Below are 288,358 nucleotides of genomic sequence, written 5' to 3' on the forward strand. Positions count from 1 at the left end.
CAGAGAAAGCCCTAAGGTCACAGATTCGTTTTGTGTGGAATTTCAGTTACATGAGTTTGGAGTAGTTTGGCCTCACTGGTCTATTTCTGTCCACAAAGACCAGAGAGATTTATAGTATAGTGATGGACAGAACATTCCTCGTCCAAGAGCTTGGGAGAGACTGTGATGGTTTACCTTAGAGATCATCTGGTGTTGTTCATGATTCTTATGTGCATTCTAAACTGAACTTCATGTTCAGGGAAACTCCGTTACCTTGTTTCATAGGGAATCTTCTGATGGAGCTGGCTCCAAGGCTTCCCTTTTCTCCCATAATTATTTTCAACTCTTGAGGGAGTATCAGACCTGTCTTCATACAAATGAAGATTTCAAGGTCATGCTGAAGCTGTGAAGACCAGCCGAGAACTTCATTTCATAGCTGTTTGTAAGGTTTCTTCACACTGGGTAGAGGTGAGGGTGAGGTTCGCTTAAGATCACTGTGCTCTTCCAGTGGAGGCCCAGATAAACAATAATGGTAAACCTAGGAATACAACTTGGTCTCTTGTCTCCAGGCCAGTCAGTCTGTAGTCTTTCATCCTGTCCTTTAAAAAATGTTTTTGAAAATTTTATTGTGGTAAACATGAGACCTACTGTATTAGTCCATTTTCACACTGCTGATAAAGACATGCCTGAGACAGGGAAGAAAAAGAGGTTTAATGGGACTTATAGTTCCACATGGCTGGGGAGGCCTCAGAATCATGGCGGGAGGTGAAAGGTACTCGTTACATGGTGACAGCAAGAGAAAATGAGGAAGAAGCAAAAGCAGAAACCCCTGATAAACCCATCAGATCTCATGAGACTTATTCACCATGATGAGAATAGCAGGGGAAAGACTCGCCCCCATGATTCAATTATCTCTCCCTGGGTCCCTCCCAGAACACATGGGAATTCTGGAAGATAAAATTCAAGTTGAGATTTGGGTGGGGACACAGCCAAACCATATCATCTACCCTCTTAACACACACACACACACACACATAATTTTTTTGAGACAGGGTCTCACTCTGTCACCCAGGCTGGAGTGCAATGGCACAATCTCAGCTCACTATGACATCTACCTCCCAGGTTCAACCCATTCTCTCACCTCAGCCTCCCAAGTAGCTTGGACCAGAGTTGCACGTCACCATAGCCGGCTAATTTTTGTATTGTTTGTAGAGACCAAGTTTCACCATGTTGCCCGGGCTGGTCTCAAACTCCTGAGCTCAAGCAATCCACCCACCTCAGCCTCTCAAAGTGCTGGGATTACAGGCATGAGCCACCACATTCAGCCAATATATTTTTAAGTGTACAATACATTACTGTTGACCATAGGTACTACCCTTTCCTTTTTGAAGCTAAAATATTACTGCTATCCACCTAGTAGTAATAGAATAGGGGAATGAAGGGGTTATTATAAAAATTGTAGTTTAAACTTTTATAGGAAGTATAAATTTCCTCTAATGTATGGGTTGTTTCATTTCTGAGTCCAATTTCAGAATGTAAACAAGAATTGCAATTACAATTCTAAAGTACAGATGGTCCCCAACTTACGATTTTTTGACTACAATGATGCAAAAGAGATACACATTTAGCCAAAACGGTACTTAAGGGTATCCATACAACCATTCTTTCACTTTCAGTACAGTAGTCAATAAATTACATAAGATATTCAACAACTTGTTATAAAATAGGCTTTACATTAGATGATTTTGCCCAAATGTAGGCTAATGTACTTGTTGTGAGGATGTTTAAGGAAACTAGACTAAGCTGTAATGTTTGGTAGGTTAAATATTTCACAATATTTTCAACTTATAATGGGTTTATCAGATGTAACCCCATCATAAGTTGAGGAGCATCTGTATTAATCATATAGTGCATACTGCGCTTAAATATTTTCCCCTGCCTTTTTAACAAAACAATTTGAACTGATAGTAAGGTTATTTATCTTTTCAAATAAAGTTAATGAGAGATCAGGCAGAAATTCTTTACCAAAACATAAACACACACACACACACATACACACACAGACACACACACACACACACAAATGTATTTTAGGGAAAACTGGACTTGACTATTTTTATCTTTGATTATCCCTACTAAAGATATCCTTCTAGGGAAAACACAGACTTTATTTTTTTTTTTTTTCATTTCATGGGCTTCAGGAAGAGAAGCTTAGTAAACACACATTCTCTCCTTCTTCGTTCCCAGACGCTGCAATAGTTTATTTTAAAGCTAATTCTAGGGTAAGTCCTTTTGATCTCACTGCTATCACTTAGAGAATTATAATGTGGTTTTGCAATTCTAGCTAGAATGGGGGACCTTTAAAAAAGGTCTTCGATTTATGTTAAATGATTTTAGTTCAATGACAGGAAACCCCTCTACTTGTTAAAAAAAAAAAAAAAAAAAAAAAAAGAAACCTCAAAAAACAAAACAAAACAAAACAAAAAAACCCTGAAGACCTTTATAGTAGGAAGAAAGCAACCAACTGCTTTTCAAATTACGGGGTTGGTCCCATGTTTTGAAAGTTACCATCTCAGTTGATCTCTTAATGAGATGTCTGTGTACATGAGACGAAGGTCGATAAGAACTCAAGGGCTTCTCATCTATCCCTTCTCAGTTAACAATCCAGTAGCTTCAGAAGACAAATTTATGACCCTTGCCTTCGTCCACTGTAGGATTCATCATCCTAAAGCTGCACTGGAAACTTCCTGGAGGTTTGTCTTCTTTTTGGAGGAGTGTTCTCATATGGGATTCACTTTGTCTTTCTCCTTTTGCTTTCTGGTGCATACATGTTTTCCCTCTTATGTTCATTTCTTAATCATTATCTATAACATTTTGGCTTCTTTGTTCTCTGGCTTTGATATCCAAATATAAAATTGAACCTTCTTGTCTGAATATCATTATGTAAGTACTGACAACATCACATCTTCTTATTACTGACACTGAAGATGTATTTTTTGTGGGTACAAATGGGGTAGAGATGGGATAAATATAATTATTACTAAATATATTTTCAATCTACCTTCTAGGAGTCTTTCTTTGTGTTAACTAAGCTGTCATATAAGCATGAGAAATACACACAAAATCCATATGTTGGTTATTTCTGAACTTATAAGGGCAGGCACCTTTTTGAATCATAACCAATCACAGTACAAAATTCAGTTCTTTTATTAGAAGAATTCTCACTGTATCTGTTTCCTCTTTCAATTATTTCCAGCCAACAGGACTTCTTCTCTTATAATCTTTGCCCAGGCACCATTCAGCCCCATCCCTTCTTCCTTTACAACACAGAGTAGCCTTTTCTGCCCAATTCATCCTAACTCCCCTCCCCCACTACCCCACCGCTTGCTGCAAGAAACTTGGGCCTAAGGCTCACTTTTATTGTAGAAAAGCATTTCCTGACAAAGCCAGTTTCTCTGTGTAGAATAGTTGTCCTCAACAGGGGGCTGATTTGCCCCCAGGGGACATTGGGCAGTGTCTGGAAACATTTTTGGTTATCACTTGTACAGGGATACTGCGGGTGTCTAGCGGGTAGGGGCCAGGGATCCTGCTAAACCTCCAAGATGCACAGGGCAATCCCCATAGCAAAGAATTATCCGACCCAGATTGTCAATTGTCTTTCTGTTGAGAGGCCCTGCTGTAAGGAAATTCTTGTATCAGTGGCACTAAGCAATGATACTTTCTATTCTGCTGTTATCAATGCATTATTCTGTACATTAAGTTATAGGTTTTACATATACACATTCCAGATAATAAACAGTTGTTGAATACTAGATATGTGTCAGGCACCAAGCCAGGTACTCTTAAATTGCTTATGGTTCAATGAGGAAAAGAGGCAATATAATACCTTGTGAAAGGGGCTATGATTGCATAATGAAGATATGTCTCACCTCGCTCAGGAGGATCTGCTAAGCTTTTTGAATTCTGAGAAGGAAGAGGCCTGAATTGAGCCTGGAAGAATAGGTAAGAGAAAGCAAGGCAAAGGGAGGGAGAGAAACACATTTCTGGAAAAGGGAGAAGCTCAGGTTAAGACATGGTTAGAGAAGTGGGCAGGAGCAGATCCCGAAGGACACCACTTAATGGGCTGGCAACCATCAGATGGTTTTTAAAGGCCACTGGGAGTCCTTTAAAGAGAGGTTAATTGGGGCAGGAGTGGGGAGTGTGTTGGTGGTTTAAGAGTTAGATTTCATTGTGGTTTTGATTTGCATTTCTCTGATGGCTAGTGGTGATGAGCATTTTTTTCATGTGTCTGTTGGCTGCATAAATGTCTTCTTTTGAGAAGTGTCTGTTCATATCCGTTGCCAGTTAGACTGGTGATCATTAAAAAGTCAGGAGACAACAGGTGCTGGAGAGGATGTGGAGAAATAGGAACACTTTTACACTGTTGGTGGGATTGTAAACTAGTTCAACCATTGTGGAAAACAGTATGGCGATTCCTCAAGGATCTAGAACTAGAAACACCATTTGACCCAGCCATCCCATTACTGGTGATATACCCATAGGATTATAAATCATGCTGCTATAAAGACACATGCACACATATTTTTATTGCGGCACTATTCACAATAGCAAAGACTTGGAACCAACCCAAATGTCCATCAATGACAGACTGGATTAAGAAAATGTGGCACATATACACCATGGAATACTATACAGCCGTAAAAAAGGATGAGTTCATGTCCTTTGTAGGGACATGGATGCAGCTGGAAACCATCATTCTCAGCAAACTATCGCAAGAACAGAAAACCAAACACTGCATGTTCTCACTCATAGGTGGGAATTGAACAGTGAGAACACTTGGACACAGGAAGGGGAACATCATACACCAGGGCCTGTTGTGGGGTGAGGGGAGGGGGGAGGGACAGCATTAGGAGATATACCTAATGTAAATGACGAGTTAATGGGTGCGGCACACCAACATGGCACATGTATACACATGTGACAAACCTGAACGTTGTGCACATGTACCCTAGAACCTAAAGTATAATAAAAAAAATTAAAAAGAGTTAGATTTCAAGAAGGTCATTACTGTTTCTGAAATCTAACTGAGAGCTAATGAGAGACTGAACTAAGGTAGTATTAATAGAATTGACAAGACTGGGAATGGGGTTGGCATTGGGATGAAACACGAAAAAGTCGTGCATGACCCTCAAATTTTAGGCCTGGTGCCATTTATCAAGTCAGGAAAGGCAGGAGGGGATTGAAGGTTGTGGGATGAGGTAGAAGGCAAATTTGGACATACTGTCATCCCTCAGAATTTGGGGGAATTTGTTCTAGGACCCCCTGTTCATACCACAACCCACAGATTCTGAAGTCCCTCATATAAAATGATGTAGTATTTGCATAAAACCTGCACAGTCCTCCCATATACTTTAAATCATCTTTAGATTACTTAATACAATACCTAATACAGTGTAAATACTATGTAAACAGTTATACTGTATTTTTTAACATTTGTGTTCTTTTTAATTGTCGTATTGTTATTTTTCATTGTTTTCCCCACTCCATACCCCCTAGATCCACAGTTGGTTGAATCTGCAGATGTAGAACCTGCAGATATGGAAAGCCAATTTTGTTTTTGTGTCATACAGATTTTCTTATTTATAAAAGTAATATACATGTCTTTTGTAAAAACACTTGGAAAAGAGAGAGAGGTACAAAATCTCCACTCGGAAATAGCCACTGTTGGTGGCTGGGCACAGTGGCTCACGCCTGTAATCCCAGCACTTTTTTAGGCTGAGGCGGATGGATTGCTTGAGTTCAGGAATTTGCAATCAGTCTGGGTAACATGATGAAACACCGTCTCTACAAAAAATACAAAAATTACCCAGGCGTGGTGGCATGTACCTGTAGTCCCAGGTACTCGGGAGGCTGAGGTGGGAGGATCACTTGAGCTCGGGAAGCTGAGGTTGCAATGAGTGCCACTGCATTCCAGCCTGGGTGACAGAGTGAGACCCTGTCTTAAGAAACAAAACAAAACAAAACAAACAGAAAAGAAATAGCTACTGTCAAAAGTTCAGTGATGTTTTTCCCGAATTGTTATATGTGGCCAAAATTAAACATTTAAAAAATACAAACCCAAACTAACCCAAACTAAGGTGCTTTATACACTTCTCTCCTTTCTTTCCTCTCCTTTCCTTCCTTTCCTTTCCTTTCATTCTTTCTTTCTCTTTCTTCTTCTTCTTCTTCTTTTTTTTTTTTTTTTGTATTTTTTGTAGAGACGGGGTTTCGCCATGTTGGCCCGGCTGGTTTCAAACTCCTAACCTCAGGTGATCCACCTGCCTCAGCCTTCCAAAGTGTTGGGATTACAGGCATGAGCCACCATGCCCAGCCTGCCTTTTTTCACTTTGCAATATATTTTAACTCTTTCCTGTGCCACTGAATGTCCTTTTACATTTTTTTTTCTTTTTTTGAGACAGAATCTCTCTGGTGCCCAGGCTGGAGTGCAGTGGTGCAATCTCAGCTCACTGCAACCTCTGCTTTTCGGGTTCAAGCAATTCTTGTGCCTCAGCCTGCCAAGTGGCTGGGATTACAGGCGTGCGCCAGTATGCCCAGCTAATTTGTGTATTTTTAGTAGAGATGGGGTTTTACCATGTTGCCCAGGCTGGTCTTGAACTGCCGAGCTTGAGCAATCCACCCGCCTTGGCCTCCCAAAGTGCTGGGATTATAGGTGTGAGCCACCGCACTTGGCCTCTTTTTACATTCTTAATGACTGCACAATATCTCACTCTATGGAGGAACCATAATTTACTCCACCATCTCTATTGTTAGGGGTTTTGGTAGCTTTGGGAGTCTCATTCTTAACAAGTCATGCTTGATGCCATCACAGGCTGAGTCCTCAGAAGCTGACAGAAATGGCATTGGAGGTGTAAGATATTAACTAGGGCTAGATCCCTGTGAACAGAAGAGGGAAGGAGCAGGTGTGGGCGAGGGAGAAGGTGAACTGTGGTGCAGTCCTGCAGCCTCAGCAGACCCCAGGGTCTACTGTAAAGGCCTATGAGTGTTGTCCCATTGGGTGGAAATGGCTAGGCTTTTATAATCTTGTCATTCACTGACCAGATGAGGGCTGTCCCGGGAGGGGAAGGACCTCAGGTGAGGCTGCACTCTGCAGCTGAGGTCAACTCTGAAGGGGCTGATAGCTAGGGGTATCTGTTGACCACATTCTCCAAGGCTGAGCAGCAAGTCCTCCTGTGAAGCAAGTCCTCCTATGACACTCCTATGGGGCATCTCTGTGTCTAATACCATTACTTCATTCTGTGCATCTATGTTTGCTCAGGTCCTTGGTATATATTCCAAGAAGTGGAATTGCTGGGACAGAGTGTGGGCATTTGAAAAACTTTTTATATTTATTGCTAAGTGACCTTCCAGAAAGATTGTACCCCTTTCTCCCATCAAGAGTTAATCACTAATGCATCAATATATGACAATTGTACTTTCTTACATTTTTAAATATTGAAAGGTATCTCAAAATCCTTTGGAAAATAAATACAAATTTTGATGTTTTGGTGTTGTGAATTTCATTTCAAACTCCTAAGGCAGGTGCTGTACTTTTCTCTGTAGAGCTGTATAAATCTTTCCAGAAGGGTAAAACATTCTAATGACTGATATTAGGAGTCATAGAATTATATTTAGGTATTCTGAGTTGCAAACTTTCAACATTAAAGAGGCCAAGCAGTGACTGGTGCCTGAGCCGACTTGAAACAGGATTTGCAAAATCCTCCAGCCTTTCCATATAACTATTTGAACAAATACATGAAATTCCCATTTTGTAGGAAAAATGTGACACACTGTTAGAAAGAGAGACCAAAGGGAAATAACCTTCAACCTTCATTTATTGAGCGTCTATTCTAAGCAATGCCTTGGGCTTTTATATCCACCATCATATTTAATTCTCACAACAATCCTTTGAAGTATTATCACATTATTCAGATGAAGAAATGGAAACTTAGTGATTCTGGTAGCTTGCTAATATTGTAAGGCATTCAGATCCCCAAGGCTGTGCACTTCTTAACATTCTGGGCTGCCGCCCCCAAAGCTAGTTACACAGCAGGGGCTTTAAATAGTGTAATGTATGTATATATTAACTCTAAGAATAATAATCCTTGTGAAGCTTGCGGAATGTCCTACTGGACTGAATAGTGCATAGGATTCAGCATCTAGAATTTTAAAATTTTGTATCACTTATAACATCTAGCACATATGAGGTATTCACTAATTACTTAAAAGGTTTTTTTTGTTTGTTTTGTTTTTGTTTTGTTTTGTTTTGTTTTTTTTGAGATGGAGTCTTACTCTGTTGCCCAGGCTGGATGGAGTACAGTGCCACGGTCTCGGCTCACTGCAACCTCCGCCCTCCCAGGTTCAAGCGATTCTCCTGCCTCAGCCTCCCAAGTAGCTGGGATTACAGGTGGCTGCCACCATGCCCGGCTAATTTTTTTGTATTTTTAGTAGAGACGGGGTTTTACCATGTTGGCCAGGCTGGTCGTGAACTCCTGACTTGGTGATCTGCCCGCCTCGGCCTCCCAAAGTCCTGGGATTACAGGCGTGAGCCACTGTGCCTCGCCGCACTTAAAAGTTTTTGAATAGCCAACAAGAGAGAAATATCTTCCCAGTTTCTTTCATCTTTCCCTTTTCTTTTGGGGTTCGGCCTGATCAGAGCGTAGCCAAGAGGCGAAGAGATGGTTCAGTCAGTGGCCTCCCTTTCAGCAAGAACAGTTGTATTCCTGAAGCTTGCTTGTCAGCTTTTTAAAACAGACCCACAGACTAGAGATAGTGCCAGTAAAAAGTGGCTGAACAAAAATGAACCTAACAAAAACCATCACCCCAATCCGGAAGAATGTGGGTGGTGAACTGTTTACTCAGAAGAGAGAGGTTCCAATCTAGCTATTAGAGCTAACTTCCAGAGCACAGGAAGTACAGAGAGAAGAGAAATATGTTGAAGACACCACAAAGAAGTCTAAGATAAATCCAGAAGACAGTCTGGTTTTTTCAACAAGGCACTGTCATTCCAAAAAAAGGGGGAGTGTGGAGGAGGAGGAGTCTCTTCTGGGTTAAAAAAGATGCACTCAAATGCAATGGGTGGTCATGGATTGGATCCTGGTCTGAGTAAGTCAGCTGTAAAAGACATTTCTGGGTCAGTTGGAAGAATTTGATATGAGTTGATAATTATTGTTAGTTTTAGTTAGGTGTGAAAATAGCATTATGTTTATGTAGGAAAGTGTCTTTTTTTCTTTTTTTTTTCTTTTTTGAGATGGAGTTGCGCTCTGTCACCAGGCTGGAGTGCAGTGGTGTGATCTTGGCTTACTACAACCTCTGACTCCCTGGTTCAAGCGATTCTCCTGCCTCAGCCTCCTGAGTACCACCACCACGTCCAGTTAACTTTTTTTTTTTTTTTGTATTTTTAGTAGAGATAGGTTTCACCATGTTGGCCAGGATGGTCTCGAACTCCTGACCTCGTGATCCGCCCACCTCGGCCTCCCAAAGTGGGAAAGTGTCCTTTTAAAAATGATATGTATATGGTACCATATAGGGGTGAAATTTCCTATCTTTACTTTAAAACTCTCCACCAGGTGTGATGGCTTAGCACTTTGGGAGGCCAAGGTGGGAGGACTGCTTGAGGTCAGAGTTTGAGACCATCCTGGACAACATAGTGACACCCTTCTCTCTACAAAAAACACAGAAATTAGCTGGGTGTGGTGACACTTGCCTGTAGTCGCAGTTACTTGGGAGGCTGAGGCAGGAGGATCGCTTGAGTCCATGAGTTCAAGGTCACGGCGAGCTATGATGGTGCCACTGCACTCCAACCTAGGCAACAGAGCTGTCGCTTAAAAAACTTAAAGAGCAAACAAGAACAGGGGGGTGCGGGGGCTCACGCCTGTAATCCCAGCACTTTGGGACGCCGAGGTGGGTGCATGAGGTCAGGAGATCGAGGGTATCCTGGCTAACACGGTGAAACCCCGTCTCTACTAAAAAAGTACGGTGGCGGGCGCCTGCAGCCCCAGCTACTCGGGAGGCTGAGGCATGAGAATGGCGTCAACCCGGGAGGCAGAGCTTGCAGTGAGCCGATATAGCGCCACTGTACTCTAGCCTGGGCGACAGAGCGAGACTCCTTCCCCAAACAAACAAACAAACAAACACACACACACTTTAGGAGGCCGAGGTGGGTGGATCACCTGAGGTCAGGAGTTCGAGACCAGTCTGGCCAACATAGTGAAACGCCATCTCTACTAAAAATAAAAAAACTAGCCGGGCATGGTGGTGGGCACCTGTAATCCCAGATACTCGGGAGGCTAAGGCAGGAGAATTGCTTGAACCCAGGAGACAGAGGTTGCAGTGGGCCGACAGGGTGCCACTGCACTCCAGCCTGAGAGACAGAGTGAGACTCCGTCTCAAAAAACAAAAACAAGTAAATACAATTTTAAAAATTAAAAAATAAAACCCTCCAGCAGAAAAGGTGATAAATAAGGCAAAAGGCAAATAGTTGTTAAATACAGACGCTAGGTTTTAGGTAGTATTCTACTAGTCTCTGCTCTATATCTAATGTTTTTCTTCATAAAAAGTAAACAACCAGAAAAATAAGAACAAGGGTTTGCTTTCGTTTCAGCAGAGTACAAACTGGTCTTTATCTTCCTCCAAAGATGAAGCCATCAACCTGTGGCCTGGATAGTGCCTCAGGAGCGCGGAGTGAGGGCCCAGGTTGCTCAGACAGATGAGTAGACTCCTTTGTGGAGACCTGATTTGAGCACTGGTGTGAAAAGGACCCACGCAAACCGACCAGTGCGCCTCCTGCCCCGCGGCCCTGCACACCCACCCAGGGCCGCTACGGATACCGCATAACCTGCCACTTCGCTGTCCCCTGAGTGTCCTTAAACCACGAATGGTGGGAGTTTTGACGCTCAGCGCGAGGGCGATCATCAAACAGCCTAAACTGGGCTGAGCGGGTGGGAAGTGGGGAATGCAAGGAACTCTCCCGCTCGCTCGAACCCTCAGCGGCGAGCCGTGGTGGAGGGGCAGGGACCCTCCTTCCACCGCACCCACCTGGAAGTCGGGCGGAGCGGGGGCAGGACTCCGCGGTGGGGAAGCGGCCGCACGTGCCAAGGCCACGACCCTGCTCTGCAGCCTGGAGGGCCGGGCCGCCGCTGGGGGCGGGAGCGTGGGAGGGGAGGGTGCGCACCTGGCGGCGGGGCCGGATCGCTGCGGGAGAGCGGGTAGCGGGCTCTGCTGGCCCGGGCTCAGGTGAGGGAGGCGGGCCGCGCTCCCCAGCGGGGGAAGTTTCTTGGCCGGGAAAGGTACAATTGTGTGCAGCTATTCTTGGTATGTCAAGCGGGCCGGGCGGCCGCGAGCAGGGAGGGCGCCGCTCTCAGTGGCCCGGGAGAGGGCAGCGGCCAGGCGGGAGGGTGCGGGAAGGATGCGTGCACGGCGGCGCGTCCCTTCGGGGCGCGGGCCGCGGCCCCTGGCGGACGGTGGCATCTCCCGGACCAGACAGTCTGACCGCAGAGGCGGCAGCGGCCGGGAGCCCCGGGGAGCCACGGGAGGGGCGGACGGAAGCGGCGACTCGGCCGGCCCCGGGCTGGCGGTGGGGTGGGCCGGGGCGGGGCCACCGCGGGGAGGACGGCGGCGGCGCTGCGACTTTTGAAGTCCAAACTGTCGTCGGGGCTGGTGCCGCGCGCTGCCTCCGGGCGCCCGCTTCGCCTCCCGCGTCCTGCCTGGCTGCCCGGGTGCCCGCGGACCTTGGGTCGCTTTCGGGAGTTTAGAGAAAGCCAAGTCTTCACGTTCTTGTAGGTTGGAGACCTTAACGAATTGCACAGCGCAACAAAGGGAACGAGAACCTGGGCGCCTTCGCAACCGGAGCGGAAGCCGGAGTTGGCTGCGGCCCGCGTGCCCTCCCTGTCCGTGGGACCCAGACGCGTGGGGACACCCCCGCCCCTCCACGCATCCACGGAGTCTCTCCCTCTCTTGTCCTAGCCATGGAAGGGCTGGAGGAGGCAGAGGCCAACTGCTCCGTCGCGTTCGCCGAGGCTCAGAGATGGGTGGAGGTGAGTGCCTTTCACTGCTCTCCCTTCCGCAGGTTGTTGACTCCCTCGGGGCGGTCGTCGCGAGGTGACTGCAGCCCCGGTCACTCTGCACTTTAGCTTCCTCGGCGATCCAGCCGGCGCGAAGAAGCTGGTTTGCTTGTCCACTTTTGGGGACTTTGCGGGTTCTGCCGCTCCTGCATCTTCATGTCCAGCTTAAATTAGCGCTGCCCTAACCCCTGGCCCCCGACGGTGTCACTGGCTTCCTAGGGCAGAGGTGGGCGCTCGCCCGCCGGGTGTCTGCACCAAGCGTCCGGGAGGAGCAGCGCGGTCGGCCCTGGCTCGCCTGGGGCGTCTCTGCTGGGCACAGCCCAGAGCGCGCGGTGCAGAGCTGGGCCAGGGCTCTCGGGTGCATTCCCTCGGGGTGCCTAGAAGTGGGGATGCTCACCTTATACCTGAGAAGCCAGTGTATTCAGTGTGGAGGGGGGAGTGGAAAGGAAGGGTGGGTGGGAGGGCAGGTGTAGGAGGTAACACAGGAAGGCCCACCTGGAAGGGTGATTTCTCTGGGGCCCGCATCCAAGCCCAGGGGGTAGGGGCGGGACATGTGCTTTTTCATTTTCAGCTTTGATGAGACTGAGATTCTACGGTCACTCACTGAAGAGTTGTTACCCTCCCAGCTGTGTCTCACAGACAAGATCTTCCATTCCCTTCTTTCCCCCTGAAAAAGAGCGGGTCTCTTCATTAACGCCTTGGGGCTACATTTATCTGTAGAAGGTTAACATCAGGACTTCTAGCTGTTATTCTACCGGACGCTTTTAAAACGAGGCAAAAGTCTTCTAAGCAGATGTGAATCAGGAACCACTGCTGAAAATTGGGGCGTGCACCAGCCCTGCAGTCATTTAGGAGTTATTGATGCCACGTGCTGGTTTAGTTAACCTATTTAAAACTTTGAATTAGGCTTAAAGATTATTCCACGGAAAAAAGAACATGTTTAAGAATTCTAAAGCGAACAGTAATTGAAAATAATTTATGTTTCCTTAAAGAAATACACGTATGTGTGTGGAAAGAAAGAATAAACTTTAAACGTTACATTTCTTACGCTAAATAAAGGAATGTGAAATGTGAGTAGCATTACCCATGGGACAGTAGGGAGGTCTAAGGAATGAGCTTTTAGTGTCTTTTTAGATTGAAACTTTGGTCTGAAGGTGACTTAGAAAGATGTGAAGGGAGGAGCATGGGAAGTTGAGAGAAGAATAAACACTGTATTTTGAATTGAAATGAGAGTGGAAAAATTCCAGCAATATAGTTAAGAGAAATAACTTCCCTCATTCATAAACTTTGAAAAGCCAAGACTTCCAACTGTAATTTTCCATTAGCAGTGTGTGTTCTGCGTAATTTTGGAAAACAAACTTGCCATTTTGTGTTTGAGTGTTGGGGATTGAGGGAGGGAGAAGGGGAGACATGGGGACATGTTTTGGCCATACACGGCTTCTGTGTGGAGTTTGCATCTGCGTGCTTTGTATTTGCTTCAGGAAACGTGAATACGAATGATTTCACACGCTTCCCTTTTTTTAGTATGCACATTTTGGAAAACGATGAATTCCTTTTTTGTCCCTGCTTGCTCGTAATTATGTAGGTTTTCTCCAAGAAATTTGTATATAGTGAACAGGGGAAAAGTGTATTGTGATAAAAGATATCATTGCGCATAGTACATGTGGTCTGTATTCACTCTCATCGCAGTCTATGTAAAGGTGTTTATCAGCAATGATTTGGCACCTTTATAATGTATTTTGTTCATCGTTAGAGCTGGATCTTCCTAAAGGTACTGTCATATCCTTGTAATATAGTAATGAAATTAAAATTATTGTTTTTTTTCATCCCACTTGGAGCAAGGCAGTATGTTTGTCTTCATTGTGTGTATATGAGTAATTTACATGTTCAGATACTTTTAGTATACCCTGGGCATTTGACATGACCACAGTGTGCTCACTGTTAGGGCTATTTTGTTTCTCCAGTGTCCACGTTTCTCTCTCTTGTCAGCTTTGCCTTTGCCACCAAAGCACATATTTTAAAATACTGTTCTTGCCAAAAGAAGCAGGATGAATGACTCTGTCATTGCCGCAACCTCTTTAAGAACCCCTAATTTGAAGATAAAATGTTGATTCAAATGTGTATTTGTAAAGTATTATTTCTCTGGCTTGCTGATATTCGTGCTACATTTTGCCCTATTCCTTTACACATTACTGAAATGTAGGAGGGTTTTAAAATGTATATATTGTATATGTATGTACATATATACATATGTATTATATATTCTATATGTATTACATATAATCTGCTACTTTTATTCACAACTGCAGCTTTGAATACCCCAAAGTCAACTCCAATAACCTTGTAAAGTTTTGAATGGTGACTGGACTCCATATCAGCATTCCCTTGCCATTTCCATTTTCTATCTGTGATTTTTAGTAGCTAATGTCTTATTCTCATAACCAAAGTTTATTTTTTAGAGTGGAGGAGAAAGAGTGAGGTAAGAGCTGGTGGTTATTCTGCTAATTATTATCATTTTATGAATCTTGTTTTTATTTATTTCAAATTGTACTTATAATACTTGAGTATACATAAAAACTGGTTTGTCTACTCATGCCAATTTTGCAATTCAAAACAAATGTAGGAAAGCTACCCTTTAAGATAGCGCAACATAATGATATTGGATTATTACGTGGTTGGAAAGGCTGTTTGAAACATTAATAATGTAGCAGGGCTGGTTTATGATTAAACACTAGTTTAAAACCAAGTAATGGTTTGAAGGCAAAGGCAGAGGGGAAGCTTGATTCTAACAAGGCTACGCAGTGGCTGATGAAGTGGTAGAAAATACAGCCTGGACTCTAATTTTAGGCCTCTTCTGCAGTACCTTTTAATTTTCTATGCCTGATAGTTGCCATTGTCTCTCTGTTTTGGGTCGTCTGAAAGCCATGTGGTAAACAGACAAAATACTAATGAGATTGAAACTGGGGTATGTAGCACTTTGCATTGGCTGGTCACGGTTTTCTAGTCTGTAAGTTAATGTTGCTATCTAGGTTGAGGTTCAAATACAATAGTAATTTTTATGGCTGGAGCAGAACAGGCTAACTTAATTCACCACCTTTCTGCTCACCTGCCCTTCCTGTTATCTCTGGATTGGATTTTTTCGGTATTGTTGTCACCCTGTAAAGGATGTCAACCTGAGCTCATTGCCAAGTCTGGCACTAGAATATGAGTCCTTCCTCATTTCTAATTGGTCTGTTTCTCCACCTGCCCCAAGTTTTATCCTTCGGGAATGTGCTGTTCACCACCTTTTAACTTTTTTTGACTTTGGTGCTAATGGAAGTATTTTTAGTAATTATATATAATTTCAATCAACAGATATTAAGACACTATGGTAAATACTTGTTAAAAATTGTAGTGTTACAAAGCAATTCTTATGCTAGCTGCTGCAGCTAAAATCATTTTAAAGGGTTGCATGTGAAGGACTTGTACTCTGAGTCTTCCAGTGATTTTAGCTACAGCAGCTAGCGTAAGAATTGCTTTGTAACACTACAATTTTTAACAAGTATTTACCGTAGTGATTACAAGCGTGAGCCACTGCGCCTGGTCTGGGCTCTGATATTTAAATCCTGTAGGTCTCAGGTTTTTCCTCTTAATCTCCCCTGGTGGTTGTGCCAGTTAAATGGATGCTGGTGGTAGAGCAACAAATGCTCCCTAATCCGTTGCGTGTGTTTCTCCTTGCACAGAATGCAGTTTTGTCACCTCCGCGTTTTTGTATGGATGGAATACTTGTTATTCCTTGTAACCTAGTGAACACCTCTTCATTCTTCCATACTTGGGCTAAAATCAACCTTTATGTGAAGCCTTCCTGAAATCGCCAAACCTCCAGCCTCATGCATTCCTTTCTCTCCTGTCTTACATAAATCTCTCTTTTTGCATGTTGTGGTTCTATTCGTTTTTCTACATTAGTCTATGAGCTAACTGAGGGCAGGAATCGTATCTTATTTGTTGCTTGAGTGTTTGGCACGGTGCCTGCTAAATGCTTGTTGAATAAAAGTACGAATAAAGTTATAACCTTAACAACATTACAAAATAGGATTTTAAGGACCAGAACTCATTTCTTCTTCCAGTGGAAACTTGCCTCAGTGTCTTAAGCTTTATTGGTTGTAGTTGTTTGGTTGGGACGTGCTACAGGATGTGTCTTCATCTGCATGCCAGTGTGTACTTGTCTATTTACTCAGCATTTCCTCTTCTACCTCAACCCTCTTCCTGAGTCACCTTACTCTACTGTCCTCCACTTGATGATTTCCCTCACAGGGACTTACATTTATCATCTCAAAAATACCTACTATGTGCCTACTGTGTGCCAGGCACTTGCCGGGATTATAGATTCAGTCACCAAATTCTTGGCCCTTACCTGGACCTTCAAAGAGAGGCAGCCCCCTGAGCAGATGCACAGACAAACCCAGCAGTGCCGTCAGATAATAAAGTTCATCCAGTGCATTGTGATGGCATTGGCAGCCCGAGTCCACCTGGTGAGTCAGGGCAGGCGCACAGAGAAGGCAGCATTTGAGCCGAGGTTCTGTGCACCAGGCTGGAGCATTTTGGCCTTTTTTAACTTGTCGTGTGTGAAATCTTAAAGTTGCATACAGCATAGCTTCCAGACATTGCTCAGAGTAATTTATTCTTACTGAAGTACCTTACTGAGGTAACATTTTACTTACAGTGAAATGCACTGATTTTAAGTATACCATTGTAGGAGTTTTGTCAGACCTATGTGCCCAAGTCACCAGAACCCAGTCAAGATACAGAATGCTTTTTATCACACAAGAGAGTTTCTTCCAGAGAGCATATGAATCTCCATTCCTTTGGTAAGCATCCACTCTTTGATTTCTAGCACTATGGATTTCTCAAGGTAGGTTTGAATGGCCAAGAAATGTCTTAATACCTATTTGTTTCTTTTTTCCTCTCACTTTTTTCTTTTACTTTTGTTTTCTGAGACAGGAGCTCACTCTGTTGCCCAGTCTGGAGTAGAGTGGTGTGATCTTGGCTCACTGCAACCTTCGCCTCCTGGGTTCAAGTGATTCTCCTGCCTCAGCCTCCTGAGTAGCTGGGACTACAGGTGTGCATCACCATGCCTGCCTAATTTTGTATTTTTTTTTTTTTTTTTTGGTAGAGACAGGGTTTCACTGTATTGCCCAGGCTGGTCTCAAACTCCTGGTCTCAAGTGATCTGCCAGCCTTGGTCTCCCAAAGTGCTGGGATTACAGGGCATGAGCCACCACACCCGGCCCCATTTTTTTCTTTATGCAGTGTTTTATAATTTCTTGAACACAGTATCTTTACATGGGAAATAAGAAAGGATCCTAGAAAAGAGAGGGGTGGCAAGAGATGAGGGAGCTCATGAAATCCTCTTGGGAAGGAACTGATTTACACAAATAGGAACCAGGGCAGGAATGCCGTTAGAATAGCCTGACTCCAGGAAGTGTAAACAGATATGTCAAAGTATTTCCTGACGAACTGGGAGGGTTCCAGTGCAGTGTCAGTCATTCTGGATTCTTGCAATGTACTGATGCACTGAAAGCTAGAAATGGACTTATTTCATAAAGTGAGGAAAAATGCAAAGAACTTGTACCTTTAATAAAACAGGGTGTCAGCCAGACATGGTGGCTCATGCCTGTAATCCCAGCACTTTGGGAGGCTGAGGAGGGAGGATGGCTTGAGGCCAGGAGTTTAAGACCAGCCTGGTCAACATAGCAAGACCCCATTTCTAAAAAAAAAAAACAAAACAAAACAACAAAAAAAAAAACACGGTGGCACACACCTGCAGTCTTGGCTACTTGGGAGGCTGAGGTGGAAGGATAGCCTGAGTCTGGGCAGTCGAGGTTGTGGTGAGCCATGAATGTGCCACTGCACTCCAGCCTGGGTGACAGAGTAAGACCCTGTCTCAAATAAATAAATAAATAAATAAATAAATTTTCTTGAACCAGTTAGAGAAGTGGACCCACTGGGTGAAAAAGAGCGAATGATTGATTTATGGTTCTTGATACACATGATCAAGATACTCTCTGCAACCTTTGTGGCAGTTTGCAGAATGAGCAGGGGTTGAGGGCACCATTTTCTCCATATTCTGGCCCAAATTAGAAATTTCTATTTGTATTTTCCCTCTAAATGAACAGATGAAAGACACATTGTCCTATCTTTTTTATCAGATTATTAGTGATATTAAACATTTATGTAACAAATGACCCATTGGATTTCCTCCAATGAGGAAAGATGAAGCCGAGAAAAGGAGGGTTCTGTTTCCTCTTAAGCCACAAAAGGCTCAACAAAGTCACAGTTGGCCCTTGTGAAGAAGCCTTGATACCTTGGTGTTTCTTAAGCCATTTGTAAAGCACAAATCCTTAAAGCTTCTCCTAGGCTTAGAGAAAAGAGGAATGGTGTCCTGGATTGGACCACAGGGAGTATGCCGATTTATTCAATCTGCGTTGGTTCTTGTCTTTTGGTGCATTGCTCTAACTCTCTTTCTCTTTGGATGCCAAGAGTGCTTTGGGTAGTGAGGGACTGCTGTTGATACTAAACACCCCATTCACCTTCCCTCTTCCTGTTAAGATTGCTTCTCAACATACCAGCATTTGAGTTATAGAAACATACTAGCTTTGTGAATGCTAGTTAAGAAAAGCAAAGCAACATCAACATATTTGCCCAATTCTTTTAGTGTGGAAGAAATACACCTTGCAAGTGAACTCGTTCTTCTAGTTAGCATCTGCAGATTGAGTTGTTTATGTTGTTCCTGTTCCCCAGATTTCCTGACAGAATGTTTCCAAGTACTTGTTGAATGAATGAACGTTTTATATCCAATCAAAAGGTTGGCCTATTTAATTGATGTTTCCAGATCTCCTTAAGCCTGTTAACTATCAAAAATGTATTAGAGCTGGAGGAAATGAGAAATTATGCATGCCTGTACTTTTTAGTTTCAGAAGGTATTAAATAATGATTGGTTGTATTTCTTTGAAAACATGTTTGATGTAGTCAAAGCTCTTAATAAGGCTAATAGCTGTCATATATGCACAACTTTGAAACAGAGGTTTAACACATTCAACGTGTGGCTTTGCTTAAAGAGATGGACAATAGCAAGTTCTACTCTGATGAATTACAGCACAGTCCCATGAACGGCCTTTCCAAAGATTTTGAAATACTCCAGTAGTATGCTCAAAGATTGGTTCTCATTCCTGGGTACAGAATGCTCAGTTTGGTGCTTGAGTGCATTTTTATGTTGGTATACAGCACTAGACCTTCTGTCTGTCTTCAAGCATAATGGGGGTTGTCATGTAGGAGAGATTAGGAAATTTTTGTATGGACTCAGAGGGCAGAACTGGTAATAACTGGTCACAGTGAGACTTTTGACTCAGTGTTTTGAGGATCTTTCTATGAATGTAGCAGTGCCCTACACTAGACGAGCTGACTTGAATAGCGAGTTACCTACTAGTGAAGTGTGTGTGTGTGTATGTGTGTGTGTGTTTTACAAGAGAAGCTGAATAAATGACAATTAAAGCAGCTAGTATTCTTGAGTTTCTACCACATGCATGACATGTGGCAAGTGCATTATACCTACATACCTTGTGATGAAGGACTATTCTTACCTGAGGATGTTCTTTTCCACTGAGGGAAAAGAGAGGTGAGAGGTAAAATAATTTAGTCAAGGAAACACTAGAGGTAGTAAATGCTGACTGAGGATTCGAATGCCCGCAGCCTGCCCTCTTAGTCATTATATACTTTGCTGCCTGGGAGGGGCGCTGGCCAGGTAGTTCATCATTGTTCAGGAATTTAGAATCAGAAAAGAATGGGGTCTCTTCCTTGTTCCACCCAAAGCTGTAAGATTAGCTATTTTTTTATACATGACAAATCCTATACAACTTCCGCTCACCAGCACAAGTTCTTTCTTGTGATGTTGGTGCCATATTAGTACATGATCATCAAATATACGCAAGTTACAGAATTGCCAATAGATATTTTTTTCTATTTTAGAGATAGGGTCTTGCTCTGTTGCCCAGGCTGGAGTGCAGTGGTATGATCATAGCTCACTGCAGCCTTGAACTCCTATACTCAAGTGATCATCCCACCTCAGCCTCTGGAACAGCTGGGATTATAGACACACACCACCACACCCAGATAATTTAAAAATTCTGTCGTAGGGACAAGGTCTCGCTTTGTTTCCTAAGCTGGCCTTGAACTCCTGGCTTCAAGCGATCCTCCCACCTTGGCCTCCCAACCTCTTGGGATTACAGGTGTGAGCCACCATGCCCAGCCAGATGGACCCTGTTGAGCAATTGCCGACTTTAGGTTTATATGTTTGAATGTATTTTAGTGATTGTTAATGTTCAATAAACCATTTAAAGTACTAAAAAAGGGAAACATTTTAATATAACATTGAGTTATACTTTGAGCTAGAATAGGAAATAGATATCTAAGTAGTTTCTTCTATAATTTATAAAAGTATCACCTTCTCTCATGTGACCTACATTTCTGTAGTTCATGCATACCAAAAATTGTACAGATAGTTATTGTATAGTGCTTCAAAATACATGTCATGTTTTTGATTAGGATACTTTTTAGTTAGTGTTTTAGACTTGTTATTACCAAAGCTGGGACCCTGATGAAATTTTTTTGCCTTCTTGACTAGATTGAAATTTGATCTAGATGTGTGAACAGGGAAAGAAATACCTGAGTTATTTTGTTATACCACCATTTCATAACATTCAAAGGAAGGGAGGTCATTGCCAGCCTCATTATAAACTTTCATTCTGAGTTGGCCCGGGAGTTTGAGGCTGCAGTGAGCTATGATTGCGCCACTGCACTCTAGCCTGTATGACGGAGTGAGACCCTATCTCAAAAATAAATAAATAAATAAATAAATAAATAAATAAATACAGGAAGGAAGGAAATTCATTATGGAATTAGTTTTTCTCATTAGAGTTTAATGTTTTTCATTCTACATGAGGAAGGGGACAATAAGCAAACATATTGCCTCTGCACCAGTATCAAACGCATTTGGAATTACCCTGTGTTACGAAGAAAACATTGTCAGTCTATCAAAAGCATCAGATAGAGTTGGTGATAACTTCCTTCTCAAACCCTTCATTGCCCTCTAGGTTTTTCTTCTATTTCACTTGGTGTTTCTAATTTTTTTGTGCTCAGTCCTCCTAATTATTGTCGTCAGTGAATGTGAGAACATCCAAGGGTTCATCTTCCATGTCTTCTTTTCTTTGTCTACAATATCTTCCTAACAGGTGTTATCAAGTTCATATGTCTTCTCCACGCTGATTGCTTCCATAGTTACATTCCTGACCCTGACCTTGTCCCTAAATTTTAGTAACTACTCAAGATTTCCCACTGTAGGTCTGATAAGCATGTCACGCTCACTGGGTTCTAAGCAAAACTCTTAGTACTACTCCTTCCAGACGCCTTTCTAGTCTTCTCGTCATCTCCCCAATGTTTCTGTCTTAGCAAATGGCCTCATTGTTCAGCCAGTTGCTCAGGCTCCCAAATTGGAAGTCATTCTTGACTCTTGTTCTTTTTTAACATCACACCACACATCTAATCTGTGAAGAAATCCAACTGGCTGTCTCTTCATATATATCCAGAATCTGACCACTTCTTGCCACATCTACCATCACCTTTCACCTATGCTGTTGCAGTAGCCTGGACTCCTTGCTCCCAAAATAGCAGCCAGATTCCTCTTTAAAAATGTAAGTCAAAGGCCGGGCGCGGCGGCTCACGCCTGTAATCCCAGCACTTTGGGCGGCCGAGGCGGGCGGATCACGAGGTCAGGAGATCAAGACCATCCTGGCTAATGTGGTGAAACCCCGTCTCTACTAAAAATACAAAAAATTAGACAGGCGTGGTGGTGGGCACCTGTGATCCCAGCTACTCAGGAGGCTAAGGCAGGAGAATGGCGTGAATCCGGGAGGCGGAGCTTGCAGTGAGCCCATATTGCGCCACCGCACTCCAGCCTGGGCGACAGAGCAAGACTCTGTCTCAAAAAAAAAAAAAAAAAAAAAAGTTAGAGATTATACATCCAACTCTGCGCCCTCCTCCCCTGACAATGGCTTTCCATTACATTCAGAATAAAGTCTGAATTTTTAAGGCAGTCTCTAGGGCCCCGCATGATCTGTTCCCTGCTTGCCTAACTCATCTCCACCCCTACTCTTCCACCACTTGCTTACTGTGCTCATACTGGCTTCCAGCTGTTACTCAGAAGGGTTTTACTTTTTTTTTTTGAGACAGAGTCTCGCTCTGTCGCCCAGGCTGGAGTGCAGTGGCCGGATCTCAGCTCACTGCAAGCTCCGCCTCCTGGGTTCAAGCGATTCTCCTGCCTCAGCCTCCCGACTAGCTGGGATTACAGGCATGTGCTACCACACCTGGCTAACTTTTTGTATTTTTAGTAGAGACAGGGTTTTTTCATGTTGGTCAGGGTGGTCTCTAACTCTCGACCTCAGGTGATAATGCGTGCTTCAGCCTCCCAAAGTACTGGGATTACAGGCGTGAGCCACTGCGCCTAGCGTGGGTTTTATCTTAACGTCTTTGTCTTGCTGTTCCTTCTGCATGAATACATTTTCTTCATTTATTCGGGTCTTAGCTTAAATGATACTTCCTCTTCCTTCCCACTGCCATTATCCTCCCTTGTCACTCCATACTCAGATTTCATTGCACTTATTATCACCTGCCTCTGCATTATATATATGTGTGTGTGTGTGTTTTTGTTTGTTCTGCAATTTCCACTAGAATATAAGTGCCTTATGTTCTATGAGGACTTATTTTGTTTTCAAGTCATGAATAGTGCCAAGTATTTACTAGGCACTCAATAAATATTCCTGAGAAAAGTAAGTGGATGAATGAACAAATACCTTTTTAATTCTTTATAGTTGAAATCTTTTTAGCCCTGTGACATGATTGACCTCTTGGTTATGCTTCATTCAACAAGAGAAGTCGGTTTTGTTGTATTAGTTGGGTTTTCCCCTGCTTTTTCAAGTTCTATTTTAGATTGAGCAAGTTTTGAACATGTTTTTTTGAAAAAAAGCAAGTTTAAACCATGCCAAATTTACTTTATTTAACCAATTCTAAAGATGCCTGAAAGTAAGCAAGTATCATAAAAAAAAAGTCCAAGCGAATTTGAAGATGAGCCTTTTTAGCTGAATACCCTGTGCCGGGGAATAATACATCATCATGACACTTTGGGGTATTATTCATGGAAAAGATTTCACAACTCGCTGATTGAGTTGTGTCCTGCAGTTTGAGCATGGTCTGTAGTCATAATTGGAGACAGAGAAGCAGAAAATAGCTTTACCCTGTTTAAAAATAAAAAAATAGAAACTTTATTGAGAACAGGAAAGTTTCTATCATCTGCTCCAACTTAAACATCAGAGGCCTATCTCATGCTTTGAAAGGGTTGTACTTTATACCAGGTTTTTAAGGGAATTATTCTGAAATGGCACACAAAACTGAGGCTGGAGGCTTTCAAAAGGGTTTTGTTCAGAAGTGAAGGGAAAAGGGAAGTTCCTGATCTGATTTTGTACAAACTGATTTTCTCCTTTCTTTTCTTTTTTTTTTTTTTTTTTTTTTTTTTTTTGAGACGGAGTCTCACGCTGTTGCCCAGGCTGGAGTGCAGTGGCGCGATCTTGGCTCACTGCAAGCTCCGCCTCCTGGGTTCACGCCATTCTCCTGCCTCAGCCTCCGGAGTAGCTAGGACTACAGGCGCCCGCCACCGCGCCCGGCTAATTTTTTGTATTTTTAGTAGATACGGGGTTTCACTGTGGTCTCGATCTCCTGACCTTGTGATCCGCCCGCCTCGGCCTCCCAAAGTGCTGGGATTACAGGCTTGAGCCACCGCGCCCGGCTCCTTTCTTTTCTTTCTTTTTTTTTTTTTTTTTTTTTTTGAGACAGGGTCTCGCTCTGTCACCTGGTCTGGAGTATAGTGGTGCAATCATAGCTGACTGCAGCCTTGAATTCCTGGGCTCAACTGATCCTCCTGTCTCAGCCTCCTGACTAGCTGGGGCTATAGGTGTACCGCCACACTTTGCTAGTTTTTAAATTTGTTTTGTAGAGACAGGGCCTTGCTATGTTGCCTAGGTTGCTCTTGAACTCCTGGCCTTAAGCGATCCTCCCACCTTGGCCTCCGAAGGTGTTGGGATTGCAGGCGTGGGCCACTGCTCCCAGGCTAACTTGTTTTTTATGATTGTTTCTAGCTGTTACTTGAATTAAAAGATATTATTGTTTTAAAAAATCATTTAATATAATATATATATTTTTTACAGATGAGAAAAAAGAGGTTCAGAGAAGCTAAGTTTCTTCCCCAACACCATGCAGCTGATGCTGGCAGGCCCAGTATTAGATCTGTCTAATAGAAAAATCAAGCTCTCAGCACCTTCATTCATCTTTCTCTGTTTCTCACCCTCCCTTACATAGCCCTGCCTGTTGTCTGGCATGTACACATCCTGTTGTGCTATTGGCTATTCCATATATCTGCCTCTGTCTTACTCATTTCCTTATTTCCCAATGTTAAAAAGCATAGAAAAGTGATTGGACTTAATATGGCATGTAGTGTAAATTCACACTGAAGTGTAAGTAGATACTATTAAATAACTTTCTTCTGTTGGGATGGGACAGGGCCTTAGAGACAGTGTGTGTGGTGAGGAAGGGACCAATAGAGCACTTGTCGGTCTATCAAAAGCATCAGAAAGAGATGGTGATAACTTCCCTCTCAAAACATTTCCTTCTTTGCCCTCTGGGTTTTTCTCCTGTTTCACTTGGTGTGAAGTACCTTCTGTGTACTTGTCCTGTTAAGGAGGAAACAGCTATGGGCAGCATAGGAATAAGTGCAGACATGTTGGACGGCAAGACTACAGGAAGCTAGAGAATGGGAAAAGCATTTGGAAACTATTAGAGAAGGTCCTTCTTGACCTGAATCAGAAAGTTGATGCATGGGATGTAACGTGGAAGGCATTGGAGTTGGGTAGGGGTGGTGTGGACATGAGCAAGGATTCACTGAATTGTCCTATGGGCAGGACAGTGAAGCTAGAAGTCTGCTTAGTGTGGAAGGTACTGATTTGAAGGTAGTAAGAATGACAAGACCTAAGACCAAATACTGGATATCGATTTTGATTTTTTTTCAATGTCCCATCAGATGATGTTAGAATCTGTTTTACAGAATGGGTCAGTGGAGGGGAAAGACCATATTTCGTATTAGAGGATTAATAACTGAACTTTGGAAAATATCTTCTGTTAGGAGGACAGGAAGAGAAAAGGACGGTGATGGTCAAAAAGCTAGTAGAAAACTAGGAATGTGTTAGAGATCTTAAGGGAAGCACTGGTTTTATGAAAGATAAGTAGAGAGTAGGATTATGAATAGTGTTCCAGACTGGAAGTGATCAAGGGAAAAGAAAATGGGAGTAAGACCATTGAACTTGGCAAGACAGTAATCTATCACTTGTTGATAGTATAGATTTGGAGTGTTGGTGTGGGAGTCAAATCAAGCTTGGTAAAGTTTTAGTGTAGAGGGGCGGGCACTCCAAGAAGAAAGAGGTCAGAAGAGCTATCCAAGAAATCAACATTCTCTCAAAGATGCTATTTATTTGTATTCACAAAATCATTCCCTACTGTCAGCTTACCTACCTTCTTGGATACATATTAGAGGTAGAAACCCTTAATATCTAAGGAAATTATATTCTGAGACAACCCAATCAGAAAGAATCATTATGGTTTGCTATATAAAATACTAAAGTTGATGCACACTGCTCTGTTTTAGAAACACTTCATCCACTGAAGACTGTTTGGGGAGGTCACTTTAATCTTCTTCTGAGATTATTTCTCCTTTCAAAATAGGGGAACATATCTCTCATGTCCCCAGGGTTTTAGTTCACAATAGTTTAGTGAAGATACTTCGTTTTTAAAATTTTATGTTTTTTGTAGAGATGGGGTTTCACCATGTTGCCCAGGATGGTCTCAAGTAGTCTTCCCACTTTGGCCTCCCAAAGTGCTGGGGTTACAGGCACGAACCACTGTGCCTGGCCACAATTTTTTCTTTTCTTTTCTTTTCTTTTTTTTTTTGAGATGGAGTCTCGCTCTGTTGCCAGGTTGGAGTGCAATGGCACCATCCAGGCTCACTGCAACCTCCACCTCCCGGGTTCAAGCAATTCTCCTGCCTCAGCCTCCCGAGTAGCTGGGACTACAGGTGTGTACTACCATGCCCAGCTAATTTTTGTATTTTTAGTAGAGACAGGGTTTCACCATGTTGGCCAGATGGTCTTGATCTCTTGACCTTGAGATCCGCCCGCCTCAGCCTCCCAAAGTGCTGGGATTACAGGCGTGAGTCACCGCGCCCGGCCCATTTTTTTTTCCTTAATGATACTTCATCCTCCTCTCCCCAGAGATCCTTGTGCTCATGTTTGCACTTCTTCATTATTCTTTCTTGTCAGTGGATTTCTAATAAAACCTAAGGCTAGTTGACTTGCCTGGAATGTTTTATATTGAAGGAAAAAAAATTTCTTGTTTATTGCACTGTTAAAAACATAGTAATATGTTCTTGGACTCTATTCCCTTCCTTTTAGCTTCTATCTATGTGAATTTTCAGATTAGAATTGGGTTTATAGATTGCATGTGTTAAGTTTCTTCTTTTCAAATAAATTGACTTTTTGTCACTATAGAGTAATGTTTATGGCTTTGTCTCAGCTATTCATTGTTCTTTATGTACTCTTCTTTCTTTAAATTACTTTTTGTATTTTTCCTGTATGTCTTTGGGTCATCTTACTAATTTAGCTCTTCTGCTGTATTTAGTTTGGAGGATTCAACTTTAAGATCTTCCAAGAAGAGCATTTTCTGATGTGTTACTAAAAATGAGCCTAATGAGCTATTTTAGAAAAGAAAAACTTTTATAGTTTCCATGAAGAAAATTAAATACATTTTTAGGTGTTTTATTCGAAGGATAAAGTTTATAAAACTGCCTGTTTTTAAGCCAATTTGCAAACATTTTTAGACTTGGAAAATGCTTGTAAGTCTTGAAAGGTATAACTTGCCAAATAGCTGATACTTTTGAAGTATGGCCTTAGTTCTGGTAAAATAATGTGGTTGATGGCTACACTGTAATTTACAGTAACACTTTTTATGTAAGGAAATTAATGTACTTGGCTTTATAAATTCCAGATGAGTTTCTAGCTCCCTATTACCAAGTTATTTAAAATTCATGTTTTGTTTTTCAGTTTAGTGGTTTTTTTTTTTTATTTTTATTTTTTGAGACAGTCTTACTCTGTCACCCAGGCTGGAGTGCAGTGGCGTAACCTCAGCTCACTGCAACCTCCACCTCCAGAGTTCAAGTGATTCTCCTGCCTCAGCCTCCCAAGTGGCTGGGACTACAGGCATGTGCCACCCATGCCCAGCTAATTTTTGTATTTTTAGTAGAGACAGGGTTTCACTTTGTTGACCAGGGTGGTCTCGAACTCCTGACCTCAGGTGATCTGCCCACCTCAGCCTCCCAAAGTGTTAGGATTACAGGCATGAGCCACCATGCCCGGCCTCATTATTCAATTTAGTTACAGCAACCATATCTGTACTTGTACTTTGTAAAACTGAAACACTTTTGGGGAAAATTGCTTTTTTGGTGGGTCATTTTGTGGTACAAGCTTATGATGTGGCCAGTGCCTCCACATTTGGCCTTGTCTGGGACTAAAAGATGTCAGGCATCCTCTGCTTGTGACTAGTCCGGGTCTTAAAGGAGATCAAGTTCAAGACCCTTCTGGTAGTGCCATAAAGGAGAACTTTCTTGAAAGCTCACCTAAATAGTTCTACTTACTTCTCATTGGTTACCCTATCTGTAAGGGAGTCTAAAAGAAGTTTTTAGCAGAGCATGTCACTGCCTTCAATGATGTGGGTCATCTATTACTAAGGAAGAAGAGATTGGCAATGTTCAGTTGTATCTCTGCCACATTTACTTTCTGATTGTTCATTTTTTATAGCATTTTGCTTTTTTATGGTTGCAATATATTGTTTTAGCTCCATGAGGAGATTGTAATATTATAGTTTTTGTTTTTCTTCCTGAATTGTCTCTGTTTCTTCTAAGTTCCTTAAATTTTCTCTTTTGGCTTTGGTCTCTTTTAAATTGGAGGATTCTTTTAAACTTTTGGTAGATCCTTGTCCAACTGCTTTCTGGATTCTCAACCAATCTCTATATCTAGTCATGTTCCTTACTACCCTTCCCTACCTGAAGGACCTGTTGCATCTAGATTCTGAGAATTTTCCAAGAAAACTTGCATGCTTTGCTACTGTAGTGTCCCTTTGCAGGTCTTGAAGTTTAAACTTCCTTCATTCTCTGCAGTCAGGTACCACTTCTCTGTCTACTTTCCATCTTCCAAAAGTTTGTACAATGTTTTCTTCTACTGCTTTCTCTTTTCTGAGTCTCTTTGCTCTTGTGGGTTGTTGACTTAAATTCATGCTGCCACTTTGGGAGGCAGTAAAGACAGAAATGCATAGCCAGTTCATTGTGTTTAACCACAAGTTCAGTGTGTGTGTGTGTGTGTGTGTGTGTGTGTGTGTGTATTTATTTTTAGATGTACATCAGAGAAGAGTAGAAAACCATGGATTGAATGAAGGTTACAATTATTGCCAATGCAGAATTTCACACAAGTAAAATACATGCTGCTGTATTAAACTTAAACCCTCACTTTATTATAAAATTGAATTGAGAGGCCTTATATAAATCATAAACTCACAGAGTGTAATGAGTCAAAACTGAAATCATGAATTGAGGGGTAGTGAATGTAGGACAAGCAGAACATGGACATAAAGATAAACTAAACCACAGATGGATTCAAATTCCTGCCATATGTTCTGGTATCTGTGCAAGTAGTCATAAACTTAGTCTTTCTAGAAGTCAACTCGGGGACAGAATCATGGCCTCATCCATGCCCTTTACAGCCCAGCTTTTCCCTACACTCTTTCATTCACCTCAGGACAGAGTATAGAAGGAAATGATCAATGTCCAGCATATAATAGATATTCGGTAAATTTTTTTTTCTTGAACTTCTGAAGAAAACTTGCCCCTTCAAGGAAAAAAAAGAAAGTTAACATACTTGCATATATTGAATATCTAAGTTCCAGTCACTTCAAGCAACTGTGTCCTATAAATAAGAAAACTGAAGATGAAATGGCTGAGGTAACTTGCCCAAGGAAGAGGAAGCCTTAAACCCAAACCCTGGATTCAGTCCTGGTGTGCTTTCTGTGACAGCATAATTGCTTCCAATGACGTCCATTCTGTGAGTGTTTTACTAAAGGAGAATGACACTTTTGTGCCACTTTACTTGTAATTAGTTGTCTGTCTTTGCTACAAGCTTTTGAAGGGAGGTGCCAAACCATATAGCACCAAGACAGTGCCTGGAGCCTTAATGATAGCCCAATAGAAATTTCTAAAAGGAAAAAATGTTGAATTAATTCAGTGCTTTGTGCATAATACTGGTATTATAAATTATTATTTATTGAGATCTGAGACAGTGACTTGGACCTGTAGCTTCTGGAGGGAAGAAATGCTGAGTAAGAGAAGGAAAGCCATCAGTACAACTGGTAGCAGTCTGTAGTGGCTCAGGTATTTTGCAGTTAAAAGGAATACATTACAGGTCTATAATGACAGAGTCCAGTAAATAGTTTTCCGTTATCCTAGTGAATTTACACTTGTAATTCTGGTGCCATAAGTCAACAGATAATTCACAGCTTGCCATCATGAATATTAGAGATGTTTTTATATTTCTCAAATATAAACTTAGGTAAGTTTGTACCTAAAAGTTAGCAAACAAATAAGTTAGCAAACATATAATTCCTTTGTCTTTGCAACCAGAGGATCTCTTGATAAAAAATGTAATTAAATCACAAGGTAACACTAAATCTAGGTTTTAATTCATATAGAAAAGTACCTTTCTCACTCTCGTCCTCACTACACTATGCTGTACCTTTTCCCCAAATTTGGAACGTATATTAAAATTTCTAGCGGGAAACAGCTCACAGCTGACTTGAAGAGACTTTAAAGGGGAGAGCTTACACATCTGTAGGAGACCCTACAAAGAATTCAAGGCACAGAAGTAGCAACAGTAGGAAGACATCTTCCTGAATGGCCCAAAAGGTTTGAGAAAGAAATACTGTTGCCGAAGCCAGAAAAACAAATCTGGGGCCAAGGAGGAGGACAATCAGGTTGAGTTTTAGTTTATGGGATTTCTTGAGAGAAAGTGAGAGAGAAAGGGGAAGAATTAGCCTGATGTCTCCGTTCTTTTTTCTCGTTTTCAGCTGGCACATCCCACTGGTCAAATCCAATTGGAAGCCACTGGCCAAATAGCCAAGACGACACAGTCTCTAGGATGCATGCTCCTGTGGCACAGGAAGGGAATGTAATTGGATCTGGTAGAAGCCAGATAATAGATGGGGCTGGGGTATGTGGGGGGTGCGAGGGAGGTTAGGGATGGGGCAAACAAAATAACCAGGATAGAATACATTTTCCTTTGCATATCTCTTTCTCTGTGGCCTATCATTAGGTCTGGACTGAGAATTTTCCTAGCAGGATTTTCTTTGTGATTTTCCCTACTTAACATTATATATTCAAGTCTCATTACCCAGGATCTTGGTCTATCGTTGTATTTTGTCCTCTTCATCTTCTATCTCAAAATCTCTAATACATGCTTAGTTATACTTATTTTTCAAATATTTTCTTTCCATCCCTTTTTAGATAATACAGCTTCTTTTTCTTTTTCTTTCTTTCTTTCTTTCTTTTTTTTTTTTTTATGACAAAGTCTTCGCTCTTGTCGCCCAGGCTGGAGTGCAGTGGCGCGATCTTGGCTCACTGCAACCTCCACTTCCTGGGTTCCTGCCTCAGCCTCCTGAGTATCTGGGATTACAGGTGCCTGTCACCGCACCCAGCTAATTTTTGTATTTTTAGTAGAGATGAGGTTTCACCATGTTGGCTAGGCTGGTCTCGAACTCCTGACCTCAGGCAATCTGCCCGCCTCGGCCTCCCAAAGTACTGGGATTGCAGGCGTGAGCCACTGCGCCCAGCCGATAATACAACTTCTGAATCCTTGCAGATCTGCAAGTTTCTATCACCTGAGAGGTGAGTGGTTTCTTATCTAGCTGTAGAAGTTTCAGATTGTGGAACCTCTCCCTCCAAAATGTGTAGAGTTGTTCCACAGTCTTCTCATTTCCAGCGTTGTAGATGAAAAGCCTGTTGGAAACTGTTACAAGCTTATCTGGAAGCTTGTTATATATTTTAAAAATATTTTTCTTCACCACAAAATGTCAGGTTTTATCTGACTCAGTGACATTTATTCTATTTGATTGTCATCTCACATATTTTTGCAACTTCTTTTGTTTGCATTTAGATTTTCTACAGATCTTTGCAGAGTCTTGCCATAATTTCTATCTCTTTGTAAAAGTGTTGCTCTGTAGTTGGTATTTCTTTGAGGTCTCTAATGTTGGTAGTGCTGATGCTTCCATTTATCTGCTGAATATTTCTGTTCATGGATTTTATATATGCATATATTTGTTTTAAAAAGATTTAAAAAAAAATACTTGAATTTCCTGAAGGGCTTGTTGTTTCTTCAAGTTGTCACGTGTGTCTTCCAGGAGCTCGAATTCGTTAGCAGTTGGGAAGGTTTTTCTTGTTTGTTTTTTCTTTGGCTGCTGGACCCCCTGAGGCGTGTGGTTCATCTGTTCTCGTGTTGTCATTGCAGCTCAGGTCCCATTTCTGGGCTGCTTTATGTAACGGTAGCGCAGTGGTTTCTTTTTTTTTTTTTTTTGAGACGGAGTCTCGCGCTGTTGCCCAGGCTGGAGTGCAGTGGCGCGATCTCGGCTCACTGCAAGCTCCGCCTCCCGGGTTCCCGCCATTCTCCTGCCTCAGCCTCCTGAGTAGCTGGGACTACAAGGCGCCCGCCACGGCGCCCGGCTAATTTTTTGTATTTTTAGGAGAGACGGGGTTTCACTGTGGTCTCGATCTCCTGACCTTGTGATCCGCCCGCCTCGGCCTCCCAAAGTGCTGGGATTACAGGCTTGAGCCACCGCGCCCGGCATAGCGCAGTGGTTTCTATCCACGTGGCAGGCAGTGAATCTGCAGCAAGTCCTTGCCCCATCTTGAGACACCAGCAGGAGATGTCTCTGCTCCTTGGTTCCTTCGTTTTTCTGCCTTCAGGAAAACATCTCAACCTCCTGTCATCCTGGAAGCCATGGCAACTGTGGTGGTTATTCCCTTCGGGATCCAGGTCTATCTGTGGATCACTTTGTCCTATAAACTGTGGGCAAAGCCTTACCATGGGGCTCTTCCACTCTTGGTCTTCCAGTTCTCTCCTGCTGAAGCTAAGATAGTTCTGCAGCAGTTCTCTTGTCCACTCTCTGGGGGCCAAATACTTTGCCTGGAGCTGTGGGTCCAGGGGAGGTATTTGGTTTGGATTTGAAGTTGGGAGAGGAAAGAAGATTGCGTTTAATATGCTACCACTTATTATTATGCTTAAAAATGCTTTAGGCTTTCTGTAGATGCACTATTAATATTACATTTTTGCCCATCTACCCAGCAATTCAGATTGGTAATTCACTTTTAAAATACATTTTTAAAAAAATTTTAATTCAAAAATTTCCATCATTTAAAATTGTTTCTACATTTCAAAACCTTGACTGTAACATTTTCTCTTAAGTTATGACTTGGGAATAAATGTGTGCCTATTTAGTATGCTGAAGGGTTGTCATAGTTATGGTTTCTGGGGTGCCATGTTTAGCTTGTGGTTAGTAGACTATAGAAGGTTTATAGTTAGTGCCAGTGGAGAGAGATTCTAGCCAACAAGTTTCATTTGGATGTAGAGTGTGTGGCTCTTGGAAAGGTTACATCAATTCTGTTGGCTATGTAAAAGCTCAGCTTAGGACTGGCACACACGCATTCTCCCTGAGGACCCCACCCTGTGGAGAGGATTAGACTTCTGGAGCCTCCTTTTCCCTCCACTTGTTGAGTCATCAGGCCTAGGATGAGCCAGGCTTACTCTTTAATATTACATTGCTCTGTGTCCCCACAAAAAGATATGTTGAAACCCTAACCCCTAGTACCACAGAATGTTTCTTATTTGGAAATAGAGTCCTTACAGTGGTAATCAACAAGGTCGTTTGGGTGGGCCAAATCCAGTGTGACTGGTATCTTTAGAAAAAGGGTAGATTGGGATACAGAGGCAGGCATGCACAGAGGGATGAAGGCCGTGGGAAGATGGAGAATTGGAGTGATGCTTCTACAAGCCAAGGATGCCAAAGACTGCCAGCAAACCACCAGCCTGTGGGAACAGAGAGGCAAGGATCTGTTCCCTGTGGGTTTCAGAGATAGCATGGCCATGCTGACACTTTGATTTCAGACTTCTAGACTTCAGAACTGTGAAATAATAAATTTCTGTTGTTTGAAGTCACTCAGTTGTGGTACTTTATTACAGCAGCCCTAGGAAATAACCAGCAAACGCGCATCATCACTGATACCCTTTTTGGGAATTTTTGCCAATTCCATGGGTGCAAAGTATCTCATGTATATGTGTGTGTGTATTTTTGGTGACACCAGCAGTCAGTTTAATGAGCCAGCAAAGGAACACCTGAAGCATAGTTATGAAACTCCTGAACTACTTTGAACAAAATGAGAACTTTCAGATAATACGATCCAGATCCCTGCCAGGTAGAAGAGAGAATGAATATGAACCCACCCAGTGAATCAGATTCTCTTTGAGTGACACAGTATTCCTCAAGGACCAACTTACTGTTTTTAAATTGGCATTTAATACTCCTGGGTTTCCCTTTCCATGAATGTCCTTCTCATATCCTTTTGCCATTGGTTACTGGATTTCTTATTAACATACAGAATTTTTTTGGTGTATATTTTAGATATAATTCTTTGTTATATCTAGATGTTCCAAATATCTTCTCTAAGGCCCTCACCTATTTGTTACTTTTGTTCTATAGGATTCTTTCTTGAACAGATGATTTCCTTTGATGTCACAGTCATTTGTTCTTGTTTTATGGTTAAGAATTTTGTGGATCCTTAAAACAAAGATATTCTCCTTCTGATGCCTTTATAATTTTATATTCACATTTGGGTAGCCAATTAATTTGCATTTTATGTTTGTGTGACGTATGAGATAGTGGCCAACCTTTCCCAGCACTGTTTTAGCTTTTTTTTTTTCCCCTTTCTGTTTTCCTAGCACCATGTACTGAATAATCTATTCCTTCCCTCCTTGCTGCTTCCTTAAAAATACATCAAGGTCCTTATACGCATTCATCTCTTTTTGAGTTCTCCCTAATTTGTTTTTCTCCTGCTGTACCAGTATCACTATTTTTTACTGACTTTGAGGTATGTCAAATAGGTAGTGTATCTTCAATTTTTCAAAATTTGTTTAGCTATTTATAAATTCATATTTTTCTATACCAGCTTTAGAAATAGTTTGATTTTTTTTCGAATAATCCAGCTAGTATTTGATTAAAATTTATGGAAATTTTAGATCAGTTTGGGGAGAATCAACATCTTTACAATGTGTTAGCCCATCTGTGAACAGGCTATATTTCTTTATTTTCCAATTCTTCTTTAATATTCCTTTAATATATTTTTAAAAATTATGACTAACTTCTTATTTATCAGATTAAATTTAGGAACTTCATAGTTTTTGCTACAGTTCTGAATGGTATCTTATTCAACTATATCTTCTTTTTTTGTTTGTTTGTTTGAGATGAAGTGTTGCTCTGTCGCCCAGGCTGGAGTGCAGTGGCACGATCTCGGCTAACTGCAAGCTCTGCCTCCCGGGTTCACACCATTCTTCTGCCTCAGCCTCCCGAGTAGCTGGGACTACATGGTGGCGCCTGCCACCATGCCCGGCTAATTTTTTTTTTGTATTTTTAGTAGAGATGGGGACTCACCGTGTGCCAGGATGGTCTTGATCTCCTGACCTCGTGATCCTCCCGCCTCGGCCTCCCAAAGTGCTGGGATTACAGGTGTGAGCCACTGTACCTGGCCTTCAACTATATCTTCTAATTGGTTGGTGTAGATAAATGCTATTGAAAAGTTTTTCTATTCAGGAACTCAACTCTTATTAATTCTTAAGAGTTGATTTTTCTTCTCTCTGGATGATCAAATCATCTCTAAATAATCAGAGTTTTATCTCTTTCCTTCCACTCTCTCATTATTTTTCTCTTATTACCTTGGTCAGCATCTTCAGCCTTATGTGATACCTTTGACTTGTTTCAATGTTAATTGGAGTGGGTCAAAAGTTTCTCTGTTCTGCTTTTCTACTTTTCTACTCTATGCTGTAACTTTGATATATGTCTTTAACAAATCAATTTATAGGCACTTTCTTTTATTCCATGTTTTGAGAATATTCATCACAATTGGATATTGAACTATATCACATGAATTTTTGGCATTTACTAAAATTATGTGAGTTTTCACCCCAATCCATTAATGTGGTGAAATGCAGTGGCAGATATTATAATATTAAGCTACCCTTGCGTATTGGTCTGTTTTCCTGCTGCTGATAAAAACATACCTGAGACTGGGAAGAAAAAGAGGTTTAATTGTACTTACAGTTCCACATGGCTGGGGAGGCCTCAGAATCATGGCGGGAGGTGAAAGGCACTTCTTACATGGATGGCAGTGGCAAGAGAAAATGAGGAAGAAGCAAAAGTGGAAACCACTGATAAACCCATCAGATCTCGTGAGTCTTACTCACTATGACGAGAATAGCCCGGGAAAGACCGGGCCGCATGATTCAATTACCTCCCCCTGGGTCCCTCCCACAACACATGGGAATTCTGGGAGATAGCAATTCAAGTTGAGATTTGGTGGGGACACAGTCAAACCATATCACCTTGCTTTCTTGGAATAAAAAAAAGCAATTTTTTGTGATTATGAATTTTAAAAATATTTTATTAGCTTCTGTTATTTGGTATTTTTTTCTAAGACTTTTTCTCTTTTATATTCTTAAGTGAATTGTCCCTGCATTTTGTCTTTGGGCCTTGGTTAGATCTGGAATCAAGATTGTATTAGCCTCATTAAATGAACTGTGTTGCCTTCTCGCTTACTCTGTCATGTGTAAAAATATTTTAGTCTGAGACATATTTCAGGGGAGTACAGATTAAAACTCCATTTCTTTCTGCATTTATGTTGGCATTTCATATGATTCTAAAAGTCCATTCTAGTTAGATTCTCAAATGTTAGTTAATAGTTCATAATGTTCTTGTAAAACAACTCGGAGTATTCATTTAGAAGATGCTTATTGAACACTTCCTGTGCTCTAGACAATGTAGGGGCCAGGGAAGTAGCAGCACTCAAATAGAGAAAAGTCTGTGGCCTTGTGAGACTTACTTGCATTTTAGCAAGAGAGATTAAAAAAGTACACCTTTGCTGACATTGTATTAGGTCTTTGTTTATTGCCCCATTTTACTTTTTATTTTTCTTATTGTAGTTTATCCTTTAAAAATTTTTTTAAATTTCACAAAATTCCTATCTAGAGTTATGTTTAAGTGATCATTTCAAAGAACCAATTTTGTTTAATTTGCCTTTTTAAAAAAATATGTTTGCAGGGAATGGCATCCCATTGCATCATTTCTGCCCTTCTCTTTAAATCCTCCTTCTTGTTTCTCGGTTTCCACACTTGCATTTTCCAACTTCTTAATTGGCTAGCTGATGGGGCGCACTGCTTCTTCAGTGTACAGTGTTACTGTACCAGGAGAGCTCACTGCATCTTGCTTTTCTCTCTTCACAGCGTCTTTGTTATTTCTGCTTTCTTTCAGATTCTTCTACTTACCCGAGGCTGGGGGCTTCCTGGTCTCAGGAGGTTGTAGAGTAGGCCATCTACTGTGCTGTCTATGAGTAGGAGGACCTTGGTTCCTAAATATTACCCCATGAGTTTGTCATATTTTCCGTTTTTAGAAACCCGGTCCCTTGAGTCTTTGAGGTTTTGTTTCTGAGCCCCTTCCTGAGTAGCAGGAGAAGAGGTGCCTCATTCCTTGTCATGAGTTTCAGGTAGGGGCTAGGGTTGACTGATAACAGATACTTTGGTAACAGAATTTAGAATGTAGGTAAGAGAGTATGGACTTGGTTAAGTGATGGAAGGCCACAGACATTTTGGCAAATGTGTATTTTCACATTTAATCTTCTCACTGGTCATTTTAGATTACTTTTGCTAAGAAGTTTTAATAATTCTCTTCAGCAGTAATTCTTCCTTCTACATATCATCTTACTACTTTCTTTGGACCTCTGTTGTATATATTTATCTCCTTTAAAACAGTGATGTTTGCACAGCTTTGTCTCCCATCCTAATGAGAACACTGAAAGGGCTGAGACTGGGTTTTCATCTTTGTATTTTCCATTGTACTGTGTATATACAGTAGGTGCCAAAGGAAAGTTGAGATGTATTAAATGAAATATTGTCAAGCCCTACTTTTAGACAGACAAAGTAGCTTCTTGCTATTGGAAAGCTAAGAATAAAATTCTCGTCTATGAAAATGTTTTGTCGACTGCTTTATGTGACCATGAGCAAGTTACAGAACTTCTCTGTGCTTTAGTGTTCTTTTTGCAAAGTGGCAGTAAAACCTGCTTCATGGGGTTCAGAGGATGAGAGGAGGCAAGTAAGAAGCTGTTTCAATTGGAGCAATGAGGGAATATGGTCAAATATGGACACCAGAAATAAGGAAAAGGGCCAGATTCCAAAAAAAGTAGATAAGTCACCAGGCATGAGTTCCAGCCACTGCCACCTGTTTCTAGTTCCCGTTCCTCATCTCTCAGGCTGAGCACACAGGAGGCATGGAAAATGTCCCCTGCACCAGTACTGTGACGTTTGGAGTGCATCTGCCCTGGAAGTAGGTGTTCTTGTCCCCTCCTGTGCTTTATTTTTATGTTATTTGTATTTTGACAACTTTTTTGAGCTAGTTTGCATGCTATAAAATCTTTCCTTCTTTATTAAAGATTCTTAAGCATTCTCCCACATTATCATGATAATTTAGTGTTACTCTTTTACAGTGGACTGATATTTTCTTAAATGGTGTGCTCTTCTGTTGCTAGCAGTGATACATTGTAAGTGTTTTGTATGTGGAACTTATAACTTCAGATTCTGATTTATTTGCCATTTTAAATTTTGTTTATAAAATTCTTTTGTACTGTTAGGTAAAAAGGCGACAGTTTACCTGAGAGGCTACTCACCCTTAACTCATGACTCGCCTTTAGTCTAGGTTAAATTTTATAGATCAAAACTTTTATTTTCTGACAGTAGAGCTTCTAATTTTGTTCATTATGTGATACTCAAAATTCTTATGAAAGCTATGGATTCTTTTATTAAAAAATGAATATAAGCACACATTTTGCACATAATTTAAGTAGTTTCATGAATCCCATGAGTCTTGTTCAATGGAGTAAACAACTCTGGCTAGGGCAGATGTCATGTCTTTTACACCTTGAAACAAAGTTTGTTTTTGTTTCTGAGACAGAATCTCACTCTGTCACCCAGGCTGGAGTGCAGTGGCATGATCTTGGCCGACTGCAGTTGTGACCTCCCAGAGTCAAGAGATCCTCCCACCTCAGCCTCCAGAGTAGCTGCAGCCAGAGGCGTGTGCCCCCACACCTGGCTAATTTTTGTATTTTTTGCAGAGATGGGGGTCTCACTCTGTTTCCTAGGCTGGTCTTGAGCTCAGGCAATCTGCCTGCTTAGGCCTCCCAAAGTGTTGGGATTACAGGCGTGAGCCACTGCACCTGGCGAAACTAAGTTTTTTCATGTGCCAAAAGTTTTTCTGTGTGGTCCAACTCATGGAATTTTTAGAAGCCAATTATTTGACCAGGGTTATAATTTTCAGCTAGTTTTTTGCATCCTCATTTACCTTTACATTCTTGAAGTGTTAGATTGTTTTTACAATTGCCATGTGAAGGTCAGTGAGATAATGATTAACTGTGAATGAGGACTGTGTGAGCAAAAATGTTAATTTAACTGGCCTGGAGTTACATAACTCATGTTGGTGGTTTAGGTTTTATAAGGTACTTTCCTGTGTGTTTTCATCTGATTCTTGCAGAACCCCTCTCTGTTAGGAATGGCAGATGATATTGTCATTTTTTGTATGAGGAAATGAAAACCCACTTAAGGGACTTATATACAGCTTTCAAATGGTGGGGTTGAGGTGAGGGCCTTTAATTTTTAATCCCAGTATTACTTATGGATTGAGTATATTTTCCCATGGGTCATTGTAGTTGCTAATTAAATGTATAAGTGTTTTTTGTGTGTGTGTGTGTGTGTGTGTGTGTTTTTTTTTTTTTTTTACTATAAATCTCTCTCTGTCTCTCTCTCTCTCTATATATATATATATAACTCTATATAAAACATATATATATTCTTTTGGGTTGACTGTTTTTTAGACTTATTTTTATCTAGTCTTTTCTTCTGTAAATTAACTCCATTCTCTTCCCTGTGTCAGGATTTGTTTCTAATGCTCCTATGATGTTTTTTTCTGCTCTCTAGAGGTGCCTCAGATTTTTAAAAAATTTTTTATATTCTGTAAATAGGATTTTGGAATAGAGAAAGGTAAATGTAAAGTATGTCAGTGAATTCTTTTTTCTTTCTTCTTCTTCTTATTTTTTTTTATTTTTATTTTTTTGAGACGGAGTCTCGCTCTGTCGCCCAGGCTGGAATTCAGTGGTGCGATCTCAGCTCACTGCAAACTCCGCCTCCCGGGTTCAGGCTGTTCTCCTGCCTCAGCCTCCTGAGTAGATGGGACTACAGGTGCCCACCACCACACCTAGCTAGTTTTCTTTTATTTTTAGTAGAGACAGGGTTTCACTGTGTTAGCCAGGATGGTCTTGATCTCCTGACCTCATGGTCGGCCCACCTCGGCCTCCCAAAGTGCTGGGATTACAGGCATGAGTCACTGCACCTGGCTGTCAGTGAATTCTTAAGTATTGTTTTTAAATCTAAAATGCTTCCTTTTAATCAAGTTCATTAAAAGAATATAGGAATATGGCCACTTCTAAAGTTGGGCTTTTAAAAAATTTTTAATATTTTGGGTACATAATAGGTATATATATTTATGGGTAACAAAAGATTTTTATACAGGCATGTAATGTGTAATAATCACATCAGGGTAAATGAGGTATCCCTCACTTCAAGCATTTATGCTTTGTGTTACAAACAATCCAATTGTACTCTTTCAGTTATTTAAAAATATACAGCTAAATTTTTTTTTTTAATGATCCCATAAAAGTTTATTTACAAAAACACAGGTAGAGCTCTGGATTTGACCCATGCATTAGAGTTTGCTAATCTCTGCTCTGTGCTATATGTAGATAATATATGTATACAGATTCTGTACCATAAGTATAGATTATATGCCATATGTGTGTGTATATATATATTTTAAGTTCTAGGGTACATGTGCACAACGTGCAGGTTTGTTACATATGTATACTTGTGCCATGTTGGTGTGCTGCACCCATCAACTCGTCATTTACATCAGGTATAACTCCCAATGCCATCCTTCCCCTCTCCCCCCTCCCCATGATAGGCCCCGGTGTGTGATGTTCCCCTTCCAGAGTCCAAGTGGTCTCATTGTTCAGTTCCCACGTATGAGTGAGAACATGCGGTGTTTGGTTTTCTGTTCTTGCGATAGTTTGCTGAGAATGATGGTTTCCAGCTACATCCATGTCCCTACAAAGGACACGAACTCATCCTTTTTTATGGCTGCATAGTATTCCATGGTGTATATGTGCCACATTTTCTTAATCCAGTCTGCCACTGATGGACATTTGGGTTGATTCCAAGTCTTTGCTATTGTGAATAGTGCCGCAATGAACATACGTGTGCATGTGTCTTTATAGCAGCATGGTTTATAATCCTTTGGGTATATACCCAGTAATGGGATGGCTGAGTCATATGGTATTTCTAGTTCTAGATGCTTGAGGAATCGCCATACTGTTTTCCACAATGGTTGAACCAGTTTACAATCCCACCAATAGTGTAAAGGTGTTCCTATTTCTCCACATCCTCTCCAGCACCTGTTGTTTCCTGACTTTTTAATGATTGCCATTCTAACTGGTGTGAGATGGTATCTCATTGTGGTTTTGATTTGCATTTCTCTGATGGCCAGTGATGATGAGCATTTTTTCATGTGTCTGTTGGCTGTATGCATGTCTTCTTTTGAGAAATGTCTGTTCATATCCTTTGCCCACTTTTTGATGGGGTTTGTTTTTTTCTTGTAAATTTGTTTGAGTTCTTTGTAGGTTCTGGATATTAGCCCTTTGTCAGATGAGTAGATTGCAAAAATTTTCTCCCATTCTGTAGGTTGCCTATTCACTCTGATGGTAGTTTCTTTTGCTGTGCAGAAGCTCTTTAGTTTAATTAGATCCCATTTGTCAATTCTGACTTTTGTTGCCTTTGCTTTTGGTGTTTTAGACATGAAGTCCTTGCCCATGCCTATGTCCTGAATGGTATTACCTAGGTTTTCTTCTAGGGTTTTTATGGTTTTAGGTCTAACATTTAAGTCTCTAATCCATCTTGAATTAATTTTTGTATAAGGAGTAAGGAAAGGATCCAATTTCAGCTTTCTACTTATGGCTAGCCAATTTTCCCAGCACCATTTCTTAAATAGGGAATCCTTTCCCCATTTCTTGTGTTTCTCAGGTTTGTCAAAGATCAGATGGCTGTAGATGGGTGGTATTATTTCTGAGGGCTCTGATCTGTTCCATTGGTCTATATCTCTGTTTTGGTACCAGTACCATGCTGTTTTGGTTACTGTAGCCTTGTAGTATAGTTTGAAGTCAGGCAGCGTGATGCCTTCAGCTTTGTTCCTTTGGCTTAGGATTGTCTTGGCAATGCAGGATCTTTTTTGGTTCCATATGAACTTTGAAGCCGTTTTTTCCAATTCTGTGAAGAAAGTCATTGGTAGCTTGATGGGAATGGCATTGAATCTATAAATTACCTTGGGCAGTATGGCCATTTTCACGATATTGATTCTTCCTATCCATGAGCATGGTATGTTCTTCCATTTGTTTGTGTCCTCTTTCACTGAGCAGTGGTTTGTAGTTCTCCTTGAAGAGGTCCTTTACATCCCTTGTAAGTTGGATTCCTAGGTATTTTATTCTCTTTGAAGCAATTGTGAATGGAAGTTCATTCCTGATTTGGCTCTCTGTTACTGGTGTATAAGAATGCTTGTGATTTTTGCACATTAATTTTGTATCCTGAGACTTTGCTGAATTTGCTTATCAGCTTAAGGAGATTTTGGGCTGAGATGATGGGGTTTTCTAAATATACAATCATGTCATCTGCAAACAGGGACAATTTGACTTCTTCTTTTCCTAACTGAATACCCTTTATTTCTTTCTCTTGCCTGATTGCCCTAGCCAGAACTTCCAACACTGTGTTGAATAGGAGTGGTGCGAGAGGGCATCCCTGTCTTGTGCCAATTTTCAAAGGGAATGCTTCCAGTTTTTGCCCATTCAGTATGATATTGGCTGTGGGTTTGTCATAAATAGCTCTTATTATTTTGAGATATGTTCCATCAATACCGAATTTATTGAGAGTTTTTAGGCTAAATTATTTTTGACCACATTCACCCTGTTGTCCTAGCAAATATGATGACGTATTCCTTCTTTTGACTTTTTTGTAACCATTAACCCTCCCCACCTCCCTGTCACCTCCCCACTACTCTTCCCAGCCTCTGGTAACCATCCTTCTAATCTCTATCTCAATGAGTTCAATTGTTTTAATTTTTAGCTCCCACAAACATTTATAAAAAATATTTATAAAAATAAATTTTTAGCTCCATGAAAACACGCAATGTTTGTCTTTCTGTGCCTGGCTTATTTCATTTAACATAATGATCTCCAGTTCCATTGATGTTGTTGTAAATGACAGTGTCTTGTTCTTTTTTATGGCTGAATAGTACTCCATTGTGTGTAAGTATCAATTTTTTTTTATCCGTTCATCTGCTGATGGACACTTAGGTTTCTTCCAAATCTTGGCTATTGTGAATAGTGCTGCAATAAACATGAGAGTGCAGGTATCTCTTCGATATTCTGATTTCTTTTCTTTTGTGTGTATACTTGTGAGTGGGATTGCTGGATCTTAAGGTAGCTCTGTTTTTAGTTTTTTGAGGAACCGCCAAACTGTTCTCCATATTGGTTGTACTGATTTACATTTCCGCCAACAGTGTATGAGGGTTACCTTTTCTTCACATCCTGGCCAGCATTTGTTATTGCCTCTCTTTTGAATAAAAGCCATTTTAAGTGGTATGAGATGATCTCTCCTTGTAGTTTTGTCTTGCGAGTTTGGCTTCTTACTTACTAGAACTACAAAGAAAAGTTTTCTAGTTCTTCAGTTGCACCTTAATATACTTGAACTTCTAGAGATATTATGTAGATTTTGTATTTATTGATTTCATAATCCCCATCCTTTATACATTCTGCATAGTATGAAATTAGTCTGACATAATGTTTCTGTAGCGAACTTGGTATACCTCATTTATGTAATTATTCCTAAGGGGCCTTAAGGGTGGTAAAATTGTGCTTTCTATTACCTCGTTAAAATTAGAATAACAATATTGAGGGTCAGGTGTGTGTATATGTATATAGAATAAAATGTTTTTAGTACTGTTTATTTTTGAGAAAATTATACTGTTTTATAGTTAGTTTCAAATTTGTTCTCTTGATGTTACCCTTGGGTGGAATATCCTATTAGATTTTGTTAGTAATTTTCTTAAATATTAAATCTTTCAGAAAAATTTTGAAGTTTTTGGTATAAATTTAGGACCAATTAAAGTTCAGAAACAAATCTGCTCTGATAGTTCATTCTTTCCTCTTTTTTAAAAAAGGCTGTTATTTTCTTTCTATGGTATACTTATTTTTTAAATATATTATTGATGTATTGAAGTACGGTAGTAATTTAGATATTTTTAAAACATTTTATATGGGAAAAGAGTAGATTTACTTTTGTATTCTTGCAAATTATTGAAGTTTTAATCTGAATGGATTAATTGACTTGATTATATTCTAATTCAGAGGAAATTTGTATCTCCCTGGTCTACTTTTTTTTTTTTTTTTTTTTCCGAGACGAAGTCTCGCTCTTGTACCCCAGGCTGGAGTGCAATGGTGTGATCTCGGCTCACTGCAACCTCCGCCTCCCGGGTTCAAGCGACTCTCCTGCCTCAACCTCCTGAGTAGCTGGGATTACAGGCATCTGCCACCATGCCTGGCTAATTTTTATATTTTCAGTACAGACGGGGTTTCACCATGTTGGCCAGGCCAGTCTCGAACTCCTGACCTCAGGATCTGCCTGCCTCAGCCTCCCAAAGTGCTGGGACTATAGGCCTGAACCACCACGCCCAGCCTCCCTGGTCTACACTTTATATGTTCTATGGATGTTCAATGTTGGAGGCCAGAAACCAGAAGTGAATAAATATTACAAGTGTTGCTAGTTACTCAACTAAGTGTATTTTCTATTTTAGATCCTATTTTCTAGGTTATAAGACGAAATGTTAGAAGATATTCAGAAGAAAAATGATAAACGTAAAGTATTAGGATATTCCCCCAAGTAACATTTGTCATAGAATATTCTAATGTTTTTCTGACTTCAGTTGGAGTCAGAGGAAGCTTTTAAACTTTTTTTAACCTTATGTTTTTGGTTTTGTTATTTGTATTGATATAGACCATGCATGTAACACCAAAATATGTTTTAAAAGTTAGCAATAAATTTGTTTAACCCATTTATGCCTAGTGTTCCATTACTGGAATGTAAAACTTGTGGGAGTTATTTACAGTCTACTGTGCAACTCATCGCCAAGGTGTGATTTTTCACAAAAGTATTTTGCAACCTCTGGCATAAATGGATTAATTTGGAAGTTGTATATTACTTTGACTATTCTGTAACTAGTCTTTTCTTGAAAGTGAAGTTCCCCAATGTCCTAATTCTTTGTATCAGGATCTAGAAATAGTAGAAATCTTCCTAAAGTATTCTCATTTCTGCTCTGTTCTAGAGTGAGATATTTAGTATCCTTGGTGACCTGTGGAGGCGTAGTGAGGGTTGTCGGTGCTGTGCCGGGAACTTCCTGTGTTCCTAAGGCCATTCCAGTCTTCCCCTGAAATGATTCTTCCCTTGTCATATTTGTTCACTGTCCTAGACTATATTATCAGCAAATACCTATAGGTAATTCCACATAAACAAAAGCTCTTGGGGGCCTTCAACAATTTTTAAAAATATAAAAAGACCCTGAGATTCAAAAGTTGGAGAATTCTCTTATAAAGCGTTTGGATTTTACCTTGAATGCAGTAGGAAGTCATCGAGTGACTTTGCAAAAGCATGAGCTAATCAGTATTCTTAGAGAGCCCAGGTCATCCTCTGAAATGTGAGTTGCCCAGAGGCCAGCCAAACAGCTATTGCTGGAATTCAGGAGAGAAATGAGGGCTCAAGTTGCTACTTGTTGGGAGAGATGTGGTAGCTCAAATAGATCTAAAGGAGGTAGAATCAGTAGTTCTGGGAGGGTTTGAGTGTGAGAAAAAAGGTCTAGTTTACTCTTAGGTGTTTGATGTCTGAGGCCAGTAGCCGGTGGTATTATAAATGGAGTGGACTTTTTTTTTTCTTTGAGTGGTGGTTGTGTGCCACTCTTTTCCAGTTCCATTGTCCCTGATGAGAAGTAACTTGTAATTCAAATCAAGGTACTCTGGTATGTAATGTGTCATTTTTCTCTCATTGCTTTTCAAGATTTCCTGGTTATACTTGGTTTTCAGTGGTTTGACTGATTTGCTACATACCATTTTCTTTGCATTTATTCTGCTTGGTATTTGCTGATCTTCTTGAATCTCTGAATGTGTTTTCCTCAGTTATGGAGAAAATTTTGGCTATTATTTTATCAAATATCATTTTCTGTCCTACTCTTTTCTTTTTCTGGGGCACCAATTGTTATCCAGTAATGTTAGCTCTTTTAATGTTTTCCCACAGGTCCCTAAGGTTTACTTTCGTCAATCTCTTATCTTTCTGTTCATTAGATTGAATGATTTCTATTGATCTGTCTTCAGGTTCACTGACTTTTGATTCTGGTCGTCTCTTCAGCTGTTACTCTTATCTGGTGAAACTTTTCATTTTAGCCACTTTATTTTTCAGTTCTTGGGCTTGGTTCTTATTTTTTGTTCATTTTTTATGGTCTGCATTTCTCTGCTGAGATTTTCTTTCATTATTATCATGAGCATATTTTCCTTTCTGTACCTGGGTATTGGAATGATAGCTGCTTTGAAATGCTTGCTTGCTAATTAGGATAGCTGGAACATCTTGGAGTCTCTCTTGATTGTTTTTTCTCCTGGAAAGTGGCCACTTTCTCCTGGTTCCTTTATGTCAAGCAACTTGGATTATATCCTGGACATTATAAATGATAAGTTGTGGAAACTCACAGTTCTGTGATGTTTTGCCAAAGAGTGTGTTTTGTTTGTTTTGTTAAAACAGGCATTTAGGCTCGGCGCAGTGGCTCATGCCTGTAATCCCATCATGTTGGGAGGCAAGGTGGGCAGATTACTTGAGGCCAGGAGTTCGAGACCAGCCTAGTCAACAAGGTGAAACCCTGTCCCTACTAAAAATACAAAAATGAGCTGGGCATGGTGGTGCACGCCTATAATCCTAGCTACTTGGGAGGCTGAGGCACAAGAATTGCTTGAACACTGGAGGTGGAGGCTGTAGTGAGCCAAGATTGTGCCACTACACCCCAGCCTGGGTGATAGAGCGAGACTCTGCCTTGAAAAAGAACCAAAAGAGCAACAAAACCAGGCACTTAATTTACATGGACTCAAACTGCAAATTCTGTTTTCCCTGTAGTGGTGGCAGTTTAAATCTCAGGTCAGGTCTTTTTGCCTTCACTACGCCACTTGGAGTAAGCCTGCACCTGTGGTTCAGGGGCTGTCTAGAGATTTGGGAGTTTTTATATTTTCTCTCTCTAGTTCTGTCTTGCCTGAAATTTCAGCCTTACTTTCCGGTAACTGTGGTTGTCCTGAACTCTGTCCTCTATTTCTGAAGGCGGATGAGACCGTGAGTTTTCCATGAGAATTTTAGCCTCTTAACATGGACAGACCAGGGCCTGTCTTCAGGCAGTACAAACTAGATGCTCATTTAGTGCAGTTCCTTCTTCCACATGTCAGCTCACCTCCAGTAAATGACTGCTTTCAGCTGCTCTCCAGTACCGTCAGAATTTTTAAAAAAATACATTAGTCCTAAGTTTGTAGTTTTTATCTGTGGAAGGGTTGGTCTAAGGGGAGCTACTTGACCATCCCGGAAGTAGAATTGTGATATTGACTTGACATTATGAACTGAGAAAGAGAGAGAATAGAAAAACAATCTGGCTATGTCGGGGACAGGGAGCTAAGGGGGGTGAATTTGATTTTGGTCACGTTGAGTATCTTGTTAGCTAAGGTGGGGATTCCACCAACTGGTAGGTTTTGAAGTAAGAATTGTAGAGGTGAGGTTTGTGCTGGCCTTAGAGGTTTCAGACTGCTAAGTGTGCAGATGATGCCTGAGATCATGAGAGTAAATGAGCAAGGAGGAATATTTTGAGAGGATTTGCCTGAATTTATAACCCTGAGGAACAGTCATGTCTAAGAGGTCAGCACAGCAAGGGGAACCCAGGAAAAAGATTCCAAAGTAAGTGCAGTAACCAGTAAGAAAAAATTGTTACCAAAACCAAAAGAAGCGGTCAGCAGTTCTTAAGCTGGTATTTATTGACCTGACTTTTCCAGGGTTATGTTTCAGAGTGCTTCTGAACCTTCTGCATTGTGAGTGTGTGTGTAAGAGAGATTTCTGGGGAGAAGTCTCACAGCATTCATCATGTTTCCAGAAAGCATTGTGACCTAGAAATAGTTAAATATTGAAATAGATAGCATCAAATTAAGAGTTCAGAAAAGTGACCCCTCCCACCACCAAATCTCTATGTTATCTGCAAATTAGGATTCCCTAGTGGCCTAGAGCAATTTCAGAGTGAAGGTGGAAGACAAGTAGGAGTTCACTGAGAAGTAAATCGGAGATGCGAAGGTGGGAGAGTATAGAATTCTCTTTCAGGAAGTCTGGGTGATAAGGCGAGGACAGATTGCATGATAGAGGGGAATAAGATGAGATGAATAGCATAGTAATGCCTGCCTGGCTTCATCTGTTGCAGGCCACTTGCTGTACTATCCCCTTTGTGCTTATGTACTGAGTTGTTTTAGTTGGTGAAAGCTGCTCTGTTGTAAATTCGAGGCTCTGTGGGCTGGCATGCATGCATTCATAGCTTTTGATTGCAAGAGGTCATGAGCTCCGTGAGAATAGGGACTTATTTTTCCCTTTATTTTTGGTGTTATTTCCTATAGCAGCTTTTATTGTTACTCTGCACATTGTAAAGACTTACTGTGGCTCACTGGCAGAGGTTTCAGGATATGGGATAGGGACATGATCTGGTGGAAACAGTGGTCCCAGTGCCAAGGGTGTAGAGAACATCTCTGGTCCAAGGTTTCCCTTACAGTTATGCATGCTTATTCTGAGGTCCCTGGAGGGTTTGCAAGTTTCTATAACCTTCCTAATGCTTGCCTTTTATAGGCCCTTATAACAGAGAAAGGCTCTAAACTTTGCACAGGAGTAGTAGGGAACTATGAAATACACACACGTCTCTCCTCCTCCCTGCCTTGTGGCCTCTTTTCTTACTAGGAGAGAAATTCGATTGTTGGGAAGATGCTAGGGTGAATTAGTATGGGAATCGGAAAAGTATGCCGAAGTAGGGGAAGTTCAGATTGTATAGTTTCTGAATACATCGTCATATCTTTAAAGTTGCAGAATATCTGTTGTGGCTCATTTCTATTGCTGCTTTTATTTTCTGCCACTGAGAAGTAGAGTACAGGCATGTGTCGCTAAATGATGGGGATACCCTTCTGAGAAATGTGTCATATAGGCTATTTTGTCATTGTGTGAACATCATAGAGTGGACTCACACAAACCTAGATGGTGTAGCCTACCAAACACATAGGCTTATATAATGTAGCTTATTGCTTCCAGGCTACAAACCTGTGCTGCTTGTTATTGTGTTGAATACTGTAGATAATTGTAACACAGTGGTTGTGTATTTAAACATATCTAAACATAGAAAAGGTACAGTAGAAATACGGTATAAAAGATAAGAAATGCTCCATTCGTATAGGGCACTCACCATGAATGGAGCTTGCAGGACTGTAAGCTGCTCTGGGTGAATCAGTGAGTCACTGGTGACTAAACGTAAAGGCCTGGGACGTTACTGACACTGCTGCAGAGTTTATAAACACTGTATACTTACACTGTACTGAATTTATAAAGAGTGATTTTTCTTTCTTCAAGAATAAACTTAGCTCACTGTAACTTTAATAAAATATTCATTTTTTTACACTTTTTGACTCTTGTAATGACACTTAACACATTGTGCAGCTGTACAAAACTATTTTCTTTCTCTGTATTCTTATTCTATAACCTTTTTTCAAGGTTTACAACTTTTTTTTTTTTTTTTAACTTTTTAAACTTTTTTGTTAAACACCAAGACACAAACACCAGGATTATCTAGGTCTACACAGGGTCAGGATCGTCAATATCACTGTCCTCTACCTCCACATCTTGTCCCACTGGAAGGCCTTCAGGGGCAATAGCACACATGGAGCTGTCGTCTCCTATGACACCAATGCCTTCTTCTGGAATACCTCTGGAGGGACTGGCCTGACGCTGTTTGACAGTTAACCTTTTTTTTTTTTTTTTTTAAATAAGTGGGTTACACTCTAAAAACTATGATAAACAGTATAGTAACATAATTATTATTATCAAATATTATATTCTGTACATAATGTTCATGGTATACATTTATAATACTGGCAGCATAGTAGGTTCAATTACACCAGAATCACCACAAACACATAATGCATTGCACTACGATACTGTGATTGCTGTGATATCACTAGATAGAAAATGGGAAATTTTCAGGTCCCTTGTAGTCTTAAAGTGAGACCACCATTATATTTGCAGTCAGTCGTTTTGACCAAAACATCTCTATCTGGCACGTGACTACTTTTCTGTCTCCCAGTGTCCCCTTCTCTCCCAAGCCAGTTAACACACCTTCCTGTTCCTTCTAGCCCTCATGAAGCTGCCATCTGTCACTGTGCTACTCATATCAGGTAATGGTAAAAATCCTTGATTAAAGATTAAGTGAGAGCAAATTCTCCACCGATAGTCACATCTTACAATAGAAATTTGTTTAAAAAATGAATCCATAGTTGTTTGAATATATAGTAGACGTTTTGGATCCTGCCCTTTTCAGGCGCTTTGCCAAGGAGTAAAATATTTCAAGTCACCTCTGAAGCTCAAGTTCCACAGCCAGCTTGTTGCCCGTTGCCCCTTCTATAAAGGCTCTACATCATCCCGAGTTGTCACTGCTTGGTGAGAAAGTACAAATCAACTGTGCATAGTACATAAAAAAAATCTTCAGAGGGCTTCTTTTAATGTTTTGGATATTCTTCATGTTTCATACATGGCTTAATTTTTAAAAATACAAATGGAAACACAATACAGTCGACCCTCAGCATGCCTGGAGGATTGGCGTCAGGACTCCCTGCAGATACCAACATCCGTGGATGTTCAGGTTCCTTATATAAGATTGTTAAACCCAAAAGATACAGAGAGCTGGCTATATGCATACTCTTGTGTCCCTTGGTTTCGTTACTTAACAGTATTGCTTGACAGCCCTTATATATTGGCACATAAAGTGCTTTGTTTTAAAAAAAAATACATGTGTATATATGCATACATATGTATGTATTAGGTATATATATATTTTTTGAGACAGAGTTTCGCTCTTGTTGCCCAGGCTGGAGTGCAATGGCACGATCTCCTCTCACCACAACCTCCACCTCCCAGGTTCAAGCAATTCTCCTGCCTTAGCCTGCCGAGTAGCTGGGATTACAGGCATGTGCTACCACACCAGGCTAATTTTGTATTTTTAGTAGAGACGGGATTTCTCCATATTGGTCAGGCTGGTCTCGAACTCCCGACTTCAGGTGATACAATTGTGTTGTGTTACATTGTATGGATAAATTAGAATTCATTTAACTTGTCCTCTTTTGCTATTTGCCTTTTCCCCTCATATTTGTAATTATAAGCAGTGCTTTGGTTTATAACAATGGGCACGGGTCGTTTTGCATGTGTGCAGTTCCAGCAGTGGGGTAACTCCCAACTGCTCAGTTGTTGCTTTTCCACTCTAGATGCTTGGCCAGTTTCTACTTCCATCAGCCTCACGTGAAAGGTTCTGTTACCCCATTCTTGTTCTGTCCACCAAAGATGAAAATGATACCTCGTACTTTTGATTTTATATTTATCTCATAAGTGAGATTAGTATGTCTAAATATAATTTGTGTCTTTTTCTGTTAACTCTTTATATTCTCTTCCCCTCTTTTGTAGGAGCACTTTCCTTATTATAGAAATTGGCTCTTTGCCTAATAGGTGACTTGATGTGTGTGTGTGTCAGTTTGTGTTTTGTCTTCCATGAAAAACTTAAAAACTTTTTATCTAGTTGAGTTTATTTTTTCTTTTATGATTTCTGGGTTTTGTATTACAAAGATTTTTCTCATTCCTAGAGTACAAAAATTATCCTAGTTTCTTTAGGTTATTTTGTGGATTCACCTTTCATGCTTTAAAATCATCCATCTACTTGGAATAACTTGAGTGTAAGGCATGAGCAATGGATCTATTTTAACTGTTTAGAAGTCTTAGGATTTGTCTTGATAGACAACTACCCAGGTGAATTCACCTTTTTTTTTTCTTCTAATTTTCATGATCTACTGGGCAAATACTACAAATCATCTACTTGATACTTTCATCACTTCCCATCTGAACCCTGACATTTATGAGAATGTTAGTAAATCCAGATGAAAATATGTGTCTTCCCAGACACCCTTGCTGCTTGGGTTGGCTGTGTGTCCCAGAGGACTACTGAGTGCAGCTCAGGAGAGCTATTGCCTTGCTGGTCAAGTGGTACAGGATCCTGGGATAACCCTGTAATCTTACCCTTTCTCTCTTTTTCTGTTTGGATGAGGGTGTGCGGTGCAGATGTCCGGCAGCCACCTTGTGACCCTGAGGCAACAAAGCATGCAGATAGATGGACCTGGGACCCCAAGGACATTTTGGGACTGGTTTATAACTGTGGATTTCTTGCTACTTAGAACAAAATCATTGTCTTCAAGCCACTTTTAACTAAGTTTTCAATTATTTTCTCACCTCATGTGTCCATAAATGATGTACCATCTGTATTATATACTATTTATACTGTAATTTGAAAAGTAATTTTTTCTGATTATTAAGGAAATAATGCCTATTGAAAAAAACCCAGAATTGGCTGAAAAACATATAGAAAAATAATAGCCACTCATAATCTTGTAATGTTATAACCAGTTTTGTATGTATGTTTTAAAGCTTTGACATCTTTTTCTGTGATCTCAGTTTATTTGCTATTTCTTAAATATACTGAAGGACTCACTGGTAAATCAAACTAACCAAGGAATTTAAATCATACTCCTAGTTTCTTCTTTGGCTTTTAGTCATTTTAAACTTTCAACTGATTTTTTTCAGAAATATAAACTTCCCCTCAAAGTGGTGTATTCATTATCAAATCACAATTTCATAAATTTGAATACATGACTTAATGTCCATTTATTCCTTGAAATATTTGTTTGCAAATCTAAATAGAGAACAATAGAAGTCAGTGACTTTAACAAAACTTACATTTGTACTCTTAAAGAAAACAATGCTTAAACACATCTGAAATGAACAGTATTGTGGATCAGTGTCTGTGGCTTCCAAAAGTGTGTTGTTAACTGACTCCAATTTAAGAAACATTTATTCATCCTTAAAAATATCTTCCAATTTGAATTAACATTGCAAAAGAATTGCTTTTGGCTTGATAACTTATAAAACGTTTAGTAGGATTATCATCAAATGAAAATACCACATTAAAAAAAATTCCTAGCATTTGTGAGCTGTCAAGAAAATTGTTGTGGATTGTGCTTTCAGAAACATTTCTATGGATGTTGTGAATTTTATAGAAAAATATAACTGAAGTAAAAACACTTGTGAAAAAAGTTCCAGCTTCTGGCAGTAGAGGTCAGAATGCTTCCGTGTGTTGGGAAACTCAAAGCAGAAGGGGACATAAAATGGAAGAATGCAACTAAATGGAAGGACTGAATTTGTAGTTTTTATTCTTAATATTTTGACCTTTTCCAAATAGGACTTGAGAGTTTGGGAATACACAAAATTACAGTGGAATACAATGGTGTCTCAAACCGTTTATGTTCTCACTTGGGTATTAGCCTAGTTTTTGAAACAGAAAACCTGCTCAAAGGAAATGAAAACATATTATTTGAACAATATTCTGATTATAGTAATGGAATAGTAGTATTCAATCTTTAAAAAATAGGGACTTAATTATAAAGAAAATACAAGTGATATCTTACTGAAATTACTGGATTAAATCTGCCAGCAAATAGCTTGTAGTGAGCATATTGTTTCAGAGTCAATTTCAATTTCCTAGTCCTGTTATTTATAATTTTGGCTTCAGGTTAAATTATAACAGAAGACTGTCACAACATATTTCTTTTTTTTTTTTTTTTTTGAGACGGAGTTTTGCTGTGTCCCCCAGGCTGGAGTGCAGTGGCATGATCTTCACTCCCTGCAAGCTCTGCTTCCTGGGTTCAAGCAATTCTTCTAACTCAGTCTCCCAAGTAGGGATTACAGGTGCCCACCACCGTGCCCATCTAATTTTTGTATTTTTAGTAGCGATGGAGTTTCACCATGTTGGCCAGGCTGGTCTCGAACTCCTGACCTCAAATGATCCACCCGCCTCGGCCTCCCATAGTTTTGGGATTACAGGCGGGAGCCACCTGTGCCCGGCCTGTTACAACATATTTCTACCCCGTATTTCCTTTCAGTTATAAAATCTTTTGTAAACAAAGTTTAAGCTAGGTCTCATGATTATGAAATGTTTTTATGAAATAATATTTAAATTTGTAGAAAATCGGGCTTCATTTTTTGATGCACATTTTTTTCTCCTCCCCTTAGCATTTTGTTGTTGTTGTTGTTGTTCCAAGAAGAAACTAAGCACTCTTTAGGAAGCTGCTCTCTCTCCTGTGGTATTGGTGGAATTCTGAACCATCAAGGCAAATCCTAAGACTTCTTTATTGCAGGCACGTGGGTGAACTTTCTGAGACAGAGCTCTGTATCTGAATGTTACCCAGTCACTCATTGCTGAAATGCTTTTCTTGAACAAAGAAGGAGAGTTACTTATTTAGTTGAAGGAGTTGGCCAGTGAGACATGCTTGTAAAACATACAATTGAAGAACATTTTATAAATTATCCCCCCCGGATGGAAAATGTCTCCTCATTGTAAAGTATGTGTGTGTGCGTGCACACACACACACACACACACACACACACACACACGTCATATACACGGTGCATCTTAGATGAAGCAAAGTCATAATTAAAATATGTGGGGAAATTTTGTAATTGTTCCCTAAAACTGCACATGTTTGTAAAAGACTCTATATGTTACTAATGAATATATATATGTGTATTTAGGATGTTAGATGTAGTGACATTTCTGTTGAAAGTATCCTTAGCATCCTGCCTGGAGCCTAGTAGATGTTCACTAAATGTTGGTTGAGTAGATGAATAAAATTATGCTGTTCTTACTCCACAGAAGAGTTATTGCTGTCTTTCCACTTGTCAGTGGAAAAAGAATTTATGCTGTCAAGTAGAACATATTATTTAGGTATATGCCTCTCTCCAGACTCAGTATTTGTCTGACCCAATCAATTAACAGTAACTATTCTACTCATTAATCTCTATGATTGTTAATGTAATTATAAATAACATTAAAAGATTTTTGAAAGCTCGCCCTTCTGTGTCTAAGTTATATACAGGCACTCCAAGCCGGCTCCTTTACATTAATCTGAATGAATACCTTCTAAGTGTCTTTGCAGGGAGGAACGAACCTTTTAAGCAATGTAATAGGTAATGTAACACCGGGGTGGAGAGTAAGAATTTGTTAGGTGTTGATTCTGTTTTGAATTCTGTGAATGTCTCTCTCTTTGTATCAATCCACACCTGAAGATTAGTTTGTTCTGCTCTGAATAAGACGTTCATTATTTAATGCATTCCATAGCCGCTACCAATTGAATGTGAAATTCAAACCTCGTTTCACTAGCTAACAAAGATGAGAAGGCACTGCATTATTAACAAAGCTTTTAGCCACTAAGAGGAGTGCTACGTAAATAAGTTGAGGACAACCCCCTCCCAACTGTTTTTTAAACAAAAACAGTGATTCAGGGGTAGTATACGGTGGCACTTCTTTGATGATTGCACATAAGGCATTCTTAATGGGCTTTTTACCTATCAAATGTTCTAAATCGTAACTTGGAATTACAGCTTTAAGTCTTTAATTGAAAGCTTTTAATATGAAAGCTATGAAGTTTTACTTTTGGATCAAATCCTAGTAGTACAAATTTATTTTTGTACCTGAGATAAGAACAACTTACTTTTGTTTTTTTAAAAAAAGGTTTTTAAGACCTTATTTATGATATGGAATGAATCCAGGTATTTTTCCCCTAGGATTTATTCTTCACAATTTTGTTTAATTCAGAGAGAGCTGGCTGTATATACATTAGCATTAGTAATGACTAGCGTATTTGGGGTGATGGCCTGGATGCTGGACAGAGGAAAGGACTATGGACCATCCTCTACAAAAATCTACTCTAATATTTTTGACCAATTGGAGTTTTATTTACTTAATGGTTTCTAAAATTGCAATTATTCTCTGTAAGAGCTAACCTTTGACATTTAATTCTTACCAATATCTGTAAGGAGAATTTGAATAAACTGAAGATCTGTCATATATTGCTGTTTATAAGCTATATCATATTTAGAAATTAATTTATTCAACAGATATTTGAGTACTCACTGGCTAAAAAAGCCAGTGACTTTTCTACGTGTTTGGGATATTTTAGTGAAAATATCAGACAAATATATGGAATGACTAATACATGTGAAGTTACATAATCCGGCCAAATACATAATCCAGCCAAATTTCCTAAATTGGAAATAAGCAAAATTTAGGAAATAAGCTAGGTTTCTTGTGCGTCCCAATAGAAGGCTTTGGATTTGTCCTGTAGCTTTATTTTGGGGGAAAGTTTCCAAATGGGGCTCTGTGAGCAGAGCTCTCAGACGGTGATGGTGGCTCTTGGGAGATGGGGGTGGGATGTACAGAGCAGGTGCCTTCTCAGGGATGTTCAGAATTTCTGCCTGCTCCGCCCTCACACCTCTTCGGTGGGACCAGCTCTCCTCCTCTTAGTTTACACACAGGAATTCAGCACAGTGGTTCTTTGAAAATAACGTTCTAGTCTAGCTTCCAAATGGAATGATGAATGTCAGAAAATGATGAATTATTTTTTTTCAGTTTGAAATTTGCTATAAATACAAGTGCTTTAGATGTTCCATGATTAACGTGTGTTTTAAGAGTGATCTGTGTTCCTCTGTGAATTTAATTTCTTTCTTTCCAGCTTGTTAAAACTGTTCATTACAGGAAGCAGATGATTATCTGAAATCCATCGCTCTCTTAGAATTGGACGTGTGGAAAAGACCTTAGTATCTGGTGATTTGATCATGTTTGTTGTGCTTAGCGCCTCCAGTGATAAAGCCTTCTTTTCCTTTGTTCACAGCTACTTCTGTCTTTATCACGTACTAGGTTCAGTCTTCTGAGTCCAAAATTCATTGTTTTTTCCCCTTTTCGTGACAGACGCAGAATATTTCATTCAGAACACATGTATAGAGCACCTTGTATATAAGAGACATTGTACTAGAGTGATGGATTAAAATAGACTAGCTGCATGTGTTGCTTAGTTTTACAGATGCTTCCATGTTACAAATACTTACTGTCTTCTATATCACAGGCACTTTGCAAGGTTGCATCTATGGTGATGAGCCCCAAACTGCCGTGTTTCATGTGTCTCACTCATCCAGAGGCAATAGGTTGAGAGTGGCAGTTCCAGAAGATGCCCATCCTTCTGTCTTTAGAGCCAGAGTTGCTGAAACTTGGAAACGAGTAAGACTCAGATGAAAAAATGGCAGAAGGGTGTTTTAGCTTTTGCCATGATAATGCTGCATAACAACTCCGAAGTATAGTTTTTGGACCACCTGCATCAGAAGCATCTGAAATGCTTATTAAACTGCAGATTCCTGGCTCCTACCCGGGACACACTGGCCCAAGAATGGTGGCAGAGGTGGGAATCTAAAGTATTAACAAATAGTCCTGATGACCTGTCACCCAGACTGGGGTACAGTGGTGTGATCACGGCTCACTGCAGCCTCGACTTCCTGGGCTTACTCGATCCTCCTGCCTCAACCCCACCAGTTGCTGGGACTGTAGGCATGTGCCACCACGTCTAGTTAATTTTTGTATTTTTTTGTAGAGATGCAGTTTGCCATGTTTCCCAAGCTGGCCTTGAACTCCTGGACCCAAGTGATCCACCTGTCTTGGCCTCTCAAAGTGCTGGGATTACAGGTGTGAGCTACCGCACCCAGCAGTCCTGGTGATTCTTTTTAAAAAATATTTTAAGTTCTGGGATACATGTGTGGGATGTGCAGGTTTGTTACATAAGTAAACATGTGCCATGGTGGTTTGCTGCACCTATCAACTTATCACCTAGGTATTAAGCCCAGCATGCATTAGCTATTTTTCCTGATGATCTCCCTTCCACAGGCCCCAGTATGTGTTTTTCCCCTCCCTGTGTCCGTGTGTTCTTATTGTTCAGCTCCCACTTGTGAGAACATGTGGTGTTCGATTTTCTATTCCTGTGTTAGTTTGCTGAGGATAATGACTTCCAGCTCCATCCATGTCCCTGCAAACAGCATGATCTCATTTCTTTTTATGTTTGCACAGTATTCCATGGTGTATATGGACCACATTTTCTTTATCCAGTCTATCATTGATGGGCATTTGGGTTGATTCCATGGCTTTGCTATTGTAAACAGTGCTGCAGTGAACATATGCGTGCATGTATCCTTATAATAGAATGATTTATCCTCCTTAGGGTGTATACCCAGTAATGAGATTGCTGGTCAAATCATATTTCTGGTTCTAAGTCTTTGAGGAATTGCCACACTGTCTTCCACAATGGTTAAACTAATTTACATTCCCTCCAACCGTAAAAGCATTCCTATTTCTTCACAGCCTTGACAGCATCTCTAGTTTCTTGACTTTTTTTTTTTTTTTTTTAAATTTTACTTTAAGTTCTGGGGTATGTGTGCAGAACGTGCAGTTTTGTTACATAGGATACACATGCCATGGTGGTGTGCTGCACCCATCAACCCATCACCTGCATTAGGTATTTCTTCTAATGTTATCCCTCCCCTAGCCCCCCACCCCCTGACAGGCCCCGGTGTGTGATGTTCCCCTCCTGGTGTCCATGTGTTCTCATTGTTCAACTCCCACTTATGCGTGAGAACATGCGATGTTAGGTTTTCTGTTCTTGTGATAGTCTTGACTTTTTAATAATCGCCATTTTGACTGTGATTATTAAATGAGACTGTATCTCATTGTGGTTTTGATGTGCATTTCGCTAATGATCAGTGAGTTGAGCTTTTTTTCACATGTTCATTGACTGCATAAATGTCTTCTTTCGAGAAGTGTCTGTTCGTGTCCTTTGCCAGCTTTTTAATGCGGTTTTTTTTTTGTAAATTTGTTTAAATTCCTTGTAAATTCTGAATATTAGACCTTTGTCAGATGGATAGATTGCAGAACTTTTGTCCCATTCTGTAGGTTGTCTGTTTACTCTGATGATAGTTTCTTTTTTTGTGCAGAAGCACTTTAGTTTAATTAGATCCCATTTGTCAATTTTTATTTTTGTTGTAATTGCATTTGATGCTTTCGTCATGAAATCTTTGCCCATACCTATGTCCTGAGTGGTATTGCCTAGATTTTCTTCTAGGGTTTTTATAGTTTTGGGTTTTACATCTAAGTCTTTAATCCTTCTTCAGTTATTAATGCTCAGTAAAGTTTATAAGCTACTATCCTAAACTTCTATTAATATCAGTTCAGATAATAGCAACATTTCTGATAGCTCTTTCATACTATCGACTTATCCTTTTAAATTGAAATATGATTTACAGTAAAGTTTATCCTTTTTAGTATACTGAGTTCTGACAAATGCATACAAGTATGTAACTGTCAGCCCACCAGAATACAGCACTGTCCCATTACCTTCCCCCTCCAAGTTTCTTTGTGCACCCTTTTGTAGTCAACTCTTCCCACTCTACCCTCTGCCCTGGCAACCCCTGATCTGCTTTTAGTCCTTATAGGTACCTGTAGTTTAGTCTTTTGGGGAATGTCATATATGTATATATAAGTGGCATCTTATTATTTGTAGCCTTTTGAGTCTGGCTTCTTTCATTTAGCATAATGTATTTGAGACTTACCCATACTGTTGTTTCTATCATCAGTACCTCATATCTTTTTATAGCTGAGTAGTATTCCTTGCATGGATGTACCACGGTTTGATAATCCATTAGAAGGAGATTTGGGTTGTTTCCAGCTTTTTGGGAATTTTGAAGCTGTTATGAGCATTCATACTAGGCTTTTTATTTACCTGAGTAAATACTGAGGAGTGGGATTGATGAGGCATATGGAAAGTATATGCTAAAATTTACAAGAAATAGATGAACTGCTTTCTACATTGGCCACACTGTTCTGCATTCTTACCAACAATGTATGAGAGTTCTATTCTTCTACCCCCTTGTCAGTACTTGCTATTGTGAGGTCTTAAAATTTTAGCCATTCTTAAAGGTAGTACTAATATGTTTGTAGGTATGCAGTAGTGGTTTTAATCTGCATTTTCCTAATGACTTAATTGTTTAGTTTGAGCACCTAGCGTCCTCTGTTAGACATTAGGCCTTAGCTCCTTCTTCATGAATTTCTGGATGTCAGGACAAATGGCACACAAAGTAAATAGCCAAAGATTCACAGGAGAAGGACTCAGATTTTGTCTGAAGTGAGGAGATGGGGAGAGGGTTGGTGGTTTGAGATTTTTATTGTGGTTAAGGGGTGGAACCTGGATGGGGTGCCTCTTTTTTGCCACTCAGGATGGGTAGTTTGAAATTTCCATGAGTGCCAAGGGACAGATGGTATATATGGGCTTTCTTTTCAGGTTGCCCAGACGTGGGGTGAAGAGGAAAGGGGAGGGTGGGGGCCTTGAAAGCTGTCAGAGGTCAACATCAAAAACAGTATTTATTTATTTATTTATTTATTTTTACAAAATTGCCTGAGGATACACTTCTCAGAAATATCCAGTCATTATGGGATGGATTACTGTACTTCTAGTCTATTTCATTGTTCATTTACCTTTGTTCCTCACACATCTTGACTCCTTAAAAGCAACGCATGTCATATGATTTTGCAAATCCAATGTTTACTACAATAAGAGCCTAATAAATGTCCATTGAATTAATAAATCCACAAAGCTTATACTAAAACGTGAGTCTTTTTATTATGCTATTGATATTGAGCACATTCTCATGTGCTTATTTGCCATCTATATATCTTCGATGAAGTGTCTAGATTGTTTACCCATCTTTTAAATTGGATTGCTTGAGAGTTCTATTTTCTAGATACAAGTCCTTTATCAGATATGTTTTACAAACATTTCTTCCAGTGGTTTGACTTTTTTTTTTTCATTCTCTCTCTCTCTCTCTCTTTTTTTTTTTTTTTTTTGAGATGGAGTCCTCCTTTGTTGCCCAGGCTGGAATGCAGTGGTGATTTCAGCTCATTGCAACCTCCACCTCCCAGGTTTAAGTGATTCTCCTGCCTCAGCCTCTTAACAGTGCCTTTCAAAGAGGAAAAGTTTTAATTTGGATGAAATCCAACTTATCTTTTTTCACTTATATTGATTGTGCTTGTGGTTCATATCTGAGACATTTTTGCCTAGCCAAATATCACAAATTTATTTCAAATGTTATAAAACTTCTAAAAGTTCTAAGATTTTTTTTGATTTATATTTGCATATGATGGACAGTTTGAATTGAGGTTTATGTTTGTTTGCATACAGATGTCCAGTTGTGTTCCAGCACCAATGATTGTCATTCTTATTTAATACAGTCTCATCCTTATATTTTCCTTAGCAGATTTCTAGTCAGCTATGCCATTGTTCTCTAGGACTTTTAAACCCAAGGGCAATATCTTAAGTATATACGTTGGCAATATGAAGTGTGAACCCAACAGTATCTGAGACAGGTCTCAATCAATTTAGGAAGTGTATTTTGCCGAGGTTAAGGACACAGCCTTAGGAGGTCCTGACATGTGCCCAAGGTGGTCAGGGTACAGCTTGCTTGTATATGTTTTAGGGAGATACAATACGTCAATACACGTAAGATTTACATTGATTCCATCTGGAAGTGTGACAACTCAATGCAGGGGCCTCCCAGCGCATAGGTTGATTAAAAAATTTTCTGATTGGCAATTTGTTGATAGGATTATTATCAATAAAAATGAATGCCTGAATGATGATAAGGGGTTGTGGAGACCAAGGTTTTATCGTGCAGATGAAGCCTGCAGGTAGCCGACTTCAGAGAGAATACATTGTGAATATGTCTTATCAGACTTAAGGTCTGTGTTGATGTTAATGCTGGTCAGCTTTTCCTGAATTCCAAAAGGGAGGCGGGCAGAGTGAGGCATCTGACGCCCTGCCCCAACTTCCCACTCCTGAACTCATTTTTCAGGTTAACTTTGCAATGCCCTTGACTGAGAGGAGGGGTCCATTCAGATGGTTGGGGACGGCCTTAGAATTTCATTTTTGGTGTACAGAAGTACTGGAAAAGTACTGTGTATCCCAACTTTGTCACTTTGAAAATTTTTTTTTTTTCCCCTTGAGATGCAGTTTTGCTCTTGTCGCCCAGGTGCAACGGTGCAATCTCGGCTCACTGCAACCTCCTCTCCCAAGTTGAAGCGATTCCCTGCCTCAGCCTCCTGAGTAGCTGGGATTACAGGCATGTGCCACCATGCCTGGCTAATTTTATGTTTTTTTTTCAGTAGAGACGGGGTTTCTCCATGTTGGTTAGGCTTGTCTCAAACTCCCAACCTCAGGTGATCCGCCCTTCTCGGCCTCCCAAAGAGCTGGGATTACAGGCATGAGCCCCTGCGCCCAGCCGGCTTTTTTTTTTTTTTTTAAATAAGTTTCACCATGGAAGGCAGAAAGCCTTTGGGAAGGACATAGGAGTTGGCCAGCCTTCTTAGGTAAATTGGGTTAAATAGAAGGAAAAATAGAGGGAGGCTTAGAAATCCTGTAACATAGCTAGAGAGTGGCAGGGCTGGAATTGAAACAGTTGTGTCTAACCCAAACCTTGTGCTTGTTGCTATGTACATATATATGTGTGTATATATATGTGTGTATATGTGTATGTGCGTGTGTGTGTATACACACACGCACATACACACACACACACAGTTTGCTTAGCCCTACCAATTTTACTTTGTCTCTTTAAGGCAAGAGCCCTAATTTTCTCACTTATATATAGTGATTTACACTTATGCCAGCTGTTAGATAATTGTAGAGGCCCCTTTAAGGTTTGATCTTCTATGGCATTGCGATTTGCTGGGTTAGCTCTGGTGAATTCCACTATCTTCAGCTATTCAGTAAATTATTGTGTGAAAGTAGCAATACTGGAAACCGGAAATTATGTTTTCCCTAACTTTCCAGTTGTTTGTCATCCGGGTGATTTTCCCAGAATTTGTTAGGTAACATGAAAAGATTTCACCTGAGTATCTTTTGGTTAGATTTTCTACGGAATTTGCTTTGATTTCATTTTGCATAGCAGATACTCAGTAAACATCCTGTAAGACACAGACATGGACTTGGAGTAAGCTGGGTTTGCAGTTTCTGTGAACCGTGCTGGCCTCTGGGAATGAGGCTGCTATGCCACATATTTGAGTGTTCTTTACCCCTTCTGGCTAGAGTTGACTCATGTTTGTGTGAAGTGGAAGGAAACTAAAGCCTCATCCCACACTTTTGTCTTCCAAAAGAATGCCAAAGAGAGAGACCAATTAAAAGATGAAAGCCTGGCCGTGAATTTTAATCTTCTCATCTGCCCATCCTAAGCAGCCTCCAGGCCTTGTCAACAGGGGGAAGCACTTGAGCCTGTGGAATATTTGCTTGGATTTGTCCTGTGGAACTAACTAGGTACTCAGCTGCTCATTGTTTATACCAAAATGGCTGCTGAGGAACATGTTGAAATGAAACCAGACTTTCAGGCTTACCCTTGAATGCATAGCTCTCTGAGGCCTGGAATGGTGGCTGATAGATAAAAAATTTGATGAGTAAGAGAAGGTGGGAAAAGCCTGGACATATGAGATATGTCCACGGGCCATAATTATGTACATGAAATGAGGGATGATAGAGAGAAAACGGCTACTCTTTAAATCAATTCACTGGGAAATGAAGACCAATCAAACCAAGGGTTTCTCATCCTACGTTTTCTTTTTTTTTTTTTCTTTTTTTTTTGAGACAGGGTCTCACTCTGTCACCCAGGTAGTGACCCAATCAAATCATAGCCTACTGCAGCCTTGATCTCCTGGACTCAAGTGATCCTACTGCGTAGCTGGGAATACAGGTGTGTGTGACCACTCCTGGCTAATTTTTTGAAAAATTTTCAGTACAGATGTGGTCTCACCATGTTGTCCAGGGTGGTTTTGAACTCCTGGGCTCAAGGAACTCCCACCTCAGCCTCCTAAAGTGCTGGGATTACAGGGGTGTATTAGTCCATTTTCACACTATTGATAAAGACATACCCAAGACTGGGCAATTTCCAAAAGAAAGAAGATTATTGGACTCACAGTTCCATGTGGGTCACAATCACGGTGGAAGGTGAAAGGCACATTCACATGGCAGCAGACAAGAGAAGAGAGAGAACTCATGCGGTGACCTCCTCTTTGTAAAACGATCAGATCTTGTGAGACTTAATCATCACGAGAACAGCATGGGAAAGACTTCCCCCCATGATTCAGTTATCTCCCACCTGGTCCCTCCCACAACACAGAAGGTTTCAAGATGATATTTGGGTGGGGTTACAGCCACACCATGTCAAGGGGTAAGCCAGCATGCCTGGCCCTATCTTACTCTTTTTTTTTTTTTTTTTAAACTCTCTGTAAGGGATAAAATATATTGGAGTTGGCTTTATGGGAGAGGATTTTAGATTTGACAGATAAGTGGAATGTGTACAGAAGGGTCTAGGCAAAGTTTGTGGCAACAATATGCAAAAGTGAATCCTTGCAGTGAGAAAGCTAGAGAAACATTGAGGAGAAGATGTACAAATGTGTGGTTAGTCATTGTCAGGGCTGCTATAACAGAGTACGTAGGCTGCATGGCTTCAGCAACAGACACTTATTTCTCATAGTTCTGGAAGCTGGGAAGCCCAAGATTAAGGCACCAGAAGATCTGGAAGTGAGGGACCACTTCCTGGTTCATAGCTGGCACTCTCCATGCATCCTCACATAGCAGAAAAGGGCTAGAGAGCTGTCTAGGGTCTCTTCTAAGGGCACAAATTTCATTGATGAGGTCTCCATTCTCATGACCTAAATTACCTCCAAAGGCCCTACCTCCTCATACTATCACATTGAGGGTTAGGATTTTGGCATATGAATGTGGGGAGATACATTCAGTGCATTGCATTCATCCTGTCGGGAAGTGAGGGGATACACTATGGATTCTGCCTGCATGAAGGGTATTATCCCTGTCCTGGATTTATTTTTAGTGACTCTTTCTAGGATTTGTTTCTATAAAGTGACCACTGATTGTATGGGAAGTCTAAAACTTGACTGTATTAATGTCAGTTTTGTCAGAAATATTGGGCTGTCATGTCAGATCACAGTCTTGGGTGACTGATGGGTAAGTTTTGAAGGAAAAAAATGGGACAGTTCTGGAGCACCAAGTACAATGTGGCCACCAGAGGGTAGTATTCATTCAACAAGGATTTCTTGAACTTCATACTTTTTCACTGAGATTCTTGGGAATAAAGGACAGACTGAAGAGAGCTTTGTACTGACTTTATACTTGTCTTCCTCTCCATTTTACTCTACTTGGTTAACTCCAATAAAATATTTTTTTTTCACTCACACTTTTTTTCCCAAGCAGAGTTACTCTATAGCATTGAATGCATACCTCTATGTAGCACTTGTTATACATTTTATTTGCCTTTTGATTGAAATATTTTATTCAAAGGAACAGAAAATTAATGACTTTTATAATATGACTGAAATATTAATTCTACTGTCTCCCACTAAAGATTTAAGACTTACTTTTATAACAAAGTAATTAAAGTTGTTTGTAAAGACACCATCAGCTGAGACAGACTCTTGGTACTTATGATTAATCCATTATGAACAGAAATATTAAAAATGAAATGCAAGAATAAGTACATGATATGGTTTGGCTGTGTCCCTACCCAAATCTCATCTTGAATTGTAGTTCCCATAATCCCCTTGTGTTGTAGGAGGGACCTGGTGGGAGGTAATTGAATCATGGGGGTGGGTCTTTCCCATGCTATTCTTGTGATAGTGAATAAGTTTCACGAGATCTGATGGTTTTATAAAGGGGAGTTCCCCTGCACATGCTTTCTTGCCTGCTGCCATATAAGATGTGCCCTTCTCCTCCTTTGCCTTCCACCATGATTGTGAGGACCCCGCAGCCGTGTGGAACTGTGAGTCCATTTAATCTGTTTTTCTTTATAAATTACCCAGTCTTGGGTACATCTTTATTAGCAGCATGAGGACAAACTAATACAGTACCTTTAAACCAAGTCAAGGTGTAAGAAGCTCAATGGCTATGCTGAACCACGTGATAAAAATGAAAATGGATTTCATACTGTAGGTCTATGTAAGTGTTAAAAATCCTGCCATTTCCCCCATATGTATGCTTAGAATTCCTGTACAAATAACAGAAAGCTCCATTTCATTCACTTCACTGGGATAAGCTCCTTAGAAAAAGTTTGAAAAGATTCAATAATTAGCTCCCAAATCTATGCTTATTCTTTCAACTTCTGTCGGTTTTCTGACACATTTAACACAAGCAGGAACATCTTTTCCTAAGCCTTGGAGCCTATCAATGTATTGAAGAAAGCTGGCCAAGATACATATATCCTATGTTGTTTTTGGTTTCCCATATATTCTTTGCATTAACCCCCCATGTAAGTTTCTTCTTTTTCTGAGTAACTCATGAATTTGCAGCCCTCTTTTTGACTTTCACAGAGTTGTAGCAGGCAGCAGCTTTGACATTTTTGACACCAAGCTACTTGCTAAAGTCTTCAATATTCTCCATATTCCACTTCTCAACACCCTGGTCTGTGCTCTTCTCTCAAAGACCTGACTTACTCATTTTTTTTCTTTTTTCTGTTTCTTCAAACCCATCACTGACTCCAAAATTAAATAAGCTCCTTCCATTGGGCTTTATTTAATGATCATTCCCTATGAGCTGCCTCTTTATTCTTTAATTTATCTTTTTAAATATTTTCCTCTCCCCCCTCTCCTCCCTCCTCTGTCCTCCCCACTTGAGGTTGCAGTTTTATGTTTGGAATGTTTTAATGCAATTCTTGAAATTTATTCTACATATTTAAGGAAATTTCAGAAGTGTACTCTGTATATGCATTGACATTTGCTTCTCTTTCAGTTTCTGGCCCATTTGGAAAGAAACCTGAGGTTTGTTTTTCTAATTATCTGATCTTTATCTTCCTCTAAGTTAAGAGTTCATCTTCAGAATTCATTACATCACTTCATTTAGGTCAGGAAGAAACAGCCCACTCCACATCATTTCTTAAAGTTCAAGTCTCTAAAAGGATGGCTTTAGAAAAGTGCTTTTCTGCCTGGCCACACAATCAGAAGTCAGTAGGCTCTGGGATAGAGTTTTAACTCCACTCCCATTGTGGGTTGAATTCCTCACTGGACATAAGATTAAGTGCTCATGTCCTGGGTAGGATTTCTAGCCTTTTGACATTTCCATGAACTACAGCTATTTTCCAAGATACGGCAATTTCATGAACATATTCAATTTTTCCATCATAGAGCATACTTACTGTGATGGTTAATATCAAGTGTCAACTTGATTGGATTGAGGGATGCAAAGTATTGTTCTTGGGCATGTCTATGAGGGTGTTGCCAAAGGAGATTAACATTTGAGTCAGTGGACTGGGAGAGGTAGACCCACCCTCCATCTGGGTGGGCACCATCTAATCAGCTGCCAGTGTGGCTAGAATGAAGCAGGCAAAAGAAGGTGGAAAGAGCAGACTTGCTGAGCCTTCTGGCCTTCATCTTTCTCCTGTGCTGGATGCTTCCTGCCCTCAAACATCAGACTCTGGGTTCTTTAGGTTTTGGACTCTTGGACCTATACCAGTGGTTTGCCATGGCTCTTGGGCCTTCAGACCAAAGATTGCTCTGTCAGCTTCTCTAACTTTTGAGGTTTTGGGACTCAGACTGACTTCTTTGCTCCTCAGCTTTTAGAGGGCTTATTGTGGGACTTGACCTTGTGATCCTGTGAGTCAATACTCCTTAATAAACCATATATACATGTCTCCTATGAGTTCTGTTCCTCTAGAGCACCCTGACTACTACACTTATTCCTTTTACTTTGGCTGTGGAAAGAGAACCAAAGAGAACCCTTTCCCACTAAAGAGCCAGGAAGGTGCTGAGCCCTCTTTTTTTTTCTTCCTTCTTAAACAATTCTATTTATTTTTATTTTAGTTTTAGAGATGGGGGTCTTGCTGTGTTGTCCAGGCTGGTCTCCATCTCCTGGCCTCAAGCAGTCTTTTCATCTTAGCTTCCTTAGTAGCTGGGATTACAGGCTGTAGCCCCCACACAGCCTGAGCCACCTTTTCCTCAGAAAAGATCAAACCAGAGTGATCTTTGGATGATTGCAGTGATCTTTTTCATCAAAAGTGGTCCAGGCTAGGGAGGTCTTCTCTGCTTTGATCTGCCTACACTAGGCTTTCTGGGAGGCCTGCCCAAAATGTCACCAAGACCCCACGCTCTTATTTGGTGTTTTTTCCTGTATTTGAAAGCTCCTCCAGGGCATTCTGTGATAAATATATGTATTTGTATCTGTCCAAGTAACAGATGTATTTGGCACCAATGTATTTGAATAAATAAAGTACTTGATTGACAAATGTTAATTACAGCATTTGGCAAATTTTTCCTGTAAGGGACAAGATAGTATATCTGTTAGGCATTATGGCTAATTGGTCTCTGGTAAGACTACTCAACTCTCTCTTTCCACTGTAGTCAGAACTCCCCTTGTAAGTGATTGAAAGCTTATATTCCAGTAAAACTTTATTTATAAAAACAAATGATAGGCCAAGTTTGGCCCACAGGCCCTAGTTTGCTCACCCTTAGTTTAAGGTGTGGTTTTCAATAAAACTGGAAATTGGGTTTGTCAGTTCTTTTGTCTTCCAAGTTACTTTTAGCATAGTACTGAGGAAATGTGCACAGCTATTTGATGAATGGATGAACAATAGTTTCCACTGGCTGAATAATAATTGCCTCTACTTTTTCTGATAATGTTGCAAGGAAGTTTTCAGAGATTATGTAAGGGATTACCTATAAATTGTCTTTACACATAAATAATATTTTATACATATTTATAATATGTATGTAGATATGTATAAATATTCATATATATATTATACATATTTTACATGCATTTAAAACTGGAGATTTAATTTTAGTAAATGAGAAGTTTTGTTAAGTCCATTTGGAGTGTCCTCTTTAAACAAAACTGGAAGATTTCTGTAAGCCAAACTGTGACTGAGAAAAGTGTTTTTCACAAAGCTTGAAAAAAAATTAGTTTTGCTTCAGGTAATGTGAATATAACCAAACTGTCTCACTGTTTATAGACCAATGACCTAATGTTTGCAGTATTATTTATGCCATCAGTCTTTTGGGTGTGTTGAGTAAAGGACGTTTGTTCAGTTTAGTTGCAAAGTGCAGACTGCTTTATCATAAGAAAAGATGCAGGATTTGTATGGTCTTGGCCTGACTTAACAGTAAACAACTTGGTGTCACAGTAAACAACTTGGCCAACTCATGTCAGCCTTGGTCACTGTCTGGGATGGGGGAGTTTTCATCATACTGCTCAACACTGAGGTTCCCCGTCCAGTTCCCATGCTTCCTCCTGGACCTTTTCACTCTGGCCTCTGGAGCAATTGTTCGATGATGAACATTCCCACATTGATGTCTTTCTTCGGGCTTTGAAACCCAGTCTTCTCTTTCTCCTGTAGCCTTCCCCAGTGGAGTTTGCTGCTTCCTCTGTACCCTACATACTCCAGGGCTGAGAAGAGGGGCTACTTCCAGACAATTACCCTGAAGTGTTCACATAGAAATAGCTATGCTTAATCTCCTTTGGTTAAACTATCCAACATCCCTCCTTCTCATTAGGATACCGACCCCCCATTTACCCCTCTTTACTCAGTGAAGACTGTTCCCAACTGCCCCCTCCCGACCCTAACCCTGCCATCGTGCTAGGCGAATACAGTGCAGACCTGGAGGGCCTGGTAGAGAAGGAGGGCCTTCTCTAACTTCCCAATTCCTTGACCTCCATTTCTACTCCAGCCACTTTCTTTGATGTCTTAGTACTGGATTTAGCATTTTCCGGGGAGGCTTCACTTTTGCATTATGAAATCCCAATATCTTACCTTGCAGCTTCAACTATACCTGTTTTATCAAAAACTCTTGACTTTCTTCCTCCCCCTGCATTATGTAGTCTGCACAAGCTGATACTAAGCCGCTTTTGTGACAGTATTTTCAAACTTGCTGTATTGTCCTCTTATTACATCTACCCAGGAAAACCTAACTATTGCCATTTTGCTCAAGTATTCTTGGTCTGTACTAACTCCAGACTGCCCAGGCCCTAGTTCTGCGGAGTGGGTCACAAGCCAACAGACACCAGCTAGTTTCAGGGTCGTTAGTTCATTCAGTGTCTATTATTTAAGAGATTTTTGCACATTGCCCATAGGAGTGCTAAATTCCTTAAATATGTTTCTTTTCCTTTTTTTTTTTTTTTCTTTCCAGAGACAGAATCTTGCTCTGTTGCCGAGGCTGGCGTACAGTGGCATGATCATAACTTACTGCAGCCTTGAACTTCTGGGCTCAAGGGATCCTCCCATCTCAGCCTCCCAAGTATCTGGCACCACAGGTGCACACCACCATGCCTGACTAATCCTTTTAATTTTTTGTATACATAGGGTCTTTCTGTGTTGTCCAGCCTGGACTTACTGGTGCTGGGCTTACAGGTATGAGCCACTGCACTCAGCCAATTTTTTCCTAATTACTTTAGGATCCTGCATGCATGCTTGCTACTACTCATGTTCCTTTGGGATTGTCAAGTTTTAGCTCTTTTGATTTGGAGCTTCACCTCATACCAGTCATCAAATGGCTGTGCCTTCTCAGTCAGTGTCTTCCTGAAGTGTAACCTCTCTCTAGGAGATTTAACTTATTTCCTCAAGGTTTTTTTTAGAAGGAGATAATACTGGTGCCCTTCAGTCTTCTTTTTCTGACTTTGGAGGGTAAAAGAAGGCTTTTAGGCAAATGTGAAGCAATGCAGAAGCATCCTGTTTGGCTTAGACAAGCTACAGTTTACAGGGCACTCTGCGTACTCTTGTGAAAAGGAGTCTGCTATTTTGAGATTAAGACTATATTACAGAAGCTGGAACTTTGCTGAGTTATTCAATGTCAGGAAGTGGCATGTACGGATCTCACTTAATCACTGAAGCTATAATTTTGGGTCAAGTGTATGGGTAGCTGTATTATCTGGCCTTTTTTGGGTAATACAGTTAATACAATGGCCTGGAATATCAGCTTAGAGTTCAAAGAAGCAACACTAGTATGCATGATATAATCCATCTTCCTTCTTATCCGTGAAAGTGCTTATTAAACAACCACATTTTGATAAATGTATACATACAGATGAGTAAATAACAAAGGCAAGTGTAAGTCTTTTTGTGTAGCACTGACATTTGTTCTATTATTAGCCTGTTTCTGGAATATGGGCTTCATTGTGCAGCCATTAAGGAATTCATCAAAATTTTATATGGGTCTCCCCTGACTGTGGCTGCCATCTGGCTCTGCTTCAGGCTGGGGTGATAATTATTTCATGTGGCACTTGGAGCCCTCCTCCCTACTGTCGCTGAATCTGTTCTCCTTTTCCTCCAGCTTCTCCATCTTCTGACTCCATGCTCTGTTCCAGGACGTAGGATAATCATTATTCTCTGTTGTGGAGGAAAATATTAGTTAATGCTGGGTTTCGGACTTCCCCTCTCCTGTCAAGGCACTTGTTAGGTCTTTCATTTCCTGCCAAAGGCTCAGAGTGTTTCTCCCTAGCGTACGTGCCATCTGTCTGCTCAGGGACTCTTGTTTCTGCATGTGGCCGAGGAGCATGGGTGGCCTGGCCGAGAGGCAGTGAGGCTGGTTTGCTTTCTCACCCTCTCCTCCTCCTCATGACTGCCTTCTGTGGGTGCTGGGCAGCTCCCCCGTCTTGCTGTCTCTCATTGTACCTGAAGTCAATATCTTTTTCCTGATTTGTGCTCTTTAGTCTTTGAACCTGAGTTGAAACTTCTCTGTACGCCTTGAGCAGTGGTCTCTCTTTTAATCATTTTGCTTTTAGGAGACCTTAAAAAAAAAAAAAACTAATTACAAATACTGTCATACATTTTATACAGTGGGAGAATGCAGAAAAAGATGTGTAAAACCTTTATGGAGTTTCCTGATCTCAATAAAGTTTCAATCTGGGACAGAAGAGAAGATGAGCAGATGATGATGACATGAGGCAGAATGGTGTAACTACTGACTTGGACTTAGAAAATCAGTGTCATAGAAGTTATGGAGGAGAAAGATTCCCTTTGGGACAGTCATGTTTGGGGCTGACAGGGAGAGACGTCATTGGAGTTGTTAAGATGGAGAAATGAAGGCTCTGGGTTCTTTTGTCTAGGTGAAACCCAAGGATTCAGATGTGAGAATGAAGGGGCGAACGGCCTCGAAGGTAGGTAGGAAGGCCTTCCTCTGCAGGCAGAATGGATCTCCGGAAGGTTTTGAGCAGTGTTTGTTTTTGTGAGGAAGACTGTTTTGATTTTTAAGAAATAGTACAGGCAGGCATTGAAGTGTTAGGGTAGTAGAGGAGATTAAGGCGGAACAATCCATAGGAGAATGTTGAGTGTCACATCTGACAGAGAAGCCTAGAACCAGAGTGGAGAGAATTACATGGATTTGGAAGGACAGAGAAGGTTCATTCTGATGTTGAGTCTGGGAAGTTGGGAGAATGTTGGTATCATGGTTTCAGCAGAGAAGTGAGATGTGGTAGTTGAGTCTTCGGTGAGAAGGGAGGTCTGTTTACATGCTGGATATGACTTAAGATAAGGGCACTCCAGGGGAAGTGCTCACCTGGGAGCAGGAAATGTGAAGGGGGGAGAACCAGAGGACTAAGCTGAGGACTAAGGCTTGGAGTTTGTCCTTGAATGAACAAAGTTGATAACGTTAGAGGAAGAGTACCTAGCAGTTAAGCTCAGGGAGAATCGAAGGAGGGAGTGGCTGACAAGTCAACCTTCACAGTTTCGAGGGTGAAGTAATCATCCTTGAGGAGCCTCCGGATTAACCCGTGCCCTGTTGCCTCCCACGCACTCCAACACACCCCATGGCTCCTGTGTGAATCTTTCTCAGTTTCGCCTCAACATTCAGGCAAGGATCTTCAATTTGTTATGTTCAGTTGTCTACCCATATTTACTCCCTTCTGAGCTGTATTTCTAGGCTAGAAGGCAGAGTCCACGTATAACCTATACTCATAAACCTCAGAGAACCCAGCTGCATGAGCTTCTTGGTTGTACCCTCTTGGAGAAGAGAAAGCCTCAAGGGTGTCGAGAGGAATCTTTGACCAAATCAAGGTAATTTATATATGTTTGGCTTCTGAACATTTTCTTTTTTTTTTTTTTTTTTTTGAGATGGAGTCTTGCTCTGTTGCCCCGGCTGGAGTGCAGTGGCCGAATCTCAGCTCACTGCAAGCTCCGCCTCCCGGGTTTACGCCATTCTCCTGCCTCAGCCTCCCGAGTAGCTGGGACTACAGGCGCCCACCACCTCGCCCGGCTAGCTTTTTGTATTTTTTAGTAGAGACGGGGTTTCACCGTGTTAGCCCGGATGGTCTCGATCTCCTGACCTCGTGATCCGCCCGTCTCGGCCTCCCAAAGTGCTGGGATTACAGTCTGAACATTTTCTATGTCAGGATTTTTTTTCTCCCAAAATGCACATCATTCCATTTTGGAATTTGTTTTTATTTTTTATTTTGAGATAGAGTCTTGCTCTGTTGCCCAGGCTGGAGTGCAATAGTGTGATCTCAGCTCACTACAACCTCCGCCTCCCGGGTTCAAGCGATTCTCCTGCCTCAGCCTCCCGAGTAGCTGGGACTACTGGCACATGCTACCACACCCAGCTAATTTTTGTATTTTTTGTACAGATGGGGTTTCACCATGTTGGCTAGGGTGGTCTCCATTTCTTGACCTTGTGATCTGCCTGCCTTGGCCTCCCAAAGTGTTGGGATTACAGGTGTAAGTCACCGCTCCCGGCCTGGAATGTTTTTAATCCTAGAAAGTTATTTCATGTTGTGGACCCCAAAGCTACAACTAAACAGATTGTATACTTTAATGTGCAAATTTTGCCATTGAAAAGTCTCAATCTATTTTAATGCTTCAAAACCAGTTTTGTAGAAACACATCATAAGCTCTTGTGTATTTAATAACGCTGACAGACTAGGGGTGTTATATAAAAATCTTCTTCATTTTCACCAACTATTACTTGATGATGTGTTTTAAACTTTGAAATGAGCTATTTTTGTTGTACGTTTTATGTACCTAGATCTATCCATTAAAAATAGGGGAAAACTGGTCCGAAGGCTGTTTAGACTGCTGCAGTATTCAGAATGTGCCAGCAGGTGGTAGCAGAGAACAGAAACTGATTTCATGCCTGGTTTCCTTACATTTCCAGTGAAGAACGGAAGCTAGCCGGGCGCTGTGGCTCATGCCTGTAATCCCAGCACTTTGGGAGGTCAAGGCGGGTGGATCACTAGGTCAGGAGGTTGAGACCAGCCTGGCCAATATGGTGAAACCCTGTCTCTACTAAAAATACAAAAATTAGCCGGGCATGGTGATACGCGCCTGTAGTCCCAGCTACTTGAGAGGCTAAGGCAGGAAAATTGCTTGAACCCCGGAGGCGGAGGTTGCAGTGAGCCGAGATTGCGCCATTGCACTCTAGCCTGGGCGACAGAGTGAGACTCCATCTCAAAAACAACAACAAAAACAAAACAAAAAAACACAAAGAACTGAAGCATTTAAAGCTGTGAGATGAGATGATGATTTAGTACAAATTCTTTCATGTAAGGAAATCAAGTCTCATAAGAACCTTAGATACCCATTCAAAAATCAAACCCCTGTTTATAGAGTTAGGACTTACTAGTAGGTCTCTCAAGTTCTTTCCACTCAAACTTGTTTAGAGACCATTCTTAGTAAAACCCAGTAAGGGCCTCCTGGGAGAGGCAGACTTGCAGGTGTCAATCCAGGCCATTCGAATCAGGATTCCTTAGAGGAAAGTCTGGGACCATTATTTGCTTATTGTTTTTACAAGCTTCCCAAGTGGTTCTTCTACACACTGAACCCTGAGTTAACAGGTGAGTCCTGTCCACAGGGCAGGCATTATGCTGGGTCTTGAGGATACAAAAATAAAGGCCCATATATTCCCAAGCTGCCGTGCCTGCAGGGGCCAGACAGGTGGACTCGGGGTGGACTGAGCCGAGGGGACGTGTGGGGACTGCCACACTCTTGAGAGTGGATTTTCTCCAGAGCAGCCAGTTGTGGCTATGAGGTAATGCACATCCAACTTTGCCAGACTTTCTTTTTTAAAGGAAGCTGGTGATCCATGTTTTTGATCTTTCCCAACTTCAACATACCTTATGGGCCAAACAAAACATGTCTATGGGTTGGAACTAGCCTGTGGGCTGTGATATCTTTTTAGGAGCTTAGATCAGTAAGGGAGCCATGAGTGCAAATACACATTTGGATTGGCATGATGAGAAGGTGGAAACAGAGGGAGCTAGCTACACTCTGGAAGGAGGTCAGGTGACTTCCTGAAGGCACGTTCTCAAGGCCAAGAAATTTTTTTTTTGAAAAACAAACTCATGTATTTGTATGGGCAGTGTATTAGTCCATTCTCATGCTGCTTATAAACACACACCTGAGACTGGGTAATTTATAAAGGAAAGAGGTTTAATGAACTCAGTTCCACATGGCTGGAGAGGCCTCACAATCATGGCGGAAGATGAAGGAAGAGCTGAGGGACATCTTATATGGCGGCAGGCAAGAGAGAATGAGAGCCAAACAAAAGAGGAAACCGCTTATAAAACCATCAGATCTCATGAGACTTATTCACTATCACAAGAACAGTATGGGGGAAACCGCCCCCATGATCCAGTTATATCCCACTGAGTCCCTCCCACAACAAATGGGAATTATGGGAGCTACAATTCACAATGAGATTTGGGCGGGGATACAGCCAAACCATATCAGGCAGTGTCTTCCTTTTTTTTGTTATCTTGAAAGGGAACATGTATATTGATCTTTTATATTTCTCAATATACCGGAAAGTGTTTTAAAATATTCATGTTTCAACTTTTATAAGCTTTAATCAAATGATTCCAATAAGTGGAAATAAAATTACTACTTGATCAATGGGAAACTAATAACTAGATGCATTGTAGAGCTGTCAGTGTATCTACTATTGAGATAAATAAGGGGGAAACTGTTGAGATCTCTTAAGGCCCTAGAAATAATCTAGGAAAAACTGTTTCTGCAAGTTGTTTGAGGAAAGCTGATTTCTCCACAATTCTGTCATTGGGACTGTAATTAACTCTCAATAGAGAGTTGAGGAATTCTGCAAACCCATTTATTGTGGCCCTCTTTGTTATACCTCATGTGTGTTTTCAGCTTTGAGACCATACAATTAAAGTGAATTATGGAAAAAGATAATAAATATACCTGAGAAAACCTTGTCCTGTGGAATTATTTAGATATAATGCAAAGATGACATACTTAAAAACAAGATAGATGCAAATATATGAAAGGAGGAAATATCAGAATTTCATATTAAAGTATTTCTGGGTATAAGATAGCGGGGGTAGAAAATTCCACGTTGCAAATTAAGACCTATTCCTGAAGAAAAAAATAAATAAATACATATGTACATAATATAATATATGTTTTTAAGAGATAGGGTCTAGGTGTGTTGCTCAGGCTAGAGTGCAGTGGCTGCATCATAGCACACTGCAGCCTTGAACCTCCTGGGTTCAAGGAATCCTCCTGAATAGTTGGGACTACAGACATGTGCCCCCTCACCTGGTTAATTTTTTTATTTTTTGTAGAGATGGCCTCTCACTATGTTGCTCAGGCTGGTCTGGAATTCCTGGCTTCAAGTGATCCTTCTAGTTGGCTTCCCAAAGTGCTGGAATTACAGGCGTGAACCATTTCATCTGGCCAAAATATATTTAAGTGTTTTTTTTTTTTTTTTTTTTTGCAGGGAGGGATAGGCATTTAGAGCACAGGAATCATTTAAATAGCTTAACTTCTGTTGAACTTTTGTGTATGGGGCATGAGATGGTGCAAAAGGCCTTTGTGACTATCTTTTAAAAAGTTATCTTTATTGAGTTTAAACAAAATGCACAACTGTCTAAGTGTACAGTTCAATGAATTTTTAAAAAAATTTATTGAGATATAATTCACATATACAATTATGAAAAGTGAATTATACAATTCACTCTTTTAAAATATATAATTCAGTGGCTTTTAATATATCCACAGAATTGCCAAGCCATCACCACATCTAATTTCAAAACATTTTCACCACCCTAAAAGAAAACATGTATCCATTAGCAGTCACTCTCCATTCTCTCTTTCCCCTAGCCCCTACAATTGTTAATCTGCTTTTTGTTTCTAGGATTACCTTATTCTGGACATTTCACATAAATAGAATAATACCATATTTGGTCTTTTTTTTTTTTTTTTACCTTAATTAAGCCTAATGTTTTCAAGGTTAATTTATGTGATAGCATGTATTAGTACAGTAGTGTTCCCTTATCAGGAAGTATGTTTCCTGATACAAGGAATGTGTTCTAAGACCCCCACCAGTAGGTGCCTGAAACTGAGGAAAGTACCAAAATTGACTGCTGTCAATTAGAACACATTTCTGTTCCTGTCTTCCACCCACAAATATAATGTCTTTTCCATCTTAGCACCTGTGGCCATAAGTTTTGCAGTTTGAAGTCTGACAACCAAAACTAGCATGAATTTCTTTCTCTTTCTTTACAATTTGCAAGATAGAATTTTTTATTTATTTTTTTTATTTTTATTTTTTTTTTTATTTTTATTTTTTTTTTACTGTACTATCAGGGGAACCAGCCCCCAGTATTTCAACGTAGGTTCTTTTCTATTTTCCCTAAGTGTCTGCCGGTCTGAGAAATAAAGAGAAAGAGTACAAAAGAAAGAAATTTTACAGCTGGGTGTCCGGGGGTGACAGCATGTCAGCAGGTTCCATGATGCCCCCGAGTCACAAAACCAGCAAGCTTTTATTAGGGGTTTCAAAAGGGAAGGGGTGTACAAATAGGGTGTGGGTCACAGAGATCACATGCTTCAAAAGGCAATGAAATATCACAAGGCAAATGGGGGCAGAGCAAGATCACAAGACCAGGGTGAAATTAGAATTGCTGATGAGGTTTCATGTCCCACTGTGCACGCATTACTATTGATAAACATCTTATACTGGTCTGACTAGAATTTGCCAGGCTGGAATTTCCTAATCCTAGTAAGCCTGGGGGCGCTGCAGGAGACCAGGGCATATTTTATCCCTTATCTTCAACTGCATAAGACAGACACTCCCAGAGCGGCCATTTTAGAGGCCTCCCCCTGGGAGTGCATTCTTTTCCCAGGGCTGTTCCTTGCTTAGAAAAAGAATTCAGTGATATTTCTCCTATTTGATTTTGCAAGAAGAGAAATATGACTCTGTTCTGCTGGGCCCCGCAGGCAGTCAGGCCTTATGGTTATCTCCCTTGTTCCCTGAAAATCACTGTTATCCTGTTTTTTTAGGATGCCCAGATTTCATATTGTTCAAACACACATGTTTTACAAACAATTTGTGCAGATAATGCAATCATCATGGGGTCCTGAGGTGACATACATCCTCAGCTTACGAAGATGACAGGATTAAGAGATTAAAGTGAAGACAGGCATAGGAAATTATAAGAGTATTGATTGGGGAAGTGATAAATGTCCACCAAATCTTCACAATTTATGTTCAAAGATTGCAGTAAAGACAGGCATAAGAAATTATAAAAGTATTAATTTGGGGAACTAATAAATGTCCATGAAATCTTCATAATTTATGTTTTTCTGCCATGGCTTCAGCCTGTCCCTCCTTTCAGGTTCCCTGACTTCCCGCAACACTGTAGATCTTGGCAACCTCAGCATATGATTATTTTCCTTATTAAGTCAAGAACTTTCACCTTTTCACTTAAAGGGAGTACTTGATAGCTTCTGTTGGGCATTTTGGAATTGCCAGCATCACTACTCTTTGTGCTTTGGCACCATTATTAGGTCAACCATGGGTGACTTGAACACAAACACTGTGGTCAACAGCCAATCTGCAAACCAAGAAGGCTGCTAAGTGAGTCATGGGTGGGGAGGACATACAGTGTGAATATGGTGGACAAAGGGACTGTTCACAGCGGGGGACACAGCAAAGTGGCTTGAGATTTCATCACGCTATGCAAAACAATGCACAATTTAAAACTTAAGAATTGTTTATTTCTGAAATCTTCCATTTAATATTTCTGGACTGTGGTTGTCTGTGGGTAACTGAAACTACAGAAAGTGGAACCATGGAGGCGGACCACTGTACTTCATTCCGGTGATTGCTGAATCATATTCCGTTGTATAGTTTCACATGTTCTATTTATTCATTCATCAGCTCATGGACATTTGGGTAGTTTCCACTTTTTGGTTGTTATGAGCATTCATATACAAGTTTTTGTGTGGAGGGATGCTTTCATCTCACTTGGGTGTGCACTAGGAATAGATTGTAGTGACCTTTTTGCTTCTGGAAGGTTGACAGACGGGTGCCAGAAGGACTACATTGTTGCTGGCTTGCAGTGGGAATACATCAAGAATTATTGCAGGAATTCCTGTGTAACCGGGCATCTCAACTCCATTACTTAATACCAGACTTAAACTGGATAGTAAAGTATATCATAGGTAGCAGGGGCGTAACTGTCAGTTTGAAGTTTTTATATGAAATAAGTAGTGACTCTTACCTGTGATAGAGATATACCATTTCCCAAAATGAATGTGTTCCCACAGCGATGCCTCTCCTAGTAATTCACAGGGAGGTAAGTAGGTAATTGTTGAGACTTGCTAATGTGTGTGTGAAACATTTCTGCAAAAAATGATGCCATCTTTTTGCTCTTGAGAACCCATTATTAAGCATTTGAACTGTACTTAAAATATCCTGATAATGATTATTCACTTCTACTTGTGCCTTGTGTGGTAGTTATTTTAAAAGTCCTTAATCTAGAAAAAAAAATTTAAGGCTAGACTTTTTTCCCTCAGGATATTTTCCTTATTGTCTGCAACAACATAAATTGGAGTATAGACCTGTATTTATAGACAAAATGCAATGTCCTTGTTAGAAGTGATTTTTGTGATTGTTAACATAATGAAGCATAGGCTGTAAAACTAGCACATTTTTTGTATGTGATGTTTTCAGTGAACTTACCTGGCCCCTAATAGGACTCAGGTTGTCTTGGATTTTGATGGATTGATGAAACCTTGCACATAAATTGTCAATCCTGGAACCAATCTTCCTTCCTTTCTTCCCTGTTTTATTTAGTTTTTCTTCCAGTTGTATTTCATTTTTGGCTTGTTAATAATTGTGGTTTAGTAAAAATAACTTGAGACTGTAAGCTAAAAGTTGGCTATGGTCTAGGGAAGTGGGCTTCTTCTCCTAGACTAGAAATGTTTAAACTTATTCTTTTTTTTCCCTCAAAATATTAGTGTAGCTGACATCTGGTTTAATGATGATTGAGTGAGAATTTTGAGTGTTTATGAAGACAGTTGGCTTTCAATTATCTGGGCACACAACCCAGAGCTTTGCATTTTGCTGGCTCCTTCTTTCTGGCTCTGTGAAGACTTGTTGGCCTTCCCCAAGAGAAGGTGAAGTGGGAGGTGTAACTGAGCCCAGCCACTCTGAGATGAAAGTTGGGGTAGAGGGCAGAGGGGCAGGAGAATTGTTTAGACTTTTGACCACTATGAGACTTTTGGGTTCCATCTAGAATTCAGTGATCTGTGCAGTTCTGATTACCACTGTCCTGGAAGACTGTGAGTTGGCTTTGGTTTTGCTATCAAATGATATTAGTATTGGCAAAAATGGTCCTAGTATACTCCAGAATATTATGTAGTACAATGCCAAATCTTAATAGAGATGAGTGACTTGAGAATTATGTCCCTTAAAGGAATGTTATTTGCTGAATATACAATTTAAGTTTACCAAGAACATGCTGTAATTCAGTGGGTTAACCACATATGCCATTTTGACTACAATTTCAAAATGGGGTTAGAATTTTAAAGAAGAATTTCCAAGAATTGCTTCATTTTACTTTTTATATTCCTAGTGCTATGCACCATATCAGGTATGTGTATAGAAGGTTGTCATTAAATGATTTTTGAATGAATAAATGAATGCTTTCTTTGTATCTTAGTTAAAATTAAGACAGATTATTTAAATGGAAAGTTAAACTCTAACATACTCTTTAGCCTGGAAAAATTGTCATGTAGCAAATTAATACTGGTGACAAGCTTTCAACTTTGAAGCTTTCATTCAACCATATACCCTTTCAAAAAGTATCACTAGAGGAATTCCATATCACTTATGGAATTTACTGTAAAAATTTGATGTGTTTTGTGGAGTCATGGGGGTCATATAATAGTTCTTTCAAAAATGAAGTTTAATGAATGGAGTAAAGAGGGGTGTTTTTAATTGATCGACAGCTTTAGAGAAGGCATCCAGCTCCTCCATGTATACCAACCTGGGGCTTCTTCCTGCAGAAACAATGCCCTGTGCTATCTTATTATAAGGTCATGATATGTGAACACTTAGTTATCTCCTTGAATGAGAAATTATGGCAAACACGGCTCTTGGGAATTGTTTTATGATGTGGTTTGTCTGTACCACAGTGGTTTCTAATGTCAATGTTTGTTGGGATTTTTTGGTTTCTCATTACTAATGTTGAAATGATTGGTGTAATGATGGTTTGTATCTTAAGTATCATGACCTAGTAGCTGATCTGTCCATTAGTAAGTAACTTAATTTGAAATCAACTGTGAGCCCAGTTGAAGCTCAGAGCCTAATTTTTGTCAGCAAACACCGCTCTCCAGCTTTGAAAACAAGCTCAAACAATGTTTTTCTTTTTGCACAGTGGTTTGCACACAAATGTGGTGGAGAGTGCTTTTGGGATTCTAGGCGCCTTTTAAACGGCTGCTTAACAGAAATGGAAAAAGTTAAAGGAGAGAAGTGCCTGCTGGCTCACAGTACTGGGCATTTTGCTGATAAGCAGTCTGGTATGAAGTGGTCTTCAAGAAGCTCCCAGAATGTTTGGGATTTAAGTCATGTGGATTATGCAATCAGAACTGGAACTGAGCGATAGAGCTTTGGGGAAACTTGTTGCTTACATTGGCGAGAAATCTTATCAAGCAAGAGGATTAAAATAAAACCGTAAACAAAACTGTTAGGGGTGTGAAGATAATTCCCATTTGTTTAGGAAATGAATATACCTCATAGCAAAAGAAATGGTGTTTCTTGAAATTTATTATTTCGAGAATAATAATTGGCAATTATTGCCTTAATATTTATCTGATAGATATTTTCTTCCACAGAACCTGCCTTTTAATAACTTCCTACCAAGGGCTTCTTCGGAGGCCACAGGTGGTAAGACAGGTTTGGCAGAGGTGTTTGTGCGGAATATGCCCTCGGGAGGCTGCTCCGCCCTTCATATGCTCGGGTAGGCTAATTACAGCCTCAGAGGAAGCCCCAACAGCCTCACACTTGGCCCAGTCACTTCCTAGCTTCTTTGCCACAGTGTGGCTGGAAGCATGAGCCTACGCTGGGATATGTAGCCTTTTTTCCCAGAGGAGTTGAAATGTCTTCACAAGTCACTTGTGTACTGTGAAGTAGATAGGGCAAACATTAATTTCCCTTTTAAAATTAAGGGACTGAGTGGTGATTTAGAAGTGTGTCGTGTGAGATAGGTCCAGGATTAAACCTCAGTCGTTCTCTCCTAATGTGTATCTCCTCAGATTATTTTAGGTGGGGATGATTTTATTTAACTGCCTTAGGAAAATATGGAAAGGGGCAAACAAGAAAGAGAAGAAAAAATTGTATAGAAGGCAGGGTGTGGCTGTTTGACGACATAGTCATCACTCCTGTTTGTGTTGACTTTTGATAAGTGGGAAACACGTGGTCTCTATTTATGTGGTTTCTATGAATCACAGCAGCATTACGTGAAATGTGTCACACCTTAAATAACTTGCTAATGAGTAAGGTTCAAAATTATAGAAAAACTGAATGAGTAATTGTTAGATTAGAACTACTAGATAAACAGTTCTTTTAAAATACTGTAATTTCTTTCAGAATACGGAATTCTCAACATAAGAATGAATTCACATTTAAAGTGTGATTTATTCTTATTTTTAAATGACCTACTTTCACTGCGTTTTGAGATGGTTTGTAGATTTATGACTTTTGCAATGTTGTCAGAACACAGAAAATAATTTGATAACTCAATTTCTTCCTTTAAATAAAGGATATTGCATCTGGCAAAACAGACATTTGTCTGCTAAGATGCAGCTTCTTACTTTCAGTCTACAGATGGATAGTAACAGGTGATAATAACAGCTAGCATTTGTGAGTGCTTCTCTTGAGTCAGGCAAGTGCTAAGTGTTTCATGCGTATTATCTCATTTAATCCTCACCATAACCCTGTGAGATAGGTACATCTCCATTTCACACATGGGATAACTAAGATGTTACATAGCTTGTTCAGAATTGCAGGTAGAAAGTGGCAGAGCAGGGCTTTAAACTCAGGCATCCTAGTTCCAGAGCCCCTACTTGGCCTCAACAGGCCACCATTGACATCATGTTGTGACTTAAGGTAAGTAGCTGAGGCAGCCTCTGTAAACCTAATAGTCCTGCTATAAAATTGTGCTTTCTTCTTTTGGTTTTAAACTCATAAAAATTTTGTTTTGTTTTAGAGGGAGTCTTAGGTGAGTTTACAATTGTATGGTATAAGAGTTGCTAATTAAAAACTTAATTAGATTTTTCGAGTTATTGAGGTTGGAGTAGCTAGTATGTGCAGTACGAATGTTTTATAATGTTCATGAAAATGCCCACAAAACTGGTAAAACATTTAAAGAGAATTTATTTTATACTGAAGTTTAGAGTATTATATTTTTATTCTCTTTCTCTCTCACACCTACACCCATACACACACGCAGTCATTATGTGTTCACACATCTTTTTATCCAGGAAAATTGGATAAAAAGATTAACTGAACATTTTTATTTACTGATCTACCTTCTATACCCTTAACAGAGGAGGATTATTTTTGAAGGTGTATTATATGGTAAAATACCCTAATTTAAAAATTTCTAAATAGATTGAAGATAATTTATTTTTCTTAGCCTATAAATACTTTAGAGTCTAATGTAGTTGAGTTACTCTTTTACTGAGTACTTATAAAATGCTATTGGTTTTTGGTGTCTGTTTCATGTGGGTGGTTCTGTAACTTTCTAGAAAGTTAAATGTTCTGAGCCTCAAATTTCATACTGGTGAAATGGACATAATAGGATTATTAAATTTAAGGATTGTGTGGATTGCATAGATAATGAGAAAAATTACCTAGGACAAAAACTGGTGTCAGCTCCTTCTATTCTTTGTTTCTTTAGGTACAGGAGATTTAGTAAATTGACGTAAATCTGATTGGTTTTGACTTCTTTTGAATGTTGTTCTTTTATATTAATAAATTTATATGTACATTTATTTTTTATAAATGTATTTTATAAACTTATATATAAACACCTGTAGTCTTTAAAGAATATAAACAAAAGATAATATTAAAAATAAGTGTAATTCTATAACTTAGAAATAATTACTGTTAGTATATTTATTCCATGTTTACTTATGATACATTCTTAGAGAGTTACAGAAATGGGGATTATACTCCACGTATTTTTCGTAAATTGCTTTTTAAATAATAAGTATTCTTTACAAGTAATCCACTTTTATGACATGAATTTCAATTTCGTGTCGTTTTCTGTTTTATGGCTATATCGTAATGTAATCAATTTCTTATTGCTGGGCATTCAGGGTCTTTGTAATTGTTGCTATTTATTCTACAGAACGCTGTGAAACAGTTCTGTTCTGTGCGCTTGTCCTGTTGTCCTAGTATAAATTGCTAGATCCTGCACCCAGGAGAATATGCATATTTAAGACTTCTGATACATATCACAAATTACCTTCTAGAATTGTGGTATCGTTTTATATTACCTTCAGTGGTGTACAGGGCATGCCAGATTGCCACGTCCTCAAAATATAAGCTATTATTTAAAACCTTCATTTAGTTTTTATATTGTCTTTTAAAAAAATATAAATACTGTGCAAATGGAATCTGGTCTTTTATCATCATTATTTAGATTTTGGAAAGTACATAAGTACAAGAGTACATCAATATTTGGATATATGAGGGGATCTGAAGTCTACTACACATGATCCGGCCTTTCTGTTGTCTTTTTGGGGGAGATGAACCATTATGGATAGTTGGGTTTTCTGAATAGCTTTGAATATTCCATTTTTCCCACTTTATTAAAGGATATTCTAAATATAACTAACTCAGCCATGTCTATATGATGCGGAGGTGTGTTTCTGAGGATTAATTACTGGAGTATTGTCAGAGTTGTAACTTCAGGGTCAATGCACGTAAGGAGGTTTGGCATGTGCTGTTTAACCACCCTCAAGAACTTGATTGCACATTTCAGCCACTACAAACTAATAAGCAGGTGATATTTTCCCTGCTTCAGATGAGCAGATTGGGGTACAGAGAGGTTATGTAACTTGCTTAAGATCGCACAGTTATTAGGTAGTGAATGTGGAATTTGAACTTACTTTGTTTTGGTCAGACTTCAGTTCTTTTTCTTTCCATTTTGCCACTTGCTACACGCTGCCCTCTTATTGGCCCTTTCATTGCTGTTGACTGTCATTCTTCACTGCTATCCGATGTCTGCAGGACACAGCCTTTCTTTCTTCTAAATCACTGCTTTGAATCTATATTGATTTGGGAATTTAATTGCCAGATTGTAGTAAGTGTCAGTGGCTCTGAGGGGCTTTGCTATGACTAGAGAAAATGGGCTTTAACATCTGTGTGGGATGTTTCTGGGCCTATTTCATGCTTTTTGGCTTTGCATAGGAGTTTCCAGATGAATGACATGTTACAATGTTTTCTGTAGCTGAGATCTGCACTCCCCTTGAGTTTGTTTTGGAACAATTTGGGGAAAATTCAAAATAATTTGTGTTGCACAGGTTGCTGGGATAATCCAGGGTCCTCTCAGAGTTATTTTCAGAAGAATGTGTCATTCTCTTTGTTTAACTGTGCTTTAAACATTATGTTTTTCTTGTTTTTTAAAATTTATTTATTTTTATTTGAGATGGAGTCTCGCTCTGTCACCCAGGCTGGAGTGCAGTGGCCCCATCTTGGCTCACTGCAAGCTCTGCCTCCTGGGTTCATGCCGTTCTCCTGCCTCAGCCTCCAGGGTAGCTGGGACTACAGGCACCTGCCACCACGCCCGCCTAATTTTTTGTATTTTTAGCAGAGATTGGGTTTCACCGTGTTAGCCAGGATGGTCCTGATCTTGTGATCCGCCCGCCTCAGCCTCCCAAAGTGCTGGGATTACAGGCGTGAGCCACCGTGCCCAGCCTAAACATTATGTTTTTCTTATGAGGCTATGGACTCCTTGAGGGAAGAGCTGCCTGCCTTTAAAACATTTTTTTTTTCCAGTAAATTCCTACCCAGCATTCAGGTAGTGCCTGTAACAGACACTCAGCCTTTGTTTAAGTAAAGCAGCAGTGCAGCCCTTCTGTAGATTGATGCCAAGTACAGGAAGGATCTACCTCTTCCTGTTGCCTCCTGGCCCAGGCTCCTGTCCAAATGTATAGACCAACTTCTGAGAAACACAACCATTATTTTGTCAGTTAACAGGTACCATGTCTAGCTGCAGCAATGTTGGATACTGTGGAGAGATGCAGAATGAAGACACACAGGGATTATAGGGGGACTGTGAAGCTGGCAGCAGTGAGGACAGCTAGCGGATGATGGTAAAGGTCCCTTCATTGAGCCCTGGGGCCAACCTGGCTCCAGGTTGAATATCAGAAATGTATTTCTTTCTGAAGCGGCAGGTGGAGCAAGGACTACTCCTGCTTTTAGGTGGTGGCTGCATCTCCAGGACAGCTGATGTCACTGCCGTTGGTCCCTGCCCTCCGCTCGAGCTGGGACTCAGTCCCAAGGGTTGTTCTTAGAGCAGCTTTTCCCCACCGTGACCTTCATTTTCTCTGCTACTATTTCCCTTGTGGAATCCCCTTTTCTATCCCAACCACCTCCCACTTTAGAGAGAGAATCTAGATATTTTTCTAGAGGTTTCACCAACATTATTGGTGGTGGTAACTGCAGGTGCCTGTTCCTCTGTAATTCCTTAAGTTGGGAATTGTCTGTTTAAAATATTCACCATCTTACCTTTCTTTCTATTTGTTCTCTGCGCCCAGGATTTAATAGTCTTCTCCCTAGGATGTTTCAATAAATGGTTCTTTACATCAATTAGGACAATTTCATAAATAAGTTTAAGAAGTGCCATGCCCTCTGCTGTTTTGCTTTGTAATGAAATTTAAGGAATATAAAGATGGAATTGACATGAATGATTTGTGTATTCAGTGTAGTTGGTATTTTGAGTTTCTGTCTTAAACTGTTTTTATCCACTCTTATTAGAATAGACCACCCATAGGTTTTTAAAAAAATATATAAAATATGTTGAAAATTTAGTTTAGCTCTTAACTTTCATGTATCATCCAATAAAATGATTATATTACCAAAAACACTCATTGTGATTTGTTCCTGCATATATTTGTCATACTAAAATGGTTAAACTATCTCTTTGTAACATAAAACAAACAGTACATATTACTATAAGGAACAGATTATAGGATATAACAGTCTATATATGCAAATCCTTCAAGTATAACATTAAATGCATATTAATTAATCTAATACTGAATTTGACTTGTGTGTTATCCCTGCTTAAGAGAAAATTAACACACAAACCTGTCTTTCAGGCAGTGACAGAGAAGAATTTTGAAACAAAAGATTTTCGAGCCTCTCTAGAAAATGGTGTTCTGCTGTGTGAGTAAGTATTTAAAGTATTTAAAAAATAATTCAAAAGCAAAGATGTGTGTGTGTGTGTGTGTGTGTGTGTGTGAGAGTGATGAGGTGTTTGGCTTCTCCCATGGCCACCGTAGTTACAGATGTGTGTTCTTGGTCACCGGTGAGATTTGATCCCCGCAAATTGATACCTCACAGTACGAGACAGTAGGAAGAAGGGGTTATCAGTCTCTGTATCTAAAGACAGCACTGGTAAAATATATATTATTTTTAATTAGTAAACAAGAAAGATTCTATTGCATGGTGGACCAGTAGGGGGTGGGTGATTGAGAAGGAAGCCTTATGACATTTTACCATCGATCTCCTAGTCTGAATATTCTAATGGGTAGAATTGCCTGATTTAGAAGTTAATACACAAAATCTTTGCTTCATCAATAAATCATGATGATTGGAGTGGTAGATTTTTCTTTTCAGCTTTAAGTGGAGTCATTACATTACCAAAATCAGTTTGAGTTATGGACTATTCATTCAATGAAGATACCATTGAGAACAACACCCCAGACTTCGCTTACAAAGAAGTAAAATAGGCTAGTACCATGATTGATGGTATAAGGCCTACATTGTATGTGTAGTGTAATATCTTGCTCCCCAATGGATGCATAGTACAGTTAGCCAAGTATGTGACCTTTGGGAATAAGGGAGAGGCAGGCCTGTGAGGCATAAGGATGAAATCCTGGGTGAAGGTACAGGTTGCAGAAGCGAGCAAATAAATTCTTAGAATGTACTTGATACTCACCCACATTTTTGAAAGCACTTAACTATTTCAATCTAGACACTTATCGCCCAAGTGTTTGTGCTATCTGTCCACATGCAGGCAGTGAGAGTGTATGCACTAGTACTTAGAGATTTTGATTATCCTTTTGAAGGAGTTGTTTGCAACAAAAGGTCTGGAGTCAAAGGGCCTAGGTTAGATTTCTCACTCCATTACTTTTGGACCTTTGAATAAGTGACTTCACATCTTTGAACATTTGACCAAGTGACTTAACATTTGAGCTTTATTTTCTCATCTGTAAAGTGGAGATCAAGGTACCTGATGTGCCTAATTCACAGAGTTGCTGAGTTCAACAATATATATTTTAAGGTTTTTATAAACTATCAAACTTTGTATATGTACAAGTTGTTGCTAGACGATGGGCATGTAAATAACAGTCTCTATCTTGTCAGCCCTGTTGGCAGGCGTTCAAACTTCTTTGTGTTAGGGTGATATTATTAATTTGTTCCATATGAAGTTGCTGATATTTAACCATTTGTGACCTACAGTAGTGTCAATTTCATGTGGTTTCACCTAATGTATAGGTGACATGTATAGGACAGACATGTGAATAAGGGCCAGGAATAAAGTTTAAAGTGTGTTTCTTGTGATCTTCCAATGTTACATTCATTGGAACGTGAATAATGTTTCAGTTAGTTTGACAATGAGTCAAATAGTGTTTAAACTAATTTAAACCATGTAGCCCAACTGGTCACTAAAGGGAAGTTATTTTATATTAATCTGAAAACTGTATGATTTAAATGTATTCTAGTAATGTTTAGAAGATGGAGGGTAAACAATACCTGTTAAAAAGAGCTGTGTGACCTGCAAACTACTTTAGTTGTTATTTAAATGTTTGCAATTAAAAAAAAAAGCCATCAACCGTACACCCCACAAGTCTGAATAGGAACTGGGTGGGTTTGTGCCTATAAGGAAGTGTGTCTATGAAGCACGGAATCTTTCTAGATTTATAAAAGCATATATCTCAAATATATGATCTTTTCAAAGAAGTAACTTTGTAGGTTATATATTTCCAGTAATGAACTATTGCCCATAATATTTTAGGGGTCCCACTTTTGGGGCATTGACCCCACAAATAGGTCATTAAACATGTTTGATAGTGACACCCAGGTTTTCACTTAAAATGCACCTTATGCACCAGCCTGGGCTCCGAATGATTAGAAGTGATTTCCAAAAGCTATACCAAGCCTGAAAAGATCAGCGTAGTGTGACTAGGGAGGATATTCAGAGTTGATGAAAAACTATTGTGAGCATAGGCAGTACACGTTAGAAGAAATATGTAATTTCTACCTTAATGGCAATAGCAAACATTTGGATGAATGTTTAGAGATATATTCGTTTTTTAAAAAGTCATTTTAATTCTCAGACCTCCAAAGCTCATTCTAATACTGTTTTCTAATTGGAATAACACCAGTTTGGAGTTTTGTGCATTGCCACATAAGTCTCATCAATCTCTTAGTACCCAGTATTCTTTAAATTAACGTTTCCCAAAAGTAGCTTAAGTAAATCTGAAGCCATGGTAATCAGCAATTGTAATTTACTGTGGGACACCAAAGTACTGCGTAATATTTTTATTAAAAAATGTTTCTGTAAATTGTGAATCACATTGTTGATAGCCACTGGTTAATGACGACACATTCATCTAAAAGCTGTGGTGTTAACGAATAAAAAGTCCAGATAACTATATTTAGTATGAAACCTGTAACTGAGGAAAGCCTGGCTGGTTGCACTCTGAAATGATTAAGCAGGCACTGCTGTTTGTGGCTACATCTACCTGCGTTATATATAATGCCTGAGAGGAAAACAAAGTCAGCTGTTCAGAGGTCTGGTATTACAAGCCCTGACTTTTTAATTAATGGTAAATATAGTAAGCTATCTGTCTTTGAGGATATTTTACCCACTAGAGATCCCAAGTTTTAGCTGAAATATGATTAGGATATTTTTAAAACCTGAATTCATTTTCGTACAGGAAAAGGCTGACTTCTGTCTGGCTCACTGCCAGAATCATATTTCTTGTGACATACAAGTTCTGCTTGTTGCCTGTTAGAAACCTCTAGGCATTCTCCTTCATTACCACCATTAAATAGTTTTCTTAATATTTAATCCAGTAATCTCAGCAGTTTTAAAAAAATCCATTAGTAGTACTCTTTTCTTTTGAACTGGTGTTCTGAAATATCAAAGTCAAAAGTTCGAATAGCTTATTATAGCTTTCACCCAATTGGAAGTGTACTGACATTTCAGATAGTCTAAAGTGGGGATAAACCATGCACTGTGGTTTCAGACAGGATATACATTTGAGTAATGAGGATAGTTATGTGTGTTCACTGCCTTTTAATCTGATAGACTATTGAAGTTAGTATCTTCATATTAGTCATTTTGGTGTCGTTTAGTTTGACTGTGGCATCTAGTGAGTTGGGGGATAAAGAATACTCCCTTGATGAAAGTCTATGACTGTAGTCTCTCTTGGTTTTACTAAACAGTAAGATGGGAACACTGTCTGATATTTTTGCTTTTCTAATTAATAAAAGGGTTGCAAGTGTTTATAAGGTAATTTTAGCTCCTTGTTATAATGTGCTATGAATTTTATTAGTAGTGTTCATTAATCTGTCTTTCTTCAGTATTTCTTAGTGCTCGTGTAGACTGCCTTATTATGTATATTTTAAAAATATAAAAGATGTATCACTTGATCAATGTCCATGATCTCGTTTTGCTCTGGGTTCTAGCAGAATTATTCCTCTTTTCTAAACATATTCGGTTGAGACATAAACAGGTAATGATATCAGTAATTTCCCAGTTACTCATCTTATGATGACAATCTTGGAAATATTCAAATAAAAACACTCTTTTTTTTTTTTTTTTCTCTCTGATGAAGAAGATTTACTTGACGATAGTCTCATTGGGTGTGTCACTGGTTAGTCAGTCTGTACCTCCCATCCCTGGAATGATCCCAAGTCTCTGCCACAGTCAGCCATGCATCAGAAGTTTATGCCTTTTTGAACACATGACTCACAGTAAGAACACTCTTCCTGGCCAAGCGCCACGGCTCACTCCTGTAATCCCTGAACTTTGGGAGGCCAAGGCGGGCGGATCACGAGGTCAGGAGATTGAGACCATCCTGGCTAACACGGTGAAACCCCGTCTCTACTAAACATACAAAAAATTAGCCGGGCGTGGTGGCAGGCGCCTGTAGTCCCAGCTACTCAGGAGGCTGAGGCTGGAGAATGGCGTGAACCTGGGAGGTGGAGCTTGCAGTGAGCCAAAATTGTACCACTGCACTCCAGCCTGGATGACAGCAAGACTCTGTCTCTAACAAACAAACAAACAAAACAAAACTCTAACTGTCACCAAGTCTTCTTTTCCCTTTCTTATAGCTTGGAAAGACAGGAGCAAGATATTCACTCCTATCGGTGTTTCTATTTGTATCAGCCATGTGACCACAACACTATCTGCCAAAAAATACTGTAATAGTTTATTAAAGATATATAGATATACATATTCAATAGAAAAATATATTTTTTTTATCTTTACAAATACTACTGTTTGCTGTGGGACACTCAGATGATCATTTTAAATCATTGGGTAAGATAGAGAACTTTGTCACTTTGTCATTCCAGCCAAGAGAGCTCTATCTTTTTTGTTGGAGTTGGAGATCTCCACCCATACGTGGAGTGCCAGTGACATGGGTAGGCCCCCTGGGGCTTCCATGCAGTGCTCCATGGGAAGCCCAGAGGCTTTCATGTAGTGGGAAAGGCTTTTATTCTTAGAGGTGTTTCTGGTTTTGAATTTCCTGAGGAGGACAGTTGCTTACATACAGCGTTCCAGCATGCCAACACTATTTATTGACCCTGATCTGTTTTTAAAGCTTTTGAAATTTAGTGAAAACTGTTTTTCTTCATTTTCAAGTAATATAAGCTTTGAAGTTTCCATGTTACATGATAGCCCAGCAATAGGCAAACAATGGTGCAAGGGTTCAAGTTCATAAAAATGAATGTAAAAATTTTAATCTGTTTTCACTTAATGGCAGTATTTTATGGTTGGCATTTACATGCCTTCTTTTTAAGCATCATGGTTCATTTCACCTGTGATGTAATATCTATATCTAGCAAAAACATGATTTTTTGTTTCAAAGAAAGAGTATATCAAGATGAAAGTCAGCTTGGCAAACATCAACTTAAAAATTCACTTCAGTTATGGGAGACACACTCTAAGGACTCATTTGAAGTTTTGCAGAAGTTTTTTAATATTTGGCCTCAAAGTTGAGGGTTGAAATCCCAGAGGGAGACTGATAATATCACTCTCATTTACCTGAGGGATTGAGAGGAATTTAGTAACGTTACTTCATAGTTAAATAGTACAGGAAGCCAGATCCCCCCGTTAGATTCCTTTTGCTTTCTGTTGTTTTTGTTTTGAAGACTTTTTAAACGAACAGTTTTGAGTTCACAGAAAAACTGAGTGAAAGGTACAGAAAGATCCCATATTCTCCATGACCCCACTCATGCACAGCCTCCCCCATTATCAACATCCCCCATCAGAGGGGTACATTGGTTACAAATGATGGACCTGCATTGACACATCATCATCACCCAGAGTCTATCGTTTACCTTACAGTTCATTCTAGGTGTTGTACGTTCTGTGGTTTTGGACAAATGTAGAATGACATGTACCCATCATTGTAGTATCATCCAGAATTGTTTCACTGCTGTTGAAATCCTCGGTGCTCCTCCTGTTCTTCCCTCCCTTACCTGTAACCCCTGGCAACCACTGATCTTTACTGTCTTTATGGTTTTGCCTTTTCCAGAATGTCACATAGTTGGAATCATACAGTGCGTAGCCTTTTCAGATTGGCTTCTTTAACTGAGTAATATGCTCTTTCTTCCATATCTTTTTATGGTTTGATAGCTCATGTCTCTCTCTCTCTCTTTTTTTTTTTTTTTTTTTTGAGATGAAGTCTCGCTCTTGTCCCCCAGGCTGGAGTGCAATGGTGCGATCTCCGCTGTCCACAACCTCCGCCTCCCGGGTTCAAGTGATTCTCCTGCCTCAGCCTCTCGAGTAGCTGGGACTACAGGCAGGCACCACCACCCCCAGCTAATTTTTGTATTTTTAGTAGAGACGGGGTTTCACCATGTTGGCCAGGCTGGTCTCAAAATCCTGACCTCAAGTGATCTGCCCGCCTCAGCCTCCCAAAGTGCTGGGATTACAGGCGTGAACCACGGCACCCGGCCACCTTATGTCTTTTCTGTGCTGAATAGCATTCTGCTGTCTGGCGGTTCCACGGTTTGTTTATTCATTCATCAAATGAAGGCCATCTTGGTTGCTTCCCAGTTTTGACAATTATGAATAAAACTGCTATAAACATCCATGATGTTTGGCCCTGTGTCCCATCCAAATCTCATGTCAAATTGTAATTCCCACTGTTGGGGGAGGGACCTGGTGGGAGGTGATTAGATCATGGGGGCGGGTTTCCCCCATGCTGTTCTTGTGATAGTGAGTGAGTTCTCTCCAGACCTGATGTTTTAAAAGTAGGTGGCACTTCCCCCTTCACTTGTTGTCTCTCTTTCTCTGCCACAGTAAGACCCGCTTGCTTCCCCTTTGCCTTTGCCATGACTGTAAATTTCCTGAGGCCTCCCAGTCATGCCTCCTGTTAAGCCTGTGGAATTGTGAGTTAATTAAGCCTATTTTCTTCATAAATTATCTAGTCTCAAGTAGTTCTTAATAGCAGTGTGAGAATGGACTAATACAATCCGTGTGCAATTTTTTGTGTAAATGTAAATTTTTTAGCTCCTTTTGGTAAATACCAAGGAACATGATTGCAGCATCATATGGTAAGAGTATATTTAGTTTTGTAAGAAACTGCCAGAGTCTTTCAAAATCTCTGTACCATTTTGCATTTCTACCAGCAGAGAATGAGAGTTTTTGTTGTTCCACGTCCTTGTCAGCATTTGGTGTTGTCCGTGTTCTGAATTTTGACCATTCTAATAAATGTGTAGTGGTATCTCGTTGTTTTAATTTGCTGTTAACATATGATGTGGAGCATCTTTTCATGTGCTTGTCATCTGCGTGTCTTCATTAGTGAGGTGTCTGTTAAGGTCTTTGGCCCATTTTTTAATCAGATTTTCTTATTGTTGACTTTTTAAGAGTTCCTTGTATATTTTAGATAAGAGTCCCTTTTCAGATATGTCTCTTACAAATATTTTCTCTCAGTCTGTGGCTTGTCTTTTTATTCCCTTGACAGTGTCTTTCACAAAGCAGATATTTTTAATTTTAATGAAGTCCAGTGTGTCAATTCTTTCTTTTATGAATTGTGCTTTTTGTGTCATATCTAAAAAGTCACTGTCAAACCTAAAGTCTCTAGACTTCCCCCTGTCTTTTCTTCTAGGAGTTTTAATAGCTTTTGGTTCTATATTTATGTCTGTGATCCACTTTGAGTTCATTGTTGTGAAGGGTGTAAGGTCTGTGTCTAGACGCCATTTGCCTTTGATGTGACATTGGGAAATTTTCTACTACTCAGTGAAATCCATTAGTGCTGTAATTATTGAGGGTCTCAGAATAAGAGGTATCTGCCCTGAGACTACTCAAGCTTTGCTAGACTTACTTCAGGATGCTTCAAGCAGAATGGTGAGGCTATATGATAAAGTTCCATCATAAGAAAGTGATGACATAAATATTGGTACTGACATTGCGGTTCCACACACTTTCCCATCTTAGCATTTACTGTTAACTTTTATTGTGTATTGTAGGTAATTCAGCAGTATTCAAAATTACTACCATAGAAATTCTAGGAATTAAACATATCAATTTTACTAGTAATCTTTGAAAAGATTAGAGTGATCATAAATATTTATATTGAATGCTTTTAGACTTTTAAATTATATATGCTGGTTATTTTACCCATGGAAATATGATTACTTATTTTAAAATATTGCAGCTTATGAATTTAAATAAAAGTTAATAAAATTTTAGTAAGGCATTTACTTAATTAAGATAACCAGTCCAAGTTAATATATCTGATAGTTCACTCTTTTGATCAATGTTGACAATAAGTGGAGAATATCAAGGTTTGACTTCTCTGGAAACAAAAAAATACTAGGGAGGGGTGTTGTTGGTAAAAGCAAAAAATTTCTAGCATTTGAAAGCAGAGGTAAAATGTTTAAAAATTTCTTTATAAAGAAGATATTTTGAATGATTTGTTTCGTATTTCACAGAAATATTTCTGCATTAAAAACTGGGCAGTGGATTTTAGTAAATATTTGTAAAGCACCTATGAAATGCCAGGTTTTTTTGCTAAGTGCTAGGCGATGCTGTTTGGAAAGGGAGAGGGTTGTCTGTGCCTCTAGCAGCTGGACTGTCTGATTGCTCTGCTGCCGATCCCAGCACATTGCCATATTTAGTGCACATTAAAATGCTTAATAAGCACAATTTGTGTTTAGAGGAAAAGCAAGCAAATGCATTAATACCATATAGTGGATAAAACAAAAATCATTGTTTAAGATAGGCACATAGACCAATAGAACAAAATAGAGAACCCAGAAATAAAACCAAGTGCTTACAGCCAACTCCTCTTCCACAAAGCAAACAAAAACATAAAGTGGGGAAAGGACACCCTATTCAACAAATGGTGCTGGGACAATTGGAAGCCACATGTAGAAGAATGAAACTGGATCCTCATCTCTCACCTTATACAAAAGTCAACCCAAGATGGATCAAATACTTAAATCTAAGACCTGAGACCATAAAGATTCTGGAAGATAACATTGAAAAAACCCTTCTAGACATTGGCTCAGGCAAAGACTTCATTACCAAGAACCCAAAAGCAAATCCAACAAAGATAAATAGATGGGACTTAATTAAATTAAAAAAAAAACTTCTGCACAGCAAAAGAAATAATCAGCAGAGTAAACAGACAACCTACAGAGTGGGAGAAAATCTTCACAATCTATACATCTGACAAAGGACTGATATCTATAATCTACAAGGAGCTCAAACAAGTCAGCAAGAAAATAATAGTCCCATCAAGAGTGGGCTAAGGACATAAATAGACAGTTCTCAAAAGAAGATACACAAATGGCTAAAAAGCATACAGAAAAATAAGGCAACATCACTAATAATCAGGGAAATGCAAATCAAAACCACAAAGTAATGCCACCTCACTCCTGCAAGAGTGACCATAATCAAAAAATAAAAAAAGAATTGTTGTGGATGCAGTGAAAAGGGAACAGTTTTACACTGCTGGTGGGAATGTAAACTAGTACAGCCACTATGGAAAACAGTGTGGAGATTCCTTAAAGAACTAAAAGTAGATCTACCATTACTAGGTATCTACCAGAGGAAAATAAGTCATTATATGAAAAAGATATTTGCACACCCATGTTTGTAGTAGCACAATTTGCAATTACAAGAATATGGAACCAGCCCAAATGCCCATCAATCAATGAGTGGATAAAGAAAACGTGGTGTATATATACATATACCTTGGAATACTACTCAGCCATAAAAAGGAACAAAATGGCATTTGCAGCAACCTGGACGGAATGGGAGACCATTATTCTAAGTGAAGTAACTCAGGAACGAAAAACTAAACATCATATGTTCTCACTCATAAGTGGGAGCTAAACTATGAGGATGCAAAGGCATAAGAATGATACATTGGACTTTGGGGACTTGGGGGAAAGAGTGGGGAGTGATGAGGGATGAAAGACTGCTTGCATACAGTGTACACTCCTCAAGTAATGGGTGCACCAAAATCTTAGAAATCACTACTGAAGAATTTATTCATGTAACTAAACACCACCTGTTCCCCCAAAATCTGCCAAAATAAAAGACATTGCTCTTCAATTTGTGAACAACATGTAATACTTTTAGTATATCTTCAAAAATTTAGTTACTAATAGAAGTTTGATAATGTGAGCATATATATTTAAAAAATGCACGTGACAGAAAGATATTAGAAATATGTATGCGTGAATGACTAATAAAATAATTCGCAGGTTAAAAAGTTCATTCAGTGTATTGATATGTTGTTCCATGTCATCTTCCTTGTTCATTGTGAAAATCTTTGGAAATAGGAGCTCAAAAGGTGTCCATAAATTTTGTACCTCAACTGAAAACTTTCTGATAAAGCGAAAAATGAGATTGGGCATTTAGAACTAGTTTCTGGACACTATTAGAAACAGAGCATCAAATTCTAGTTCTCACTAAAGCTTTTATAACTGAGCCAGACATTATATTGAGCTTTATGTACAGTTTTCTGAATTTCCTCTCCGAGTTATGATTAAAGTGGGTTATATTCACTGACAAAGCTTTTGAACAGAGCCAGCTCTCTATTATCTGTCGTCGTGCAACTCCTTTGAAGGGAGTGGACAGTTTGTTTGAGGGTGAGGGAGGGGAGTGAGAAGGAAAGGGAGGAGGCAACTTGAGAGATGTCTTAGTCTGCTTGGGCTGCTGCTACATCAAGATACCATAAATTAGGTAGTTTATAAACAATAGAAATCTGTTTATCACAGTTCTGGAGGCTGGGAAGTCTAAGATCAAGACACCGGCATATTTGGCATATAGTGAGGACCTGCTTCCTTCATAGACAGACTTCTCACTGTAACCTCTTGTGGTGGAAGGGGCAAGGCAACTTTCAGGAGCCTCTTTTATGAGGGACCTAATCCCACTCATGAGGGTTCTGCTCTTATGACCTAATCACCTCCCAGGGGCTCCACCTCCTAATACTGTTACTTTCAGGGTTAGGATTTCAAGGTATGAGTTTTGGGAGGAATGCAAACATTCAGATCCTAGCAAGGGATGAGCTGAGGGAGAAGGAGAGAAATTGCTGGCCTTACCTGTGAATGCTCTGACTTGGGAGGTGTCAGATTACTAGGTGCTTCCTTCTGGTTTTAATCCTACCAAAAGAGCAAGCCCTCTCATGCACTAACCAAGCACATAACCAGGTTTAGGCTCTGGCCTAAGGAAAGGCTTGGAGGAAGAGAGCGATAATTCAAGCTAGGGCTAGAGGGATGGAACAAGGGGATGCAGGCTGATACAACGGCTCCTTGAATGATTCTAGGTCCTAGTACATAGAGGTATCTGGAAGGTTATGTTATCTGAATCTTGAATAGAATCAGTTACCTGAAGCCAGTGTTACCTTAGGAATTCCGTATGTGTGATTGAAGAACGCTTGTTAGGCAAAGAAGTTCTATTTGTAGAAGAGAGTATTTCCATAGATGACTCCTGTTTTTGATTTGACATAAGGCTATGCCCCATTCCTCTAGGCAGACTTAAATTTCACAGAAATTTACATTTTATGAGACCCATTGTTTTCCTCCTTAGAAGAAATACTCTAAAAGGTTGTCCTTTAATTGTATGTGAAAATAATTTTTGATGATTCAAAATTTAATTGGGTGTTCAGCATTTGCCAAGACTCTATGTGTCTTTTCTCCATCTTGTAGTCCTTAGAATTGTCACTGCTAACAAAAGAAAACAGCATTTTCTTTTAGTGACTCAACTTTTTAGAGGCTAGTTTGTGTGTTATTCAGAGTATTGTTTTTTCCCTCAGTTTATTTCCGTGTTTGCACATGTACTTGAAGGTTTAGGGTGGAAAAGGAATGCTAATCCATTGTGTGTCTGTCACTTCTAAGTAATAGCTTTGAACCTTCTGATGAGGGAAGTGTTAATTAACTCATTATTGGGAGACATCGTTTATCTTTTCTATTCCCTTTACCTGGATCTCTTACTCCCCTTGGCTGACCCAATTGAGAGTAGGTTGTGCTATTATTAATTTCAGAAACAGTGTTTTTTAAAATGTACTTTCTCTTATGAAACCTGTAATGTAAAAATGATATGTGATATAAACAGGTAAGCTGAATGACCTGGCCAAAGTCACCAGTGACTCAAATAGGTGGAGTAGAAATTTATGACACTCTTCCTCCTGCCAGACTTTCCTGACATTTTATATGTTTCCTCAGCTCATAATGGCCTCAATTTATGTCATTTAAAGATCAAATTTCAAAATACAAGTTACTGTAAGAAAGTCAGTGCCGAGCTAGTGGTCACAAACTGCAAATAATTTCTTGATTTATACTTTCCAGAATTATGTTCCTATTCCATAATGCTGCAGTTACTAGTTCTTCTATGCATTGCAAGAATGCCACCAGTAACAGAAATATAGAAATACTGTTAATAAGGAACAACTAGGAGAATTAATTTGCAATTGTTATTTCTTATAAACTTACTCAATTCATTTCTGACTTCTCAGCTAGTGATTAAGAAAAAGATCATGTGGACATGAAGGGAGAAAGCTTTGCTTTCTACTTGGCTTTCTGTGTACAAATCAGAAATTAGGTATCATGGAATAATTGTTCTAGGAAATTGAGTTGGGAGAATGGTATTATTAGCTATATTAACTAACTTGTCTAATCTTTGTGTGTAGAAACCATGAAAACAGAAAAACATCTTTTGTTCACAAAATGAGATCTTCATAGCCACTGTTTTGTAATTTTGAATCCTGTTGAACAACATTCTGTAGGTTATTAAATCAAGACTTTTGTCTTTTTTTATTTTCAGCAAACTCAAGTGTATATGTAAGTCTTTGGAATGTTGAAGGAGTGACATTCCACAGGTTTCAGATTTTTTTTTTTTTTTTGCTGCCCATTTTGCTAAGGAGACCAGTCAATTAAGAATGTTTCATGATTTCTTCTTTATTTGCTTTCTGTTTGGAGCTCTGTTACAGAATAAAGAATTATTTCTTGTGTATGGGTTTTTGAATAGGAAAATCAGTTTCAAGATACTGTTCTCTGACAGTGATTAACGATTAATTAACCAAGGTAACATTAATAGAAAAGCATTTTTATAGTGTTAAATTTCTACACGATCTGGCAGAGTGTCAGTGAACTAAATCAATAAAAAAGAGTTCATAATAATCTAGATTTAGAAGCAAAATTGTACCAAGTTTCAGTTGTCAAAACTGAGTTTCTTTTTTATAGAGTATGGAGACATAGATATCTTTGCCGTGTCTTTCATGTTAACTTAAACTGATTCTGTTTAATCTAAAATACTAGATTCTGAGGTAACTTAGTTAATTTGGGGGAGTTCTGGTGCATTGAATTTAATGTTTGCCCAGTCATTCTGCTGTGGTAATAAAGCAATCAATTATGGACTTGAATGAGTTACCAATAAAAGCTAGTTGACTATTTGTATGAGTCCACCTCACCTTTTAAATGTGGCAAAATAATATGATTTTGAAGATACCTTTAAAAATGATCAGTTTGGGAAAAACAATCAATGAAAACTATTAGTAGAAAATAGTATTCTTTGGGTGAAGTGAGATAAATTATAATGAAGAGATTCTTTAACTGGCACTTGAAACAGAACCAAATATTACTTTTCTTTAATGTGAAACTAGCTCTTTGAAGGATGGTTTTGGATATGTAAGTGGGTCTGTGTCCACACATAAAGGATATAGACTACGGAGGTCCGCTCACCGTTGTGTGTGGTGCCCCTCTTTGTCTCTAGACTTGATGTCTTGGTTATTTACTTTCTTATGGGCTATTGGCTCTGTATAACACATTGAGGGGAGGGAATAGTGATATATGTGATTTTTGAGAATGCTAAAAAAACTGATATTGGCATCTTTTAATTGCATCTGTATTTGTTTACTTTCAGTTTGATTAATAAGCTTAAACCTGGCGTCATTAAGAAGATCAATAGACTGTCTACACCAATAGCAGGATTGGTAAGTAGTAAATTACCTTCACAACTAAATTTATTGGTCTTTGAAATGTAAAGAGGTGGCATTGGCAGGTTTTTGTATCTGCAATTACCATTGAAATTAGGTTATGGTTTTTTTGTTGAAGCAAAGTGTGTTTGGTGATGTCTTCCTTTTATCTGTAGTTCCTTTCTGTTTCCCTTTTGCCTGGAGGCTTTTATTTTATTTTTTAATTGTTTGTTTTGATTTTTGTGCCTTCAAACTTCATATATTTACATTCTTGGCTTATTTCTTCCACAAATTGCATTTGCTCAGGGTCACCTTCTTCTGAAGCTCAGCCCTATGTGAGCTGTTTGCTGGCTACCACAATGGTGGCTCAGACTGCGAGATGTTCACCAGTTGTCATGTTTCTGCCACGTGATGCTTGTGCATTGCCCTCAGCCAGCACATAGACCCTAAGTGCATTTCCAAAATAGTCAAGGCCTGCTAGCTCTGTTACTTTATGTAATAGGTTTCCCACCAAAGTCCTGTGTGAGGTTGCACAAGTCTCTGTCTTCTTCTTTGCCACAGTAATATTACCCATAAAATGAGCGTGATGGTTCTGTAGATTCTTTCTAGCTTTCAAATCAGGATTTTGTGTATAAAATATACCCCACACTGTCCCAAGGTAGCTACTCAGATGGGGTAAGACATTTCAGAGGACAATAATAGTGTGGGGCTCTGCCTGTGGAAATAATTTACAATCAAATACAAATGATGGATAATTTTTAAAATGTTAGAAATCCTTAAAAATCAACGCAATAATAGAAGTAAGTTAAATCAACTTCAGAGCACTCTGAAGTTTAAGATAGCTAATAATTGGAACGTAAACACAAACCTTACTATTTTTAGACTATTCATGCTGTTTATAATGCATTCAGGAAATTTCTGTTTGACCATTCATGTGTTTACAGATGTTAAAGGCATGAGTAATTAAAGTTAGCAATACCAACATTTCTGGATTTGCAGAAGTTACAAAAATGTCATTAAATTCTTGATAGGGGTGTTGGTTGCAGAGTGTTCCTCAGAAAATATCTGTCTAGGAGAGAAGGAATGAAAAATTGTTAATAATTTTATTTCAAAATAAAATATACATAAAATTCCCAGAGCAGCTGGGCTCAAATATTAATTCCTTCCTACCTACCAAGTTTCCTATATTCTATATCTATCATTAATAGGCAGCTGACCTAATAATTTTATTGATTTCAAATTTGATTAGGTTAAAAATATTATGTGTATATATGTGTGTGTGTGTGTATATATGTATATACATACACATAGAGCTGTACAATTTAAATATTTCTACCCAACTTTTATCCTGTACTTTTCTAAAAACATTCTCATGCCATGACTCTATTTGTCCCACCCCACTTACCCCCTCTTCAGGAGGAGAGGGGAGGTTTGTAGGACCCTGGAGCTTGTGAGCCCTTTCCAAAAATGGGACAACACCTAAGATTGGTGGGTTCTGTGTGTCTATGTACACATACACACACACACACACACACACACACACAATTTTCTACTGGTAATACAGTGAGTCAGAAGAGGTTTGTTATTTAAGGAATAAAATGAAAAAAATTTAGTTTTTGAAGTCTTTTTAAAACTTTTTTTGAGATGGAGTCTTACTCTGTCGCTAAGCTGGAGTGCAGTAGGGCGATCTCGGCTCCTTGAAAACTCCGCCTTCTGGGTGCAAGCAATTCCCCTGCGTCAGCCTCCCAAGTAGCTGGGACTACAGGCTCATGCCACCACGCCCAGCTAATTTTTTTAAAATTTTTTTTTTCATTAATCTTTTGCATTTTTTAGTCACTATTTTATTTAGTTATGCTCTGATCTTTATTACTTCTTTTCTTTTTTTTTTTTCATTATACTTTAAGTTCTAGGGTACATGTGCACAACGTGCAGGTTTGTTACATATGTATACATGTGCCGTGTTGGTGTGCTGCACCCATTAACTCGTCATTGACATTAGGTATATCTCCTAATGCTATCGCTCACCACCACCCCTCCCCACAATAGGACCCGGTGTGTGATGCTCCCCTTCCTGTGTCCAAGTGATCTCATTGTTCACTTCCCACCTATGAGTGAGAACATGAGGTATTTGGTTTTCTGTTCTTGTGATAGTTTGCTGAGAATGTTGGTTTCCAGCTGCATCCATGTCCCTACAAAGGACACGAATTCATCCTTTTTTATGGCTGCATAGTATTCCATGGTGTATATGTGCCACATTTTCTTAATCCAGTCTGTCACTGATGGACATTTGGGTTGATTCCAAGTCTTTGCTATTGTGAATAGTGCCGCAGTAAACATACGTGTGCATGTGTCTTTATAGCAGAATGACTTATAATCCTTTGGGTATATCCCCAGTAATGGGATGACTGGGTCAAATGGTATTTCTAGTTCTAGATCCTTGAGGAATCGCCACACTGTTTTCCACAATGGTCGAACTAGTTTACAGTCCCACCAACAGTGTAAAAGTGTTCCTATTTCTCCACATCCTCTCCAGCACCTGTTGTTTCCTGATTTTTTAATGATTGCCATTCTAAGTGGTGTGAGATGGTATCTCATTGTGATTTTGATTTGCATTTCTCTGATGGCGAGTGATGATGAGCATTTTTTCATGTGTCTGTTGGCTGTATGAATATCTTCTTTTGAGAAATGTCTGTTCATATCCTTTGCCCACTTTTTGATGGGGTTGTTTGGGTTTTTTTTCTCGTAAATTTGATTGAGTTCTTTATAGGTTCTGGATATTAGCCCTTTGTCAGATGAGTAGATTGCAAAAATTTTCTCCCATTCTGTAGGTTGCCTGTTCACTCTGATGGTAGTTTCTTTTGCTGTGCAGAAGCTCTTTAGTTTAATGAGATCCCATTTGTCAATTCTGACTTTCGTTGCCATTGCTTTTGGTGTTTTAGACATGAAGTCCTTGCCCATGCCTATGTCCTGAATGGTATTACCTAGGTTTTTTTTCCTAGGGTTTTTATGGTTTTAGGTCTAACATTTAAGTCTCTAATCCATCATGAATTAATTTTCGTATAAGGAGTAAGGAAAGGATCCAGTTTCAGCTTTCTACTTATGGCTAGCCAATTTTCCCAGCACCATTTATTAAATAGGGAATCCTTTCCCCATTTCTTGTTTCTCTCAGGTTTGTCAAAGATCAGATGGCTGTAGATGTGTGGTATTATTTCTGAGGACTCTGTTCTGTTCCATTGGTCTATATCTCTGTTTTGGTACCAGTACCATGCTGTTTTGGTTACTGTAGCCTTGTAGTATAGTTTGAAGTCAGGTAGCGTGATGCCTCCAGCTTTGTTCTTTTGACTTAGGATTGTCTTGGCAATGCGGGCTCTTTTTTGGTTCCATATGAACTTTAAAGCAGTTTTTTCCAATTCTGTGAAGAAACTCATTGGTAGCTTGATGGGGATGGCATTGAATCTATAAATAACCTTGGGCAGTATGGCCATTTTCACAATATTGATTCTTCCTATCCATGAGCATGGTATGTTCTTCCATTTGTTTGTGTTCTCTTTTATTTCACTGAGCAGTGGTTTGTAGTTCTCCTTGAAGAGGTGCTTTACTAATCCATTGTAAGTTGGATTCCTAGGTATTTTATTCTCTTCGAAGCAATTGTGAATGGGAGTTCATTCATGATTTGGCTCTCTGTTTGTCTGTTACTGGTGTATAAGAATGCTTGTGATTTTTGCACATTGATTTTGTATCCTGAGACTTTGCTCAAGTTGCTTTTTTTTTTTTTTTAAGTAGAGACGGGGTTTCACCACATTGGACTGGATGGTCTCTATCTCCTGACCTTGGGATTTGCCCGCCCCGGCCTCCCAAAGTGCTGGAATTACAGGCGTGAGCCACTGCACTTTCTAGGAGGAAATATTCAGTTAAATAAAACAAATAAGCTTTATATAAAAATGACTTATAAAATATCTTATTTTTATATAATATACTTTTAATAGTAAGTTTCAATAGTATTGAAAATATTTTTTCAAATGGTTTTAATTAAATAGCTTATTGCTTTAATTTAAAATTGTCATTTCTTGGATCAATTACATGCATTTTAAAGCAAATTAGACTTTGATCTCAAACACCCTTCATATTTGGAATGCTCGAATTGTAGTGGTTTGTTGTTGTTGGCCAGTGGAGGTTTTATTCAATTTTCTGATTGTATGATTACATGAAAGCACAAGTGTATTTTATTTTTAAATTCAAGGATCTCTCCAAGTGTTTCTATTTCAAGCACCAGAAATTCTATCTAGTTTGGATTTTATATTTAGAAGTTAAAGTGGACTGTATTTCTGGTGTATCAAATAGGAATATTTTTCGAATACAGGACACTGAGCATTTTCGATTGGCTGTAGGAGCATAAAAGTGACCACAGCTGCAGAACTGGGCTAAGCCCAATTGGTTTGAAGTTGTCATCATGCCTCACTTGACTCCTTCTGATGCCTGTTTGTCAGGATGGTTATAGTAAAACTTTTCAAAGCCTTAATTCCAAGTATGAATTAGGGCTCCAGCAGATGCCTGGGAAAGGTTGTTATGAGGACTAAATATACAGGTAGTCTGACATGCAGACAGTCAAAGAATGTTCATTTTTAAAATAAATAATTGAGTGCTTACTAAGTTGAAGATTTTTCTAGTTTATAGGTGTGTATCAAAGGAACAATGAAGTCCCAAACCATGACCTCAAAGAGTTTACATTCTAGTTAAAGAGGGGAGACAAGGCAAATAAATTAGCAAACAAGCAAGAAAGCACCACATAATAAATGTGCCACAGAGCATTACAGTGGACTGTGACATTTGTTGCATGTCCATGAGCAGTTGTAGGGGAACTATGAAGGCTGACCTCTAGGGATTCCTTGAGGAGGAGGATGTTAGAAGACTTCGTTGACACTTCCAGAAGAATAAATAATCTGAGCCAGACTTGTCAAACTAGCCATTTTTGTGTTCACAGCATCTAGTATAGTGACTGATACATATAGGAGATCAAAGATTTTTTAAAGAAATGAATGAACAAGATTTCCATTGTGAAAAATAAAAGATTCTAGATCTAGGTCTTTGATGGGGTAGTGCTATAGGTTGAATTGTGCCTCCCACCCGAAAAATAAATATGTTGAAGTCCTAAACCCCAGTACCTTAGAATGTGACCTTATTTGGGAATAGAGTTGTTGGAGATGATATAACTAGTTATAATGAGCTCATACTGGGGTAAGGAGGACCCCTAATCTAATATGACTGGTGTCCTTCTAAAAGGATGGCCTGTGAAGACACAGACACACAGGAAGAATGCCATATAAAGATAGGATTGGAGTGATGCATCTACAAGCCAGAGAACACCTACGATTGCTGGCCAATCATAGATTTCATAGGGAGCGTGGCTTTGCTAACACCTTAATTTTGGACTTCTAGCATCCAGAACTGCAAGATAAAAAATCTTTGTTATTTTAAGCCACCTGGTTTTTTGGTACTTTTTACCAAAATGAACAAAGTACCAAATACAGCTCTAGGAAATTAGTACAGATAGGTATATGTTTTAGTTAATACCTTTTTTAAAAAAACAAAACCTTTTACTTTGAAATAAATAAAGATTCACAGAAAACTGCAAAAACCAGTAAAAAAGATCCTCTGTACCCTTCACCCAGTTTTCCCCATTTCCAGCAGAATTTCTTTGGTGTCCCTTAGTTGAGGTTCTCAAAGAGGAATCTGAATGGATTCCTTTTCTTTGAAGGCTACAAATATCCCAGGTCACTGGCCAGCCTGTGGATGAATTCCATAAGAAGATAGTCGTCTTGGCCAAATGAACTGTGGTCAGGAGTGTTGGGTTTTTTTGGTTCATTCAGTTCAGGTTGAGGTGGGTACTGTGAAGGAGGTTTGTGTAAGGTAGATACACCAAGGCAGTTCAAATATAGTAAAAATTTCTGTGTAAGGGTTTTAGCTGAGTCGTTATGGTGTTCCACATCCCATCTTCCATTACTCCTTTCTTACACCCTTTGCTGTAGGTATGCTTTTCATCCAAGTAACCTCAGCTACCATGTGTATTTAGCTTTGGGGTCAGGGCAATGGATTTACCTTTTGCATGTGGACCTGTGGGAAAACCACAGAAGATATCCCTTGAGCAATGGCAGTACAGAGAGAGATGTTTAGATGGTTTAGAAATATATTGAATGCTTTGCTTGAAACATTCATGTAATTATTTTTTCTTTGGGAGGACAGTAGCCACGTTTTCCTAGATTTTTTCTTATAGAGATAGGGCTTTTCTCAGTTGGCTGAGTTTAATTTTATAAAGAAATACATGTTCTCTATCTCTTCTTTCTGTTCTTCACAAAGCCATGTTTTAAAATCTGACCCAAGAGTTTGAGCCTTCCAAAAAATTTGCTGGTGTTAAATGTGGGTATGTTCAAATCACTGAAACTCAAAACCAAAATTTCATTTGGGATTTTTTTTTAAAAATGCAATCTCAAAACAAAAAACCCAATCTCAAAACAAAACCTTAAAAAACAGGTGAGATATCCTGATGGTAAAAAGAGCTATTGAACCAGAATAATGTTTACCATCTGATATGTTAGTGTGCACGAAATATAGAATGTGTAGAAACATCAGGGAAGTCATTAACCCCAAGACCTATAGTCAGCTGGACCCCTCATGATTTATTTGCATTTAGCTAAAGCAAGGTTTCTCAACCTTGGCACTGTTGATACTTTGGCCAAATAATTCTTTGTCGTGGAGGTCTGTCGTGTGCATACTGGAATGTTGAGCAGCATCCCTGGCCTCTGCTCACTAGATGCCATTCCCCCATTTGTGACAGTTAAAAATATCTCTTGACATTGCCAGTGACTCCCATGGGATAAAATAATCCCTGATTGAGAACCACTGAGCTAAAGAATTAAGAAATTAAGCACTGCCCTTTACACAGGCTCTTTGGCTGGCTGACTTTAGATTTGATTACCTACTCATGCTTTCCATTTTAATTTCCCTTTGAAAAGCAAAGATATACCAGAAAATTTTGTTTGAATCATTCCTTTGAATGTCTGTCAATCAGTGTGCTCAGTGGGAAAATCCTTAGTATATTCACATTTGCATAAAAAAATATGTGCTGAATTGAGCATCGTTCAGATTACTTTCAGGAGTAGAAGGTGTAAGGCAGAGGTTGGGAAGATTGTCTCCTCATTCAGGAGTGCTGTAGAAAGCAGGAAATGGGCAATGATGCCAGCTAGCTTAAGATGTTGGATGTGTCTGTTTCCCTTGACTTCATAATGGCAAGGGAAATAAGAAATAAAAGGCAAGTCTATGCATCCCTTCTTACTGCTATTTTCTGGAAGGTTTTTAATGGCTAATATTCTTGTACATTGTTCATGTGAAATTACTTCTGACTCTTTCATCTTTACTCTACTACACACTTCCCCTCACTCTCCCATGGCAAAATATCGTGACCTGCTCTATGTGGAGGTCACTGCTGACACATCAGGTTGTTCCTTTCCAGCTGCAATAGAAAATTCACCTGAGGAATCTGCTGTACAATTTAAATATTTCTACCCAAGTTTTGTCAAGGCAGGAGGATTGCTTGAGCCCAGCAGTTCGAGGGTACAATGAGCTATGATTGAGTCACTGCGCTCCAACCTGGCTGACAGAGTGAGACCTCATCTCTTTCAATAAATAAAGTAAATTAAAAAAGCAAAACACTGATAGAAGCAACAACATGGGAAGAGACAGGAAGGTGGTATTCTAGAGCTAGTTTAAAAAAACCACTTAAAGTTAAGATCATTAGTGCCTATTTTCTCTTCTGGAATTTTATTGCTGAGTTTGTAGATTTGTTTGAGGAGAGTATCTACCTAGAAAATTTTTGTAGATTTGTTTGAGGAGAGTATCTACCTAGAAAATTTAAGAAAGGCTTCCACTGGGTGAATTCTGTGTGACTCCCTCATCCTTGCCTGCTTACTTGCCTAGTCACTAACAGCAGCATTGGTACAGAGCTGATTCTGGCTGTCATGACCTCCATCATCAGATGGATGTAAACAGCCTCTGCAGCTTAAGGAGGGTGTGGAGGGGCAACACTGAAGTCCCCTCCTATAGCATGGGTCTGGCACAACTTCTGCCTCAAGTCTACTTTTGTTTTTTGGTATATTAGATAAATATTGAAGTCTGTATATTTCTGTAAATTATCATGCTCTTTAACTTTTATTTATTTTTCACCTATCAGTATATTGGAGCAATTTTATACCTATTGCATCAGACCTTGGTGTTTCATTGAGTTAAAAGATACTTGATTTTAAACTTTTTCTTTCATTTCCTAATAGAGACAGTAAATGTTAAAGGATATCAATAAACTTGATTAAAACTGCTAAATTGTGGTCTCTTTATCAAAACTATATTGAATAAATAGTTTTATTTCAAAGGGAGGGTAAGCCACTGTCACAAGTTCTGACATAATGCCTCAAACACTAACATTTAAATGTTCTTATTTTACCACTTTGTCAATCTCATCAATTTCCTTAAAAACAAAACACCAATAACAAAAACATGGAGTATTTTTTTCTTGTAAATAAAGACATGGGAGACTACTACAGTATTACCATCATCAATGTATTATTCTACCTCTGTAAGATTTTGTAGCATGAAACTTAGCCATTTACTAAGAATAAGGTCAGTTTACACATTGGAAATGATGTTTTCAAAAGGAAACTTCTGGCCAGTGTCCTTGATGAACATCGATGCAAAAATCCTCAACAAAACACTGGCAAACTGAATCCAGCAGCACATAAAATAGCTTATCTACCATGATCAAGTAGGCTTTATTGCTGGGATGCAAGGTTCGTTCAACATATGCAAATCAATAAATGTAATTCATCACATAAACAGAACCAAAGGCAAAAACCCACATGATTATCTCAATAGATGCGGAAAAGTCTTTTGATAAAATTCCACCTCCCTTCATGTTAAAACTCTCCATAAACTAGGTAGAGAAGGAATATACCTCAAAATAATAAGAGCCATCTGTGCCAAACCCAGAGATGACATACTGAATGGGCAAAAGCTGAAAGCATTGCCCTTGAAGATTGATACAAGACCAGGATACCCTCTCTTACTACTCCTACTCAACATAGTATTGGAAGTCTTGGCCAGAGCAATCAGTCAAGAGAAATAAGTGCCATCCAAATAGAAAGAGAGGAAGTCAAACTACCCTTGTTTGCAGATGACTTGATTTTATAACTAGAAGACTGCATAGTCTCGGCCCCAAAGCTCCTTAAGCTGTTAAACAACTTCAGCTAAGTTTCAAGATACAAAATCAATGTACAAAAATCTAGCATTCCTATACATTAACTACAGTCATGCCTGGAGCCAAGTTAGGAATGCCGTCCCATTCACAATTGCCACCAAAAGAATAAAATACGTAGGAATACAGCTAACCAGGGAAGTGAAAGATCTGTACAATGAGAACTACAAAACTGCTTAGAGAAATCAGAGAGAAATCAGAGATGACACAAATAAGCAGAAAAATATTTCATGTTCATGAATTAGAATCAAAATCATTAATATAGCCACACTGCCCAAAGCAAATTATAGATTCAATGCTATTCCTGTCAAACTACCAATGACATTCTTCACAGAACTGGAAAAATATTTTTAATGTGAAACCAAAAAAGCCTGAATAGCTAGGGTAATTCTAAGCAAAAAGAACAAAACTGGAGGCCTCATACTACCTGACTTCAAACTATACTACGGGGCAACAGTAGCCAAAACAGCATGTTACTGGTACAAAAACAGACACATAGACCAATGGAACAGAATAGAGGGCTCAGAAATAAGGCTGCACACCTACAACCATCTGATCTTTGACAAAGCTGACAAAAACAAACAATGAGGAAAGGACTTCCTATTCAATAAATAGTGCTGGTATAACTGGCTAGCCATACACAGAAGATTGAAAGTGAAACATTTCCTTGTACCATATACAAAAATTAACTTGAGATGGATTAAAGACTTAAATGTAAAACCACAAACTATAAAAACCATGAAAGACAACCTAGGCAATAACATTCTGGACATAGGCATAAGCAAAAACTTCATGACAAAGACGCCAAAAGCAATCGCAACAAAAGCAAAAATTGACAAATGGGATGTAATCAACCTAAAGAACTTCTGCACAGCAAAAGGAACTGTTAACAGAGTAAACAGACAAGCTACAGAATGGGAGAAAATTTTTGCAAACTGTATCTGACAAAGGTCTAATATTCAGCATCCATAGGAACTTAAATGTACGAGAAAAAACAACCTCACTAAAAAGTGTGCAAAGGACACGAGCAGATACTTTTCAAAAGAAGACATATCTGCAACCAATAGGCATATGAAAAAAAGCTCAACATCACTAATCATTAGAGAAATGCAAATCAAAACCACAATGAGAGATCATTGCACAACAGTCAGAATGGCTATTACTAAAAAGTCAAAAAATAACAGGTGCTGGTGAGGTTGTGGAGAAAAATGAACTGTTGGTGGGAGTGTAAATTAGTTCAACCACTGTGGGAAGCTGTGTGGTGTTTACTCAAAGAGCTAAAAATAGAACTACCATTTGACCCAGAAATCCTGTTACTGGGTATATACCCAAATCATTCTATCATAAAGACACATGCACATTTATGTTCATTGCTGCACTATTCACAGTAGCAAAGACTTGGGATCAACCTAAATGACCATCAATGGTAGACTGGAAAAAGAAAATGTGGTACATATGTAGCATAGAATACTATGCAGTCATAAAAAAGAATAAGATCGTGTCCTTTGCAGGGACATAAGTGGAGCTGGAGGCCATTATCCTTAGCAAACTAATGCAAGAAAAGAAAACCAAATACCATATATTCTCACATATAAGTGGGAGCTAAATGATGAGAACACATGGACACAGAGGAGAACAACAGGCACCGAGGCCTGCATGAGAGTGCAGGATGGGAGGAGGGAGAGGATCAGGAAAAATAACAAATGGGTGCTAGGTTTAGTACTGGCTGATGAAATAATCTGTACAACAAACCCCCATGACGTGAATTTACCTGTATAACATACCTGCACATGTACCCCTGAACTTACAAGTTAAAAAAAGAACAAAAACCCCACAAAAACACACTAAAAAAAATGACATTTTTCAAGGTTGTATATTAATTTTAGTCATTTTTTGTAATGTCTATTTTACTGGAACTTCTATGGATCACCACCTGTAGTTTGACAGTTTGAGGTTATCCAATATGAATAAACTGAAGATTGTGCATTGCTGTCTTCAAGATAACAAATACTTGATGGTGAATATCTGAATGTCTTAACACCGTCATGTAAATGGCATGTAAATAAGTTCATTATGGTAGAGTTATTTATAATGTATTCTTTGGAAATTTTCTTGAGTCTCCTTGTCTGCCTGCATCTCTTCCATTCCCAATTAAAGGTCAGTGTCACCCAGAAAGAAAACTTAACAATTTCGGGTCAACATTGTAGTTGTTTCCAATACTCTCTTGATGTGCACTGCATATGAAGAAACTGCTATTTTATTTCTAGCCATAATCTCTTAGTCATAACGTTGGCACAAGTTTAAGAACACTTCCTGGAGTTCCAAAACCTGCCTGCTTTTAAATCTAAGATGAACATTTACTTGCCAAGTTTCAGCCTTGAGGGCAACTTTTTTTTAAATGTTAATGAATTAGAATTGCTAAAGCAACACTGTAATTAACTTGTAAAGGTAAAAATAATTGTTTCAGTATTCAAGTAGGATTATATCATACATGACAGTTTCGTTCAGTTCAGATAAACTTGGAATGTCTCCCCTAGGTACCTTTTGTTATGTAGAAATTGGAAAGGGAAGAGCAAATAAAGTTGACAGGAAATAGAATCCAAGGTGTAAAACTGGTATGAAGGTACTGGTCACCCACTTTATTTTAGGCCCATGACTGCTTCTCATCCTAAAAAGACTTATTGAACCCCTACTATGTGTCAGACACTGTTTCAGGAACTTGGGACACAGCTATAAACAAGGCAGAGTCACAGCTGTGAAAGAGACAGAATATTTCTCCCTCATGGGGCTGACATGCCGTGGAGTAGGGGGTTGCAGGGAGCACAGCCTTGTCGACCAGAAGCACTATGCTCTAAAGCAACAGATCCATGTGCTGGTTCCCGTGGAGAGTGCAGGAGAAGTGCCAGAGGTGATGAAATGGCATATCAGCTCCAGGTGCCAAAAATTACAGTGAAAAAATATATAATACCTTATCAGTTACCAATAGTTACATTGAAAAAAAAATGTGAATAAAGAATGATTGAGTGTTTGTATGAGAAACATTTTAGACAAGGGCTCATGGACATCTTTCTGAGTCAACATTTGATCAGGAGCCTGGATTGGGCCCTGGTGGGGTGGGTGGGAGGTTTCCAGACAGAGGAACAAAGAGGGAATCAGCAAGGAGAGTCCTGAGGGTCTGAACAGAATGAGAAGTAGTCAAGTGAGGCTGTTAAAGCATCATGGGCTTTGTTGGGTAGGCTACATTTTACTTAAAGTATTGGGGGCTTTTGAGAAAAATCTGTTGTTAGGTCGTTGGTTGCCTGTGATGAAGGATGCACATATTTGTGTTGAAGTACTAAAAACGTTGAATTGTACACAAATGGGTGAATTATATGGTATGTGAGTTTTATCTAAAAACTGTTAAGAATAATACAAAATTAGCGGTTGCTATGTGAAAAATAAACTGAAAGAAATCAAGAAGATGAAGGAAAGCCAGTTGAACAATTTCATTGGTTATAATGGGTAATCGTATGTGTCAACTTGACTGGACCATAGGGTGCCCAGATATATTTGTTCAGTCATTATTCTGGGTGTGTTTGTGGGGCTGTTATTGTATGAGGTTAGTAATCTGAGTAAAGCAGATTGCTGTCCCTACTGTGAATGGGCCTCATCTAGTCATGGAAGGCCGGACTAGAAAAAAAGGCGAACCCTCCTGCTAGCAATAGAGAACTCTTCTGTCTGACTGCTGGAGTTTGAACTGAAACATTAGCTCTTAAGTGTAGAGCCTGCTGCTTTTCAGACAGGAACTCATATCATTCCATTAGCTCTCCTGGTTCTTAGAGGAGGCTTGCAGCCTTAGAGAGTAAACTATACCATCAGCTCATCAGCTGTCTGCAGATTTTGGGACTTCTCTGCTTCCGTGATTCTTTATAATAAAATCTCTTTCAATATACATCCTGTTGATCCTCTTTCTCCAGAGAACCAGACAAAGACAGTAGTCCAGGCAGGAGGGAATGGTAGCAACAAGGGTCTCTCTATGTGTTACTGAGAAGAGGTCAAATTTTCCATATGTTTTGATGGAAGAGTGTATAGGAGTTGCTAATGAATTGAGAGGGAATTGAGGGGCTTTTGCACCAGTAGTTTATTGAGTTAATAAATATGAGACAGAAGGTTGGTGGGGGAAGGGGAAAATCAAGAGAGAATCTGTAGAGGATGAAGCAAGTTGCAGAAGATCACTAATTGGTAAATATATATATAAAAAGAGTGATGTAGATTTTAAATGTTGTTCCCTGGCAGCATCATGGAAAAGATGGTAAAAGGGATAGTTTGTGATTTTTAAGAAATCGGGTAATCACTAGAAGCCAGCCTTGTACACCAGAAACAAAATGCTCTAAAGCAACAGATCAATGGACCTGTCCCCATGGAGAGTGTGGGAGACCCTCTAGAGGTGGTGGAATGGCCCATGGGTGGGTTTTGTTCATCTTGTACAGTTTTTGTTTTTAAAATTTGAGCCAACATGTATTTATACTGAGATTTTTGATGCAATCCTTGCATTTGGCTTGTATTGATGGATCTGCCAACAATGGCCTGCATTCCCCTAAAGTGACCATTATATGGGATGTCCTATAGACAGGAGTTTCTGGCTTCCTTGGTCTCTTGTCATCTCCCTGACATTATGTTCATTTTATTTATTTATATTTTATTCATTTTTATTACCAGTGTTCTCCCTTTAAGCATCTTTTTTAGATTCCTGCAAGGTACCTGTCGTCATGGCCTCAGTATTGTCAAGATGAGAAAAAGTGGACCAGATAATATTTTCTGTAGGTGAAATCTTAAATAGTTGAATAAACATGCTCAATTTCAAGAAGCCAAAGTATTTAAATCCATGTAAACTTCAAGTGAGGTTTCTGGTAGTTGGCCTTAGGACTTTGTGCTTGCCCTGTTTACATTAAAAAAAAAAAAGATGGGGTGAAAACCTTGCAAACATACTTAGTCCAGTTTGCACATGTTGAAGCAAAAAAGTGTAGCTAGTGTCTTAGATATGAAAATCTAGACTAAAAAATGATCTGGATGGGCCTAAGTCTCCAAAAGAATATTTATGAGGGATAAATTTCAATGATATTTTAGTTGGAAAAAAAATCAGTCATGTGAGTTGGTTTTATATTGTCGCCAAACTTAATCATGCATTTTAAGCCTTTATCCATGGCACCTCACTGACACCATCACAGGGTTTACAATTCAGATTCTTCTCTATATCCAACTTACTTTTCTTCTAAATTTGACTAGCCCATGGTTCATTAAAGCTCACAGGTCATCTTCCTGTGAACAGTGATGTTGGTGTCACCAGGCTATTGCTGCCACACATGATCTCAGCTGATGGCCTAATACAGATGCTACAATGAAAAGCACCCATAGCCTGTAACAAGAGAAGTTAGGGGAATTCTGTCCACTTACTGTATGCTAGAAACTGCCAATCACATTTTATCTCTTTTTCCTCACTAAACTCTCACAATTACAGTGTTACTCACACGAGATGAGCATTATCAGTGAGCCTTCGAGTAATGTTTAGCCACACCTGGCATCCAGTATTTGAGTTACAGGTGCTTCATTCCAGGGAGGAGGACATAACCCACAGGTACATGTCTTGAAGGTGGCATGGCAGTTGTGGTAGGTGGAATAATGGCCCCCAAGGATGTTCATGTTGTAATCCATGGAAATAGTGAATATGTTACAAGGCAAGGAAGAATTAGGTTGCAGATGGGATTGTGGTTGCTAATCAGTTGATCCTGAGATGAGGAGCGTAGCCTGCGTGATCCAGGTGGGCTCTGTGTAATTCCAAGCATACCTGTAAGAGGAAGAGGGAACGAGGAGAGAGAGGACCGGACAGATGGCTGAGTGAGGGAGCCTCATGTATAGGGACCAACTAGGAGAGCTGGGTGGGCACCTTGAGTTGCATCTCTGAGTATTTACCTATATATTGTAGTCACAAAATGTAGGTGTTACTTGGCAGATTACATGAGGCTGCTGACTTTGAAGATGGAGGAACAGGGGTTATGAGCCAAGGAATGCAGGTGGCTTCTGGAAGCTGGAAAATGCGAGGAACTGGATTCTCTCCTAAAAGGTGTAGCAGAAGGAACATAGTCCCAAGGGCACCTTGATTTTAAGTCAGTCAGACTGATTTTGGACTTCTGACCTCCAGAACTGTAAGATAATAAAATTGCGTTGTTTTAAACAACTGAATGGTGGCAATTTGTTGTGGCAATAATAGGAGACTAATACAGTGGTTAAGAGCACAGATTCAGTAATCTAACTGCTGGATTTGAATCCCAGCTCCACAACATAGTGTGTGACCTTGGGCAAGTCACATAACCCCTTACACCTCAGTTTCCTCATGTGTGGAGTGGGAATGATAATAAGACTTCACAGCGTTTTTTGGTAAGAATTTGAATAAGATAATTAGCATAAAGTGGTTCAGTATGTTACCTGGCATATCATAAGAACTCAGTAAATATTAGCTTAGGAAAATTGGCTATTAAGGGGAGGGTCGGTTGGGAATAACTGGAAAATGTCACATGAGGGACAATGGATGTTGAGGAAACAAGGGGGATCTAAAGAGAAGATGTGAGGTTGGAGTATGAGGCAAGAGAATTGTCTAAGTAGGCAAGGGGCTGTCACGGGAGGAAGATGAGATTTAGTTTGCATTACTAGGTGGGCAGATTTAGGATCAGTGTTTTACAGTTACAGTGAGGGAGTCTTTAGACTTTCTTTTTTCTTTCTTTCTTTTTTTTTTTGAGGCAGGGTCTGGTTCTGTCATCCAGGCTGGAGAGCAGTGGCATGATCTTGGCTCATTGCAACCTCCTCCTCCTCCTGGGCTCCAAGTGATCCTCCCATCTCAGCCTCCGGAGTAGCTGGGACTACAGGCACTGGCCTGCTGCTAATTTTTTAAGGTTTTTGTAGAGATGAGGTCTCACTATATTGCCCAGGCTGGTCTGGAACTCCTGGGCTCAAGCAATACTCCTGCCTAAGCCTCCCAAAAGTGCTGGATTAAAAGTGAATCAGCCTCATAAAGCAGTGAGTCCCTGGGGCTGGAAATTCTTAAACAAAAGGTGATGATCTAGACTCATTATCTATGTAAGTGATGCTAAAGATCATTGGGAAAGGTTGCACTAAAGGTGCCCCAATTTCTAGCCGGCTTTACAGTTTTACCGTGTAGTGTTCCTTGTTAAATACATGTTAGTGCTTCATAAAATATGCATTTTAGTGTCACAGTGACATTTTTTCTTAATTACTTATTTGTTTTGCTTTGGAACATGGATAACTTGAGAATGGAACTTAAGCATCTATTTCAGCACTTTGGGAGAAAAGAGTCGGTGAGTTTTAGAATTATCTCATTTTTGATGTAAAGTTTAATTTGATGAATCATGTGCAAGACTGTCACTTAATTCATACTGCAGTTTGCCACAGCCTGTTATTGCTTTATGTAGTTAATTGTAACCCAAGTGGCTGAAGCATTTCAACTAGCCTTTACCAGAATGCTCAGCCCTCCCTGACCTGATGCTGCCCTAACTTGCCAGCTCAGCTCTGCCTCGTTGGTTTGGCTGTTGCTCCAGCTCTGCCAAATGGTGCTGGCATTGTTATCCTACATAATCCCTTGGGCCCACAGTGTCTCTTGGCAATTCCTTTAAGCTCTCCTAGTTGGTTCCTATTTTTACTTTCACATGTTACTAAACTTTACGGCTCTCCTTGTCCTTAGTTCCTTCGTTATCAGCAAATGGCTGAGCCCTCACCCCCACCTTTTTTTTTTGGAGAGAAATTTGTTCCCCAAGGAAAAATTTTAAAAAATGGCTGAGACTGACTGCTTATTTTCTTCACAAATAACTATTGAAATTGGATCTCTGAGTGTTTGCCTATATATTATAGTCATGAAATGTAGGTGTTACTTGGCAAAATACATTTATTATTAGCTATGCCATTATTAGCTATACCATAAAAAGCGATGATTATCCAAAATAATAGATTAAAAAAAAACCAGTGCTAGCACATCAAAGCACACACAACTGCTTTCTTAATAGAAACGGTATAATTAAAATGCAAAATTGGATATATTTTAGTCACCCTGCTACTTAGAAGTTGCCTTAAAACAACTGGTCACAATATAGCATAAGAATAAGATTCAAGTACTTTTGGTGATCTAATAGTAAACTCCATAATCTCTGGGTGACTTGTGTGCATACTAAATAGAAACACTGTCTTAAGTTATATTTGATGAAACATTTTCCTCACTTTAATTGCCAAAAAACTTTTGTCCACAAAAATTCAATTCACCTGGGGGATCCTTTTTTTTTTTTTCTTTTTGGAGACAGAGTCTTGCTTTATTGCCCAGGCTGGAATACAGTGGTGCGATAATGGCTCACTGCAGCCTCAAACTCCCGAGCTCAAGCTATATACTCCCACTTCAGCCTCCCAAGTAGCTAGGACTACAGGTGCGTGCCACCACACTTGGATAATAATTTTATTTTTTTGTAGAGAGACAGGGTCTGACTGTGTTGCCCAGGCTGGTCTCTAATTTCTGGTCTCAAGGAATTGAGACCTGCCTTGGCCTCCCAAAGTGCTGGGATTAGAGGCGTGAGCCACCACTGACCAGGGATTTTCTTAAAATGCGGAGTGTGGTTCAGTAGGTCTGGGGTGTAGCTAGAGATTCTGAAGTTTTAGCAGGCTCCCAGGTGACCCTGATGCTGATGGTCTGTGGCCACGCTTTGTGTAGCAAGTGACTGGGTCAGTGGTCCTCCATTTTGACCGTGCATCAGCTGCATCTGAGGGCTGTGTGACTCCCTCTCATGACTTTGACTGGGGTCCCATGTCTATAAATCATAATGCTAAGATATGGACTTAGCTGAATTTCTCTGCTTCAGTAACAGTTATCTCTTGATTGCTGGTACATACTTGCTAACATTTTTGGCATTGTCAATTTCAGGGTTAGAGGAGGCAGGGACTTTGCCAGATTATAAATAGGAAAGGAGTTGAGGTCACCAAGTATCTTGGCTTAAGGGTAAATTGATCAGCATCATTATGTACTATGTACTCAGCTCTTTTTTTTTTTTTTTTTTTTTGAGATGGAGTCTCTCTCTGTCGCCCAGGCTGGAGTGCAGTGGCGCAACCTTGGCCCACTGCAAGCTCTGCCTCCCAGGTTCACACCATTCTCCTGCCTCAGCCTCCCGAGTAGCTGGAACTACAGGCGTCTGCCACCACGCCCGGCTAATTTTTTGTATTTTTAGTAGAGACGGGTTTCACCGTGTTAGCCAGGATGGTCTTGATCTCCTGACCTTATGAGCTGCCCGCCTCAGCCTCCTGAAGTGCAGGGATTACAGGCATGAGCCACTGTGCCAGGCCAGCTCTTTTTTTTAATTGAAAACTTGTTTAAAGTAGGCAAGAACCCTTTCTGGGAATACCAGACCAAAGTAATCATGACAAGAGTACTTGGTTAAGTGACAGGGAACACTTCCAGGGGGTGTCATTCTGGGAGCCTTGGTTTAAGCTTCGTAAGGCCTTTAGGTCATAGCGCTGAGAAGTAATTCACTCATTTTCAGAATTAGTTAGGATTTGGATCTTATTTAGGACTTTTGTAATAAATCCTTTTATTAACCTTGTCTCTATTTTTACACTGTTTATAAAAGTGTCTTTTCACTTTTACTTATGATGATAACTCTTAACCCTGTGCACTCAGGAAGTTTTTGCAGAAGTGGGTCTAACTGGCTTGATCTTATGAGTAGACATTTCTGTATTGTCACATTAAGGTTCCCTGATGCAGAGTATTCCCTGTATGTGTTGGAGGTTGTCATGCTTGAAATTTTATCAAATATATATTTTTTGATCAAGTAAAAATGAAAGTGACTTTGGGAAGGGTAAGAGCCTAGGGGGGTGTAGTACATTTTCATGAGGATTTACATTTTACATAATGAAATGATTCAATGTATGAGAGAAATCTGGTGCATAATGGCATTTATGTAAATTAGACTATCTCTCTGTGTGTATGTGTGTGTGTGTGTATATATATATGCAACAGCACTTGTTAAAGAACATTTTATTTTATTTTATTTTATTTTATTTTATTTTATTTTATTTTATTTTTTGACAGAGTCTCCCTCTGTCACCCAGGCTGGAGTGCAATGGCGTGATCTTGGCTCACTGCAACCTCTGCCTCCCAAGTTCAAGCGATTCTCCTGCCTCAGCCTCCTGAGTAGCTGGGATTACAGGCACCTGCCATTATGCCCGGCTAATTTTTGTAGTTTTAGTAGAGACAGGGTTTCACCATGTTAGTCAGGCTGGTCTCGAACTCCTGACTTCAGGTGATCTGCCCGCCTCAGACTTCCAAAGTGCTGGGATTACAGACACGAGCCACTGCGCCTGGCCAAAGAACATTTAAAAAAATTTATATTCATGGGGGCACAAGTGCAATTTTGCTACCTTGATATATTGTATTGTGGTGAAGTAAGGGCCTTCAGTGCATTCATCCCTGGAACATTGCACATTGTATCCACCAAGCAACCTCCCATCATCTACCCCCTTCCCATCCCCACAATGCTCTGAGTCCCCGTTTTCCATCATTCACACTCTACTTCCATGTGTATACATTATTTGGCTCCCACTTATGAGAACACGTAGTATTTGTCTTTCTGCATCTGAGTTGTTTCGCTTAAGATAATGGCCTCCAGTTCCATTCGTGTTGGTGTGAAAGACATGATTTCATTTTTTAATGGCTGAATAGTATTCCATTGTGGATGTATACCACATTTTATTTATCCAGTCCTCCACTGATGGACACTTAGGTTGATTCCGTATCTTTGCTATTGTGAATAGTGCTGCAGAAAACATACAAGTGCAGGCATCTCTTTGATATACTGATTTCTTTTTCTCTGGGTAGATGTGAAGTAGTGGGATTGCTGGATCATATGGTAGTTCTATTTTTTAGTTCTTTGACAGATCTCCACACTGTTTTCCATAGAGACTGCACTAATTTACATTCCCACCGGCAGTGTATAAGCATTCCCGTTTCTCTGCATTTTCTCCAACATCTGTCATTTTCTGTCTTTTTAATAATAGTCATTCTGATTGGTGTAAAATGATATAGTGTTTTTAATTTGCATTTCTCTGATTGTAATGTTGAACACTTTTTCATGTTTTTGTTGGCCATTTGTCTTCTATTGAAAAAGGTTTATTTATATCCTTGGCTCACTTTTTAATGGGTTTAGTTGGATTTTTGTTGTCTCTTATAAATTCTGGATTTCAGTCTGCTCTTGGATGTATATAATTTGCAAATATTTTCTCCCATTCCACAGGTGACCTTTTCACTTTGTTGATTATTTCTTTTGCTGTGTAGAAGCCTTTTAGTTTAAGTACCATTTGTCTATTCTTGTTTTTATTGCCTGTGCTTTTGAGGTCTCAATCATAAATTCTTTGCCTAGACTAGTGGTATGATTTGGCTGTGTCCTCACCCAAATCTCATCTTGAATTGTAGTTCCCATAATCCCCAGGTGTCATGGGAAGGCCCTGGTGGGAGGTAATTGAATCATGGGGGTGGTTTCTGCCATGTTATTCTTGTGCTAGTGAGTGAGTTCTCACAAGATATGATGGTTTTATAAGGGGCTCTTCCCTGTTCGCTCAGCACTTCTCCTTCCTCCTGCCATGTGAAGAAGGAGGTGTTTGCTTCCCTTTCCACCATGATTGTAAGTTTCCTGAGGCCTCTCCAGTTCTGTGGAACTGTGAGTCAATTAAACCTCTTTTCTTATAGATTACCCAGTCGTGGGTAGTTCTTTATAGCAGCATGAGAATGAACTAATACAACTAGACATTTACATTTTTAAACACATTAGAGAAGTCATCTTTAAAAAATAATTTGAGACAGGTACACTAAAATCCCAGACTTCAGCACTATATAGTTCACCTGTGTAACCAAAAACCACTGACATTAAAAAATTAAAAAATAATTTGAGGTGAAATTCACATAACATAAAGTATTAAAACCATGAAAAACCATTTTAAAGTACACAATTTAGTAGCATCTATTACATTCACAATGTTGTGAATGTAATTTCTAGTATTTCAAGTATTTCTAGTATTTCAAAGTAAAACCTCTTAACATTAAGTGGTTTCTCCCCATTTCCTCCTCCTTTCAGCTTCTGGCGACAACCAACCTGCATTTTGTCTCTGAATTTATCCATTCTGGATATTTTATGCAAATGGAATATGTGACTTTTGTTTACTGACTTCTTTCACTTACCATAATGTTTTGTAGCACATATCAGCACTTCATTCCTTTTTATGGCTGAATACTATTCCATTGTATGGATAGACCACAACATGTTTATCCATTTACCTCTTAGCAGACATCAGAACTGTTTGTACCTTTTGATATGTACATGTACATGCATGTACATGTAATATACTTATTTGGGAATCTTTTAAATTATTTAGGATATATATAGGATATATACTTGAGGGAAGGCATCTTTTTAATAGAGGGAAATGGGAGTGGGTGGGAACGTGGGATGAGAAGGAAAATAATTGAGTGGGAATGTGGGATGAGGAGGAAAATAATAAAAATAACAAAATAAAATGAGAGAGCCCTTATATTGACTGATAAGAGCTTGCTTAAATAGGAATGCTGAATTCAACCTTGGATCCTGACATTTCTTCCCAAGCACTTACATTACTGATAAAAGAGCAAGAACATGTGCTATAATGACATGAAAATATGTTACTGGATAAATGCTTTTGGAAGGAAAATGGGTTGAAAGGCTCCGAAAGGTGAGGTGTTAACAAAGACCTGTCTTACCCTTGGCACCAGTGTGAGAATATTCATATTGGCCTTATGCTATTCTCATAACACTCTTTTCAGGATTTATAATGGAAATAGAGAAGAATTAAGATTCCAGTGAAGTGTATAATTGTGTTTGTTTCAAACTCAAAATATTGGGTGGAGATGGAATGTAACCCTACATTTGAGGTCAAGAGAATAAGAACGAGTGCTGCTTCTCTCCCCACCTTTTCCCTCAAGGGATGTGGCATTCTAACACTGGAGGGTCAGGGGAGTGGTAGCTTTGGGAGGACTGATAAGAGGCTTGAGTAGGAAACAGACTCACAGAGTGAAAGACCAAGGAGGTCTTTCAGATTCTGGGTGGTCCCTCACCCTGTTGCCAGCAGCTGATCTTCACCGTCGCTTATTATTTACTCATGAGTCTTCTGGAGTTTTTGCTCACGAAATATCCACTTTATTTGATTTTCAAATTGTTTGGGTAGTTTTTCTTATGGCATCATCTGCCTCTCTATTCCTGAGAGGATTCTCTCTTGTTGTTTTCTTTCCCTTCTTTTCATAATGCTATTCTCTTCCCTTGTTTTCCGTAATGCTATTCTCTTCTGCTTTTCTTCTGATTTATCTGGATGCCAGATATTTTTCTCTCTTGACTCCTCTTTCTTTAACTGTCCTTTAAATGCTGGTGGTTGATTGTGAATCCTTCTTTCTCTTTGCTTTCAGGGCAAGGAGGGCGCATTGACATCCCTAATTTCAACTACTACCAATGTGTGCTAGACTCCCAAACCATATTTTAAAATCAAATATTTCTCATGGGCTGCAAACCTAACTTACTACTAGCTGGGCATCTGAAACTCAACATTTCTAAATGTTTATTTTTCTATTCTAAATTTTTGACTGGTCTGTATTCTTTATTATTAAAAGTCTTGTGGTAGTCAGCTTCCAAAATGGTCCCAATGATTCTCACTTTGTGATATTCTCTTCCTTGTACCTAGGAATTATACCCAATTAACTAAGTGATCTACTGGGGAGATTCCATTCTTCTAGTGAGGTGACCTACAGAGTATTGAAGTGATGCCTCAATTCTTCTTGTGGATTATAGTAAAATGTGAGAAGAGAAAGTGAAGGATAGGGTGACAAACATGAGAGAAATAGGAATTGCTGCTTTTGAAAATTGTCAGTCTCTTTAGTAAGTAAATGATGCTAGAATTGAGAAGTGGTTTTCAGGCATAGATTAAATTCAGAGCATTTGCAGGAAAATAAGGCCTAAAAAGGAGTTGAGGATGTGGTTGTAAAATTCTTTACGTTCTTAGATTCAAGATGGTACCTTGCAGATCTGTCCAATCAAGCAATAGGGCTTCTAAGAACCTTAAGGATATTGTCCTCCAGTCATCTCAGCAGGAGACCAAGGTAGAGAAGGGCTACTATTGAAGAGATTCATGGGTGCAACTTTTGTCTAATGGAGTGAACCCCAGTAAGATTCACAGAAGATCTGTAGCATCTTTGAGAGAATTGTATTTGCAGAAACACTGCCAGCTGAGACTGAAAGGAATAGAGAATTATTAAATGAAGAGACCCTTAATTCTCTCAATTGCTATGGGTCGGGTAAAGAAGTAGATTGAAAAACCCACATAGCCACAAAGAGAGGCTACTTTTCGGTGAAAAGCGAAGATGACTTTTAGGGTGGCACCAAGAATCCAGAGGGTGTAGCCAAAAACCATGAAGTATAACCTGGCCTTGAGACTTCATGAAGGAACTGCCAACCTGTATCTTGAAGGATTTCAGAATTTCTGTGGACCAGTGACTCCTGTGTGCCTTTCATTTCTCTACTGTCTGACCTGGAGTGTCTATAGTGATTATCTTACACTTGTCACTCTACTGCATGTTGGGAGTGTGGGAGCAGGTAACTTGTCTTAGTTCACTGGCATTCAAGTTGAGAGAAACTTTACTCAAGGGCCATACTTAAGGAACTACACCTGAAGAGCCTCAGACACTTCTGTATCTGACTTAGATGATGAAATTTTGGACTTTGAGTTCGCCTTGTAAAGGGATGAAAATTTTTGGGCCTTAGTGTATTTTGCAGATGGTTGGGATGTGAATCACTGAGGTGGGTCCAGAGAGTGAAGTGTAGTAGACAGTCCCCCAGAAAGCCCCGCATGAATCTCACCTCCTGGTGTTTATGTTCTTGTGTACCTACATGGAATAGGCCTGACCTGTGTAACCAACAGGATGTTGAGGAAATGATGGAATGTGACTTCAAAAGCTACATCATAAGACAGTGCAACTTCCATCTTGCTCTCTTGGATCACAGGCTCTATCAAGCAGCCCTTTGGAGATGTCCATTTGATAAAGAACTGAGGCTTCCTATTAACAACCAGCCCTGATTTGTCAGTCACATGAGTGAGCTGCCTTGGAAACAGCTCCTCCAAGCTCCAGGAAAGCCTTGGGATGACTGTAGTCATGGCTGACATCTCAATTACAACCTAATGAGAGGTCTCCCAATTTGGAACTATTCAGCTAAGACCACTCCTGAATTACCTTCAGAAACCATGTGAAATCATAAACACCTATTCCCTTAAGCTGCTAAATTTGGGGATAATGTATTATGCACCAATAGATAACTAGTAGGGTACTACAGTGAACAAATACAAACCTTGATTATCTTGGTAGATCTTTGTGGCTTCCCCATCCTATCTTAGTGGTAAGTACTGCTGTTCCTGATCATAAAACTCTCTAAGTTACCCTAGCCCACTCCACCCCACACCTATTATGACTGCTTTATAATTGATTCAAGGATAAGGGGTGTAAGGGAGATTGGAGACAATATGAAAATCTTAAAGCCATGTATCTGTTCTTGCCTGCCTCTCAGAGGGCCAGTTTTAGAACCATTAATTTGTAGTGTTTGTCTTTATCCACAGTCATAGAAAAATAGAAAGCCTTGGGATGACTGTAATCATGGCTTTATTCACAGTCATAGAAAAATTTAAAGCTAAAAGGAGCCATTAGATACATCTAGGGTTCATTGTTTTCGTGTGTGTGTGTGTGTGTGTGTGTGTGTGTGTGTGTGTGTGTGTGTGTTGGTTTGTCTTTGAGAAGCCACTTTTGGTCCTGAAAGTACAGGGTTTACAGATGTTTAGAGCAGGATTTTGACATGAAGTATTTTATGGAAGTTGGGTAATGAAATATTTGTGTGATGGGTTGGGCCAGGGAGGTTGGGCTTCCCTTCTCTTGCAGAGAAAAATGATTGCCCTTGATAATGGGTTACAGATTCACAAACTGCTCAGTTCGGGGTGAGGAAAATGGGGCCAGAAATGTTAACTCTCTTTCCAAAGCCACACAGTTGTTTAGGGACAAAGCTAACTTGGAGTTCTGGCTACTGGTCCAATTAGATAAGATTTGTTTTAATTTGTCCTTTATTTTCCCTTTTATTTTTGCTAATTTCAAGTGAAAATGATTTCATTAAATGAGAAGTAAATACTTCCCTTTTAATGTGTTGAGCTGGGTGTGGCTTCTTGAAGTTTTAACTGACAAGAAAATTTTATTTTATGATTTTATATATACTCTTAGGGACCTCTTTGCCTGGATCCTTTGAAATTGCAAGGAATAAATTACCAGTGCGCTCAAGTCCAGTAGGAATGACTGAGACTACATTACCGATCTTAGTACAACCTGGTCCTGCTGCATAGGCCATGTGTGACTTTGTTTATAAAGCTATTCTGTGTTAAACTTGAGCATCATTGAACGATTTAAAATACATTCTGCTTTTTTGGTTAAAATGAAGGCTTTATTTAAGACTAGAATTTAACCATATTAATTTGTATCTTCTCTTGAACTTTGTCTTCAGTTAAGTAGAGTCACTTTAGATATCAAGTGCTTTCTCTCTACTTTGGTGGTTTTTGAGGAGAGTTTGGCTTTATTTATCTATCCTTATCAACCTGTACCTGTTTGTCAACCAGATGAATGCTACTATGTTTGTATAAAATATGTGAAGAATTGTTTTGGGTCTCATTTGACTAAGTTTACTTTTAGTTTAACCTTATTTTAATATTGTATGTAATACTTTAAACGTTCAGAACCAAATTGGTTGAATTGGTGTGAAGACTTCTAATGGTTTGTTTTTCCTTTATTGATATGAGACTTACGTCCTGTGTGTATTAGTTCATTTTCACACTGCTATAAAGAACTGCCTGAGACTGGGTAATTTACAAAGCAAAGAGATTTAATTGACTCACAGATCTGCATGGCTGACTGGAAAGGCCTCAGGAAGCTTATAGTCGTGGCAAAAGGGGAGACAGACACGTCTTACATGGTGGCAGGTGAGAGAGAGAGAGAGTGAAGGGAGAAGAGCCCCTTATAAAACCACCAGATCTCCTGAGAACTCACTATCTCGAGGACAGCATGGGGGAAACTGCCCCCATGATCCAATCACCTCCCTCCCTTGGCCTGCGGGGATTACAGGTCCCTTCATTGACATGTGAGGATTACAATTTGAGATGAGATTTGGGTGGGGACACAGAGCCAAACCATATCATTATGGAACTGGGGGTATTGGTACATCCAACCATCTTTTCTTGCCTGCTTCTCAGAGGGTCAATTTTAAAACTATTTGTATCACTTGATAATTACAGGTAGTATACTTTTTGGAAACTGTGAGCCTAACAAAATTATCACTTTTTGCTCCTCTTGGAATTTTGCCAATAAATTATGTCTCCTTTTTCCTTAATAAGTCAAACAAAAAACAAAATAAACACCTTTCGTTGAGCTATTCAACTTTTGACTTGCAAGTTTCTTTACTCTTTGACTTCATCTTATTTAAAATGATTCATGGATTTCATCTTTCAGCTAGATAGTTCTCACTGCCTTCTATAGTAGATTGGAATGGCCTCCTGCCTGTACAAATGGTGGCTTTTTAGAATGTCTCTTTCCCTAGTAATGAGTGTTGCTTTTCTCTTGCCACACCTTTCCTTGTGCTTTCCCGAAATCCCCTTACTCTCCAAGAACCCAAGCTGTAGAATTTAGCCACTTTATCTTAGGAAAACAGCAATTGCCTTTCTCCAAGTGGCAGACTATCTTCTGGTCTGTGAAAGTCACCTCTTAGGGAGGGAGGCGAGGTTTCAAGGAGGCTCACACCACAGAGGTAGCATTGCCAGCTGCCTCAGTGGACAGATGTGTGTTGGCATGTTGGGAGGCCACCCCTTTACCTGAGAACCATAACAAAGTGAATATGGAGAGCCCGCCTGGGATCGTCACAAGCTCAACCCCATGAAGTGTTTTCTTTTCTTTTCTTTTCTTTTTTTTAAGAGTAGTAGAGATGAAGCCTAAATTAATTCTGGTAACCAAATGTATGTTTCTGAAAGGTAGCTGGCTTTAAAATAGCATATATTGTAATCCGTGTTTGTGCAGCAGTTTACATTAACGAAAAGCACTGGTTTGTGAATGGAGGATTTGGGTTTTGAAATTAGATATGAGGGCAACCTTGGAGGGAGGGGATAGGCTTTAATTTTTTTTTGGAGGCAGCCCTTGAGGCAGGTGCAGGGAGTGAGTAATGTGCCACACAAACTATGCAATTTAGCCAATGAACGCTAGGTTTCTCCTCAGTCCTATAGTATGGTTTCCCTGCCTGTCAAGAGCCAGCTCAACAACCAAACCCAGATTCCAGGTGTGGTATTCCACAGTCATTCTGTAATTTGTAATCATAGAAACAGAATGTTCCTCCTCTTATTTCTTCCCTGCCAACAGTTTCTGGGTGGGTGAATGTCAGTAGCTGGAGTTATTTTTAAAGAGGAGAGGTGAGGCTTGCCGTGCAAAGCTGGGAAGAGGGCGTTTGTTTGCAGAGCAGAGCTGACATCAAAGTGTAGATTACTGCTCAGTGGCTAGGCACTTGTCCTGTAACAGGTAATGTTTAACGTGCCAGTCTCAAAGATCACAGAAACAGTGTATGCCCGGGCATAAGATAGCACAACCGTGTATGCTCTGGAGGACTGAAAGGCTGTACAAGCCCTATGTATTTTTTTTCAAATATACATATGCATGGGTCTTGCTACCGCCTCTTTTGCCGACTATAATTGGACTTTGAAGCTTCGAAGTTATAGCATAAAAATTTGTAACCTTTGTCTGAGAGAGAGCTCAGCTAAGCAATCACTTTCCACTTCTTTTCACAGGATAATATAAACGTTTTCTTGAAAGCTTGTGAACAGATTGGATTGAAAGAAGCCCAGCTTTTCCATCCTGGAGATCTACAGGATTTATCAAATCGAGTCACTGTCAAGTAAGTTTCAACAGTTTGTTATATATATATATATTTAAACTTAGGGCTTATAGCTTAAGTGAAAAGAATTGCTGAGAGTTCATGATTACAGAAAAATTCTTCCTCTCTCTGTTTTCCTCTGTTCTTATTCTAAAAGAGACTGTTTTAAAAATGGCTTAGGGACTGTGAATGTGAAGCTGTTTCTAACTCATAGCATGGTCTTACTATAAATCTCTATACCGACCAAAATGGTTGTGTTAATATTTTAATACGTGTCCAACATGGTAGTGTTTGGTTGCTAATGTTGAGGATACTTATTATACTTATAAAGTGAATTTAGGGATTATATTATAACTTGCAGAGTAATAACAATCTTTAAATTTTTAAAATATATTTTGAATTAAGACATAATTATTAGCATAAAAATTAGATAGGACAGTGATAAAAAAGAATCTCTTAATATTGTGAAGGCAGCAGTGCCTGGGACCAACATGTAATGCCAAGGACCCTGCCAGCTGTGGCTGACTTTTAAAAATGAGCTGTTTTCCACGATTTCAATAGTGTGGATGAGAAAGTGAAAGTGGGGGTGAGAACATGTATGCCAGTATCTTGTTAGATTTTAGGTAGAAAATGTTGTTTGTGTGGGAGTATACAGTTTCAGGAAATCTGGTTTTAAGCTCTTATGATATTTATTTATATTTCCTGTAAATCTAATTTGCTTTCAGGCAATCAATAATAAACTGTGTTACCAGATAAAGCTGACAGGAAAGTTATTTAATTTATAGTAACTATCTCTTTGTCATCCTGCCTCTTAAACCTAATTAACATTTTTTTTTGCAAGGGAGAAAATAAACACCTTATTCTAGCTATAGAAATAATGAAAATGGAAAAATCGGTTTCTACCAGTTCAAAGATTTAGCTTATGTGGTTAATATCCCTGTGTAAAACCTTTAATAGTTATTTTAAAAATTGGATGACCAATTATTTTTTCTGAAGAAAAATAACCAGCTATGTAAATATCTTTGAATAGTACACATTGTCTTCTAGCAGTACATAGAACAGCCCCAAACCCAGGTAGACTTAGTTTTCTAAAGTCTAACAATATATGTTTTTAAATGAACACTGTTTTGAAGCTGCTTCTAGTTCTGTTGAATAAGCTTTTCTAAACTCCATGGTAATGAAATGTACATGGGAGGGATAAATCTGCCTGCATTTCTAACTAATCGAAAGATAGTTTAGAGATTCTAAATTTCATCACCAAAGTGAAATGTTTGCTTCTATAGTATGTAGGAGTCATGTTTACTTTCCATAAAAATTAAATATTTGGATGTATTTATTTTTCCTTATCAGCATATTTCTTCATAAGGCCTATCTGATGGGCAAAGAAACTTTAGGCTTTGAAAGTCTTTTCCTTAAGTTGTTGATGCTTGTTAAGCGTTAACGCGCTTCCCCCTAAAATCATGTACTCTGTTTTGAAAGTCTGTAGCCTATATTTGAGTAGGCTAAGGACTAGGCGAAACATGTTTGTTGGCTCCCAAGTCCAAGAGTGCTTGCCTGGAGCCTGTTTCATGAGATGTTGGGCCTAAAATGTTTCAGACAAATTAGTATCTGGGTTCAGCCTTCAGTGAAATTACTGACAAACTGAAACTGCGAGGTCACGTAGTTATAGCCGTAGTGAGAAGTATGCAGAACAACTTGTTTCAGTGGAAACCACAAGTTCGTCAAAGCAAGGAGTGCCTAAGTAGTACCTGTGAGAATGCCTGAGTGGGAACCTTGGCTTCGCTTGAGAACATTTCTCCAGATAATTCTATCTCATTGGACCAAAAAGCAAAGGGGTCAACCCCGGCTCTGCTGCAATGGAAGCACTGGAGCCTCCCAGATGAGACACAGGAAAGTGGCAAAGCAACTTCTTTAAAAATGTTGTCCAAGCTCTTATGCCCTGAGATAGCTCTTTTACTAAAAGAACCAGATTTAAAGAAAAGCAAATAATTGCTTACTAAATAGTAATGCGTTTTAGCTTTTTAAAAATATATAATGTGGAGACTCCTTTGGGTCAAAATTCTTGTCCTATCGTTATTGTGGATCAAAGGACTTGGTGTTGGTTAGATCAGTGGTTCTCAACTGGGGGCAGTTTTGGCAACCAGGGGATGTTTGGCCACGTCTGCAGACACTTCTGGTTGTCATAGCCGGGTGGGGGTGCTGCAGGCATCTAATGGATCAGGGATGCTGCTGAATACACTTTAATGCATGGGATAGCCCCCACAGCAAAGAATTTTCCTACTCCAAATATTAATAGCACTGGAGTTGAGAAACTCTGGCTTTAGATTTAGAATTTCTTGTTTATTCCCTCCCTGCCAGCAAAATAGTCATGTGGAAATGAAGGATACTGACTATGACCCCTTTGACACTCTACTAAAATATAACTTATTATATGCGGACACAATTTGTGCATTTCTGTGTTAGCGTGTTTATTGTCTGTTTAAGCGGGAAGACTCATTGTAACTTGTCTGAGAGTGTGGTAATATGTGTGAGTACTTTGAAATTATTTTGCATATCTGTATGCATTAAATTTAACAAGGTGTAGCAAATGATTTGATTATTTAAAATGCTGTATTACATTACAACTGCCCAGACCGCATCTACCAGTGCATAGACTTGTCCTTGCTGCAAACTTGATCTAATCATGATGCATACTGAGAGCAAATAGGAAAGGACAGTCGATATCCTCCGTGTTGGCAAATGTGAGGAACTTTTTTGTTAGTGGTCAGCGGTGATAGTTGCTGTATGGAGCCCAACGAGAGTTGTGTGTGTTGAAAATGAATGGCAATAGCAGAAGCAAGTAAAGAGCTGTTGTTAATGAGTAGTTTCAATAATCCAGGACTCCAACTATTTTTCAATTTTCTAGCTATCTGAAATTTACAATTTAATTCACAGTAATAACTTTTCACCAATCAGAACCAGAGTATTCTCCATATTTCTGTAAATTATCCTATTATGTGTTCTAATTTTCTAATAATTCTTTTACTTTTGTAGGAAACAGTAGTTTTAATTTTTTCAAATATGTTTGAATTATTCTATTTATTTAGGGACTACGTGTATTCAAGCATCAGGTGACACCTTTAATTTTGATATTCCTGACTTAATGGGTAGGATCCAACCTCTTTTCTTCTCGGAATGCTAATAAGCAAATTTATGATTTAGTCTCCATGAATGGTAGATTGAGATCTACCCCAGTCTGAGGCCATGAAATCAATCTTTTGTGTGGATGAAAAACTGGATCATTATTCTTAACCATTTACTAAACATCCATACTGAGCACACACTCTCCACAAAGAACACGTGGTGAAGTTCCCACAGAGCCATCTGTGCAGGCCTTCCGTAAAAAGGCTGTAGGAGATCAAGCATAATGGCCCCGCCAGCCTGCCACAGCACACTGGAGAGCTCCTCTGGCAAGTGTCATGGTCTTTGTGGAGTCATCTGGTCGTTAAGAGAGATACAGAGCAATGGCTTGTATTCGAAAGCAACTCGACAGAGTAGCCTAGAGGTCCTGTATTGGAGAACTTGAAGTTGGCAGAAAGGTAGGGTTTAACCATTAAAGGTTTTAATTTTATATGTCTAGCAATTTGACTCAGAAACTAAGTCTTGTATTTAAACCATTGCTCTATATATCAAAAATTTTAAGCTGAGAAATTGAACAGATTGTAAACATGTTTCCTCTTTCCACCCCCTTACCATTCCAATCCAGTTTTTAGCACGTCTTCAGATACATTCTGTTCATAATATCCATTACAGGGTGGCAATGACTTTGAACACTATTTGTCATGCAAGGAAATTCTTTTTTAGTATAGACTTACTCTATTACCTACAGGATTGATATTTGAAGTATAAAATATAACTTTAAGTAAACATTGATATTAAGTGAGTTTGTTTTTGTAAGTCTATTAAAATGAAAGTACAGAAATTAAAAATCTATTATCTTTACACATGATAGTTGCCAAAGGAACAGTAGTTGGAATCAAAATTAGTGTTAACATATTCCCATCAGGAAAATAAAAGAGTCTCAAAATGATATTTTAAGGATGTAACTGTTCGCTAAAGCTTCAGAAGAGTGCTTGATTTTGTGGCAGTGCTCTAAAGTCATTTCTTAGGAATCAGGTTCCCAGATGGCACTCTGTTTTAACAGTCTGCCAAATTGGGCTTGAGGTATGAAAGTGTGTATGTGTATTTAAGGTTTATTCATATAAGTAAAAATATACCTAGTTTGAATTATTTAATTTTTGCTTTTTAAAATAATTTAGACCTAGTTTTACTTTTTTTTTTTTTTTGCAAGTACATGTCTTTCAAATGAGTTTCTCAATATCTTAATCTTTTTTTTTTTTTTTTTTAAGCAAGCTTAATGATATCCAAACTTGGACCTGCAACTTGAGCATAGTGACTTCCACCTGTCAACTCATGTGACTATTTAAAAATGTACCCTTTCTGCGAACTATTAGAAGAGCATAAAACGAAAAGGAAGTTGATTGCGTTGTATATATCTCTATCCCATTCAACCATTCTCTGTTGTGAATTGCTTCCTGGAAGGGGAGGAACATTAATTCTGGGTGGCTGAGGCTCTGTTTAAGACTATCAGCAAAAATGTATGGTCAAATGTGGAAATGCTCTTTAATGACAAAGTTTGTATATCTAAGAGTCCTAACTGCAGTGAAAGGTTGTGGGATATGAGGCAGGTCTGATGCTGGGACAAGCCATGGAATAATTGAAGTTTTGTCTGTATCTGTTTTTCTCCATTTCTAGTTCTTAATCTGTTTCTCAGATAGCCACGTTTCTGAATGTCAGCACTTCTTCCTTTGCTCTCTACTCCTTCAAATCCAAAAAAGCCCTGGGGCCTTACTCTGTCTTGGCCTGCTGGATGAGCCTTCATGCTGTGGACTTCCCTGGCCAGGGTCTACATCTTTAAAACTATCCTATCTTACATTCATTACTCCGAAGGGTTTCACTTGGTGGCCAATCTAAATAGCAGTTGACATGAGACCCTTCATGGGAGAATGCAAGTTGTCTGTCTCCCGTGATCAGTTAGCATTTGTTTTACAACAAGGGCCTTTGAAGGGTTAAACCAAAGAGATATTTTTGTGGAAGACATTCTTCTTTCAAATGATTATCTGTAGGGCTGCCTATGTTGACCTAATCCAACTTTTAAAATTGCTAATACTGAAATACCTGTAGTTCACTCAGTCTTTTTTTTTTTTTTTTTAAATGTGAGCTTTACCAGTAACCAGAAGTATTAAGCATTGTTTTTCTGACTTTCATGTTCTATTCTGGCCTGATTTGAGTGATTATTTGTGTGAGAGTATAGACATTGGGGGTACGTATGGTTAAATCTATTTCTGGAGCTACAGAGTAGAAAATGGCACTTTATCCAGTAAAAGGAAATTTTGGTTTTAGAGAAGTCATCACTTGTTTGTTATATAATGAGCATTGATTCAGCATCTTCTATGTGGCCTATACTTACACAGACATAGATAAGATGGAGACCTGCCCTCAGTGGGGTTCACATTATGACTGGGGAGATGGCCCTGTAAATTCACAGCTGGAATATATTATATAAAGATAAATGCACAGATATCTCTGGAAATACAGAGATGTGCAGTCATTTCATTTTTTTAATGAGGAAACTCATCTAATTGGAGATGACATAGGTTTCTCATCTGGGTTTTCAAAGGACTTTTTATTTCCTCTACATCTAGCTTTTCTAGAGACTTGAAACTATTTAAGGACAGGAAGTATATATTATTCTCTTTATCTCCTTGGTTCCTGTTACCATACGTCTTTACGTGTTTATCTGAAAACTGGATTTCAATTGCAAAGACTTCCTGGATATCTTAAAACCAGGCTTTGAAGATGGGGAAAAACCTGTCTTAATCTTTGCCAGCTCATCCTCTTTTTATTCTCGTTATTCAAATGCAAAGCAAATCTGGCAAAGCCGTCACTGAACTTTTGGTTTCAGTTGCCTTTTACTTATACCAGAATAATGATAATGATATGACATATTACAACATAATCTAAAACTTACACAGTTTAAGAGGAGCATGTGTTTCATTTCTGTATGTAATAAACTAAAATGGGAACTTTGGACTATGTGCCTTTCAAGGTAGTTCAAAGTTTTAATAAATCTTTGTGCTGATGTGCCAGTAATAAATGTTAAGAATGCTTAACTGACATTTAAATAATGTTTTTTTACATGAAGTGTCAGAAACATTTCAGTGTCTTCATATCACAATCACTGATCACTTTTTATCTTGTGAAACAACTGTAAAGTGTATACTTGAGACTTTCAAGTAGAAAAATATGGTGGTTATATAGGTAGCTGGAATATCTTGGTAGAAGCTCAAGAGCAAAGAATAGAACATTTTAGGCCGGGCGCGGTGGCTCAAGCCTGTAATCCCAGCACTTTGGGAGGCCGAGGCGGGCGGATCACAAGGTCAGGAGATCGAGACCACAGTGAAACCCCGTCTCTACTAAAAATACAAAAAATTAGCCGGGCGCGGTGGCGGGCGCCTGTAGTCCTAGCTACTCAGGAGGCTGAGGCAGGAGAATGGCGTGAATCCAGGAGGCGGAGCTTGCAGTGAGCCGAGATCGCGCCACTGCACTCCAGCCTGGGCAACAGCGTGAGACTCCGTCTCAAAAAAAAAAAAAAAAAAAAAGAATAGAACATTTTAAAAGCAGGAACCCATAGGAAAGTAATTTTTTATGAGAAGTCATCAATATTACTTTAAGAAATTTTGCCAACAAGTTTACAGTAAGCCTCATTCCTTCTAAAGTCAAGTTACCTGCCTTAGTACTTTTTACCTTTGTCTAGTATTAAACATCAAAGTCTGCCCTCCTCCTCAAAAAAAGTCACATTGACTTTGACTTTAGTATAATTAGAAAACATTTGAAGGATCTGAACACAGAGAAACTTGAAGATTTCTTCACAGTTTATTTGAGCTCTTTCTACTAAATCCCAGGCTGAGTTTGTCACTTTCCAGGAAGGAACAAGCACATTGAGCAGATGTATATCCATGGTTGTGAACAGAATCATCTCTGATGAGAGTAGAGATTTTGGTATTCCCTGACTTAGGTTTAATCTTGTCATATCAGTTAGTAGCTGAATGACCTTAGACAGATTACTTTTCCTCCCTGTAATGGCTTTGCTTCTCCATGAGTTTAATTTTATGGCAAATAATTATTTATTGCTTTCTGTGTGTCAAACTGTGTGCTAAACTCTGGTGATAGTAATTAGACAGTTGTAATTGCTTTTTGCTTGGAACTTGGCAAATCATATCACTTGGGTGATACCCCGACCTCACAAAGATGTAATGATTAAATGAAGTCAGGTATATAAAGTATGTAGTGACTGTAAATTAAGTGCTTCATAAATGGTATTGAATTATCATTCTGAACATTTTCATAATTTGACTTCCCTTGTTTTGACTTTAAGAAGATACGTGTCTCCTGTAGGAAAACATGGAGGAAAAAATCTGGCCTCTGGCTACTTTTGCTTGCAAACTACAAGCTCTTTATTTTTGAGAATTTAGGCCATTTAAAACTTATCCCTTTTCTCCATTGGGAGCAGATATTAAAACAAATGAGTTTTTTCTGACATTTATGCTTAATCAAATTGTTGATAAAATCAACAATTTATCCATTTTATTAGAATAGCAAAGATGGAGACCAGAGAACAGACAGCTAAGTTATTTGCTCTTGCCTCTGTATATATGGGGCCAATATAATTGAATTAACTTTTTTGAGACCAAACTTCTGTATTTTCTAAAATCTTTGAAATTTTAAAATCTGATTTGAATGTTTACTTAGAAAGTTTTATTTCCCTTACTTTTTAAAATCTAAACTAGTCAGTGACACCAAATCAAATCCAAAGCTTCACATTGTTTATTGGTTTATTTTTATTGTTGTTCCATTTTTTCCCCTTCATTTCTTTGAAAAGTGGCATTTTGGTCATAAAGAGGTTATCCTTTAGATAAGAAGCTATTATCTGAAAGGTTTTTGTAGAGCTTATGAATATTTTTCTTTTTGGAATAGGTGTTCAAAATCTTGTCATGACTGAATTCAAATGTACATCGCAGTCACATTTTCCTCTTAGAGAAAACTTAGCTGCTCCTTTCGGACTTCTCTCATTTGCTTTATTCAGTAAAAGGCTATTACACTGACAACATGAAAAATGTTGATTATGTTATTTGAAGTGTTTGGTTTTTTACCCTAGGCATTAAAAAATTATAAATAGCAATAGGTACTGTGTTTGAGATGAAAGACATGCTTATTATTTAGTTCCAGTGTTACTTGTATACAATGAAATGTCAAGAAACTAGGAAGTACAATGTTATGTCAAAATGCATTAAGATAAAACTTTTTTTCTTTAAAAAAGTAGAACCTGACTATCAAATGTTAAATAGAGTAGGCATAAATGTTTTTTATTGGCTGTTTAGTGTTCTTTTTTAGAGTTTAGGTTAATGGAGCCGTTATGTTTTATGGGTAATTGCCCTGGTATGGTTTCTGTCATGTTGAGCAGCAGTCCTGGGTGGCATTGGTTGTTGATGGATTTATTCTTTGTTTTTCAGAGATATGCCTTTCAGGATGCCCCTACTAACCTGGGAGGCAGGATTTTGTGTCACTTTATCTTTTAAAGAGCTTGGTACTAGTGCTTCAGACACCATTGACCAAATATGCACAGTAAACCTAAGAAAACATCTTCCCAAAGAATTACTGTAAAACATTTAATTTAAAAAAAATGATATACTTGTATACTCAGTAACTCATACTAACATTATTCTTAAATGTAAATGATAGATTTTTATAGTGTAACAAAATCTCATTAGATTAAAAACACATGTTGAATCACCACACTGCAGATAAGCCAATTTTTCCTAAGCTGTTAAAGGAAAAAGTGGGGTTTGTGTGGGCCTGGGAGAAGCACCTGCTTTGAATTAAGCTGTGTTTGTATTAACCACTGTCAATTTAACAAGGGTTTGCTCTCTGTGCTTTGAGCAATTTGAGGGAGAAGTCCCTAGATAATTATCAGGTATTACCGTCGTTACTATATTTCACTGTTTCATTGCATTATGGTAATACTGATGGCTGTCAGTTGTTTTGAAATGCTTTTTTCTGTGTTCTATTTAATTTACTGATATATGGAGAAAATCATCGAAGGAATTAGTGTATCTTGGTCAACAATTTAACCATTCACTAGACTTCTTTTGGCTTCATACTGAGAAATAAAAATCTCTAATCCATAGTTATTATTTATCTCATGCTCAATTTTGTGTATATTCACTTATAAAATGCCCAAGAATAGAGCACACACACACACATTATTAAATAAGAACATAGATTTCCGAGGCCTCACAGAATGATGTGCCAGATCCTGAAGGTCCCTGAATCCTTGTTTTGGTGATGAATTTTTTTTTTTTTTTTTTTTTTCACCGAAGGGGCCTGGTCCATGTCCTGGAGGAGAAATAGGAGTGGTATCATTAAATATGGGTGTTTATGCTGAGTTATTAACAAATAGAGCTTTTTGTCCAGGGTAGATAGAAGCAGCCCAATGCTGATGGGGATGCGGGTGGGTGGTGTGGGGGGCTTGGCTAGAGCCTCACATGCTGTAGTCTTGCTATTAAGTCCTCTCAGTTGTGGACCTTTTGTCTTGTGCCTTGTCAACAGCATCCACTGAATATCATATTCATGATGGACAGATCACAAATCTTGTGTGTACATAAGAGAAATAAAACCTACTCATTTCCTACCTTGATCTTAAAGCCAAAAGTGGAGAAGCAGAAAAGCATGCTTAAGTCTTAAATTTTGCTTTTAGGTCTTAAGGAACAGAAGTGATGGAGCGTGCAACTCTAAGGGAATGCTGGATTTGGAGTGATGAATAGCAACGAGGTTAGGAAATCTGTATTATAGCCTCCAGAGTATCTCAGAAATATTCCTGTCACTGTGATGCAATTAAGTTTAGACAAACTGGAAGATAGGAGCTTTCGAACACTGTCAAGTGATTTACATAAATTATTTCTAAACTAGTAACAGCCCAGCCAGGTATTTCTCTTTTGCTTCACATGCCTGAATTGCAATGAGGCAGAGAAGAGTAAGTTGCTTAGTTAGATGACCTTGGGCAGTAGTGAAGCTAGGTTTTTCATTCCTGGGGTGTCTTTGCCTGCATGCTTGTGCTTTTCCCAGTGTGTTGTCTAAACAGACTTAAACAGACTTTAAAAATTTGCTGACATTCTTTCTAGGGCTATGTGACTAAAATGGTCATGAGTTACTTTTTAACCAGGCCAGCTATACCCAGAATGGATTTGTGTACATGATTGAGAATACCTTATTTGATACGTGGCAAATATCTTCGTACTATGATCTTAAGTTTTTTTTCCTGAGTTTGTGAGCTGAGTAACTTTGAGTGGATGTATTACAATGTGCCATCAAGTCTCAGATCATTTATTTTATTTTTTTAAGATCTCCTAATTTTAGGAATGTTAAATGAGAACGTGTACCTTAGAATAGAAGAGATATAGTACACATATGGTCCTCTAACACTGTCTAGTTGAGAAATAATAGAGTATTTGGATTTTGATATGTGTTTGTAAATGCCTTTATAGGTTTTATGACTTTCATGCAGATATTTATGAATGTTCCATTGTATTTGCTGTGATAATGGAACATTCTTGTTAAGTGCTGAGGATTGTAAAACCTTACTAATCTAAATTGCTTGGGATCATACTATCACACTTTGACCTTTATAACACTGGCCTGAAACCTGTCTTTAAAAATAGAATTAGTAAATATATTTTATTTAGAATAATCTCTTGTTTACTGGTTTTTGATGCTCTATTTTACTTAATCTTGTTAAAACCAAACTAAACTGTTTCTCTGTCCTCCAAATGTCCTTGTCCTTGGCTGGGAACAAGTGGTCTTTAAAAAAGAAAACATAACATGGGATATTATTTTGTTGTAATTTAGATCATTACATATTAAATTTTTTACAAAGAATTAAAGATTATTAATGTGACGTTCTATTCCAGAGACCAAATTGTAAGCAGAAAGATAAATTGCAGTAAAAGTATCTACTCTATTGGATTAAAGAAGAAAAATTACTTCAGTAGCAGGATTGCCCAGAATCCTGCTATCAGTGTAGCTATTGGAGGGTTATAAACAGGTGGTAAGCATAGCACATCAAGGGTAACAATAAATAGTGCAGTCTAATTCCAGTAAGACGAAACTCTTCTCTGGTTGCAGAAAAAAGAGTGGGGGATCAAATAGTGACTCGGAAAAGCAAAGCCCAAGAAATGACTCAAGTACAGAAACACTTCAAGAATTTCTTAACCAAGATTTATAATAAATGAACTTATCATTTCTTACCAAGCCTTTAGAAATAATTATTTCTAACTTACCAAATGATTGCCATTTATTAGAAAGAAGAAATATTCATTAATCTTTCATTTCGTGAACAAGATGCTTTAGATTGCCAAAGACACATGAAACTAATAGTAGCCCAAGATATGAATATACCAAAAGAAGACAAACTTTAAATAACTAGTAGATGGGTTAGATGTGATAAACACTTGAGTTTTAAAGCTATTAAATGTATAAGCGAAGGAAAAATACTGCCTTTGAAAGAGTGAGTGGAGAATAGAAATAAATTGTTTGAATGTTTTGCTTTAATGCCTTTTGTAATCTTACAACCACTTTATAAGATAAGGTGGTTGACTGAGTTTACAGGTATGGAAACTGAGATGCAGGCTTAGTGGCTTGCTCAAGGTCACAGGCTTAGTAAATTGTGCAAGTGGAAACCCTCATATGACTCCAGACCCAGTTCTGTTTATCTTATAAAATTGTCTCTATGTCCAAATGAAGGATATGAAGACTAAATGAAGGAATTCTTTTTTTTAACAAAAGAAAACCACGTTAATGTATACCTGTCAGACGTAGTAGTAAGGAAGTTCTAGAGATATGGGGGTGTTTGTAATTTTTAGAAGCTATGGGTGAGAATTTACTCAGACTTTACTGAGAGTTAGAGTGCTTTAAACAAGTGCTTCTCAAACTTCAGTGTGCATATAGAACAACCAGGGATCTTGTTCAAATGCAGACTGATTCATTAGGTCTGGGGCAGGACTGGGATTCTGTATTTTTAATGAGCCTTCAGATCTTTCCAGTGAGGACCACATTGTGTAACAAGGGTTTAGGTAATAAAAAGTAGTGATCACGTGGTGGAGTGAGAGTTTAATGAAAGTGGTGGGGATGTAAGTCTTGAGTGTGGATCTAAAGAATAGGTAGGATTTAAATGAGAAGTTAAAGACCACTGCACGTCCAAAGGCACAGAGGCAAGAAGTCCAAATCAAACATTTCACAGAGTCTTCTGGAGGTACAGCATTGAATAAAGATGAGTTAAATAAGGTCTTAGCTCTTCAGGCCTACATTCTGATGGGGGAAGCTTAAGGCATGAGTCTTTAACGGGGGTGGGCAGATTGGAGGCAGGATGAGAGTTAGGTTGGGACAAGCTTGAGTGAGGCCTGTAGTATCCTGGCTAGGGGATTTAAACTTTATCTGATAGGTAATGGGATTATTACCAAAAGCTTTTGAGCAGATAGTTAAAATGTTAAAGTCAGAGACTTAGAAAGATAGCATAATCAAGTAGCCTACACAATGAATTGAAGGAGAACAAGTATGGTGGCTGAAAGAGAGGTAAGGTAATTATTGCAGTCAATGAGTGTGGTGATAGGGAAGCCAACTGCTGAAAGCAGTGAACATGTAGATGAGGAGACAGATGCCAAAGATGTTTGGAGTAAGACGTGATGAGGATTGAGCCAAGTGAAGGAGAAAGAAGAGTTAGCTTTTGAGCTGTGCAACCATTAACAGAAACAGAAAAGGTAGCCGATTTGGAGGCAAGATGGAAATTAAGTTTTTAACACATTGTGTTGAATGTGACAGTAGAACATTCAGATGGAAATACAGGTATTGTCAATATATTTAAGTAGAAATCAGCACTGGCTTTGTCGATTTGGGAGGCATCTATGAAGCAATAATAGTCATTTGTAGGAAAACAAAGTCTAACTTTGAAGAAGTGAAGGTGGAAAGACAAGTATTCCTCATTCCCTTTTTAAAAATGAGCACTTCCTGGTGTTGCTTTTTTGTTTTGTTGTTTTTCTTTTTTTTTGCCTATGCTTTCTTGCTGGTGTAAAATGATCACTGCTGACTCCAAAACCAAGGCATACTTTTTCCATGCTGTTTTCTTCTCTAGCAGACTGTTCTTACCCATCTTTGCCTTTTGTTTTACTTTTTTTTTTCAGCTTTATCGTAGTATCATTTACCTACAACAAAATGTATTCTATTTTGTGGACAGCTTGAGTTTTTGTAATTAACAGTTGGGTAACCATCACCATAATCAACATATAGAACCCTAGAAGTTTTCTCATGTCCCTAAGATCAACCTCTTACCTGAACTTCAGCCACAGTGTAATTCATTCTAGTATTGCTTTTTCTAGAATATCTTACACAAGGAACGTACAGTATGTAGTCTGTTGTGTTTTATCCCTTTCAATTTGCATACTTTTTTGAAATTGATTCATGTTGAGTAATTCCTTATTACTAAGCAGTGTTTCCAAATGTGGGTTTGCCATAGTTTGTTTATCTGCTCACCAGTTGATGGACATTTGTGTTTCCAAATTTTGGCTATTGTGGATAAATACTGTTAGAAATATCAATTGTCCCACATTCTCCTCAACATTTAATATTATCAGTCTATTGAATTTAGTCATTCTACTTAGTGCATAGTGGTATTTTATTATGATTTTAGCTCACATTTTCTTCATGACTAGTGATTTTTGAGTATCTTTCCATGTACTTAATGGCTGTTTTAATATGCATTATTTATCTGAATGTTTTCAAATCATTTGTCAACTTCTTAAAATTGAGTTGTCTTTATCTCATTGAGTTATAAAACTTCCTTATATATTGTGATTAGAAGCCCTGTGTCAGATATGTCAGTTATCTTCTCCCAGTCTGTTACTTGCCTTTTTGTTTCACAGTTTAACTGTCTTTTGAAGAGCAAAAGATTTGAGGAAATTACCATTTGGTTATTTTTTCTTTTATGATCCATACTTTTTTGTGTTTTGCTTAACAAATATTTGCCTAACCCAATGTTGCAAAGATATCATCTAATCAAAAATACTGTGAGGTGATAAGGACTATGAAGAAAAATAAAGCAGGGCGAGGAAGAGAGAATGTCAGGAAGGTACTTTTGGATATAATATTTTAAGTATATTTTTAGATAATCCTCTTCAGTAGACTTAAAAACAAATAAAACTAGCTGTTGGAATTAATGTTGTATGCTAACAATATCATTAAGAGTTTTGGTAAACTTTATCTGCAAAAAGCTCACTGAGTTGAGCTTTCAGTGTCTTTTAAAGTTCTCGGCAGGGAAAGAACACTCTATTCTATAAATGTTGCTGGGAAAACTGGATAGCCATATGCAGAAGAATGAAGCAGAACCCACACTTCTCACCATATACAAAAATTAACTCAAGATGGATTAAAGACTTAAATGTAAGACCTGAAATCATAAAAATCCTAGAAGAAAATCTGGAAAAACTCTTCTGGACATTGGTCTAGGCAAAGAATTTATGACGACGTCCTTAAAAGTAAACTCAACAAAACAAAAAATAGACAAATGAGACTTAAATGGATTAAACTAAAAAGCTTCTGCAAAACAAAAATAAATAAATAAAAATAATAGAGTAAACATATAATCTAAATAATGGGAGAAAATATTTTCAAACTATTTGACACAGGGCTAATATCGAGAATCTCTAAGGAACTCAACAAGAACAAAACAACCTTGTCAAAAAGTGGGCAAAGGACTTGAACAGACATTTTTCAAGAGAAGATATATAAGTGGCTAACACATGAAAAACATGCTCAAGATCACTGATCATCAGAGAATGCAAATTAAAACCACAATGAGATATCATGTTATACCAGTCAGAATGGCTATTACTAAAAAGTCAAAAAACCCGAACAGATGTTGGATGTTGGTGAAGATGCAGATAGAAGGGAATGCTGATACGATGCTATTGGTATTAATGTAAATTATATGGAAAACAGTATGGAGTTTTCTCAGAGAACTAAAAATAGAACTACCATTTGAGCCAGCAGTCATCTATCCAGTATCTACCTAAAGGGAAAGAAAATCAAAAAGATATCTGCAGTCATGTTTATTGCAACACTATTTATAATAGCAAAGATACAGAATTAACCTAAGTGTCCATCAACAGATGATTGGATAAAGAAATGTTGTGGATATGGAGATTAAATATATATATATATATATTTTTTATATATATATATATGCCGTGGAATATTACTCATCTGTAAAAAAAAAAAATGAAATCATGTCTTTTATAGCATTATGGATAGAACTGGAAGTCATTATCCTAAGTGAAATAAGTCAGAAAATAAAATACTGCATGTTCTCACTTATAAGTGGGAGCTAAACAATGCCTACACATAGATATACAGAATGGAAAAATAGATTCCAAAAGGTGGGAGGGGAATGATGGTTGAAAAATTGCCAAGTGGGTACAATGTGTGCTATTTAGGTCATGGGGACACTAAAAGTCCAGATTTTACCATTAAACAATATATCCACATAAAAAACTTTACTTGTATCCCCTAAATCAATGAAAGATAAAAAGTTCCCAGCTATAATAGAGGCACATTGAGGTAATGTGAATAGTAATTAGCTAAATTTCTATATTACACAGTATGTACATATTTCAAAACATCTTGTTGAACAAGATAAATATATACAACTTTTGTTGGTTAATTAAAAGAAGGCACACTAACTTCTGAAGGTTGGAGTGCATTTGTGTGTACATGTGAGGTCCTCTCTCCTCTGCACGCCCACCCCAAAATCTGGCAGGGCACCACCTTACATAAGGCTTATGTCTTTCACATAGATTTCACCCTTACAAGTGAGTGAGCATTCGACTTTTGTTTTTCTTTTAAGACTTTTGTATGATTTCAATTCCAGGAAGCTTGCTCTCATTCAGTGTTTAAATACTATTAATATTTTGACTCTTGATTTTTCTAGAGATATCTGGTGATCAATCTACTCTTATCCACAAATCTTTTGTGTGTACCTGAACCATGCATTCTCACTCATAAGCTCACCATGACTCCCACTCACCCACTGTGGCAGATCCAAGAATGCTCCTCCAATAAGAGTTTTATGCAGTTCTGCCTTCTGGTTACTTACTGCTTGTTCAGTTATGTTTCATTTCCCTTCCATACAAGCGTTGTCAACCAGTTAGGTCAGCTTTCTCTTTTCTTGCACCCCCAGCGCCCACCCCGCACAGCCATTCTTGGAGGCCAGGCTCATCTTGCCTCATCTGCAAAGCCATCTCTTACTAGGAGAGGAAGCCAGGTGCCTGGGTACTGGTCCTGGTTCAGCCAATACTGACTATGTGGACTGTGGCAAGTTTTCTTGCTTTCTCTGTCTTTCCATTTCTTTAACTATAAAATGAGACACAACAATATCTACTGCATAGGGACCATCGTGAGGATTATAAGAGCTTAGATGCCTGACGAATAGCAAATATTTAGTAAATGTTAGCTATTTTACTGTTACTACTGATACTATTTCTGATTAAAATTTTAGACAATTCTGTTCTCTGAACTCCCATGCTATATACAATTTACATGAGTTTTTTCTATTTCATTTTTAACCTTTGTGGTAGATTTTAAACTAATAATTCTTAGTATATCCAAAGCTAGACTGAATTAAAAATACATGATGAATGATGTGTCGGGTAAGAGCAGGAACACTCTCAGGGAGCGAAGAAGATCTGGGGATGGGTTCTCATCTGCATAGACTTGCAGGGAATATGTGATGGGCACGAGGCAAGATGGGTACACCAAGTTGCTGATTTGTTTTTTTCTTTTTTGAATTTTTTTCTCTTAGATAGGGACTAATCTATATATTTTTCTCATAGGAATCTTAGTTCCATTACATTTGCTCCATTTAAAACCTTAATTTCTGATTCCCAGTAATTTTTCACTTAAGAAGATGTAGGTAAAGATGATTTTGTAGCTAAAAGTGTTGCTGCGTCTTAAGAAAGCGTTGTAAGGGTGTATTTCTCAAATGTGGACTAGGTAGTATGGTTTTAGCCTTGGAGGAATAAGACAGAAGGGAAAATAAAGGAACCGTGCGTATGAGCAGAAGGAAAAGGGAGAAACTCACCAAGGAGGAAAACAGCAGCGTGTATGGAGGAAGAGAAGGGTGGCCAAGGGACTAGCACGGCTTGTTTTGCCAGGAGAAAATGGTGCGACTCAGATGACATTCCTATAGGCTCAATCTGTTCTACCTACAATAATTCTACCTACGATAATTCTACCTACGATAATTCTACCTACGATAATTCTACCTACAATAATTCTACCTACGATAATTCTACCTACGATAATTCCAATCGCAGGGGAGGAAGGACCTCTAAAGGCCCTTACCCTTTTATATGGAGAGGAAAGTTTCTTTTTTTTTTTCTTTGTTGTCTGGTATTTGGGATAAACCAAGAAGTATATGCCAATCTAAATTTTAAGGCATGGAAGGCTACAGATTTAGAGATAATGATAGCTCTCTCCATAATTCTTGGATATTTTGATTACTGTAACAGTTAAAAACATTTGGATTTATTCTTTATGAACAGAAAACAGTGTTCTTAGAAGGAAACAGATGAATGGAAAAATGTTTCTGTGTTCTTAATCTGAAATATGTAAAATTATAGAATATAGAGTAGCACACTAACAGTTATTCTTGTTTAATCTAGTTCATTATTAGGAATGATTGTTTTTCCTATTTCCTTAAAGACTTGCTTACAAATGGATCATTTGTCCTCTTAATTTTAGTAATAGTTGTATTAAAGAAAATTATAGAAATAGGAAAGACATCATCTTACAAAGAAGTTGTAGTAAATCATTTTGTCTAAGGGCCTCAAGTCTTTTTGAAGTTAGTTCATTCATAAAATCGTGGGAATTATAGAATCAGGAAGGACTTATCTTGATCAACCTTTGAACTTCTGTATAGTCATTTCCCTTGCCTCCGGGTGCCTTGTTCATGATTCTCTTCCTCGTCTCCCACTCCTGAGTCAATAACTTGACAGTCTGGTGTTCGATCCCTTTTTATATTCTATTGAAACTGTAAGAACAAAGTTGGAATTATATGATTTGAAAGCTGTTTTTAAAACTTCACGGAATAGCTTTTCTTGAATGACTTTGATAACATACCCATTTTTTGCTACCAATGACCTCGATTGTGATTTCAAAGGAATTTTAGTTTCTGAAGACTTTAAAAAATTGACATAGGTTTAGGGAGAGATAAATATGGTGTTAAAAAGTTATTAGCCTTCAACAGCTCTGGAGCACATTATCGCACAATTATAATCGAGTTAATACATGGGAACATCTAATGTTAGTTCAGAGTGCTTCGTCATGCATGTCATACAGTTGATGTGAGTGTTCACTGTTTTATTTGAACTTACCAGAAAGCCTCTGAGAGAGAGAGGCTCTCTAGGGACACTAGTAAAGCTCTAGGTTGATATTCCTATCAATTTAAAAATTGTAGCATGAATTGGTAACTTGAGAAATGTGCATTTTTAAGAAATGTTCCTTTGTTAAGACGTAAAAATCAGAATACCAGAGCTGGAAGGTACTAACGACATAATCTCATTCAGGGCAGTCCTTTTGCATATGAGAAAAGTGTCAGATGAGGTTAGGTGGCGTTTGCAATGTTAGCCAGTGAGCTAAGTTGGGGATGTGGATGGAAGTCCCACATCCGCAGTCCAGGTGTAGTTATTTTCACTGCATCTCATCGCCAGCTCAGCTGGAGTAGCAAAGGACTTGAATGAGGGCACTGTTCTCCCCCTGCCCCCAGTGTTCACTCATTTCAGTGAAACTGTCTATACGAATGGTACTTTACTCACATTTTGCTTTATTATTGTAGTTTGGAAATAGGAATCTGAATAAAATAAGGCTAGCCTTAAATTTTAAAGACAACTTACTTGCTTTAACCAGCAAACCAGAATATGTTATACTATTCCGCATTTTAGAATACAAAGAAGAAAGTTTACCAATGACAATTAAATTTTTCTTCCCAGCCACGATATATTTTTCTTCATTCGTGTTGCGTACCTATTTTCAGAATGTTGGTCTGTTTTCCTGTTTTAAATCTGGTGCTTTAACTCTATTTACACAACACTGTTTTTGCGGAAAATACTTTGGTATTATAATTCTCTGTAGGGTTTTCCAACAAGGTGGAGTTAAATTCATGTTCATTTAATGTTTCATCACATTCAGATAAATTATTTGAATGTTATTTATTTCTGATTTTCCCCTTTTTTTTTTTTGAGATGGGCTCTCACTCTGTTGCCCAGGCTAGAGTGTAGTGGCATGATCTTGGCTCACTGCAAGCTCTGCCTCCTGGGTTCATGCCATTCTCCTGCCTCAGCCTCCCGAGTAGCTGGGACTACAGGCACCCACCACCACACCCAGCTAATTTTTTGTATTTTTAGTAGAGATGGGGTTTCACTGTGTTAGCCAGGATGGTCTCAATCTCTTGACCTTGTGATCCACTCACCTTAGCCTCCCAAAGTGCTGGGATTATAAGCGTGAGCCACTGCACCTGGCCACTTCTGATTTCCTTAACTGGGAAAAACAAATTAGAGATTAAGCAATACAAAAATATCTCTAGCCTGGTTTCTCACTGATTACCCTTCTTCAGAAACTACAAGAATGCATGGTATTGTGAGGAAATTTTAAAACCAATGCAAGATAAGTAACTTATTTTAATCTTCTGGAAAGGATTCCTTTAAAGCTGTCTGTGGTTGACTTTTTAGACCTCTTATGAAAGTAACTTCTTTGGTGCTACTTGAAACATTTTGTTCTGTGGACTCAAGATCTGTGGTATTTATTTACTTATTTATTTATTTATATTTTTTTGAGATGGAGTCTCGCTCTGTCTCCCAGGCTGGAATGCAGTGGCGTAATCTCAGCTTACTGCAAACTCCGCCTCCCAGGTTCAAGAGATTCGCCTGCCTCAGCCTCCCGAGTAGCTGGGACTACAGGCATGTGCCACTGATCTATGCTTAGGAATTCTCTTCTGGATCCCTTGGAGTGTTAGTGCTTATGGAGGGTGAAATAATAAACTCAGTGACCTTCCCTGTCCTTTAGATCCCTGGACCAAGGCCTGCTGAGAGCCAGCTTCATGTGTAGTGATAGTAGCAAATCGAGTGCCTTTTTACAGTGCACCCTTAAGCAGATGTGAGCACCGTGAGGCATATTGAGTTTTTTTTAAGTCAACACTTGAAAATCATTGGCAGTCGTTCCCAGGCTTTTCACTTTGAGTTTCTTTGTGCTTTTTATTGTTTGTCTTTAATTCTAGTTGGGTAAGGCTCGAGGACTTATGTTTCAGTTAAACTTTTTTCAGAGAAGTAGCTAAAGTCGTTGAAGCTGTAGTTTCAGTTCAGACGTAATTTTAACTTTGGTATATGGCTAGGGCAAGGGCTTTTAATCATTAGCATGCATCAGAATTACCTGCAGGGCTCATTAAAACATGTATTACTAGACCCCTAACTCTCCCAATATTTTAGAAAGGTCCTGGAGGCATCTCTGTGGAGGAGGAGAAGGATATAGGGCAAGACTGGAGGCTGGCAGGAAGTGAATGACATCTGAGGAAGAAGAATAAATTCAAGAGATATTTAGGAGCTGGAATTGATGGGATTTGGTGATGACAGTTTTTGGGAAAGGGAGTTGTTTGGCTTAGGCCTCAGCTTCTGACTCTGAAAGTTGGGGTCTCCTCACCCAAGTGCATGCTTAATTAATCTTCAAGCCTGTACAACCAGGGCAGAGCATGTGGAAGGATGTGCAGGCTTGAGGATCAGATGATGCATGCACTTAAGAACTTATCAAACTAAATTCTGGAGAGAGATAATGACAGTGGCATTCTAAAGGACATAGCTGAGAAGTTTCCTGGGAAGTATTAGCATAATTGGGTTGGAACTAAATATGGTGAACAGGAGATAAGGATGGGGGAAGAACTCATTTGATTCATTAGTTTTTGGAAGGTTTTGCAAGATAAACATGAAATGGGAACATTGAAATAGATGGCAATCAATGTAAACTAGTCTGAAAGACATCTGATTGAATGTATATTGAACTTGAAAGTTAACTGAACAGCAGGATTATATTAACCTGAATTTGAAAGCCAGTTATATTATTCATTTGAAGCATGTCCATTCTTTCTCAATGGTTTATACAAGATGATTGGTGATACTCTAATATTCTGAAATTCTAAGTGTTATATGGAAGCCTTAATAGGAAGTACAGGTGTGTACATGTGTGTATATATATATCAAATCAAGGGTAGTTATGTAAATGGAAAAATTGAGATAACACATCCTGTTGACTTTCCAAAGACAAGTAGATTTACACAAGTTATCAGAAACAAAATATTTAGTTAAAAACAGACATTATAATTTATATTTTTTATTGGGGGACCCAGCCCCCAATATTTCAATGTAGGTTATTTTCTATTTTCCCTAAGTGTCGGCTGGTCTGATAAATAAATGGAAAGAGCACAAAAGAGAGAAATTTTAAAGCTGGGTGTCTGGGGAAGACATCACATGTCGGCAGGTTCTGTGATGCCCCCTGAGCCGCAAAAACAGCAAGTTTTTATTATGGATTTCAAAAGTGGAGGGGTGTATGAATAGGGTGTTGGTCACAGAGATCACATGCTTCAAGGGCAATAAAATATCACAAGGCAAATGGGCAGGGCAAGGTCACAAGGCCAGGGTGAAATTAGAATTACTGATGAGGTTCCCTGTCCCACTGTGCATGCCTTGTCATTGATAAACACCTTAATAGGAAACAGGGTTCAAGAGCAGAGAACTGGTCTGATTAGAATTTCGCCAGGCTGGAATTTCCCAATCCTCATAAGCCTGGGGGTGCTGCAGGAGACCAGGGAGTATTTTATCCCTTATCTACAACTGCATAAGACAGACAGTCCCAGAGCGGCCATTTTAGAGGCCTCCCCCTGGGAGTGCATTCTTTTCCCAGGGCTATACCTTGCTAAGAAAAAGAATTCAGCAATATTTCTCTTATTTGCTTTTGCAAGAAGAGAAATATGACTCTGTTCTGCCCGGCCCCACAGACTTCATGGTTATCTCCCTTGTTCCCTAAAAAATCTGTTATCCTGTTCCTTTTCTAGGTGCCCAGGTTTCATATTGTTCAAACACACATGCTCTACAAACAATTTGTGCAGATAAAGCAATCATCACAGGATCCTGAGGTGACATACATCCTCAGCTTATGAAGATTACGGGATTAAGAGATTAAAGACAGGCATAGGAAATTATAAGAGTATTGACTGGGGAAGTGATAAATGTCCATGAAATCTTCACAATTTATGTTCAGAGAGTGCAGTAAAGACAGGTGTAAGAAATTATAAAAGTATTCATTTAGGGAACTAATAAATGTCCATGAAATCTTCACAATTTATGTTCTTCTGCTCTGGCTTCAGCCGGTCTGTCTGTTTGGGGTCCCTGACTTCCTGCAACAATTTTTTGGACAATTACTGTTGCTCAATTCCTCCAACTTTATTTCTATTCATGAAATAGGTTGGATTTGGTTTTATTAGTCCTGGGAAGTTCGAAAATGTATTTGCACAGAAGAAATTTCTCATTCCTTTTTCTAATGGCACCTGTACTTTAAAAAATACATTTTATAATTATCTAGTGGAAAAGATGATGTCTTGGGAGTATTTTTTTAGCCTTACTCTGTTTTCTTAAACTAATTAGAATTAAAAAGTTTCAGGTGAAAATTTGGTAACAAAATTCAGCTGTTAACTTTGAGCTTCACTGTCATAAACTGTTGGCATTGATTAACTGTAGATGAGGATTACAATGGAGAATCAGGAGTAGGTGTTTCATTTTCTTTAGCCAAATGATCCTCATATGCTGTGAATAGACTTTTAGGTCAGATCAACTTGGGCTTGAATTATAACAATATAATACAGGTGACTTCTGGAAAATTGCTTAATCTCATTAAGCTTCAGTCTCACCTCTGTAAAATGTGAATAACACTGAATATAGAACTGCATTGGCCATAAAATTAAGCTGCATATGAAATGTGTAGGGCAATGCTGGTATAGTACTTGTGTTTGTTTTCTGTTGCTAGTACAACAAATGACCACAAATTTAGTGGCTTAGCACACGCACACTTACTCTCTTAACAATTCTAGATGTCATGTCTAAAATGAGTCTCATTAAGGGGCTAAAAACAACGTATCAGCAGGGTTGGTTTCTTCTTGCAGCTCCAGGGGAGAATCCACTTCTTTCTCTCACTTCTAGGGATAGTCAAGCATTCCTTGGCTTCTGGCTACATCGCTGCTCCAGTCTCTGCCTCTGTGGTCACAATCCCTTCTCCTCTACAACAGTGGAGTCTCCCTCTTCCTCCCTCTCATAAGGACACTTGTGATTATGTTTAGGACCCACTGGGATACTCCAGGATGCCTCCCCATCTGAAGATCTTTAATCACGTTTGTAAAGTCCTTTTTGCCATATAGGGTAACATTCACAGGTTCGAGGGATTAGGAAGTAGACCTTGGTGGGAGTGGGGTTATTATTCAACCTCCCACTGAACTCAATAAATTATCAGTATTTTAAAATGTGAAGTAGGAACAAAGAATTCGAAATGGAATCTTTTTCTCAAGCTAAGAAAACCATTTGTGGTGGCACAGCATGGATTATTCACATACAGAATATTTTATGCACAGATGTATTTCATAGCATATATATAACAATTTTGGAATGCATAAAAATGGCATCTAAAATGTGTAATATTAGATAATTACTTAAATAAGGCCCAGCTGAGGTAGCAGGGTCATCCAAGTTGGTTACACTTGCTGTAAATATTTTGCAATATCATTGTGATGGATAAAATGAAGATCTGATAGGTTTCTTTTTTTTGATACAGGGTCTTGCTCTGTTGCCTAGGCTGACGTGTGCAGTGCTGGGATTTCGGCTCACTGCAACCTCTGCCTCCTGGGTTCAATTGATCCTGCCACCTCAGCCTCCTGAGTAGCTAGGACTACAGGCCGCACCACCATGCCCAGCTCATTTTTGTATTTTTAGTAGAGAAGGGGTTTCACCATGTTGGCCAGGCTGGTCTGGAACTCCTGACCTCAAGTGATTACCCCACCTCAGCCTCTCAAAGTGCTAGGAATACTGGCATGAGCCACCCTACTGGGCCAGATACATCATTTCCTGCCACTTTGTATCTGAAAGATAAGAGAACTTGAATGAGTTTTTTTCCAAGGTAGCAAGGATGTTGAGCTCTTGGCTCTACTAAATTGTAATTCTTCCAGCATTTAGTATATATGTTTACTGAGTATCTATTAATGGTTTAGCACTGAAGTAGATATTGCCCTTTGGTCTGATAGTATGTTTTTCCTTAACTTCTTAGGTGTGTAGTCTTCGCTTGTCTGTTTGCTTTGCTCATATATTTAATACCTTTTCTAGGTTACAGTCTTTAAATGAGCCTTTCAGCTAATTTTAGACCCCTGGGAACCTCAAGTCTGCTTTATCTGATTAGTGGAGTTAGCTAAATTCTGAGATCCTCTGAAATAGTTGTTCTCACCCATGGGAAATTTTGTACCCCCCTTCCCTCGGCCCCATGACATTTGACAATATCTGGAGACATTTCTGATTTTCATGCCTGGGGCCAGGGAGTGGCCATGGTGTCTAGTGGGTAGAGGTCAGGCACACTGCTTAACATCCCACAATGCATAGCACAATTTCCCCCCAAAGCAGAGAATTATGAGGTTGAAAATGTTAATATTGCCGAGGTTGAGAAACCTGGGTCTAAAATTATATTATCTCGATTAACCTTTGGCATAAATCAAATAGTGAAAAATTTAGTGTGTTGTATCTTGGGATTGTGCCAGTAAACACGAGATAAAGAGGCTTTTGTGGAGCAGGCAATATTTAGGACTAGAGTGATTTATGACATAAAACTTGAGGGTTTGGAATCTCATTGGGGAGGGTACTGATTTTCCTCATGGTTGAAAATTAAAATTTTGAAACAAGTCTCACTTATAGGCAGGGTAGAATAATTTATTTTTAAGTAATATGCAGACTTCTGAAAGTGTTGCATGCATACATAGTTTGGCATGCATTATTTTGACCAGGGTTCATATCACACAGCACATTTAATATATATTAAATCACAGCTAAGGAATAGGTGCAGTGATAACTTACAAACAACAATTTACATCAGCTTATGCTTTACAGAGAACTTCCATCTGCATCAGAAAGGAAACAAGTATTTCTGTGCTAGGCATTTTAAATGTTTAATTTCTACAAAACCTAAAGATAGATATTATCTTTATTTTTTAAGATAATAAAATGTAACTTCAGGAAATTAACAGATTTTTCTATTTAATCTTGTACATGCCTGCTTTGTAATCTTGTTTATTTTCAGTTGATAGATATTTGTTTTGCAGAAATCTTACTTATAAGGACCCAGCAGTGGTAAAGTACAGGAAATGGATACTTTAGTGTTGATCTCTCAGTATGAGAATTGATGGTATTTCATTTACTTATAAGTCTTTTAAAAAGTGCTTCGGCAATATTTTATTTGTGAAATTCTGTAGTGTGTTGTATGTACAGGATAGTGGAAAATATCTAAATTTTGTCAGAAAAAAGTGGCAGTGGTGAACTTCTACCATTGTCTTTGGGTGACAGATTTAGAAGGAAATTATTGGCAACAGGGTTTGAATCAATACTTTGAGAAAAAAATGAGTTATAGTTCAGGATATTACAAAGATAACTTTTTGGGATTACGAAAGAAGTAATTTGTTTTAAAAATATAGTATGGTAGAAAATATTTGTGATTACACTCATGCTATTAATAAAACAGGGTCTTGGGAAAGTCTATGAATCACATCAAACCTTAATAGTTTGGTAACCTTGGGAAAGTTTCTTAAGCCTTTGGAGTTGCAGTTTCCTAATGTCAAAATCATTGCATTATTGTGTGGATTAAAGGAGGTAATGTAGAATATGCAACATAATGATTGATATAAAGTGATTAATAAAGGCAATTATTACAACTATTATATTAGATAATTAAGTATAAAGTAGGACCTAAACAGATCACAACTAGAAAACACTTCATTAATACTAGTGCCCTTAAGATTTTTAAACTGTTCGTCAAAAAAATAAATTTTTCAAAGTGTAAGTAAAATAAGTCTTTGTTATAGGACTTCTCATAATTTTAATTTGCTAGTATGTGTACTCAAGAGGACAGCATAGAATTAGTACTCTTAAAAATGTTTTGACCTTCAAACCTATTAAAATGTTGCGAGTTTCTCCTGTTAAATGGTACAGTTTGAGAAACAGCTGGATGAAAACGTATAACCAGGCAACTTTATTTTTATTCCAATATCATGATCCTAAAAGCTAAAAGATTTATATTATCAAATTTTATATTGGTTTTGAGCATGGGATCAAATCTGGAAGGACAACTGAAATGTCTAGTTTAATATTCTTTTAAGTTGTATCTTCAGGAATATCAGTGGTTTGGAGAAGATTTTTGTTGATGTTAATACTCATCTCTACTCTTTGTCCTCCTTTGAAGAGAAGTCACTGGTAATTTAGTAATTGTGTGTGTGGTGTGAATGTGTGTATGAGATGTCAAGATGGGTAAGAAGATGATCCACTAGTTCACCCTCACCCCTCATCTGCTCCACCTCTCAATAGCACTGTTGGCTCTGCCTAGTCTCGACATTACATTGCTGTGTGAATTAAAGGACATAATGTAGAATAGCCCAGATAATGATTGACATAAAGTGTCTGTGTCTTGCTTGCCTGCGCTGTGGTGGTCACTCCTGCCACCCTGGTTGTCCCTTCTGTTGGCCTTGCTGGTTTCTCCCCTATTTCTTAATCCTTAAGTATTGGGTTTGTGAGGGTTCAATCCCTGGACCACTTCTCTCTCTCTCTACTTCTTTTCTTTTCTTTTTCTTTCTTTCTTTTTTTTTTTTTTGATACGGAGTCCCGCTCTGTTGCCCAGGCTGGAGTGCAGTGGCGCAATCTCGGCTCACTGCAAGCTCCGCCTCCCAGGTTCACGCCATTCTCCTGCCTCAGCCTCCCGAGTAACTGGGACTACAGGCTGCGCTACCGCGCCCGGCTAATTTTTTTTTTCTTTTTTTTTTTTTTCGGTATTTTTAGTAGAGAAGGGGTTTCACTGTGTTAGCCAGGATAGTCTGGATCTCCTGACCTTGTGATCTGCCTGTCTCAGCCTCCCAAAGTGCTGGGATTGCAGGCGTGAGCCACTGCCCCCCGGCCTCTCTCTACTTATTTTCTAGGTGATTCCATTCAGTCTTATGAGGTTATATTTCATCTCTATGCTGGTAACTTCACTGATTATGTCTCTAGTCTAAATTTCTACCTTGAGTATCTTATTTGAATGTCTAATTACCAAGTTAACTACTTAACATTTTTACGTTAAGTGTTTCACACTTAACATGTCTAAAAACAAAGCCTATTATTTTCATTGCTGCAGTTACCTAGCATTGTCAACTTTTAAACTGTTTGGAAGATCAGTTTAAAAATCTTAAGGACATAGTATCAATGAAGTGCTTTCTGGTTGTGATCTGTTTAAGTCCTACTTTATACTTAATTATGTAATATAATACTTGCCTTTATTAATCACAGGAGAAAAATCATGTGTAAGTTTATTTGGTTGACATCTAGTCTCTCCCTCAACACATTTTATATAACCGAATGTCATAACTCCATTTAATTAACAGATGATACATAGTGGATACTAAATTCTGTATTCAGTAGTCACCTTAATATGCACTCTGTTTCTGGTTTACCATCTAACGAGGAGATACATGTGAGTCTCAGTTGTGAAATCAGCTTTATGTAGTAACAGGCATTTTACAAAAAGTAGAAAAGAAGCATGGTAAGTCTCTGGTTGAGAGGGTTAGGGATGAAACCTACCTTTCGGCTCCTGCAGCCGCACTCCTCTGTTGTGTTACTTAAGTGGGACTGTGTGCCCGTGTCTTTGAATGCACGTGTGTGTGGTTTGTTTCTCTTCAAGTGAAACGGTGCTATTCTTAGTAATGTGTGGGAGAGCTGTGAAATTTAATAACAAATTATTTTTAACAAGAGGGTACTTATTCACTTGTCAAGATTGGAATAGGCATTATGTTGCTAGGGCAAAGTGTTGAATTTCTAAGTTTTTTCTCAAATAAGTAAGTACAGAAATTGTCAGGTTCATGTATTTGGGCTCACTAATTGTCTCTGGGGATGATGTTATTTTCTCAAGTGTCACTTTAATAGTTTCCACAATGATTATAGCGTGTTTGTGGCAATGGCAGATTAAAACCAATGAGTCACACGCCTCTAACGTCACTGAGAGGTTGTCAAATGGAATGCAGCTTCATTTTTAGGAATGAAGGTGGGAGGGAAGGAGGAAGGTTCTGTTTCTTACTTTTCGTTTTAATGCAGCTTGCTTTTTTTGAGAGAAGGAAAGAAGTGAAATATTCTAAGAATTCATCTTCAACTTGTTTTATTCACGTATCTCTTTTGTTTGACACAGTGATGAGAGAATAGTGATTGCACTTTTCTCTATTTTAAATAATGTGATGGATGAGCTTCCATTAATAGAACAATAGAACCTCATTTAGTGGAACAAGAAGCCCAGTACCTGATGTATTCCTAAATTCCTTTTTTGATTCCTAGGTTTTGAAGAGCAATGACCCCTTCCCTTAGAGACAGTGGTATTAGAAATTATTTTCTCATTATGCCTCTTAAAATTTCACTTAGTACATTCAGGGTTTCTTATGACACCTGCACTTTTCTCCCATTTGCAGATAGACTGGCTTGTTGCATATATAAAAATGTGGTCAGGAGTTTGAGACCAGCCTGGCCAACGTGGTGAAACCCCATCTCTACTAAAAATACAAAAAATTAGCCGAGCGTGGTGGCAGGCTCCTGTAATCCCAGCGGCTTGGGAGGCTGAGGCAGGAGAATCACTTTAACCTGGGAGATGGAGGTTGCAGTGAGCTGAGATCACACCATTGCACCAGCCTGGGCAAAAAGAGCAAAACTCTGCCAAAAAAACCCCAAAAAACAAAAAACAAAAAAACAAAAAACAACCCACTGCTCTGTCCTCAGAAAAACTTCTGCTTTGAATTTTCCCTACTGTCTCCCACTGCCACACATGCATCCGCTCTTGCCCCAGACATATCTTACATATTTAAACCAGATGCAGTCCGTATACTTTTTCTTCCTGTGACTGCTTATGAAATCATGATTCAGGGCCTCATTTCTTGATTTTTTTTAACAGTTGTGAACAGGTGGCTAAACTGCATAAGCAACAACTGGAGAGCAGAGATTACTTAGTGGCTTGGACAGGGACCAAGTATCTTGTGAGCCCAGCTCTTCTAATATCAGTCCAGTTTCCCAAGAGGCAACTCCCAGGTCAGCTGGTGCCACCCAGGGCAGGGCAGGGCTGGAACTGGCTTTTGAAGGGTTGGGTCCGTAGGAAGAATCCACGCCTTGCTCTGGGAAGTGGACTCAGGAAGTAGAGGCCTGGGGACAGAATCACTCATGAGTTGCAGTTGTTCCGGGCAACAAAGCAAGGCGGATACTTATTCTGGTAGCAGGGTGGAGTTTGAACTGGGCAGTTACCTCTGCTTGAGCCCTAAGAATTTCAGATTCCCTGTTAACCATGGAGGCATGGGCTGGAAGCTGGGTGTGGGGGCAGGTGAGTTCAAACTTCTTACCTTTTCTATTAGGATATGGATAAATCTTCCCCAGGGATTCTTTGGACAAAAGCATTCCCACTCTGTCAACAATTCCAGCTTGAGCTTTTAATCATACATGTTTCCCTGTATAATGATTCAGTCAGAAAACTGTATTTGATCTTAAACAAGGTTGGCTTGGACAGGATAGGGGCTGGGATTTGGGGAGAAGAGATGATTTTGGAGCATAAAGAATTCAACACCTAGGAGGTTATGTTATTCAGGCCGAGCACGGGGAGATCAGGCCTTCCAATGTTGCAAATGAGAATGCTGGTACCTTGAGGAAGAGGGGTACTAAGACATGCGAGAGGAACACGGAGCAGTGGGATTCTGTGGCAAATTCTGTGAAGCTTTACTCCCATGTGGGGAAAAATTTCTTCCGTCTGTCTTGGCCCCGATCTGCTGAGCTGGTTCTGTGAGTGGCTTTGGTAGCTCATATGTGAACATTTAAATGCTTGGCTGTTCTTAGCTAGGCCTTTGATGGACTCTGGGATACAACCATGTGGCCAGCGTGGCTCCAGCTCCCTGCTGTCGGGGCCCACACGCAGACTCCTTAGAGTATGCTCCAAAGATACTCTGGGGAAGGCGATGCTGGGTGCATGTGCACGGGCCCAGAGTTAGCTCCTTGGATAAACAGAAGGTATTTGGAAATATTTTTGGTGCAGCCCTAGCCCTAGAACATAACTGGCTGGTGCACTGTGGTAAAACTATAATCTCATCCATTAGCACCTTATTCCCAAACTCGATCATAAATGAAGATACATTTTGGCTGTGTAGGCACCTTTTTCCTCAGATTTTGGAAAATTTAAGGGTATTTGGCCAAGGCAGGCCCTGGTAAACCAAGGATGTGTGGGGAGGGCTGGCTTGGGGCCAACATGGAAGTTTGGACAATGATAATACCATGCCAGTGTGCCTTGCTCTTGGTTTAACCTTCTAGATATTATTTCTTTTCCTTGTTTAAAGCCTTCCATGGCAAACGCGCAAGGAAAGTATAACATAAAAGAGTGCCTTGAATTATTCTTCACAGAAATTTCTCTTCTGAGGAGGAAAACTGTGTGTGGGGGGTGGAAGGGGCAGAGTTGACTGTCCTCCAGCCACTGCCCTGTTCCCTAGTAGTTTGGTTGAGGTGGATAATTTTAAGGAATAGCCTTGAATTGTCTCACTCACTTGTTCTGCTTTGATTAAGCATTCTTTAAATCTCTCACTAAAGCCCAGTGAGGCTGGTACTGTTGTTCCAATTTTACAGGCGAGGCTTTGGAGACAGTGAAGTGATGCAGTCAAGTTCTCACAGCTACTGGAAGTGCAGCCAGAATTTACGCACTGGAGGTCTGAACCCTAAAGTCCTGCACTCGACCAAGCTTCTTCCTCAGGGAAGGACCCGATCTGGGATCCCTGAAGAGCCACAGCATCTGTGTGAACTTTTTTTCCCTCGGTCCTTTGGTTAGAAATGATAGTTCTTGATTGATTTGCTACTAGTATTTTAAAACCTTTGGATAAAGAAAAGAGAATCAGACCTAGAGCTTCCTGGTTCTAAGGCAACATAGTAGCAGTGAGGATAAGATGATTACAGCTGGATGAGTTCACCTGAGAGCTTGGGGGCTCCCTTGTTCCTACTCTCTGGCAGAAAGCTCAGATGTCCATGGTGGGCTTATAGTTTCTGGCCCTTTGCCAGGAAGCAAAGGAATCATCAGAGCTATTCCATTAATAGAGTGGAATATTATATCTATGCTATATTTGCTATTTCTTAAATATTAAACATTTAAAAGTTAATGTATGATCCAAGTATAGAGTAAGGGCTGTGAACATACCCAAGATAGGTATTTTTTTTTGCAACTATTAATATTTCATATCTACCCTTATTATTATTTTTTTTTCTCTAGATGGAATTGCCCAGGCTCGAGTGCAGTGGCGTGATCTGAGCTCACTGCAAGCTCCGCCTCCCACATATCTACCCATTTTTAATGCAGATTTGGGTTTCAGTGCAGGTATGGGTTCTTTGGGCTCTGTCTTTCAGAGCTCTGTTAGGAAGCTTTTTCATCACATAGACCAGCATGGAAGCTTTGTATTCAGTCCTTTGAAGTTTGTACAAAGCACTTTGATCTTTGTTTCTGTATCTGTTTTTTGGAGGGATTATTGATTTGATTCTAAAGAATTCCATTTTATTGCAATTTAAGGATAACAGCTTAGTAAGAAGCATAATTATGAGTATCAATACAATTTGAGTCAAAATTGGACATATTTTAAGTAGGTTAATGCAATTTAATTGTTCTCTGACATCGTATGAGTATTTATTATCCCCTGAGCTTTTATCATTTCAGGCTTTTTCTTGCTAATTTACATTTCTATAGGTTAAATAAACTATTTAACCAGAGTTTGAGAGCATCTGTGTGCCATGTACTGTGCAAGGCATTTTTAATCAAATTATTTTTATGTGCTTGCCAAGTGGTAGACCCTGTCTTAAGGCAGTTGGAATATGGCAGTGAACAAAATCACAAAAGTTTTTGGATTCAGATAGAGGAGAGAAAAAAATGCATAGAGTAGATGGTTATAAATACAAAAATAAAGCACGGATGAGAGATTGGGTGTGTCAGGTGGGCTAGTTGCAATTCTAAATATTGGGGCCTAGTGATGGGCCTTGCCGTCACATAGCTTCCAGCCTTGTAATAATTGTTGTTCTTTGATCATAGTGTAGAGTAAGGGCTATCAACACACCCAAGATAGGTATTTTTTGAAACTATTAATATTTCATCTGTACCCATTTTTATTGTAGATTTGGGTTTCAATGCAGGTATGGGTTCTTCTGTCTCTCCCCCCCCCCTCTGCCCCCTCTCTCTTCTCTTCCTTTTTTTGAGACAGGGTCTCACTTTGTCGCCCAGGCTGGAGTGCAGTAGTGCGGTCATAGGTCACTGCAGCCTTGAATTCCTGGGTTCAAGAGATCCTTCTGTCCTCAGCCTCCCAAGTAGCTGGAACTATAGGCATGTGCTACTGTGCCTAGCTAATTTTTACATTGTTTAAGAGACAGGGTCTTGCTATGTTTTCCAGGCTGTTAATTTGAAGCTCCTGGACTCAAGTGATCCTCCCATCTAGGTGTTTCAAAGTGTTGGGATTACAGAAATGAGCCACTGTGCCTGGCTTGTTTCTTGATGAACACTTCACCATTAGAAGGAAATATCCTTCTAATCTACTGAAACAGAGCGCATTATCCCTGCTTTGTCCAGAAGGAAACCAAAGCTTTGAGAGTCAAGTAAATTGCTGAATGAACACGGTGAGACCCAGATCTGACTCTAAAGCCCATGCACTTGAAGATGGTATCAGACCATGTCAACTTTGGACATATTTGTTATAGAAGAATTATCCAACTTTGGAGCTAAGGCTGTCTTATATTTCATTCTGAGGTGTTGTGCAGTAAGTTGGCTGGTTCATGGAGTGTGTGTGTTACCCGCGTTACTGTGAACTTCCCCTTCACCGTTGCAGTAGTTCTGTTTTAAAGGACTTTGGGTTATGCCCTGTGGCCACATGACAGGCAAAGGAGCTGCTTGGTTACCGACTTCCATGCAGTGGGTTACATTTGTATGTGACAGAGTAAACTCTGTTTACTCCAGCAAATCATTGACTACTTGAATTCCTGGCCTTGCATTTCAGAGATGGGACACTAATTTGGCTGGTCCATGTATCATGTCCAAGAGCATGTTATAAATGCTCATATTTAGAAGGGAATGTAAAGTGAGTAAAAGGTAATAATGGAAGGGTCACTGCTTATTGTGTTTATCACAGAATAGGACATCACTTGTATTTCCAATGATTGTTTTATCATGATAAAAAGTGAAAAGCAAACGAGTGTGTTGGATTAGAAACCTTTATGAGGACTGTGGAAATGAGGTCAGGGGTTCAAGAGAGCTCTGTTTTTCCTTCTGCCTTGAGTGTGCTTATGATCAAAGTGGGAGGATGTTCAGCCCAGTGCATTCTTTGTCTTGGGCATTGATGGTTCTTTTGTGCTTTGGCTAATCTAATGTTTGACATGTGTGTATTGGTTATTAGTCTAAAAAAGGGGCTATATATTTGCAACTCTGCTATTTTTTGTTGTCAGTTTCTAGTGACTTTCCCCACTTACTACTTCTAAGTTAAAGTGCTGGGTTGGTTGTTTGCTTGTTTGTTTGAGATGGAGTCTTGCTCTTGTCGCCCAGGCTGGAATGCAGTGGCGCAATCTCAGCTCATTGCAACCTCTGCCTCCTGGGTTCAAGCTGTTTTCCTGCCTCAGCCTCCTGAGTAGCTGGGATTACAGGCACTGACCACCACGCCCGGCTAATTTTTGTCCTTTTAGTAGAGGCAGGTTTCCCCGTGTTGGCCAGGCTGGTCTCGAACTCCTGACCTCAGGGGATGTGCCTGCCTCAGCCTCCCAAAGTGCTGGGATTACAGGCATAAGCCACTGCACCCAGCCATTGCTGTGGATTTTTGTAAGATAATTTTCTTTTTACTCAAGAGATAAGCTATGGTTTGAGCACATGGGCTGTGGAATTTATTCTACTTGTTTACTTTTTTGAAGGATAATATACAGAAAAGTATACATATTATAAATGAACAACGTAAATACCTTTTGGAAACTGAGCACACCTAGGTAGCCAGCTTCCAGATCGAAGCATAAACAGTTGGCATCCTAGTGCCCCATCCCCTTCTAATCTCTTCTGTCATTCTCTTCCCACAAGGGTTACCACTGCCCTGACTTCTAACAGCATTTTTTTGTTCAGCCTGTCTTTGTACTTTATATGAATAGAATAATACAACCGGAACTCTTTTGCATTTGGCTTCTTTTTCTTTCCATTATTTGAGAGGTTGAACTTGTGGTTGAATGTAGTTGAAGGTTATTTTCATTGCCATATGACATTTCATTATGTGGATATGCCATAATTTATCTATTATAATGTTAAAGACATCGACCCTGCTTCTAGTTTTTGTTGTGATGAATAGTACTGTGATAAACATTCTTGTATATAACTTTTTGTTAACATATGTAAGCGTTTATGTTGGATGTATACCTAGGAATGGAATTATTAGGTTGTATAATATCAACGTATTTAGCTTGAATACATATTACCAAGTGACTTAAGAGTTTAAGTAGTTGTACCAATTTACATTTCCATCAGTAGTATGAGAGTTCATGAATTTCATTGTTGAGATGTTGTTTTGGGAGGTGGGTGAGAGGTGCATGCTATTCTTAGGTTCATTTCAGTACATGTTTGTTTTCTGAAAAGGAATGGTCTTAGTTGCCTTGTTGATTCTTTGAAAGTTAAGTTAAAAATTTGTCTCTGTGCACTCACATTCTCCTTTTATTTTTTCTTTGTATATATGAATATATATGTGTTTTATGTTGATGTCTTCTACATGCATATATAGATGTGTGTATATTTTATCTTGAAATATACTACTGTACTGTTAGACTGGACAGGCCACTTAGAAGCTTTCTCACTCAGGCTTCTACAAGTCTCTGAATTCACACCGATCCTGCTTAAGTGTCTCTAATGAGGGGAAGTGCTTTCTTTTTAGGATGACCCATCCCTTTGTGAAGAAGCATTTTGTTGCTTCTTCAACACTGTGGTGACATCTGCCTCTTTTTAACTTCTCCCATAAGTATCATACCCTTTCATATGTGAGCAAAAAACCCATGATTCTTATAATACAGTGAAGTTTCTTCAGGCAGAGGTTCATGGCTGTTTTTTAAACTGCCACTTTTCAACATTTGCAGGGTCAAAGTCTCTGAGCAGTTTGCTCTGGGGAACTTGGATGAAAAACCTTATGGATGATGGCAAAAAAAAACCCCAAAAAACCTCAGTGCAAAGTCGCTTTTATTTTTCTTTGTGTGTGTATGTTTTTTGTTTGTTTGTTGTTGTTGTTGTTTTGATATGGAGTCTTGCTCTGTCGCCCAGGCTGGAGTGCAGTGGCCCAATCTCGGCTCACTGCAAGCTCTGCCTCCTGGGTTCACACCATTCTCCTGCCTCAGCCTCCCGAGTAGCTGGGACTACAGGCGTCTGCCACCACGCCCAGCTAATTTTTTTTATTTTTAGTAAAGATGGGGTTTCACCGTGTTAGCCAGGATGGTCTCAATCTCCTGACCTCATGATCCACCCGCCTCGGCCTCCCAAAGTGCTGGGATTACAGGTGTGAACCACCACACCCGGCCTCTTTGTGTTTTTAAGGTTTTTTCCCCCATTTCCCAGTTTTTCTTTCATGAACACACTGATCCCCCCTCATTGGGTTTAAACCTTGTTTAAGAAGGAAATACAAAAAATGCATATAACATATTTAAAAATTAGACTAAAACAAATAAAATGAAAAAATAGCACTGCTTTTTATAGAAAACTGACAATTATATTAATGAATATCAATGAATACAGAAAATCAATGCATTATACTTTTGTCGAATCAATGAATATGGAAAAATTCTTCTGATGGAGATAATATGAGCTCTAAGAGATCTGAACTTCCATGTAATATTAATATTCATAGAACTTTAGAATAAAAATGAGTTTTTTTCTAGCTATAATTAATAATTTAAGGTTCACGGATATTACCTAATAGATATTTTCTTTCTTTACAGGCAAGAAGAGACTGATAGGAGAGTGAAAAATGTAAGATACATTTACCTTAATGTAGCATTATAAGTGGTTTTCACTTCCATGTTCTGTAAGAAGGCAGTGAATCTAAAAGTATACTCTACATCTCTTTTCTAATTAAATTTTTGGTTACAAACCAATGAGTTACAAACAGTAGATATGTTTAAATGTATGTATTACAATATATGGTTAGATTGTTCAGCTCCCACTTATAAGGGAGAACATGTGGTATTTGGTTTTCTGCTCCTCCATTAGTTTGCTGAGGATAATGGCTTCCAGCTCTGACCATGTCCCTGCAAAGGACATGATCTTGTTTCCTTTAATGGCTGCATAGTATTCCAGAGCTGAACAATGAGAACTCATGGACACAGAGAGGGGAACAACACACATTAGGGCCTGTCGGGTGATGGGGGGAAGGAGAGCCTCAGGATAAATAGCTAATGCATGTGGGACTTAATAGCCAGGTGATGGGTTGATAGGGGCAGCAAACCACAATGGCACACGTTTACCTACGTAACAAACCTGCACATCCTGCACATGTATCCCAGAACTTAAAATAAAATAAAATTTTAAAACATTTGGTTAGAGTGGTATAAGAGGATAGGTTACATTTAGGAAGCTGTTTGTTATGTGTTAGTAATATGCTAAAGGCAAGTAAACATATTTTAAGATTTTTATGGGAGTAAATAGGAAACTACCAATTTAGACTTTAAGGAAAAGTACTGAATGTTTAAGGGCTCTGGGTAATTGATCAATGTAGACTCATACGTTTTACAATATTTTATGGGAATTGCAAGAATATCTAAAAATGTTGCAGTTTTATTAAAAAGTTTAACATCCTTATTAAGGAAGCTGAGAATTATTGATGTTTAGGTGATCATTCTGTAAGTTCAATGAAAAAATATTGATTGCTTTAAAAGTTTCATTTGTGTTTTCTCTTATTTTTTTCCTTCTTCATATATACTAGTAGAGTATATGCATGACTACCTTTTGGAGTCTGGACTTTTGGTCTAAGAACTTGCTCAGAGACAGGAAAATTTAGCAAGAAAAATTAAGATTTTTAATGCGTTTTCCCTTTCCCATAAACTTAAAAGAAAGTCTACTTTTCATCCACAGAGTAATATGTGCTATCATTTATCTACAGTACTCACCTACATTTGAGCTTGCAGTTGGTTGCTAACCGACTGATCTTGTTATTCATGGATTTTTTTTTTTTTTTTTTTAAGGTTTTGATAACATTGTACTGGCTGGGAAGAAAAGCACAAAGCAACCCATACTATAATGGTCCCCATCTTAATTTGAAAGCATTTGAGAATCTTTTAGGACAAGCCCTGACGAAGGTAAGTGAACTACATCTGTGTGAGATTACTGCTGTAATACAGTATCACTACTTTCCCTTCCTCCTCTCTTCTTCTTCTCCTCCTCTATAACAAATATGGCAACTCTGACTCTCTTTGTCCCACTCTCGATTGGACTGAGTAAAGAGGAATGTTACTCATTTACTGGCTTTATATGCTGCCATCAAGGAGTGAGTTGGATCTAATCCAGAGCAATTTCCAAGGTAGAGAGACTTGCTTACCTTTTAATTCTATGTAATTTGATGACACATGCATTGGTTTCCTTCCTTACACACTTTATGTAGCTTAAGTATTTCTATACTCATTGTAAACTCAACCTGTAGTAGAGAGGTGCTTCCTGGACTGTTAACACGCATGGAATTTACTCAATTTCTTTGTAGTAGTGTGTTCTTATCATAAATGATGGTCTTTAATGCTCACACTTTCATATCCCCACAATTCTACCATGTTGCCTCTGTTTCCTAAAGAGTAGGACATGGTGTTAACTGGAACTTGATATAAGGTTTTTAAGTTAGAATCCTTTGTTTTATACACTTTTCTACTCATTCATATTTTGGAATCAATGTGACAGCCTTTTGAATGCTTGAGGACTGTTTGCAGAGAGCCAAGTGCCAGGACTGACTGTAGTTCTGCCAAATCTTCATTTATAAGATCCACATGGGAAAAACGAATTTCTCTGGGTAGGGGTATTTATTCAGGGAAATTTGTAGGACTCTGAAGAGCCCTTTTGTGTAGTCACAATGGTATTTCATCATCTAATTAGTATTCATTGCTTCATGGGTTTCTCTAATGGTTAAATGATACCACACCAGTAAGGCATTTAGCATTAGTCTGTAGCACATCGTAAGGTTGCAATAAATATTAGTTGCTGTGATTGAAAGAAATTTTAGGCCAGGATGAACATGATAACCTTGGCTTGCACCTACCCTGATCTTTAGGGGCCCAGCCACATGTATTATAGCAAGAGATGGGATTATAGAGCCTAGAAGATACAGGTATTCCTGTTCACCACCAAAATGTAAGGAGTCAATAACACTCTATTCAAATTCCTTGAATAAGTTAATTCAGGAAATAGCTGAGATATTAACATGCATACAGATTGTACTAAGTTTTGGGAAAACACTCATGAGAGATTACCTAACCTCATAAAGCACAATTGTCTAAGATAGGTGAGCATATTGGTCACTGCAATGAAGAATAGTGAGACTCTAATGGAGGAATTTCAGGGGGCTTTGAGCACGGGGAAATCCTTGCCTTACAGTTATTTCAGCTAATAACACTTTTGGTGAAAACCTATGTGGGATACTGGGCACAGTGGCTCACGCCTGTAATCCCAGCACTTTGGGAGGCTGAGGCGGGCAGATCACCCGAAGTTGGGAGTTCGAGACCAGCCTTACCAACATGGATAAACCCCATCTCTACTAAAAATACAAAAATAACTGGGTGTGGTGGCGCATGCCTGTAATCCCAGCTACTTGGGAGGCTGAGGCAGGAGAATCGCTTGAACCTGGGAGGCAGAGGTTTCAGTGAGCCAAGCCTGGGCAACAAGAGCAAAACTGTGTCTCAAAAAAAAAAACCAAAAAAAAAAAACCAAAAAAAAAAAAAAAAACAACCCATGTGGGACTTTGGCTTCTGTACTAGGGTTCTCTTTATAGCCTTTGGTCCTTTTAATGACAGTCTGACTTAGGTTGAATCATCCTGGTACAGTGTCTATGCCAGGAATGCTTTATCAAAGACTGTTTCCTGTTACCAGTTTCAAAACCAGAGGAGGTAGATGAAGACCTTATGGTTTATAAAACTATGGTTGTGGTTCCATTCCATTATAATAAAGTAGGAGTAGCTGTTAGAGGCATGTGACTATATCATATGTTTTGTATCAGTTCTGTTAAAATCAAAACCAATGTGTTCATCAGGCATTTCCCATTTAACCGGATAATGCTTACAAACTTATATAAAATACCAGTTAAAAAATCATTGGTGGAAGTTGTAGCACCTCAGTCAGTCATCTTAGAAGTTGGAGGTGACTCATTTTAGTTGACTTGTCAGGGTGCCTCCTTAAAAGCCAGGCACCAGGGCCAAAGGTTGTTTTATAACTGAAGTGGCTGTCATCAGTAACTTTAACATTTATGAGGTCAAACATCTATCTTGAGTGTTGAACTCTGAGGCCTTAACAACTAAGTGTCTAAGAAACCTGACAGATCTAAACACTTACATTTAAAAAAGTCTTTCTGTATTTTGAGAAGCATTTTGGCGGCACCAGCACTAGGCCTGGCTTCCCCATCTGCTTGGAAGTAGCAGGATGTAAGGTAGGCACTAGCATTTTCATGACAGGATGTCAGCTCTAATGGCAGGGTGTCGGCATCTAAAGCACATGAAATCCCCCTGAAATCTGCTAGACCGTTTTAGTGCTCCAAACAGTTGTCAGACAATTGAATCATGAATTGACGGTATTAGATCAAAAGTATGCCTGAGACAGCTGCTAATTATTCACTGCAAACTCTTCAGCTTTTTCATATGTTCAAAATATTTATAATTAAAAATTGAAAGAAGAGTACAACAAATTCCCAGATGTGCACCATCTGGTTCAATTATTACAATTTTCCATACTGGCTTTATCTACATATGTGTTTATCCGTCCATCTATGTTTTTACTTAACCATTTTAATATAAACTGCAGGTGTATTTCTCCCCAAATACTCAGTATGCATCTCCTAAGAATATGAATATTCTTCTATATAGCTACAATGTTTATTATATTTAAGAAAACTTAGATATTCCCCATTATCTAATGTTCAGTTGACATTAAAACTTTCGTACTTGTCTCCAGCTACTTTTCATAGCACTTTTTATTTTGAATCATGACTTAATCAAGGTTCACATAATATGTTTGATTGTTAGTAATTACTAGGTTCTTTAAATTGTCTCTGTATTAGTAAGCTCATCTGAAAGTAACATTTCTGATTTTTACTATGACAAAATTATCTTCACCGTATAAAACATTGTAGTTACTAGATATTCATTGATTACTATAAGTCAGGACTACACCATGGGCTTTGTAAATTTTACTCACGTCCTAATGTTTAAAAAGCCAGGTTATATTTTGTCACTAACATTCACCGAAGAATGTTAGTTAAAAGTGCTTATCTTGAGTAAGTTCTATATAATTCACAAACCTACAGTTAACATCATTTGTGATGTTTCTGTGTATCCTTTATATGAGCCAATAAAAAATTAATATTTTGGCCGGGCATGGTGGCTCAAGCCTGTAATCTCAGCACTTTGGGAGGCCAAGACGGGCAGATCACGAGGTCAGGAGATCGAGACCATCCTGGCTAACACGGTAAAACCCCGTCTCTACTAAAAAGTACAGAAAACTAGCCGGGCGAGGTGGCGGGTGCCTGTAGTCCCAGCTACTCGGGAGGCTGAGGCAGGAGAATGGCCAAAACCCAGGAGGCGGAGCTTGCAGTGAGCTGAGATCCGGCCACTGCACTCCAGCCTGGGCGACAGAGCGAGATTCCATCTCAAAAAAAAAAAAAAAAAAAAGTAAAAAAGAAAAAATTAATATTTTATTTAGGTCCATAGAAAATAAGTTATATATGTCAGCAAACAAGTATGCTTCCCTTGATTCAACAAGAAGGATAAGCCAGCTGCCAGGACCTTAGAACCAGGTTGTGTAATTAGTGAGAGTACATGAATTCTGTGAAATTTATGCCCACTTGCTCCTTTTTATTTTTCTGGGGGGGAGGGTTAAATAACTTCAGTTGTTAAGGTTTTATGTTATATAAGCCATCACAGATATTTCCTGGAGATAGAGTGAATATAATCTTGTTGATTTATCTCCTTTTGGATGACTAAGTTAAGGTTAGTCTTTCTCTTTGCCTCTTTTCACATTTATTGCTGGAGAACTGTAATAACTGAGTTTAGCATTTCAGTGTTACTCTGTGAACTTTCATTAAACTAGTAATTTTCCTTATTTTTGAATAGAACATATGTACTAGTTTATTAAATAATATTGAATATCTCCTTATTGTTACTTTGAATATTGAATACCTCCTTATTGTGTCAGTTGTGGGGAAACAATTATAAATTTATTTTCTGTTTTTCATCAGCTTTTTTCTATGTCCGACAGAAACCTCATTGCCTTACATGTCAAATGAAACCCAATTTAAATTAGGCAAACAAGCAAGTAATAACCGATTGATGATATTTTTTGGAAGTTTATTTAACTTACTAGTCTTTAAAAAATGTTTCTTTAGGCACTTGAAGACTCCAGCTTCCTGAAAAGAAGTGGCAGGGACAGTGGCTACGGTGACATCTGGTGTCCTGAACGTGGAGAATTTCTGGCTCCTCCAAGGCACCATAAGAGAGAAGATTCCTTTGAAAGCTTGGACTCTTTGGGCTCGAGGTCATTGACAAGCTGCTCCTCTGATATCACGTTGAGAGGGGGGCGTGAAGGTGTGTTGTGTTTTGGCTGTCAGTTTATTTGTTTGCATATCAAGGGAGAACTGGGAGCAAGAGAGAATAGAAAAATGGAGCAAAAACTAGGCAGAAATTTCACTTAGAAGTGGATTTTCATAGAGACTCAAGTATAACTGGGGGTTTTGTTATTTTTTTCTCCTTCATGATGGTGATAGTTTCATTTTTGAAAAGTTTCATTTCTGGAAAGGACTGGGAGGTGACAGTTAATTGTGACCTGTTTTATCAGTGATAATCTATCCTGGCTCTTCTGTCTCCAGATTCAGGCTTAATTTGTGTTCACGAGTTCTATAAACTGATATATCTAAACATAGAAAGGAATATAAGATTCTTCAAAAAAAAAAAAAATTTTCTTCTAGTTTCTGAGTAACTTTCATCCTTGGCTTTTTTCAAAAGATTAAAAAAATTCTCTTAAGCAAAAACAAGAGAGATATTTTTCCAATTATTTCTATAGATGAGAAGAAATGACTGCTATCTATCATGATAGAACATTATGTTAAACTTTGTAGACTGAATAATATACCACCACATAACATGCTGGTAGAAATCCTCTCTTGGTCCTTTCAGGGTCAGAGCTAACCTAGGACAGAGCAAGTGTGAAAAGAACATGTTAGAGACATCTTGTTGTGGGAAGGAACCTTCTTTCAAAATCCCAAGCTTATGGTCAGTTCAGTTATTTCAATGCACATCTTATTCCTGTGGCTACTGGGTGTAGCATCAGCAATTTCTGACTGCACATCTCCAGCTATTCAGATTTGACTAGATTGAAATCACAAGTAAAGTTTTTTTGAAATATTTATATGCTTCTACTGACATCAACGTGAAAACATTGAGTTCTGGCTGTGAATTTCTGCTTGATTGTTAGGGATTTTACATTGCTTGTGTATTTGGAATATTACTTTTCTATTTCTAGATATTTTTCCTGGCATATCTATGACAAAAATGTCAAAAATCAGCAAACTTAAAATAATTGTACAGTAAACACACATGTGTTTGTCACCTAATTCCACCATGATGTTTTACTATGCATGATTTGGCTTATACCCATCTCTCTCTCCTCTTTCTCTCTTTCTCTTTCTCTTTCCCCCTCCCTCCCTCTTTCTTTCTCTATTATAATTTAATCATCTTATTTTTTGAGGCATTTCAGAATATATTACACTTGTCCTAAATACTTCAGTATGCACATCATTAACTAGAATTTATTATTTGTTTTGCCTCTGAGGTGAAACTTATATAAATACAACATACTGTGAATTTGTTTTCCAAAAAATCAATCAACAATTTATTAAGCATGGTAACAAAAAACCTGAATGCTTTATCTTTTAGAGTAGTAGTTTTTAAAAATAAAAAATGTGAAAGGCTATTTAAGCATTAACCTTTGTAATTACTGCCACATGTATTGGCTGTTTGCTGTCAAGGTGTGACAGATTCATAGCCTAGATGACGATTCCAATACGTTTAAGGAAATGAATCTGAGTATGTGATTCATCTGAGTGGTTAAAGCTGTAAAAGCAGAGGCTGAAATTCTGAACCCGCTGTATTTCTTTCCCCTGACTGAAGAACCTACTCCATGTAATGATGGAATTTATATCTAGCCAAGGAATAAAAGGGGAAAAGATAGAGGGCATGTGGGAATATGCGGGCTTCAGTCAGTTCAGATGCAGTGGCCCGCCCAGTGGTGTGGAATCTAAGGCGTCTTCTCAGATCCTAGTTGGAATAGACACCTGTCCATGTAACCAAAAGCAGAGGGCTACTGTCACATTCCTTTCTGATCTTGGAAATGGGGCTGCAGACCTTTTTTGAAGAGTGTGGAAGTGAAGTCTTGGAAATTACAACTAAGCAGGGAAAAAAAGCCTGGGATGGAGGCACCTGGATGATGAAACTCTTTTGTGATCAGCGTGTTAAAATTCTACTGCTACCCTCTAGATTGTAGTCCTAAATTGATGAGCGCTATAATACAGGGTAATATTTTTAGGATAACAGAATTGCAATGTCACATTCTCTAGTTTTACATGAAAACTCATATCAAGAATGATATTTTGGGGGGAAAAATTATCTGCAGGTACTGTACTGGGCTAAAAAAAGACTTTATCTTAAAAAGTAAAATGGTCTCTTTCTGACTTTAAAATTCCTCATGTATAGATTTTGGCAAGAGTAATTGATATACTTACTGGAAATGAGAGATAAATGTCTGATTTTTTAGAAGGTGGTAAAAAGAAAGCGCCAGTTTATTGACTACTACCCCTCATGGTCATAGCTGCGTTTACTTTCTCTCTTTTACCAAGACTCTACTCTCCTTTTACCGTGTCCCTGTCTCACAGCTGTATGTTAAGCGACTTCCTGTAGACTGTTCTCGGTGTTATTTACTGTAGCTTCCTGCCAGGCAGGAGGGAGGGGAAGAGACTGCCTTTAACTCAGGTTAACCCTGCAGGTGCTCTACCTGCTGAGAGCTTGTAGCTGTCAGGCGCTGTGCACAGCCAGGCCCGGAGAGAACCCTGGTGAGAAGCAAGTAACACTTCCAAACCTTTACCAATGCACAAGAGGCGGGAAGAGAAGAAGGGTGGGAAAGAGAGACAACTTGGCTTGGATCTGTAGTGTTGTTCTCTCCCCTTTTCTTCCTTTGTCTTTAAAAGAGTAGATTTATTCTTCTTCTTTTAAGAAAGCAGATTACTATTTGTATCTATCTGACCTTGAGGTGTATCAAAGGGTGTTCTTTTGAATTTGTGTTTAAATGATTTTGAATCATAATACAAGGTTCCCAGTATAATTTCCATGGCCACTCAGAAGAAACTGTGAGTTCTGTGCTCTCATTTGGGCATAAGACTTGAGATTCCTTTGGAACTTTAGAAGTCATCCAGTCCAACCTCATATTTAATATCTGATTCTGGTTCATCGGATCTATCCAGACCCTTTACAAGCTTCTTGTTGTTGTTTTGCTTCTCTTTCTACATCCTTCCTGATCTCTCCCCTCACATATATATTGTAGATAGCTGCATGCCTTATTTTAGATTACTGAGTTCCCCTAGAATTACTTTTGCATGTTGTTTTAAGTATCTGTGACTCCATTGCTAGATTTTATTTCTATGTATTACATCAACAAATCTTATGGAAAATCATGGAGACAGAGATCGAGAAGAAAAGGGGCTCACTAGTAAAACAGGACGTTTTCTGCTTAGAGCCTACAACAGCAAAAGAATGTACTGCATGTGCCTCCAGTATGCAAAGCAAGTTCCTCCTAATGGATCTTATCACAACTTCGTGACAAATTTCTAAAAATATTCCCTGCAGTTAGCAGTGGCAGCACTGGGTTTCTAAGGGAAAGACAAAGCAGGCGCACTGTGTGGGTTTCAGTTAGGCGAATAATCTGGAGAGTAAAGCAAATTCTTGTGCCTCCTTTATAGGTTTTGAAAGTGACACAGATTTGGAATTTACATTCAAGATGCAAGATTATAATAAAGATGATATGTCGTATCGAAGGATTTCGGCTGTTGAGCCAAAGACTGCGTTACCCTTCAATCGTTTTTTACCCAACAAAAGTAGACAGCCATCCTATGTACCAGCACCTCTGAGGAAGAAAAAGCCGGACAAACATGAGGATAACAGAAGAAGCTGGGCAAGCCCGGTTTATACAGAAGCAGATGGAACATTTTCGAGGTACTGAAATGGGTGTGATTATTGAGTTTCGTATGCGTTTCGAATGTGGTGGGATGTTAAATGTGGTAAAAAGAATGGCTCTTAAATGTGTTTCATAGATCATATATTAAGCTTGACTTGTGAGAATATTTTTCATCCCTCTATTTTTAGTTATACATATCTTGAAGCCATTTCTTCTGTTTTAGAATGTCAGCATGTGATTTGCTAGGTCTTTTTTTAGATGCATGACTTCAGTTTATTGGTATTTTTCAGCTTACCAGATAATTTATATTGTTCATGATGAGCCCTGCCATGTAATGTTTTTCCTTTTTTGATTGATCTTAGTGGACATGAAAAGAATCCTTTAATTTCTCAGCAAATTAGCAGAACAGAGTGTGGTTTTGCAAATCCAGCTTCCTCTCACGGGGAGGCGTACGGTTTTGAAAGTGGTTCGGACTCTGAGGATGAACGAAGGTTTCCTGACATAGTTTTGGATGACTTAGCCAACCGTAGATTCCAAGTGAAAAAGAGGCCCCAGAATTTCATCTCGAAAATCACCTCTCCTAATTCTTGTCCGCAAATACTTTCTCCTGCTGATATGTTCGCCATGGGGCTGTATGGACTGACGAGGTCAGAAATACTTGTCCTGGATCCAGCTGTCTATCATGCTGCTGATTTTAATTCAGAAAGTAACACCCCAAATTGTTTGTTATGTGCCTCTTTCTTTTAACACAGCTTCTAATGAAGTATCTTTGGCCCATGTGTATCTAGCTATCCTTGAATTAAAATGAGATGCTGTTATAATAAATTTGTCCTAGGAGTTGTGGTGGTGATGAGAATGGGAACTAATTTGCTTTGTTCACAGTGGTGTAAACTTTGTGAACCAGAAAGCATGCTGTTTGTGTGCTGTGTCACAAATGCTCATACAGTGTCTTAACCAGTTGGATGTTTTGAACAGTAATCAGAGGAGGATTTGGGGCACCAATGTGGAGAACTGGCCAACTGTACAAGGAGCTTCAAAGTCCTCTTGTTATTTGGAAGAGGAAAAAGCAAAGACAAGAAGCATACCCAACATTGTAAAGGATGATCTTTATGTGCGCAAGCTCACTCCAGTCATGCCAAACCCAGGGAATGCTTTTGATCAGTTTCTTCCCAAATGTTGGATCCCGGAAGATGTGAACTGGAAAAGAATAAAAAGGGAAACTTATAAGCCATGGTATAAAGAATTTCAGGGATTCAGGTTTGTCATTGTGCATGTTTCTATTACACCATTGTACATTCAGTACCCCAGCTGGGGTTCTATGTGCATGTTTTTTATAATAATAATAAGAGAGAGAGAGAAAGTCTAATTAGTTCTCTAGTGTCTACAGAACCTATATAATGGAAATGAATTTCTGTTTAAATTTAAACCTGAGGATCTAGATCTTAAAAAGCCCTGTTCCATACATAGTCGTCGCACGGCATTATTTTTAGTAGTTCTGTTTTTCTCCAATTCTTTGTCTCATTCCCTCCTCCTTTCTTTTCTCCATGTCACTCACAGTAGAAGGAATTCAGATTCTGAGGATGAGGACTCAGGTTCTGCCAGAAGCGCCACCGTTTTTAGTAGAGCACAAAAAGCAGAGCGTAGGCTAGACAGCAACTGCCAAAGACCTTCACTCTTGCTGGAATTAGCTACCAAACGGGCTGTAAAATCACCGGACTCCCATGCAGCCAGGAGAAGCAGTAGTGCTTCGGATGAGCCCAGGTGCCCCTGTCTGCATGAGCCTGCCTGCTGGGGGTCTGGCCTCAGACACCCCTCTGCCCGCTTCTGCTGCTCCATTAACCTGGGACCTGATTGCATTGAATCAGGAAACCTGACTCATTTAGTGGACTTAGTACAAAAGCATAATGTATAACATGCTGCTTTCTGTGCAACTACATCAGCTTGGAAGTCTGTAGGATTCAACATTCTTCTTTAGCACAATAATGTGTGAGACAGGATATATTTACATGTGGCAGTTCTTTTGAAAAGCCAGTTCAAAAAGGCTTGTTAGAAAGTTTACCTAATTTTACAGTTTTGGTGTGTGTGGAGATGTGGAACAAGGAAATAACTTTCAGGTAGAGACTGGGAAGGGCAAGTCTAGGGAAAATGCCAAGGAAAGATTCCTTGAGCTCTTTTATAAAACTTCAGAGCAATTCATTTTCCCTTTTTCCGGCTGATTACATATACGTATTGCATAAAGTGCATGATGCCCAGCTTGTGAAACTTTCAAAGATTATTCCTTCTTCTTCAGGGGGCACTTAGACCACGGTGGCAAATGGAAGGAGGGGTACCAGGGGCCAAACACAGTGGCTTATGTCTGGAATCCCAGCACTTTGGGAGACCGGGGCAGGTGGATCACTTGAGGTCGGGAGTTTGAGACCAGCTTGGCTAAAATGGTGAAACCTTGTCTGTACTAAAAATACAAAAATTAGCTGGGCATGGTAGGGGGCACCTGTAATCCCAGCTACTCGGAAGGCTGAGGGAAATGAATTGCATGAACCCAGGAGGCAGAGGTTGCAGTGAGCTGAGATTGCGCAACTGCACTCAGCCTGGGGGACAGAGCAAAACTCTGTCTGAAAAAAAAAAAAAAAAAAAAGAAAAGAAAAGAAAAGAAAAAAGGGTACCAGGGAGTGGCTTTTCTGTGTGCCTGGGAGGGGTACTTAGTCTATACTCCAGCCCCATCCGTGGCCTCTATGGTGCCCAGCTTTCCTGAGAAGTATGCTCTGCTCTTATTTCTTTAGAGAGTTTCCAGGAAAGTCATGGGTGTTGGATTAAATGCTAGTCTATTCCTAGCAAGAGTCCCCCAGTGGTCCTCTAAAATAATTTATCCTCAGTAACTGGCTAGTTGGTCTGCTAATTACCTTTGGCTAGTCGATCTGCTAATTACCTTTTCTCCCCAAACTTAATAAGATTCTCTTTCCTTTTTCCTCTCTGTGCATCAGTCAGTTTTTACTGCTTCAGGCCCTCCAAACATACTCTGATGACATCTTGTCTTCTGAAACACATACCAAAATTGATCCCACTTCTGGCCCAAGGCTCATAACCCGCAGGAAGAATCTCTCTTACGCACCAGGCTATAGAAGAGATGACCTGGAGATGGCGGCCCTGGATCCTGACTTAGAGAATGATGATTTCTTTGTCAGAAAGACTGGGGCTTTCCATGCAAATCCATATGTTCTCCGAGCTTTTGAAGACTTTAGAAAGTTCTCTGAGCAAGATGATTCTGTAGAACGAGATATAATTTTACAGTGTAGAGAAGGTGAACTTGTACTTCCGGATTTGGAAAAAGATGATATGATTGTTCGCCGAATTCCAGCACAGAAGAAAGAAGTACCGCTGTCCGGGGCTCCAGATAGATACCACCCAGTCCCTTTCCCCGAACCCTGGACTCTTCCTCCAGAAATTCAAGCAAAATTTCTCTGTGTACTTGAAAGGACATGCCCATCCAAAGAAAAAAGTAATAGCTGTAGAATATTAGTTCCTTCATATCGGCAGAAGAAAGATGACATGCTGACACGTAAGATTCAGTCCTGGAAACTGGGAACCGCCGTGCCTCCCGTCAGTTTTACCCCTGGCCCCTGCAGTGAGGCCGACTTGCAGAGATGGGAGGCCATCCGGGAGGCCAGCAGACTTAGGCACAAGAAAAGGCTGATGGTGGAGAGGTCAGAGTGTGCTTCTGCAAGGATTTTGCTTGTGATGGATGATCTTGTGTAACTTTTCTCATGCAAGAAAGCAGCTCATCATGTTGCTCCACTCTGCATGTCGCGTGCCATTTTGAAGCATCCCAAAAAACTTAATTTGCTTTGAAAAACGCTCATTTTGTAGAAAAAGTGCAATTCCATATTTGCATATCTCTAAATAACTTATTTAGGCCTGTTTAAGACTGCATATACATAAACCTTGCCTTTGACTTAAGCAGTACTGTGGTACTATTCACCAATATGAAGTTTCATAAAAATGTTTTCCAACTTATATTTCTGGACTTCTCATGTTCAGGCATTTCTGTAACAGTCTGGTGATAGTTTGGTTTTATGTGTTGCTCACATTTTAGAGTGTCTGATTTTTTTGGGTGGTAAAATTTTCCCTGAAAATATGGCATTGCAAATTTCATTTAACTTAAATTTTTTTTTTGGCCTAGGTTTCTTGGACTATCATTTGTAACTTATTTTTATTTATAAAGTTCAGTGTAAACATTGATGTTAAAATGCATGAATGGTATTTGTTGTCTGCTGAATTTTGTGTGTATGTAATCATGGCCATTTTGATAGTTCGTATTATGCAACTTGCCTTTTTGATGAATGTTCAGTTTGTGGAACTTAGGGATGGACAAATCTGATTAGGTTGAATAAAATTAGAGGATCCAAATCTAACCTAACAGTTCCTGACAACGGGAAGGCTTTTCTTATGGATTTGTTAGCTCAGAGTAAATTGAGGAAATTCTTCATATTGCTTAATCTGAATTTCCTGAGATAGGAAATTGATGAGAACTTGAGACATGATCAAGAATGTGATGGAAGAAGTGACCTTTTGAGATTTGTCCGTTTCCAATTAGATTCTTTAGTGAAAGACATTGAATGTTTAGAAACTAATATGACTGGGAAAAATGACTTTTTAATTTTTGGTTTTCTGGTTTCTTAGACTCTTTCAAAAGATTTATGGTGAGAATGGGTAAGTTATGTGGTTCACAGTAAAAAATCTGTGCCTATTGTTTGTTCTTTGTATAATTTACTGTATTTCTGGCATGGCATGTCACTAAATGGGGATGTTGTGTGCTGTGCATGAGATTTTTTAAATGGGAAATGTTTGTTTTGCAACCTAATGGCAATATTTCTGTGTCTTGGTGCCCAGTGCATGACAAAATTGTTTTATTAAAAATTTAAACTTTAGCTCCATCCCTTCATTTTTCCTTTTTAAAAATTTAGTGAGTTGATTAAAAGTAACAAAAGCACTTGCCTAAGTTTACGTATATATATTTTGGTATTTGGTTGCTACATGGATTAAAATTCTGATTTATGGATGCTAAAGCCCAAGTTACTACATTTTAGAAAATCAGCGATGGAAAAAGAATATTAGTATTTACTTCGAGTTTAGAATACACCCAGTTGACATTATCCATATAATCGGCCCACTGGGAACTTCATTAGTAGGGATGCGTTAATCCTCCCTAGGTGGTATTTGGAAGTATTATATTTTCAAGATTCCTGATTAGGAAAAAAAGGTATAATATGGTTATGTTTATGGTGCAAAATTGGCCTTCAAAAACTGCAAAAATCTTCTTAATTTCTAATGTCATTGTCGCAAAAACTACATATTTTTTTTTTTTTGAGACGGAGTCTTGCTCTGTTGCCTGGGCTGGAGTGCAGTGGCGCAATCTTGGCTCATGGCAACTTTCACCTCCCAGGTTCAAGCAATTCTCCTGTCTCAGCCTTCTGAGTAGCTGGGACTACAGTTGCATGCTACCACACTCTGCTAATTTTTGTATTTTTAGTAGAGACGGGGTTTCACCAGGTTGGTCAGGCTGGTCTCAAATTCCTGACCTCAGGTGATCCATCCACCTCAGCCTCCCAAAGTGCTGGGATTACAGGCAAAATCTACATTTATAGTAAATCATTTATTCATTCTTAGTACAAAATCACAAGGTGGCTGTATCTTAATATTTTCCACCAAACTTTCTGTAACTTTGTGTATCTAAGGGCCAATAGTGTTTGAGCAAGAGGAAGAGAGTTAAAGGATGAAAATGTTTTAATCTGCTCAGGCCTTAGTAGCTAAGTGTCTTCCCTTACAAGGATTTACTTCATCTATAAGAATCTCTAGTTTTGATAGCTTTTTATAATTTTGATAATTCAGAAATGTTGGAAGCTACTAAACATAAAGCAATGTAACCATTCTAGATGCCAAAGGTGTAACTGAGCCATAGGCAACAAATTGCAAGTACTTGTTAGCCACTGATTTTAAAAACCAGGGTCCCTGCATGCTTTCTGTGTGCCATGCAAAGGCACATTATCCCCTTTCCAGCTCATCTGCATGACGCTTAAGCATTTGCTACTTTCAAGTCATAGGAAAGCTGTTTTAACTTGATTAAAAATCTCTTTGCAGCTTTAAGCATGTTGAATTGTAACTTTCAGAAAAATTTTCATTTGTAAATTAAATATAACTTTATAATGTAAGCAGCTCTCAGAAATAGTTGCTTTTCTTAAAGGGAATACAAGTACCCAGAGTACAAGTATGTGTTGGGAATGCCAACATGTACAACCATTTCAGTGGCTGGATGTGTTCCCCATAGTGAGGGGTAAATTATATGACTGAGTTAGAAAAGAAGACAGAAACCTAAAACCAAAACTTGAAAAGCTAAAGATTTTTCTGGATTAGAACTAACAGCAGCAAATGTTTTCTATCCCAAGATAGTTGTTCGGATAGTACAATATTTGTTTTAAAGGCTGTTCTGCATGCAGTTCAATGCCAAGGTAACTACACAAATAAAGCAAGATTGTCTGTAAATTGAGACTGAATAATGCACGATGTGTCAAACAATGGAAAGTATTATTATATGAATGTGTCCTCAGAAAACTCAAGTGTGTTTTGGACCACTTGAAGTCAATTAAGTCAAATCTATAACAAAGGATTTTTCTGTATAGTCTGTCAGTTACCAGGGCTTTTTTTTTTTTTTTTTTTTTAAAGAGATGGAGTCTTGCTATGTTGCCCAGGCTGGTAGGCTGGTCTTGAGCTCTTGGGTCTAAGCATTCCTCCTGCCTTGGCCTCCCAAAATGTTAGGATTACAGATGTGAACCATCAGGCCTGGCCTACCGGTACTTTTCTTAAGTAGATCTGCTGCAGTGAAAAGAAAATAGAAATTTAAATTGGATTAAGTGTAGGCTTTTAATCTAGAACCTGTTTCATGTTTATGCTGGGTGATATCTCTCTGAACATAATGTTTGTTGTCAAGCTTGGCATAGTTACCTGGAAAACCATTATTGCTCAACATGCTGTCATTGAAAAATAACTGCCTATAACATGAATGCTTTCTTTTTTGTGAGGACTGGGTTAAAGAGAAATGTGCAGTATCTTTTGAAGTCTGAGACTGTTAATTTCTGGCTTGCTTTTTATTTGGCATTTAACACCTGTCAGTTTGCTTGTTTGTTTTTAAGACGCTTTGTGTGTGGTAGTCATTTCTTCTATGCACTTTCATCTTGCATGGATTTATGTCTGTATGGTTTCATGAAACTTGAAAATTTGGTCATGTGTTTTGGCAGAAGCAATTTATGACAAAATTTGTTGTACGAATATGTAGAAATAATCTTGTATGTGATTGAGCTGTTGAATCTGTTGCCAGTGTTAATAGGAGATGAACACTGATTTCACATGAAGTTGTAATAAAAGACAATCAAGTCACCCACATTTCACTTATGGGTTTGGCCAAAAGATTCTGTAGAATTATAAAGGCTTATGACACCAAAAAGAAAGGGAAAAAAAGCCAATGTCAGTTATTTCTAGGGATTTCCCTCCACCCCCAGGAGACGTTTGGCAATGTCTGGAGGCATTTTTTATTGTCCCATTGGGTGGGTGGGAGTGTGTGCGCTACTGGCAACTAGTGCCTTCGTAGCCAGAGATGCTGCTAAATGTCCTACAGTACACAGGAGTGCCTATAACAAATAGTTTTCTTGCCCCAAAATGTCAGCAGTGGTGCTACTGAGGAACCCTCACTGAGAGTATATATCTGTAAATGAAAAATCTTCATCACATTGACTTTTTATTCTAGTGTATGGTAATTCCAAAGCCTCTTGCCCAAGTTTTAGCATTGATTGCTCTTCAGAGAATTCCTGTAGTACCTAATGGAAATACACTCAGAGGTACATAAATCAGTATATTCCTATCTCCCTCCAAAAGTTGGGGAACCTTAACCCTAGTATCATGGAATTTCTGTTTGCTGTATAAGTCTATCCATGCTTTTATATTTGAGAAAATTTGCCACGTTCTGCTCCTTTTTGATCCATTACTCCTTAGATTTTCACCTGTAAAGTTCCTGAAAGTGAGTTCTAAAAGGAAACGCCTTAAAACTAGCCAAAAAGTACCAGGAGCATAGTAGGCAACCTGCATCGTGGGAGAAGAGAGTGAGACTTTAGCAACCTTGTTTATGATTGACAACTCCTTCCTTAAACTTCCTCTTTTTCCTTCTAAATGCTATTTTTAAAAAATTCTGTTCAACAGAAAGGCAAGATGCTAGATCTGTATTTTTTGGAAAAACTCCAGTTGCATTTCTAAATTGGAGCCTTTCCAAATAAGGAAATACAAATGAAGCAGGACTTGTAAGAGACATATGATGTGATTTGCCAGTTAATCATCCTTCATTCAACACAACGTACTAGAGCCGCGCAATCCTTCATAGTTTTCCCAAACAATTTTCCTGATGCTATCTCTGGTACTTATCTCAAATCTGTGAGGCCAACAGATAGGGATGTGGAGATAGAGAAACAAATATTGCAGCTTTCCCAAGGACATGTGGCTTGTGAGTGGTAGAACCGGACTAGGGCTTTGCCTCTGAGATAATTCACGTAGACTGCTTGGCGAGGTTGCTGGCACACACAGTAAGCCCTCAGAAGCTGAATATTATGCCATTAATGCTGATAAGGGAAGGAAGAATTCTTTGTGATCTGGCCTGAGAGACTCCTTCCTCTACTACAAAAGTTCTGGATTTTATCACAGGTCTGGGGTGACCTCTCGGATTTGAAGCAGCTTGGAGAGTTATCTTTTGGGAGATCCCAAACAATCATGTTCGTTTTAATGAGAATTAGTATATGCCCCAGAAGGTTTTAAAAATGCAACCCACACAGTCAAATCCAGTTTTCATAACAATCCCTTCCTCACTTAGCAGGTGAGAAATGGGAGCTCGGAAGCGAACTGATGTGTGTTAGGGTGGGGTGAAAACTGGCACCACGGCTGGGCCTGCAGCCCTCCCCTCCTGGCTCGTTGCGGTGCCTGGCTCCAGCTGCTATACAATGTGTGCAGGCTCAATGTGGGTAACTGTTTTTTACCCTAGGGAGTGAACCGTGCTCACATTCCTGCCTTACACGGGGACTTGTCTACTCCAGAGTGTATTTGGTTCACTTTGTTCACATTAAGGACTGCCTGTGTGCCAGGCTCTGCTCCGTGTTGGGGACACCCAGGAGAAGAATGCAACCTCTGCCCTTGAGAAGCACATTTCACGGGAAGACACCTTAGCATTGCCTGGTGTAGAAGGATTAGGGCCAAAGGAGAGCAACCCTGGGAGCTGCTGGGCCTTCTAGCCTTCCTCCCATCAAAAGATTATTAAACTATTAGCATCCCTTTTTTTGTTGTTTGTTCTGGAGTTTGTGTAATCTCGTGTGTTGAGTGTCTAGATACCCCTCATGCCTGGTTCTTGAAAAATTTTTCCTGCCTCCTCTTAGTGAGTCTGTCATAGTATTAGTTCAAATAGCCTCATTCTTCACAGTGTGACTTACGTGAATTTATATTCTCAAATTCACACAAATCAATTTTATAAGTAGTCATACCTAGTTAGATATATTACATTAATAGATCCATCTATATTCATATATGTCCTCATATATTCTCTCGATATAATTTATTCCTTAATAGTGCTTAATAAATCCTGTAGAACTTTCTTCATAGAACTGTGGATAGCCATAATAATCTTACAAAAAGAATTAGAAACATTTTAAGTATAGTAAATTTTACTTGATTAAATGTTAGAAAACCTACCTTATTCTTACCACAGACATTGAATGAGTATATCCTGCATGCCTTGTGCTGCTAATAAGTTTTCCTCCTAAGCAACACACGACTTGTGAGGAAGAGAATCCAAGCATGCACGTGCACACACAGACACACATGCACTGTAACAGACATAAGGCTGAGGGTTCAGTACCATGATAAAGTTGTAGCTGAGGCAGTAGAGGGGTTGAGAGAAGGGACAGAGCAGCTTTGATATGGATGAGCTGGGAAGACTTCATCAAAGTGCTGCATATTATCTAGATCATTAATTTAACACATTTATCAAGCACCTACTGCAGGCTGGGCTCCCCTTCAGGTACAGGTGATATACCAGCAAGCAAATCAGAAAATTCCTGCTTTATAATCTTACAGGGCAAGGCAGTGATATGTAAATAAATGTACATGATGGCGAGACATGATATGAAGGAGAAAGGACTAGGGACAGGATGGGTCAGGGGAGAGGGGCATTTATTGTTTCTGGTAAGGTGGTCAGAGAAGGAAACACAGAGGGCACATTTAAGCAGACGCCTGGAAGTGAGAGAGGAGCTATGTGGATATCTGGGTGAAGAGCATTCCAGGCAGATTGAGGAGCAAGGGGAAAAGCAGGAGGTGTGAGCAGGGCAGGGAGGCCAGTTGGCTGGAGCAGAGAGAGTGGGGGCTGGTGCCGATGAGCACAGAGAGGTAGTAGGAACCAGGGATGGCAGACCTCTTAGGTTTTGGAAGAACCTGTCTTTAATTTAACTCTAATGAAATGGGAAGAAAGTAGTGGGTGCTGAGTAGAGGTGTACTGTGATCTGAGTGCAGTCTGAAAGGACCTGTCTGGCTGCTGTTGGGTAGGAAGGGGTGGAAGCAAGGAGGCTGTTGTAATCCAGGTGGGTGATGTGATGTGATTATTATAATAATTGTAATAATCTGGGTAGGAGATGATGTGATAATTGTTATAATCCAGGTAGCAGATGTGATTATTGTAATAATTGTAATCATCCAGGTAGGAGTCACTTGGATCAGGGTGTAATGGTGGAGGTGGTAAGAAGTGATTGTGTTCTAGATACATTTAGAAGGCAGAGGGACAGGATTTACTGATGGGACCAGTTACGGTATATGAGAGAAAGAGAGGAATCTGGGATGACTCCAAGATGTGTGCCCTAATGTTGGGAAGGATAGAGGTGACCTTTACTGATACAAGGAGAGTGAGAGCTGAGCAGGTCGTGAAGGGGACAATCAGGTTTTTTCTGTGACAAACCTGAGGCCTATTAGACTTCCAAGTGGAGAATGAATAGGAAGTTGGAAATACCTGTCCGGGAGTCCTGAGGTATGAATGGCAATTAAGAAGTTAGGTATACTGGTAAAGGGCTTTTGAATCAGAGGAAATAGTTTAGGAAAGATGTTTGTTGAAACTGGAGTTTGGGTATTAATTCAAGAAGCCATTTTGGAAGTCTAGGTGAGTTGACTGTACTCTGATCTAGGGTGTTGGCAATAGAGATGGAAAGAAAGAGACACTGAATGAAAGGACTTGATAACTAATGGAAAGTGGGGAGAAGGGAGAAACAAAGGTGCAAAGTGGTTCTTAGGTTTCAGATGTGGATGACTGGAGGGCAGGTGGCAACATTAGTAACCACAAGAGGAAAAGCAGGTTTGGGGACAAGATTGAGTTTGGTCACATCAACAATAACCATGCATTTAGTGAGTTACAGTTTACAAAATCCCTTCTAGATATTATTTTAATCAGTCCTTTGCCAATTGAAGAAGTGCCTAGGGGATATCCATGCAGAAATATTTATTCAAGAAGCAATTGGAAATGAGTCAAAGGAAGGACTGGTTCCTTAATTATGGAATTGGGACTCATTTAGAAATAATAATTCCATGAGCTAGCTAAGCTAGGAATTCCTGAACAGCTAGGAGCAAACATGCTTTAAAAGAAATAATGATGGCACCATCTTGGAAGGCAAAATTTAGATGCCCAGGCAGGGGGTGTACAGTTACTTAAATAAAGTCAGGAGTGCAGTATAAAAGATCAGTGGGAAAGAGCTTCAAAGGCTCTTTCTCGCATTCCTACTTGCTCCTCAGTATTTAGATCTGACCTCTCCCTTTTTCTTGAGACTACCCTCAATCTCTCTTTCCCCTCTGGTATAGTTTACTCGGCTCTTGGTTATGTGCATGTAGAGAGCACACGTGTACCTGTGTCCAACACGCCACTCTGTTCATTGGTTTCTATTGTGGATTGAGCTCTTCCAAAGTTTAACCTCAGTCCATCCTTGTGTTACAAGTTGAATGCGTGCAAGTTGCCCTAATAGAAGAAGAGGGTTATGGAGGTAGTTATAAAGGACTATTAGAAACTATCTGTGGTGCTTTGAGAACACGTCTAGTGCACTGGTAGGGCAGATCTTACAGAATCTTTTAGAATCTGCAGCACATTTATTCATGGTATTGAACTTGAGGAGAAAAATATCAGGTAAACTTTAAATTATTAATGAGTGCCCAGAAAAGGCAGCCAAACCTCAACAGATTATCTTTGAAGGAGATAGAAAATAAAGAGAGTGACTGTTTTTTTCCTAAAGTAATCCTTTTATGCATTGACCTCTTTAAATATGAACCTTGGGGAGTTTTTTCGAGACTTGTATAGGGCTAATCTAGCCATTTTGTGAAAAAATTCACACTCGAGTGCTAGGCTCTTGTTTCTGAGTTTTGGAAAAACACCATTTATCTCTGTAGCGCTACTTCTGTGACACTATCACCGAAGTGTCTAGGTAGAAATTTAGGTGGAATTTCCAAATATAAGTCCAACCTCAGTTTAACCCCTAAGTCTGGTCATGTGAACTTCTGTGGTAACCATGAGTCTTTTTGTTGTAGGAGTAAGTCCATGAGCGATGTCAGCGCAGAGGATGTTCAAAACTTGCGTCAGCTGCGTTACGAGGAGATGCAGAAAATAAAATCACAATTAAAAGAACAAGATCAGAAATGGCAGGATGTGAGTATTTTGGGGGTAGCGGGAGGGAGAGTGTATTTGTTTGACTTTTCTTTGCTTCTCTTAAAGTCTATGTACCCAAGACCATTTCCTTGCTATTACAGAATTCAGTTCTGTATAAAATGTGACCAACTTCCTTTACAAAGATTTTTAAACCTTTTTTTTTCCTATTATTGTTGCATATTTTAAAGGCCATTGTGAAAAATATACCTGAATGTTTATTTTCTAATATTCTCTGAGTTCTCAAAAATGTGAGTTGCTTCCTTGCAGTATGGTGAACTTATTTACTTGTTTTGGTGGTTGAATTTGGGATATGCACATTAACTATACTTCTGATGGGAAAGACCTGGCCAAAGTTTAGGGAGAGAAGAGGAACAGGGTTCTGGCAGAGACCTTGGCATCAGGAAGGAAAGATGAAAAGGGTTAGTAATTAAGAGTTAATTAGGGAGATTTGGGGAGAAATAAGTAATATAACTCAGAGCAATATTTTGGCTGAAGAAGTCAGTAATATGAATCAAAATGAAATGTTTTTTGCAGAGTTGACATATATCCAGGTGTTTATATAGATATAGACTTACTCTTTAGTTTTGATCCTGAAGAAAAAAAGCTTGACCATTTTTTTGAATAGAGTAATTGTGATAAACTGAAGAAATGCAAAGAAATACGGTAGACAGACTATCAGAGCAAACCCAAAGAAATTTGAGGACAACTTTATGGTGAGAGTTGAGCAATAGCATGAACAAAGGAGTCAAAGTAAATCTTAATTTTCAAAGGAATTAATAGTCTCTGAAATGAAGAAACCTCTGCCCTGGCTACCTTTCTAAATTCTGGTGCCTCTTTTAATTGGGAACTCAATTTAATTGTCAAGAAACAGTAATTCAATATCACTTTGCCAAAATACACGGTGAATTTTCTGGTGTGAAAGTAAGTATTAAGGGCTTATCTGTTAGGTTAAATCAGATAAAAATTCATGCCAGTTATGCTGTAGGACTAAATGCGCATTGCTTTTGTTCTTTCTGGAAGGAGTTCATATTGGTCACAGGCTGTTTTTAAAGCAGGAGTGGCTCTGTGGGCTTGCAAGGGGTATAAACCAAATGTACTTTGCATGCCCTGGGGGTGAAATTCGGTTTTGTCTGAGACCTTGAATGCGCTTCTGTTTGGACTGGAATGCCACTAACAGTTCCGAGCAGTTCTCTATTTTGGAGACATGGAAAACTTTATACCTTGCAAAATGTCTTAACCCCCTGGGTCTCAGAACCAGCCTAGGTTTCTGGGGAGAATTGAAAAGCTGAATTAGGTTGATTGTCCCTGGGGTCACCCAGCAAGGTTAGACTTAACGTTCCTGGGGATATGGGGGACAGGTGTTGGTTTGTTCCTGCCGCATGTTCCTTATTGCTCTGACCTAGGAGGATTTAACCCTTCTGAAATCACATACTCAAGTCTCGCCTTCCCAGTTAAAGCCTTTCCAAAGCCTCCCCTTCCGGAGGTAGAACCAGACCCATGGTCTCCTTAGGACCCCACTGTCTCATGCAATCCTGTCACACTTGTTACTGAACTTTTATTTATATATCTGAATCTCCCCTGTAGACTGAGAGTTTCTTGAGGGGAACCCCGCCCTATGCATGTATGTATTAATAGTTCCTACAGTTGGGCCTGCCTCAAAGTAGGGACTGAGCTCTGCTTGTGAAATGAAAGACAGACTGTGCATCTGTGCTTAACCATCACAATCGCGTTTCTGTTTTGGCCTTACCAGTGAAACATGTTGTTTCGCAGAACAGCCAGGTTTTTGGAATGAGATGAAAACGAATTGGAAACAGTTCCTGATCTAACTAACTGTCACCTAATTACAAGCATTTAGCATTCTTTGTGAAGTGTGCAATGAGGCAGATACTTCCTGGGAAAACAAAAATGGGGTCTATCTTATTAGGTCAGGTTTTTCAGACAGACACATGAGATAAAGGCTTGGTACAGAAACGCTGGCTATAAAAAGCAAAATTAGGGCACCTTGGCACCCAGTTGGAGCGAATAGTTTCAGTGATGTAATAAGATACTCTGGCACATTCTGGCTGCTAGAAAGGGTGTGTAGAAATTCAGGTGTGCCCCTGCTGATGTGATTTTTCTGTCAGGACCTTGCAAAATGGAAAGATCGTCGAAAAAGTTACACTTCAGATCTGCAGAAGAAAAAAGAAGAGAGGGAAGAAATTGAAAAGCAGGCACTTGAGAAGTCTGAGAGAAGCTCTAAGACGTTTAAGGAAATGCTGCAGGACAGGTAATATTGCTGAATGCACCTCGGTTGTAACAGGGTTGGAGACGCCAGTGTTATAAATAGGTATTTTGTATAAGTGTAGTGTGGCATAAGTGTCCACCAATATTCAACTTTAATCAAATACGCAAAGAAACATTTAAGATTTTGGTCTGCAGTGAAAAAACAAAGCATTGTTGAAATAGTGACTTAGAGTAACAAAATAAATGAGGACTTAAAATAGGTGTTCATTATTTCTTCTCTTACATTGCGCATTCACATGCAGAATTGGATGGTGTTGGCTATGTTGGGTGCAGGAAATACATTGCTTTATACTCTTAAGTGAATTAAGGAATGAGATCTTCCAATAAAATCAGCTTACTTTTAACTAAATTGTGTAAAACATAACAAAGTTCTTTTTCATGTTTAATAATGCAATTCATTATATTTTAAAGAAAGTTTTAATAAACATAATTGTGTGTGTTTTACTTACTCTTTGCATTGCAGCATAACAGTATAAAGGTTAAATTTAAACTTTCCTGTAAAGCATTCATTATTCTGTGAAATATTAGGATATTTACAGGTCGAAGAGAAGGAAAATATGCTTTTAGAATCATGTCAAAAAGGAAATACACTATCAGGTGAAATGAAACAAATCTGCTTTCTGCCCTAAAGGCGAATGATAAGCAGTTTCATTCATTTGGATGCAATTCAGTTAGCTTGGGAGGTGGGTATTCCTTTCTAAATGTGAGAGATGAGGGTGTTTCATGAACCTTCCCATAAATACGAATGGTGACTTTTAATCCCTAATAATTGTTCTGGCAAGTTCTGTCAAGCTATATGAAATCATACACTAGTTTGATCTCCACAAAAGCCTGGGTCTTTTGTAATCTTTTATTTTTACTAAATTATTATAAATTTTTGCAGGAAAATATCCTCACAAGGCTGCCAATTAATCCACAACTTTGGAAGGTTCAAGTTAGTTGTCAGTCATGATATTTACAGTGTTTTAATTTTGAAAGTTATAAGCTTGTGGATAAAATTTTGTGAATAATCCTTTATTAAAATTTCCTTGTTTCATTAAAAATCTCTTTACAATTAATATCCCAGTGAAGTATTTGAGAACCTTTTTAATTAAGTTATTATTCTTTCTTGGTTGGGACATTAAAGATAATTATATACATCTTGCTGGGCGTGGTGGCTCACGCCTGTAATCCCAGCACTTTGGGAGGCCAAGGTGGGTGGATCACAAGGTCAGGAGTTTGAGAGGTCAGGAGTTTGGCCAATGTATTGAAATCTTGTCTCTACTAAAAATACAAAAAAAATTAGCCGGCCATGGTGGCGTATGCCTGTAATCCCAGCTACTTGGGAGGCTGAGGCAGGAGAATTGCTTGAACCCGGGAGATGGAGGTTGCAGGTGAGCCGAGATCACGCCACTGCCCTCCAGTCTGGGCAACAGAGTGAGACTCAGTCTCAAAAGAAAAAAAAAAAAAGAAAAAAAGAAAAAAAAATTATATGTATCTTTATGCTCTGTAAGTGTTGTATTGATTCTTGTGTGAGGTTAGCAGCTTTTTATTCCCAGTCCATTTCATCTGTTGATTACTCTCTTACCACCTGTCTGTGTCAAATGCATATCTTTGTGGTGATGGTGCATTTCTTTCTGCTAAGGGAATCCCAAAATCAAAAGTCTACAGTTCCTTCGAGAAGAAGAATGTATTCTTTTGATGATGTGCTGGATGAAGAAAAACGACCCCCTACACTGACTGTGTCAGAAGCAAGTTACCGGAGTGAGAGAGTAGAAGAGAAGGGGACAACTTATCCTTCAGAAATTCTCAAAGAAGATTCTACAACTTTTGCAAAAAGAGAGAACAGTGTAACAACTGAAATTCAGCTTCCTTCTCAAAGTCCTGTGGAAGAACAACGCCCAACCTCTTTGTCTTCTCTGCGTTCACTGAGCACACAAATGGAGTCGACTCGTGTTTCAGCTTCTCTCCCCAGAAGTTACCAGAAAACTGATACAGTCAGGTTAACATCTGTGGTCACACCAAGACCTTTTGGCTCTCAGACAAGGGGAATCTCATCACTCCCCAGATCTTACACGGTAAAAAATGTTCTCAGTTCATTTAGTCTGTTCTGAAGAGCAAAATGTTGGTGAACTTGTGCAGAGGTTGGGGTTACATCAACTTTATGTATAAACTGTACATGCCATATATAATGACGTTTTATTTTATGCCAGTTTAGATGCAATGGAAACTTAATGCTTAAGATAGATCAATTATACAGAATTTACTAAACTTTAAATTATGTGAAAGTATGGCTGATACATTTTAAAGAATGAAGAAGATATATTCTAAGGCAGAGTATTATTTTATAATGTCATTTTTTTAGATGTACCTTTTCTAAAGTATTAGGTTGAAAAGTATGAAGTTGTCAGTATGATTGTTCTTCTTGACCTATAAAACAGCATTTCATGTAGTTTAGCCTAGAGATTTTCAGGTGCATATGTACACATTTCTGCTTTTTTCAGATTTCTCACTTTATCAGTTTGAATGTCTTACTGTTTATATGTATGCATTTCTATTAATATCAGGATTTTGAAGGATGTAGAATATTGCGGCATTTTTTTTCTGAGAATGAAGTGGTACCATATCCAACAATGAGTGTGCTAATCTGAATTATGTGAAAGGAAGCAACACAGTGCTAAGATTAATGTTCATATTCTTTTTAGCTCTGCTAATGTAGAATCCTAAACTCTAAAAGGGTATAAAAAATTGGATATTTGGGGTGAGAGAAGCCTACCTAAACTAATTGGGAAACTCCTGACCATTATATAAAGGAAAATGTAGACATATTTGACATTATAAGAATTTCATGGCAGACTTCCTTAATATAGTCAAAAGACAATATATAGACTCAGAAAAATATTATTAAAATGTATGATAGATAAAGAGTTAGTATCTCTAAGATAGCAAATGCTTCTACAAATTGGTAAGCAAACACACTAGCAAAATGAATATAGAAAAGTAGTGGCCAGTTCAAGGGAGAAGGGATTCAAATGGCTGGTAACAAAGCACAAAGAAGTATGTTCAGCTTCCCTGGAGCAAGAATGAGACGTATAACTTTTTACCCATCGGCGTGATATAGACTTAAAACATTGAAAATGTCTAGTGTTGGCAAGGATGCTGAGAAACAGATGTTCTCATACATTACTTCTGGAGTGTGTTGCTACAATTATTTTTAGAAACTATATATATATATATAAAACTTTTGCTCCAACAAGCCTACTTTTGGAAATGTGTGCTATAAAAATAGAAGTTCCAATTATAAAGAGATATGGATATTTGTTGCAGTAGTTTTGGAAGTGACAGAACATTTCAAACAACTTTAAATGCACATCAAATGAATAAATTGTTGATGTCCATACTATGGAATATTCAGCAAGTAAAGGGACTGGTTTAGAGTTCTATCTGTTGACCTGGAGTGATCAGCAGATAGAACACCAAGGCCTTTTGGCTCTCAGCAAAGGGGAATCTCATCACTCCCCAGATCTTACATGGTAAAACATGTTCTCAGTTCATTTAGTCTGTTCTGAAGAGCAAAATGTTGGTGAGCTTGTGCAGAGGTTAGAGTTACACCATCTTGATGTGTAAACTGCACATAACACATGTATATATGGCAAATTTTTTTTTTTACGCCAGTTTAGATTCAGTGGAAATTTAATGCTTAAGATGTTTGCTTGGAGTAAACAAGCAAAGCAAATTTCAGAAGTTTGTATGTGATATGAATGCTTTTTCTAAAACAATTTCCCCCACTACATGTGTGTTTATCTATCGGTGTGAAAGAACTCAGCCCAAGCGTTTAGTAATAGTTATGTTACTGTGGGTGGTATGCTATTTTAGTTTTAAAAAATTAATTTAATAAACAACTTTTAAAAACAGAAATAAAGGTAACAGAATATCAAGTTTAAAATGATATTTTCTTATTTAGATGGATGATGCTTGGAAGTATAATGGAGATGTTGAAGACATTAAGAGAACTCCAAACAATGTGGTCAGCACCCCTGCACCAAACTCGGATGCAAGCCAACTGGCTTCAAGCTCATTTAGCCAGAGAGAGGTAGCAGCAACAGAAGAAGATGCGACAAGGCAGCCCTCTCCTACATCCCCCTTCTCATCTCTTTCCCAAGACCAGGCTCCCACTTCTAAAGCCACACTGTCTTCCACATCTGGTCTTGATTTAATGTCTGAATCTGGAGAAGGTGAAATCTCCCCCCAAAGAGAAGTCTCAAGATCCCAGGTGAGTTTGGGAAAGTTCTTTATCATCTGTGGCTCAGACACTTACGCATTTAAATCTGGAAACCATGTCTCAAACGTCAAACCTCTAGGTGTTAATCTGGGCTGAAAATGTGCAAAATGACATTCTGGTTTACTCTGGACAGATCTTGGAGGAAGTAGGTGTCTTTCCACTCTGAGTGCATAGATCCAGATAACACTTGTGATGTGAGTGTGTGGAGACTTTGTGCACCAGTCTCCTTTGGAGATTTGGCTGGTGTTTTCTCTGTATTCCACGTTTCAGTAGTGGTTGCCTTATACTGCTAGTGCCCAGTAGTCCCAGGTTTCAGATACAGTAGTCACTTTGAAGGTTTTAGATGCAGATCTAGTGTATATATGGGTGACAGAAGCCCTTTCCCAGGGAACTTAACTGGCCACAAGGAAAAATTGATGCACGTGATAGGTGCTGGCCTCTAGGTACATGGCATTTCTTTTTCGATAATTTTAACCTTCTAGCGACTTTTAATACTATTTTATACTTTAGAATGTCTATAATTTTCGATGTTTCCTTATCTCCAAATGGGACTATCGAGGCTTGGTTATAATATGACAATTGTATTCCACAACATTTGGAGTCCAAACAAAATATACCATCAGATGAAGAATGACATGTGTAGTTTTTCCTACTTAAATTTCTAATAGATGACTTCTAAGAGAATGATTAAGTAATAAATGTTCTTTGTAGCCCACCTGTAAAACATGCCAGAAGTCTTTGGATAACAGAAAACTTCTCTCAGAAAAATTCTTGCTAAGCATTTTGATAGTTGTATGAACTCCTTAGCATGGAGGAGCTTTTGTGGTTCTTTGGCTTGGTTTAGTATTCTTTGTTGCCCTGAAAAACATTAATTGTGTATTATATACATTAAGTGGGTGTGTATATATGACTTGTCCCAAGTTATATTAGTATTTGTGTGTGTATGTGTGTGTGTATATATGTATATATGACTTGTCCTAAGTTAGATTAGCGCGTGTGTGTATGTATATATGACTTGTCATAAGTTATATTAATGAAATAACTTGATGTGAAATAATTTGGCGTTGCATATTTATTATTATTGAGTTTTTATTTGTATGGGAAAACTTAAAACATTTAAACTTTCTTTTCTGGTTATAAGGTAGTATGTGCTTGAGAAAATTTGGAAATGCAGGAAAGTATAAATAATTTAAATCGCTGATAATTCCATCATTTAGAGATAATCACTGTTAACATCTAGGTATATTTCTTTTGGTTTTTTTTCCCCCATGCATATATACAGACATATATCTAAAAACAATTTCTTCAGCTTGCTGAAATAATGAGTTGTAAATTATCATTACATTTTTTAAGGAATTGGAAATATATAATTAGCTTCCTAAGTCTCAGTGAAGGAGAACAATAGCCTGTATTATACTTGGGGAACATAAGATACCAGTGGATGAATAATAAAAGCAGAAGCAAAGTGCCTTTTGTTTCACGGATTTGTATGTTTGCCTTTACCTTTTTCAAACAGCAAATTAAACAAAACAGCCTGAATCACGTGCTGCACGCTGGGTGTTGGTGCCTTTCTCAGGGTGGCAGCTGACTAACTGCAACTGTGGATTAAGGAAAAGAGGCTAAGTGTGGTGCGTGGGTGTGTCTCAGGTTATTGCAACTCAGAGGGAGCTTCAATTAATATGGCACTGTTTCAGGTTTCATCATTAATGGATTTATACTTCTTTGTTTGCAAACCTGAGATGGTATTCCACCAAGAAAAATTAGGCTTGATTTGATAAGTGAAGCCATTGGAATTCTTTAATGTAGATATAATTCATATGGTGACTTACATATCTCTGATGCTTGGTGTGTCCTTTTCTGCACCACTAGGGCAGTAGCTTCTATAGCATGCCCTTGCCTTTGTCTCAGGAGGAGCTTACTGACTTGAGAGAAGGATGTGAATGTGTGTGACAGCTGCTGATCAATATGTAAAGGGCCTGTGCAACACTCCCCCAAACTCCATTCAGACACTATAACTCTAGGTGTTCAGAGGACAGCAAAATCAAGAGTAGCTTGTGGCTGATCATCTAAATGTTTCGGTAGCTCTGTGGAAGAATGTTCTTCAGGTCATTTTTCTCTTTCATACCTTGGACTTTTACTGGCACTGTCCTTTCGTCTCTTCCTCCAGACTCCCCCGTTGATGTTATTCTTTTCTTTTTCTTTTTTTTTTTTTGAGATAGGATCTTGCTGTGTTGCCCAGGCTGTAGTGCAGCGGCATGATCATGGCTTATTGCAGCCTTAACCTCCTGGACTCAAGCAATCCTCCCACCTTAGCCTCTTGAGTAGCTGGGACTGTAGGCACATGCCACGACGCCCGGCTAATTTTTGTATTTTTTTGTAGAGACAGGCGTTCACCATGTTGCCCAGGCTGCTCTCGAACTCCTAGGCCTGATCCACCCATCTTGGCCTCGAAAAGTGCTGGGATTACAGGTGTTAGCCATTACGCCCAGCTGATGTTATTCTTTTCTATCTTGGCTTCCACTATGCTAATTCAGGCCCTTTTCCTATCAGTGCAAATGGTCACAGGTGTTAGTACATGCTACACAAGACTGGCATCAGATTAACTTGCCTGATGCCAGGTTGGACTCAGTAATTTCTCTGCTCCAAAGCCTCTAGTGGCACTGTGTGGTTTGCTGAATGAAGTTTGTGGCGCTCAGGGAAGCAGTGATATGTCCCACGCCCTTTGTAGCACAGTCACAGCTGATGTTAGCGTGCTTACTATGTACCAACCAGGCTTCTCAGGGCAGTGTCTTAGTTAATCCTCACAGCAGCCCTGTGAAGTAATCAACAATCCGAATGTGGACTATCGTGATTACCCCTATTTTAGAAACATAAAACCTGAGGCATGGCCTGGGCATGTTACTTGTCCAAGGCCATGCAGGGTACCAAGTGGAGTCGGGATTTGAATCCAGGCAGTCTGACTCAGGATTTGGTATCATGTTATGCTATCATGCTATGTCCTGGGAAAGAGAGATGATTCACCTGCATAAGGCTGCTTACTTTTTCTTGGATACATCATGTACTTTTTGGAGCACATCACTGCTCCCCCATTTGAAGATGCTTATTTCCCACATCTCTGCCTTTTGAGGTCCTATTGTTCCTCAAAAGCCCAGGAGGACCACTTCATTCTTGAATCAAGATATCACCCCTCCCCCATTGGAATCAAACTTCTTACCCTTGAAAAGTTTCACTCACTGAATTCTTCCTTGTCCCATGTAGTTACCTGTTCCTCCTTCACTGGTATTCTTTGTACATTCTTACACGTAATTGACCCTTAAGTTTTACTGACTTGAACTGCATTCAAAGCCTTGATTACTAGGCTGAAGTATGAACTTGATCCGGCAGGTAATCTAGAGTCCTTATTGGTTCTTTAGTGTGGGAATTTTAAGATGAAGGAATGTAAGCACTATGGTGTTCCCTAGAGTTATCTTAGGAAAGCTAAGTTGCTGCGTGCCATAAAGTAGAAAAATCATAATGAAGGGAAGAACTTAATATGGTCTTATTTAAAATCTGCCGATAGGAATTTCCTTTTCATCCTCATAGCTGAGCTGGGGGGTTTGTCCCTTGCTGTTCTTTTTGCCCCATTTCTTTTCTTGTGGTTTTGCTTTTTTCTCTACCTTTCTTGCCAATCTGGGCTGCCAAACTCATTCTGGAGGTGACCCCAGACAGGGAAGAGGGAGTGTGACCCCTGAGGTCCTTCATCCCCTTCCATCTGCCATGCAGATGTGGTTTTCATGATTCTCCCCAAAGTTGGTCTTGCTTACAAGTTTCTGTTTTATTTTCTGTCCTTTCAGAGCTCTATTTTTTTTTTTTTTTTTTTTGAGATGGAGTCTTGCTTTGTCACCCAGGCTGGAGTGCAGTGGCGTGATCTCAGCTCACTGCAAGCTCTGCCTCCCAGGTTCATGCCATTCTGCTGCCTCAGCTTCCCCAGCAGCTGGGACTACAGGCACCTGCTGCCATGCCTGGCTAATTTTTTTGTATTTTTAGTAGAGACGGGGTTTCACCGTGTTAGCCAGGATGGTCTCGATTTCCTGACCTTGTGATCTGCCCACCTCGGCCTCCCAAAGTGCTGGGATTACAGGCATGAGCCACCGCGCCCGGCCTCAGAGCTCTATATTTTTAAGCCCTCTACAAATCTTCTTTCTAGAACCTCTGCTCCAGACTTTTTAAGGCAGTAACCCCCAAATGGGATGACACATATGGAAGAAAGGAAGCTTTCTGCATGTCCATTTCCTGATCTCAAACCTGATTACTGCCCCTTTGGATATAGTAGCCAGAACTTCCCTTATCATAGCTTCATACTGTGCATTTTGCTTGCTTCTCACCTTCACTAGGACCTGCTCTCCACGAGGGTAGAATACAACCCTACCTTTCTTACTGTCAGTGCAGTGCCTGCATCTGTACATGTTTGCTGAATGCTGACCGAATTTTCTTGGCTTTAGAGCTAAGTATGTGAGAATTAAATGGGATTTTCTTTAATTGATCCAGAAACTGCTTAGCCAGCATGTGTATTATGTTTAACATTTGCTTCCATTGGAAAAAGAAAAAGAAGGCCATTACTGGGCATCAGTCATGTGTGCCTTGACACCTTTTAAATGTTTCATTTAATCATCTCAATAACCCTGAAAAGTAGGTGTATTATCCCATTTTTACCAGTGAAGTACATGAGATTTGAAAGTTATGTAACCTGCCCCAGGCTGGTGAAATGCCTACACCACAACTGTAATTTATCTGATGTTAAAGTTTTTTGAAATACGACAGGCTTGCGTTTGAGGACTGCCTTATGTATAGTTAAGAGACCACATTTTGACTTATTTGAACTTTGCTGTGTCTTTAGAATTTTAGAGCCACCGGGAACTGAAATGTCTTTTGGTCCATAAAGATAAAATCATCCTTGAAACCATTTTGAGGAAAGGTGGTATTACATGTTTATTGAAACTTCCCAGAACTGAAATGTAGAGTTTGAAATCTTCCAAGTAGGGCAGTAAGGAGCTACCAGCAATTTAAAAATGGAGTGTGATATAATAGCGTGTTCTATAACTAAAGTTCTGGCAGCTGTGTGGACAATGAACAAAATAAGGACTGGAGGCAAGAGAGCCACTTAGGAGGGGTAACCACAGGAGTTTAGGGGAGATCATGGCCTGAACCAAGATGATAACACAAGGGAGGGTGGCAAAGATGGGATGATTCAAGATGGATTGTGGACTTGACAGAACCTTGTAAAATGCAAATATGTATGGTGGAGGGTAGGGGCACAGGGATTGTTGTGTGGCATTCGACTGGGGAACAGTTAGGGGAAAGAAGGAGAAAGAGGCCCCAAAAGAATCCAATGTTTCTAACTTGGGCACCTGATGAGCTATTGATGCAATTAACCAAAATATGAAAAACAAGAGGCGCAAGAACAGGTTTGGGAGGAAGATAATGAGTTCAATTTTTGAATTGTTGGACTTAGACATCGGAGGCATGGCAGTGAATGAGGTTGCTCACAAAAGCATGTAGTCAGAGAGGTTGGAGACTAAGGAACAAATAACACAATGAAAAGAAGAGAAAAAAGAGGAACATGCTAATGAAACTGAGAAGTGGCAAGAGACATGGGAAAAAAGGCTGGAGAAAGCAAGATAATAGGTGACTTTCGAAGACTGTTTCCTAGAAAGCAAGAATAGTGGGCAGTGCCTGGAGGGTTGAAGACTCAAGATGTTATTTGGTAGGTAGAAGATAATCTTGGAATGGGATGAGGACAGTGGTGGGTGTATTATAGAAACACTACCTGCCACAGTGGGATGAAGGAAGGAGAGATGGAGAAGGATTTATAGAGGAAGACCAAGATTTGAGGGCTACTCACTTCATTTTCTCATTCCAGTAAGACTCAGAAAGAAAGACACTAAAGAACTATATGTACACAGATTCAAAGATTATAGATTTCCTCTGATATTCCTGATTTTACAGTCCAGATTTACTTTAAGGTTAACTTTATCAACTAAGTAGGCTTTCCTTAACACATTTGTCTAATAGGAAAAATTCGAGAAGTGTAGCTTTTCGATTTGTTGTTAAGATTGGCCCTGTTTTTTTTTTTTTTTAAATTCCATCTATGTTGACATGAAAATCTTAATTCAACAGATTTAGCAGAAATAAGAGTTACCATTGGGACTCCAGAACCTCCTCATGTTTTTGTTTAAAAATGTAGAGTCTTGTACTTCTGTTTCATCAGTCTGACAGTTGTTGGGGCAATCTGAACTTTCAGTGGATATGTCTGCTCAAGTTATACCTAATTTGAGGGAAATTTTTTATCTTATATGCTGAGATGATAGTAGACAACTGCCTTATCTTTTCTGGCGTGAACAACTGAAACCACTTGGATAGTTCATTATCAGTCTTCAGGAATCTAGGTTTCCCCCAATAATTTATATTCCTGTTCCATCCAGTTCAAAGATGATTCTGTCATCATTATCTTCTGAAGCTTGGATTCTTTGTAGGATACTCACTTGGCATATACCTTGCAAGGAAAAATAAGGAAGTTGAAATCCTTCCTGAAATCACTGTTGAACAATTTATACTTGAATGTAATTATAGATATGTTCACTTGCAAGAAGTTTCAGGAATAATTTGCTATAAGAACTTGGAATTGGACATAGATGCCTCGAGACTGCCGTGAGGGGAAGGCTACACAAGTGGGGCTCTGGAACTCTTACTTTGAAACCACGGCCACCCACTTTAATCCTTTCTGTATAGTGGTTTGGAAAGAGGTGGTCTGCGTAAGACTTTGATTTGAAAGTAGGCTACTTAAAACCAAAATTAAAAAGCAGTATTTTTATGAAAGAGAAGGCTTTACCAGGCCCAGTGACATGCCTGTCGTCACCTGGTTAATGACAGATATGCACCTGTAATTGCCCATGTGGTCCTCTCCTCTTTGCCTGCATTGTGTCTCAAGGACTGACACAACACTTTGCCTGGCTGTAGCCACAGGGACACTGTCCTTCCTGTTAACTCTTTCAAAGAGGAGGAGGTTATCTGCCCTTTTATTAATATTTAAGATGTTTAAATAGTGATTTCTTTATTTCTGAGGTAAGTACAATCCTTCATGAGATAGTATTTCCAATCTAATATAACAGTGAGACATTTTCCTCTAGGGCTTAAGCTCATTCTCTGTGATCCTATATTTGGTAGAAAAGGATAATGTTCACTTGCCATCTCCCACAACATATTCTTTATGTAGTTTGAGAGTGTTTATTAAGATTCCATCCTGTCTTTTATTCTTCAAGCTATAAAACATCAGTGTTTTGAATGTGTAACCCATGATTTGTCTCTTTGTCTGTCTTCCTTATATAGCAAATAGATTCTGCACTTTAATTGGCTCTAAGTCAGATTTTTTTTTTGTTAGTGTGGTGAAGATGACCACTCATTTTCACCGAGTCATCTCTAACTTAAGTGTATGGTGGTTTTGGCTGAGGAGTAGAACCAACCAGTAGTTTTTGCTATTCTTAGCAGAATTTTATTATATTCTTCAGATTGGCATTCATCAGGTGGTTATTAACAAGTATTATGACTACATCTGCATTTCCATGTTTAAACTGCTTTACAAAGAGCTTTCTGCTGAAAGCTAAAAATCACATACCCACTGAAAAATCAACAATTCGTTTTTGAGAGCAAGAATCATCCCTAATTTATCTTTATTTCCCAAAGTGCTAAGTATTGTGTTTTTTTTTTATACAGAGTAAACAATAAATGTATGTCAAATGGTTGAATGAAATGTCATAATACTTCTGCTTGTCCATATAGAGTAGTGAATTCTTGATCCTTTGTTTATTCAGTGCCTTCCTTCAAATTCTTGTGTACTTAGTCCATTTAATGTTGCTATAACAGAATACCTGAGACTGAGTAATTTATAAAGAAAAGAGGAGGTTTAGTTGGCTCATGGTTCTGGTGGCTGGAAAGTCCAAGAGCATGGCACCAACATCTGCTTGGCTTCAGGTGAGCACCATGTGCTGTGTCACAACATGGTGGAAAAGCAGATAGGCAAATGGTGTGTGCAGAGACCCAACACAAGGCAACCTCACTTTATAACAACCTGCTCTTGTGGTAACTAATTCAGTCCTGCTAGAGTGAGAACTTACTCCCATGAGACTGCATTCATTCCTTTATGAGGGCAGATCCTTCATGACCCAAACACCTGTTAAAGGTAACACTTTCCAGCACCACCACATTGGCAATTAAATTTTAACATGAGTTTTGGTGGCGACAAATCACATCCACACCAGAGTACGTACTATCCTAATATTTCTCAGAATATTGCTACTTGTTTTATGGGTAAAAAACCTTAGGCAGAAAGCTTTATGAATTGCCCAGTTGGTTCCTGGGTTAGGTTTAACTGCCAAGTTAAAATGGAGAATTGGTAGGTCTTTTCCTGGAAAGTAAAAACAGATTTAGGAAGAATTGTAACAGGTAAGTCTAAGTTTTTTTGTGATTAGGAAACAAAGCTGAAACACTGGTCTCATAAATTCATATTAAAATCTATTTGTTGCTTCCTCAAAACAAAATATGTAAATTACAAGAGAAATTAAGGTTTGCACAGACATAGTATACTATAAAACTTGAAACATTTGGTTTAGAAAATAATTTAAGTTCCCTGGAATTTAGGATTTGTAGTGTAGTATAGTGATAGCAATGGGAATAATTATACCTTTAGTCCAAGAGGTTATTTGGGGGCTTATGAGCTGATGTTATTTTGAAGAAGTCATGGACTGTAGCTCAGAATGTGTCAATAGGGACACTCTTGGTATCTTAGGGAGTAATTCCTTACAGGTGACATAGTTCTGCATTTTGCAGCATGTATAGCAGCTATGCCTTTAACACTAAATCTTCATGTGGCATTTGGGCAAGCAAAATATCTTGCCGAACTTCACATGCCCACGAGGGAGTGGTACCAGTCCTAGATGGATGCCACTGGAGGCTAAATTATGTGTCTGTGAACCACTTGAAGTTATTCAGAAAATATGCCAAGTATTGGGAGTAGGTTTCTAAAAGTATGGTGGTCCTTTTCAAATAAATGATTTAAATCACTGTACTTTATTCCTGGGCAGTGAATAAATGGTGTGGCCTGTAAGTTAGACTCAATTGTACAGTGGGCAGAAACCTAAGCTTATCCATGGCCAACCAATTTAAAGTATTAATATGAAGAAAAACATGTAATAACAATAAGATTTTCCTTATTTTAGCAGAAAAATAATAAACCCGGTGCTATTTATATAAATGAAAGTTTTACCAACGCAAGGAAGAAAGAATGAAGCTTCTAGTTTATCATGAAATGATTCAAGTATACCTAGCGTGCAGCCTCCCTCCTTTCATGGATAGACTTTCCTCCATGTGGGTGCCAGAGACACTGGATACCAGGTTTCATGTTTTGTTTTCAGGATCAGTTCAGTGATATGAGAATCAGCATAAACCAGACGCCTGGGAAGAGTCTTGACTTTGGGTTTACAATAAAATGGGATATTCCTGGGATCTTCGTAGCATCAGTTGAAGCAGGTAAATGATATATTTAGCTCTACTGAATTTTCTTCTCCTTTTTCATCTTTCATTGTGGGGTTGGGGACCACAGAAATTAGCGTATTTGATATAGGAGAAGAAAACCTGTGAAAAATGCAACCATAAGGCCAGAAAATACATCCTCTTTCCTGAGATTATTGGGGTTCCAAATTCCATATTGTTTATTCTCCTTGAGTAATTAATTTTAGTTTTGAAAGTCTTTGTGATTTTACAGATTTTGTCCATTTTGGACTTTATATTTGGAAATGCTAACAAACAGCACTTAAGTAAAGATTCAGAAAGAACTTTCCACGATCAGCCATGCTTTGTAGTAAATGTATATGTGCTATTTAATACGTTGATTTTTTTTGAGGGTTCTAATATACTGATTGCCCATGAAGTCTTCAGGATGCTTCAGGACTTCTGTAAAAGGATTACCCCTCCCCGGTCCAGGTCTATACCATGTCAAGCCCGGGAACTTTCTTCAAAACATTACAAAGCCTAAAATTAAAAAGAGGAGTTCCTTTATTTTTACTTTTATTTTTTATTTTTTACATATTTTAGCTATATAAAATTGCATGTTAACACCAGTTAGTTCTTTTACATCTTAAGATTGCCTTAATTAGATAATGGTATTTTAGTTATGGAGTAATTTTAAGCAGTTTTAAATAGCTGTGTTATCTTCTGCTCCATTCCAGAATGTATCTGATTTGGAGGCTCAATTAAAATGCAGTATATTTCATATTTCAAATTTAAGAGTAACTTAAATTTTTTGTCCTTGGGAGGTTAATAAGAAGTCTTATTGAATACATTAGTTTATCATTTTTCCTTTAATGAAGATGCATTCTATAGAACTTCAAAAAACACCTCTAATGCTTTGTATGTTGTACTCAGATATTTGATATTAAAAAAATAGTGACCCTTCTCCACCTGAAAAAGAGAGAAATGGTTACTTAAAATTCAGAGTCATTTTTCTTAAGCTCAAAGCAGCAACTAATAGAACATGTGGGATTTTTGCCCCAATTGATTAATTTATTTTGTATTTTTAGGTAGCCCAGCAGAATTTTCTCAGCTACAAGTAGATGATGAAATTATTGCTATTAACAACACCAAGTTTTCATATAAGGATTCAAAAGAGTGGGAGGAAGCCATGGCTAAGGCTCAAGAAACTGGACACCTAGTGATGGATGTGAGGCGCTATGGAAAGGCTGGTGAGTTTGTGTTACCACCATGTCTGGCATTTGGAATTGGGACCTGGCCCTTGGCAAGTGGTTCTAACAATTTGCTTTAATAACTTTTTATTTTTTCACTTTACTTATGTTTTGGCATTAAAGGTATTTTGTAGCTACATCGTGACAAATCTTGAACCCTACTCCTTTGAATATTCTGTCTGGACTTTTCACTAGCAAATTTACTGAATTCTACAGTATTTATTGACTGATTCATGTACTGGTTTGATTGAATGCAAATATCAATTGAAGACAAATGTATCTGCATCCAGGAGTTATTTATAATAATACTGAGTATTAAGAACTATGCTATGATTTAACTTTATCTGCAGCATCATAACCATATTGGTATAAGAGAGAGAGCTTGGTAGGTCATATTCCTGTTTATTCTCAAAGAACTTTCAATGTGTATTCCATTAATGTGTTTCTTAATTATAGAGGCTAGATGGGAAAGGGCATTAAGCCTCCACAGACCTACCAACTTATGATATCAAAATAAAATATCCTGGTTTATGGGAAAGATTCAGCAAATTTGCTAGTTTTTTCATTACTAACGTGATTTAACTCTTGTGTTTTGGGAAGGTGGTCTGTTGGTAAAAAGCCCTAAACTCTTGATTTATTTCACATACTGCCTGATTTGTTTGTCTTGTATATGTAGATTTTTTTTATATATGTGCATTCAATGACTTTATTCTTTCCACTTCAACATCTATGTGTACTCATTTGATCTTCATATGCCAATCAGACTGGGGCAAAGACCAACCTTCCCTGCCATTTATACGGCATAAAACCCTCAATCTCACCAGTATGGCTACCAAAATTATAGGTTCACCTGAGACAAAGTGGATTGATGCAACTTCTGGAATTTACAACTCAGAAAAGTCTTCAAATCTATCTATAACAACCGATTTCTCCGAAAGCCTTCAGAGTTCTGTGAGTATTTGGAGAAGTAGGAAGTACTGGTGTGGAGCAAAGCAGTTGTTAGAATTGTGTATGGAAGAAAATACTTTCTTTTGTTTGTACAATTTTGATACTACCTGTAAAATGTAAATGATTGAACAACGTAAATTATAGTAAAGAGATACAGTAAAATAGATTTTTGAAAACCATAGGCATTCCTCATAGAGTAGTTGTGAGTTATATAATGGTAAAATCAAAAGATCCCAGAATGTTGTTTTGCAGGTGTTTTCCACCAATCTTTCAGTATTAGACCCACCTCTCAGATGTTTGTGAGCGTGAAGTAGCAATTACATAAAATTATAAACTATGACTTCTTTATGTGTTCCCTAGTCTTTACTGGCAAATAAATGTAATAGTGGGGTGTAATGGAAAACTTCATAAAGCGTTTTTAGTTTTTGTGTAGGTGAATTTGGTGGGTAGACTTACATATGTGGTTAAGAGATAATCAGTTTCATTAATTTGATCAAAAATATAATGTAGAAAAATTTTTAAGTGTCAAAGCAGTACTTTTTCCTATAGACTTTGAAGTAATGTGGTTTCTATTTATGATACAAATTGTTCATCTAAATTAATAATTAAATTTAAATTTCAACTAAATATTATGCACTTATACTCCTTAGATTGTGCTATTATCATCTCAAGGTAACTCCTTTTATTTAATAAGGAGATCTTACTATATTGTGTAAGAAATGTTTAAATGTTTGAGAATCCTATATGACAGTTTTGTGTACTCATAAATATAAGCCAAATGGACTAATGATTATCTGGCTGATTTTATTTATTGGAAAATTAACGATTGATTAAACTTAAAATCATCCATGCCTGCAGCTGGTCATTAATTCTGCCACAAATATTGAAATATAATGAAAAAACTTAAGTTTCTACCACATGTAAAAGGCTGTAAGGAATGCATCAATATCCCGAGAAACTCATCTTGTTAAAATATATATTTCAGTAATGTGAAATGCATTATTTAAGTCCAAAGTCCAACTGGAGAGAATATTAACTAGCATTTTTACCCTTTCCAGAATATTGAATCCAAAGAAATCAATGGAATTCATGATGAAAGCAATGCTTTTGAATCAAAAGGTAAATATCACCATTATAACTCACATTATACAGGAAAAGACATAGCACTCAAGTTCTGCCGTTATAAAAATTAGTATCTGTGAGTGAAAGAAAAACTGGTCTACTGCAAGTTGAAACTAAAAGGTTAGCACGCAGATCCAATTGCAGCCAGGTGGAAGGGCATTCAGTTCCCGTGCTGAATTGTTCAGGCACTGCAAACAAAACTTTGGCAGCGTGTTCCGGAGCTTTAGTGCCTGCATGCCTAAGTCAAATAAGAAAGACTGGTTCTTCCCGAGTCAGCTTTCTTGCTATGGTATGCTGGCAAAGGGAATCTTAGTTAAGCTTGGAACTATGAATGAAGTTTCCTTTCTTTCTTGTTGTGAAAGGGACAACCTTGGAGGCAGTTAGCCGTAAGAGGGAAATGCCAGTGGCAATAAAGTCATTAGCAGATGTACCCATTTGTAATGAAAAAGAAGGCAAAATATCTAGAGAAATTTTGGAGTTATCTCCGTGTTTCTTCTTCTGCCCATCCAGAAATAATTTAGCTACCATACATTGTGTGCTATTCCTTGGGCACAGAAAAATAAGAATAGATCCGGTCAGGCAGGGGAAGAAACCCAAAGAAGATGAGACTGCTTCTACTGTGAACCTAGACTGCCAAGAATGGGACTGGGTTTTCACAGTGCTTCAGTGGCTTTAACTCTACATTGACAGTTTATAATACATTATCTTAAAGCCAACCTAAATATATAAATTTCCCTTTCCTTATCAATTATTTAACTTTGTATTTCATTTCTGATAGATAAAAGTGACTATATTTTGTTTTCAGTTGCATTCTTTATCAAAAGAGTATTTAAAGCAAACTTTGCTTATTTTTCTCCGTGATGTTACATGTAAAGCACCGGGTCCTATTCTGCAGTGAGTCAGGTGAGATAGCTGATCAGACATCTAGCTCTTCTATGACTAGAGAACTATACATGGGCCCTGTCATTGGAAGGTTTTGTTTAGATAAGCAAGCACTAACTAGTATCAAGTAATAATCGTATGTAGATTTTATGCCATAGTCTTGTGACAGATCTGTGGGAGAAGTCAGAATGTTTTCCTTTTGTTTTCTTGGCAGAACTCCATTTGCTTTACTTAATATTAGTAGCTACCAGATCTTGAAAACTAGGTCAAAAAATTCTAGTTAGAAGATGGTTGTAACTTTAGTGTTTGGTTTTCTTTGATCTTTCTTTGGGTATCATCTTTTTTGTTTTCTTCCCCATTACTTTTAACTTCTTATTCATAAGTATTGTGAAAACTGTTTGTTATAGACAGTTTTCCATGTAGTAGACAAGATTATGGATTGTTTAACCTAAGCAAAATAATATTAATTTCCTTTTCCCTAAAACGGCGTGATCTAGCATGGAAGATGATACTTGGCTTTTCATAGCTGTGAAACTCTGATGCTATATGCTAAAGTTTATTAATAAAAATATTTGTTCCTTCTACTAATTTGAATGTAGTGTAGGCTACTAAAATTGTGTGTCCCTGTGCCTTGAGATAATCTGTATTTTCTACGGCTATCAGTTTTGTGATCTTTTAAAATAATATTGCACAGATTGGAAAGCTATATCAAGTATCGTTTGATTTACCAGTGGTGAGAAATAAAAATGAATGACATAGTGTTTATTTTTTTTTCAACTAGCATCTGAATCCATTTCTTTGAAAAACTTAAAAAGGCGATCACAATTTTTTGAACAAGGTAAACCACAAAGCTAACAATTCATGCACTTTCATGGAATTGTTCTCCCTCTCCACTCTTCCTCACGGTCTGTGGTGCTGGGCACTGAGCCTCTTCAATTTGTCTGTCATTATGACCAAGCAACATAACCCATTTCCATTCTTTCCCTAGGGTCATCAGGCTTTTCTTACAGTTCATGGGTCTACCTCTGTGGTAATGGGTCTCTGTGTGTCCTTTGTATACCTCTATAAAGGTTTTACTTTTTTTTTTTTTAACTTTGTAAAAAAAAAAAAAAAAAAGAGGGGTAGATGCTCTTAAACACACACTTGTTTCCACTGGATAACAGTAAGAAATGAGGAATTTCATTTAAGCCTTACTGCTTCCTACAAATTGCATAATATTAGATTACACCAACATGCAATTGGCCAAGTTTTTAAAAACTCTGACTTGTTTTTGGTTGTGGAAAACACTCTTAATAAAGAAGAGTTATTTTTGCTATGGTATGGTGGCTTTGGAGTGTTGATTTGACTGCTCTGTTGACTTTGAAGTAAATTCAAATTAAATACATTTTGGTTGCATCTGAAAACGTGCATTTTGAGATTCTCCGTGTTGGTGTACTTGGGCAGGGCCTCACAATGTGCTGTGCATGTGACATTTGCTCCTGTGCCACCTTTGCCTAATGCTCTGTCACATGAATGCTGTTCAAGCTCTGTTTTGCTACTAAGAACTTAAAAGTAATAGTCAACATTTGAGATGCGGTGGTCAAAGGATATTGTGCTGTTGCCATCTAAAATGTTACTGTTTCTTACTTTTAAGATTATTAACATGTTTGCAAATGTGCCTTATAATGCAGTGCTTACCGGGTTTGTGTATTTTGTGTTAATCACCTAATGTCCTTCCTTTGGATGAAGGTCTGTTTTTGACCATAAACAGAAATACCTTACCAACTATGCGAGTCTATTTGTGTCAGTATCCTTAGTGTTTTTGATTTATATTTTAAAATAAAATTCCTATTTTTTTCTATGGCTATTTAATTGAAACAGTATGATACTCCTTCCTAAAACTGGCTAAAATAAAGCAATTCCTTTTCCTTCTCTGTTCTAATTTTCTCCCATTTTTCTTCAACAGGCTATTGTAGGGAAGAATATTTTTCTAGGTTTCAAAGCAATTTTCTGTAAAAAATTGTATGTGAATAATTTGACAGCTGAGGTTTTAAGAACGTTTAAAAGTACTGTATGAGAGTGTATTTTCTGAAGTTTTACTTTTTAAATAATCATTGTTCTAGTAAAGGTATACTTATGTAGGTCACCTAAGAATAAAAAGAATAAGACTGTACCCATAAGTTTACATATGAAGTTTGAATACGTGTGTTTCAAATAATAGGAGTAGAAAAAGGAAATGTTTCTTGAACATGTTTGTTGCGGTGACTTGCTTATGAAAGTGGCTCATTAGTAAGAAGACTTGAAAAATGTGACTTGCAGCTGTCATGTTGTAATTGAGTAGTGGCAAGTAAAAAATTGGGATTTGGTAGATGTAACATTTGAAATTCCTTTTTTTTTTTTTTGGCCTGTTAGGCAAAACTATGAGATGCTGTCCAATTTATTAGTAAAAGAACTCTGAGGTTTCTTCAGAACTATCCATTGATCCTACTCTAATACCTACAGCTAGGGTTTATTTTGGCATCTATATCTTCCTTTTACTAACTTTGAATTTGAAACATGAGTAACAGATGGAACTGTTACACCTGGAGAAAAAAGGATTTACTGACTATTGTTTAAAAAAACATTGTCACTTAGTATACTGGCATAGAGACAGCTAATGATAGAAATTTCTGAAAGGAATTATTTCATAGAAATGAAGACTTATATTGTATATTTTTCTTCCTTGCCCATGTGCTGCAACACAGGAAGCTCTGATTCGGTGGTTCCTGATGTAAGTAGCATTCATTTGTCATTTTGAATAAGACGAACTTGGTGGGACTGAATTAGTACACAGTAGCGTGCTTACCATGATTTTAGGTTGCATAAGAATTTATCAGAGAGTTATCCTTCTAAGTTGAAAAACTTATTTTAAAATTCAGAGCCAAGCCAGCTCTCCCTTGGTACAGTTTAAGCAAACTGTGATATGAATAATTTATGTGTGCAAAAGTGGTTCAGTAGATGACTTAATGAAGTTATGTTCTCTATTTGCTTCTCTTCTCTGATAACTGGTTAGCTTCCAGTTCCAACCATCAGTGCCCCGAGTCGCTGGGTGTGGGATCAAGAGGAGGAGCGGAAGCGGCAGGAGAGGTGGCAGAAGGAGCAGGACCGCCTACTGCAGGTAGCTCTGGCTCACGTGGACGGGTAGGAACTAGGTTGGATTTCACGGCTTTTCTCCAGTCTGTGTCAACCAGTATTGAGAAACTAATTTTAAACTCAACAGTTTCACAACAACAAATATTTTTGTCTGTAGCATATTTTCCATAAAACAATTACTTTTCCATTTTGAAGATTTCCAGAGTCATCCTTTAAAAATCATTATTTATTAACCCCCATGTGTGTTTTTGTAGAGTATGAAGGGCACTCACTTAGCAGGTGTGAAGTGCATGGACTTTGTGATGACTTGGTTCCCACAAACTGTTGCTAGGTCCATTGCAGAGTCCTTACAGTTTGCTAGAGTCTTTCATGAATTACAGCCATGGTAAAGGGTGGATGGGGGTTTAATTCTCAGTGTCTACCTTTTAACCCCAGCGTCCACATTTTTAATTCAATATATGCTCTTTTCTACTATAGGGACCAAAATCTGATTGGCTTGTGAAAATAAAATCATGGTCTTTAAAGGTTTGAGGTTGAAGGTTTAGAGATCATAGAAGTGTTAATAAAGAAGATTCCTAATGTGAAGAGTTAATCTATTGGATTAATGTGTGTCATATTTTCTTACAGGAAAAATATCAACGTGAGCAGGAGAAACTGAGGGAAGAGTGGCAAAGGGCCAAACAGGAGGCAGAAAGAGAGAATTCCAAGTACTTGGATGAGGTAGTGTTAGAACATGCCTGTATAGTTTTTCTTCTCTTTACCTTGTTGGTGAGATTAGCTGAGAAGCAGGAGACACTTCCTTTTTCTCCACCTTTGACCATATGTTCACCTATGTAGCTCTTTGAAAAATACAATGAGCTCTGATTTGTTAGAATTTTGCTTGGATGTTTCAGCCTTTCTCCTAGTTTTTGTAGTACATCATTAACAAATTATGTTAATAGAACTTCAGTGCATCTTCCTCTTCTAAGTTACATCTCAGTCACTCATGTGTAGCTTTTTTAATGGTAGAACTCTTAACATGTTTTTTTGAGTGGAGTCCTGGGCCAACTATAGTTAGTAGCATCTAAAACTGAATATATATGTGTCTATATGAAATTACAGAAATAAACAGATTTAGATGGATTTCTTTTTTCACTGGTCACCTAGGAACTGATGGTCCTAAGCTCAAACAGCATGTCTGTGACCACACGGGAGCCCTCTCCTGCCACCTGGGAAGCTACCTGGAGTGAAGGGTCCAAGTCTTCAGACAGGGAAGGAACCCGAGCAGGAGAAGAGGACAGGAGACAGCCACAAGAGGAAGTTGTTCATGAGGACCAAGGAAAGAAGCCGCAGGATCAGCTTGTTATTGAGAGAGAGAGGAAACGGGAGCAAGAGCTTCAGGAAGAACAAGAGCAGAAGCGGCTTCAGGCTGAGACTGAGGAGCAGAAGCGCCCTGCGGAGGAGCAGAAGCACCAGGCAGAGATAGAGCGGGAAACGTCAGTCAGAATATACCAGTATAGGAGGTTTGTCCCCACAGCCAGAGGGCACAGAGGCTGTTAGAGTAGCTTGGCTCAGCTGTATCCATTCCCCACTTCAAAGGCACTCCCTTGCTCTTCCTGTTTCCTACCACCCATTCTCCACACAAGTGAATACAAGCCACCAAAGAGAACCTTTAAATCATAAACCCTGCCATGTCATCTTGCTTCCCCACCCAGAACCCTCCAAGTCAATTCGTGTCACATCAGAACCCCATCCAGCATCCTTGCCAAGGCCTAGAAGGCTGCCATGAGCTACATTACCTTGTAGTACCTCCACTCTTCCCCTTACCCACTCTATTCCAGCCACACTGGCCTCCTGTTTCTTCCTTGAAAATACCCAAGGACTTGTGTATTTTCTAGTCCATCTGCTTGGAGAAGTCACTGAATGTTTGTGTGTCTTGTGTTCTCATTTTCTTCTAGTCTCTGCTCACACATCACCTCCTTGGACTTTCTAGAATACCCGATTTAAAATACAGGCCCCTTCTCAGTCTTTCTCTCTGTGTACTCTTAACTTATTTTATATTATGCATTTATTTGTTTATCTGTTGGCCTGCCTGCCGCAGTAAGATGTAAGTGCTATAAAGTCAGTAAGTTTGTTTTGTGTACTTCTGTAGCCCATTCTTGGAGTGGTACTGGAATATGGTGGGCACTTAATATGTATTTGTAGAATGAACGAGTGAATGAATGGCTTGCAAATGTCTGTTGGCAATAGGGGATCTATTTTCTGTGGTTATTCATTGAAATACCTTTGTATGTTTAGTTTTTAACCCAAAGACCATTTGCATAAAGAGGCTAGAATGACATTATTTTGATACCCTTTTCTTAAACTCAGGGAAGGGCTTAAAGTCTAATATTTTGACTACAAAATCATTTTCTATCTTTTAGGCCTATTGATTCCTATGATATACCAAAGAGAGAAGAAGCATCTTCAGGTTTTCTTCCTAATGACAGGTATGTAGAGCACGTTATTGTAATTTAATTGATGATCATTGGCTTCATATAATATTCCAGCACTTGCATCGATGATTTGTAGAACTACTTTAGCCCTTTGTCATTTGTGGGATATAAAGAGGAATTGCTGGTTGATCTTTGTATCAGTTAGCTTTTGCTGTGTAACAACTACTCGTGAACTTAATGAATTAGCTTATGATTTTATGGGTCAGCATTTTAGGCTGATCTCAATTGGGCAGCCTTTTAGTTGACTGGGCTCGCTCATATATCTGCTACTTATTAACTAGGTAGCTCTGCTTTTGGGGGTTGGCTGGGGTCAGCTGGGGCAGTGAGAACAACTGGGTCATATATCTTTCAACGTCCACCCAGCCAGGGAGGTCTTATGTGTACGTGGTGGTGAGGTGGGGAAAGGGAATTAAAAAGAGGAAATTTGCAAGGCATCTTGAGATTTAAGTTGTCTAAAGTCACAGTCACAGGTCATGGAGGAGAGAAGAACACTGCCTCTTTATGGCAAGAATCACATTGCAAGGGGAATGGACACGGCTGGGAAAGAACTATGTCAATTTTCTGTAATCCAGCATAATCTTCATTTTACAAAGGTTGTGAATAATGGCTTAACATTACTCCATACAGTCACAGATCATGGAGAAGAGAAGAACACTGCTTCTTTATGGCAGGAATCACATTGCAAGGGGAATGGGCATGGCTGGGAAAGAACTGTGTCCATTTTCTGTAATCCAACGTAATCTTCATTTTAAAAAGGTTATGAATAATGGCTTAACATTACTCCCAAAAGGGACATCTGAAATGGGAATAGTGACCTTTCTCTTAGGCAGTTTGGTTAGAACTACTGGTCAGTTTTGGGGAATGAAGATAAAATTCAAGATATCTGGAAAGTTATATGTATCTTAAAATTTCCTAAAATATTGTTTTAATGTTTTAAAGTAATTTTTAAAATGTTTTGCAGTTTTGAAATCACTGAGGGCTTCTAAACAGTCTGTCAAACCAATATCGAGGGGAGGGCCATTACCTTGTGTTTTCAGAGCTGAAATGTCTCCTTTTGTCTTATTTGTTAGATATAAGGAAAGACTTGTATCTACAAGCAGCCAGGATAACTGAACAGGGCTCAGAATAGAAGGGGAAAAGGAAAGGGACAAGCAGGTAGTAATGGGCTGACAATAAGCTAAAGGAAAATCTGGTGATAGATGACCTTATTTATAATCTCTCTGGGTAACTGTAAATCATTAAAGTGTTTATCTCCTTTTAAAAGTTATGGATTTACTTACATATTTACAAAAGCTTTATTTATATAGCTCATGACCTTGGGGAAAATAACTAAAATGCAGAGAAAGGAAACTTAAGGAAGCCAGGAAAATATGAATACCTGCAGGCAGTCCAGATAAAGCATGCCCTAGAGGCATCGAGGAGTGTGGCTAGACATCCGGTAATAAATGTTTTCTTCTATGTAGATACAAGTGAAATTATTCACAAGTGCAGCTGTCTACCACTTATGATACATTATGTATTATAGATTATTGGATTTATACCTATGTAATATGTACATATATGTACATAAGTGTAATATTACATCTTATTTTATAATGTATATTATACATTGTTATTACTACTATTCTCTTTTTCGTTTCTTTTTTTTTTTTTTTGAGACTGAGTCTCACGCTGTCACACAGGCTGGAGTGCAGTGACGCGATCTCAGCTCAATGCAACCTCTGTCTCCTGGGTTCAAGTGATTCTCCCACTTCAGCCTCCCAAGTAACTGAGACTACAGGCGCACGCCACCACGTCCAGCTAGTTTTTGTATTTTTGTAGAGATGAGGTTTCACCATGTTGGCCAGGCTGGCTTCAAACTCCTAACCTCAAGTGATTCGCCTGTCTCGGCCTCCCAAAGTGCTGGGATTACAGGAGCGAGCCACCATGCCCAGCTACCACTATTATTTTCAAAGTTCAGTGTGTCTAGCAGAATGGGAATGAGATTAGCATGTGTTGATTTATATACCTAAGTTTTATTGGTACAAAGTTAAGGCATTTCCAGAAGTTGACTGTGCTGTATGCTTTAGTACCTCTTTGGAACACTAAGATGGCATTTGGTAAATTAATGTTCCACAGTAGTCAGTGGCACCCTAACGCCCAAGAAGTTGACATTATAACCCTGGGCAGTGTGGAGGAGGTGGGATGGACTGACTGTAGGTGATCTGATGGCAGATGCTTTGTAAGCCTAGTAAGATTGAGATCTGAACCAGGGCAAACGTTGACAACAATTGATCAATAAATTATAGTCTTCATCATCATACAAACTGGAGAAGTACTGTCACGTGTTTGTATCTATTTCCAGCATTTCACTCTTCTCTTTTTTAGTGATGTCAAGGTTTTCTGTGAATTTGTGAAAGATGAAAAATTTCTTGGTTTAAAAGTAATTGCTCTCAGCAGACATACAAAATAAATCAACTGCTTTAAAAAGCAATATCTTTGGTGTTTTTACTTCATAAATATAAAAGAGGTTATTAATGAGACATATTTAATATATTGTGTTCTGTGTTTTAGGAATAAATCCAGATCTACTACTGAACTGGATGATTACTCCACAAATAAAAATGGTAAATGCAATTTTTCCCCCCAAACTCCTTCTTCACAGTTGCTTATTTGTGCTATCATGTTAGGAGAAGTATTTTTAAGGTCAAGATATTTCAGATTCATTAAGACTATTTAATTAAAATACTTAGTATTTTAACCTCTGTATATAAAAACAGCAAAACAACTATCTTGTGTTTATTTTTGGCTTTATTTTATAGTGAAAAAATACTGGGAGATTAAAATGGTTTTTTTAAATTGCTAATGAAATATGTGGGAATTTTGCAAAGCGATGCTGATGCAGCTGTGTATAGTAGATTTTATTTTGCAGCTAAAAAAACAGTACAGAAAAGATTTCTACGAAATACTGGAGGACTTAAAAATTGCATACTAATTTGATTTATGCATGTAAATGCCAAAATGTCAAAAAATCAAAAATTATGATTTCACTAATTATACAAAAACAATTTGAACTTGACATTGTTAATATTATAGAATATGTTTCTGAAGAATGCATATAGCAGAAATTATGTCACTATGAAAAAAAACCCTAAGTGGTAATTACCATTTTAAGCAGGGTTTGCATATCAGGATTTGTGTAAGCAGGTGGCTGGTCATCTACATGAATGAATGAAGGTCCAGGTGGGGCTGAGGTCAACATGCCCATCAAGGTGGATAGCCACTGCCCAGCTCCAGCCTATCATTGCCATGCTGGAGAAGGCAAGCCTCTGATTGCCTACTCTTCCTGTTGTAACAGAAAAGTACAAAAAAAAAATTGTTTTCATGTGTTATCTTTTATGTGCTGACAAGAGATCTTTTTAAAAAACTAAAATACTCTGTGAGCAAACCAACCTATCTACAGGCCAAATAGCCTGGTGGCAGCTAGTTTGTGACCTCTGGTTAAAGCTTATAGAACTTACAGTTTTTATTGGAATTCACAGTTCTATGATTATCCCTTTCTTTGAGCAGTTAGGACCTTCGTTATCTGGTTCTAGTTTAACTTTCCAGCCAATTTTGCTACTTTTCCCTTAAGGGGTCTTTAACTATAACCACATTATCATCTTTCTCAGTTCCCAATTTATCACATACTTTCTGATCTGGTTCCTCGGGTCTTACCTTTCCCTATTTGTATTTTCCATTTATTCTCCCTGAACTTGCCTTTAGCCACCATTAAAATTATTGTTTAAGTACTTTGGTATTCCATGAAATATTTTTAACCTGCAGTGATTATATTCTCTCTCCTGAACGTAAACACAAGACCTTTCAGTAACCAAAACTGAATCTCCAGAATAATCTTGTTAATATTTGTGGCTTGTGTCATTAATTGGATTATTTTGTATGTGTGTTTTCCCCCTTCATTAACTCATTGCAAGCTCTTGGATAGCAGGCAGTGGAAGTTATTAAATATTTGATTTAAAAACTTGCTTATACCAAAACAACACTTTAAAAAGAGGCCAGGCACAGTGGCTCACGTCTGTAATCCCAGCCAGCCTGACCAACATGGTGAAACCCTGACTCTACTAAAAATGCAAAAATTAGCCATGCGTGGTGGCACATGCCTGTAGTCCTAACTACTCAGGAGGCTGAGGCAGGAGAATCGCTTGAACCCGGGAGGCGGAGGTTGCAGTGAGCCGAGATCATGCCACTGCACTCCAGCCTGGGCGACAGAGCAGACTCTGTCAAAAAAGAAAAAAAAAAAAAAAGCAACATTTATTTAAAGTCTGACCCAATTGATAAGCTTTGTATGTACACAAATGTAAATATAGTTGTATGAGAAACCTTTGGTCTTGCTCATTGCTTACTGGAAGATGAACCAAGGCATAGACAAACAATACATTTTGAAAGAATGGTAGTAGCAATAAATGTGGAGAAAGAAAGAAAATAAATCCTTAGATGAGATTTCCGAATCCAGATTAAGGCAGGAATGATATGTCAAAGTTGTGGGTGTTTTACCCCAATCAGAAACTAATCGCCAAATCCAAGAGACAAAGTCCTTAGGATAAAACCTGACTTACTTGTCACGAATAAATTCAACATTCGAATTATAGTTCTGTCAGTTTCTTAGAGTAGAAGCAAGTCTAATAACATTTATAGATGATTATTTGAATTGCTTGAGTATTTTTCATGTTCACAAAAGCCATTTCGATGATTGAATGTGCTCATATTCTTACAATTTTGGTTGTAACTTATACCGTGCACACTCGGGTCATGTTAGCCAGAGATATGTGCATTTATGTCCTCTCTCCCCAGGGGAGTATACATTTTTTGAGAGAAGAAAACTCCATTTCCTTTTAGATTTGTTACAGCAAACGTTTGAGCATGTTCTTGATTGATTTAATTTAGGAACGGATGAGTGGAAGAAAAACTATTTCTAGATGAGCACTTTGTAACTGAGTAATACTGAAACCAGTACTGATTGTTGCCTTTTTGGACAGCCTTTTTCGTTTTCCCAAGTGCGTTCTCTGGTGTGGCTCTGACTGTGGAACTGGACTTTCTGGAATAGGAGGCAGTTACTTTATGTTCTCATGAAGTACCCTCATTGAGAATTGACAATGTTAGCACACGTGCACAAAGCCACATTTTAAGCTGCACTGCCATGACGATTTATCCCATCACTTTAAAATTATTTATTTATTTATTTATTGAGGCTGCAATTTCAAATACACTTTATTTTTTTGTTACATCAACTCCATCTCTCTCTATCATTTTGTATTTGTATTTTTTATTTAAAAATTTTTTTATTTCCATAGGTTTTTGGGGGAACAGGTGGTATTTGGTTACATGAGTAAGTTCTTTAGTGGTGATTTGTGAGATTTTGGTACACCCTTCTCTCAAGAAGTATACACTGAGCTGAATTTGTAGTCTTTTATCCCTCACCCCCTTCCAACCCTTTCCCACTGAGTCCACAAAATCCATTGTGTTTTTATTTTTTATTTTTTTTTTTGAGACAGAGTCTTGCTTTGTCGCTCAGGCTGGAGTGCAGTGGTGCGAACTCGGCTCACTGCAAGTTCTGCCTCCCGGGTTCACACCATTCTCCTGCCTCAGCCTCCCGAGTAGCTGGGACTACAGGCGCCTGCCACCATGCCCGGCTAATTTTCTGTATTTTTAATAGAGATGGGGTTTCACCGTGTTAGCCAGGATGGTCTCGATCTCCCGACCTTGTGATCCACCTGCCTCGGCCTCCCAAAGTGCTGGGATTTCAGGCGTGAGCCACCACATCTGGCCTATTGTGTCATTTTTATGCTTTTGCATCCCCATAGCCTAGCTCCCACTTATAAGTAAGAACATACGACGTTTGGTTTTCCATTCCTGAGTTACTTCACTTAGAATAATTGTCTCCAATCTCATCCAGCTTGCTGCAAATGCCATTAATTCATTCCTTTTTATGGCTGAGTATTATTCCGTGTCATATATATATGTGTGTGTGTGTATATGCCATATATATGTGTATATATGTGTGTGTGTGTATATATATACACACACATACATTATTTTATATATATAACATTCTCTTTATCCAGTCATTGATTGATGGGCATTTGGGTTGGTTCCACATTTTTGCGTTGCGAATTGTGCTGCTATAAACATGGGTGAGCAAGTATCTTTTTCGTATAATGACATCTTTTCCTCCTGGGTGGATACCCAGTAGTGGGATTGCTGGATCAAATGGTAGATCTACTTATAGTTCTTTAAGGAAGCTACACACTATTTTCCAAAGTGGTTGTACTAGTTAACATTCCTACCAGCAGTTTAGGAGTGCTCCCTTTTCACTGCATTCACACCATTGTCTATTATTTTTTGAGTTGTTGATTATGGCCATTCTTGCAGGAGTGAGGTGGTATCACATTATGGTTTTGATTTGCATTCCCCTGATCATTAGTGATGTCAGTCATCACTGTCACTTTTAAAATGTGCTAATCCCAAAGCCTTTGACTTGTTTTAATTTAGGAAGCAATAAATATTTAGACCGAATTGGGAACACGACCTCTTCACAGAGGAGTTCCAAGAAAGAGCAAGTACCATCAGGAGCAGAGTTGGAGAGGCAGCAAATCCTTCAGGAAATGAGGAAGAGAACACCCCTTCACAATGACAACAGCTGGATCCGACAGCGCAGTGCCAGTGTCAACAAAGAGCCTGTTAGTCTTCCTGGGATCATGAGAAGGTGCGAGACATCTTAGGAGTTGTTTTCTTGTCTTTACTGTGAGGCAGATATTTAATTTGTAGACATGCTGGTGCTTTGGGCAGAAGAGATGAAAGGAACGTAGAGCGAATGCTCTGGGGCACTATTGTGTGTTAGACAGCCAGTTGCTCAGTTTACATGACCTCATCTAATCTGAGGAAAACATATTGAGGTAGGGATAATAATTCCAGTGTTTTTCTTTTTCTTTTTTTTAATATGAGGAAACTTTGGCTCAAGCAGGAAAGACACTGACAGAATCACATGGTTAATAGGTTGGAAATCTGGACAGGGCGTTCTGAAGGGAGGTTCAGATTCTTAAATAATGCACACTGCTCTTAGAACTTTCTTGGCTGCTGAACTTCAACAAACAGAAGTTTCATATTTTTATATTTCTAATGAGATAATGATTAGATTGGAATCATGATAATTGGGTTCACAAAATGATAAACCTAATTTTTATAACTTTAAGGAGATAAAGATATAGATATTAATTGGAAATGAGTGCAGGAACATTTTAAAAGATGTATCTTGGGTAAATGAATGCAGCTGCTCTGATTCAGTATTTTCTTAGCTGACAAACGGACTGGGGAATTTATTTGTAACATATCACAGAGAAAGAGCTAATTATCTCAGTATATTAATAACTTTGTAAAAATCAGAAAATTATCCCTACCAACTCTATAAAAAATAGATATGTGCCTGTAATCCCAGCTACCTGGGAGGCTGAGGCAGGAGAATCACTGTAACCCGTGAGATCACGCCACTGTACTCCAGCCTGGATGACGGAGCAAGAGACTCTGTCTCAAAAAAATAAATAAATAAATAAAATAAATAGACAAAGGGATATGAACAAGACAGGTCATGGGAAAAAGAAACACAAAGCCAATAAACGTAAAAGATCAACAGTAGTCCTAAAACAATAATGTATCTCTTTTGTTCACTGGATTTGTAAAGAGTTAAAATTGATTAAATTTAGTATTGACAATTATATATGGAAATAGGAATTCTTCTTTCCACTTGGTTGGACAGGTTTTCAGTATGTATTAAGCAAAAGTTTATATATCTGACCCTCTGAGCAATGTAGTTTCTAGCACTCTATCTTCTGGATATATTTGGATAAATATGCGAAGATATATTCAAGGATGTACACTTACACATTATTCATTAATGGCAAAAGAAAACCACAGTGTCTGCTAGTAAGGAGATATTCAGTAGTTATTCGATAAACAGTGGCATACTGATAAGATGGAACACTGCATGACTATTGAAAAATGAAAGAAAAGTGTTGCTACATAATACGCCACCTCCAAATTTAGTGAGCTAAGACAATAACTCATAATCTGTCACAGTCCTGACGATTGACTGGGCAGTTATTTGCATGATATTGGCTGGGACACTTGAGCAGCTGTAGTCATTTACAGCAGGGACTGGTAAGTCTTTATGTATAAGGACCAGATAGTAAATAATTTAGGGTTTGCAGGTCACATAGATTTCTGTCGCATATTCTTTTTTTTTTTTAAAGACTCTTCGAAAATGTGAAAAATAGTCTCAGCTCGTGAACTGTGTCTATCTTGGCAGTAGGCTGTAATTTGCTGTCCCTGTAGCTGTAGAGGCTTCATTGAGAGCTTGGCCAGAGCTACTAGTTGAGGGGCCTGTGTTCTGCATGTAGGCCTCTCCACACAGTTTTTTGGGCTATCCCATGGCATGGGACCTGGATTCAAAGAGGAAAAGCTCGCACCAAGGCAATGCCTAATAAGCAAGTGCTTATCAAGCTGCCATGTGCATCATGTTTGCTGATGCCCCATTGGCCAAATTAGTCATGTAACTAACCCCAGAGTCAGTGGGAGGAGACTACACAAGGGCGTGGATACCAAAAGGTATGGTTCACTGGAGGCCACTGAAGTACAGTCTATCATATGAGCAGAATGACGATAGTTCTAAGATAATACATAATAAATGGAAATGAAGTTACTGCAAACTGTTGTGGAATAATCCATTTGTTTAAGACTGTTAAACACAAACACATTACATATGTATATAGACACATCTATACTTATATATGTAAATTTGTGTGTATATGTAAATATGTGCTTGCATATGCGAGAAAAGGTCTGGAACAACACACATTTAATGGTGGTTGCCTCTGCGGGTTAGGGCAGGTGAGTCAGGAGAGGAAGGACTTTTCTTCTCCCTCAGATGTGTTTCTCTGCAGCTTCAGTCTTTCTCCTTATGATAATGTATCATTTTTATAATGTTAAAATTTAAAAGAAAAATTTCAAGCTTGGGATAAGAAAAAGTTTTGAAAGCAATAAAATTAAATTTGACCAGGTAGACGAATTCTCATAATTTTGAGTTCATTTTTGTAGGTAGTACTAATGTTAGTACATGAATTTTAAGAGAGATTTTGCAAAAGTTGTATTTAAATCCATTTGGGAGCTAAATCTGATTTTAAAAGCATATGTACTTTAAGGGAAGTGACTGATAAATGCTTTTATAATGTGGACATTAAACAGCTGCTACATTTAGGGGTTCAGGTGCTACGTAAATGAAATCTTCACAGGAGGCATGATCTGGGTTGTTTTAGAGAACTTGGGTTTGAAAGCCAGTTCCACCACCGACTGGCTCTTCCTATGACAAGCCCACTTCTATGAGATTAAAAAAAATCTTAGTGTCGTGAAGATTCAATAATGTTAATATTTTTGTGAAAGTATTAACCTAATGCTTGTCATATTTAAGCTCTTAAAATATATTTCTTTGAATTTTTAAAAGACTTTATATTTGCTATGTCTAAACTGTTGAAGATTTAAAGGGTGTCAATCTTCTTAGACTTAGTAGAATATTAGCTCTTATTTAAAAAATATTTTTCTTATTATATTTCTTTCTTGGTGGTTGGTATTTATTGTTTTACCTGAGCCCCGAGTAAATAAAAATAAACGAAGGTGTTCTCACTTGAAAGTGGGAGCTAAACATTGAGTACATATGGACACAATGAAGGAAACAGTAGACACCAGGGCCAACTTGAGAGTGGAGGGTGGGAGGTTGAGGATTGAAAAACCACCTCTCTGGTAGTCCGCATATTACCTGGGTGATAAAATAATCTGTACACCAAACCACCATGACACTCAATTGACCCACGTAACAAACCTGCACGTGTATCCCCTAAACCTAAAATAAAAGTTGGAAAGAAAACAGATTTTAAAAAAGAAGGTTGATTGACTATGAAACCTGATGCCACTGATGATGAAAATCAGTTTTACTTGTTAAAGATAATTTTACAGGTGGTCCTCAACTTTCAGTGGTTTGACTTAAGATTTTTGACTTTACAATGACGTGAAAGTGATAAGCGTTTGTAGAAACTATACCTTGAGTACCCGTATGACCAGTCTGTTGTTTACTTCCAGTATGATATTCAGTAAATTGTATACTTGATACTTTATTGTAAAATGGGCTTTGTGTTCCTTGATTTTGCCCAACTGTAGGCTAAGGTAAGTGTTCTAAGCATGACTGAGGTGGATTAGGCTTAGTTACGACGTATGGTGGTTTAGGTGAAATAAAAGCATTTTTGACTTACAATATTTTCAACTTATGATGGGTTTATTGAGACATAACCCCATCATCATACATCAAGGAACATCTGTATATGTAACTAGAATACTGAGATAATACCCACATACAAAATATATAAAATGGATTTTTAATGAATGGAATGATGAATTAAACAGATTTCTAGTTGAACATATCACATTATTTGGACGAGTCTTTTTTGTGTTTCAGAGGCGAATCTTTAGATAACCTGGACTCCCCTCGGTCCAATTCTTGGAGACAGCCCCCTTGGCTCAATCAGCCCACAGGATTCTATGCCTCTTCCTCCGTGCAAGACTTTAGTCGCCCACCACCTCAGCTGGTGTCCACATCAAACCGCCCCTACATGCGGAACCCCTCCTCCAGCGTGCCCCCGCCTTCAGCCGGCCCTGTGAAGACCTCCACCACAGGTGTGGCCACTGCACAGTCCCCCACCCCGAGAAGCCATTCCCCTTCAACTTCACAGTCAGGCTCTCAGCTGCGCAACAGGTGAGGCCCTTGCCGTTTCTCTTTCTTCTCTTAGTCTTGGGTATTTTTTCATTAAAATATCCCCCAAATCCTGTCCAAGTTTTCCAATGAAAAAGAAAAAGAAGCCCTTTCAAAGGTGTCAGATTTGGTATTCTAGTATGAAATCAATGAAGGCTTGCTTAATACCTTTCCATGCAACTCTAAGAGCATTTCTGGATGTCTTGTGAAGCCACTGGAGACTGAAGGTGTCTACTTGTTGCCACCGTCTCATTTGCCTGTGCTTGTGGTCAGTGTCTTGGATGTAAGACGTGCCTGAATACTTCTCGGTGTGGAATCATGAGAACATACAGCAGCTCACAAATGCTTCTCAAATTTCTGAGTGGAAGCAGTATTGTCAAATAGCTATTTTCATGACAGTGTCATACAAACTCAAGGAACTGAGTGTAAAAGAAGAGCATTACAGTGCTTTTCCGGGCATGCTCCATCATCTGAGGGATTTCGAACTAGCTGGATTAAAAAAATGTGAAGTCGGATATATCTTGCTTTTGGGGTTTTTGATTGCCAAAATCATCGCTTGGGCGTTCTGTTTGCCCACATTTTGGTCAGGCTACATCAGCTGAATTTGCTAGGGCATATGGTGTGGGAAGTGTATATGTTATGATAGGGTGTTTTTTTTTTTTTTTTTTTTTAATGTATATGGAGTGAAGCTCAGGTATCAGCCCTGCTTGGGTTTTTAGGTCTGGGTAGCTTCTCCACAGATCTTTCATGCCTCATGTAAGTACATCGGGCAGTGCTGCGCTCCTCACCCCAAGAGAGTGTTGTTGGCATGTACTCCTTTCCATCACAAATGGGATACTTCAAAGTAGAAACACATTGATTAATATTGAGACTTTTTAAAGCTATCAGATAAGAGACTTTCATAAGAAAACATGTTTTATATAAATCCAAAATAATTTTACACGTACCAGGATATAAAGTGTGTATCAATGAGTTTGAATTGAGAGAACGGAGGTGAAGATTTAGGGTAAATTTGGGTACCGTGGGGAGGTGCAGTCTATAGGATGAGAGGAAGCTAGAGGAGGGGGACCCGTTTACTGACTGAGAGACCCATTCTGGGAGAGCAGAGGGATGGACTGAGGGCTTTTGTGACCTAAGAAGGTCCTGATCTAGGAGGTGCCCTCTTAAGCGCTGTGCTCATTCTGTGGGGGTGCAGAGGCGTGGAAGAACGGGTGCCGCCTTACCAACCGGGAGAGGAGAAAAGACCTGTATACAAAAGTGGAGTAGAAATCCTCCTTCCCTCTGTCCATGGCAGCCATCAGGTACTTTTCGTTTCCTTCCCTGCAGAGACAATCCTCTAAGCCAGAGGCACAGTCAGGAAAGCACTGACATTTCTCTGTAACTAGAAAACTGGGGGACCAAGAAAGAGGGTGAAAACTAAGGCTGAGAAAAATAGGTCACAGAGGACTTGCAAAGCCTCTCGAAGAAAGTTGGGGCCACCCTTTTGGTGTTCTGAGGGGGTAGGAGGACATGATCAACATTGTGTGCTTTGGTTTAACTGGCAAGAAGATGTAGGTGGATGAGATGAGAGGCAGCTATGGCTGAATACAGACGTGATCAAAGGAGGATAGTATCAGAAATTGCAGGATGGACTAATTACACTGAAATTGCTCATTTATGTGAATCGGTGTCAAGGGTCTCAGAGCTGCCATGGAGATGGTTCAAGGTTAGAGTATAATCAAGGCATTCTTTCGTTGGCTGGTAAAAAGTAATTCTCCCACAGATATATGTATAGAGCTTTTCTTAAATTATTATCAATGTTAATAGCAGAGTGTGACTTTTAAAGAAGAATCTTGAGCTGCCCAGGTGAAAGCCTCCATTCCATTCTTGTTCTGCATCTAGGTCAGTCAGTGGGAAGCGCATATGCTCCTACTGCAATAACATTCTGGGCAAAGGAGCCGCCATGATCATCGAGTCCCTGGGTCTTTGTTATCATTTGCATTGTTTTAAGGTGAGACTGAGACAAACAGCTTGCAGGCCTGTAAAGCTTTGCTTCAAGAGCGCATGGCTTCTTTGAGCCGCTGGGTGTAGATGTGCCACTAACAAGCTAGGTGCTGTATTCGTCAATCTGTGCTGCATTTGAATCACAAATTGCTTGCTTCCCCCTAGTTCTCAAATCTTGAACCTTGTTTTAAAACTTAAATCTGGAAAAATTTTGCATTTTCTATTTCTAATCTGTTAGAATTCTATAAATTTACAGTACATAAGTTGCTTTCTCTAAGATGCTGTCAGAGGCATACTTGAAATATATCAATAACCTGCTAGTGTTGTTAAGGTCAGGGACACATGCAATTATCACAGGGTCTGAAAGCCTAGCTTTCAGTAGGAAGAACATGTAAGGAAAACCATTACCATTGTAGCTATTTTTATAATTGCACAGCCTGTTTATACCTGATAGGTTTTTGCACATAAGAAGGAACTAAGGCTTTAATTGTTTGGTTTTGTAATCTCTGTCTCTAAAGACATATCTGTTTGATTCTTGAGCTTGCATTGGGCCAGAGAAGGATTCCGGTTGTTGATCCTGGAGGCCCACAGACCACAGCTTGTTTAAGCTTGTACATTGCTGGCTTGGGCTGTTCCTAGGCAGAGCAGAATGAGTCAAGATAATTAGAGTTTGGGCACATAGAATCGAAATATCCAGCCTTGAAGTGAGGCGCTGTGTGGGAGCACTTGCTAAACTAGTGCAGCAGGGACACTGGGAGCGACCCACCCCAGGGTGGAGTGCCACGACCCAGCCTTCATTCACTCTGGCCAGTTCTTTCATGGGGGGCCTTACCTGCCATTCCTCTGGCGGGATAAAACTAAATTTCTTTAAGTCAATCAGCAAATGATTTCTATTTTGGGGGAATGTATTTAGACTGGTCATCTCGGCTCTTAATATTGGCTTTATGAATTCTTTAGCATCTTATCTGGCGGGCTTGATTTTAATCTACTAATCATCTTTCAGCCTTTTTTTTTTTTTGTCTTTGCTGAAATGTATCTAAGAGCTTAGAAGTAGCATTCTGCTCATTTCTCCCCCATCCCGAGGAGTGCCCCAAGCTTTCTTGAGCTCACTGACTTTGGATGTTCTTTTTCTTTGTTCCCCAGTGTGTTGCCTGTGAGTGTGACCTCGGAGGCTCTTCCTCGGGAGCTGAAGTCAGAATCAGAAACCACCAGCTGTACTGCAACGACTGCTATCTCAGATTCAAATGTAAGAGAGCAAATCAGAGAGAAAATTTCTTGCCTTTTAAGGAGACCACGGGTTCCCATGCATTTCCCTGAACCTGCAGCCAGCTCCCCTCCAAGTTCACTGCCGTAGGAGTCCAGGTTTCAAGAATTGTAGTGTGTTCCCCTCAAAGAGTGTGTATAGTGAATGGGCCACTGCTCAGGGTTCCAGCTACATAGGAGTGGGTTGTGAGGCCAAGGAATGGAGAGGAACAGAGTCCGAGAGTCAGGGTGGTGTCTTGCATCATCTGTCCAGGGTCCTCAGAGACCCTTAATGACTCAAGAAGACAAAGAAACCAAAACACTTCAATGAATTTTCTATTTAGGCTATAATCTGTTTCTTGACTAAAGATTGGTCTCTCATCAACTTACTTCTATTATTTAACAATGGGCTCTGATTATGTGATTTAGAATATGACCAACTTTAAAAAATATTGTTCTATGTAATACAAAATAAGTCAGTCTGTGCTTTATGTTAATATATAATATGTCAATATATAATTTTAATAGGATAGTATTAACTATGGTGTTTCAGTGTCATTTTTGGAAAAGAGTTTTTCAAAAAACTTCAAATGCTACTTTGCATCTAAGCATGTGTTTGTGTGTTATCAAAGGCAGGCTAGCATAACTAGGGTGTGTGTTGTGTATAGCTACAGCAAGACAACCTTTACTGCTGTTTATATTTTAAACCTTGATGCTGGTAACGTGTGTTTCTTCCTTATTGTGAAAGGGTGTTACAAGTGGTATCAGCAAAACCATTTGCTTTTGAACTCTGAGGTATTTATATGGCCCCTATGTGAAGAGTGCTTTGGAAATGGTTTAAGCCCAGTCAACTCTCTTTTGTCTGTCGGTGGGTTCTGAGCCTTCCTGCTGCAGCTGTCCAGTCCTTTCCTGGATGCTGGCACTGAGGTTGGAGAAAGTCAAGGCTGGGCATGTACTGGTGGGGGTGTGTGTATGTGCGTGTGTTTTTCTCTCTCTCATCGATTTCCAAAGCCAAATAGAAATGATTTCTGGAATCATCATTTTAAAATTGCCCATGCCTTTTCTCTCCTCCAAGACAAATAATAGAGAGTTGAGTGTAATTTATTTCTATTGTGCGCAGTTCATTTTCATTTTTACTCCATTTTTACAAATAAAGAATTCCAGAGACGAGACACTGAGATTTGCCTAGCTTTATCTTAACAGTGAGTGACAGGTTATTCTTTCTACCTCACTGGGCCACTTTCTGAGTGATGACTGCTATGTATCCCAGGTGGCAATATTCACGTTTCTGAATCTAAGCACTTTTCTTTCTTCTCTCCTTGCCTGATCAGCTGGACGGCCAACCGCCATGTGATGTAAACCTCCATACGAAAGCACTGTTGCAGATAGAAGAAGAGGTGGTTGCTGCTCGTGTAGATCTATAAATATGTGTTGTATGTCTTTTTTGCCTTTTTTTTTTTTTTTAAAGAATAACTTTTTTGCCTCTTTAGATTGCATAGAAGCATTGTAGTCTTGGTAGAACCAGTATTTTTGTTGTTTATTTATAAGGTAATTGTGTGTGGGGAAAAGTGCAGTATTTACCTGTTGAATTCAGCATCTTGAGAGCACAAGGGAAAAAATAAGAACTTAAGAATATTTTTGAGGCAGATAATGATCTAGTTTGACTTTCTAGTTAGTGGTGTTTTGAAGAGGGTATTTTATTGTTTTTTTAAAAAAGGTTCTTAAACATTATTTGAAATAGTTAATATAAATACATAATTGCATTTGCTCTGTTTATTGTAATGTATTCTAAATTAATGCAGAACCATTTGGAAAATTTCATTAAAATCTATCCCCAAATGTGCTTTCTGTATCCTTCCTTCTACCTATGTATTCTGATTTTTAAAAAATGCAGTCAATGTACCATTTATTTGCTTGATGAAGGGAGCTCTATTTTCTTTACCAGAAATGTTGCTAAGTAATTACCAATAGAAAGCTGCTTATTTTCATTAATGAAAAATAACCATGGTTTGTATACTAGAAGTCTTCTCCAGAAACCGGTGAGCCTTTCTGTTCAATTGCATTTGTAAATAAACTTGCTGATGCATTTAAGGAGTGGGTTGTCTTTTTCTTCTGTGTATGTGTCTGACCTCAGGCCTTTTAGTCATATTTCAGTATGTGGCCTTTTTTGATGTTACGTTTTATTCAGTAGCTTTACTAAGGTGTAACTGATGTAATACACTGGACATATTTAAAGTGTATAATTTGACAAATTTTGACATAGTGCATACCTTCGAGACTATGCCACAGTCTGGATGTGTTTACTGAAACATTTTAATAAGGAACTTTATTTTTGATAAAGTTATGTTTTTGGATACATTTGTATGGTGAGGGTAATGAATTGTTGGATCATTTGAATAAAATCTTTTCTTTTACTACCCCCATGATAAAAGGAGAAGACAACAGTGAGCTTAGAATATCTATAAAGCAAAAAGTGTAGTCTCTTGTTTAAAAAATCTGGAGCGGGAATGCAAGGATACAAAATTTTAACATGCTTTGAGCAAAAATTTAAACTTACTGGAATCTTTTATAATAATGTAAGTGGAATGGACATTTCTAGGAACTGAGAACTGTATTGGAATAGGTTTAAAATATATAAGAAATGTTAATGTGGGAGATAAAAATTTTATTTAGTACTTGCTCTGATTATTGTTAAAGTAATAATGTGTTCCTTGAGGATAACTTGTCAAATGCCCCAAAGCATAAAGAATATAATTCTGAATCCCAGATTCCAAAGACAAGAGCTCTGTCTTTGAATTCATTCTGCATATAATTATTTATAAGTATGAATTGTAAATTCTTCCATGTTCTTAAAGTTATTGTTATCTTTTTTCATGGTTGCATAGTGCTCCATTGTTTGGCCTTGGTAATATTTAGTTGATAATTCCATTACTGTGTATTTTTCAGTTGTTTCTAAGATCAAACATTTTAATATGTGCAGGTTATGTATAAATATGTAAATTCTGTGATACTCTATGATCATCTCTTTCTTTATATTATTTTCATAGACATAAAATTGTTGCTCGGAGATTATGCATCTTAAGACACTCATAGTATATATTGCCAGAGTGGTTTCCAGAAAGGCACTGCTGGTTTCGACTCCTATAAGCAGCACATGGGCTTTGTCCATCTCTGCATGTTCATGAAGATGCATTTCTTTTGCCTTGTTCTCTGCCTGACGTATAGGCAGAGGCAGCCCTCGATATGCAGTGGTTGAATAAATGAATGAAGAAACCGATACCAATATCTGCCCTGTTAATTCTGGTTTTCACTGTCCCCAGAGGATGCCTTAATTCTGCCATCATTTTAGTTTCCTTATCCAACATCCTTTCTGACCATTGCTCCTTTTCATCTAAGCCTTTTGTCTTTTCATCTGCTCTTGCTTTCTTATGACTTTTTTTCTCCCATTTCTCACATTATCTTACTTAGTGATAACATTTCTGTTAGTACAAATTATAAGTACAGTTTGCAGAGCTATTTTCTTCTAGGATACTGACTCTACATTTGTGTAAGCCCCTGGGTATTTGTTACTTCACCTAGGAACAAGGGAAGAGTCCAGCCCTTCAACACATTTTTTTATTCATGCTTGATGCTCCAGGCACTGCTTTCGGCACCATGGGTAGAACAGTGAAGAAATACAAAGTCTTGCCTCTGACTGGTCTTATTTTTCTGATCGAGAGAGGTGATAAGACAATACACGAAAAAATAACATGCAGGTAGTGATGACAGCAACAAAGAACAAATACTGGGTAAGAAAGATGCAAGTGCTGGAAGTGGAAGTTTGACAGTGCTTTTCATACAGGTGGTCAGGGACAGCCTTTTGATATTTGGGCCAAAGCCTGAAGAAATGAAGGAACAAACAGAGACTTGATGGAAAAGCATTCCAGACACAGGGAACAGCAAGTGACAAGTCTTGGCGCCGGAGAGTATCTGGTGTGTCCAGGAAGCAAGCGTGGTTGAGTGGAGTGAGTGTGGAGGGTTTAGGAGCCATGGGGAAGTGGAGGGCACAGAGCAGCAATCGTTGCAGGACACGGGCTGTTACTTTGAATGGAAGAAGACACTGGAGAGTTCTGAGCAGAGAAACGAACTGACGGATGTGTTAAAAGGACTGCTACAGACTGCTGTATGAACAAGACTGCAGAAGGACAGGCAAAAGCAGGGAGACCAGTTTGGAGCCTATTGAAATGACCCAGGAAAAAGACATTTACTTCAACAGGGTGGATGTAGGGGAGGTAGTGAGGAGAGGGAAGATTGTAGTGTGTGTGTGTGTGTGTGTGTGTGTGTCCTGAAGGTGAAGCTGGTAGAATTTGATCATAGATTGGATGAAGCAAAAGACAGGGCGGAGTCAAAAATGAATCTGAAATGTTGGCCTGAGGAGCTGGAAAAATGGAATTGCCTTTTTCAGAAATGGAGATGGTTACAGGTAAAGCACATTCGGGTAGGGTGATCCGAGATTTGGTTTTTAAGCATAGTGAGGCTGAGCAATCTATCAGATACCTCAGTAGCAGCATTGAGTAGGCAGCTGGCTATGCAAGGGAGAAACCCAGGCTGGGGATGTAAATATAGAGTCATCAGTATGTAGATGGAATTTCAGCTGAGAATTGGGGGGACATCACCTGGAATCTGACTGTAACTAGAGTGGAGGTGATGTCCAAGGACTGAATCCTGAGGCCCTCCAGCAGTAGCGATCAGAGATGCAGAAAAGTGAGCAGGAGAGAGAACCAAGACCCTGGTGCCCTGGAAACCAAGTCAAGACCATATTTTAAGGAGGGAGAGACCTGTTGTGTCAAATACTTCCCAGAGATCCAATAGAAATTAGGCCCGAGAGTTGACACTGGAAATCAGTTTGCAATGTGCTTTTCCCCTGATCATACACATGTTTGTGTTTGATTTTATCCTTCTCAAAGGTTCAGTTGGGGGCTCCTCATGTATGTGGTAGCTGGCCCAGTTTTCAGTGCCTCGTAAATGGACCTGATGCTCTTGCCTAGTTTTCCCAGAGAGACGAGCTGAAGGGTAACAGAGAAAGCCATCTCTAGGCCACTTACTGTCTGTACCCTTCCCTATAATGTACTAGCAGCCAGAGCTGCACTTCCCAGTGTGTTGTATGTCACCTCAACACACATGTGATCTTTCTCCTCCCTCTGCCCTACAATTTCTGAGGATCACAGAATATTGTGGAAATAAAGGTTTTGGGGTTGAGGCTACCCTATCTGCCTCAGAGGTGCAGAGCTGGTCAGTTGGGGGCCATTTCTGCTCTGCAATGTTCTGATACAAACCCTAGGTCTTTTAACCAAGAGGCGGGCCAATCTGTCTGATTTCAAGCTACAAACAAGCTTTGTTCTTTAAGTTTTGACACATAGTTCAGCTACGTGGTAGTTGATGGAAATCCCCTCTAGGTTCCAGCCTTAGTTTGCCAGTTTGAAATCTTAGCATTAAGAATTTTTTATTTTCAATGTGTTTATGCTTTGTGGGAAGCAGGGAGAAGCTGAATAAAAAATTGCTGTCTAGATGCCATATTAAGGCATAAGCTAGTTTTGTGATTGATTGATTGATTTAGAGATTGCATTTTGTTCTGTCACCCAGGTGATCATGGTTTACCACAGCCTCAATCTCCTGGGCCCATGCAGTCCTCCTGCCTCGTCCTCCCGAAGTGCTGGGGTTGTAGACATAAGCTATTGGATCTGACCAAGTTCTTTGTTTTGGGATGTCATAAATATTCCTGAAACCTACATCTCCATATCCTTGACTTACAGGCAGTAGGTTCAGGTGTATTCTTTAGCCGTTCATTTCTTCAGTTGATACGTTTGAGAATTACATGTGTGTAGGTAATTAAACCCATCTTTCCTCAGTGCTGAGCCAATAGAGAACCTTTTATAGGAGGGAAGGATGGGAAATACCAGCGTCTTTTCTGCTGGACAACTTCCCACTTGGATTGAGCTTAATGACGGAGCATCGAAGAGAAGGGCCCTTGTCCTCTGTACCTGTGGGCTAACCACATGGAGGACAGAGGACTGCAAGTGGCCTGTGGACAGGCAGCTTTGAAGACAAGGTTAAAGAATAGTTGAGGGTGCAGGCCACATATGAGTGGCCACTTCTGACATTCAGTCTTTCCCAAAGAGGGTGATGTTTGTCACTCCTCCCTCTATGGGCAGAAACAAGGGAGCAGAGTAGAGAGAAGAATGATTTCTTCTTCCAGTGTTCCTGAGAAAACAAATGCTTCTGGGTTGGCATGAATGTAGAGGAGGAGAGAAGGTGATTTTACCCTCTATGTGAAGGCATGGAATATCTTCAGTGCCAAACTTAGGAAGGAAAGCGGAAAAATTGAATTTGTTCTGCTTAAGAATTTAATCTTAGCATTTTACTTGAAATGTTTATGTAAGAGTGAAAACTAGCCAAAAAGGGTGAAACTCTCTGAATTTCAATGCATAGACACAGAATGGTAACTACTGCCTGTTTGCTAGAGTTGAGAGACATGCCTAATGGGGTGTCTCAGGGTTGAGATTTTACTTGTTTTATTTTGCACTTTAACATCCGTCCTCACAATCTGGAGGAGGGATTAGAAGGCATGCTAATGCAAGTCCCAGTTCATGTCAGTAATTGAAAAAAAAAAAACAAAAAACTAATTTTTGCTTAAAGTCCATGGATAGGAGGCAGGAAAACAACTTCCAGATTCTTCTTCATGAAACGTGTGGATACTAGGAGTTTATATGATGAATATGAAACAATCGTCGTTCTCACAGAGGGAAGAGAGGCATATACCCAAAGTATCCTAGTACATGGTAGAAGAGACACGGCCTGTGAGAGACAGTGTGTGAGGAAGTGGCTTCACAGCAGAGGTGATGTTTAAACTACATATTTAAGGGCAAATACAATCTTAACAAATCAAGTGGAAGGAGCAAAATATTATTTGAATTAAGATAAACATCCCAGTGATTCTTCCCTTCCTTTGTACTCCTGCTGAGCCTTACAGAGTTGGCCTGTTTTGCAGAGTCATGAGCAGATCGCTCGAGATACTTTGGGCTGGGATCCCCATTGACTGGGCTGTGCACTGGTACTGGTCCGTAGCCTGTTAAGAACCTGGCAGCATGGCAGGAGGTGGGCGGTGGGCAAGTGAGTGTTGCTGCCTGAGCTCCGTCTCCTGTAAGATCAGTGGCAGCATTAAATTCTCACAGGAGCGTGAACCCTACTGTGAACCTCCCATCCAAAGGTTCTAGCTTGCTCTCTCATAAGAATCTAATGCCTGATGATCTGAGGTGGAACAGTTTCATCCCGAAACCATCCCGCCCACCCTGTCTGTGGAAAAATTGTCTTCCATGAAACCTATCTGTTGTCCCAAAAAGGTTGGGGGTCGCTGTTCTGGGTGACAATGTATCCGTGAACTGGACCAAAAGACAAATGAATAACTTTGGGAACTGAAGCCTGGGTAGTTTAGATATTTGTTGAGGGTGGAGAAAAGTCCTGTTTTGGATAGAACATACCACAGGGTGGACATACATTTAAAAATGTCTAAAGGTAGCTGGAAAATAGGGGATTGGGTTTAAACAGTAAAAGAAATGTCCGTTAATGTATTCATTCGCATGCTCAAATTGACTTAAATATAAAGAAGTGTATTTCTTTATCTAATAGGAAGTCGAGAAGGCTGATTCATTCAGCAGTTCAATAACGTCATTAAAGAAGCATATTCATGCCGGGCATGGTGGCTCATGCCTGTAATCCCAACACTTTGGGAGGCTGATCATGAGGTCAGGTGGGCGGATCATGAGGTCAAGAGTTCAAGACCAGCCTGGCTAACGGTGCAACCCCGTCTCTACTAAAAATACAAAAAATTAGCCAGGCGTGGTGGCCTGTGCCTGTAGTCACAGCTACTTGGAAGGCTAAGGCAGGAGAATCGCTTGAACTTGGGAGGCAGAGGTCGCAGTCAGCCAAGATCGCGCCACTGCACTCCAGCCTGGGTGACAGAGTGAGACTCTGTCTCAAAAAAAAAAAAAAAAAAAAAAAAAAAAAAAAAAAAAAAAAAAAAGCATGTTCATCTCAGGCTCTTTGGCCGTTCTCATTGTTGTCCTGATCCTGAGGCTAGTTATGACCATAGCTGCAAGACAAGTGAAGGGCTTTATGCTTCCTTGTTATTATCTACTGGAAGAGAGACTGACTGGTTAGTGCTCTCAAGTGTGTAGGAAAACTTCCCAGAAGCTTTCAGCAAAATATTTTTGTTCTCATTGGCCAGACTTGAGTTATTTGTCCATTTTTGAACCAAGGGTAATCCCATTCTCAAGGCAATCATGACCTTCAGTGAAGACCAGCTTATGATCATGTTATTGCTAACCGATGGGAGTGTGATGAAATGAATGTTGGAGTCAACCACAATGTTTACCATTGTTAGGCATCATGAATTATCTAAAAAATATTTACTGAGTATTTGCTTTATGCAAGACTTTGTCTTATTTTCAGTGAGTTTCTTAAACAATATAGGGAGAACAGGAGAGGGGACAAGGATCTTTCCTTCAATTGTACCCAACAAGGATCATGTGTACGAGTAGTTATTTGATTGAAAATTTGATGTGTTCTAGAAAAGATAAAAGATCAGCTTATTGTAACAGGTGAAACATTGGGAACCTGGTAATTTGTGAATGCTTGTAAAGCATGAGGAATATACTTGTTCAAATTTCTTATATAAAAGCTCATGAAAGTAAATCATGAAACTAATACTCATCCTTTTGTGATTAAATTTTAAACACTTTATGGATTTTACATGCCAATATCCCATGGTATTGTTTAATACAGTTTTAAGTGACCTATTAAGTGACTTGAATGTTGTTTGACAACTCTGTGTAAAGCTCTTTGCTACTTTCACTGTAAAGATCCTCAAACCTCTTTATAGAGAAGGATTTTTCACAACAATATTTCTGTGGAAGATTATCATGAATCTTTGCCATTAAAATTCGATTGGAAAGGAAATAGGACTTACTCAAAATTCCCTAGGAGAGGCCCATTAGAATCAGGAAAACAATGCAGCAGTTTTTTTCGTTATATCCAGGATTTTAACTTAAGATATTTTTGTGTGCTACTTGCTGTTCCTGGTTTTGCCCCACTCCCCAAAGTGCTTTCTTAGATCTATAATGAATTAGGTGTCACAGACCGACATGCAAGGCATTGATCTCTGTGTTGCCATTTCAGGCTAAAATAGAGAGTTCCCCCTGCATTTGTCAGCAGCTCATTTACCCTTTCGACCTGTTTCACAGCAGCAGGAAAACATCCATCAAAGACGGCCAGAAGGACTCCTGGGTCCAGCCCTCCAGTTATGTATGCTCTTGAATCCAGTCCTACGTTCAAATCAGACTAGCCGTCTAGGATCTCTTAGCCATAGAATGCTGCTTTTGAAGCCATCTCAAGTTTAAATATCTGATCAGGTTTGGAATGTTCACGATGCCTTTATTCTGCATGTGTGAAAGTCTTTCCTCAGGCAGGAAAGACCCTCTAGCCCTCCTGAGTTCTCCTTAGTAGTGTTTGTTGAGTGCTTTCTGTGTACCAGGGTTCTTAGGGATACAGTATTTTCATGCTACCTTGCCAAAATTATGAAAATCAACATTAACAAAGTTATGAAAACTAGCATTAATTTTTCTATACTTGGACTTACTATCTGTTTGGCATTCCATTCCATCTGAAGGCAGGACGCACAAATCTAGTTTTCTCTATTTCTTTTCTAAAGCTGCTTCTGATTTAAATCCAGTCAAATCAGAATTTTTCCTCCCTCTCTCCTTCCCCCACTGGTGGCATCTAAGCACTGGTATGTTTGCATGGTGACAGTGCCATGGGCCTGTGGAAGCCCTTTGCTCTCCCTGTTTTTTTTTTTTTTTTTTGAGACGGAGTCTCACTCTGTCGCCCAGGCTGGAGTGCAGTGGCCCAATCTCGGCTCACTGCAAGCTCTGCCTCCCAGGTTCATGCCATTCTCCTGCCTCAGCCTCCTGAGCAGCTGGGACTACAGGCACCCGCCACCACGCCCGGCTAAGTTTTTGTATTTTTAGTAGAGATAGGGTTTCACCGTAGCCAGGACGGTCTCTATCTCCTGACCTCATGATCTACCCACCTCAGCCTCCCAAAGTGCAGGGATTACAGGCATGAGCCACCACGCCCAGCCTCTCCCTGCTTTTTATAGCGATGTTCGCTGCAGTCCCTATTGATCTGTGTGGTCTTTCTAATAAGTTAGCCTTTCATGACACTCTCCTCTGGGGTGTCCACTTTCCTATCTGGCCCATGGCTAGAAGGTGTCTGCAGCACAGCCTACCCAGTATGCAGTGTCAACACCCATCCCTTCACCCCCAATGTGTGACTTCTTTGGGTCAACAAGCCTGCTCTGTCAGCAAAACGTCATCTCTACCCTTAGATCCTTTACCACACCTACAAAGTCCCTTTGCCACGTGAGGTAACATAGTCATAGGTACCACAGATTAGGAGGAGAACATCTTTGGAGAGACGTGATTCAGCATACCACAGTCACTTTGATATTTACCAACTAAAAACATGAGTATCTTCCCCTCGCTGCTCTGCTTCTTTAAGGGGAGTACATTAATATGATTTTGACTATAAATATTAATGTTTTTCTTAAATTGTCTTTATTATAAATGTGTGCTCATCATGAAGAGATATGAAATGGCACTTGTAATCTCTGTAAGACCTAATTTTCAGTGGGATAGTGATTATTTCAATGACCTCTACAATGCTTGTTTGGTCAGAACATAACTCATTTCTTATGGTTAGTGCTGTCCAAAATGAAGTGCAAGATGATTTATTTGTATTTGTAGGAAGAAAGTATTAGTACACTTATGCGTATTTATATGTTTGAAAGTAAAAATTTTAAGTTTTTCTAATCACTCGTGGAAGGATTGACACACATATACCTTTTTGGCTGGGTTTGTCACACGTGGTATAGAGAACATGATATATTCTGAAGGCAAATGGGAGTTCCATACTGTGCAGAGGTTAATACGGGTGCCCTCTCTTGATCATTTGCTTTCAGCATGTTGTGATGTATTGTGGCATCATCTTGCAAGCAAGATGTTTAAAAACTAAGCAGGAAAAACATGAAGAAAAACTCCTACAGTTTTTTTCAGTGATGTTTAAAGTCAAGTAAGATTTCAACCTATCCTGATAGGATATAATATACTATCTGTAATGATAGATGTTTAGAAGCTTCTGATATTTTATTACGTAGTAGCAGATGACAGAGGTGAATACCTTTCTTTGCTCTTCCTTCCTTTAAACTTCCTGAGGTTAAAATGACTGAAATGACATATTGAAAATAACATGGAGATGCCTTTGTCAGCAAATTTTGCTGGAAGATGCACAGAAAACATTGAAGTTCAGAAGAAATGAGTATGAGAACAAATAATTCAGTGTGGGAGGTTTGCTACATAGTGTGTTTGTCCCTATCATAGCTTATGGTATTTGCAAAATTCTGTTGACAAAATACAAGAACTGCTACTATTAATGAGCCATCCAAAGAAAAACATTCCAGAAGACAAATACTAAACAATAAGTTACTTCTTTATTAAAAACTATGATAAAATTGTAAGCTTACTTAACATTGATGGAATAACTATTTTGGAATACAAGGATTCCAGAACAAAGTTTTAGATAGCCTCAGATTTTATCATTACTAACATACTATTTTTACTGCATAATTTGTTGCTAGTTTTAGCCTTAAAGAAATGGAAGCCAGAACTTTATAAATGTGGTTAATTTTATAAAAACGAGGTCTTTACTAGAGTAGAATAACACTTTGTAATGAGATGAAGAATGACCTTGAACATTTTGTTTTGTTACAAAATTGTGGGGTGGCTTTGTTTTCATTACTTTGGCCATAGTTGAAAATGTTCTGCATTTTTTATTTTTCAAAAAAAGCGCTTTCCAAATGTGTTGAACTTTTCCTTGATAAATGGTTGTCATAGTTTCCCTGACAGATATTTAAAATACAAATACAAACTGAATTATATTTTCTTGCCAGATAAATGTCACCATTTAAAAATAAATAGGAAAACATTTTGAAAGAAATGTGATAGACTGTTTTCAAAATTAGTATTTTAAAAGTTTCCATTGTGGCCGGGCGCGGTGGCTCACGCTTGTAATCCCAGCACTGTGGGAGGCAGAGGCGGGCAGATCACAAGGCCAGGAGAGCAAGACCATCCTGGCCAACATGGTGAAACCTCGTCTCTACTAAAAATATAAAAATTAGCTGGGCGTGGTGGCGTGCACCTGCAGACCCAGCTACTCAAAAGGTTGAGGCAGGAGAATCGTTTGAACCTGGGAGGCAGAGGTTGCAGTGAGCCGAGATCGCGCCACTGCACTCCAGCCTGGTGACAGAGCCAGATTCCATCTCAAAAACAAACAAACAAACAAAAAAAGTTCCCGTTGTTATACATTTTTTGCAAACAAACTATTTCATGCATAAAAATTCTCATCAGAAATTAATATGTTTAAAACTATTTTCAAATGATATATTTTATCAGGGTTTGAACAAATTTATGAGAATATACACAAAAGGAAGAGTCAGTGACTATCGTGGAATGGAAATTTACTAGCTCATTTTTAACAAAGCCTCAGCTCAACTGGTAGACGCCATTGAGTAATGAGTGCCAGGATTTAGTAAACCAGCCGCAGACCAACTCTTTTTACCTAATTTTTGTGTCTACATCCCTTTGTGATAGCCATGCAGACCAAGGATGCCCACACACTAGCTCACAACCAAGTCTCCATTCTTGATCAACCAAGATATTTTGTAAAAATAAAGACTATTAATCATACTATGTTTGCAAAAAAAAAAAAAAAAAAAAAAAACCAAAAAGAAAACCCATCAATTTTGAAGGAGTCACGTTTGTTCTTTTATAAAGCTTATAAATAGTGAAAATACAGCTTTTATCTTTATCTCTTTTTTACCTTTTTAGCGTAGTTTAATGATATACACAAAATGTAGTGTTGTATAAGATTTATACATAAATATGCATATTGGGGGCCTATATGCATCTGTATTTGTTTTAAACCGAAATGTCTTATTTAAAAAGATGAGATGAAAAGGTTTAAAGTCCTCGCAATGGAAAGCCAAAATAGTGAAGTAAACTGATGAAGGTGCCTTTTAATTCCCTGTCGAGTCTTCCCATCTTACATCCTTGTAATGTATCTTTATGACTCCATGTGAAGGGGATTGCATTAAAACACATTTGCATCTTTGGAGAATTGGAGCGTTAGCCGTAGGATGCACTCTTTTGCTTGTTTCGTTATACCTGTGGTAGAATCTTAAACCCTTACACACGAGTCTCCATTTGAAAAGCTGTTGGTGATCAGATAAAACACTGTCTCCCCTTAATTTTGTTTTTATTTATTTATTTTTCCACAAAAAGCTGTTTGTCTTCCAAGTCCTTGAGGGTTCAATTCAAGTTTTCTAATTATTTTGCATTGTCTTTCTGACAATTAGCACTTAGAACGTGGGACAGGATGGTATAAAAGGTGAAGACAGCAGTTAAAGAGTGACACTATCTGAGGCTTAGTGGCTTCCTGCACATGTAACCTTGATGGCCTTACTTTTCCTCCCTGTGCCTCAATTTTTTCACATGTAAAACAAAAGTGAAACAGGGATCACTAGTAGCACCTCTCATGAGCTTCTTGTGACCAGGAACTGAGTAAATTCACTTGAAGCTCTTGGAAAGGTGGCTGGCGAATAGAAACAATAGATGTTAACCCTTAGCTTTTTGTAAGAAGTAATTCCTATGCTGTTTTCTACAAAACTTTATTTCTGCTTTCCAGATGAAACAGGATTGACCCCATTTTAGAAAAATCAACAATAAATGGCACTTAATGAGACTATGTTCCTAAATCTGCATTTCTTTGTGAGAATTTTGATTTTGCAGGTTCTTCGTATTCATAACACTAGGTGGCAGTGTTAGCACAGACGGGGGAAAAATACTGCAGGTTTCCCCATTCCCCCATTTCCCTTTCCAGTTTTATAACTTTTTAGACAGCCTTTGAACCACTGATCAGTCCATATTAGTAGTCTGGGGACACCCCAGTGCCGAGTCCTACAGGACACTGGCTGAGGGATTAACAGGACATTTCAATGATCATTGCCTCGTAGGAGCAAATGTGGTCCGTTGCGATGCGAAGAAACTACCTCCTAATTTCTCTATCAGGGGCTTGCACAAGGCTGTTTTTCTGCACAAAAGCTGACTTAGGAACGCTTTAGCTCACTATGCAGAGGCCTGGAGAGTCCTTGATTTTCCTGGAGCGAGCTGGCAGCTTTGACAGAGGCTGTCACGTTTTAGGAATCTCAATGGTCCCCCAGAAAATAAGCCAACGGCCTTGGGCGGGTGGGATTTTGCTGAAGTCATTTCTTTGTGACACTGTGGGAGAGGAAAGTATTTGCCAGGTCACTGGGGTCCTGACTTTAAAATCTGCCAGTTTTTACACTAAAATGTTTATTCTTTTTAGATGATTACCCGGAGCTCCTCTGAGAAAAATAGGAGTAGATTGCTGCAATTACCATGGGTTAAAATGAAAGATGGGATGACCTGGCTGTACAAAGGCATAGGGACTCAGGCAGACGAGAACTCCTGCTCCTTCTCTGAATCGGATTTTCCTGACTGTAGATATATATATATATATATATATATATATATATATATATATATATATATATAGAGAGAGAGAGAGAGAGAGAGAGAGAGAGAGAGAGAGAGAGAGATCTATCAATTTATCATGCTTCCATAAATCTGCATGCACACATGTACATATATACACACACACATATTTTTGTTTATTCATTCAACCTGTAAATATTTGAGTGCCCACTGTGTGCCAGTTACTGATCTCAACAACACAGATGAAGCAGTGAACAAAACAGATAACGTCGCCCCTCTTATGGAGCTTATATTATATTGTAGTGGGGGGACACATCAGGTGGTAAACACTGTGAAGTAAAGTGATATAAAAGGATAGAGAGTGGTGAGGAATACAGGGGATTCTATTTATTTTGTTTTATTTTTAATTTGTATGGATACATAATAGTTGTACATATTTATGGTACATGGGATGTTTTGATACAAGCATACAATGTGTAATGTCAAATCAGGGCAATTGGGGTATCACCTCAAGCATTTATTATTTCTTTGTGTTGGGAAAATTCCAATTCCACTCTCTTAGGTATTTTTAAATGGGCAACAAGCTATTGTTGACTATAGTCACCCTATTGTGTATTTCTATCTAACTGTATTTGTACCCATTAACCATCCCCATTTTATCCTCCCCACAGCCCTTCCCAGTCTCGGGTAACCATTATTCTCCTCTCTATCTCCATGAGTTCAATTGTTTTAATTTTTAGCTCCCACATATGAGTGAGAATATGTAAAATTTGTCTTTCTCTGTCTGGCTTATTTCACTTAACATATTGTCATCTAGTTCCATCCAAATTGTTGCAAATGACAACATTTCATTCTCTTGTGTGGGTGAAAAATATTCCACTGTGTATATGTGCCACATTGTCTTTATCCATTCATCCATTAATAAACAGGCTGATTCCCTGTCTTGGCTATTGCGAATAGTGCTGCAATAAGCATGGGAGTGCATCTCTCTCTTTGATACACTGATTTCCTTTCTTTTGGATATATACAGTGATATATATATTCTTTTGGATATATATATTCTTTTGGACATATATATTCTTTTGGATCCAGCAGTGAGATTGCTGGATCATATGGTAGTTCTATTTTTTAGTTTTTTAAAGTAACCTGCATACTGTTCTCCACAGTGGCTGTGCTAATTTACATTCCCTCCAACAGTGTACGAGGGTCCTAGGGGATTCTATTTTAGATAGGAATTTGCTTGGGAAATTGAGTATGCTGATGTCTTAGCAGAAACCTGAATGAAGTGAAGCAGTGAGATGTGCACCTTTCTAGGGGAAGAATATTCCAGCCAGAAGGAAGAGCACACAGGTGCTCTGAGGACATCGGTGGGTAAGACTTGGGGGCAGGCAGGGGCAGATACAGATTGATGGAATCTGAAACTTAATTAAAGTCTGTCACCCTCTTTAAGAGAGAATACAAACTTAGGTGCAAATGCGAATATTTAGAATAAGAAAATCCCATGAAATCACAAAATTAAAAAAGCTGATAAACTGTGTATGCATAGTCCAGTAAGGCATTTTTATTCATTAACTGCCTGACACATCTGTGTCACTTTTCCTACAGTTTTGCCTACACACTCTGCTTCTTCACAGGTTTCTGATGGATAATAGATAATTTAGTCTTTCTCTTAGCATAGTTGAGCCAAATATTGACAGTTTACGCATTTCTTTCAGCTTTACGCTTCTTTTTGGTTATGCCATGTAAATTTCTACGATTCTCAAAATTGGGAAAACCATCTTAGAAATTTTCTTTGCATGTGAGCTGTAATATTTGGAAGATTTTCATGGATTAGCTTCTGATTTTGTTCATTTCAAATCTTGTTTTCTTCTACTGCTGAATGCTTCTAAAGCTGGCTGCCATGTTCATAACTCATTTGACTTATGCCTTACATCTTCATATCGCAATATTGCAGGGAGGGTCAGCACAGAGAGGGACAGGCATTTCCTTGAAACCGTTTCCGTTCCTATGTAAACCAATACATAGAAGTGACTGCAAGCCACATGACTGTATCCCACTCACACAAATGACACATCTTTAAATCAACTTCCCTTCTCCAGGTCCTACAAACGCCCACGGCCACCCCACTGCCTTCTGACAAGAAGGAAGATCTAATAGAGGCAAAGTAGAAATGAAAAGAGGCAGAGATGTCCACTGATTGTGGTTAAGATATTTTTCTTTTGCAAACTTTATAAACTCTTATGACTTTGTCAATGCATTACTGTCCAAGTAAGGGGCCTACACCTTAAGCTTCATGAGCTCCATGGCAATCCACCTCTGGGGGAACAGGAAGATACTCCTGCCCTACTGTTAAGTCATTGAGGGAAAGGAGGTCTGGAGCATAGGATTTGTTTGGGAGATTAACTTAATATAACTCAGTGTTCAAAACATACTGAACAGACCATAGCTAACAGATTTCCCGTCTTTTACCTTTGTGCTTCACCAACATGTATGTCATGAAACCATGGCATAAAAAGACCGCAGCTTTGGGAGTGATCATTTCACTGAAAGTGCAGTGGTGGATAAAGGGGAAGCAGGGTTAGGTAATTTCACTGGTAAGTTACTAGTCATTTTAACATTGAAATATTTTTAAAAATATAATTCTCATTTGTAAAGTATGCAGATTGCATGTGACTTTTTTTCTTTTTTTTTTCGAGATAGGGTCATGCTCTGTCACCTAGGCTGGAGTGCAATGGAACATTCTCAGCTCACTGCATCCTCAGCCTCCCAGATGGTTCAAGCCATCCTCCCGCCTCAGTCTCCCAAGTAACTGAGACCACAGGTATGCATGACCAAACTTGGCAATTGTTTTTTCTTGTAGTACAGATGAGGCTCTTACTATATTGCTCAGGCTGTTCTTGAACTACGGGCTCAAGCAATCCTCCCACCTTGGCCTCCCAAAGTGCTGGGATTACAGGTGTGAGCCACTGTGCCCGGCAGCATATGACTGTTTTTTTTTTTTTTTTTAAGCTAAAACAAACTTCCAGGAGAATTTGTCCCTTGCAATGGCCTGGTTTAGGGACATCACCTCTTCTTCAGTTAGGGTTTCTTCAGTAGAGAAATGTAGAGAAGTTGCATCCTATATAGACTATGACCCCTTGTCTAGAAAGGTGACACTTCTGACAACACTGGAGCTGACAAGTTTTCTTCCTAGTTATGGTTATTTGCATGATTTATTTGTGGGATGAGAAATTATCTAGGAGAGAGGCTAAGAGTGCAGGTTCTGGCACCGAATTTCCTGTACCGGACTCCACTGCTCACTCCTTGGGTGAGGAATCTCTCTGTGTCTCAGTTTGCTTTATCTGTAAAATGGGGATCATAATAGTACTACACAGATCATGCCGCTGTTATGAGCATTCCCTAAATTAATTTTGGATGTAGGACAGTGACTTGGTACAAAGTCAGTGTTCAATCCTTGCCAGCTACTTTATTTTTTTTTAATTGACAAGTAGTAATTATAGGTATTTATGGGATACCATGTGATGTTTTGATGTATGTTTACCTTGTAGAATGATGAGATCAAGCTAATTAAAAATCCATGGCCTAACATATTTATTTTTTTGTGTGTGCAGGGAAAACATTTCAAATCTACTCTTTTAGCAATTTTGAAATATACAGTGCATTACTATTAACTATAGTCGCCATGCTGTGCAATAGATCACTGAAGCTTATCCCTCCTGTCCAACTGAAACTTTGTCCTCTTTGAGGAACGTTATCTCCTTTCCCCATTATCCCTCCCCCAGCCTCCCGTACCCCCAGCCAGCTACTTTAATGATCTCTCCGTGTTTCTTCTCAGCCTTTCCCTTCTGTTATCCTCAGTCTGTGCTGGTAAGAGAATTAGCTGAAATTCATGGTGCCACTTCTGGAACATGTAAAAAGGCTCAACTAATCAAGATGGGATGTGTCACCAGGCCTCATAAGGGCCACGGTCATATTTTTAAAAATTGTCTTAGAGCAGAAATGTTTTCCCCAAATAAAATCATAAAAAGTGTGGATGCTTAGGTTGAACCAGAGAATCAGGGGGCCCGCAGAAGCCCAGTCTAGTATCACCAACCCTCTCTTGCAGGGTCCTGAGAACCCTCCAACACCTTATTGTTTCATAGAACACAGTTTGAAAAGCCCTAAAACTTGGCAAATTCTCTTTCCTAAATTTCAAAAGAAAAGGCAGGTATTTGTCTAAATACAGCCAGGCCATCCTGTCATGTTAATGAGGCTGGATTTACTAAGGGCAATTTACTCACCGATAAATCTGCAGAGCTGTGTTTGAGGTTGGCTTTAATCTTGTCTACCAACCAAACCTCTCACCAAAATTTCAAATTGACTGACTTGAGTTTCATCTCTAGTTTCTGCCTTGCTTATTTGTATGGTTTTAGGGAAGACAATAAAGGAAGGAAATTGAGGGTGGGTTGCTTTCATTTTAGATTCCACTAACATTTATTGAACGTCTAGACCCTGTGACATGAACTCTCATTATTAACCTGTAAAGTGAGTATTTATATTTTAAGATGACTAAAGTGAGGCTCACAGAGGTTAAAAGCCTTGTTCATAACAGAACTGAAATGAGTTACAGACTTTTTTAAACCCAAAGTTGTAGATTTTTATACCCACTGTATATTGCAATGTGAAAATGGTAACATCTTGCATTTATATAAAGCTCTGTTATGTATAAAACAACCTTTCCTTTTGAAAATCTTGCCATTTGGAACTCAGATATAGTTCTTTTTTTTTCCTTTTTTAAAAAAACTAATTATTGGTTCTCAAACTAAAGATGACAAAATCTAGTCTGTGAAAATCAGTCAAAAACCAAAGACCACTTAAGAGATGTACCTGGGATTCAAACCAGTTCATCTGGCAGCAAACCATTCCCAGCCCACTACACCCCAGAGTGACAGCCTTTACCTCTTGTATCCAACCTCAGCCACTTTCCTGGTAAAGTGTGTGCTTGGTGACCCCTAAATCAGGATTTTAAAAATATGCATCACCTTGGCTTCTTTTGCTCCATGGGAGCCCAGCCCTCTCTGATCATAAGCACCGCAAGCTTCCCTTTATTTTTCAACAATCGTTTCATTTATGCCTGGCTCCAGGTGGCAGGAGGGCTGGCTGTTTAAACTCTTTCATGACAAAGGAAAAAGAGCCTTATTGCCTAAGAGAGGTGATGGGAGGGAGATAGTGTTTTGTATCCATTAAATGTCCAGCCTAAACTAACCTCGGATCTCTGAAGCCCTGCTGTGGTTAGAAAATAACATGAAGAGGAGTGCCAAGACCTGGATTCCAGTACCGCCTTTTAAAACACTGTTATCTTGGGGAAGTCACTTTACCTCTTCAGCCCTTGGGTTTCTGGTCAATAAAATGAGATGTTCGGACGCATGCCTGAAGTGGGCTTTTCTCACCAGTAGGGGGCAGGCAAATACAACTCCTGGGTGCTTCTGTAGCTCACACAAGGGTAAATAACGAAAAGTTTTAATACAAACTTAAAAATTAAAAAAAAAAAAAAAAAAAAAGTAAAATAAAACCCAGGGCTTCTGATAGGGCCTTTGAGTACTCTCAACTCTAGCCCTTCATGTTATTTGGGTTCAATTACATGCATTGCATGCCACAATAATGTCTAGCATTTGTTGAGAGCTTACTGTGTGGAAGCTTACTCTACGGAACGTGTTACCTTTAATCCCCAGGACAACTGTGCAAGGTGGGCATGATCCACGTTTTACCCGGAAGGATCCTGAGGCTCACGGAGGTCATGTAGCCTGACAAAGGTTACCCAGTTAGCAACTGGCAAAGCTAGGAGGTAGTGCAGATCTGATCACTTCTAAGCCAGACTCTGCATTTATATTTTGCTGGTTCCTATAGTTCCTCTCTCTCACAGCCCCCTGGGTGTGTGCATATGGTCCACTCCATCACTACAGTCATGAAGGATAATGCCATGGAAACATTTTTCTCTGTGTTTGAGTGATTCTGATTTCATGAAATGATAGAAATTATAATTATGTTAAATATTGTCAGAACATTATTTCTGGAATAGTACATGATTAACTTGTATTGTCTCCATTCATCCCACAGAGCTCTGGGGCCCACATTCAACACTCCTTTGTTCTTCCTGGAGGCTGTTCTCCACCAGCGCCTCTCCTATTCTCTCTCCCTGAAGCTTACAGCTACAAATGCCCATAGGAATCAACACAAACTCTCCCATCCAGCCTCTATTGTTTGCCATTTGCCCCTTCCCATCTCACCTTGGCTAAAGTTTTGCTTTGACCTGCTATTTCCAGTTATATCAATCAATGTATGTTTCTTAACAGTAGCCACCATTTGAACTATTCTGTCATAGTTGCCATATTCAGTTACTTAGTATTTTTAACATCACATTGAAAATGTATCCTTCAAAATACTTTCATTGAATATCATTACCAAACTCTGAACATGACTTTGCTTAACTTTTATTTTCTATTTTATTAATTTAATCACCTTGTATTTTGCCTCTCAGATCTCTTGTTTCATGTGCTTACAGTGTATTCCTAACTAGATGCAAATTTCTTGAAATCACTGGTATTTGATTTCTCCAAGTATTTAGTTGAGTATTAATAATAAAATACTGAGCTGGATGCCATTTCTAATCCTAATTAATGAGGCAGGAAGCCGATCAGGTGCATCATTTCATAGCTCAGTCAGTCATCAAATATTAAGTGCCCCCTGGGGAATATTGTGGGAACCTATAATGTTCCAAATTCTATGCTTTGTGCTTTAATACATGGTCTCATATCATTCTCCCAAAAACCCAGTGGAGAAAACACCATTATTATCATTCACAATTAACAAGTGAGATAGCCAATAAAGGAAGGAAATAAAGGAAGGAAATTAACAAGTGAGATAGCCAACAAGTGAGATGGCCAAGTGAGATGGCCAAGAGTCTTATTCAAAGTCACAGTGCTGACCAGGGTGGGATTTAAATACAGGGAGTCTGACCCCAGCTAAAGCTCATGACTTTAATCACTCCTGTATCCCACCTTATATCCAGACTTTGCCACTGTTTTGCCTTGAGGTTGCAGAACTGGGGGTTAGGAGAAGGTACGGGAGTAATAATGGGGAAAGTCATGAGAGTGGAACTGGGTGGCTGGGTGGAAGTCTTCTTATTCCATAGTGTGACTCTCCCTGTAACCACAAACATCTTGAAGCAGTAAATTCTAAATTTCATGAAATGCTTCAGGGTCAAGTCCTTACAGAAACTCTGGGAAAAATTCAAAGTAGCTCAAGAAGGTGCAAAGTCTTAGTGAAAATTCTGATTTTATCTAGATTTACTAAAGAACTGGGTGCCTCAGCTGTGAGCAAAAGTTACTAGTTTGGTCACCAGTCTTTAAAACTAAACCAAACCAAAGCAAACAACAAACAACAGAAAACATGTATCACTTTGAATTAAAATGACTCAATGAGAGAACATGTTGATGTCAAACAAAGGTAAAGTTCCCAGCTGAGGATCACTAGGCTTCTGCGGTCTTCCCAGATCCACTGCTACATGGTCACTGTGAGAACTGCTTGTGGCCTTGGGAGTGCACAAAGGCTGGTACTCTTCTTTATCCTGTCCCTTGTTTCTTTGCATCTGTCATAGTCGCTGCAGAATAGCAAGTCTATCACTCACAATGGCCACAAATCAGAACAGATGATCATTACAAACAACCCATGTGGACAGCAAATGCCAATTAATTATTAGATCTGGCTAGTCCAAACATGTGCTGTGCTGTTTCTCTGATTGCTAGCAAAGAAAGAAGAGGTGGGCTGTGGGCTAGACTTCAGGTAGCATGGAAGACTAGGGTTGGCCACTGACATTGGCAAATCTGGTAGGTTTTCAGAAAAATACCAGAGGGTGATTAGAGCATATGGGACATTCTAAAAACAGAAAGTCAAGTAAGTGGTACCCAAACCTCTCTAATTATTGGAATTACCTCATGGGTTAAATAAATACAGACGCTAGGCTCTATCTATGACCTATTGAAACTTTAGTCATGGGAGATGAGAAGATGCATTAAAAAGCAAAAATTCCCCATGTGATTTTGTTAATCATTTTGAGGAACAATTTATTTGAGGACACATTTCATAATTGGTCTTTACTTGTTGTTTTTGAAACTTTTGCTATTTCTTGGTGGAGATCCAGGACTGTTTTCTTGGTTACAAAGGTCAATTAGTCAAGCAATGGAATAAGTGGACCAAGCATTCAGGATTTATACTGTGTGTGTGTGTGTATGTGTGTGTATGTGTGTGTGTATGTGTGTGTGTGTGTGTGTGTGTAATGTATTTAAAATATGACTTAAGGTCTATAATTAAGCCCAGTGAAAATGTAGTATTTTAGTGTTTGGTTTTATGCTACATTTCATGTGTGAAATGATAATGATTATAATATAATAAAAATGATCATACTCAGAACCCATCTCAACAGTGTCAATTACGCATCATTGCCAAGTGCATGGCTATGGTAGGTTGCTTCAGTTTCTTTCTTTCCTTCTAGGTTGAGATAATTGCAATTTATTGTATTCTAAGCATAGTATCTTATAGACTTTTCAAATATTGAAAAAGACCAGTACAATTTGCATAATGACAATTGCCCTTTCCCCAGGTTTTCTCTCGTAGGGCAGCGATTTTTGAGTCCATAGATGGGCCAGTAGGAAGTCTATACTGAAATCAGCGTTGTGCCTGTAAGTTTGCTTGGGGATCACCTCAATAAACTCTGGGACATATACTTCTTTCTTCAGAAAAATCGGTCATATTTTTCTGGCATGGAGCCAGTTGTAAGACAAAGGACTATGTCACTGGTTATAGCACTATTTCTGAACTAAGCAATACAGAATGTTCTTAATTGACAGAAAGTGATAAAAAATAAATATAATGACTAGATATCCATGTGTGCATCAGAGGCTCTGATGCAGATGAACCAGTGTTGGAGATTCTGTGATTGCTTTAAAAATAAACTCAAAATAATTTGAAAAAAACATAAAAGCTGCAATTCTCAATTAGGTGTCTTTAAAGTAAGTATTGGAATGGAAAGGAAATTTTAATTTAAAAAAATAAAAATTCCTAATAAAAAGTATATGTTTACTATGAAACACCTAAGTAAGAAATTATTTAATAGGCATTTCTTGGGAAACAAAACTTTAAAAAAATAGACACAAAAAGGTATAAATGGAATAATAAAATTTTGAAAGAATAAAAGTGTTGAAAAGTGTGCTTCAAATGTTCATTACCCAAAAAGAAACTGGGTTCCTTGTATCCAATTTTATTTTTAACATAAACTTGATCATATCATTTAGAATAGTGGGTCTCAACTTTCTGAAGGCACAAAACTTCATTTATTTTCCAGTAACCTCTACATAATCGTATCTGTACTTTTATCATGTAATGATTGTGGCAATGCATAATTAGAAAATCATAATGAATTTAATAGCACTTCAAATAATTGTTATTTCATAAATCAGAGCAGTGCATATGAATCATATAAATTTTAAAACAGTAGCAGCTATACGTGCAAGACATTTATGCAATCTATAGACATTGTTTGAGTATATATGCTCTGAAAATATGGATTCTTCTATCCCTTCTTGTATTAATTCTCCAAATCTCCAGGGTACTCATGGCCCACATATTTGGGATTATTATAGAGTAAAAACAAGAATAATGAATGATTTGTTAACCTCCCCCAGAAATGTGTCATCAAAGGCCTCCAGGCTGAAAAGTATTCTCTCCTACTGAGGTCTGCACTGAGCACCACTTACATCCGATGGAGCCCATCTTGCTGACCTGGATCCCTGGCCACATGTGTCTGAACAGTATGATGTGGAAGAGAGCCAGAGAAGGGGAGCCAGTTGCTAGTGCTGAATGAGGATTTGGGGCTAATCATTTTGTCTCCCTTTTTATTTGCTAAATTAAGACTCCAATGCTCTTGTTATTACCCTATTATAGGATACTGAGAGGAATAAAGTTAATAGGAAGGAGCAATCAGAAAGCTTTGGCTGAAAAGAATGATTTAAACCACCGGAGAAAACTTGTCCAATTATGAAGAAAGAAGTGGAACCGATGTAAACTTTTGGGTTTTTCTGTTTGTGTAAATCAATGACAAGGGGTCTGGAGCATGCAATTTTCTTCCACGTATGTTATTCTTTCACAAGCAGATAGAAATAAAGGCACCCAGCCTGCAGGAGAAAGTTTGGAATAGCGGGTCTGAAATAACTCTGCTTGTTGTTTACCCTCTCCTGTGGCTAGCCTGACCTATAAATCATGCTTTAGATTCCGGCTGAACCTCCCCCAGTGCTATGCAATACTCGGTACTCAGTGGTGTGTAAAAATTCTTTGGAAGTTGCTTAGATGAATATATAATAACTTTTCATACATTCAAAATACCATTTATTTAACTCACAAGAGAGGAACTCTAATCATGGCAATATTAAGTACTATAATGAACCACGGGGTAGCAGATGGGCCCTGGGGTAAACAGTTTCTGTACTATTGATTTACTTATTTGATTTCCTTGTGAAACGTTCATGACGTGAACCATTGCTGTAGAATACAAATGCAGGTTTTCTATCCAAGTCAGGCATTAAGATTATTTCTTTAAAAGAATCTGAGTGTTCTCTGGCAAGCCAAATGAAGACTAGTTAGTGTCTTGGGCCCTGGAAGTCAGTGTTTTGCAGTTTGATCAGGTTTGTGAGAATGATTTCTCTATAGAGAGTGCCACAACTTCTATCAAGACACCATCCATATTATTTCATTTCTAGAAACTTCCATTTAGAGCTCACTATCTGCATGACATTCTGTTGCATATATGTTTGTGATCTGAAGATAGTAAGATATGATTCCTATCCTCAAAGAAATACACAATATTTACAATAGCCATATGGCTACAGAAGACAATCAAACATATAAGATGCAAGCTTAAATGCCTCGGGGCCCAGGCAGAGAGTGTCAATGTGTGGAGCTGCCTGCTATACGACAATAGGGAGTGATGGGGACTGTGCCCGACTGGGACAGTTCAAATTCATATTTAAAAACACTGCTCTGCTGGTCAAGGAAAAACATACATGGGGGTACATTAACTCTTGAACTCTTTTTGGGTGCACATACTCTTGTTCCAGTGTCTAGCAGCTATGTGAAGTTGACTTAATTGACACAATTTTGCAAATAAGATAGAGGCTCTACAAGGTCAAGGTCTTGGCCAAGGTGACTCAGTTAAGTAGGAGGGCAAAGATAAGAAGTTGAAATTCTATGGACCCAAGCCTGGTTATTTTTTAAAAAAACTAGCAGGGGCAGGAAAAAGCCAGAAATGGTAACTAATTATTTTGCATGTACTCACTTTTCTGATATCTGACTCATTATTCAAGGGCTCCTCCAGTGAATTTGTCTTGCCAGTTTCCCCATATTTTCATACAGCATTAAAGAACACAGTAAATGTGAGTGATCCTTCATAATCAACATGCTTCTGATATGTCAGGGGTCTCTAGGTTACATTCAATATATTCATGGATTTGCTTTCCAAAGACAGGATGATGTTGCTGGGTAAAATAGATTCATGAAAAAAGGGAGCTTCTACCCTCTGAGCAGGCTGGTCTATCCGGAGTGGACTCAACACAGAGCTACAGATTTCTAGGGATTTCTGAGCAGGATGCCCAAAATGAGTATAGGGCTTGAGGTCTTATCTTCAGGTCAAACAAAAATATGGACTTTGGAATTAAGAAAAGCTAGATACAAAACCTCTGGTCCTGGGTGACTTCGAGGAATCTGATTAAACCTTTGATATCAACTTTGTTGTTTGAAAATGAAGAAAAATATATCATGGGGGTTAAATAAGTGCATATAGTTAAGCCAGGTGTTGAGTGCAGTTATTAATATTAGTGAATCAAAGGTATTCAATAATGCTGGTTCTCATCTCTCCATCTTTCTTTCCCCCAGCTTTGTATCCAGTGGAGGAGGCTTGGGCCCATGCTGGTAAAATGAGAAGTTAGGGGAGGATGTCCTCAGAGAACTGGAAGATCACAGTCCTCATTGTCACAACCCATACAGTGTTGATAGGGACAACATATGCCTTGGAATGTTTCAAATACTTTGCCACAGTTAAGGGACACCGAACAGCAGCTCAGTTTTGGAAAACAAAGTGGAATTTCTGGAAACTGCTAGCATAAAAGCTTTGACAGGGTCGCATGCAGATTAGCATAATTTTTATTACATTTTCTATTTTAGTACTGTGAGATACTAATTTGGATTTCATTGTGCCCATTGAGCGGCTTTTGTTCTTTGGCTGTGAGTTTAATTATTTAGTTATTTATGAGTGCATCTGGGCATAAGTGCCACAGTTTTATTTCGGTGACAAATTTATGGTCAGTGAATTTTAGTAATTAATGAATAAATTATTTCTCCTCCATAAATGCCTCTGCAATTTGTGATTTTCATAACAATTCATAATACTTAAGAAAAGTTCTTTATTACTTGAAAAAGCCAATGCTAATGGAATCAGGAAAGGGAGATTTCAAATTGCTTTAATTAACTGTATTAATTAGTATCCAACATGTGTAAGATATTGAATTGGCTTTAGTTGTCTCTCTTAGCATTTAGTTGCCTAAAATCTGTCTAAGATATGAATATACTGTGTTAAAATAAATTCTAATTCTTTTGTGAAGTAAATGGCAAGAATAAAAGGCTCTCCTTTATAATCTTTAATTCATGGTGTACCCTCGAGTCCTTGAAATTTGCCAAAGATAAAAAATTTGCATATATAAACAAATGCATATATCAGCATTCTAAAAAAGAAAATCATAAGCCACTTTGTAATGTGATTTGAAGGAATTAGGGAAGTTTACAACAGTTTGTATGTTTCAAATTTTTTTTTTTAATATATTTATTATTATTATACTTTAAGTTGTAGGGTACATGTGCATAACGTGCAGGTTTGTTACATATGTATACTTGTGCCATGTTGGTGTGCTGCACCCATCAACTCATCATTTACATCAGGTATAACTCCCAATGCAATCCCTCCCCCCTCCCCCCTCCCCATGATAGGCCCCTGTGTGTGATGTTCCCCTTCCTGAGTCCAAGTGATCTTATTGTTCAGTTCCCACCTATGAGTGAGAACATGCGGTGTTTGGTTTTCTGTTCTTGTGATAGTTTGCTAAGAATGATGGTTTCCAGCTGCATCCATGTCCCTACAAAGGCTGCAAACTCATCCTTTTTGATGGCTGCATAGTATTCCATGGTGTATATGTGCCACATTTTCTTAATCCAATCTGTCACTGATGGACATTTGGGTTGATTCCAAGTCTTTGCTATTGTGAATAGTGCTGCAATAAACATACGTGTGCATGTGTCTTTATAGCAGCATAATTTATAATCCTTTGGGTATATACCCAGTAATGGGATGGCTGGGTCATATGGTACATCCAGTTCTAGATCCTTGAGGAATCGCCATACTGTTTTCCATAATGGTTGAACTAGTTTACAATCCCACCAACGGTGTAAAAGTGTTCCTATTTCTCCACATCCTCTCCAGCACCTGTTGTTTCCTGACTTTTTAATGATCGCCATTCTAACTGGTGTGAGATGGTATCTCATTGTGGTTTTGATTTGCATTTCTCTGATGGCCAGTGATGATGAGCATTTTTTCATGTGTCTGTTGGCTGTATGAATGTCTTCTTTTGAGAAATGTCTGTTCATATCCTTTGCCCACTTTTTGATGGGGTTGTTTGTTTTTTTCTTGTAAATTTGTTTGAGTTCTTTGTAGGTTCTGGATATTAGCCCTTTGTCAGATGAGTAGATTGCAAAAATTTTCTCCCATTCTGTAGGTTGCCTGTTCACTCTGATGGTAGTTTCTTTTGCTGTGCAGAAGCTCTTTAGTTTAATGAGATCACATTTGTCAATTTTGGCTTTTGCTGCCGTTGCTTTTGGTGTTTTAGACATGAAGTCTTTGCCCATGCCTATGTCCTGAATGGTACTACCTAGGTTTTCCTCTAGGATTTTTATGGTATTAGGTCTAACATTTAAGTCTCTAATCCATCTTGAATTAATTTTCGTATAGGGAGTAAGGAAAGGATCCAGTTTCAGCTTTCTACTTATGGCTAGCCAATTTTCCCAGGAGCATTTATTAAATAGGGAATCCTTTCCCCATTTCTTGTTTCTCTCAGGTTTGTCAAAGATCAGATGGCTGTAGATGTGTGGTATTATTTCTGAGGACTCTGTTCTGTTCCATTGGTCTATATCTCTGTTTTGGTACCAGTACCATGCTGGTACCAAAAAAAAATTTTTTTTTTTTTTTTTGAGACGGAGTCTTGCTCTGTCACCCAAGCTGGAGTGCAGTGGCGCGATCTCGGCTCACTGCAAGCTCCGCCTCCCGGGTTCAGGCCATTCTCCTGCCTCAGCCTCCCAAGTAGCTGGGACTACAGGCGCCGCCACCACACCGGCTAATTTTTTGTATTATTAGTAGAGACGGGGTTTCACCGTATTAGCCAGGATGGTCTCCATCTCCTGACCTCGTGATCCACCCGCCTCGGCCTCCCAAAGGAGGGATTACAGACGTGAGCCACCACACCCGGCTTCAAATTTTTTTTGAAGCAAAATCAACACAAAAAAATTCGTTAAACCCTATTATCCACAAATCACTGCACTAAGTGGAGTGGGGCAAGAAATGATGAATAAGAATAATCCCCACCCTTCTGGAGCTCACGGTTGAGTGAGGAGGATGGAAGACACAGTTATTCGAATAATTAAGGGAGTTTGCAAGAATGTATGAGTATGAGCGTGTATAGAACTAGTCCTCACCAAATGCTCTGAAACAGAGCCATGCTCCTTCGTTTTGTAGGGCGTGATTTAAGTTTTACTCTAGAAATATCAAACCACAGACTGTTTCCTTGAGGACAGGGATTCTTGTAGGTTTTTTCTTGATTTTTCTCTTTTCCCTTACAACAATATCCATTCCATCAATAATTCCTGTCACCTCTACTTTCAAAATATGTACAGTCATGCATCGCTTAATGAAGGGGATAAATTCTGAGAAATTCATGGTTAGGCAATTCTGTTGCTGTGTGCCCATCCCAGAGAGGACTTAACACAAACCTAGATGGTATAGTCATCTATGCACCTAGGCTGTATGGTGCAGCCTGTTGCTCCGAGGTCACAAACCTATGCAGCATGTTACTGTACTGAATACCGTGGGCAACCATAACACAATGGTAAGTATCTGTGTATCGAAACATAAGAAAGGTACAGTAAAAATACCCTATAAAAGATACAGAATGATATGGGACCCTTTCCATGAATGGAACTTGCAGGACTGGAAGTTGCTCTGGGTGAGTCAGTGAATGAGTAGTGAGTGAATGTGAAGGCCTGGGACATTGCATTACTGTAGACTTTCTAAACACTGTACAGTTAGGATATACTCAGTTTATTTAAAATGTTTTTCTTTCTTTAATAATAAATTAACCTTAGCTTACTGTAGCTTTTTTTACCTCATAAACTTAAATTTTTAAATTTGTTGACTCTTTTGTAATAAAATTTAGTTTAAAACACAAATACATTGTACAGTTTTACAAAATATTTTCTTTATCTCCTCCTCCTCCTCCTCCTTCTCCTTCTCCTCCCCCTCCTCCTCCTCCCCCTCCCCCTCCTCCTCCTCTTCCTCCTCCTCCCTCTTCCTCTTCCTCTTCTTCCTCTTCTTTCTTCTTCTTTCTTCCTCTTCTTCCTCCTTCTTCCTCCTTCTTCCTCCTTCTTCCTCCTTCTTCCTCTTCTTCCTCTTCTTCTTCTTCCTCCTCCTCCTCCTCCTCCTCCTCCTTCTTCTTCTTCTTCTTCTTCTTCTTCTTCTTCTTCTTCTTCTTCTCCTCCTCCTCCTCCTCCTCCTCCTCCTCCTCCCCCTCCCCCTCCCCTCCTCCTCCTCCTCCTCCTCCTCCTTCTTCTTCTTCTTCTTCTTCTTCTTCTTCTTCTTCTTCTTCTTCTTCTTCTTCTTCTTCTTCTTCTTCTTCTTCTTCTTCTTCTTCTTCTTCTTCTTCTTCTTCTTCTTGTTTCACTCCCATTGCCCAGGCTGGAATGCGGTAGCACAATCTCTGCTCATTGCCTCAACTTCCCGAGCTCAGGTGATCTTCCCACTTCAGCCTCCTGAGTAGCTGGGACTACAGGTGCATACCACCACACCTGGCTAATTTTTGTATGCTTTATGTAGAGACAGGGTTTCACTATCTTGCCCAGGCTGATCTCGAACTCCTGAGCTCAAGTCATCTGCCCTCCTTGGTCTCCCAAAGTGATAGGATTACAGGCGTGAGTCACTGTACCCAGCCTATGTCCTTATTCTATAAGCTTTTTTCTCTTTTTAAATTTATTATTTTTTTACTTTTTAAACTTTTTTGTTAAAAACGACGACACAAACACACATGCTAGCCTAGGCCTACACAGGGTCAAAATCAGGATCGTCACTATCACTGTCTTCCACTTCTACATCTTATTCTACTGGAAGGTCTTCAGGGGCAATAACACACATGAAGCTCTCATCTCCTACAAAAACAATGCCCTCTGGAATGCCTCCTGAAAGACCTGCCTGAGACTGTTTTACAGTTAACATTTTTTAAAAATAATAAGTAGAGGGAATACACTCTAGATGATAAAAAGTATAGCATAGTAAATACATAAATCAGTAACAGTCATTTATTGTCATTTTCAAGTATTATGTACTTTACATCATTGCATGTGCTAGATCTTTCTACAACTGGCAGCGCAGTAAGTTTGTTTCCATCAGCATCATCACAAACGTGCTTAATGTGTTGCACTATGATATTATCATGGCTATGATGTCATGATGGCTACAACGTCACTAGGTGATAGGAATTTTTCAGCTTCATACTAATATTATGGGACCACCATTGTCTATGCGGTCTGTTGTTGAACGAAATGTTGTTATGCGGCTCATGACTGTATGGAGTCTGTACACTTCTACCACTGGTCTACAGCCTAAGCCTCTGCCAAGACTTTCTGTCTCTTTTTGATGCTCCCCAGTCAATTCTCCACCCAGTAACCTCAATGTTTCCCTCTCTGATCCAGCCATGTAGGATTTTTTGTTTCTCCAACATGCCCACTCTTATTCCCGACCCAGGGCCTTTGTTCTTCCTCTTCTCTCTGCCAGGATCATTTTCCTCCAGATCCTCTCATGCCTCATTTTTTACCTCATTTGGGTCTCTCTCTACTCAAATGTTACCTTCTTAGGTTTACCTGACTCTTTAAAACAACTTCCCTATCACCTCCACCAGACCAGTTTTTCCATGCTCAGCGTTTAAGCAGAAAATCTTGATCTGTCTGTCTGTATGTCTTTCTGTCTGTCTGTTGATTTGTACTGTTTTTCCCTCTCTCTCTCTCTCTAGTTGTTGCTGGAGCTTAATGTCCACAGCGCAGCAATCAGGAGAGAAGAATGAATGTAATATGGGTATATGGTAGAGTGATCAGGGGCTAACTGGAACCCACAAGCATGTGCTGAAACTCATGAAGATGGACTGATACCTGTGTTGTTGTTGTTGTTGTTTTTGCCTTTGACTTTGCAAAGAGGATATCATGCAGAAACAAAGGCCCTTCCTCAAGGAGCTAAACACACACACGTGGCCAAGGAGTCAACCTGGCCCAGATATTGAAGAAGCTGAAGGAGGACTGGGGAAGGTAGTCCTGGCTGCTGCTTTATGCCAGTGAGGTCAGAGCAGGACCAACGTGTGCGAGCTACGAGAGGCTGCTGCCTCCCTCTTTTCTTTACATCCCCAAGAATCTTCCTTTTGACCTAGCCAGAAATACACAAGAAATGGAATTCTGGGAAATGGAATTCAGCCCAGCCAAACTGACATAGTACAAAGCCATCACAGTACCTGCAGTAGGTGCTATTTATTTGTTTCATGAAAGCAGGTATTTTTCTAGTGTGCAACAGAATAGTACTTGGCACATAGTTGCTATTCAAGAAATATTTATTGAATGAATATTATATCTAAAGACATCTGGTCTGAGGACAGGAGCCATGATCAAATCAAGAGGTTGGGAGAGCAGGCTAAGTCAACTGGCAATGCTGGTTTATGGAATGAGCTGGACCCTATTTAGAGACTGAGCAGGAAGCAACTCCCTCTTTCTCCTGCTGCCCCTTCAAACATACTGTCAGGGGCCAGGTCTTCCCGTCACTAGACAAAACTTTGGCAAGTCCCTCTATATTCTTCAGCCATAACAGCAGACTCATTCAAGAGAGACTACAGTAAGTCTTTAAACTTTTAACCAGGATAAAGCTTCCCCTCACCCCAGGTTGGTCCTGCTTTGAGCATGAAGTCTGTGGTGAGGGAGGAGGGCATTGCCAGCTTCTCTTCTAAGCCCTTCCTCTCCCACTTCCCTTTTACTGGAGGCTGGTTTGTCCCTCCAGTGTTGAGTCATGCAGTACAGGGGATTAGGGAAGAAGGCTGTTGACTTCTGGGCGGGTGTGAGTGTAAACTGAAGTCCTTGCCCTCTGGATGCAAGACTGTGATGTATTTTCTGGTTCTTTCTTTCATTAGAGCTTTTGAGGGTTTTCCGACTGTCTTTCCTGCACAGAACTGCCAAGCAAAATTCTGATAATAATGCCTTCTCTTGCTGGTAGCTTTGGGAAATGTGCACCCTGCCTGCTGTTACATGTTCTTTGCTCACCTTTGCAGGTCCATCAGTTCCTTAGCCTTCAGACTGTGGAAGTGAGTTGGATCCAAACCTCTACAGCCCTCACACCAGAAGATGTGCCAGGCTCTCCAGGGGGAGCCCTTCTATGACTGGAAGTTGGGGGAAGCAACCCCCTCTTTTACTCTGGAGGGAGAGTTGTGCACACAGCCCTCACACGACTCTCTCCAAAAGAGCCCCTTTTCTGGCCTCTTCTCCCCTCCATTAATAAATTGTTTGTTTGTTTGTTTGCATATGGTCTGGTGGTGACTGGTGGAGTAACACTGGTCTGATTGGTTTGAAAATCGCTTCACCTGTCCTTTGGCCTTCCTGTGCGATCTTAACACTCTGCCTCAGGACGTGCAGGTACTTGCCACTTACTTTATTATTCATGGAAGCTCTGCAAAGATGCAGAGTCAGAAGCATCCCATTTTACTAGCCTATTATAAAGAGGAGATTAACTTTGGTTTCAGACATTGCAGCGGAACCTTCCTAGGTCATTACCTGATTTCCAAACATCTTCTCCATCAGCCTGTTGCTGTTGCCTAAAATGCTAACCTTATGGAATCTATCCTTGGTATTTTTAATAATTTGTCACTAATTCCACAATGCCAAATGACCTCTTCATTCAATTGATTAATGCTTTTGTGTTAAGCTTTTAATAGAGCTTTTATTTTACCCTCACAATTCTGAAAATGTTATTATTTGCATTTTACAGACAAGGAAATTGAGGCTTAGGGAGGTTGATACCACAGTGAGGTTACATACCAGATAACAGGGCCCTATAGAATTTGAACCCAGGTCTCTCGACTCCAGAGTTTGTTCTATTAAACTCTACATGTGGATAATTACAGTACGAATGTTGGAATAATTGAGATAATTTTTATTCCTTTGAAACACCGGAATCAGCCACCAGTGTGTAGGGTCTACTCTCCTGTAATGTGAGGCTGTGTGAGAACAGGCTAGAACCTGCCAGTCATGGTGCAGTGGTATATCCAGAGCTTAACTAGTCAAAACCAAACAGAGGAGGCAAAGCCCAGAAGAGGAAATACTGTAACACATATGATTTTTAAAAATGAATAAAAACCACTTAAGGGTTTGCTTCCCCAATGGGAATTAGTGACTTAAGCCAATAAATATGGATTGGAGGGCAAATCTAAGAGTAGGTTTGTAAAACCAGAGAAAATGACTGAGGCAAGTCTCCATCATTTTAGAGGTTTATTTTGCCAAGGTTGAGGATGTGCCCAAGAAAAAGACATGAGCCACAGTAGGATCTGTGGCCCACAAGTTTTTCCAAAGAGGATTTGCAAGGCTTCAACATTTAAAGGAAAAAAACAGACAGGAGGGAAAAAGGGAAAGAAAAAGAGGGTGGGTGATATGGTTAGGCTTCGTGTTCCCACCCAAGTCTCATCTTGAATCGTAATCCCCAGGTGCTGAGGGAGTGACCTGGTGGGAGACGATTGGATTATGGGGGCAGTTTCTCCTATGGTGTTCTAATGATCGTGAGTCAATTCTCATGAGACCTGATGGTTTTATAAATGGTAGTTTTTTCCTGAGCTTGCACATGCTCTGTCTCTCTTACCTGCTGCCATGTAAGACCTGCTTGCTTTCCCTCCTGGCATGATGGTAAGTTTCCTGAGGCCTCCCCAGCAATGCAGAACTGTGAGTTGATTAAACCTCTTTCCTTTATAAATTACCCAGTCTCAGGTATTTCTTTATAGCAGTGTGAGAACAAACTAATACAGAAGGTATGGTCACATTCTTGTGAGGCTTTGATTAGAGCTCACTGAATCGACATGTTGCATGAAAAGGAGGGGTTAAAGAGAACAGTCAATTAGGTATTCATCTGCTGGTAAATCTGCACTTTGCAGGATGGGTGGGGGGAGGGGACGATTTCTAGTCTCCTCTTATCCTGTACCATGAAGATAAGCTGTTGATTTACATTATCAGGGTGAGGGAAGCCAACTGTGGAGATCTGTGGCTTTCTATCTGTAGCTATTCTACTTAGGAACAAAAGAAAAGGCAGTCTTTTTGCATGACTCACCTTTTAAGCTTCTTTTCCCTTTGGCATAGTAAATTTGGGGTCCTAGGATTTTCATTTTCCTTTCACAGTTTTAGGTAGCCAGAAAGGAGTTGAAACTTGGATGATGAGCAGAAAGTTCTGGTTCTCAAAAATATCTGTGTTATTCTTTTTCCTGGGCGCATAGCTGAACAATATTTTCCAGATCCCTGGTAGTTAGTTTGGGGCCATTTGACCATCTGTCTAATAGAATATGGGTGAAAGTGATATAAGCCACTTCCAGGCCTGGCCCATGTAAAGCTCCTGGGCATGACCCTCATTTCTTCTCTCTTCTTGTTTTTCAGCAGCCTTGAAAGTCATATTGAAAGTAGCAGCACTTCCAGGTTCAAGGTGTCTGGGTGCCTGAGTTCTCCTGTTATCCACTGCTCCCCACTTCTTACTGTCCCACACTCCACCATAGACTAACACTGGACTGTGGCATGAGAGAGAAACAAACCTTTGTTGTATTAAGTTGTCAAGACCACAGGTTCTTGGCTATATACGCCAATGTTACTTATCTTGTAAGAAAAGCATGCACAATGGCCCAAGCTAAATTCTGCTTAAAGTGTCAGTGCTGCTACTTTTCTCCTATTTTCTTGCCTTTTATTTTCAATCCCAAAACTCAAAGGTGTCCATGTGGCTAATGAGAATCAGAACTTGGACACTTGAGGCCCCCTGAGTCTGGTTCTAAACAGAGCTTATATTCAGTGTTTGTGTCTATTTTGGGTGTTTGAGAAAAGTAGTATGCCTTTGATGGGGGCAAGAATTGGAAATTCTGAGAGGTTTGGTGACTAGACTAGAGATGAGAGGCTGGAGGTGGCAAATCACATCTCATGAGATTTTATATCTCGTGTAGAACTATGCTGGTGTGCGAAGAGTTGATGACACAGAAAACAGAGGTTTTGGAAAAAGAACTGCAACAAGAAATGTGATGTATAAAATGAGTGGATCCCAAGAGGCATCCAGAAATGGTGTAAGAGTTAAATTGTGGGATGAAACATTTAAAGGAAGCAATTGATGCCGAGAAAGAAATCAATCAAGAGATGTTTTGAAGTAAAAAAAAAAACAACAACCTGAAGTTGGTGACAATGAACATTAAGTATGGGAGGGAAATGAGTCAAAGATAACTCAAAAGTTTTAAGACTTGACAGTTTGGGAAAATGAATGGTAGTGCCATTGGCAGTGATGACAAATATTTTGGGAGTGGAATAATTTTCGATGAAAATGTGATGAATTTTGTTTTGAATGGATTGAGTTTGCAGTGATGTTGAGGCATTCAGAAATGCCCAGTAGGCTGTTGATAAAGTATTTTTTCATCAGTCTGACTTTCCTTTTTAATTCAAGTACAGTAAGAATTAGGCCTCTAGTTATTGAAGTCTTTTGTTTTTGTCAAAAATTAAGTAAAACTATCTAGGCATTTAATATATATCTTGTGAAGGTGGAGCTGTTTAATATCTCCACCATTTTGCTGTTATCTCTTATTTTAGTTCCCTTCCCACCACAACAATTAAGGCGTGTACACACTTTGCTCACACTGCTAATGTATTTATAAAGCATGGCCCAGCTGCTCCTGCATGCCCTTGCTAGTTGCAATTTATTTTCTGCCTTGGCCTTTCTGACTTGGCCTCTGCATGTGTCAAATTGTCTTATACAGGTCCTTGATCTTTTGCCCTAGTAACATTTTGCATATGATTACATTTCAGAGTTTGGAATCTTCAATCATGCAGTGAAAAGTGATGCTGCATAAATTTTAAATTCAAGAGATTAAAAAAGAGGTCAACTGGGAGGTAGAGATTAAGTGAGTTTCTGTAGAAGGCAGAGTGCCTTAAAAGATTGCACTTTAGCCAAATGATTTTCTGGTCCAAAATGCCCTTGATATTTTCTAACTTTAGGTCTCCAAGGGTGATAAGTAACTGACCAGTAGTGACACATTAATTTGTTAAGTGTGTTAAGACCATGTGGCTGATAATCAGAGAGTTAAATTAATGATTTGGAGGTGACAGCCAAGTTATCCCATTACTACTCATCAATTTCTCATCACCCTTGGAGACCTGAAGTTAGAGAATATCAAAGACTTTTTGGACCACAAAAGCCTGAGGTTTAGGTCCCCACTGGGTCTCCAGGTTGTGCCAGGAGAATGTCTGCCCTGAAGAGCCAGTTAGTACTTCATCATTTCCCTACAAATAGAAACATTTGTAGAAGGAGAGCCCCCTCCTCTCTCCAAACCCACCATACACAAACCTCACTAGTCTTGGAGCTCAATGCTTTCTTTTCTTCTATGCCTTTCATATGCACAGTGCAATTCCAGCCATACTGTTAGTACCTGAGTGTGGTGATTGCCAGGGAGGTAGAGGGAATGTCCCTTGGTTGGTATATTTTATGTGCTTGTTTGAGTATGTCCTCTTTCCACTAATGCTTGTGGAGTGATCTCTATTTCCAAGCCTGGTCTCTTGCTTCTACTTAGAAGGCAGAGTGTGTTCTTCCTCCCACCATGCCCCCATTTTACATCTTGTCCATGACAACGTAGAGGCGAAGGGTTTCCCGTTTCTCACTTCTCAGGCCAACTCCCCAGTTACAGTTGGAAACTGGTAATGTTTCTGGCCTGGATTGTATGGAATTAAAAGTAAAGAGATAAAAGTGATGATTAATACTATTGAGCATAGGGTAAAATAATATATGTCTGCAATGTGAGATGAACTGTGCACAAACAGATGCACAATATGGTTTTTTAAACCATCTCAGTGAAAAGGCAGCTTATCAGAATAAATGGGGGGCGGGGGGATCTTCTTAAAACATACACACCTAGGGCACATTTCCTCAACCTCCATGACAAGTAAAGACAGATGATACAGCTAGCAATGCATCACGTATATGACCAGCACAGAGGAGAAAAAATGTTGAGCATCAAGGCCTGTGTAATTGATTCAAATAAGTGAAAAAAAACTTGGTTCAGGTTGAAATATTTATTGATAACAGATCAGAAACTGAATATGAAAACCAGGTCAAATATACTCCTAGAATTCAACATTTTCAAGTTATATGGACTTGGAATTAGATTGGGCTTCTTCACGCTTGAGGTTTAATAAGATTAGAAAAACATGCAACGATTGTGCATGCTAAAAGAGAAGGGATAATAATACTTATCATGTGGTTCAAAATCCTCATTTCATGGAGGAGAGCTCTGAGGACTAGAGAAATGATGACCGTCCATGGTCAATGTGGTCTAATAGGAAAAACCTAGGTTTTGTAGACACAAGAGTCTAGGTTAGATTTTTTTGATTTGCCATTTGACATTGAGCAAGTTTCTTAATTTTCTTTAGCCTTGGTTCCCTGATTTGCAAAATTGAGGTGTTAATACCTGTCACTCAAGTTTGCTGTAGAGAGCAAATAAGCTAAAATCTCCAAAACAGTGTCAGGCATGTAGCAGACACTGAGCAAATGAGAGCTGCTATTATTATAATATATATACTTGGAGAAGACAGAGTTGGCAACATCCATGCTGTAGGATATATAGTTTTTGTTCTTCTGCATCATATAGTTCCTAAACCAAGTTTTATAATAAACTGTCTATAAATGAGAATGAGAGCACTTTCACATCTGCTACTCATGACAAGAAGGAGGGGTCAGTGTTATAATCTAGCTGTATTAGTAGGGGACAATGACTTTGAGAGGTTAAATGATTTGCTCAATAATGCTAACGAGAAACAGAGCTGGGACCGAACCCAAACCCAGGGCTCCTCCAGCGCAAACACACTCTAACTTCATTCCTTACAACCAAAGGTTTTACAGGTCACCATTTCCTCCATTTCTGAATTAATGAGCATTGTTATTGCTCCCCAAACTTACCCTCTTTCTTTTTTTTGAGACAGAGCCTTGCTCTGTCAAGTGCCATGTTGGCCAGGCAGTTCTTGATCTCCTGACCTCAAGTAATCCACCCGCCTTGGCCTCCCAAAGTGCTGGATTACAGGTATGAGCCACAGCTCCCAGCCCCTCTTTCTTATACTATATATACACACATAAACACATACACACACATTTCTGAAATGGTAATGTGACTGGTATATTGAATGTGTTGAACTCTATAGGGTGCAAGTAGAACAAATTATTTTTTCTCATTATTTTCCTTTCAAACATTGTGGATATTTAATTTCTGCACCTGGGATGAAATCTCGGCTAGCTTCTAATATGTCTCCAGGCACTCTTACATAACGAAATGTCAATGGGCCTTCCAGCCATGAGGGTGACTGGCACTTGACCTGTTCTCCCAACCTAATCAACTGTAAATCTAGACAAATATATATGAAGCAACTGTTTTCAGATGATGGGCACCAGACAGCAATGGACTGTAATCCTTGAGAAAAAGAAAAATTCATTGGATGAACTTAACTGCAGACTGAGAACCGTAGAAGAAAGTGATCTATCCAAATTGAATTAGAGGAAAGAAACCTGAAAAAAGGAACAGCTTAAGAGATTTGTGAGGCAAAAACAATCAGCCTAATTTATGTGTGACTGGAGTCCCTGAAAGAATGAAGGGTGGGATTGAAGGAGAAAAACAATGGAGAAATAATTACCCAAAATTTCAAGTTTGATCCCTAAGTGTGGGAACAAAGCAAAGATATTTACTCTTAAGACGTTTTTTCAACATTATACCGGAGGTATTAGAATTAATTAGTGAATTTAGCCAGGTTGCAGGGTTCAAGGTCAATATACAAAGACAATTGCTTTTCTATATACAAACAAGGAAAAATGGGAAAATGAAATTAAAAGTCAATTCTAGCAATCAGTAGCATCAAAAATATAAAATACATAGGAATAAGTTTAATGAGAGATGTATAAACCTCTACATGAAAAAAAAAAGCACCACAAAACCTTGCTGCAATGAATAAAAGAAGACCTAAATGCATGGAGAAATAAAATATTTATGGATTGCAACATTTAATATTGTTAAGAAATCAATTCTTTCCATATTGTTCTATAGATTCAATACAATGTCAATTGAAATCTAAGCAGGTTTTTAAAAATTTAATAGAAACTGACAAGCTGATTTATATGGAAATGCAAAGAACTTAGGATAGCCAAAACAATTTTAACAATGAGGAGCTTATACTATCTGATTTCAAGATTTAACTTTAAATTACTGTAATTAAGATATTGCTAGTGACATTAGGGCAGACAAATACTGTAGATCAATAAAACAGAATAGAGTCCAGAAATAGATCCACACATATATGGTACTGTAGTTTTAAAGATGACCACAAATTCTTAGATACAATTCCTCTCAGGACGTAGGGTTCTCTTGAATCTAAATAGGGTTGTGATTTCTCTGATCCAAAGAATATGGAAGTAACACGATGTAATTTCTGAGAGTAGGTCATGAATGGCCACATACCTTCTGCCAGATTCTCTTAAGTCAGTCGTTTTTGGGGAAAACCAATGATTATGCAAGAAGTTTGACTACTCTCTGATTGCCATGCTGGAGAAATCACCTGTGGATACTTTGGTTGACACCCTCACCTGAGCTCCCAGCACCAGCCAGCATGCCAGGCATGAGAGGAAGGCATGTTTGACATCCAGCCCAATTGAGGCTTCAGATTATTGCAGTCCCATGCAGCACCTAACTGCAACCAGATGAGAAACCCCAGGTAAGAACCACCCAGCAGAGCTTTTTGTTTTTTGAATTCCTAACACACAAAATAGTGAGCAAAATAAAAGTTATTTTAAGCCACTAATTTTTGTGGTAATTAGTTGCGCAACAAAAGTTGTTGGATAATTCACTGGGCAAATGAGAGTGCTTCCAAGAAATTTTTCAGGAACAACTGGATAGCTGTATGAAAAAATAATGAACTTCAATCCGTATTTTGTGCCATACATAAAACCATTCAAACTGGAAAACAGACTTAAATGTAGAAACAAAATCTGTAGAACTTCTAGATAAACATACTGAACTATATTTATGCAATGGAATATATTCAGTAATAATAAGAAAAAATAACCTACGGATACATGCAACATTATGGATGTATCTCAAAAACATTATTCTGAGCAAAATATGCCAGACACCAAAGAGCACGTACTGTATACATTCATTTACATGAAGTTATAGAACAGGTAAAGTGAATCTATGGTGATGTTAAACAGTAGTTGCCTCTGAATAGGGAATGAAATCTGGTACTTTCTGTCTATGGCAGAACTCCAAGGGTGATTACCTTTATTTCAGGCGCTATGATTGTAGCTTCCATAGAAGTACTCCCACTGGAGCTCTCTATTTGTAATTCTCATGAATTGAACCTCAGCCTCTGGGATATCCAGCACTCTCGCAGACAATCTTCCCATAAGTCCTCTTTAAACCTACCTCCAGGTATGTTTTCTTCTCCATGTGACCCAAATCTCACACAGAAAACACTCACCTGCCCTTTTCTCACAAATAAGGGTGCTTTGTTCCCAATGAAGTTTTCTACTCTGTGGCTATAGGTTTCAGCTTCTCACTTTAGACTTTTCCAGGCATGGTCTGACATTAGTCTTGGACACTACATATACCAGGTGGTCAAGATCAAACTCCCTTAGCAGGTCACTAGGAGCTTCTTTTCCTTACCCTCTTCCCTCTTCTATGATGGAAGGAGAAAATATTATAGCACCCCATAACTTTCTGCAGTAATTCTCCCCTTTTTAACGTTAATCCTTTTATACCCTCAAGATGGTTGATGAGTGAATCATGGTGAAACTGACTTCTTATTATTTGCTTTGCAAGTTCTGCAGAAGTGGTCTTGCCCTTTGCTTTGGAATGCAGGAGCACTTAGTAACTATTGTTTGCTTTCTTCAGTTTTCGACTGAGGCAGGAATAGTCCAATTTTAACGCTCTGTTACAGAAAGGGGGCATTTTCATGCCCTGGGAGTTGACCTTTAGCTGACATTCTTGGCTTTCCAAAGCAGAGCACTTTTACTAAATTATTGGCTACAGAAAATCTGTCAGAAGATTTCATTTATCGACAATTAACTTTAATGTCAAGTGTGACAGCTGATTTCGTGATGCTTTCAGCAGTGAAAATTCTCTTGTCTCACCGTCTTTCTGCCACCCACAAATAAAAAATAACTGACTGTCAATGTGTGTAAGCTGGTTCTTTTTCTCTGGTGAATAATGTATTCCCACTTTATAACTTTATTTTTAAATAAAAAACAATATATTTAATACTATGATGGGATAAGTCATAGTCTCACTGCTATTAAGAGAAAGCTTTAAAAATGGCACTTGTTACTGGTCTCTGGTACCTGTTGCAATGACAGATCTCTGGGACTGAAGTAAAATGACCTCTTTATTAACAAGTTTTGCCAAACAAGATGATTTAGTCATGGATTTTCTGAAAGAAATAGTAGCCAGTTGGAAAAGTAAATAAGAACCCGAGGATGTATAATCACTACTATGGTTTTCTTTATGCAGAACAGATTTTCTACTGGGAAGTTGAATCTCTTTCTTCTCCTTTTCTTTTTATTGCTCTCCAAATGTCATTTTTAGTTGCAGAACTGGTTCTTTCATAAGAAGATTCTGTGACTTCGATTTTGAAGATTGTACTATAAAAGTGCATTTCCCTCCTCTCCTTTTGACTTACCCAAAAGGAGCAAAAAAGAATGATGAATGAAAATACAATATCTGCCTCCAATAAAAGTGGGAGATAGTGTACATTCTAAACAACAGAGTGAGCATAGTAGTATAATGACGATGGCAATTAAACAGAGGGACATGGGAAATTAGAGAAAGGATGTCCATGTAGGTAGATCTCAGAAATATGTGTCCTTTTTAAAGTTAGGGGCTTCACTTAGAGAAGCAAAACTAAAGCCTCTGTCTGGAAATTGGAAACAGGCTCACTGGCTGCCATGGAAGTTTTCCCTTGGCTTGGTTTTGTTCTGAGAGTTGAGAAGGCGGCCAGCTGAAGAGTTATATTGGTAATGCAATTGCATGAAGCAAGCTATGTTTCTGGAGATCATGTTGGAACTGCAGGGGTCTTTACTACTCAGGAGGCTGAGGCAGGAGAATGGCGTAAACCCAGGAGGCGGAGCTTGCAGTGAGCCGAGATCGCGCCACTGCACTCCAGCCTGGGCGACAGAGCGAGACTCCGTCTCAAAAAACAAAAACAAAAACAAAAACAAAAACAAAAAAAGAAATATCCCTACAAGTGACTAACTGTAAGCCTGGGAAAAGTAAATTCTCAAAGAGCTAATGGATGTTAACAGAGGACATTAGGAAAATTTCTATCCTTAATTAACCCTGTCCTGGCTCCTTCCCCACATGACCCTTATATGTATAACTGGTTTATGAAAAAAATTACCATCATCAAAGATGAAAAATTAAAGAAAAAGAAATCAGCACAGACACATATAAAGTCATTACTATACAAACAAAGGAAAGAAACAAATTGTTGTTGAAGAATATATACTGAAAATGCACTGCAGATGAAAATTGTAGGCAGATATTTCACTACTCATTAAAAAATTAACAAAGCAACCACTCTAATATAGTAACAGTACTAAGCAGAAGCATAAGGACTAATGGAGAGGTGGTTAGAGAGTACAAGGAGATGAAATGTGAGTTGGCAGAGATCAGGAAAAAGTAAAAGCAAAAACTAAACAACAATAAACAAATAAATAAAGCCATTGCATAACCAAAGGCGAAACTATGAGCAGCACAACAGAGATTAGACACTGAGGAAAACACAGAAAGAGACATGATAAAAATGAGCACATTGAAATGGAAGCAAAGAGTTAAAAGGTTAGAGGAAAAAAAAAATAGTAGGTAGGCAAAGGTGATACACATAATCAATGTCCCAAAGAGGAAAAATGGAGACAATCATTCATAAAAATATATGTATTTAGTATATTTTATGGATTAAAACATCTATCACTTGAAAGGGCACACTATCCTCAGGAAAATTTCACCTAAAATGGAGATGGAGATAAGTGTTAATATATAAAAACAATTATTTGTGGGAAGCACTGAATCCATTTAATTTCACCAAACAAACATGGGGAGTATGGCTGTAGAGTATAACACAAATGTTATAAGTTCTGACAAATGTAGAAAAGGGATAAAGGAAGAGAAGAATGGCTTATTGCTATTTTTCTGTGTTTCTTATCTGGTACAGCGGAAAAGAGTGTAGATAAAGTAAGTGAAGTGCCTGATCGAGGCATATACAGGGCAAGCTGATGGTCGGGGTGGACTGCCCTTACAAGGAAGATTTTATCACTGATATTGTATTATTGGTGCATGGTAGTAATAATGACTACATTGACTTAGATATGGTTTTATTACTGTTTTAAAATTTTCTAAAGAACAATGCACATTCTTAACAGCATCTGGCATTGACAGCTCCCACAGCCTCACCCTTGGTAATCCCCTGGCTAAGGTACAAGTATATTTACCATTACAAAGCAAACACTAAAAAGACAATATAATCAGCTAAATGAGGAAACAGAGTAGAGGGAGGCAAAAAGAAAGGTGAAATATATGTGCTAATTTCATCTTTGGTCATTGTCTGGAATTAATTGCTGCTGCAGCAAATATACCATTGTGACTTTGAATAGGCAAAATTTATTAAAGAAGGATCCCTGCAGCACAAACCATAAAGGAATTATTCATAGCTTATGACAATTAAAAAAACCTTCTATTCCTTAAATGAAACAAAGGATTAAATATACTATGCAAAGTTGTAGGTATGAATGTAATCACAGGAAAAAAAAATCTTAAAAGTCTTCAGCAAAACTCAGATATAAACCAAAAAGAAACAAAAGCACACAGTGAAAGATTTATTGTAAAAATGATCAAAGTTTAAGACACCTTTTCCCCTAAGAAAAATGAGTAGTTCTCTTCTCCACAGCTGTCACAGTCTCATCCCTTCCTGGTTCACTTTTCTTACTTTGTTCATTTTCCCTCCATGCTTTGCATGCAGAAGTCATACAAAAAAAAAAAAAAAAATACTCATTTCTCTTTTGAAAGGCTTGGGGTAGGGGGTGTTGTTGGCTCTATGGCAGAGAAACACAAAATTTTATACCCATAACTACTATCATCAATTGTTGCTATTACATTGCTTGCCTTTTAATTGTGTCTGGGGTTGATCAAGGCTTAGGTCGAATATCTAGTTGTGTTACTGAACTATCTCAGTGAGGTGTGGCAAGAGCACAGGCTCCGGATAATATTTCTAAGTTTAAAATGGACCTTTTGGTTGGGTGAGGTGGCTCATGCCTGTAGTACTAGTACTGTGAGAGGCTGAGGAGGGTGGATCACCTAAGCTTACAAGTTCAAGACCAGCCTAGGCAACATGGCAAAACTCCATCTCTACAAAAAACACAAAAACTAGCCAGGTGTGGTGGCACATGCCTGTAGTCCCAGCTACTCGGGAGACTGAGGTGGGAGGATGGCTTGAGCTCGGGAGGTGGAGGTTGCAGTGAGCCGAGGTTACACCACTGCACTCCAGCCTGGACAACAGAATCAGATTTTGTCTCAAAAAAATGTGCCTTTCCCATTTACTCTCCATATAGCCTCAGAACCTCTCCAGAATATACACCTTGCAAAGTTGTCGTGTAGATAATAAAGTAACATCTCTTGAGCACTTACTATCTTCCTGGCTCTTTCTAAGTATCTTACATTGTGTTAACTCTTTGAATTTTCACAAACACTTCATGAGGTAGTACAATATTATTATTCCCATTTTCCAAATAAAGAAATAGAGGCACAGAAAAATGAAGTTACTTATTCAAAGCCACACAGCCAGCTGAAGTAGAAACTGGGATTATGAACCCAGGCAAACTGATCCTAAGGCCTGTTTTCTTAATCTCTTTGCTAGATTGTCTCCCTAAGTTAGAGGATCAAAGATAATACGTGTCACATGTCTCATAACAGCTAGTAGGTGTGAAGAAATGAAGCCATTCCTGAGGAGAGCTGGCATTGCTGTGTCACATCAGGGCATGGAGAGGTCAGGTAAACTGATGATTTTTCAAACCACTAGGAGAAGAGGTAAAATTTCAAAAAGAATTAAGAAACAAGTGATAATGAACATTTTGGAAAAGTAGTTCACCTTTGACATTGGAAAAAATAAGCAGAGGTTTTAGAGCAGATGTCCCTGGCAAATAGTAAAATCAGTCCCAAAGAAAAGAAGTAGTCTTGAAAAAGTGGCTTCTGGGGAAGGAGCTGGAATATATGAGGGAATGGCTTTGCAGCCATTTTGTGGGCAGTGAACAGACCGAAGGGCTTCTAGAACTTTCTATCCTGAAACCAAAGGATACACAATTAATTTCATGTATGATGGAGTTAACTGACATTGTTTCCACTAGAATCTTTTACTACTTAATCAGTGATCTGAATAGCTAAGATTTTCCTTTGATCCAATAAAAAGAGTAGGGATACACACACATACACACACACACTCACTTTTACACATACACACACACCCCAGATTCATTAGGTTGTAGGTCCCAACCTCCACTGATCTGGTTTGGCTCTGTCTCCCCACTCAAATCTCATCTTGAATTGTAATTCCAGTGTGTTGAGGGAGGGAGATGACTGGATCATGAGGGTGGTTCCCCCAAGCTGTTCTTGTGATAGTGAGTGAGTTCTCAGGAGATCTGATGGTTTTATACATATTGGACAGTTCCACCTTCACACACTCTCTCTCCTGCCACCTTGTGAAGAAAGTGTCTGCTTCCCCTTCCACCATAATTGTACGTTTCCTGAGGCCTCCCCAGCCATGTGGAACTGTGAGTCAATTAAACCTCTTTCCTTTATAAATTATCCAGTCTCAGGTATTTCCTTATAGCAGGATGAAAACAGACTAATACATCCACCAACTTTTGAATTGACTTCTGTCTTAACTGAAAGCTGTATTAATCTGCCCGTGTTGAAATTCTTTCCACTCTATGTGTGAATTCTGCCATTCAAAGAGAGATAGCAAAGTTCTACTGAGATCACAGGATCTGACTTGAAATTGAAATGGAAAGTGAATGTTCAGAAGAAATAACATTGCTAAATCCATTGCACATTGAATGCAAAGGCCTATTTTTGGATATGGAGACGGAGGCCTTTAATCCCTCTGCCTTAGCCCAGGTGCCTGCTGGCAGCATAGCTTGTGTAGCTATGGGCAGAGAACAGAGACCATGGCCTTCCTGTTCCACTTCTTCAAAGCTTCCAAGGAAGGAAAAAAACTTTATCCCATGCTCTCAAAGATGAGCTGTTCAGCGTATCTCATCCACTGCTGCCATCCATTGTCAAGCCACCAGTCTCTCTGTAGTTATGACTCTTGATTTTCATAGTCCAAGTAATTTATTCATGTTTCTCAAGCACTGTTGTGTCCCCACGTGGTAACAGCAGTTTGATATGCTATTTGCCAAATATATTTATCTCTAGTCATGCTGCTGTGCTGAGCTAGCAAAACAGATGCATTCTTAATGCCTGCTTTCTTCCAGGTAGGCTCTCTGTGGCTCGTTGACTTCTGCTGAGATAACCTGGATGTTGCACAAGGCCAGAGCAGCTGGAGGGAAAGCTCTAGGTCCTCCCCATCTGGTCTTCCAAATGGCAGAGTCAGACGGGAGTAGAGCTGCTTCCTAGCACTGAAGACCCTCATTGGCCTCTACTCTCCTGTTCTTCCCAGGACAATTGGTGTACTTCAGGAGGTGACAGAAGTGGTTACAAAGTGTCCTGAGCTCCCAGGACCCATGGTGAGCTGCTGCCTTTCACTGTAATTACCCTCCACACTGCTGTTCAGCAGAGCCAGTTGGCAGTTGGAATAAAATAAGATTCTGGATTTAAAGGCATATGAGCACGAAACGATGTTTTAACTGGGTCATGGGACTATAGATAGTCCCTGCCACCTCTGTACCTCAAGCCCCTCAAGAAAGATGTTGCCAATCTCTCGGTGTTATTTCTGCAGTCTAAGTTAGAGCAAGCTCTAATGGATAATGCTATGTGGGTGAATCCGAAAACCTTTATAAGATGAGGCTAGTGAGTACCTGCAGGTCTTGGAAGTGTCCAAATGATTCTCTGAAGTTGGCAACATCTCTTTGTCAAATAACACTGAATATGTTGTAAGCTCAAACTAGACAAGTGTGTTGTTTTTTAATTGTTATTTAAAAAAACAGACAGAAAAAAATGAATTAAATTTAGCAAACATAAAAAAATATATAGAAAACATGCCAGAGGAACATTAGGAAAGACAACATAAGATCAAACGTGACTTTATCCCAGAAGCATTGGCTCTGCTGCTTTTTGGTGACTGAGCTCCAGATGTCAAGGCTCCCTGGGCACACTGCTTATCATCAGAGAGTCAGTGCCAGGAGAGTAGAGACAATGCTGCCCAGTCACCAAGAGGGATAAAACAAATATTCCCTCTTATCTATGGGCAATTAATAAATATTTGCTGAAAGAATGCCTCCATGGAATTGCTCTCTGCTGAAGATATATAATAATGGATTATTCTCCTTCAAAGATCCGTATGATCCTCATGGATTGCTGCATCATCAGGGGACCAGTACTATGTTTGTATTAGGGAGAAGCTATGGCCATAGCCCATTGATTTTCTTGCCCTTCACAACTGAGTGCAGAAATTGGACTGACATCTTAGTCTTAGATTTCCCAGAGTTCTTGGTCTATTCAAGAGTGGAGAACCTCAAGCAGACACCAGCTTCCCTGGTGAAAGGAAGCTTGCGCAGGCTTTGCTGAGGGTTAGTGAACAGCAGATAAGCCCACATCTTCACCCAAGCCTCTGCTGCAGTTCACTATGTTCACATGCTGAAATCAATTCATAAACTCAGTAATTTGAGTCAAACTTGTTGAATCAGACCTAGAATTAAGGGGGAGATTCACCACCATGGATAGCATGGAACAAGAACTACATAAGACACTAGGTGAGAATTCAGCCTATGGCCTATTCAAAATTACTTTTTGAGGATGATCTCCAATTTCATAGTAAGGAGAAATTATTAACTAATATCAAAATTTACTATAGGCATTGTGAAGTTCATAACTATGAATCGTAAAATATACATATCAAAGATGTGGGCTTTAATTCTTAAGCCAACTTTTGGACCAGCTGAGTTAAAGACAGTCCTCTAGGTTTTGTTATAAAATAGACACCTGAGTCTCATGGATGCCTACAAGGTAGTGATTGTGTTAGGCTAGAGAAGCTGGTCCCCTTACAGAATTTTATCTTGAAACAACTTCCTTCTGGTTTGGTATGGTACCCATTAGTTTAGAACTAATCAACTAGGGGAAGTTAAGGCAGTGCTACAATGCTCATATGTTACTTATCTGTAATTCTTTAAGACTGATAGCAGGGGTTGTAGTGCTTTGGAATTGCTGGGCTAAGACCTTAATTATCATTTTTGGGAGACAGTGGAGGGATTAGATTGGAGTAGGTGCCATTGCTGTCTCTCAGGGTGTGGCTTTGGAGGAGGGTTTGTGCAACCGATTGTCCTGTGGCCTCTTTTGCTCTGTAATTGGTCTGGGAGGAGTCAACCGATATCAGCCACAGCAGTAAAACATTTGGCATTTATTGCATATCTGCTGTTTTTTGAGGAGGGTTGTGTTAAGTATTTTACACATATTGTCATATTTTATATCTTAATACAACCCTATGACTTTAGCAGTACATAATTTAATAGTACAGTACGACTTACCATGGGGTTACATCCAGATTAACCTATTATAAAGTGAAGACACAGTAAGTAAAAAATGCACCTTTGATCTATATTTTCAGTTTATGATGGGTTTACTGGGATGTAACCCCATCATAAGTTGAGGAGCATACTGGATGCAAATTGCTTTTGGACAATTTGAAGTTGAACCATTATAAGTAAAGTTGAACCATTATAAGTTGGGGGTCTGTCTTGTATGATGTCCATTAAGTGGATCAGAAAATGAGCAGCAGAGATATTTAGGAACTTGACCATAGCTGGAAGCATGGCTAGGAGACCTCACTGGCTCTGAGCTTACTGTGACTGCATGCTACATGCTGGTTTTTCCAGGTACAGTGTGTGTGTAATGCCTGGTTGTAGTTTTAATTGAATTTGGGACAATGGAGGATTCATTGTGGAGGATAAGTGGAGTGATGCACAAGCGGAAATAAAGGACTTGTGGGTGATTTGCCATTGGGTTTAATAGTATCAAATAAAAGTGATTTTTGTGTTGCCTATAGGAATGCTTGAATAACAATTCGATAGTAAAACATGGCACTTGCTTCTCAGAGTAGCACTCTTCTGAAATGATTATTACAGAAATCAACAGTAAAGCATTCCCCTTGTAAGTCCACAGATGGAAAAAATGTCCTTGCTTACCTTCTGAAACAAGCTCTGAAACAAGACTCTTTGAGAGCCAAGAACTAGGGGTTGAAGTGGCACCCAGCTTCACTTGTTCTTTTTGCCAAGCTGCCTAGATTTTATTCCATAGTGGTTATTTTTCCATCCCATTCTGAAATTTCATTGATGGGGAAGCAGAAGGAAGGGAAATAGTGGACATGTTCAAAGCAGAAACCAAACTCTCTTTTAGAAACCATATGATAGTGGTTCAATTATTCTTTTAGCTTAGCTAAAACAGATCAATGCATATACTCCATCTCCAAAATAGATTAATAAGATAGATAAAAGATTATTTGCCAGAATTTCTCTTGGGGAGAGCACTTGTTTTTTAAGAAAAAAATTCAATAAGTTTCTTGGGATGGAGAGTGAGACCCAATGGTCATGTCCAGGTAGTAAAAGACAGTCCCTTAACCACAAGGTATAGTACAAGAAAGGAAACTTGTAAGGATCACAGAGGGAAAGGGAAAGCATCAACAAGGTACCCACCTTGGGAAGGAAGGGAAGAAGGGATCGAGAGTAGGAAGCTCCATGGTAGCTTGGCAGTTAGAAGACTTAAGGAAAGAGATGTGCTCCCTTAATGATCAAGTTGGTCATCGTCTGTGCTCCGTTAACTCCCTTTTCTCAGCTTCTGCCCTAAAACTCCCCAACAGAGTAATCATCAGTGAAACTGACATTTCTCATTCTTTCTTTAGGGCATTTTAGGGCATTCTTTTGAGGAAATTTGGAGATAGGCTTTTCTGTGTTTGGGTCAAGGTTGGGCAAAACAGAGTGGCAAGTGGGGATACATAGGAGCGGCTAACATCTGCATTGCAGAGTGGCAAGAGTGACAATAACTTATCTTAGCAACGGTCATATTTTTGTAATTTAGAATGCTGTATTTTATATTCAGAGTAGCTAAACTTAACTTAATTTGCCTTTGCTTATAACCCTATCTTTTTCTTTCTATGAGGTATCTTATCTGGTTCCCTCCAGGAGAGGTGAGGCGGTTAACGATCTGTTGGTTGATGATGCCATTTATGGATAATTTCCTGTTCTCTCTAATGCATTTCCTTCTTTATGTATTTTTCTAAGCACGATCCATGGCTTGGCAAGCTGTCAAAACAGTCCCCTATAGCGCAGCATGCAGAGATACTACACACTTTTCCGGCACTGGATGGAAGTAGTTCTGAGTTGCAAAAATAAGAAAATAAGATTATAAGATAGAATTGTTCATTGCAAGAGAGAATAAATGTAAAAATAGATGGAAATAAAGAGCTGTTTGCCCTGTGTGTAAGAAAGCACTAGAGACACTGTTGAAGATAATATCCTTAACATTTACATAGCTCTTCATATTTTTAAAGTGCTTCCTGGTAATTAAGGGTCATTAATCAGACATTAGCTGCAGGTCATTCAGTGAATTAACTGTTTATTTAGGTTGAAAGCTGTGCATAATTCCGGAGACCAGAAACAAACATGGCTCATTCTATGCATCTCAAAAACTGTTCGTTTCTTGTGCCCATTGGGAGTTACTATGTGTGAGTTCTAATTATGAACACCAATATCTACTTAATATTGCATAAATTCACAATTTATATGGAATGCTAATTTATAATTTATTAGTTTGATATTTTCAACCACATTTACGGAGATAGGACTGTGAAAAGAAAACCTAAGTAGTTAGAACTGTCACAGAAAAAGCCGTCACAGGACACCCTCCTTCTCGCGACATGGGAACATGCTGGCATTCCATAGCCAGTAGAAATACACAAGGGAGTCTCCTTCCCTCTTTAGGTTTTAACATCGGTTTTTACTTGGATTACAAAACGGTTCTAAAGGAATCTGGATTAAATATCCATTTCACTGCAAGTGAATGCCTTGTCTATTTGGGTAGTTCTCTGAATCATAACTCAGTTTATCTTTAGTCTAACCAGAAAACAAATTATACATATAAGACTGCAGTTTATTTGGCATGTTTATGTCTAAATATCAAGAAATGCTAGTTTCCCTCTAGTATTTCTATGTACTGTTCTTTGACAAATAATCATAAGTAATTGAGGTCTGGAGAAGTCATAGATATTTAGAGTTGAATTTTTAAAATATTAATGGAGGTTCCTTTGGCTTTGATGCTTGAAGATATTAAGAGCACTATGATTCTTATTGATTTTCCTGCAAAGCCTTTGAAACTGACTATTTCTCCCAGTAAAACCTCCACATTTCCCTCTTTCATACAACTAGGCACAATCTCTGCCGCCAGTCAACCTGGGTTTGAATTCTAAATCTGCGACGTACTAGCTGTGTGAATTTGAGCAAGTTACTTAGTTTCTCTGCCTCTCGGTTTATTCATCTGTAAAATGGGCAATATTTATTTCTTCAGTTATTAAGAGGATTAAGTTAATACTTGTACAGTGCTTAGAACAGTATCAGGCATATTTTTAGTACTACGTAGGTATCTACCAAACCTATTAAAATTTCACATTTAAAAATACTTTGCTGAGTTGTATGTAGAACGTATTCTATAAGTGTTTTAATTGTTTGCTGTCTTTTTAAAATTCACATTTTAAGATGATATTTTGCAAAAACATTCAGATTTCTTTCATTTGGCAAAACAAGCAAACAAACATTGCTACTGGTAAACTTTAAGGAACAAAAATGAGCAAAATTTGCACTACAAAAACTTTCTTTGAAAGTACCAGGAGTGTGAGTACTGGGCACGAGATTTGGTGGTGGCTATGAATTTGTTGTTGAGATGGCAAGAAACTGAAGGGCTAGGCTGCGTTTAGCTTCTCATAAGCCATCCACAGCTGAGGGTTGTTGAGAGGTGTGTTTGAAGCAGGGAGCTCTGAAGGTCTTGGAAAAACTTACTCTAAGGAGGTTGTTAAGATCCACTTGCATCCTATTTAAGTGTGATCTAGATTGAGGAAAGGTCAGTAGCCAGAAAAAGAGAATAGGGGAGTGATTTGTTCCAGGAATGTTTAAAAATTCTAAAAGTTCTCAAACAGTAATTTTCATTAAGTAAAACATTTCAAGCTATACAATGAACTTTCAAAAGAGCAAGTTTTGTCTACCACAAGAATTAGAAAATAACAGGCTATGAAAATGTCTAGAAGGTTGCATTCTATTTAGAACATTTTTCTTTGGAAATGAAAATATCATGATACTAGTAGAATCATACAAATGAGGTCAGGGAACCAAAATGTGCACCAGTGACATTTCAGCTTTGAATCCATTATCAAAACAGTTGATTTTATCTAAATTTCATTGGCTAATACATTTCTGATATTTTTTCATCAAGATTGTCTCGGAATCCCCTCCTACTTTTTTTCTTTCTTTCTTTTTTTGAGATGGCGTCTCCCTCTGTTGCCCAGGCTGGAGTGCGGTGGCACGATCTTGGCTCACTGCAACCTCTGCCTCCCAGGTTCAAGCGATTCTCTCACCTCCTGAGTAGCTGGGACCACAGGTGTACACCATCATGCCCAGTTAATTTTTTGTTTTTTTTTTTTTTTGTAGAAACAGCGTTTCTTTGTGTTGCCCAGGCTGGTTTTGAACTCCTGGGCTCAAGTGATCTGCCCGCCTCAGCCTCCCAAATTGTTGGGATTACTGGCATGAGCCCCCAAGCCCAACTCCTGCTTTTCCACAGTTTGGAAGGTTGTTCCCCCTTCATCTCCCAATGGTAACTGATGTCTGTTCTGTATCAGTGCAATATTCTGAAGCCAAGAGCTCCTCCTCTCCCCGCAAGGCAAAAGGTTTGTTCTCCTTTTACTTCTCCCTCAGCCAAACTTCTCTGAGTGAGACTCCTATGGCTTGTTACTCACTGCCAAGCTCATGGTGGGAAGAGGAAGGACCTGCCCCTCCTCAGTGACAGGTGACGTTTACTTCAACCCCTTTCTGAGAAACAGTGAATTTAGCCTGAGAACTGGGGTGAGGATGGGGTGGGGATGTTTCCTCTCCCTCCCACTGCCACATAAAGCTTTTTCTTCTGCAAGAACCATCTGGTGAAGTAGATGAGGCTTCATGGCTGATATGGTTTGCCTGTGTCCCCATCCAAATCTCATCTTGAATTGTAATTCCTATAATCCCCACCTGTTGGGAGGGGTCAGGTGGGAAGGAATTGTATCCTGGGTGTGGTTTCCCCCATGCTGTTTTCGTGGTAGTGAGTGAGTTCTCACGAGATCTAATGGTTTTTATAAGCCTCTGGCATTCGCCCTGCTGGCTCTCATTCTGTCTCCTGCTGCCCTGTGAAGAGGTGTCTTCTGCCATGATTGTAAGTTTCCTGAGGTCTCCCTAGCCATGTGGAACTGTGAGTCGATGAAACTCAATCAAACCCTTTTTCTTTATAAAGTACCCAGTCTTGGGTAATTCCTTAAAGCAATGTGAGAACGGACTAATATAATGGCTGTCGACAAGAAGGAGAGGCTCTTGTTGACAAAAACTGCAGGCCCTCTGTTTTTGCTGTTAGTGCTCAGTGGAGGCCTGCAGTAAAAGACCTTGTGAGCAAGTACAGTTTCTCCCGGGTCAGGGGCTCTCAGGATTCTTAACTGGTCCTCTGCTAGCCCACATTTAGTCTCTCAGAACTCATTCCAAATGCAGCTTTTTTTTTTTCTTTCCTACTTTTATTGTAGTTTTTCTTCCTCCAAGGATCTGCCAAAAGTGAAAGAGTCATGCATCTTCTTTATTCTAGGAGGAGGTTGTCACCCTTTATATTTCACCTGAGGTCTCTGATGGGCTCAAGGGAAGTTATAATTTTGAAGATTATTTGACTTTTTTCAAGTTGTTAGGGTGAGAGCAGTGTTCTCTGTTCTCTTGTAGCTGAATGAATGTTAAGCAGAAGCCAGGATTAAATTTTAAGTCCTCATTGTGCTGTAATCTTTCATGTGTCTATGACCCAGGCAGATTATGGGAAAAAGGCAAGAGTTCCAGAAATTTAGGGGAATAAGCAGTATTTTACCCAAACAAAGGAGTATGCTCATTCATTTTATTAATGATGCATTAATAACTATGTCCTATGCTTTGCCACATGCTCAAAAATTTCTCCTTATCCAGCCTTTTCATGAAGAATTAATCACAAACCTGAAGCGAAGCCGCTTCAGTTTGGTCCCAAAACACTTTATTCAACATCTCCCATATGCTCTGCTCCACCTTGGGCTTCAGCCACATGGGTTGGCAGGCCTGGGAGGCGAGTCAGATTTCCTGCAATGGAATCCAGACTGTGCCACTTATTAGCTCCGTGACCTGGGGCTATTAACCTCTCTGCAGCTCAGCCTTCTCATTCGTAAAGTGAAAAAGTAATAATACATCATAGGTTTGTTATAAGCTCCCCAGCCTCATTATTTCAGTTCCTCTGAGAACCTCATCTGCAAAAGCAGAATATATAAAATATTAATATTCAGCGTGGATTCGAATTGGTAGTCACCCTTCCCTTTGCCTTTCCTAAGATTAGCTTTCCTGAGCCCCTAAGAAAGTTGCACCATTTTAGATAATAGGTGGTACATTTAATCCCCTAAGGGCAGAAGGTGAAGATACCCAGTTTGAAGAGCTCTAAAATGTACCCCCTCACTCCCAAATCTTCTCTCTCAATACTGTTATTAGCTTGTAATCTTGTTATTCCCACTAAGAAATTCTGCTAAGATTAAGGAATCATTGATTTGAGATTCTGGGTATCTATGGGGTTTTGAAAAATATCTATTAATTCTCTGACTAGTATATGCTGTGAAAGCCATTCATCCAAAAAACGATTGAGTACCTACTATGTGTCAGAAATTGTCCTAACCAGATGGTAGCATGGGAGCCTAAGTCTTTTTGTCTTTTGAGCTACTCAAAAAGAAGAATGAATTCAATAGACTCTAAAATTCACTGGTAAATAGAGAAAGGTATCAGCAGTGAAGCGTATTATTGCATCACTGTTTGATACTTCTAGTCTCAATGGGAATCATTATATTGATGATTTTGATGCTTTTCATGTTTGCATTGAGGAAAAAATAAAGCCTGCTGAGAAGATTTACAAACTCAAATTACATGTTTCTGCTTTATGTCATATAACTGACATTTAATTTTTTTACTTAAATGCCTACAGATAGTTCAACCATACTTTTAAAGAGGTATGAATCCAAGTTACAGCTACACTTTTATTATCAGAACTCTTTTTGTTTGTTTGTTTGTTTGTTTGTTTTTTGAGATAGTCTCACTCTGTCGCCCAGGCTGGAGTGCAGTGGAGTGATCTCGGCTCACTGCAACCTTTGCCTCCCTGGTTCCTGCTATTCACCCTGCCTCAGCCTCCCGAGTAGCTGGGACTACAGGCACATGCAGCCACGCCCGGCTAATTTTTAAAAATATTTTTTAGTAGAGATGGGGTTTCACCATGTTGGCCAGGCTGGTCTTGAACTCCTGACATCAGGCAATCCACTCACCTCAGCCTCCCAAAATCTGGGATTACAGGCAAGAGCCACCGTGCCTGGACTAGAACTCTTGGTTACTAAAGTGTTCTGGTTAATTGAGTATTCTTGTTATTAAAGATTAAACTGAAAATGCATGTTCCAATCATTTGACTGAAAATCAGTCTTATTTTTCTTTCCTATTATAGAGAAAGTAGTTGACATAGGTTTTTGGGGTTAGTTTTATTGTATATTTTTTAATATTGTGCTTACTCAATATCTCATAGACTTCAAAATTTCAGTTATCATTTTAGAGCACTGAAAATTGAGACAACAAGTGGATTAAACTTAGTGACTTTCAGTTATACCTGAGAAGAAAAGAGACAATGTGATTTAGTAGATGATATATATGATTTAGTGGATTATACATACGATTATACAATGGATTATACATATCTCATACAAAGAGATCTCATTTCTGCTCATTGTTTACTATGTGTATTTCTGGGAAATTACTTAGTGTTCCTCGTGTTCCTCAGTAGCCTCAGTTTCTTCATTCTAAAATATGAATAAGAATATACGCCTTGTGTATTCTTTGATTTTATTTCTTTCTTTCTGTCTTTTTTTTTTTTTTTTTTTTTGAGAAAGAGTCTTGCTTTATTGCCCAGGCTGGAGTGCAGTGGTGCAATCTCCTCTCACTGCAACCTGTTACAGCAGGCTAGGTCTCACTAACGCAGGCCTCCATAACAACTCTTTCAGCACTGACCGAGTGGTTAAATGAAATATTAAAAGCTGATAGAGCCAATACCTTTATAAGAAGGCTGGAATGTAATAAAAGCCCACCAAGAGTTTTGCCTAGGCCTTTCCTGAGCCTTAAAGCATGAAAAATAATGAAGGAATTCTTAACAGAACCCATTTAGGATTAAACAAGTTTTATTGGGGGTCTGAAGAAACTCCCCAGACCTCCACAAACAAGTTTATTGGGGGTCTGAAGGAACTCCCCAAACCTCTGTGACTTAGCAGTAGATGAGATAAGGGTAATCACCCCAGCACCTAAATCCATTTAGATGAAGTAAATTTTACTGAGGCTCCAGAGGAAGGTCTTCAGGACTCAGATCTTAGTTGTAGATTAAAGGAATTTAATCACTTATGTCTTTAGATGAATGCACACTTACACATAGACATATAGCTTAGAAGGTGTATAAGCTCTGAAAAGCTTTGTAATTTTGAGTTGGTCTGGTGATAATTTCCAGGCCTTCTCCTTGTAACCAGTTACGGAAATAAACTCCCTTTTCTCCCAGGTCATCTGCTTCTCATTACTGGGACGTGAGAATAAGCAGCCTGACCTTGGGTTTGGTCTGGGAACACTGCCTCCCAGGTTCAAGCAATTCTAGTGCCTCAGCCTCCCAAGTAGCTGAGTTTACAGGTATGTGCAACCATGCCTGACTAATTTTTGTATTTTTAGTAGAGGCAGGATTTTACCACATTGAGCAGGCTGGTCTTGAACTCCTGGTCTCAAGTGAGGTGCTCACCTCAGCCTCCCAAAATGCTGGGATTACAAGCGTGAGTCGCCACACCCAGCTCATGTATTGTTTAATCATAGGATGACCAAATGAGATCTTGTGTATGGTGGGCCTGGACACAATATGTACTCAGTGAATGATCACAGGCTGGTTATTACTGTTCTTGCTTTATCTGCTGTTTTATTTTGTGATTAATTACTCTTATAAATGTCATGAATGACCTTAGGTTTAAGAAGATAGACTGATCACAGATGTTTATCTTCTTTTTTCCCCATGTCCTCACTAATGTGATAGTAAAAAAGAGAAAAAATACAAATCGGCAAGAATAAAGAGACAAATAGAATATGAGAAGGGACATTGTGGGAATGAACATCTGAAAATCAGGAAGCAAACCTATCCTCTTTTACTCCTCTCCTGCTGTGTAGGCAATTAGAGCTACAACACTGGGTTTCTAGTCTCTAGTTACAAGAGCATAAGTTTCTTCCGAGAAAATTTGTACTGTGGAGGTGTAGGACTTAGAGATTTATAAGACAAAAACATTTAGTGTGGCACTGAAACTAGGGAAAATTAACAATCTGTACCTACTGCCTTCTCCCTTGCCCAGAAGCCCCAAAATCAGAACACCAGCAATGAGGCCACCACGTTATGTTGACCTGTTCAATGCACTGTTGCACTGTTCAATGCTAAAAGCCACTGTTGACATTATAGTGATGTATCCTTATGACAATTTTTGGCAAGTGACAGAAAAATGCCTTATTTTGCCAAATGAGTTCATTATGATAATTTTCTAACAGATGGATATAAAGTGTCTTCAGGAAGTTAGGCCTTTTTCTAAATCACAAACATGTACTTGTTGGGCTGGTAACCATTATCAGCCATCAGGTTTCTATGATATCGCCCTACTGTTAATACCACGTTACACTCATAGAAGACTGAAGAATTCTTCTCCATATTTGCCTGGCTCTAGAGTGTAAAGAAAACAAAATCTTGGCAAAACGTCATTAGGAGAGATCAATTATTAAAATACCCCCACCTAATCATCCTAAAATGAAGTCCTGCTCAAATGCTCAAGGCTTTCAATCACTTTCATATTTTTAATTTTTTTTTTGCAGTCTCACCATGTTGCCCAGGCTGGTGTTGTGGTATTGAACTCCCAGCCTCAAACAAAACTCCTGCCTAGGTCTTGCAAAGTGCTGAGATTACAGGTGTGAGCCATCACGCCAGGCCCCAAGTACTATCCTCTGAACAGACAACCTATAATCATGCTAGATTTGGGGAATCCTTCAGATATAAAAGAGAGATCTAAGTAAGCAGAGAAAACAAATAGATCAATCAGAGAAAATGTAAGTACAGAACAAAACAGGAATAGTAACCCCCAAAACCTCAAAATAGAGATATGAGACTATTATAAACAATGGCTAAAAGAAAGGGATATTAGAAATTAATATGAAAATTTCAGAAGGATTAGAATGTAGGTTAACCCAATCTTCTAAACAGTGGAGCACAAAGGAGGAGAGAAAGATTAAAATATTGATGAGAATGAATCCAAGAGTTTGAACATGCTAGGCAAAGAGCTT

At 39.0% G+C, this 288,358-nt stretch overlaps 1 protein-coding gene across 50 annotated transcripts; it reads left to right on the forward strand.

Moving 5' to 3' along the window:
* Positions 1-11,655: 11,655 nt before the first annotated feature.
* On the forward strand, positions 11,656-230,257 carry LMO7 (LIM domain 7). 50 transcript variants are annotated; one of them, XM_015439347.3, is made up of 34 exons: positions 11,656-12,050; positions 87,646-87,716; positions 101,166-101,235; positions 129,464-129,570; positions 166,041-166,071; positions 167,283-167,396; positions 171,671-171,869; positions 175,292-175,544; positions 175,869-176,153; positions 176,482-176,763; positions 177,064-177,267; positions 178,488-179,207; positions 180,184-180,213; positions 188,143-188,260; positions 190,384-190,526; positions 192,168-192,600; positions 194,487-194,795; positions 204,251-204,365; positions 205,415-205,576; positions 206,340-206,527; positions 207,583-207,643; positions 209,310-209,366; positions 209,517-209,558; positions 211,252-211,277; positions 211,560-211,664; positions 212,267-212,359; positions 212,786-213,141; positions 214,042-214,107; positions 216,667-216,719; positions 220,642-220,855; positions 224,648-224,944; positions 226,823-226,931; positions 228,068-228,170; positions 229,498-230,257. In XM_015439347.3, exons 1-34 carry the CDS (start codon positions 11,982-11,984, stop codon positions 229,518-229,520), a joined length of 5,508 nt encoding a protein of 1,835 aa, XP_015294833.3. In that variant the 5' UTR covers positions 11,656-11,981; the 3' UTR covers positions 229,521-230,257. The 50 variants fall into 50 exon arrangements, with proteins under 50 accessions (XP_015294833.3, XP_015294838.3, XP_015294837.3 ...); XM_015439352.3 differs by having other exon boundaries at positions 206,421-206,527; XM_015439351.3 differs by lacking the exon at positions 209,517-209,558.
* The last annotated feature ends 58,101 nt before the right edge of the window (positions 230,258-288,358 follow it).

This window comes from Macaca fascicularis, chromosome 17 (genome assembly GCF_037993035.2).
Source record: "Macaca fascicularis isolate 582-1 chromosome 17, T2T-MFA8v1.1".
Classification (NCBI taxonomy): Eukaryota; Metazoa; Chordata; class Mammalia; order Primates; family Cercopithecidae; genus Macaca; species Macaca fascicularis.

Excerpts from the sequence above, each read along its gene's own strand:
- LMO7 (XM_015439347.3), top strand. The coding sequence starts at position 11,982 with ATGGAAGGGCTGGAGGAGGCAGAGGCCAACTGCTCCGTCGCGTTCGCC. Across the intron at positions 176,154-176,481 it reads GGGCTGTATGGACTGACGAG|TAATCAGAGGAGGATTTGGG; the intron begins GTCAGAAATACT and ends TGTTTTGAACAG. Across the intron at positions 204,366-205,414 it reads CGTAGCATCAGTTGAAGCAG|GTAGCCCAGCAGAATTTTCT; the intron begins GTAAATGATATA and ends TTGTATTTTTAG.